This window comes from Elephas maximus, chromosome 13, assembly GCF_024166365.1.
Source record: "Elephas maximus indicus isolate mEleMax1 chromosome 13, mEleMax1 primary haplotype, whole genome shotgun sequence".
Classification (NCBI taxonomy): domain Eukaryota; kingdom Metazoa; phylum Chordata; class Mammalia; order Proboscidea; family Elephantidae; genus Elephas; species Elephas maximus.
The window spans coordinates 58,387,965-58,676,322 of NC_064831.1; the positions used below are offsets into that span (position 1 = coordinate 58,387,965).

At 47.5% G+C, this 288,358-nt stretch overlaps 1 protein-coding gene across 3 annotated transcripts; it reads right to left on the reverse strand.

The window, feature by feature from the left end:
* Positions 1–7,732: 7,732 nt before the first annotated feature.
* ITGA11 (integrin subunit alpha 11) lies at positions 7,733–167,941 on the reverse strand. Of its 3 annotated transcripts, XM_049905808.1 has the most exons (30): positions 167,767–167,941; positions 130,100–130,211; positions 92,450–92,550; positions 86,961–87,052; positions 83,349–83,463; positions 74,120–74,247; positions 72,320–72,468; positions 67,487–67,631; positions 66,608–66,773; positions 64,588–64,658; positions 50,575–50,719; positions 46,970–47,118; positions 42,428–42,568; positions 41,941–42,144; positions 40,681–40,811; positions 38,174–38,340; positions 36,531–36,673; positions 34,472–34,582; positions 29,884–29,969; positions 28,154–28,361; positions 23,983–24,081; positions 21,526–21,602; positions 19,320–19,409; positions 18,097–18,187; positions 16,688–16,801; positions 16,314–16,400; positions 14,148–14,258; positions 13,912–14,007; positions 9,728–9,841; positions 7,733–9,019 (listed from the first exon to the last, which is right to left on the reverse strand). In XM_049905808.1, exons 1-30 carry the CDS (start codon positions 167,816–167,818, stop codon positions 8,948–8,950), a joined length of 3,567 nt encoding a protein of 1,188 aa, XP_049761765.1. In that variant the 5' UTR covers positions 167,819–167,941; the 3' UTR covers positions 7,733–8,947. The 3 variants fall into 3 exon arrangements, with proteins under 3 accessions (XP_049761765.1, XP_049761764.1, XP_049761767.1); XM_049905807.1 differs by lacking the exon at positions 7,733–9,019 and having other exon boundaries at positions 9,365–9,841; XM_049905810.1 differs by lacking the exons at positions 7,733–9,019; positions 9,728–9,841; positions 13,912–14,007; ... (5 more) ...; positions 21,526–21,602; positions 23,983–24,081 and adding an exon at positions 24,089–24,888.
* Positions 167,942–288,358: the final 120,417 nt, after the last annotated feature.

Consider the following 288,358-nt stretch of genomic DNA (forward strand, 5'->3'; position numbering starts at 1 on the left):
AGAAAAAGAAGTTGCAAGCTTGCCAAGTGATGAAGTGAACAAAGTCTTGTATCTGTTTTTATCAGGTGTTGTAAAAATTGTGCATGGCTTTTTTTGTTTCTTAGAAAGTAACTGATAGAAGAGAAAAGATAGGGAGAAAAACCTCAGCTTTCTTAACCCATCTTTTCAGAGGTACATAGTTGGAGAGTAAAATCTGACTGGCCCGACCTGTCCTTTATAATAATCACCCCATCCTGCAATCCTCCTTGTAGAGGACTACATTGTTATTTTCTAGTAATTCACTGTGATTTATAACAAACCCGTGATGTCATTCTGTTGCGCACTTTTGTCAAACCATTTACGTACCTTTAATAAACATGGTAAACTTGCTGACTACACCTGAGGTCTATTAGTGATTTATATATTGCATGACATTTTCTATTTGAGTTTGACATGTAGAATTATTTTTAATTCCGTGGCAATTGATAGTACTGATAGCTCAGCTAACTTTAACAGTCTTGCTGTATAAAAGGAAAACATGGTGTTTGTGTTCAGTAAATGTTTGGAAAAAAAAAAACTGCCTTGAAGTTTGTGTCTTTATTGTTCAGTGTGCCCTTAGTCGAGATGATTTTTTTGTTGAGTTTATTAAAAAAAAAAAAAATTGTCAAAGTTATACATGTTCTTGGGGAAAAAAAATTCAGATAGTAAAGAAAAATTCAGATAGCAACAATGAAAATGTTTCCTTCTCGCCTTGTCCCACCTCCCATTTGGACCCAGCGGGCAGTCCTTATTAATAGTATTTTGAGTACTTTCCCAGAATATTTCTGTGTGTCGGTGTATTATTTCTCCTTTTCATTTTTTAGAATGCAAATGGACTTTACCTTTCCTACACTGTTCTCTATCATTTAATAGATCTTAGATAATTTTTCATTTCAGTATGTATGGATTAAAAAAAAAAAAAAAAACTTCATACCACTTAATTCTGTGAATGGACTTAAATTTATTTAACCAGACCTTATTGATGGACTTTGAGGTTTTCAGTGTTTTTATATTCCTAATTGCTGCAACAATGAGCTCAAGCATAACAACGATTGGAAGGATGGCTCAGGACTGGGCAGCGTTTTGTTCTGTTGTGCATAGGGTCGCTATGAGTTGGAACTGACTGGACAGCACCTAACAACAACAACGTATTCTTAGCCATGCCGCAGTGGACTGTATTCATATGTGCTAGGTCCACAGAATAAACTCTGTTCCTAGCCCTGAAACTTCTGGTTTAGTGACTGCCTTTAACATCTTGATAGAGATGATCAAATTCCATCACCCTATACCTTTATCGGCACCAGATATCACCAAATCATCTAGTTTTTTACAAAGTGATTAATAAAAATGGTATTTCATGGTTTTGACTTGCGTTCCTTCGTTACAAGTTAGGTTGAATGCTTTCATATATTGACTGGCCATTTGTTTTGCTTGGAGGTTGTGGTCTCTTTCTTACTGACTTGTCAGAAAGTCTTTGGAAGTTTTCTCTGTCATGTCATAATTTATAGGTTTTTTTTTTAATGGTAGTTTTTGTATCAGAAGTTTAAATTTTTATGTAGCTAAATTTATCCTTTTTTTTTTTTCTTTTTTCTGGCTTCTAATTTTTGTATCCTGCTTGTAAGGCCTTCTCCATTCCAAGATTATAAATTTTCTTTTTACCCACGTTTTCGTCCTCCCCCTCTTCTTTGGTTTAAATGTTTGGCCTACGTGGAACTTATTTTGATGTAAGGATTCAGCTAGCCAAGGGCCCCCTTAATTTTTTCTGCCGATTTTAATTATAAATTCCCATTCTGTAGTTGATTCTTCTCCTGGATTTCCTATTCTGTTGATCTGTCGATGTGGTGGCGCTCAGGGCAATATTGTTTAAATTCTGGCTCTACTACTTAGTAGCTCTGTGACCTTGGGCAAGTTGCTTTTCTACGGAAGCCTGTTTCTGTAAATTGGGATAATAATATTATCTAACTTGGATTGTGATGAGCATATAAGTAAAATTCCTAATAGCACCTGACATACAGTGATGTGCCTGGTAAATGCTAAATATTAATATCTAGTGGGGCTGATGTTTCTGAAAGTGGAGTGAATCATTTTTTCTGTTATGTTTATTTTTCCAGATGAACTTTGGTATCATTTGGTCATGTTAAAAGCTTCTTTTGTTCAGCATTGACTTACTAGATTAATTTAGGGGGACTTGACATCTGTACAATTTTGAGCCTTTTTATCCAAGAGAAAGAAATACCCATTTAGTCAAGTCTTCTATGCCTCTGCCCAGAGAGTTTTGAAGTTTTTTTTTTTTCTTTTTAAATGAAGGTTTTACAAAATAACTTCCTTTTATTATTACTAGGTTTTTTTTTTTTTTGCTTTATATTGTGGATAGAAACTTTCCTCCTATTATATGTACTTCTAAATGTTAATGTTTGCACATAAGGCCCTTTAACAGGTTTGCCTTCTTTCAGTTGCTTCTTTTGGATATTCTAAGTACACTAATCATCGTTTCCAAGTACTGATAACTTCGCCTTCTGTTCAGTAGCCATACCTCATATGTCTTTTCTCTAATTACATTGGTTAAGATGGCCAGAAGAATATTGAACAGTGGTATTGGAGCACGTCCTTGGGACACATTTGTTTTCAAATTTAGATTTAGAGTAGCCATTCCAGTGTCTAGCAATCTGAAAAAAATCAGTACAACCCTCTTTTTATAGGTGAGGATGTAGGCCCAGAAAGAAGTGACTTGGCCATCCAAGGTCACATGAGGACTGAGTGTCAGAGTTGGGAGTAGGATCTGGACTTTTTGACCCACTGAGCATGCCTCTCCACTGCCAGACTCATGCCGGTACTGGAGAAGCCCCTTTCAGGAGCTCACCCAGGCGCCTGCTTGGCTGCAACCCCAGCTGTCCTGCAGAGATCATCCCAGGGGGAAAAAAAAAAGTTGCCTTCAAGTCGATTCTGACACATAGCGACTCTATAGGACAGAGTACAACTGCCCCAAAGGGTTTCCAAGGAGAGGCTGGTGGATTTGAACTGCTGACCTTTTGGTTAGCAGCTATAACTTTTACCCTCTGTGCCACCAGGGCTCCCAGAGATCGTCCAGACAGATTTAAAAAAAGTTTTTTTCTTTGTTCGAAGTAATGTCTGCTATATTAAGAATAAGATGACCAGACTGAAGAAAATATTGGTGGTAATATTTTTCTTCAGATACTTGATGTAGAACATTCATATGTGAGATGCAGATTTCAAGTGGTTCACACAATCTTTGCTTGTTGGCAAACTTAGACAAAATTACATTTTTTAAGTTGCACAGGCCTCTTTAATTTGGTGTGTCCATTTGCAGAGCAGGACTGGGGTTTTGCTCTTACTTCAACCAGTGGGAACAAACGTTTGGAAATGAGCACTTACTGAGCACCCACTGTGTGTCAGGCACTGTACTAGAGATGTGCATACAAAATAAAGTGCACAGGTCCTTGTCCTTGACCAGCTCACGGTCCAGCTAGATACCCCTATTGGAAGTCTGATTTTTCTGTTTGTCCTCAGTAATTTTTAATTTCCCAAGTAAAAGTTTATGATGTTACTTTGTGACTCTGATTTGGGCCACCTGAAAACATTTCAGAAAGCATCATTTGAGTTTCTGCTCATTGTTCCTTTTATGCAACACCAGGGAGATAAGAACAAAGAACATGGAAGACTGATTAAAAAGGATGAGCCCATCAAGGAATGGCCTCCCCCACTTTTTTTTTTTTAAGAAAAAGAATTTTCTGCTCATACCCTCTTTTGATCAGATGAATTTGCTAGGTACAGTTTAGCCTATTTATATTGGAACGTTTCTGAGTTCAGGTGTGAGGCTTCTAACCCTCTCCACGCTAAACCAGCAAAGCTCCTCTGTCCCTGTTTGAGTTTCTGTTTTTAAACACGCTGCTCTACTTTGGTGCAATGTCAAAGCTAATGGAATAGTGACCCAGCAGCACTCTGCAGATTGTAATCTGCCCTATTAAGCTTGACTGTCCTTTGAGAAGAGCCTAATTGATGTTAATACAGGGATAATTTATGATTTTTTTTTCCCCATCATAGGAAGCAGAATAAAGGATTGGCACAGCATTAGCTGAAGGTAAAAGTAAAGGTGAGTGTGTTGTTGAGTGAAAATTGGGGACCAGTCACTACTAATGGCTGTGACTTTGCCACTTCCTTCTTAGTTTAGGGGTGAGGGTTGGTGGCAGGGAGTCATTATGCCAGGAGGGGGGTGTGATTAAGCCAGCTGTTTCTATTACAGGCTTTGACATCTAACCACTGTGCCACCAGGGCTCCTGAAGCCAGGGAGACTGACTCAAGTCTAGTGTCTTATTCTGGGAGAGTATTGACACTAAAAACGCTTGAATATTAATGGAGGTAGCAACTTGTCTTTTAAAGACCTCTAGGGACGGAGATATGAGTCAGAATTGACTTGACGTGGGTGGGTAGGGACAGGGAGGAGCGGTGGTGAAGAGCTTGCCTGCTAACCAAAACCTCTGCATTTTAAATCCACCAGCCATTCCTTGGAAACCCAATGGGGCAGTTCTACTCGACAGCAAGGGTTTTCTTTTTTTTAGGGAAGGAGAAGGAGCGCTGGTAGCGCAGTGGTTAAGCGCTCCGGTGCTAACCAAAAGGTCGGTGGTTTGAACCCACCAGCTGTTCTGTGGGAGAGACCTGGTGATCTGCTCCCATAGAGATTTCAGCCTAGGAAACCCCATGGGGCAGTTCTACTCTTGTCCTGTAGATTACTGAGTCAGAATCGACGGCAATGGGTTTTTTTTTTTTTTTTTTTGCAGGGAAGGAGAGTTCCTCACCTTCTCCCAGGAGCTCCTCCTTATTACCCTGTGCAGAATTTTTCCCTCCCTCTGTTGTGTTGAGTTAGCACTTTGCCACTTACACTTCGCATTGAAAATACTGGATACCTGTCTTCCTGTTAAGAAATACCACCTTCCTTAACAGAAGTAAAACCCAGAAACTCCACTGTTGGCACTGGAAAGACACCTCTTGGGATTCTTTGCTGATTACTGCTGCCAACAAGATAGGCCCAAGTGCAGCTGGCAGACAGCAGAGACAGGTTGGCTGTTCGAGAAACTAACATTGAAGATTAGGGAATAACTCAGGATATTACATGGCTCTGGCTTGGTAGATCTCCAAGTTTAATGTGTTTTTAAAATTACCTCATAGAATGTGTATCTGTGAGGTCTGGGCTGGGTGGAACTTAGGAGTCTGGTTTTGATGGGGTGGCTCTGAGACTCCGCCTTGAGCAGCTAGCTCTGGGTAGACGGCTTACTCTATGAGACACAACTTATCTGCTGAGCTTGCATGCCCACACCATGTAATGCCAGAAAGAAGCAACACTCGTGTTTGGACTCCTTCTTTCAGCTCGTGGAGGGAACTGAAGGATGCCAGAATTTGATGCTCACTTCCCCAGAGAACACTGCATAATAGCTCCAGGGCCTGAGGCCTTTTTGAATCTACCCTAGGTCTGTCCCTCAGCTTCTGTTTCTTCTCTGGGACCTTCCTACATCCTGTGGTGGGGTCTCCTAAGGCCAGGCTCCTCTACAAGCTGACTCGTTAGAGTCAACAGTCAAGCCACCCAAGACATCTTTCACAGCTCCCTTCACAGCTCCCTGTCTGAGGTCCATCTCCACTACTAGACAGACCTCAGACATTGTGACACCCATGGACCAAATTCTAAAGCCACCTTTTGTTGGTAACTTGGTTTATAAGGGTCAGACCTTGTGCCAGACACGTTTTCTCCTGTGCACTTAAGTTTGCTGCAGACTCGCCTAAGTATCTTGTGGCCACATGGAAATCAAGGCAGCAGCCAATAATGACTGGAAAAGTCCGAACCATTTTTAAGTTGGTTTAATTTCCATGTTAACACTCTGAGCTTAGCCTTTAGCTCCATCGTGAATAATTATTCTTAGTTACTAGATAGAACATTGTTAATAACATCCACTTATGAACCAAATATGCATTTAAATGTTGACTCGAGGTCGTGTTTTGGGCTGCTTGCCTCTAAATACTAAAGTTGTTTCAGAGACTGCTCCTCAACTCCCCTCCCAGACAGTGCCAACGTGCCCAGCTCCTCCAGGAGTCCCCTAACTTCTCATCTTGGAAAAGTGGGTCAAAGAGCAAATCCCAGCCTGGAAATTTGCTGTAACAAAAAGGTCTTCCAAGCACCAGGTTGGAGTGTGGTTAACTTGACAACACGCATGATGACAGTAATTCCCAGTATTCATCATAGAAGGTCACCCACGCATGTTAGCCCCGCTTCTTCATCTTCCAGTCTGTACGTTCACTTGTTGATCTCGGCTCTCAGGCATTAGAATCACCGGGGGAACGCAGATTTTAAAACAAAAATGATGCCCTGACCACACCTCAACCAATTAAATCCAAATCCCTGGGGCAGGGCCCTCAAATCGGTGTTTTTTTAAAGCTCCCAGGAGAGAAACGCTGCTCTAACATGAGGCTTTGCTCCATATTCAAGTCTTTCTTCACTCATCTCCCAGGCGCGCGTTAGGCCAATCTTGGACGTTTTTACCTCAGAGTAAATAAATTTGGAAAGGAAGAGTTGATAAGAAAAAGAGAAGGGAGAGACGGCAAGGACTGAAGGCCTTGAAGATATGAGTCAATTTCCCCACCTTTTGACCATTTAGTTGGTATAGGGTTAGGAGAGGGCCTGCCTGGGATAAAGGCTCCCTGTGACTGAGGGTCTAGAGGCGCTACTTGGTGGCCGCTGGGCTGCATCTGACCTGCAGGTACATTTTCTTTGGCTTGTCATATGGTTGCACATAGCAGTTGTAAAAAACGTGAATGCCAGCCTCTACAGATCAGGTTCCCATAAAAGCCTTCTCTCAAATCTGATGGTGTTTGCTGGAGGACTCGGCGCTAAATCAAACAGTGCGTTTTTGTATGTGGGTTCATTGATTCTCAGTTACCCAGGTTACCCCCTCATGAGGGTGGTAACTGAAGAAATATGATTTAACAGCTTTGCTTTCTGATTCTGCTATCAGAAGGAAAAATGGATTTTCAGATTCAGATTCCTGTTTCACCATTGAGAAAAAAAAAGACCTACAAAGTTACTTTATATCACTTCCTTCTGCAGAGTCCAGCTTGGGAGATAGCAGTCCAGGGTTTAGTCTTGATTTTACTTTGGAATTTAGGGCTATTTCTTAACTTCTGCGTATACTTATCTATGCGGGGATAAGACTAAGTCATTTCTAAGGGTCAGTTTCTGGCTTCTTGGACTCCCAGGAAGCCAGTGGCACAAGAATAGGAGACAGCTTGGGTTAAGAGCAGCCTGTGTATAAAGGTGATGGAGAAACTCCAAGTCCAGGTGTAAGACTGTCAGCGTGAAAACTCCAGCCAGAAGCCTGGGAGGCCAGACAGGAAAGAGCTGAACTTAGGGGCAGAAGCTACAGTGAAATATTTGGGTTCTAACCATCTGAGCTGGCCAAAGAGGGAACATGTGGTTTGGGAGGAAGGGCTCAGTCATGGGAGGTGTCCATCAGAGGCCAGGCAGCCACTTGGAGGGGATGTTTTAGGGAGCAAATGGCGGACAGGTCCCTTCCCAGCACTTAGAGATAACCGGAAGGTCACAGGGAGCTCCTTTTCCACCTCTTGTTCAAGGAAGGCGGCGTGGCTGTCTGGGACATGGTCTGCCCACAGAATGGGAAGTCAGCACCTTAGGTGTTTTCAAACACTGTATTTTAAAATTTTTATTTCTTAAAAATATTTACGACCGTAAAAGTACTATGCAACAGGGGACAGATGCCTTTGATGTGTCCCCCCCTTTCGTTTATCTCAAAACAAGGTCAAGGCATAAATTACTCCGCTGGGCACCAGGCATGCCCCTTGTCCTCGGGGCTCCATGGCTGGTGCTGCCGCTTGTTCCATCCACCGCGGGTATTTGCCCCCCCGAGGCTGCGCAGGCTCCGGGGTCCCTGCACGGGCTTTATTCAGTGCATTCCAGAGATGACCCCTCATCAGCGCTGGCCGAGCCCCTCCCACGTGCACCGGTAGGCGTATGGAAGGATGGGAGGCAGTGTGTGTGTGGCCGGGGTGCGGGAAGGGGTGCTCCCCACCCCACCCCTGTGGCCAGGGCAGCAGCCAGGCCAGCGTCAGGGCCGGCTGTGGGCAGACTTGGGAATGCGAGGCCTGGGGATGCGTCCCCCACGCGCTTCCCCGTGAGGTACCTAGGAACAAAGCGGCCGGGGGCGGCCGGGTGGCAGACGACAGGCGTTGGTGGTCAGGTCAGTGTGAATCTCGTGAGTGGAGAGCCCGCCTGTCCCCGATCTCGGGGCCTCACCTGCCCACCCATCACCGTCTGGGCACCCCAGGGTCTTTCTTTATCCCTGGCCATCAGCTGTCACCTGCAAGCCCTTGGGCTAGGGTTCATTCACGGGGAGCCCGGGGAGAGAGTGGAGGTGACTCAGGAGCCATGAGCAGCGTGTGGAGGGGGGGCCGGGGAGGACGACGCAGGTTCCAGATCTAGCACCTGCTGTCCCTTGGGGGGAAGGGGGGGGCGGGGAGGGGGAAGGGACGTGTATTTACAGTCTTCCTGGATTTCTTGTGAGGATGGGGATGATTACCAATTCCTAGCACCAGAGTGACTGGGGCAGCAGACGCTCCCCTAGAGCCTGGGGAGGCCCTACAGGGGTGTGGGGGGGGCCTCTTTAAGTCCCCAGGGGTCTGTGTTGGAGGTGTCTTGGTCTCCCAGTAGGCGGTCCCTCTTAAAACAGGCCTGAGTTCCATTCCAGAGGGGACAGACAGTTTCTCAGGAGAGGAGGTCAAGTGCAAGGTGAGCTGGCAGCTGGCAGCCATCCTCTCCACCCCAGCTCTGTGGGGCACAGGCCTCGGCCTGCTTGCATGCAGCCTTGGGCCCGTTCCTGGTCCCCATCAACTCGCAGCCTCCTCCGGAGCCTCACTCCAGCACTTTGGGGTTAGGGTCCAGGCTGTGTTCCCTCCTGCGCTTGGCATTTTTAAAGAAGCCGAGCTGTGGGGAGGCCAAGGAGGCACTCTCAGGGGTAAACAAGGCCTGTTTCCCCTCCCTGCTGCCCCTCCACTCACTGTCCTCAGGCTCCCTCCCTCTGAGGACTTCCCTGAATACCCCAGCTCACTCTGAGCACCCTCCACCCACCAGAAGTCCCTCAGGGTACTGAACAGTGGACCAGGTAATTGCTGAGTGGAGGCTGGAATGAGTGGATCCTGCTCTTGGCAGGAGGCAGGAAATCATGCTGGCTCCCACCATCTTGCTATGTGACCCTTTTCTGGTCAACATCCCTCTCTGGCCCACTCTCCCCTCATCTATAAAAGGAGGAGGTTGAGACTGGGGTCCTTAAACTGAGGTTCAGAGACAGAGAAGGCTCCGGAGGATTCATTAGCAGCCTGACACTGTGGGAGAAACTTGGTGCAGTTGTGTGTACTCGCTTTTTTCTGATCAGAGGAACCCTAGCTTTCATTGGTTCTCCAAGGGGCTTGCAACCCACAAATGGGTCAGAGCCATAGCCTGAGTGCCCCTGCTGGCCCTAGCCCATCTGCCACTGCGGTAAGGGGCTGGCAGGTTGGGGAGGAAGGCTGGTTGGTGGCCAGCTCCCAGGAAGAGGCCAATGTGCGGAGTGGCCACAGAGCCCTGAGGCTGGAGCTCCAGGCCCGGGCCAACCAGCCTGGGGGCTGCTCCCACCCCCACCTGCAGGGTCCTCACCTTCCACAGTGCCAAGACCAGTAGGGCCAGGAGCAGGAGGCCCCCCAGTGTGCTGCCCAGAATGATCCAGATGGGGATCTCCATGTCTTCTTGCTTTGAGATCTCAAACACGATCTGCAAGGGGAGGGGTGGAGCCAGGCCCACAGCATTACTGCCTGGGGCAGGTGGCAGCTGGGGCAGGTGGCAGCTGGGGCAGGTGGCAGCTGGGGCAGGTTGGCAGCTGGGACAGGTAGCAGCTGGGGCAGGTGGCAGTTGGGGAAGGTGGCAGCTGGGACAGGCAGCAGTTGGGGCAGGTTGGCAGCTGGGGCAGGTGGCCACTGGGGCAGGTAGCAGCTGGGGCAGGTTGGCAGCTGAGGCAGGTTGGCAGCTGGGGCAGGTGGTAGCTGGGGCAGGTGGCAGTTGGGGCAGGTTGGCAGCCTGGGGCAGGGTGTGAGGGAAGAGATAATTGGCGGGGAGTAGATGCTGGAGGAGTGGGTGCCACACCGTCAGCAGAGAGGCCTCTGAGCTGCCAGCCCTGCCCGTGGACACCTGAATACAGTGACCTAGCTGACCCTGCTTCTCCCTGAGATGCCTTCTGCCTTTGGCCTCCAGGCTGCCCCACTCTTCCTGGTTTCTTCTCCCACTTATTGGCTACTCTTTCTCTGCTTCCTCACCTTCTCCCAAACCTCTAAGTGTTGGCATGTCCTGAGGTCCCTTGGGCCTCTTCTTCACCTACAGTCTCTCCCTGGGTGAGCCTGAGGCCAACCTTGCCACAAGGCACAGCGGGCACAGTGCCAGGGCCCACAATACTTTTAGGGGCACATGAACATGTTTTCATTTCTTTTAAAATCAGAGGAGAAAAAAATGAATATAATTCAGCCTGGATTACATCTTTATACCAACGTGGTCATATAGTAGAATTTTAAAGATTTTTTCATGGAGAAAGGCATCCACGAAGGCAAAAGAGGTTAGGGTCAGCAAACTCATAATGCGCCCTGGGTAACCTCAGTCCCGTGGCTCTCCCTGTCTATATGCTGACCGCTTTCGCTTTTGTCTCCTCCACCTGGACTCTCCCCTGAATTCTAGATTGTATCCAACTGTCTCCTTGGCACGCCTGGCATCTTCAAACCAGTTGCCATTTAAGTCGATTCCAGCTCATGGCGACCCCATGTGTGTCACAGTAGAACTGTGCTCTGTAGGGTTTCCAATGGCTGGTTTTTCAGAAGTAGATCACCAGGCCTTTCTTCCACGGTGCCTCTGGGGGACTTGACCCTTCAACCTTTCAGTTAGTAGCTGAGTGTGTTAACATTTGCACCACCCACGGATGACTCTGGCATCTTTAATAGACCCCAAATCAAACTCCTGATCCCACCCCCCACTGCAAACCAGTTCTCGCCATGTCTTTCCCATTGAAGCAAATGGCAACATCATCCTTTCTTCCCGTTGCTCAGGTCCAAAACCTTACATTCATCCTTGGATCTTCCTTTCACACCCATGTGGAATCTACCAGCAAAGCCTGTCTGCTCCCTTTGCAACGCCCAGAACAGGGCCTCTCTTCCCGCCTCCGCGGCTCGCTCCTTGGTCTGAGCCCCTCATCTCTCACCTGGGGCCTGCAGTGGCTGCCTGACTACCTCCCTGCTTCCGCGTCGCCCCCTACAGTCCATCCTAAACACAGCAGCTAGAGGGATCCTTTTTAGCAGTAAGGTGGCCCTGTTCTCTGTTCTGGAGCCCCCGGGGGGTGTAAACAGTTAACACGCTTGGCTGCTAACTGAAGAGGTGGAGGCTTGAGTCCACCCAGAGGCAGCTCAGAAGAAAGGCCTGGTGATCTGCTTCGGAAAAATCCGTGAGAACCCTGTGGAGCACAGCTGTACTGTGACACACGTGGGATCGCCACAGACCAGCGCTGACTCGCCGTAACTGGTTTCATTCTCCGCTCTGCTCCAAGCCCTCCTGTTCCCCATCCCATTCACAGAAAAAACCAAGTCCTTACGGTGGCCTGTGGAGCCCTGGGGGTTCAGTGGTTAGGAGCTTGGCTGTTAACCAAAAATTCGGCAGTTCGAACCCACTAGCGCTCCTCGGACACCTTTTGGGGCGGTTCTACCCTGTCCCGTGCGGCCGCTGGATTCTCTGGCCGACCTGGCCTCCCGTTCTCCCCGGCTCTCCACCCCAGCCCCCCGGCGCCTTGGCCTCCCGCACGCCAAGCACGTGGCCACTCCGGGCCTTGTGTTTGCGGTCCCCTCTGCCTGCAAGGCTTCTCCGCAGACATTCTCGTGAGTCCCTCCTGCGTTCCCTGTGGTCTCTGGCTGATGGCACCTTATCGGAGAGGCTTTCTCCAACCTCGTATAAAATAGCACCCCCAACTCTCCACCCTTAGGTGCCCACATTTTTCTGGGTAGCCCTTATCACCACTTGACGTTGTATATATTTAAGTTTATTGTTTTTCTCCTTGTCTGGATTGTCAGCCCCAGGAGTGCAGGGGCTTTGTCTGTTTTGCTCAGTGCCTGGGACAGTGCCTGGAACGTAGTAGGAGCTCAGCAGATATGTGTTGAATGACTGAATGAATGAACTCTCTGCAACAGCATCCTAGAGTCCTGACCTGGCCACTGACTCACTATGCAACTGGAGGCAAGGTGCTACCCCGCTTCTGTCTTATCGCACCCAGCCTCAGTTTTCATATCTGAGAAATGGGGATGATGGAACTTGCTTCACAATGTTGTTGTGAAGAGGGAGCAAGGTAACGTGTGCAGTGTCTGGTGCAGTGCCTGGCACACAGTAAGGGCTCACCGAGCGGTAGGTCCCTTATACGTTCTTTCCCCATCCCTGAAGCTTGCCTCCCCACCCCCAGCATGATAAGGGCTTAATTTTGGGGTAGCTGGATTCCTAAAAGAGAAATGAAGCATCCAGAGAATATAAGTGGGATTTGGGGAAGGGGTGGGGTGGAAGGACATGGAGAATTCACCTAGAAGACATGTACTAGTGTGGGGAGAGGGGTCGTTTGTAGGGGTGCCTATAACACCTCCCTTCTGGTCATCTGGCAAGTTCCATCGTATCTTCCAAGGCTCAGTTCTAATGCACCGTCTCAGGAAAGCTTTCCCTGGACTTGGCCTCGCTCGGACCTCATGGTGCCTTTGCTCACCCCAGTTGTGTCCACACTTGGTTGTCATTGTCCCTTGTCTGCCTACGTCATCTCTGTGTCCCCTGTGGGGTAGGAGTCATGGGAGGGGCACCCCACAAATGCTAAATGAATGAATGAATGAATGAATGAGTGAGTAAAAAATGGTCATCGTTGGTTCCTCACTTGCTGCTTCGGGGCTTTTGCCCCTGCAGCTGCTCTGCCTGGGGTTTGTGATTGACGTTTGATTATTTTATTAGGGTCCGGCTCCCAGAAGGCATCTGTTTGCTCTCAGCGTCTCACGGGGCCGGGGCCGGGGCGGGGAGTGGGGGAGGTGACGAAGGGGGTGCTGACTCGGTATCTGTTACCCAAGAGTTTGCTGAGGCCGGCCTGCGGCATTTCTGGGACATGGCCAGTGGGGGGCAGCAGTGTCCCACACCAGGCGCCTGCTCTATTTTCAGAGGACTGGGTTTTCCTTTTAAGACCCAACGTCTTTTCTCAGGAGAGCACTCACAGAGCCTCACCGGCTCCTGGACCCTGACTCCAGCCAGTCTGATCTGCAGATCACAAAGCAGCCCACTACCGAGGCGTTTCACGCTCTGGTCTTCACAGGTTCAGTTCACACCAGATGTCTACAGCACTTGAATTTCATTAGATTTGAAGTGTGAAGGGCGGTGGAGGAGAATGCTGGGTACCCATTCTACAGCCACCAGTCTGCCCGAGGACACTGCCTCACCCACTCCAGCTTCCTGTGGGGTAGGCAGGCCTGGCATCTTCAATTTCCCAAAGCGTAAAATAAGGAAATACACAGGGCCCCTCTTCCCCCCACCCCTGTCTCACTCCCTCAGGGAGCACAGAGCCTGGTACCCCCCAGGCATGGGGGCAAATGCCTACTTCTGCCCCCCTCCTCAGTTTTGCCCTGAAGGCCGATTTGTCTTGCTTTTTCCCCTCTCCTCAGATGCCGCACCATTGCTGTCTGCCATCTCTCTCCCCGAAGCGAGGTGGGCAGAAGGTGTTGGAAAAGTCTAGGGGAGCGGGCAGCCCTTTCCCAGGCTGGTGGCTCAGGGGCTGAGACCGGGATCCCAGGGCTCACCTGGCGGCTGGGGTCCTCCTCACGGAAGATGAAGGGACTGTGGAACTGCCGCTGCAGGGCCGCGTGGACCGTTATTTTCATGGACTTGTACTTGAGCTGTGCAAGCACAGGCCCTGTCAGAAGCTGGCCCTGGAAGCCTCCCACCCCGCCTCTTCCCCAGGACCCCCAGGTGGGAGCTGTCCCAGCACCGCTCCTTCCTGTTCTTCCTTCCAGACAAGCCCTGGTGCCCCACTTACTGCTTTTAGGGACGTCAACCACAGGTTCCCCAGCAGGTGGAAATTGATTTCCTGGTTAGGGGCCAGCCTCACGTTGCAGTTGATGGAGACGACATCAGAGTTGCTGTGATTCTGAAAGAGGAGATGGGTCTGGGGGTGAGCAGCTGGGCCCTGGGGGAGCAGAGGGAGGCAACTGGTCCAGCGAGAACCTGAGAAGGTGAGCAGACACCTGGGCCACAGGAGAGACGGTTGTGTGGCACCGCTTAACCAACTGGGTGTTTGCTCCTGGGAGGGAGGGGAAAGGAGAGGACAGGGGGCCAGGGGTGGCCGGAGGCCAAGGTAAGGGTGGGTATGTCTGATCTTCCATTTGAACTCAAGCATAATGGCCAGGCTGGGTGTATTCCAGGAACAGAAGTCTGGTTCAACATTAGGAAGCCTATAAATGTCATCACCATACAAACAAATCAAAGGGAAAAAAATTATATGAGCATCGCAACAGATGCAGAAAGAGCATGTTAGGAACTCCAACTTCCATTCATGATAAGGACTCCCAGGTAAATTCTTGAATCTGATTACCAAAAAACAAACAAACCCAGTGCCGTCGAGTCGATTCTGACTCATAGCGACCCTATAGGACAGAGTAGAATTGCCCCATAGGGTTTCCAAGGAGCGCCTCGTGGATTCAAACTGCCGACCTTTTGGTTAACTCTTAACCACTGAGCCACGAGGGCTCCTGATACTTGTTTAATCTGATTAAAGGGTATTTATTAAATACTACAGCAAGTATCAGGAGCCCTCGTGGCTCCGTGGTCAAGAGTTTGGCCACTAACCAAAAAGTCGGCAGTTCAAATTCACCAGCCGCTCCTTGAAAACCCTACGAGGCAGTTCTACTCTGTCTTATAGGGTCACTATGAGTTGGAATCGACTTGACGGCAAAAAGTTTGGTTTTTGGTTATAGCAAGTATCATAGTTAATAATAAAAAAATTGGAAACAATTCCTTTAAAATCAGGATCAAGACAAAACTGCCACGACTTCTGTTTACCGTTGCCCTCGAGGTCCCAGCCAGAGCACTAAGACAGGAAAAAAGTCTGGTGAGAATTGAAGGGAAAAGCTAAAACAGCTTAATGGGAAACCCAAACAAATCTCCAGACAAGTAATTAGAGCGTATTAGGTTGAAGTTGTCCATACTGCTGCCTTGCTGCCCGCGCCAACCCCCACCCAAGCCCAAACCTTCAATAAAGTGCACTACACTTAAAAAAAAATGCTCTGTGTGATGTACTTGTTTGGGAAAAGAAAACTAAAACAGCTATGTTTTATGTCTGGATAAGGAATAGCGAAATCAAGCTCAGAAACTGGTATTTGGGGGCAGAGGAGACCGTGAAGACATAAACCTGGATGCTGGTAGATGCGTTGGGGAGGGCTTTGGACTCCACAGGACACCCCACCGGGTGCTGAAGCTGAGCTGGGCTCCATCTCCAGGGCAGAGGTCTTAGCTGACATGGTCGATTGTCTCCAACACAAGCCATGTATGTTCTGGCCTCCACAGTGTTGCTCCGTCTGCTTTCTTCGCTTCCCTCCGCTTATCCACATCCCACCAGCCTCGCAGGCCCAGGGTGAGCCCACGGCCCCGACTCCGCTACCCTCTGGGCTGTCTGCCTACTGCTGACCTCTTGTTGCCTGGCTTTGTAAGCTGCACTCCGCGTCTCTCTCCCCCACCCAGTCTGGGCAAGAGTGTCCGTTCCACATTGTGTTTCCTTTCCGTTTGAGGCTGGGCACATATTAGGTGCTTGATAAGCTCTTAAAAAATATATATTTTTTAATTAATTAAAAAAATTGTTGTGGTGAAAATATGCGTAATAAAACATACGCCATCTCAACAGTTCCTACATGTGCAATTCAGTAACTTCGATGACGTTCTTCAAGTCGTGCAACCATACTCCCTCTCCTTGACCAGATCATTCCCCACCACTAACATAAACTCAATGTCCCTTAAGCAAACCCCCACCCCCTGCCCCGCTTTCCTGGTAACCACTAATAATCTTTGGTTTCTATATTTTTGCTTATTTCAGATAAGTGAGTTGACGAGCTTTTACTGACAAGCTCTTGGAGGAGAGAAATCACCCCTGGAGATCAGGCAACCGTCTTCTTCCCCTCCCCCCATGGCTGTCTGTGAGGGGGACACTCACCAGCTGTGGGGCGTGACTCAAGTCCTCCTCTGCCGGGGTGCGCCGATACTCAGTGCTGTTCCCCCAGACATTGCAGGACACGTTTCCCTGCACAAAGGACACATACACACAACCTCACAACCAGCTCTTGCTGACTCAGCATCCCAGAAAAGACCTTTTTCTCTTCTTTCCAGAGAAGATGCAGCCCTGGTCCTAGGAGAAGGGAGCTGGGGTCTGGGGACTCAGGGATATACGTAGACGATGTGTCCTTCTCTTCCTGGTCCCCTCCCCTAAGCTGGCTCCTGGGGACACTGGTACCTGGTTGATGTACCTAAACGATACATCCTTCTCCTCCTGGTCCCCTCCCCTAAGCTGGCTTCCAGGGGCACTGGTACCTGGTCGGTGAGGACGTCCTTCAGCATCAGCAAGCGGCTGCCGCCCCTGGTGGCGATGGGAACGGTGATCTTCATCATCACCCCGTGGATGGGGAACAAGCCCAAGTTTTGGATCTGTGGCCAGAGATGGGGAGGTGTCAGTACACCTAGCGGCAGTTCGGGGCTGGCGGTGGGGAACGAGGTCCACAGAGGTCACCCAGGCCCTGGGCACAGTGATTCCCCTATCCCCCTCCCCAAGCCAGGCCTGTGCGCACTCCATCCAAGGCCCCTGGGGGCTGCATGGGGGAAAGTGTGAGAAAGTGCTGAGAGGGAGTGGGGTACTGGGGCCATGAAAGCCAGGGGTCCCTTCCATTTTCAGTCTTCTTGGCTGTGGGCCATTTTGTTGCCTGGTGCTGGTGGACACCTGGACAGAGGCCAGGAGCGGAGATGGTGACAGCCATTAATTTATTATAAGAGCTAACCATTAATCAATGAAGGACATAAACAGTGACTCTGTGGTAATATGCATTCTAGCCATGATGTATTCTGTGGCAAAGCAGTGGCAGTAGCTACAAGCAGAGCTTTGCAATCAGAAAGACCGAGAATATATCTCTGGGGCTGCCACCATGTATGAGTTCTGTGACCTTGAGCAGATTACTAAGCCTCTCTTGGACAAGTTGTCCAGGTCTCAGTGTGTCTGAGTTGCAATTTTCTGATGTCAGCCTGCTCCTAGCCCTCACGGCTGTGGAAGTTGATAAACTCACAGCAGTTCGGGAGTGGGGAAAATTCGGAGCCCACTGTCAGAGGCTGTGAGATTGCCCACTAATCCTTTTTCCCTCCTTCCTCAGTGACAGAACCAAGTAGAAAAGCCCCACTCCCCAGCCTCACTTTCAGCTAAATCTCAACATTCTGGTCAATGAGAGGCAACTAGATGTGTTGTGAAAAACTGCCAGGGAGGCTCCTTAATAGGGAGAGGGCATGCTTTTCTCCCTTTCTTTCTTCCTACTGCCTGGAATGGGGATGTGATGGCTGGAGCAGCAGCCATCCTGGTCTGTGAGGTGACCTTGAGGCTCAAAATTGCATGCTGAGGATGTGGATGAGAAAAAAGACAGGGGAGCCAGTCCTGGATGACTTTGTGAAGCTGCCAACTCTGACTTCCTTTATGGGAGAGAATAAACTCCTGGTGCCCTGGAACCTATGTGTAGCCAAACCTAATTCTCACTGTCACACTTACCCTGTCCGATCACCCTTTTCAGGTGAGAAATGAGAGGCCCAGAGAGGGAAAGTGGCTTGCCTGAAGTCACACAGCGAGTGGGTAGAAGGGTTGAGGCTGGACACAGTCACTACAGATGATTCCAGATTCCTCTCCCCGAATGGGGGGTCCTTAGCTCCTGTCCCGTACCCTCTGTCTGCCTCCCCACCAGCCTTACCTTGAAGGTGCTGTTGAAGGGAGGGCCCATGCCATCATATCTTTCAAGTGAGCTGTTGGACTTGACCTCGTAGTGGCTCAGACTGGTGCGCCTGCAGGGACAGAGGAAAGGGCTGCCGTGAGCTCAGTCAATGCTGTCTGGACGAGTAAATGAACAAGAGGGGGTGGGGGCATGCGCCAGCCTCCCCCGAGACCAGGAAAGATAGGCTTCATCTCGAGTCCTCTGGTTGGCTGCCTGGCGTGTTGGGAGGACTCTGAGGCCGGGTCTGGGTTCAGCAGGAATAAGTGCTGAGATCAATTAGCTGTGTCTACCCTGTGTGTGGAAACCCTAGTGACTCAGTGGTTAAGAGTTTGGCCACTAACCCAAAGGCTGGCAGTTCGAATCCACCAGCGCTCCTTGGAAAACCTATGGGGCAGTTCACTGTGTCCTATGGGGCCACTATGAATTGGAACTGACTTAATGACAACGGTGGGTTTTTTTGGCCCTGTGTGTGTGTGGCGGCGGGGGCGGGGGGGCCTGAGTGAGAAGAGGTGTTATTTGCATCCTTGTCTTAGCTCTGTGTCCAGGGGTCAGGCCTTATTTTGAGCATGAACTTGGCCGCTATGTGCTGTAGAAGGTTCCAGCCTCCAGGAGTAGTCGTGGCGGGGCCAAGCTTGCTTTCCAAGTCTTTGCCAAGTTCTCCCCTTACCCGGGAGCTCTCAGAAGGCAGGGGCTGTTTCCTCCACCCAACTGGGGGCCAGGGCATACTAAGGGATGGGGGAAGCCGGGAAAACAGTCTGCCCTGTGGGGAGGAGTATTTCACCACTGACATTGTCTAGCTTTGCAGGTGCAAGGTGATAATAAAAAGCAGACTGACTTTTAGTAGGTTTTATTACTGTTTTTAAATTCTCTACAGAAAATTCACCCATTTATTGCCTACACCTGGGGCAGATAATTCCCACCGACCCTCCCCCACACCCTTGCCACTCCTGGGAGCTCCCCAGGGGCCAGGCCTGGGGCTCCTCCTTCCTCCATTTTGACACCCCCTCCCCGCCTTGGAATGAGGGGGATGTGGTTCCCTGGCCCTCCAGGGACACACTTGGTTCCCATCTTCATGGTCCTCCAGTGCCTGGGCCAGGTCCCCTGAGACCTCTGACTCACTAAAGCCCCCCAGAGGGTGTCCCCATCTTAGGCTTTGCTCCTCACATGCCTTCCCTCCCTGGGGCTCCAAGAGCCAGGCCCACCTTGTGAAGAGGATGTCGGCCTCATATTTGAGGTGGAAACGCAGGAGGGCCGTGTTGTCTTCCTTGGTGCTCTCCTGCTCGTCACTGTCACTGTGAGGAGAGCCAGGCTGTGGGTGCCAGGAAAGGGCCACCCTCCCCTCTCCCTGCTCAGCAGCACATCCTGGCTGTCTTGGCACAGCAGGAGGGGTCTAAGTCAGACTAAAGGAAGAACATCCTGGCGTATAGAGCAGATAAGCACCAGAACAGGCGAGAGAGGGAACCCCAGGCGTCTCCTTAGGAGAGGACAGGCGTCCTGAGAGAGGCAGGGGATGGATGAGGTCAGCTGTTCCTGTCACTTTCTTAGGTGCAGCACCTCTGGGCTGTGTGGGGTCAGGGAAAGACTGGACTGAAGCTTGGACGACTCTGCGGGCTCAGCCCCAAGCGCCTTTGTTACCCCCTCTTGGCCTCATCATCTGTGCTGTGGGCTAGAGGGAGGTAATGCCTGCGGGGGAAGGTGGGAGAAGCAGCCTGCTCCTTCCACATGAGGGAAAGACAACTGGGAATTCCTGGCAGAGTTGCTTATTTATGCTTGCACAGCCGAAGGAAAGCTGCTCCTCACCCGGCTTGAGGGCAGCTCCTATGGGGTTGGCTGAGGTGGCTTTGCTGCTGTGGAAAGGTTGAGATTGAAATTCAGAGACACTGGTGTGTGTGTGGGGGGGGGGCGGTTGTTACACATGCTTCCCTTTCATCTGAGCACCATGAACTACCAGGTGAAATCATTTTAGACAGAAAAATATATGATTTCCGCTCAGCATATAAACTAAGTCCTCTGCCCCCAGGATAGGTGTCTAGTTAGAAAACAGGACACCCAACCCACACAGACACCCCTGCAACGCCCCCTCCAACACACCAGATTCACAAACACCCACAGCGCACACACTTGTACCAAAAACACGCCTATGCAAGCGCATTTGTGCCCTGTGAGAAATGGGACTGTTTTCTAAGTGCGCAAAGAGCAGGAGGGAGGCCGTGAAGTATCCCTGTGTCTGCCTGGCTCTGTCTCCCGTCCAGTAAGAATTCCAGCAAAAGGCACACTTCACTAAGTACAGCTGAGAAGTGAGCATGTGCTGGCGTGTGGACCCCCTGTGCTTCCAGACCTCTGACTGGGATGTGTGTGAGTGTGCATGTGTGTGAGAGTGTGAGTGTGTATGCGTGTGAGTATATGACTGTGTGTGAGTGTGAATGCGTGAGTGTGTGTTAGAAGGTTGGTGTTCAGTTTCCCTGAGTACTTATTTCTCAGCGTGGAGAAGTTCTCTGCAGGATTTGGCTGTTTATGAGCCTCCACAGTAGACAGAATTCCCCCCTCCCTGCCCACATCGAGGTAATTCTGTGAAAAAGGAAAGCGTGTTTACTACCGACGCAGGGTGATTCATGGTGTCAACCTATAGCAGGCTGCCTCAGGAAGGCCTGGGGGGGAGACACACATGTACCTTGTAAAGAAAGGTCCTTAAAAAGGAATAGCTTGCAAGGGGAGAGAGATGAACAGGAAAGGGCACTGGATAAGGAGTAGGGGAATTAATGTCAAGCTCCTAGTTCTACTATTTAGATGCTGTGTGTCATTGGGAAATCCACTCAACCTCTCTGAGCCTCAGTTCTCTTATCTGTAAATTGGTGGGGGTGGGAGATGACCTCTGCTTTGCCTAACTTAAAGGGCTGCTGTGAGAACTGACTGAGATATGTGTAGTATTTTATAGCTGTATAGGGTTTTTAAAAAATAACTGCTCTATAAAGGTAAGGAATCCCTGGGTTATGCAAAGAGTTAACGTGTCCAGCAGCTAAATGAAAGGCTGTAGGTTCGAGCCCACCCAGAGGCACCTTGGAAGAAAGGCCTGTCATCTACTGCTGACAAACCAGCCACTGAAAGCCCCGTGGACGCACGTGGGGTTGCCATGAGCTGGAGTTGACTCGGCAGCAACTGGATTACATAAAGGCAAGGGACTGTCACTGTTATTTATGGCCAAACTGCTAAAGAGTGAAGAACGGTGGCACATGGCAGGCAGCAGGTGGGTCCACACTCTGGGACTGACCCATGGGCCCTTCCAGAATGGAGCAGCGAGACACTGGGCACTGGATTCAGTGCAGGGAGGGGCAGTGAACAGTGGGAGGAGGGAGAGAGTGGGGGCCCAGAGCCCTGAGCTGGAGGGAGAAGGAGTGGGTGTGGCCTGACCTGCCCACAGCAAGCTGGATCTCCAGATGGTGCAGAAAGACAGATTTGCTGAACTCAAAATCTAGACGGAATGACACCTGCAAGGAAGAAGTCACCTGAGCAGGGCAGCTGGGAGCTGTACATCTGGGCATTGCCGGGATCAGGCCTTGGCAGACCACCCATGCCCTGCCTGGGTGTGCCCTGCTGGCTGGGAATAGGTGGGGGGGACAGGAGGACCAGGTGCTGGGGTAAAGTGAGCAGAGGCTTGGGGGGCTACTGAGGGGGATGCAGCCAAAGACAACAGCTTCTGCGATGGGGTTCCTTGGCTGAGGGTCCAGCCCCCTTCCCTCCTCCTCCTTCCCACACCCTACAGGCTCCTTCCCACACCCTACAGGCTCCTTCCCGCACCCTACAGGCTCCTTCCCACACCCTACAGGCTCCTTCCCGCACCCTACACGTTTTTAACTGAAGGCAGCTAGAAGGCAGCAGGTCCAGCTTTAGGCACTTTCTGCAGGAATTTTGGGGAAGGGGACAAGATGGCAGGAAGGGGAGATGGCCAGCGCCGTGTACCACAGGTTGCGGGGGCCAGAAGCCAGTGGAAATACCACCTCACCCACTGTTCCTCCTATGTGTGTGTGCAGGGGCGGGGTAGGGGGGTGCAGTGAGAGAAGGGTAAATGGTGCCCCAGGCACCCAGCAGATTAAAAAGGCCTCCTTCTCCAGCAGCGCTCCGGCCACACCGGTGAGCCAGGCCCTGATGCTTCCCTTGCCCTTTGCCCTTTGCCCAGGAGTGGGGCCCAGGTCCCCTGACCAAGGCCCTGCAGTGTCTGACCCCCCTTGCCTCCTCTCTGGCCCACCCCAGGGGCGTTACTGGGGCTTTGGGCAGATCTCATTTGCTCTCCCCAAGTCTGACCCTCAAGCCCAGTTTCCCAAGGAGATCTCAGGAAGTGGCTCGGTGGGGGCTCGGCAGCCTATGGTCTGTTCTACTTCTTCCCCTGGCCCCCTGCGTCTTCACTTCATAGCTGCTGAGCTTGTTGGTGTCTCACTCCATAAACTACAACCTTGATTTATGCACCACCGGAGGGGTTCTTTTACCAGGAGTCCCAATCTCCCCCCACCACCTCCTCTCCTCCCCAAGCCTTGCTGACCCTGCTCCCGGGACACGCTGTACCTCCTCTCCTCCCCAAGCCTTGCTGACCCTGCTCCCGGGACACGCTGCACCTCCTCTCCTCCCCAAGCCTTGCTGACCCTGCTCCCGGGACACGCTGCTCTCATCTAGCCTGGCTCCTGCCCCAGATCCTCCGAGTCCTACTTTACCAGCAGCTTAGCCTCAATCAGGGGCCCAGGTGGCGTAGTGGTTAACAGCTACAGCTGCTAACCAATAGGTCAGCAGTTCAAATCCACCAGGTGCTCCTTGGAAACTATGGGGCAGTTCTACCCTGTCCTGTAGGGTCATGATGAGTCGGAATTGACTTGACAGCAATGGGTTTGGGTTTTTAGTCTCAATCAGGCCTTCTCCTGCTCCAGAACCTTCAGTGGCTGCCTACTGCCCGCGGCTGATGGCCAAATACTCCCACACCATCTGGAGTTTACCTCCCTTTCCTGGCTAATTCACCCCCTCCTTCACACACCCTACACGCTCCTTCCCACACCCTACACACCCCCTTCCCACACCTTACAGGCTCCTTCCCACACCCTACATGCTCCTTCCCACACCCTACACGTTCCTTCCCATACCTTACACACTCCCTTCCCACACCTTACATGCTCCTTCCCACACCCTACATGCTTCTTCCCACACCCTACACGTTCCTTCCCATACCTTACACACTCCCTTCCCACACCCTGCATGCTCCTTCCCACACCCTGCATGCTCCTTTCCACACCCTACACGTTCCTTCCCATACCTTACACACTCCCTTCCCACACCCTGCATGCTCCTTCCCACACCCTGCATGCTCCTTCCCACAGCCTGCATGCTCCTTCCCACACCCTACACGTTCCTTCCCATACCTTACACACTCCCTTCTCACACCCTACATGCTCCTTCCCACACCTTACATGCCCCTTCCCACACCTTACATGCCCCTTCCCACACCCTACACGCTTTTGTGCACGTGTTAGGAGCTCAAGAAATGTTAGATTCCTCTCCCCATCCTTCACCATACACAGCACGATGACAAAGAGGCTGGAAATTGGAAAAACTTGGCTGAGAGGGGGTGGGAGAACGGCGGGGTGAGAGTGGTAGGGATTCCCCGGGACATAAAGGGGGCACGGATGCTCTCCGGGGGGGCTGGCTAATTAGATCATTCGAATGCACTTAATGGGACCAAAAACTATGACACCTAAAAGCTACCCCAGGCCTCTCCATCTTTCCCATGCCTGCTCTGTTCATTTCCATTTCTCTTGCCTCCCTGTACCTCCCAGTACCCACCCTAGTCCCTCCCCCACATTGCCCCCGTACTGCCCCAGCCTCAACCTTGGCCTTGGCCCGGAAGAAGGGGTAGCTGACATTGCAGACTTTCTTGTGGAATCTCCGTTCCTCGTTCACGCACTCGATGCTGCCATCAAAGTCGTCCTGGGGGTGGGTGGAAGGTCCCAGGCAGCAGTTAGATGGGGTCTGAGACCCTCACCCCAACCATCCTCCCTAGTCTCCTAGAGTCCACCCCACCGCCCCTGCTGAGGACTGTGGCATGGGCATCTTGGCCTCTGGGAGCATCAAGGGCCTAGGGGCTGGGCTGTGGCTTGTTCCAGGTGTGGAAATGATGGGTGCACACTCAGCACCGGCAGGCTGAGCCCACATATGCGTTTCACCGTTCCCTCTGTATATCAGCCTGACCATCTGTTTACAGGTAGGGACACTGAGACCCAGAGACAGGGAGTCACTGTCTAAGCGCAGGCTGCTAGGAGCTGGGGTTGGGGGGCAGATGCTAAAGCCTGTGTTTTTCTGCCTGAAGGCAAAGGAGGAGGCAACTCTCCAGCCTTTGGCTCTTCGCTGCCCTCCGGCTTTTGGACCCCTGCTTGACCACACATCTTTCCATCAGAAGGATTAGAAAGGATCTCTGTGGGCCATGGAATGAGATTTTTGGGGTCTCGCATGACTTTGTAATCCAGAAAAACAGTGAGCAGGGTGTGGGCTGACCTCCTGGTGGGGGCATGCTGGAGAAATTTTTCTGAGGACTCCTCCCTGCCCCCACCCCATGGCAGTGTTCAACTCTTGCTGCCCAAGAGCAGAGAATGATGTCCTTTCTCTCGGACCTTGGTCCAAGGTCCCTCTGGCTTCAGGATGCCATCGTCCCTGTTGACTGCACGGGCAAGGGGTGACCCAGGTGGCTCTACTCCGCTCCCCCACAGTTGCAGGCCAACCGGTTCCCCAGATGTCAGCCTATTCGGGAAGGAAGGCATGTGAGGACGTCTCAGTTTGGGTGGAGGTCGGGGATGGAGGGGCAGCTGGACTGTGGGCCATGCAACCCCCAGCCCATGGTTGGAGCTCCCAGCTCAGCTCACTCGTTGGCCGCGGCCCCGTGTTACAGCTGGGGCCTGGAGCTTTTACTGAGCAGGTCAGCACTGAGGAGGGCTGCTTTGTCCTCTGGACCACACCTGCCAGTGGCTCAGGGGCTCTCAGGCGTGTCCTGCTTTTCCTGTCTGATGGGCCACTGCTTGCCTTTCCTCTCCAGCCTCCCATCTCCAGGGCAGGGTCCCCAGAGCTCTGTTGCTGCCATCAGGCTGGCAGGCAGGGGGAGGTGGGCAGTAAGCTTCTTTCTCTTTTTCTTAGTGGCTCCACTGCCTCCAAGCCCTCCCCACCCCTGAATAGCAAGTCACTTAAAGGGTGGCTGAGTCTAAGGGGGGAAACACCACCAGGCTGCTTGGCCTTTCTGAGCTGGGCCCCACTGGGCTAGCACGGATGCCCCTTAGCACAAACCAGAAAGGAGGGACTCTCACGCGCTCCTCTAGCTTTGTGCTGCTGGTTGGCCACATACTCATTTACTCAGGTCTCAGTTTCCCCATCTGTTAAATGGGGATAATACTTAAGTACCTCATTTAATTGTTGTGAGGATTAAATGACATACTGCCTGTAAATGCAACGTCTATTTTTATGCACCCCCCCAAAAAACTCGTTGCCGTTGAGTCGATTCCAACTCATAATGACCCTAGAGGACAGAGTAGAACTGCCCCACAGGGTTTCCAAGGGGTGGCTGGTGGATTTGAACTACCAACCTTTTGGTTAGCAGCCGAGCTCTTAGCCACCACGCCACCAGGGCTCCGGTTCCCCAGAAGATTGTAATCCCTCAAAATATGGCAGCTATTATCATGATTACTGTCTGGACCTGCTGTGGTCCCTGACTGCTGGGCTCTGCCTTGACACAGGCACGCGCCGCCCTTTGGCGATGTGCACGTGTGGATGTAAGCGCCTGCCTATGTAGACTCTGGGAGGTGGGTCTGCATGTAGGTGCATGTATACAGAGTACTTGTGCGTCCTCCTGTGGGTGTGTAGGTTTGTGTGTTTTTGCATGTGTGTGAGAAAAGTGCGTGTGAGCACACTAACAAAGTTGCATTTGGCCGAGAGGCTTCTCCAGAAAGTTCCTCTTGGCCAGCTGGCGGTGGGGAAGGGGATGGAAGATGTGCCTGGCCAGCCTGGGCTGGGGATGAGGAGAGGCACTCTCTGGAGGAGTCAGACCACAAGCAGCGCTCCCACCACTTGCCATGTGTGTGGACACAACGGTTCATAGAAGATGTTTCTGGCTTCTCTTTGCCTCTCCTCGGTTCTAAAAGCCCTTCTGTACGGCAGGAAGAAAACTCCATGGTTCCCTCCCTGGGGCTGTGAACAGGCATAGGACTGGCCTTGTAAAATCTGGGCCAGGCAAACAGGCTATGTAGGCCCGAGGCACGAGCCCCCCCTAAATACCCAAACCTGACAGACACAAAATCCCTGAGCAGAAGAGGACTTGGCAAGACCATGGGGTGGGCTCCCCGTCTTCACTCTGGCAGCAGAGGGGAGCGGTATCATGGCCCAAAGAAAGCCCCCACTCAGGGGCTCCTGAAGGTCTTCTGAAGATGCCAGGAGCCCACTGAGCAGGGAGGGAGGACACGGCAGGCAACCCCTCGCCTTCCTGGGGCAGCCTTGTCCCTGTCCCCTCAGCCTCCGGTCCCCGCTGCAGGAATGCTTCTCTCTTTCTCTCTCTGTGCGTGTGTGTGGCCAGGGAGGGGCAGGCCCTGAGGGGTATGCTGGGTAGTCAGTTCTGAGGTAGAGGTGAGGACAGCTGGGTCTGATGTTGGTCCCATCCGTACCCTGGACTCTGAGGAACGTGAAGACAGGGACCATGTCTGAGAGGACTTTGGATCCCCAGCACCCACACATGACAACTGTTTCTTGGAGGGCCTTCTATGTGCCCAGCCCTGGCCCAGCCCCAGGGACAGACCCAGCTAAGATAGACCACTTGCTCTCTCTGGAAGGTCAGGTTTCGAAGGTGTGGCCCTCAGACACTGGAGATTTCCTCAGAACCTGCACAGGGCTGTACCGGAGGGCTCGGCTGGCTGGAGGGCCCTGCGTGGCCTTTGGGGACATTGAGGAAGAGACCCCAGAAAGCGTGACATGAGGGCATGCCCTGTAGTGAATTGCAGGCTCAGTGGCTGGCTGCAGTGCAGGAATTCCACTCCTCCACTTGCTAGCTGCGTGGTCCTGGGCAGGCTACTTAGTCCCTCTCTGTGCCTCAGTTTTCTCCTCTGTAAGATGGGCTACAACCACTGCTACTCATGAGGTGGTTGTGACGGTTAAATGCATGCCAAGTGCTTAGCACAGTGCCTGGCCCCTTGGGAGCACATGATACGTGGTGGTTACCGAGGAAGAGCAGGAGGGAGTCCCAGGCAGGGGGTCACGTGGGCAGGCCCTGGTACAAAAGAGCGGTGCCAGTGGCCTAGAGGGAGACATGTGTGGGGTGAAGGGAGAGGTGGCAAGGGTGGGTGGAGAAGCAGAGAAGTGTCTTGAATGCCCTGATAAGGACTTTGGAATTTGTTGTGAAAGCAATGAGAAATCTTTGGGAGTTTTAAGGCAGGAGTGACTGGTTCTGGGAGCTCTGGTGGCACAGTGGTTAAGAACTCAACTGCTAACCAAAAGGTCAGCAGTTCAAATCCACCAACCGCTCCTTGGAAACACTATGGGGCACTTCTGTTCTGTTCTATAGGGAATCAACTCGACGGCAACGGGTTTGGTTTTCTGGTTTAACTGGTTCGGATTCTTGCCAGAAGGATCCTTCTGAGAAAGCCTGGAGGGTAAACGTACAGAGAATACGTGTACACACGGTGTGTGTGTGTGCTTGTGTGTGTATGTGCGTGCATGCGTGCCCCTGACTAGGGCTGAGGAGACTGGCTGAACGATAGTCCTCCTCACTTTCCAGAAGGACTCAGCCTCCCCCTGTACCGATGCTCCTCAGCACTGGCTGCACCCTGAAACTGCCTGGGGACCTTCAAAACACACCGCTGCCAGGCCCCACCCCAGCCCAAGTCAGCTAGAATCTCTGGGGGTGAAGTCTGGACCCAGGTGTTGTTAACCTCCCGAGGTGACTGCTTCCCCAGGTGATTGCCTCCCCAGGTGACTGCCCTGGCCCTTGTCCTTCCCCTCAGGCAGCCCGGGCAGGCTGCTGAGGTCTCACCTTCTGGATCAAGCTGGCGAACTGCAGGTTTGCTGACTGTGAAATGTTCAGGGCTGTGCTGTAGGCGTTCTCGCCCCTGTTCTCCAGCATGGCCTCCACTGCCACCCGGCGGCGCGTGCTCTCGATGATGAAGACCGTGGTGTCAAAGGACAGCGTGTAGGCCGAGCAGTCCTGCACAGGCTTCCGCAGCACCCTCTGGCAGTACTCCCTGAGGGAAAGAGACCACCAGGGGTCAGGCATGACGGGGGTGCAGGGACGGAGAGATGAGTCTGGGGGCACCTGGCTGGCCCTTGCCCATGGGAATAGCCATGGGAGAGGAGAGGGAAGTGGATGAGTGGGCTGGGAAGAGCTCACCCTTCACGACAACTTCCTGCCCCAAAGGCCTCTGGCCTTCCCGCTAATAACCTGTTGCCACTGAGTCAACTCTGATTCATGGTGACCCCATATGTGTCAGAGTAGAGCTGTGTTTCAAAGAGTTTTCAATGGCTGATTTTTTGGAAGTAGACTGCCAGGTCTTTCTTCTGAGGTGCCTCTGGGTAGACTCAAACCTTCAAACATTTGGTTAGCAGCTGAGCCCATTAATTCTTTGTGCCACCTAGGGACACCCCGCTAGAGAGACTGTAGCCTCCTCCCAGCCCAGAGCTCTCTACTTAGCTATCACCTGTCCACTCAGCATGTTTCACAAGATAAATGTAAAGACAATTCTGGCTAATAGCCTAAACCTGTTGTCATCGAGTTGATTCCGACTCATAGTGACCTTATAGGACAGAGTAGAGCTGCCCCATAGGGTTTCCAGTGAGCGTCTGGTGGATTCAAACTGCCAACCTTTTGGTTAGCAGCCATAGCTCTTAACCACTACACCACCAGGGTTTCTGATTATTAACCAAAAAAAAAAAAAAAAAAAAAAACCCAAACCAATTGCCATCGAGTCGATTCTGACTCATAGTGACCCTATAAGACAGAGTAGAACTGCACCACAGAGTTTCCAAGGAGCGCCTGGTGGATTCGAACTGCTGACCTTTTGGTTAGCAGCTGTAGCCCTTAACAACTATGCCAGCACAGTTTCCATTATTAGCCTAGATGGTTGCAATATTTGCTGCTTCATCATTCTGCACAGTTCGGGTATGTTATTTCTATTTATTGTATATATGAGGGTATGTATGCCTTCTATCATAAATCATCTCAAAGTTGGGTAAAACTTGAGCATAAATTATTTGCAAATGCATTGCATAAATTTAAGCTACGATATTGTTCATTGTCTTGCCTTGGATGCTAGTTTGCTTCTACCAGGGGAGTGGGGGCAGCCTGCTTGTCCTCTGCTAGCCTCCTTAGCACGAAGTCCAGGTGTTCAGCCAATGGACTTTGAGGTCGCCTGGTCTGGGGGTTTGGAAGATGACCACGCAGCACTTCAAATCCCCCACTTCTACCTTTCATCTGTTTTGTAGGGTGGGCTCCAAAGAAAGGATTCCTTTTCTAAACAAACTTGGAGGAGATCAGATTAGACTAATGATTTTTCATTTTACCGAGGAGGTAACTGAAGCTCAGAGAGGGGAAGGGATTTGCCTAAAGTCACACAGGAGCTAGAGGCTAAGTCTGGGAGAGAACCCAGGCTCGAGTTCAGTGCTTGGTCCCAGCTGCCTCTAAGAAGCAGTCCGGGGCCCAGGAGCCCAAAGACTCCGGTCAGTTGGGAAGGGAAGGAGCCAGGGGAGGGCACAGAGGAGCTGACTCACATGGCTGTGGGCAGGTCGCTCCGAGCATCCAACACGAGATCGGGGACACAGTGCTCATCCTCATTGCAGCCATTCCAGAAGGGCACCTGGGAAGGGAGACCCCACAGCTTCCAGCCACCATCTTTGCCCTGGGCCATCCCCTTATTCCCCCAGCGCACCAGCTCCTCTCTGCACCTCACTGCACATGGACTCTGTCTTTTGTGTCCTTTCGCCAGACACCACACTGCATTTTCTAATGTTTTTGGGTAGATACTTCCTCTTCAAAACATGGCCCAAAACTCAGCTGAAGGAGGCCCCTTCGGTTCTTAACTGAGCCAGTAGAACAGAACGCTCGGTGAACTCAGCAGAGCCATTCCAGTCAACATTTACTGATCATTGTCGGTGTTGGGGCAAGGTCTCTGGTAAAGGGGATATAGGACACAGAAGACACGGCTTCTGCCCTCAGCTATAACGTGACGTGTGTAACAAGCAGGAATACGTATGAGGGACAGAAGAGGCTCAGGGGAGGAAACAGTTGTTTTGGCCTGCAAGCGGTCAGAGGAAGTGTTGTAGATTCAATTACGTCTCCCCAAAATATGTGTTGGAATCCTAACCCCTATGCCTTTGAATGGAATCCCATCTGGGATTAGGGTTTTCTCTGTTACGTTAGTGAGGCCATCCCATTGTAGGGTGTGCTTTTAACCTAAACACTTTTGAGATATAAAAAGGGCAGATTAGGCATAGGGATAAACTAGCACAAAAGGAGGAAAGATAGATACCTCAGGAAGATAGCTAAGGAACTGAGGAACACCAGGGCTGGAGAAGCTGGGAAAGGATTTTCCCTCAGAGCCAACAGAGAGAGAGAGAGAGTCTTCCCCAGAGCCTGTGCCCTATATTCAGACCTCTAGCCTCCTAAACTCTGAGAGAATAAACCTCTGTTAGTTAGAGGCACTCACTTGTGGTATTTCTGTTACAGTGGCACTAGCTAAGAGAAATGACAGTAGGTCAGAGTTCTGAAGCTGACCGAGTAGATGGATGGAGGAAAGAGCCTGTGCAAAGGTCCTGTGGCATGAAGTGACATGATGAGTTTGGGAAACTACGGGTAGTTTGGTGTTGTAGGAAGGAGGAGATGGAGCCACGGCAGGGGCCAGTTCCTACAGGGCATTGGGGTCATGCCTCAACACTGATAGGAGCCACCAAGAACTTTAGGCAGAGGAGTGTCCCCCCAGAGCCCACACACTGAAGGTTCCCTCTGGCTGCTGTGGGAAATGGACTTGAAGGGGCAAGGCTAGAGGCAGGGAGACCACTGAGGAAGCTGCTGCCATTCAGGTGAGAGATGACAGTGGTGTCGTGTGGTAGAGGGTGTGGAGAGGAGAAAACAGGGCAGGGACCTCAGAGGTGGGATCAACAGGGCCCGAGGCTGACTGGTCATCAGGGTGAAGGGATACTGGCAGAGTTTCCTTTAGGTGTCAGGAAGGATGTATGCACAGCTCATTTATAAGGGGGGGTGGTTACCTTGAGGAGTCAAGTTTTGGGGCACGTGGCATTTGACAAATTGGTTTAATTCTCCCGGAATCCAGATTTCTGGGTTCATGAAGTTGGGGTGATCCACTCGGACCATCTGCCACTAGGTGTGCTTTTGAACCTTGAGCCTTTAAAGAGCTGATTTCTGAACTCACCTTCACGTCAAACAAAGGCCTAGTAAGCAGGTTAGCAGAGGTGGAGATGGTTTTGCCTTAGGCATCGGGCTCTTTTGGAGAATCATCTACGTGCAGCCAGTGTCCAGAGGCAGGAACACCAGGGTCTGACTGGACAATGTATACCATGTCCTTAGTGACTGTTTCTACAGCCCACTGACTCTGGAACCCAGCACGTGTTCTGATGCTATCTCCTGAGAAATTAACATGACAATGATCTATGTAACCCATTCTTACTATCCCGTCTTCTGAGAATCTGTATACTTTCTGAGTTGACACTGCTTGATTTGAATCTTATCTACTCACAATAAATGTATTCTGAGGCACTAATTTTTGGTGTTTCTTTGTGCAGTCAGGTGTCTGACACATTAGAGGTGCCTGTGGCTCATACAAGACCAGATGCTCAGAAGGCAGCTGGATATCCAAGCCTGGAGCTGAGAGGCAGCAACTGTCACTACCTAGAGCACAGCCAAAACCCAGGGAAGGGGACAGAGGAGTCACAAAGTCCACTCATTTCTTAAACTCATGAACTTTTCACAGAGGAGAGCATTCTCGCACCAAGGTCCACGTGCTCTTAGCTTAGACACATTTCTCAGGCTTCCCCATCACATGGTGGGTTTGTAGTTAGAAGCAAGCACACTGCAAGAGCAGCCAGGACACCGGACAGCAAAGCAGACAGCAAAGCCATGTGAAGTAGGGGAAGTGGGGCCAATTAGTGAAGGACATCCTTCTAGATGCTTCTGTAGTCCTTGAGTGTGTCATTGAATTCCAGCACTGATGTTCATCCTGGTAACCTCGAGCCTTCAATAAAACACCATCCCCCCTCCCAGCATACTAAGTCTGAGAATTATATAAAAGCCTTCAGAAAAATGATTATAAGTAATAATTTAACGTAATAAGCAACTATTACACTCAACTGTATGGAATTGAGTTCATTCCCTCAAAAGGCCAGATATTATGGTATTAGAACCAAAAAGAACCTGTAGAATGAGCAATGGGAAGAATGTTTCTAATTTGCTGGGGGCGGAAATCCAGATGAACAAGGTTTTATACATTTAGCTGCTCTTCAACCCTTGATAATATGCCTGCAGACCGTCTTTTTCAGCTGTCTCAACTTTTCTTTCATGAAACATCCACTGCTTTTTCCCACTTCCATGCCTTGCTGACACTGTCATCTCTCCTGGAATAAAAATTCATCATCCCCATCTCTGCATGTTTGAATCTTGTCTATTCCCAAGGTCCGACCAAAAGCCACCTCCTCCAGGAAGCCCTCCCTGCCCTCCCATCTGATTGCTCGATTACACTTCCTCTGAGCTCATGGTGCCCATTCTCTGACCTCTCCTGTGACTCTTATCACCACCTTGCATCGATATCACCAATGTCAGAGCTCCCCTCTGCTGTGAGTTCCTGGACAGCAGGGATCACCCTTCACACTATCTGTATCATGGGCTTTCAAGTGTGTATAGAATGAGTGACACGTACTCATTCACTGGCTGCAGTGCCTTTGTAATTATTGTGGTGGGACAAAAAGTATTCATGACTTAGTGCACCCAGCTTTCCCCTCTCCTAGCCCACTTGAGGGGACTCCAGCTTTGTCAGCCCAGCTTCTCCCTTCTCTTGAGCTACACTTTTTAAGAATTTATTTATTGTGCTTTAAGTGAAAGTTTACAAATCAAGTCAGTCTCTCATGTAAAACATACACATGCCTTGCTATGAACTCCTAGCTGCTCTCCCCCTAACAAGACAGCACACTCCTCCTCTCCACCCTGTGCTCCCCGTGTCCATTCAGCCAGCTCCTGTCCCCCTCTGGCTTCTCATCTCTATCTGCCCACACAGTCTCATGTGTCTACTTGAGCCGAGAAGCTCACTCCTCACCAGTATCATTTTCTGTCTTATAGTCTAATCCCTGTCAGAAGAGCTGGCTTCAGGAATGGTTCCAGTCTTGGGCTAACAGAGGGTCCGGGGACCATGACCTCTGGGGTCCATCCTTGAGCTGCATTTTAAGACAGCCTCTCTTGGGCTTTTGTGATGCAGCACCAGGAACAAAGGGCCGAGGTATGGAGGACAGTGTTGGGCAGGAGGAGGAGCTGGATAGTTGGGGGAGGGGATTCGGGAGGAGCTGTGGGGGGCGATGGATGCGAATGAGAGAAGAGAGATGATTTTAAGAAGCATCGCCGTGGACTGTACAGACCCTTCATGGTTTTCGAGAAATGCAAGTAAAGAACTTGAGCAGTTCTGAAATTCTGGTTTGCGGCTGGACTGAATACAGCTCCCAAAGACTGGACCTCACGGGTCCTAGGGTTAAGAGCGTAGTGGTATGATGTGAAGTCATCTCGCATTAGGATAACTCATTTTACAAATTTTGCCTGTTCTCCCAGCACAGCTTGGACAGAATGGATTTTCTTGAATGGGATTTCTATGGGGCTGCTGATGCCGGGAACGTCTTCCAGAAGATGCTGGTGCCCCTAGAGCCAGGGATTAGAAAATGTGGCTGAGGGCTGGGTCTATAGCCACTTAGGAGTAGGCTTGGGGGTGGACAGGTTGTCTGTTCATCAGTTAGTCATTCAACAAGCAGAAGACCAGGCTCCAGGCCTGGCTCGGACTCTGAGTGGCTGCAGCTCCCTCTCTGGCCTCGGTGCCCTCATCTGTGAGCGAGGGAGGTGGGTGGTTGAGATCTAAGGTCCCTTCCAGCTCTGTGACTCTCTGTCTTCCTCCAGCACCCACTCAGTGCTCACCCTCTGCTGGGGAAACTTGGACAGGGGCAAGTTCTGCAAATACCCAGCACGGGTCCCAGGGGAGGAGATATGCTGTGGGCTTGGCAGGGCAGCTGTGGGGGAAAGTGTGGAGGAGAAAGCTAGCTTCTCTGCACTCGTGGGGGTGCCCGTTCTCGTGCCTGGCATGCCAGCACGTACCGAGACTCTGAGGGTAGTGGGCCAGCCGTCGTCCAGCATGGGGCCGTGGTCGGCGGCCTCCAGGGCATACTCTACTGAGAAGGTTACTGGTTTCACGTAGTCAGCAGTATCCTGTGGGGATGAGGGAGGGAGAGAGGGAATATCAGTTTCTGAGCCAGGCCCCCTAACGCTGAGCTAGAACTTCCACCTCCCTAAGCTGGTGGGGGACAGAGGAGATGCTGTCAGTGGGTGGATGGAGGTTCCCAGCAGGGTCCATAGAGGGAAAGAGTGTGCTGCATGGGCAGGAGTCTGTGGCTCAGCTATGCCAACCCAACTCCTGCTCATCCTTCAAGGCCTGGCTTCCATAGCCCCAAGACCTCAGCCTCCATAAAGACAGGCAGCACTGACCACCGGCTCCTCTGGACAGCCCCACGCTCTGTTCAGACCGGTTAATGCCACTTCTCACATGGCATTTCAACGGTCTGATTGTGCCAGTCTTCCTCCTCAGCAAGGAATGAGCTCAATAAACATATTGAATTAATTTAAATGAACAAATAAGTGAACAAGATGGGGTGATTCAGGCTGGTCCCATGTATAGATGGTAAATGAAGGGGGTGCTTAGCGCTACCTAATAAACTTTCCCCGTAGAAGCTGCAATTCCTGATCGAGTGACTTCTTTGTATTAAGGCCTATACCTGTTGCCGTCAAGTCGATTCCGACTCATAGCAACCTTATAGGTCAGAGTAGAACTGCCCCATAGGGTTTCCAAGGAGCGGCTGGGGGATGTGAACTGCTGACCTTTTGGTCATAGCTCTTAACCACTATACCACCAGGGTTCCCTTGTGTTAAGGCAGTGGTTCTTGATTTAGGGAGCATCAGAACCCCCTGAAACCAAACCAAACCCACTGCCATCGAGTCGATTCCGACTCATAGCAACCCTATAGGACAGAGTAGAGCTGCCCCATAGAGATTCCAAGGAGCGCCTGGCGGATTTGAACTGCCGACCTCTTGGTTAGCAGCTGTAGCACTTAACCACTATGCCACCAGGGTTTCCAGAAGCCCCTGGGGAGCCTATTAAAACACTGATTACTGGGTCTCACCTCAGAGTTTCAGATTCCAGAGGTCTGGGGTACAGACCGAGAATCTGTATTTCTAACACATTCCCTGATGCTGCTGCTGCTGGTTTAGGCGCCACGAGAAGGGATGGCAGGGATGGCAAGTGCCCCAGGTGACGCTTGCGGGGGGGGGGGGGGGCGCCAGCGGGCAGTTCCTATTGGCCGGCTCAGTTTCTGTCACCAGCTGTGAGCGATTATTCAGCAATTTAAGACTACTGCCATAGACACTATTTTCTGTAGATATGCTGCTGACCCACTTTGAGAACCAATGCACAAACATATCAGAGGGGGTGACATCAACAGACATCAGGACTTCTCATGCCTGTTCACTTTTCTGACCCTTTGGCCACTGCACAACTGGACTAGGTGAGCTGAGTGCCTCCTGCTTGCATCTCAGAGATGCCGGCTGTGGCCTGGGTATTTGGTGCTTCCAGATGGAGGCAAATTTATCATCCTCTTCCTTCTCTGTAAAATGGGGCATCAGGCCACCATCCTGCCAGTGATGTCACTAGCTTCCCTTCTCTGCCAGACTGGCCTCTCTCTGTTCCACCTCACAGCTCGTCCATGCCACTGGCCCAACTTACCTGGCCTTCAGCCCATGCCTGCTGTCTCTTCATTTCCAGACCCCCACCGGCTGACCCTAGTTTTCCCAGCTAGATCTCATGAGCTCATGTCTCTCCTTGGATGGGAGCTAAGGAAACCACGGACATCTGAGAGCTGGGGAAGAAGGGATTCTGGAGGTACACCGTGAGGTGGTAAGCGTGTCCCACGGCCCTTTCTCTGAGCCATAAGGTGGGGAATGGAGTGGCCAAAGTTCAGAACGCTGCCCCCTGGGCTGGTCTCCTGTGGTCTGCTGGGGCTCGGCATTGCCTGGCATCCCCTGGGGTCCCTGCCTTTCCCATGGCAGGTGCCCATCCCCATAGCCTGGACTCTGCTGGATGGGGCTGCTGAGTTGTGGGGCTCACCAGGACGTGGAAGCTGATCCGCTCACAGTGCTCTTGGCCAGAGGAGAGCAGGACAGACCTGTGGGTATATCGGTCCCCGCCCTCGTCCAGGTGGGCCCGTGGTGTGTACCGTCTCTCGTCCATGGTGGCGTTGTACCTGAGGCCTGGAGGAGAGGAGAGGAAGATCACGAAGGTGGAGCCACATGCTACCCAAGACTATTTGCCTTACTTTTAAGGGCCAGAGTCTTCCATGCAGAGAGCAAGCTGTGCAGTGAAAAAAGGGGGAAGGAGGGAACTGAAGAGCAGAAGGAGGCAGAGGAGGAGAAATAGAGATGAATCAAGAGAGGAGGAAAGAGGGGGAGAAATGGAGGGGAAATCGAACATGGAAGAACAGGAGAGGAGACAGGATGCAGGCCAGGGTGATGACCTAGTGTGAGCCCCCTTGAAGTCAGTACATTCCTCCATCTCTCCCTTCACCTTCCCTGGTGTTCCCCTAGGATTCCCCTTCAGAGCCTCTTCAGAAGTAGTCCCTGCCCACTCCAAGGAGGGGCTGCCCAGGCCCAGCCCACCGGCTTTTCACACCTAAGACTCTGTTCTGGAGGTTAAGACTTGAAGCCGTTCAACTAGGATGACCTTTTGCTAATTCTGGGAAAGGTTCAGTCCCTTCTCCTGAATCCCAGCCAGTCCTCTGAGTGCTCCAGGTTCTTGTATTTTTCTTCTTTCATAGATGGAAGTCAAAAAAGAAGGACACAACCACCCAGCCTGCCTTTGCTCTCCTCTTACCCCTAGGACTTGTGCCTCTCCTTCATCTGGCTGGTCCTCCTCCTGGACCTGGAAGCTGCTCTGCAGTCCCTGAACCCAGCACCGGCCCAGCCAGGTTCCAGAGCCTGCAGCTGTCACTTCCTAGGTCTGCCTGTGCCCAGGGCTGTCCTGTGCATCCCTCACTGGAAGTGTTGGACCCTCAGAAGGTAATGTCCTGCTTCAGACTCACACCTTCTTCTGAGTGGTGACTACCACTGCTGGGGTCTTCATCTGCTCGACCCCCTGGTTTCCAACTCCTGTTTTGCTAGCTCCTGAGTCGAAATATTTTCTGGATTCAGGCTGACTTCTTGGCTTCCACATGCCAGTTTGCTTCGCTGCTTTTGGTCGCTTGTTCTGATTCAGTCTGCACCCAGACTCCTTCTTCCCCTGGCCTTTCCTTCTTTGGTCACCCCTGCTCATTGCCATCCTCACCCTGGCATGATATTCCCTCTTCGTACATGCGGTGTGACCTACAAAGAGAGAGGGACCACGGTGCCTTTGCTTAGAGCATTGAATGGGCATCTAAACTCCTTGCCATCGAGCTGATTCCAACTCATGGTGACCCCATGTGTTACAGAGCGGGGTTTTCTTGGCTGTAATCTTTATAGAAGCAGATCTTCAGGTTTTTCTTCGGCATCACTGCTGGGTGGGTTTGAACTACTAACCTTTAAGTTAGTAGTCAAGCACAAACTCTTTGTACCACCCAGGGACATTGAATGGGCATCTATCTAGCAGTCATCAAAGCAGGCTCTAGCACCCATAACCCATTTCAAAGAAAGCCCAGGCTTTGAAGCAGAGCAACCACAAAGTCCATGGGAGAGACAGGGGGTGGGGGAGAGGGAGGGAGGCAGGGCCTGGTTTACCAACAGTTTCCATTTGGAAATAGGGTGCCAGGAAGACAGGCGTGAAGCAGAGGAAGGCAACCAGGCAGGTGGCGTCCCTGCCACTGCGTTTACAGTCCCTGTGGAAGATGTTGATCTTGGGTGGCTCAAAGTGGAGGCTGGCATTGATCTGCAGCACAGGGCGGGACCTGCAGGAGAAAGGCAGTGAGCTGAGGAGGGGCAGGGCTGGGCTGCTCTGCTTTGACTACCAGGGAGCTAGAGCCAGCACTGAGGGGTGAGGCAGGGTGAGGAAAAGAGAGGGTAGCATTTCCAGCTGCCAGAGAATTGGGCAAAAAAGCACACAGGTGGACAAGGGGCTTGCACCTCACAGCCCCTCGAGGCAGCCCTTCATCATTTCCCTAAGGCTGTACTTGCCACAGACTAGATTGACTTCCTTTGCCTCCTTGCCACTTTTACAGCGGTGGTTCCCAGCCCTGGCAGTACATAGAAAAACCTGGAGAGCTTTGAAAAATCCTGATGAACAAACTGCACTGTGGGACAATTAAATCAGAGTCTTTGGGGTTGGGGTGAGACTCAGGCATTAACATTTCTTAAAGTTCACAAATTTTCATATGCTTGCAAATCCCCTGGGGATCTTTAAAAATGCAGATTCTGATTCAATAGGTTAGCAGAGAGTCTGCATTTCTGATGAGCTCTGGGGCTTTAAAAGCTCCACAGGTCATTCCAATTGGCAGATGTGGTTGCGAACCATGGAGTTTGACCATAAAGTCTTCCCAGAGGGCTTGGCCCAAAGTTTCATTACTATTTAAGCAACACTTAAGGTCTCGACCTCAAAAGATAGCGCTCAATCAAACTCTTTCTGTTAGACTGATTCTCTTGTTTTGTGTGTGTGTGTGTGTGTGTGTGAACACACACACGTGTATCTTGTTTCCTATAAGGGACTCAGTTTTTGTATCACCCTAAAAACCTGCTAGGCCATGTCTACCCTCTACCCTGGGCCTTGGTTGCCTGTATTGCTTCCTGACATAGCCAATAACTTTACCATGGCTTTAAAGGAACCATCTAAGGCCTAAGAGCTCCTACATGTGGCATGACCTTCAGACAGTCATGGTGCCTACACACTGGGCTGTGCTAGACCTGCAGTGACTCTGGCTCCCTCAGTGCTGCCTAGAGGGCCTAGGGAACACTACCTAGAAGTAAAGGGGCAGCTGATGCTTTGACCATGGAAAAATGGGGTATGAATGAGGCAGGAGATAAAGCGCTCCCCTTTCCTCCCCTACAATGGACTATTGCCAGAGGTGGAGGTTCTATACCACCTTTCTAGAGACATCCTGAAGTACTGAGCACTTAGCTGCGTGTATTATGAAGCTGTGGTTAGCTCAGTAATGCATCTCCTCTGATCTACTCTCCTTTTCTCCTTCAATTTTCCCTTTTCCTTCACTTCTGGTTCTGGGATTGAACATTAAGAAGCATTAGCATATAAGCTTTAGTCTTAGGAACCCAGGGTGAGCTATTTCCCCAACTGAACTCTAATATCCTTGAGTACCAGGACCACATTCTCTCCTTTATTCCACCTTGGAAGTCATATTATATCTTTGTTTAATGCCTTTTAAAAATTATATGAAAAATGTGATTGCATTCATATGAAGTTGTATGTAGGAGACAAAAGATTGGAAGGGCATTCACCATAATGCTAATAGTTGAAATATTAAGGAGATGGGACTCTGAGTGATTTTTTCTTTATTTTACAGATTTTCTTTAAGTTATTATATTTATGATAAAAAATCTCATCATATATAAAAAAAGCTCAAGTTATGATAATTTTCTGGGGGCTCAAACAGTCACAGAACATTTTGTGTGTGAATTGTTGAATGGGAATCTAATTTGCTGTGTAAACTTTTACCTAAAACACAATAAAATATATTTTTTTAAAAAGTAGCTAACATGACAAAACATATAGGCTCTCCTAGAAAGCAGTTTGTATCAAAGGTAGGTTCTTTTTTTTTTTTTTTTTTTTAAAGAGACAGTCCATTGCTAAGAGGAGACCCTGGATGCTGATGTGAGGTGTTGCAGCAATGAGGCCCCCAAAAAGGAAACAAATCGTCAGAGTGGTTTGAGTGGAAGGACATCTCTGTATTACATAAACATTCTTTCACTCGAGGTGAGAAGAGAAGATCCTCCCAGCTTGTAGAATATGCTCAGCCTGTCCCTTTAATTAGCTTGAAAAGCTGAAGTGGAAGAAATGCCTGAGTAGCCAGAACATTTAGTATAAGTTCTAACAGGGTCTTTTAGACGCAAGGTTGGTATAAAGCTCTAGAACTCTATAGAGGAAAGAGACTTGCACTCCCAGATAACTCATGGTGATTCCATTAAAAAAAAAAAATTATAATCATGATGGAATAAGAACAGGGTGTTTGGCTGATAGTGGCTAAAGACAAGGGATGGAGATCCTGAAAGCCTCTTTTAAAACCTGCACCCTTTGTGGCCCTCAGGAGAGCCCAAGAGTCAAGTACAGTGGGGGAACCAACCACAAGATCACGGCGTTGCCAAGGGCACCCACTGCCAGGTCCACAAGCCCATCCTCATTGAGGTCCAGTTGCCCGTGGATGCTGCAGCCAAAATACTGGAGGCCTGGAGCTAGCTCGGAGGCCGAGATTCTCTGCAGGGGGCAGAAGGAGAAAGCTGAGCGTACGCACTGTTGGACAAGACAGGGCAGGGTAATCCTAAGGGGTAGCTACAATTAGTCATGGAGAGAGCCTATTTGACACCATCGAGAAGTTCCCTAGTCCATAGCTATTCCCCCTCGCCTGTCATGGCCCCTGAAAATCCTACTGCAAAGTCATTCTTTTGGATTAAAATATCACGTCTCAAGAGTTTCCCATTCAACGTAAATACACGTTACCTGACAGGGTTATATATCGAACCCTTCCTCATCTCTAACCTCGATATATTTATGCAACTGTCTTACTAACTAGGAGCCCTGGTGGCACAATGGTTAAGTGCTTAGCTGCTAACCGGGAGGTAGTTGGTTTGAATCCACCAGCTGCTCTGGGAGGAGAAAGATGTGGCAGTCTGCTTCTGTAAAGATTGCAGCCTTGGAAAACCTAGGGGGCAGTTCTACTCTGTCTTATAGGGTCGCTATGACTCAGAATCGACTTGATGGCAACAGGTTTTTATCTTACTAATTAAATCTGTAGGCAAAAATGATGACCTGAGAAGATAGGACTGGGGATGGGTCAGTTTGAGGTGAGCAAGCTCGAAGGGAGGAGCTCTTTATTTGTAGTCAGTTGTGTAAGTGTGTGCGGAGGGGGAGTGAAGTTCAGGTTGTTCTCTGGGATTTTTTTTTTTGAGGGGAAGATAAAGGTAAGCAGGGAGCGGTGCCAAAAGAGGTGATGGGACAAAATGCACCCAATTCAAAATTTTGACTTGAGGCAAGTATAGCTAGGGCAGATTGGAGTTCCTCACTGTCTGAGAAAACAGAAGAAATTCCTAAGCCATATGACCAAACGGGAGATTCTGGAACTTCTCAGCAGGTGCCATAGATTTGATTCCAACTCATGGTGACCCCATGTATGTCAGAGTAGAATTGTGCTCCATAGAGTTTGCAAAGGCTGATTTTTCAGGAGTAGACTGTGAGGCCATTCTTCCAAGGCACCTCTTGGTGGACTCCAAAAGCCAACCTTTTGGCTAGCAGCCAAGCACATTATCTGGACCACCTAAGGAGCCCTCTGGGGCTCCTGGTCCCATGATGTTTATCATGTTCCCTGGTTTCCTACGGGGAGCATTACCTGCTTAGGCTTCTTTAGGAGGCTGCCTTGGAAGCCATGGAAGATGTAGATGACTCCTCCATGGTTGTCCTCCAAAGGGGCTCCCACCACCACGTCGTTGTAGGAATCCTGATTCAGGTCTCGAACCGAGGCAATGGAAGCCCCGAATCGGGCATTCTGGTAACTGTGGGAATCCTTCAGTGTTCCATTATAGACAAACTGACTCTGCAAAGCCAGGGGAAGGAAAGGCTCAGGGGGTAAAGTAAAGTAAAGACCCTTGGGATCATGATTCCCTCTGGCCTGCAGCATCTTCTCTCCGCCCCACTTTTTCCAGAGTTCCCTCTCTTGCTACGTGAGCCCAGGGATAGCACAGCTTCCTATTCTCCTCTGGCCTGGCTCCAACAGATGGGCACTGATCTTTCCTGTAACCCAATTTCCCTCATGGCTACCCAGGTCAAAGCAGGGGTTAGCTGTCCCTGAAAAGCTTCCTGCCCCCGCCCAGCCATACCTGTCTCAGGTTGTAGATGTACACCTTGCCCCGCTCCCGGCCCTCGCTGAAGTACATGGGTGCGCCCACCAGCAGGATGTCGGTCACACCATCGCCGTCAATGTCCACTGAGGTGATCTCACTCCCATAGTAAGAGCCTATCTGCGGCACAGGGATGGGGACAGGGAAGAGGGGCCGGGCCTGCCCCTCACACCACAGAGAGCCCTCACCTCCCAGACACCAGTGAAGGAAACTTACAGAGGGAAACCACATCCTTTGACTGGGAATTGTTGGTGAACCAGTGGGTCCTCCCCTTCCCTCCCCTTCCCCCCGCCTCCCTTTCCTGCCTTTCCCCTGGAGTTGACTTCCTGTTTTCCTTTCTCCTTCTGCCTTTCCTTCTTTTTTCCTTCAGTTATTCCTCCTCTCCCCCACTCTCCTTTCTTTCCTTTAGTTATTTTTATTGAGGGCCATTTATTCTGATTATAAAAGTAATATATTAAATGAGAAAAATATAAAAAAATTATAAAACGGCAAATAAAAAATAGACTCAACAGATCTGCGGTTTTTCATTTTTTTGTTTTTTTTTTTGTTTGTTTTACGGTCCCAACAAGGAGCCCTGGTGACACAATGGTTAAGTGCTTGGCTGCTAACCGACTGGTCCATGGTTTGAACCGACAAGCAGCTCTGCAAGAGACAAGGCCTGGTGATCTGCTCCCATCAGCCTAGGAAACCCTACGGGGCAGTTTTACTCAGTCATATAGGGTTGCTATGAGTTGGAATTGACTCAGTGGCACATAAAAACAACAACAGAGTCCCAACATCTGAAGATAACTACCATCAACATTTTGGTGTATTTCTTCTAGGCTCTTTTATTGCTTGTTTATATATGTGGGTATATTTTTAATAAAAAAACGATATCATACATATATACAGTTTGTACACTCCTCTTTTTTAAGTCACTCTAAATGTTTTTATTTGGCTTTAACTTAGAATAGTGGCTAAATTATTCAGCAAGGGAGGAGGAGGGAGGGGTAGAAAGGAGCCACAGGGCCCGAATCAACCTTAAGGAGTCAAGGGTGGGGAGAGTGGTGGCATCTGTCTGGGGGTGGCGGCTGGTGGCCGAGGGCTGACTGGATTCCTTCTGAATTTGTGTATACTCATTTTTGAATGAACCAATGTATCATGAACATTTTCTCTATGACATATTTTTTTCTTTAACATGATCATTGATGAACCATAATATTTCAAATTATACATGTACTGCAGTTCTCTTCGTGGCACAAATGCCTTGTGCTTGACCACTCACCTAAAGGTGAGAGGCTTGAACCCACCCAATGGTAAAGGGGCCACAGAAAAAAGGCTTGGCAGTCTGCTTCCCTAAAGATTACAGCTAAGAAAACCCTGTGGAGCAGTTTCACGCTAACACATGGGGAGGCCATGGAATTGATGACATGGGACGAACTGTAGTGACTGTATAATTTGCTGATGAATTCATGACATTTTTCCTGCCTGGTTCTGCCTTCAACATCTGAATGAGAAACCGCAGAGCTGAAGGCAGCTAAATTAAGTGTTATGATGTATTTACTCAATCCTCTGTTGGTGGGCATTTAACTTGTTTATTTGTTAATGTCATAAATAACTGAGATTCACATCTTTGGTCAGGTACGATGGTGATTTCTTTTCAGTATCGGGGCGCTTGCTGTGTCCCTCTGCCTTGGCTGCTGTGCTCCCTCTTCAGCCAAGGCGCCATCGGCCCCATCAGTCAAAACCTGAGGGTCCTCCCCGGCTCCACCCCTCCACCGCTCCCCCTGCAATCTACCAACGAGTCCTGCCTGGTGTGTCCCAAATATGTCTCCAATCTATATGCCTCCCTCTTCCTCTACTTCTTCCCTTGGAGAGCCTTCTCTCACCTTCCAAAGCCTTCCTGCCTCCAGTCTGGCCCCTAACCCACCCTCAAGGGCAGCCTCTAACAGCTGACCACGCTGCTCCCTTGATTTTGGGATTCATCCAAACTCTTCATCACATTCCTGCAGGAATGGCCTCCCTCCCTCCCCAGCCTCTGTCTCCCCAGCCTCTGCTCCCATGCTTGCTCCAACCATACACAGTTATTTCTCCTCTTCAGAGGCCCCAGCTCTGGTTGAGTTCCCGGCCTCCCCCTGCACATGCTTTCCTCCTGCCTCGGAACCCTCTTCCTTCATCCCTCTCCCCGTTAATGTCTTTTCATCCCTCAGGTCTCTGCTGAAACGTCACTTCCTGTCAGAAGCTGGCAGTGACCTGCTCACTCCACTCCAAGCCTGCAGCGGGTGGAGTGTCCCTCCTCAGTGCTCCCCTGGCCCCATATTCCTCCCACCCAGCACCTGCTTCTCCATGGGAGCCTCATGTGGCCAAGGACTATTGTATTCACCTCGAAGCCTGGATATAGTGCTGGAGACATTAGTAACTAGTTGCCATCATGTCGATTCTGATCCATGGTACCCCATGCTTGTCAGAGTAGAACTGTGCTCCATAGGGTTTTCAATGGCTGATTTTTTGGAAGCAGATCACCATGCCTTTCTTCTGAGGCATCTCTGGGTGGACTCGAACCTCCAACCTTTGGTTAGCAGGCAAGAACTTAGCTGGAATACCCAGGAACTTTGTCTGGTATACAGGAGGTACTTAATAAGTGCTTATAGAACCAATGGGTTGTTTAAGAAAGGGGAAGGAGCCCTTCCCAAGGACAGGCAGCGTATCAGATACTTTGCAGCCTCGGGTAGCTCCTCTGAGCCTCAGCTACCTCAGCAGAGAGAGATCACCTTGCTCATCTCATAGGGGAGGAAAGGCAGTGCAGAGAATTCAAATCACTTGCCCTAGGTCAGGCAGTTCTCAGGGCCGAGCTGGGCTGGAACCTGTGTCTGTCTGACCCCAGAACTCATAACTGTCCCTCCCCCGGCCAGCTCCTGGCTTTGGGGGCTTTTAGATGAAATCTAGTCTCAAGCGTTAAAAGAGTTTAACAGAGAAGAAAGGTTAAAATGCAGAAGAGAGAAAAGGAAAGAATAAACACGGGAGAAGGGGCGATGTGCCTGTATAAAGTAATTAAGAGGCAGACACAGAGAACAGAGAAGGGGGAGGGAGACATGTCTAAATATGTAGCCTCAGCTATGTGGGTCACTGTAATTTGGAATGCGCTTAATATAGCTGCCTTCAGCACTGTGGTTTCTCATTCGGATGTTGGAGGCGAAACTGGGCAGGAAAAATGTCATAAATTCATCAGCAAATTCCCTCCAACTCTCAAGGTCTAGCCTTAAATTCCCGAAAGAGCTGATCCTGGGCAGGGTGTGGGCAGGCGGGCAGGAGCAGGCTGGAAGAGGGAGCCCTGCCAAGGTCTGCAGGAAGAGGAATGGTGGAATGCTGGCTCCCTGCAGCTAGAGGGATTTAAGTTAGACTCAGGAAGGAGCTTGTCCTCATGGTGACAAGGCAAGGGCAGTAGAAGATGCAGGAGACAGGGCTGTTCCCAGGCTCAGGAGAAAAGAGGGAGAACTGGGATCAACAGGTAAGGACCTGATCAGGACCCAGCTCAGGCCCAGGGTGCCATGGATGCTGCGAGTCAGAAGGCACCCAGGCCTGGTTTGGGGGCTGTAGGGATCAGGAAGTGGCATGATCAAAGAGAACTCACCTGGGTTGTAAACTTGACCCAGCCCATAGCGACCCTATAGGATATAGTAGAGCTGCCCCACAGGGTTTCTAAGGCTATACATCTTTACAGAAGCAGACTGCCACATCTTTCTCTACGGAGAGGCTGGTGGGTTCAAACTGTTGACCTTTTGGTTAGCAGCTGAGTGCTTTAACTGCTGCACCACCAGGAATCCTTTGCAGCTTCTCAGGGCCTCAGTTTTCCTCAGCCTTTGATCTCTTTACCACTAGTGACTCCTATCACAGCTTTCCAATCTGCATTCAGGATTGTCTAACATGAGACTCCTAGGAACACAGTCTGGTCGCCAACCACATCCTAGGTAGGGCACAACGTTACCACTCTGCTTTGCTTTCGTTCAAGGAAAAAGGAAGAAGTGGTGTCTTGGTGAGCCACGGGGCTTTGCTGTGAGCAGAAGCACATGAAGGTGGCTTGAGGAGCACCACTTCAGGATGCCCAGGGCCCAGCAGCCCAGCCTGGGGAGCCATAGTCTAGATGGTCCTTCTAACTCTGGCCTCTAGGCCATGAATTCTGGGACAGTGCAGAGGTCTGCACCTGCGGAGTGGCAGAGAAGAGCGAATGCACCAGAAACACGAGGTTCTTGAAACAGGCAAGGAATTCTCCTAGGCTCCCCCAGCTGCAGCAGGACCGGGGCCTGGCTTTCTGCGGAGAGGAGGCCCTAGGTGGCATGACTCTTTCAGGGCAGTAAGTGGCCACATTGGCCTTCAGTCTTGGTGTGAATGAGGTCTATGTCCCCAACCAGAAAAGATTTTTGTGGGCCTAGGGACAGTCCTATTGAGAGATGAAATTTCAAGTCCGCTCCACCTGGCCTCTGCCTTTTCTGTTTGTTTGACCTCGTCTTCTGTGCCCTCCACCCCTCCAGCTTCCTCCCTTACCTGCTCGCCCCGCAGAGCCTGGTGGATGGTGAGGGTCTGGTTGTTGTGCATGGTGAACAGGATGACTTTGCCCGTGTGGTTGAACCGGGGCGCTCCGGCCACGTATACCCGCCCCTGCCTGGAGGACACGACCGATGTGACTGTGTACCCTGCCACAGGAGGAAACAGGCTGGTCTCTGGTGCAGGTCCCCAGCAGACCCCGCAGGGCCAGTGTTTGGCTCAGCTGTGCCAGAGGATGGCTGTGGATCACGTAGGGAAGGCCAAGCAGATGCGCTCACGAGGGGCAGCACTTCCCAGGGACAGCAAGCGAAGCCTGGAAGAGGCAGGGCTCAGGAGAGGGGCCTCCAGTCCACCCCTACTGGAGGAAATAGAGGAAGCCAGGGGAGGTCATGAAAGTCCAGTGTGGCAGGCCTGGAATGCACACCTCCACTCCGTCACCATCCTCACAAGCACTGTCACGCACAGGGGGAAGGAGATGGGCCAGCTCCAGCCACACTTCGTTTTATATGGGGCAGACTTCGCTTTTGACCTCCTCCAGTCTCCATGAACCCCTGCGAAGTGGGTCACTGGTAACTGCAGTGCGGGCTGGAAAGGTGTAAGGAATTGCTCCCATCTGGGTATTTACACAGGGGTTAGGAGATTCTTGCGGCCCCAAAGCTTTGCAGACTCAAAGGACGGAGCTATCCAAAGTGCAGTCTGACACACAGACACCAAGCAGAGAGGAAAGAAATGGAAGCCCAGTGGGTCTGTGGGAAAGCTACAGATCCCTGTCCCTAGAATTGCTCCGCCAGGTCACTCTGAAACTCGCTCCTGCCCAGGACCAGGAGGAGAATGTGGCATTTTCAGGCAACTCTCTGAAAAGGGGTGGCCCCAGCAGGTGTGCAAACCCAACGGCACCTGAGAATCTCACTTTCTGCCAGATGACAACCAGACCTTGGATGCTAGATCCCAGGTTTTAGGTGGGCGTTGGGCTTTGTTGGCAGTCATGGGCTGTTTCTGGGGAGTGGATGTCTCCTTCTGCTGTGTGTGTGTGTGTGCACGCATAGTCTGTATGTGTGCACGGCGTGTATGTGCACATGGTGTGTATGTGTGCAGTGTGCATGGGTGTGTGTGCATAGTGTGTATGTGTGCACAGCATGTATGTGAACATGGTGTGTATGTGTGCATCTGTGCAGTGTATGCATGCATGGTGTGTGTGTGGGTGTGTGTGGTGTGTATATGTGTGCTGTGGAGTGTGTGTGTGTGTGTGTGTGTGTGTGTGCGTATGCTGTGTGTGATGGTAACACTGTCTTTCAGCTTCCACAGTTACTGCTGGAGTGACATCAGGATGTACAGACGAGTGAGTTCAGAGCCTGGGAGCTGGGAGTGGAGCAGGGTGGGCTACTCTGGCCCCAGATGTGTTTTAAGCTCTTGGAGTGGCATCTGGGCAATCTGGCCTGATGGCTTGGTAAGACCCAGAGATCTCATGGAGGGTAGCTGACAAGGCCATATCTATCCGGGAGTCAGGTGGTGGCGGGGTTAGCCTTGTGGGGTGGAGCAAAGATTTCCTCTGACTGAGCCCTCAGTGGCACTCCAGAAAAGGGTTCTCAATTGTCCTTCGGCTTTTGGGCTTCCTCAGAAGGAGGGACGGTGGTGGTGGAACAGGGCTTGGGGGCCGAGTGTCCAGGGGCAGGCAGTGCCTCCACAATGAGCCTCCAGGCGTGCCAGCCCCTTGAGCCACAGCCACCCACGTGCTTTCCTCCACTCACTTGAAATTTACCCTGTGGGGCCCTGGCATGTTGCTGATGTTATTTATCTGCCTTGTTACTTAATGCTTCATATCATGTGTTCCTTACACCTCTTACTTGGCTCCTCCACTTTTGGTAGAGTCCTGAGCACATGGGAGGAGACAGTGAAACGCAAATGAATCTAGTTAAAGTGCTAGCCTTCATTTAGGAGCCTTGGTGGCATGATGGCTAAGCACTTGGCTGCTAACCAAAAGGCCAATGGTTCGAACCCACCAGCTGCTTCTCAGGAGAAAGATGTGGCAGTCTGCTTCTGTTAAGATTATAGGCTTGGAAACCCTGTGGGGCAGTTCTACTCTGTCCTATAGAGTCACTATGAGTTGGAACCGACTTGACAGCAATGGATTTTATCCTTTGTTTGTAGTCCCGGGGTAGTGTAAACTCTTAGTGTGCTTGGCTGCTAACTGAAAGGTTGGCAGTTTGAGTCCACCCAGAGGTGTCTTGGAAGAAAGGCCTGGTGATCTACTTCTGAAAAATCAGCCGTTGAAAACCCTATGGAGCACAGAGTCGCCACGAGTCAGAATTGGCTCAATGGCAACTGTCTTTTTTTTTTTTTTTTAAATCCTTGGTTCTTCTGACATCTTTTCTAGTGTGAGAGCAGTTATCAAGGTAAGGAACCCAATCCCTCTCTTCTTTATTTGTGCTTTTATGTGCACTCTTACCTTACTTGTTATAGTTATCTGTGCACAGTCCCCGCTCCCCGCTGGGAAGCAGGCTGAGGGCAGGGGCTGTGTCTTCTTTACCACTGCCCATGGCACTCTGATCTCATGGGCCACAGATGCTATTTACACAGTCCAGGTTTAAGGCATGCCGAACTCAACTGCACCCAGAGCCTAGGGCCATGGCACTGTTGGGAAACTTCTAGGGATCTGCACCTTTGGATTTTCCAGGACAGTTCTGATTCCAGTATTTTGCCCTGTTGTCAGCTGAGGGTGCCAAGTTGGGGACAGAAGACAGGGTAGCCACAGTGTGGGCAGGGTCACAGGCAGGGTGTGTGGCTGAAGAGCTGAGGGACCAAGGCAGGGATGGGATGGAGCATTAGAGAGGATGGACAAGTGGAAAGACCCGCTGGCAACTGTGGATGGCCAAGGTCATGGAGGAGGTATTAATGATGAGGAACTTCACGGACGGCAGACTTAGTTCAGAAACTCAGAAAGACCCAGAGACAAGGGGATCCCTGGGCATTCACCCCTGGTTGCTATCCTGCTAGCTCAGCCCTTTAAGAAGGAAAAATTCATGGCCGATGGGACTTGGCTATGGATGTGGACCGCCGGGGGACTGCTCCCGAGGTGACTGGGTCCCAGTGAGTTAAGGTCTCACAGCTGGGACCTACCCCCATCAGGCCAATGAATTGTGATGCTCTTTATGGGTCCACTTCCAAAATGTCTAATGAGAAGCAACTTCTGCTTCGATTGTGAGAATGACCTTCTACTGACTTGCATTTTGCCCCAGGAAGGCAGAGTATTTCGTATGCTAAAACCCTAGTCAGGACAGAAAGCTTTAAAGATATACCGACAACTGACCTAGAGTCTAGATGTGTCAACGGAAACACATTTAAGGTATGGGTGAATTGCTGGTCATTTTTTCTGCCTCCTCATGTGGAGCCTATTATGTGTTGGGTGTGCAGGACACGCTCCAGAGGAGGAAAAGGCCCTGGCCCCAAGCACCCAGGGCCTGGAATTGCTCTTCAGGGTTGGGTACTTGAATCAGCACAGAATAGGCACAAAGATGCCCCTCACCTGGAGTGTGGGCCAGGGCTTCTGGGTCCTTTGGGCCCCCCTCCTCCCTGCCAGACAGGCACGCCCCAGTGCTGGCTCTTACCCAGGTAGGCACCGTGGTTCTTGAGCTCCTCAGGGAACTCCTTCAGGTAGGACTCACGGTGAGGAATGACCTTCCCGCCACTGGTCTCCTTTAGCACGGCTCCGTTCCAGTCATAGGCGCCCACAGCTCCCAGCAGAATCCCGTCCTGGCAATGGGGAGGGGACACGCATCAGCTGAGGTCCCCCAGGTACTCCTCGCTGGGGGCCCATCAGGCTCTGGGGCCAGTGAAGCATCTGCCAGCCACATCAGGCTCCTTCTCCAGGGTTTGTTACTTAGTGGTCTACCCTTCCAGGTGGTTTCTTGGCTTTGAATGAGCTGAGAAGACCTTCTTATGCTATCATATTGTGAGCACAAAATGGGTCAAGCTGATCCCAAAGATGGGATCTTAGGACAGAAGGAATGTTCGAGAAACAAACTTTAAATCTAGGATCAAATCTCCATTCATCCTTGGGTTTCAAAGCCCCCAAAAGGGAATCTCTTATCACTTTCTCTTCCTTCTGACACCTCTTTGAGCTGTGCCCCTCCGTACCCGGCCTCCTCCAATATTTCTTCGTGTGTCTGAGTTGCTTCCCTGTGTTTAAATCCTGTGCCCTCTTCCTGTCTTCAGTAAAAATTCCCTACTTCATGCCACGCACTTGCTTGGTATTGGGGATCCTGTCTCTGCCCTCCCAGAGCTCAAAGATACTGAACAAATATGCAAATAAACACATTGTTGTAAACGGTGACAAGTGGGATGAGGGACAACCACAATGAGATCTAACTGAGATTGAGATGGGGGTGAGGGAAAGCCTTTTTGAAGAAATGATGTATACTCAGTCCCTAGAAGATGGATGGGTCAGATAGCAGAAGAGCTGGAGGAGGAGACAGCTTGTGCAAAGGCCCTGAGGCTGGAGAGAATTCAGAGATTTTGCTTTCAAAGAACTGAAAGTTGTTTGGGGGGCTGGAGCTCTGAGTGGGGGAGGGGCAGAGTGGCTTGAGATGAGGCTGGGCAGTCAGCTGGGGCCACATCTGTAACGGCCAGCACACCGAGAACAGGAGCCTGCCTTTCAGTGCTTAGAGGGTTTGCTCCACCTGCCATTTGCAGGACAAGTGGATGCTGAAGTGCTTGGGCAGGAAGGTGGGAAGCTTCCATGTAACTGACACCAAGGTCATTTCCTAGGACTGAGGCCACTTACTCTCTGGGTCACCGCTGCACACCCCACCACTCCCGACTTAATCCACTTAACTAGTGGGTACAGAAGACAAACAGCAAGTGCCTAGAAGAGGAAGAAAAGATACCCTAGGATAGTGAGGGGCCCAAGGAGGGGGGTGAAAGTAGGGAGGGGTCAACCCCAGGGTTACCTTTGTGACTAGGGGCTGGGGGCAGATTGTATCCCAGTCTTGGCTTTTTTTAAGCACAAGCCAGTCAACTCAACTCTCTCCCACTGAGCCCGGGTGGCTGGCTGGACTTGACTTTCCTCCACCACTTGGGGCCCAAGGCACTCAACCTCCCCCTGACCCCCAAAGCAATTATACCAATGGAAGAATATGCTTCTGGCCTGGGTACAAGCAGAGCGGTAACCAAACGCAGAGGGAGGGTCACCAAGCGCTAGTTTTGTTGATGGTGGAGGAGGGGGCAAGATTGTAATCCTTGTCTCAGTTCCAAGGTGCCACTTTAAAGAGTTAAACTGAACACAGGCTTAAGACATCCTAACACTCTTGCGGTAGAACTCACTGTTCAAAGTACTTTCATGACTATATCCAGCTGGTCTTGGATGTCTGAAGTGCTTGGTTATGTTCAACAACCCACTTTCTAATTAGCCTTCTTCCTCCTTCCCTGTGCTTGTCCCTCAGCCTGGGCAGCTCTGACAGTTGGCCGGGGCTAGAATTGACTCCAGCGCCTCAAATACTCTCTGTCGCTGAAGTCACTGCCAACATCCCTTGTGTGGATGGGGCGTGCTCCATTCTTTGCAGAGTACTTTCTCACACAGTAACCCACGTGGCTCACAAAGGCCCCGTGAGACTACAGGACAGATGTTTATAATCTGCACTTGACAAATGAAGCACCTGAGATTCAGAGAGGGGAGGTGACTTGCCTGAGGTCACACAGCAAGTCAGAGGCAGGCTGGGACTAGGATCAGGTACTTGGGCTGGGCAGAGAAGAAAACACCCATCTGCTTTCCAAAGCCCGGTGTGAATCCTGCTTCTGAAGTTTCTACCTGAATTCCCTGCTGGGAGGAGCTCGCTGTTTGGGCCTCGTCTCTCCCTTTCCTCCCACTCTGCCTGCTGGGTCTGAGTTTGCAACTGCAGGCCAGTCTGCTTCATTTCACAGAGGCCTTTGAAGACCTGGGCCCTTTGAAGATGTATTTTTGGCTTTTCAGATGGCAGGGACCTTGGTGATGTGCCGAGATGGGCTGGCTCAACCTAGGTGCCTGGGTATCAGCTGGGGGAGACACCAGATGCTGACTCAACCTATGTGATGGGGGTTTGGGAATTCCACCAGGACATCCGCATTTGGCAGCCCTGGGCTGGGTGATTGCTCTGGAATTTCACCTCATTTTAACCGTTGGAGGCGGCTGCAGTCTTGTACCGCCATTGGGGATGAGTTTTGGGGGGCCCTTCCTGAAAGTGGGTTTGGTGGGGGAGGTAGGGACTGTTGCTGAGTACATGGTACTGTGAGGAGTGGGCCAGGGCTTGGAAGGCAAGCAAAGGCCACCAAAGCAAACCTCAGCATGTCATAATCTTTTTCCAGCTGGAGGACCCCAGACATTTTGCATTTGGGAAAAATCTGGAAGGGTGGGGCCAGCCTTGCTGCAGAGAGCCAAAGTCTTGACAGGGCACCAGGGATACAGGCCAGCTGGAAAACGAACAGCGGGGTGCTCCAGGGAAGAGTAGTACCCTGCTCCGAGGGCCTGGTGCTGGCTCCCTGATTTATGGCCTCTTCTCCTACGGGGCCACCTGCTCCCACCAGTTACTACCAGTGTGTGCCTGGATGGCCTTGTGCAGATGGACCCTGCACGCATGCTGACTCTCCTGTGTAGAGATGAGGAAGCAGGCTTGGCGGTCAGAAAGTCCAAGGCTCACTTTGTGCCCTCCCTGACAAGCCAAACCTGCACCCACTGTCAGATCCTGCCAGCTCAGCTCTTAGCTGCCCTCTGCCCTGGCCTCTGTAGCAGTCTGCCTTCCCAGCCACACTGAATGTGCCCTGGGTGTATGACCCTATCCCCTAAAACTCTGTGTTCCAGCTGGCCCATGTCCCAAGCCAGGGTTGGCCACAGCCCTGGCCCTGGAGGCAGCACGGTCGAAAGCAGTGGTTGTCAACTGGGGGCAATTTTGCCGCCACCCCCTCCCCCCAGAGGACGTTTGTCAATGCCTGGAAACACTTTTGATTGTCACAACTGGGGGTGGCATTAGTGGTGCTACTGGCATCTAGTGGGTAGAGGCCAAGGATGCTGCTAAACATCCTACAGTTCACAGGATAGGCCCCCACAATGAAGAATTATCCAGCTCCAAATGTCAACAGTGCCGAGAGGCTGAGGATCCCTGGCTTGGTGGGCAGAGCACGGGCTCTGGAGTCAGACGTTCCTGGCTTCCACTGCCAGCTCTAGAGCACCTAGCTGTGACCTTGGGCAAATCAATCTCGTTCTCTCTCTGAGCCTGGTTCTTCAGAAACTCTTGAGAATTTGTAGTTTTAATGCTTAGCATGGTGCTTGGCAGTCAATCAGTACTTGATACATGGTCACTCTTTTCATTCATTAATTCACCTGAAAGCATCTTCTGAGAAAGCCAGAATCAAAGAAAAACCAGACCCCACAATCAAGTTGTTGCAACAGATGAGTAATTGCAGTAGAGCATGAGAAGTGCTCTGATGGAGGTAATTACAGCAGAGCATGAGAAGTGCTCTGATGGAGGTAAGGAGAGCCTTTTTGGGGTCTAGAGGAAGGAGGGAGCCCTAGTGGCAAAGTGGTTAAGAGCTCGGCTGCTAACCAAAATGTCGGCAGTTCAAATCCACCAGCTGTAACTTGGAAACCCAATGAGGCAGTTCTACTCTGTCCTATAGGATTGCTATGAGTTGGAATTGACTTGGGGGCAATGGGTATTGGTAATGGGTAGAGGAAAGAGGGAGGGAGAGGTGGCATAGTGGGGTTAGGAAAGGATTTTAAGAAAATGTTACTTGATTTGTTGCTGCTGTTGGTGTTACATGCTGTTGAGTCGATTCTGACTCACAACAACCCGATAGGACAGAGTAGAACTGCCCCATATGGTTTCCTAGGCTGTAAATCTTTATGGGAGCAGATCACCAGATCTTTTCCCCTGAGTTAGTGGACTCTCATAAAATGGAGGCACTTGAGTCAGGCCTGAGACAATGGAACAGTGCATTCCATCTTGTGTTAAGCAGAAGCAAGGGGGAAGGGGCTCATGGAAATGAATATTGAAAGATAAGCAAGAGAACCACTTTTAGATGTTTGCAAAAAATTACTTGCTTCACTGCTTTCTCTTATGCAAACTGTTCTAATGACTAATGTTGAAACAAGACAGTTAAAATGTTTATCAAGAACGTGTGGGCAGCTTATTCCAGGAAGAATATATACTTAAAGTAGGATTACTGATGTTGAGAAAGACCACGATCATCCACTCACCTTTGGCTTGAGTCATGTACCCTCTCCCCATTTTACCATATAAAAGACCCACCCCTTTTCCACTAAGTTGGAATTCTTTGTAATCCTGCACTGCACTGTGTTCCCCAGCCTGGCTGTTGCTATTCCCTGAATGAATCTCTTTTCTTTCATTTTTGACAACATGTGAGTTTTGTTTAACATTATGACATTTCTGGTGTCAGAAGTGGGATCCAAAGGTACATTGCCAGCATCTACCCCCAAGGTGTCAAGGACCTGAGCTCAGGTACCAGCAAGGGTCATTTGGGCTCATCGTCTCCAGCAACTCCTGCCTTCTTGCACTGATGATCACTGAGGTTTTATTTAGGGACCTGGCATCTAGATGTTTGTCCCTTTTTGTTCAATGTAAAGTTGGATACTCTGGCAGAGATGTTGGTTCAGGTTTGTGACTTGACTGCTACTTAGGAATTTCAGAATCTATAAGTTACAAAAATGTGAGCACATGTTCAAGCAAATAAAAGCCCTTATGGTAGTTGATCACTAACTGAAAGTTTCCCGTGACAGGATAAACTGGTTGAGGGGAAGGGCCAAAAGCACTAGGCTGCCCTCCGATCTCAAGACAATTCACCTGTAACAAGGCATATATTAACGAAAGCAAAACACTGTCCAAACCCTGTCACAATCCCTTCTAGGCATTTGTTTGACTCTGAGAAACCGAAAGTAATGATTGAGTTCGGATTTTTTTGTGGCATGTTTGTCCTGTCCATCAGAAAATAGTATGGTTATTACAACTGGGGATGATGTTAGACATTAAACTTAGAATGACCATGAACAGTGTGATTACTAGAGACAAAACAACAGTCATGGAAATGGGAGATAATATATTTAAAATACTTTTTTTAATGTATTGTCCCATTTTGTTATGCCAAAATATGAACATATTTTAAGCTGTCTTGTTGATACTTGCACTTTTTTAGAGAAACATGTTCATATATTGCAGACTCTAGGTGCAAAATTATTGTTAGCTGCCCCTTTTATGTAAATTTCTACACCTTGGCACCTTGGTCAGACAGCAGAAACAAACAAACAAAAATCTTTAAATGCCCCTGTGGCCAGAAGCAGATGACTTCTGAAGTAGATAGCTTGATCTCAAAACTGCGGATTAAGACTTCATGCACCCTGCTGAAACTTTTGGACTTTATAATTGTAGCTATTCTTATGTTATTAGCTTTGCTCCATTATTGTGGTCTCCTTCTTTAGTAATTATTAATAATGGAGGTCTATTTAGGTTTTATGATGTTTCTTTCTGTGATTACTCCTAATGCCTGGAGAGAAAATCAGTAACCAGTGCTGGAAATTTAACTGAATGTTGAATCCGTCATCCCTCCCCTCCCCACCCCCCCATAATCTGGGCATGAGAATTCAGATCCTTTAGCCTCTCCTGAACTGAATTATGGTCATGTACTCAGTGCTACTACTAACCCCAACATCTGCTCTAAATGGGCTATACATAGATTATGGCATCCCCCTGAATTATCAACTCAACCTCAAGTACGATGTTTTAACCTAATCCTAATCACAACCAAAAAATGCTCTGAGACTTCTTGGGACCCTTCTGATCCCAAGTGAAAAATGATTTTCTGGCCTCATACTCCAAACCTGCCTAGATTTTGGATTAAAACTCACATAGCCAATATAACAAATTGTAAGAGTAAATTTAGAAGAATCTCTTGTGCCATACTTTGGAGTCTGGATAAGTTAGCATTAGGACAAAAGCCCATTTGTGAAAATTTTTGTGATAATTCTTTGACAGAGGAATGGCTTGTGCAAAAGAATCAGATCGTTCCCTTGCCATACGGTGAAAATGGTGTAGTTTGTACCCTTGAGGGCATGTGTTTTTATATAGAGGATCAAAATACCCCTAGATAAAACCAGACACCAAAGATGAACTTTATGCTTGGGCATTACCTTGTCTGTATGGTTGGAACATGATGAGTCAAAGCACTTTAGAACATTTAGGAATTTCCTTGGAGATCCATTCCTATAATGGGAGTATGCACTAGACTAATGAATTGAGCATTCTTACTCATCACAGAGAAATGTAAATCCTTTGAAATGAGCAGATCAAATGAAATACCAAAACCTTATAGCTGAAAAATTCAGTCTGGGATGGGTATTTCTCTGAGCCTTTCTACCCTGGTATGGTGTCCCTCAACTTGAAAAGTCTATTTGCAATTTGTCTGCCACTATGGCTCAAATTGCTGATGATATTGCAGATGGGATAGTAGCTCAACAAAAAATCTTTAGACTCTCTCACTAGGTTGAGTTAGATAAAAGAATAGCTCTTGATTTCATTTTAGCTCAACAAAGGAGAGTTTGTACCATTGCTAATACCTCTTGCTGGGCCTGACTAAATACTTCAAGAGAAACAGAATAAGATATTAGAAAAATTCATTGAAGAACCACTTGATTACATTCAATACCCCCAAACCTGATTCCCTTTTTCTTAATATTTTTAGCTGGTTACCCAATGGCCTTGGTTCCTGGATTAGATCAATACTACTGACTATCCTGATGTTACTCATAACTGTTGTAATAACCATTGGGTTAATTAATTGCTGCATGGAATGTTTTTCTAAGGCTTTTGATCAGACTACTAGTTCTATGTCTATGAAAAGAATCATGTAATAGATGAAACTACTTTTTCAAGTGAGAATAATTTCACTCCTGATGCTGAATTCCTAATGTTCTGACTGCACTCTGTTACAGTTTCAATTATCTTGATTAATTCAATGTATTATGAAATGGTAGTCGAACGCCGATGACCAAACTACTAAATCCCTTGCTATGTAAAGAGTTATGTATATTGAAGAAAATGTGATAGATAGTCCCTAAGCCTCTTTCTGCCCTCCAAAGACAGAATGTTTAAGTTTTCATTGTCCTGGCTTAATTTAAGTTGTTCCTCACATGTGGCCTATGTCTGCTACTCTGCTACCTTTACCTGAATTAACCAGCTCACCCTGAAGATGAGGCCTATTAACATGGCACGGTGAAGGCACGTCTTTATAGAAAATCAGTAATAACATGCCCTAATAAGTAGATGGTGCCTGGCTACCCTTTTATTGAATAGTGCCTGGGGTCTTAAAGATTTGCAATGACAAACTGCCATCTACCTGTTACTCCTACAGGAAGAAAGCCCTTGCAGAAGAAGGATACTCTTTGGTTGGTGATTACAAGGGATCAGTGCCCCCTAGCAGAGGCTTCATCAAAAGGGGGGAATGAGTTATTGGACTCTCATAAAATGGAGGCACTTGAGTCAGACCTGAGACAATAAAACAGTGCATTACTTCTTGTGACAAGCAGAATCAAGGAAAAAGGGACCGAAGGAAATGAGTGTTGAAAACTAAGCAAGAGAGCCACTTTTAGGTGTTTGGAAAAAACTTCTTGCTTCACTGCTCTATCTCTTATGTAAAATGTTCTAATGATTAATGTGGATACAAGATAGTTAAAATATTTAACAAGAAGGCTTGTGCAGCTTATTCCAGGAAGAATGTCCATTTAAAATAAGATTGCTGATGCTGAGAAAGACTGTGATCATTTACCCACCTTGTGGCTTGAGTCATGTGTTCTTTCCCCGTTTTACCACATAAAAGACCTACCCCTTTTCCACTAAGTTGGAACACTTTGTAATCCTGCATTGCACTGTGTTCCCCAGCCTGGCTGTTTCTACTTCCCAAATAAATCTCTTTTCTTTCACTTTTGACAGAGTGTGAGTTTTGTTCAATGCTATAACACTCCCATAGAGTGGCTGGTGAGTTCAAACCACTGACCTTTTGGTTAGCAGCTGAGCACTTAACCATTGTGCCACTAGGGCTCCTATTTGATTTATTAGTAAGTCTCAAAATGAATGCTTTTAGTTCCAAGCCTTGAGATTCAATTCCACAAATATTTTTCAGACATTTACTCAAGACAGAAGTTCAGAGACATTAAGTGATTTATCTGAGGCCACACAGCCAGGAAGTGCCCTCCTGTTGCTTGGCAGCAATGGAATTAGAATACCAGATGCCAGCAAGCCTTCCTTCCAGCTCTTCTTGAATTTTGAGAGACAAGACTTGCAGAGAAGTGGGAGGTAACTGCTGGTCTGGTCTTGTGCGCTAGTGAGGTAGGAGGCCACCTAGAGGGTGTGGTTGTGGGGGAACATATTGGCTCCCATAATGCCCACCCAGTCCCCTTCAGAGTGACTGTATAGGGAGTGAGGCTCTGTTTCTAAGATAAACATATGAGTAAAAGGATAAATTATGTTTTAACTAAGGAGCCCTAGTGGTGCAGTTGTTAAGCACTCAGCTGGTAACGAAAAGGTTGGTGGTTCAAACCTACCCAGAGGCTCTGCAGGAGAAAGACCTGGTGACATGCTCAGATGATGATTACAGCCCAGAAATCCCTATAGAGCAGTTCTACTCTGTCACATTGGGTTGCTATGGGTTGAAATCAACTGGATGGCACCTACAAGAGTGATATGTTTTAACTAGTTGTTCAGATTCTGTTATTAGAAAACTTGTTTTCAACAAGCTTAAAGTGGAACCTGAGGAAGGGATGAATGGCCAGGAGGTTTAGATGGAGTTTGGGCAGAAAAGACCTAGAAATGGGCCCTCAACATTTCTGTGGAGAGGAGACCCTCATCAGATGGATGCCTGGGGGCCAGTGTTGGGAGAAGGCCATACGAGAGGGCAGGGGTACACTGCCTGGGTATGGGTACTTGACTGCTCATTCCAGATCAGATGGCTGAAAGTCTTCGGTCAGAAGTCCTGTGAACACAGGCTCGGTGCTGGGCACCGTGACACAGTCTGAGAACACAGGGCTGACTTTGTTATTGTTAGTTGCTACTGAGTCGGCTTGAATCATGGCGACCCCATGTACAACATAATGAAAAATGTTGCCTGGTCCTGTGCCATCTTCATGACTATTGGCATGTTTGAGTCCATTGTTGTGGTCATTGTGTAGTGCCTTCCAGGCTAGGGGGCTCATCTTCCAGCTCTATATTGAACAATATTCTGGGTCTGACTTAGGACCAAAATGAACCAGAAATGATTCACCAGGAGTCAACTTGCAAACAATCAGGAACAGCACGCTGGCAGACCTTGGTTACCATGTCCTGGCCTCATGGGGAGGGGACAGCTGTGCCTGGAAGCTGGCAGGTGGAGAAGTCCACCATTCGGGGCTGTGGAGTCAATTTCAGGAGACTCACGTGAGGTTTTCAGCTCTAGATATTGACCCTTTAGCTCACCATTATGGATAAATTTCTTTCATTTTTGTTGGAACCAGAAATATAAAATTAGTTCAAACACAAAACTTATAGGAAAAATCACACCTTAAGTCTTCAACAGCTAAGAGCCTCAGAGCCAATAACTTTAGCTATCCAGGCACAAGTTTAGGAGAGCCTTTGGGAAGAGCACAGGCTGAAGAGGCAGGAGGGTGGATGGGGCCGCTGATCTGGAAGGTGGGAGGCCTCTCAACCTTGGCTTGTTTTAAAACTTAGCTGAGAGCTGGTCCTGTTGGATCATCACAAGCCAGATAAAAGAGATCTCATCCTTAGGTTAGAGGAAAACTATCTCCTTCCCTCTCTGGTGAGTCACCAACATTTATGTGTGGACAGAATCCACCCCAATAAAACAACTTCCTTCAGTAAACTTTTGGTGTTAGAGGCAGATTTATGGACTCCAGTGTGGGAGGGTAAATATGAGCTTCCTTCTGCTGAGCCCTTGTGTAGGAGGAGTTCCTCAGCAGCTCCATCACCAACGGGCATCTCTTCTTTGTAGCCCTCTTCCTCCTCCACATTTTCCCCTCGTGGCCCATGGGGATTACAGACTCTGATTTTACTCCCCCCTTTGAGGTATCTCTTTTACAAGCTTTCTGGCAGATTTACGCAGCTTCTGCTTGATTACCCAGCTCGACTGGGAGTTCACCAGCTCAGGAGGCAGCCAGCTCTAATAGGAGGCTCTTAGCCACCTTCGCACTCATTTTCTAAGCTAATGGAACCATTGGCTTAAAAATTTATTCTAGATTTTGGCCAGGGGGTCATAGCTAGCCTTCCAAATGGTAATTTCTGGAATCTTCTCTTTTCTCTTTTGCAAATCAAGACTAGAGTTTTCTGGGATGGCTCCAGCTCCCCAGGCTCCCCCAGTAGTTCTGATCCTCTGTCACCAGCCTGGGATGCATTGCCTCTGGTCTAGGGGCCTTGGACTGTACGAGTGGGGAGATGATATCTTCTGCCCTGGGCTCTGGTCCCTCCTTGCTATGGTTGCTTTTATACTTGGTAATTTGATGGCTTGTTTTCTGGCTAGACGACAGCAAACTAGGCAAAGAGGAACTGGTCTTCCCTCTGCTGTCTGAGAATACTCTACTAGGGCCCCTTCCTAAAGTCCAGGGACCTTTCCTTCCAATGTAACTAAAAGGCCCAGGGAATCTGAAGGATCCTTCAACATGTTTTCAGGAAGTAGCTGTTTGAGACCACCTGTGGAACATTTCTGGAGGAGATGGGGTTGGTGGCTGGCTCAGGAGGGGAACCCACTCTGGCTCGGAACTGCTCTGGGCAAAGCGGAAAGGCTGGACCCACCTGCCTCTGGTCCCCAGAGAGGTCTGCCTGACCCTGAGAGCTGAGGAGCTGGTTCCCAGGACAGGATGGCTATGGCCAATTATGATGGTGGCAGCAGCCCAGGACTAAAAGGCCTCTGTGCTCTAAAATAGCCACTGAACATTGGTCACAGTGCCAGACAACCCACCATGATCACATTATTTCTTGGGATTTTGGAGGCCCCTCACCCTCGGATTAAAGAGTCTTAGATTCCAATATAATCATTACCTCTTAAAACAAGTTCTATCAGCTGGAAACTTCAAGATGATTGCTATTTGAAAACAAGACCAAACTAGTCAGGAGTAATAGAACTGGAGTCTGCATCTAGAGCATGGGGAGAGGCAACATGGACCACCCCCCTCTAACTGAGGAACAGGACTAGAGTTGGGTAAATGTGGAAGAAGCTGCCTAGGGCAGCCCATGACCTTTCCTTGACCCAAATAAAAGGCTAGGGCTTGGAGTTCCTGGTCTCCCACCCTGCAGCTTGTAACCCATCTGTCCTGCAGGGACCCATCTTTCTTAACATCCTGAGCTGTTTGGGCCATCTTCAGGGCTCAGCACAAGCTTCCCCAAATCTCCGAAGCCTGTCTTCATCTCCCCTTCTCTTTAGGCCCCCGCCGTTCCTGGACATACACAGATTCACAGTATTGGAAACAGGAGAGTGAACTTACTCATTTAAGAGTCTTTCTCCCCAGCTAGCCCGTGAAATGCCAATCTCTGTTCTATCACAGAGCCTGACGCACAGGAAGATGCGCAAAAATGTCTGTGGAGTGGTTGAAGAAGGAGACGTTGGGGCATCCATCCTCTCACTGTCCCTGACCTCAATGCTGGCCCTGGTCTGTGCCCAGGACTCCCTCCCCACCATCTGTGTACACAACTCCTTCTGCTCTATTGCATGGCTGCTGACATTCTTGTTCTTTAGGGGCCTGTCCTTCCCATATGCTTCACTGACCACCCTCTTCTCCCCTAGCCTAGGCCTTTCCTTCTGTAAGACCCTGACCACATGCTGCCTTGATTAGAAGTAGATGTGTACTTCTCTGGTCCCCCACTTGAGCAGAGATCTTCACAGTGCCTCCATGGATGGGCGACCCTCCTGAAGTTGTAAGCTTTTACCTAGGAGACATCTATAGTTTCTTTCATCCCACCCTCAAAGCTGAGAACTGCTGCTCTGGTTGTTCGCACGTTGATTTCTGGTGGCAGGAATCATTTCCGGGTCATTTTCGGCTCTTCCACAGAGCCATACACATACTAGCATTTGACAAATGCTGGTTGGATTGAATGAAATTGAATTTCCTTGTTGCATCTTCTCATCAGCACTGACCTCAGACCCGAGGGCTAGTCCTGCTGGAGCACAGGCCTTGCTGCCTGACCTAGGGCAAATACAAGCTCTCGCTCTCTGTGCCAGCTCTGTGAGGGCAGGCTCACTTTTGTATCTCTCCCGGCATCCAGCACAGAGCCCAGCACAGAGAAAGCCATGAAAAGATCTTCTGAGCTGACCACCTAAGATGGGCATAAATACTTCCACCTGCCTCCTTGCAGGGATGTTCTGAGCATGAAATGAGATACAGAAATTTCCTGGAAAAGTTGAAAGTGTTCTGCAAATGCAATTTATTATTATGATAGCTGCTTACAGCTGCGGCTTTTACATCTTGTTGCCTTCAAGACAGCGGCTGAGATTTTCCAGATGCGGCTCAGAAAATGTGAGTGTGAGTTGCACGTCCGTCCATCTGCCTGCTGCGTGTGGTACATGTGTCCCCACCCTGTCCAATTTGGGGTTTCTGACTCAGACCCCCAACAATGCCCACATAGATCCCAGACTCTCTCACGGAGCGGCTGCTTGATGTGGAGGGAAGAGTATGAGACCAATACTTCTTTTGCTAAAGTCACTTTAGCAGGTCACTGAAGCTTCCTGTGACTCAGTTTCTTTACCTGTAAACTGGGAACAAGGAGACCTGCCCTATCTACCTCACGGATGTTAGGAGAATTCAGTGGAATTATGAAAGTGATATATAAATAAGATGGGCTAATAGGCCTTTTCTAGTAATTAATTAGGAGGCAGGCAGAATAACTACCCCCCGCATGCCTGTCTGTGCACAGCATTCCCACGGGGGCACACGCTGATACCCACACAGGCAGGTGTTTCCCCCATGTTACTCCTGGGGAGGGGTTGACATTTTATAAAGCATTTCACAGGTGCTGACTCCTCTGTGAGGTCTCAGCCTCATCTTAGGAACCAGAATCAGGTGAAGCTCAGAGATCGTGAGTGACTTGCCAGAGACTCTGGCCTGGGACACAGGTCTGAGGCCCAGTCACAACATGCTGTGTGTGACACCATGTTCCCCCTCCATCTACGGGCCAGGCCCTCCTGGGACCTCTGCAATGGGATGCAGAGACCACACAGCGAGGGGGCCCAGTGGCCATCTGCAGGAGCACATTGGAAACATCTGGGTACACTCTCAACGTGGGCGCAGGGCGAGCCCCTCCATCACAGGCTGCCTTGGGCACTGTCAGAACACACACAATCGGTCAGCATGTCAACATGGTTGTTGCCCAAGGCTCCGTGGACTGAATGGGACCGTTAGTCCTTGGGGGACAAGTTAGTGTGGTGTGAACAAAGACCTTGATTCTCTGTATTCAGTCCACAGAACATGGGAGGCACAGACACCCCAAGACAGAGGGAAAGGCAGAAGAACAGACAGCCCATGAAAGGGGGATGGCGGTCCGAGAGAGCTGAGAGGGTAAGCGTAGGCACGTGAAAGATAGCGGGAGGTGGCCCTGAACCCGTACCTCCACCACGTGTGAGGAGAAGCCCGTCTGTGACATTTCTAGTCCAAAGGATGTTTCATTCTTGTTGGTGCCTAAAATCAAGGGACAGAAAGATGTTAGCTCCAGGCCTGAGGGCTCTACCTACACGCCCTGTTTCCCGGGGGACATCTCCAGGGAGCAGGGATCCTGTGGGTAGAAGCACCTTCCAGGTGGGCAGGTGGGGTTCTTACTTGTAGCCCACCCCATTCTGAAAAGGGCCTATAACAATTTATATTAAAGGCATGTCTACTATAAGGCTGTTAAAACAGAAAAAGAAACAAAGTGACCAGAAATAAATATTCTACATTTTTGGCAGGAAATGGACCTTCCCACTTTGTCCGTCCCTATTATTCACCAGTCTTGGCTCCAGATACCTTTGGATGGTTCCCAAACATCAGGTTTACCCTTGGAAGGAGGCTTGTCACCACTGTGGATTTGCAAAAGAAATCCCAAGTGTGCTGAAAGCACCTCCCCACAGAGAAGCCCCTCCAACACGTAATTGGAGTCAATGTTCTGTCTCATCACCAAAGGGGACCATTTTGGGGAGAAACACACTGGTTTGCATATTTAAGTTCTGGTGTGGGTGTCAAAACTCACATTCATACATTCTATTTATTTACACTCCTTATGAGGGCTGTTTCAGGTGGCGCAACCATTAAGTGCTCGGCTGCTAACCGAAACCAGAACCACCCAGCGGCTTTGAGGGAGAAAGACCTGGCAATCTGCTTCCATTAAGATTACAGCCAAGAAAATCTTGTGAGGCAGTTCTACTCTGTGACATGGGGTTGCCATGAATCGGAATAGATGGGATGGCACCCAACAAGATGTGGGCCGTTCATGGCTGCTTTCGTGTGTTTGTAGCTCATCATTTCCAATACGCTTCAGGCTTCCCATGGAAACCCTGGTGGCATAGTGGTTAAGTGCTATGGCTGCTAACCAAAGGGTTGGCAGTTTGAATCCACCAGGCGCTCCTTGGAAACTCTGTGGGGCAGTTCTCTTCTGTCCTATAGGGTCTCTATGAGTCGGAATCGACTCGACGGCACAGGGTTTGGTTTTTGGTTTTGGGGCAGGCTTCCCAGGCTTTGGAAGAATGGCTTTGATTTCTTTTTACAGTGTTCCCATATGCCCAAAGCCCCGTATTGGAAGGGCCCAGAATAGCAATATATGGTGTCAACGAGATGGGTGCAAATCAAAAACAGAGTTTAAATTACGAAAAGAGAGGTAACTTCAAAAATGCGAAAAATGCTTGTGGTGGAGTGGGAGGCAGTGAGCCGAGGGATTAAACATTCCAGGCTATGGAGGCAGGCCCACTAGGGTTGCCAGATAAAATAGAGGCTTCCTGGTTAAATCTGAATTTCAGATAAACACTAAATACTTTTTTAGTATAAATATGCCCCAAATATTATACTTTATATTGGCTAAATCTGGCTAATCTGTTAAATGTGGCAACCTTAGTTCAAATCCCAAGCCCTTCCCAAGCTGTATGAGCTGGGGTAAATCACCCAACTCTTTTGAGATCATTTTCCTTAGCAGTAAAATGAGGACATTATCAGCAAAACCACCTTTTGGGGTTGTCCATAAAGTGCAGAGCCCCATGTCCAGCACCCAGTAGTGCTCAATTGTTGGCATTTATTAAAAAGGAAGGACTCTTTCTAAGCCAGGGACAATGGTAGTTCAGTGGCAGAATTCTTGCCTTCCATGTGAGAGACCCAGGTTCGATTCCTGGCCAATGAGCCTCAGGTGCAGCTACCATCCACTTGTGTGTTGCTAGGAAGCTGAACAGGTTTCCCTGGAGCTTTCATACCAAGACAGACTAGGAAGAAAATCCTGGCGATCTGCTTCCAAAACTGAGCCAGGGAAAACCCTGTGGATCACAGAGATCCTGAGGCAGTTAATGACCACCTACTAAACCATTCCATTTTGTGGGACTTGGTTTTGCTCTGCGGGGTTTACCCGATGTGAGCCCAGGACGGTGAACCCCCTCTTGGCATGCCTTGCTTACCTTCCAGGCTGAAGATCCTGTCCCCCAGGGCATCGACAATGTCCTTCAGGGCCGCCTCATCGGTGACATTGAAGAAGTGCTTTTCATCAGGGTCGCTGGCGATGTATTTGATTTCATTTAGAAAAGTTTCTGGGTTGATGCCTCTGCGGTTGTAGTAGCCAAGGACCTGCCGGGGAACAGGGGCAGGGACGACAACCGAGGACATAGCACAGACTTCCCCACTCACCCATGGCCCCTGACTCCACGGGCCCCACTGTGGGCTGGAGCCATGACTGCTTCAGTAGCCACAAGCATTTCTTGAGGTCCCTTTTGCATTTTGGAACAAACTGCCTTATAGAGACAAGACAAGGCACCTACTCTAAGCTGGGATTATGTGGGGCGGCGGCTGTGGGGTGTTTTCTAGTTTTCCGTGGTTAAGAACTTTCCTAGCAAAGAAGAAGAAGGAAAAAAAAAAAAAAAAAAAAGCTTTCATGGGTAGCCCCGGATAGTGCAGAAAGAAAATTCTCAACTTGTCTTTAGAAGAGGATGAATAAGGAGAGGCTTGATTTGAGAATCTCTTAACCTGGAGAAGGACATCACACTTGGGAAAGTAGAAGATCAGTGAAAGAGAGGAAGACCCTCAGTGAGATGGATTGACACAGTGGCTGCAACAATGGGCTCAAGCATAACAACAATCACGAGGATGGTGCAGGACTGGGCAGGGTTTTGTTCTGTTGTACATAGGGTCACTGTGACTTGATTGTACCTCACAACAGCAACAACCTGGACAGCTTGTTACACTACCTGGAAACTGCCCCTTTGAAGTCCCCAAGGATAGATGGCCAAGCCTCTAAAAGGTAGCCAGCAGCTCTGGGGCAGGAGAGATGGGACAGGACTTACGGCCACAGCGTATCTGGTGACATTGTCTCTCTCGCTTTGCTGGATCACCTTCTTCAGGTCAGGGCTGTCGTGAGACTCCCCATCTGTGATGACAATCATCACCTTCTTGGCCCCTTTCCTTCCACCTTTCTGGAAAGCCTCTGAACTGGAACCAGGCACAGGGAGGGTCAGAAGAGGGAAGTAGAGATGGACTGAGTCCCCCTTGGGAAGCCCGACAAGTGCTGGGACCTCATACCAAAGAAGTGGCCAGATCAAGATGTCCAGGCTAGTCTTTGACCAGCTGCTCAGATGGGTCTTGTATCTGCTTGTCTTTAAAAAAACGCTTTAGAGCGCTGAACTTGCCGTTTGGGGCAGACAGAGGGGATGGCGTAAGACTGGGAGGGGAGCTCAGGGTCAGACGGAAGCCTTAAGAAGTGGTTCAAAAACCCAGCTGTATGTTAAATCACCCGGGAGTTTAAAAAAAATATTTATGCCCAGGCCCCACCAGACCCAGAAATCAGAATCTCTGGGGTGTGGCAGGGGCATTGATATTTTTGAAAAGTTCTAACCAATGTCCAGAGTGAAGAACTCCTTCCCTAAGTGCTGAAAAATTGACGTGCAAGGGTAATTCAGTACTCAAAATGAATCCATAAAACTCGTGTGATGAAGTCTGACAAGGTTCTGATCTCTCCCATGAGGACTATTTTGATTCTATTTTGGGAATATTAAATGTCAAATTCTATCAAAAATATTTCTCTTTCTCACTTTTGGTTTTGTTTTTAAAGCCCAAAGCGTGAGCTTGGCCTGCCAATAAGGCATCCAGGGGGCGATGGGGCACTGACCCTCAATGCAGCAGAGATGTTTTGCAGCTGGCAACTGTTCTATCAAGTGTGAAAAACTGGCTCCTGAACCATCGCTGGCTCTTGATGCCTCAGTGGCCAACCTTCCTTTACACCGTAAGGTTCTGAGAAGTACAGACTAGGGAATGCCCAAGAGTCTGGCCAAGCAGATGGAAGTTTCCAGTAAGGATGTAAAAATAAATGTTACTTTTGGACTGTGTACTGATTCCTCACAGCCCTGACACAGGGTAGGGCCGAATGCTCTACCGATTTAGGCTCTGTAACGCCCAGTTAAAGCCTGTCCTGGTGGACGGGTTACCAGAGGCAATTGTTACATGACAAGCTGTCACTCTGACATGCATGATTTAGATGTTGAGGAATTCACAAAACCTCCCAGTTAAGAGAAAAGGGTGGCCTGCCATTCTCTATGATATTCTGGATACATTGACTTAAAAAAACTGAACGTTAATATAAGCCGTGGACCAAAGGGCCACAGGGGTACGCTTAGCTAGAACAAATATGGGGCTTATGCATGATTCCAGGGAGGAAGAACTCTGCTATTCTCTCAAAGAAGATTCTAGAAGCTTCCATGATCTCACTGCCAGGCCCAAGAGCAAAACTCCGTGCAAGAAAGCACGGCAGGGGAAAAATAGGTTTCATTATACATGGTGCCAAGAAAAAGTTCACATTTCTATATAATGGGAGAGTGTGAATATCTGTATGAATCTGTAATAATGTGAATATCTGTGTGATTCATTAGGATTTAAATTGTGACTATTGTATTGTGTAAAGGAACTTGAGCTTGGTTCCTTTGTAAATTAGATCATAAGTTCCTGAGAACATCACAGTCACAACAGGTGCCATGAGCCTGGGAGCCAGAGTGATCCCGCTGAAATGTAGTTCAGATCATGTCTCTTTTCTGCTCAAAATCTCCACTGGCTCCTGTTTCTCTCAGGGGAATGCCCAGGTCCCTAAAATGGCCCACCAGACCCTACGTGACCTGGCCCCTGTTCTCTCTCCGAGCCCTTTTCCTGCTCACTCCACTCTGGCCACACTGGACTTTTTGCTGTTCCAAGCACATTCCCATCTTACAGCCTGTGGCTGAGCTGAACCCTCTTCTTGGAACAACCCCCCCAGATATTTTGCTTGGCCAGCTTGTCACCTCCTACAAGTCTGCACTCAAAGGTCATCCTCTCAGTGAACCCTTCCCTGACCACTTGTTAATGCTAATTACACGCCTGCCCTCTCAACCTGCTCAGCCCCTTCTACCTTGGTCTGCTATGTCCCATAGCTTTTGCCTCCTTCCAGTGCACTGCCTAACTTGTTTGTTGATTGTCTGCACTGCTTTTGTGTGTGTTTCTTCACTCATCTACACCCAGTGCATGAAATAAGTGTGAGGTTCAATAAATGTGCATTGAGCGAACAAAGGGCTCACACCACATTGTTCAGGGACTATTAGCCCATGTTGCGTCATACAACCCCGCTCCAAACCATACGTGGCTACGAGGTTCACCTTCTAAACGCCACATCTGATGATAACACTCTTGAGCTCAAGAACGTTCAGTGGCTACTCACTGCTCGTGTCAGCTAAAACATCATCTTCGCCCTCATGACCTGCTTCCAACTCATCTTTCTAGCTGCATGGCTCACTACCTCCAGCACGAACCCCACGTGGTAGTCGAAGGAGCGTGGCTCTGTATGCAAATGTTCCTCAGACTTTCCATCCCCCCTGCCTTTACCCAAGGAGCCCTGGTGGTGCAAATGGGTAAACTCTCAGCTGCTAAACGAAAGGTTGGCAGTTTGAGCCCATCCAGATGCTCTGTGGGAGAAAGACATGGTGATCTGTTCCCATAAAGATTACAGCCAAGAAAACACTATATGGCAGTTCTACTGTGTCGGATGGGATTGCTATGAGTTGGAATCCTCTCGACAGCATCCAACAATAACAAATGTCCTCATCCAGGTGGTTCTCTCTGTTGAGTGTCTTCTCTCCACCCCTCTGCTGGGCTCCCACGGGTCTTTCTAATGAGGTGCTGTCAAGTTGACTCTGACTTACGGTGATGTCGTGTATGTCAGAGTAGAACTGTTCTCCATCGGGTTTTCAGTGGCTGATATTTCACTAGGCCTTTCTTCTGAGAAGCCTCTGGGTAGACTTGAATGTCCAACCTTTTGGATAGCAGCTGAGCATGTTAACCATTTGCACCACCTAGGACAGGTCAAATTCTACCTTTTCTTGGCAATCCTTTAAGGCCCCGCCCCAAGGAGACCTCTCAGTCCTCATTGTGTTAGGGTGAGCTCCCCTGTTGGGCTGTTAGCCAAGGCTGGGGGCCACAGGTTATCATCTTTGTAGTCCCTCAAGTCCACGGCCTGAATCTTCGCACTTAATAGGTGCACCGACAAACATTGCATTATGAATAACTGGGTGAGGAGAGAAAACCTTTCACCTTAAAAGACACTGGCCATAATTTGGGACCCGCAGAGCGTGGCAGGCTGGGAAGCTTGGAATTTCAAACTTCACTTGAGATGAAGTTGCATAACTCTGTGATGCTCGTGAATCATTAATGATTCCGACTACCTGGTGACTCAAACACTTAAAATGGACCTGGGGCTGGTGGGCTGCAAAACCAGAGCAAAACAGTGGGTTTCATCCCCATAGGAGTCAATTAGCTTTGCACTGAGAAAGTGAGAGCTTGGTGGTCACAGGTGTGCTCCGTCATTCCACGAGTGCCTGCTGGGAGCCTCAGAGGCTCAGCTGGTGCACCCCCGGTGATGGAAAAGCAAAACATGGCCCGTCCTTCATGAAGATGGATAAGAGAACCACCTTCACACAGAAGAATGCTCCTTTAGGAAAAGCTTGAGCGGGTTTTCACGGCAAACAGAGCTGTGCTAGCTGAGCGGTGACTTCACCATAAGGAGTTGTGAGTTGGAAAGACATTAATATTTTGACCACACGAAGCACGATACAATTAAATAGCTCTTACACTGTGGAATTCTGTTAAGTGCTTCGACTATGTGAGGTGGGATTTTAAGGTAATGGGACTGTGAACTTACCTCTGTAGGTGTAAAATATACACATTTCAAATCTAAATGCCTTTGACATAGTCATCTCAGGAGTTTAGGCCTTGGTTCAAAAGATGTTGGCAGATTGCCTTTCAAAATGGCTAATTTCAATGGGGTAGGCATAATGTTTTGAGCAATGGAAGTGTTACTGGGGACAGCTCCTGTGGGGACAACTTCTAGAGATAACATTCATTCAGCTGAGTGAGTTCTGGTGTGTTCTGTAAAAACCAGCCTCATTACTCTCTAATCCCAGATATTAGATTTAACTGTGGTCTTCACAGCTCGGTGATGACAAGCACTTAGCTAGCCATTCTGCAGGAAGATTTTACGCCCCTAGAACTTACACACTGTTTATAGTCTGTCTGTGGCAGAACACATTTTCCAAAGTTGGCTGCAATGGTGTCTCTCATCCCAAATGCTCTTCTGCAATGTGACCTTGCCACTCCTCCACCAAGAGGCAGAATAAAATTCTCTTCCCCTTGAATTTCGGCTGGCCTTAGTGACTTCTTGACCAATGGAATGTGTCAGAAGTTATGTTCTGGGATTTCTGTGGTTAGGTCATAGGCAGACTTGCATGGAAACTTGCTGTGGGGACATTCCGTCTTAGAACCTAGCTGCCATGCAGTGAGAAGACCAACCCATATGGCCATGTGTGAGTACTCAGGTGACAGCCCCAGCCGAGCTCCCAGCCAACGGCCAGCATCAACTGCCAGGCACATGAGCGAACCCTCTTGGATGTCCAGCTCAGTCGAACCTTCAGGTGAAAACAACCTCAGTTGATACCAGATTGCAATCACATGAAAGAACTCAAGACAGAACCTCCCAGCTGAATCCCATCAACCCCCAGAACTTTGAGAGTTTAGTAAATTAATATTTCAAGGTACTAAATTTTGGGGTGGTTTGTTATGCCGCAGTAGATAATAACTAGAGCAGTATCTGAGGTTTTTCTTTTTACCGAGCAAATTCTATGCCAAGTGCTGTCCGAGTCTCTGTTCCTCCTCTCTGCTCAATGTGGCTGGCAGCTTCTACCACGTCCTTTACAGACCTATAGTCATTGAGGTGAAACTCATGCACCACGTCTTCTCCATACTGAACAACTCCAACCTGCAAGTTAGAGGAGAGGAGAACAGAACCTCATGGCCTCCTAAAACGTAGATCTTAGACCTCAGAATTCCCAGAGTCATTTCTTTGTCTATGATGGTTCAGGAGTTAGAAGGGCTGAAGACACTCCTAAGAGACAGTAACTATGTTGGAAAGGAAATTCCAGAAATGATCGATGGCTTGGTGGAACAAGTGGGAGGTGCATGTTGGGGGAGGAAAATATTTGTGGTTTAAAGAAAGGCCCAACAGATTAAGTTTTTTACTTAGAAGGACAAAAGTTGAGCCCAGACATGAATGAAGTCTAAACTCTTAGGAACAGTGTGGGTGGAGGACTATGGCATTGTTCATCAAACTCTGGAATTAAGGTCCCTTAACACTTGAAAGAGGATCTTTTATCCTCAGGGTTGATAAAATACCGGCAATACACCCACTCCTCATTTATCGACATGGTTAGGTTACAAAGAGATGGTCGTTATGCCAAAATGGAGGATGACCACATCAGGTCACAAAATGGAGGATGACTAGGTCATTACATAACTGCCAAATTAGGTCATTACATAACTGCCAAACCACTGAGAATCATGGCCTAGCCAAGTTGACACATAACCTTAACCATCACAGCCAGCGTTACTCTCCTCTCACACCTCGGCTTTCATTACTGCCAGATGTATGTTGTTAACGTGCAAAATAGTAGGATAGCAGATTTTTTACTATTGTTGTAAATGCAAAATGTCAGATAATGAGATAGTCAATAAGCGAGGAGTAGGTATATTAATAATTTCAAAACAAACAAAGCACCTTAAAGACCTATGCTAAGAATAGAATCATAAAATGTTATTGTTGGGTGGGCCCACAGTGTTTATTTGCTACACTGGCTTCCTAATTCTCGATGTCTCCCCCAAAATACCCTAAAAGTAGTTTTTCAGTAGTGGGTACACCCTTTTTAACAACTCTAATTGTTAAAATGGCTTGAATTCTGTCCCCTTGTAACTGCTCTTTATTGGTCCTCATTAGACCTGCCAAAACAGTATGGAATAAGTCTACCCCCTCTTTAGCAGGCAGCATTCAAATATGTGCTGGCAGCTATTACCTCTCCCACCAGTCTTCCGCTCTTAAGTTCAATACGCCCAATTCTCCTCTGTCTCACTCACCAGGGTTTGTGCCTGCTCAACCTCTCCTGCCTTCCTTCCCACGTTCTAGCAGGTCAAAGTCTTTCTTAGTAACCAGTTGCCACTGAGTCAGCTCTGATTCATGGTGACCCCACGGGTTCCAGAGCAGAACTGGGCACCATAGGGTTTTCATGGCTGTGACTTTTGGGAAGCAAATCACCAGGCCTTTTTTTGAGGCCCTTCTGGATGGCTTTGAACGCGAACTTTTTGGTTAGTATTCAAGCGCTTAACTGCACCACCCAGGGACTCCTTTTGCTTAATAGGTGGTAGTGTTTGACCTGCAAAGTAAGGCCTCCCCCAAACTGTCCCTTGATGTGACCACCAGAGATGGTGTCCTGGGCTGCAGGGCCCTGGTGCTGGCTGAGCCCACCGGTACTGATCTTTTCTCCTACACCTTAGTGCATGCATAGATGCTCCCACACATAAAGGCAGCATCTGTCACTGCGTCCCTGTTCAGAGGAGGAAAGAACCCCAGAGAAGCTCACCTGGATCTGCCCAGGCCCGATGTAGAATTTCTTCAGGATGTTGATGAGGAAGTGCTGAACCTCCACCCAGGGGTAGATGCTGTTAGAACCATCCAGGACAATGACGATGTCCATGTAGGTCTGGCACCCTGGGAAGCGGGGACAGGGTCATGGCTATCCAAGGAGCCAGTGTCTGCAAATCTCTGATATTCTGGATGGTTGTCCAAAAGATGACGGAAGAATAGCTCTGCCACATGTGTGTAATTCCCTGGGGTGGGAAGCCATCCTTGGGCAGGACATTTGTTTGGGCCACATGAATGACAAACCCAGGAATCCCTCGGTCCACTTCACTTTATGTGCTGGCTATCTGAACAAAGCTTAAGCAAGCCTGACTGCCTCTGCTCCTTATCCAAATTGATTGCCCTTGGATGGTCAATGTTTCTGAGGTGGCCAGCACTCCTCGAACCAGTATCTCATTCTCATTTGTTTTTCTCTAACAGCCAGGCTTGCATTTACCACTCTCAGCCCAAATGAATGGGTACCCCTTTTCAGGAGGGCAGTATGGTGTATGGTTAGGATGTGGACTCCAGCATTGGACTGTTGACTCCTAGATTTGCCGCTCACTAGCTCAGTGACCTCATGCAAGTTACTTAATCTCTCAGCATCTGTTTTCTCTTCTGTACAACACGCATAATGATAGTTGAGGGTTGCCATGAGGATTTAATAAAACGATGCTTCTAAAAACCTGAGCACAAAGCAAGTGCTCAAGTCTTAGCTGATCCTATTTTTGCTTATTTTTTAAACAAACCAACCAGTTGCCATCAAGCCAACCCCAACTAATGGAGACCCCTGTGTGTCAGAGTAGAACTGTGCTCCAAAGGGGTTTTAATGGCTGATTTTTTTGAAATAGATTGCCAGGCCTTTCTTCTGAGATGCCTCTGGGTTGACTCGAACCTCCAATCTTCCGGTTGGCAACCAAGGGTGTTAATTGGTTGCACCACCCAGGGACTCCATTTTTAAAACAAACCACTTAGTTAACGTGCTAATGACATCATCAGACCACACTCTAGTGCCTTTGTCTGCCTCTGCTATGTTAACAAAGATTACATCCTTATAGCATTAATACTGAGTTAAAGTGAACAGCAAAAATCATCAAAGAAAAAAAATGAAGCATTGTTGTTGCTGTTAGGTGCCATCGAGTCAGCTCTGACTCATAGTGACCCTATGTACAACAGAACAAAACACTGCCCAGTCCTGCACCAACCTCACAATCATTAATTAAGCCTGTTATTGCAGCCACTGTGTCTACCCATCTCATTGAGGGGCTTCCTCTTTTTCGATGATCCTCTACTTTACCAAGCATGTTTTCCTTCTCCAGGGACGGGTCCCTCCTGATAACATGTCCAAAGTATATGAGACAAACTCTTACCACCCTCGTTCTAAGGAGCATTCTGGTTGTACTTCTTCCAAGACAGATTTTGCTTGTTCCTTTGGCAGTTCATGGTATATTCAAGCTTCTCATTCAACACCATGATTCAAATGGGTCAATTCTTCTTTAGTCTTCCTTATTCACTGTCCAGCTTTCTCATGTATATGAGGTGATTGAAAATACCATGGCTTGGGTCAGGTGCATCTTAGTCCTCAAAGTGACATCTTTGCTTTTTAACACTTTAAAGAGGTCTTTTGCAGCAGACTTTTTCTGTTTATCGTGATATTGCTTATAGGTCCAGTTGTGAGGATTTTTTTTCTTTATGTTGAGGTGTAATCCATACCGAAGGCTGTGGTCTTTGATCTTCATCACTAAGTGTCTTCAAGTCCTCTTTGTTTTCAGCAATTAAGGTTGTGTCATCTGCACATTGCAGGTTTTTACTGAGCCTTCCTCAAATCCTGATGCTGTTTTCTTCTTCATATAAACAGCTTCTCAGATTATTTGTTTAGCATACAGATTGAGTAAGTATGGTGATAGGATACAACCCTGACACACACCTTTCCTGATTTTAAACCACCCAGTATCCCCTTGTTCCGTTCAAATGGCTGCCTCTTGGTCTGTGTACAGATTCCTCATGAGCACAATTAAGTGTTCTGGAATTCTCATTCTTCCCGATGTTATCCATAATTTGTTACGATCCACACAGTCGAATGTCTTATCATAGTCCATAAAACACAGGTAAACATCTTGTTAGTATCCTTTGCTTTCAGTCAAGATCTATCTGACATCAGTAGTGATAGCTCTTGTTTCATGTCCTCTTCTGAATCCAGCTTGAATTTCTGGCAGTTCCCTGTTGATGTACTGCTGCAACCGTTTTTGAGTTATCTTCAGCATAATTTTACTTTTATGTGATATTAATGATACTGTTCAGTAATTTCTGCATTCCGTTGAATTACTTTTCTTTGGAATGGGCAGGAATATGAATCTCTTCAAGTCGGTTGGCCAGGTAGCTGTCTTCCAAATTTCTTGGCATGGACGAGTAAGTGTTTCCAGCGTTGCATCTGTTTGTTGAAACGTTTCATTTGATATTTCATCATCTCCCAGAGCCTTGTTTTTTGACAATGTCCTCAGTGCAGCTTAGACTTCTTTCTTCAGTATCATTGGTTCTTGATCATGTATTACCTCCTGATATGACTGAACATCAATTGTTTTCGGTAGAGTGGCTCTGTATATTCTTTCCATCTTCTTTTGTTGCCTCCTGCGTCATTCAATTTTTGGCCTATAGAATCCTTCAATATTGCAATTCGAGGCTTGAATTTTTTCTTCAGTTTTATCAGCTTGAGAAATGCTGAGCATGTTCTTCCCTTTGGTTTTCTAACTCCAGGTCTTTGCACATTTCTTTATGTTACTTTGTCTTGTTGAGCTGCTCTTCAAAATCTTCTGGTCAGCTCTTTTACTTCATCATTTCTTCCGTTAACTTTAGGTGCTGTACATTCAAGAGTAAGTTTCAGAGTCTCTTCTGACATCCTTTTTGGTCTTTTCTTTCTTTTCTGTCTTTTAAATGTCCTTTTGGTTTCTTCATGTATGATGTCATCCAACAACTCTTCTGGTCTTCAGTCATTAGTGTTCAATGTGTCAAATCTATTCTTGAGATGGCCTCTAAATTCAGGTGGGATATACTCAGGGTCATACTTTGGCTCACATAGATTTGTTTTAGTTTTCTTCAGCTTCAACTTGAATTTGCATATGAGCAGTTGGTGGTCTATTCCTCAGTCAGCCTCTGGCCTTGTTCTGACTGATGATACTGAACTTATCCACAGTCTCGTTCCACAGATGTCATCAATTTGATTCTTGTGTATTCCATCCAGTGAGGTCCACATGTATAGTCACCATTATGTTGTTAAAAAAAAAGTATTTGCAATGAATAAGTCGTTGGTCTTGCAAAATTCTCTCATGCTATCTCTTGCGTTGTTTCTATCACCAAGGCCATATTTTCCAACTACTGATCCTTCTTTGTTTCCAACTTTCAAATTCCAATCAATGCATCTTGATTACATGTTTGATCAATTTCAGACTGCAGAATTTGGTCAAAATCTTCAATTTCTTCATCTTTGGCATTAGTGGTTGGTGGACAAATTTGAATAATAAGTTGTATCACTGGTCTTTCTTGTAGGTGTATGGATATTATCCTATCACTGACAGTGTTGTGCTTCAGGATGTATCTTGAAATGCTCATTTTGATGATGAATGAGACATCATTCCTCTTCAATTTGTCATTCCTGGCATCGCAGACCATATGGTTGTCTAATTCAAAATGGCCAATACCAGTCCAATGGAACATTGGTACCATAAAAATGAAACAAAACAAAACAAAACACCTGTTCCTGTTGAGTTGACTTTGACTCATAGTGACTGTAAGACAGAGTAGAACTGCCCCATGGGGTTTCCTAGGCTGTAATCTTTACAGGAGCAGATCACCAGGTCTTTTCTCCCAAGGAGTGGCTGGTTGGGTTTGAAAAGCCAACTTTTCAGTTAACAGCCAAGCATTTAACCACTGTACCACAGGGGTCCTTTTGGTTCTGTAACACATCTAAAAAAACCTCTTAAAATCTAAATAATTTATTCCTGCTGTAAAAGGTTGGGGGTACTTTGATATGTTGCTTACACTTTGTACCCGGCATCTGCTAATTTTTACCAGCAAATTTTCATGTTGTTATACAATTGACTTAATAACAACATTGGGAGTGTTTTTTTGTGTTAACTATTCCAGCCGTCTCTACTGCATAAAGGTGTAGTATATTGAAGTCATTGCTCACTAAAGAGGACTGTGCTGCAGCCTTGAGCATAGGGGCCAGTTGCAGGCTGTGCATTTCCTAGACCATTTTAGAAGCATTTGGATGACTCAGAGGGTCAAAGTCACTTCTGCTTTGGGAAACGTTGTAGACATTCTTGTTCCCCTGCATGCTATGCACAGGATCTGATGACCTGACGCTTCTGGACTGAAAGAGCCTGTGGGATTCGCCCTTTTCCAGTTTGGTTTAGCTCAACATATGTGGATGGAGCACCTGCTGTGTGCTAGAGTTCTATGTGATTCTGGCAGCCCTGGGGTGAACAAGATGGAAACACCGTGCTTTGGAGGCGTTTAGAATCTAGTGGTAGGAACTGGGCTGCTTTTATCTCTTAAGCCAGTTTAATTATTATAATGCACTTATTATTGCTGGTTTTCTTCACAGAATTTAAAATTTTTCTTGAGAAGAAACTTGCTTGAGGTCTGTGGTTCCTAAAGATGGTTGAACTCTAGACTCCTGTGGGGAGCTTAAAACACACACGCATGCGTACACTCTCGGGCTTATTCCAAACAAGTTGCTGTCAAGTTGATTCCGGCTCCTAGGGACCCATATGTGTCAAAATAGAACTGTGTTCCATACACGGTTTTCAATGGGTGCTGTTGAGTCGATTCCGACTCATAGTGACCCTATATGACAGAGTAGAACTGCTCCGCTGGGTTTCTTAGGCTGTAATCTTTATAGGAGCAGATTGCCAGGTCTTTTCTCCCTCAGAGCTGCTGAGTGGATTCAAATTGCTTAACCATTGCACCAGCAGGGCTCCTAAGAGGACTGTTTACCAGCCTGTGCTGGGCTGATGCTTCCTCGCTTTCGCTTCCTAGCATTATCTTTCCATCTCTGACTGGGCCCCGTTGTTTGGCGAGGCCAAGGTGCTAATCCCCTGACCCTCCATAAAATAGGCAGCAGCTGCTTGGGTGAAGATGTTTAACTGAGAGGGAACAGTGAGGCCTGGAGCCAAGCAGTCTGGGATGGTGGAAGGCAAGGTCTGAGCGTTATTTCCCCAGGTTTTCTTCCCCAGTTTCGTATCTATGCTTGGTGGGAGGGGAGTGAGCAGTTTTTTTCTCTTCTTCTAAATTTTATTCATTTTGTTGTTGTTAAGAATAAACATAGCAAAACATACACCAATTCTACATGTATAATTCAGCAACATTGATTACATTCTTCGAGTCGTACAACTGTTCTCACCCTCCTTTCTGAGTTGTTCCTCCCTTATTAATATAAACTCACTGCCCCCTAGGGTTCCTATCTACTCTTTCAAGTTATGTCAATTGTCAATTTGATCCCATATAAAACCAAACCAAACCCATTGCCACTGAGTAGATTCTGACTCATAGTGACCGTAAAGGACAGAGTATTACTGTCCCATAGGATTTCCAAGGAGCACCTGGTGGATTTGAACTGCTGACCTTTTGGTTAGTAGCTGTAGCTCTTAACCACTACACCACCAGGGTTTCCTTGATCCCATATAGATAGTGCTTAACACTCAAGGCAGACCTTTTTTTTTTACTAGGTAAGCTAAACTATTGTTTGGTTTGGAGAAAACTTCAGGGGATATTTTTGGTTTAAGGTTTAAAGATTATCTCAGGGTAATAATTTCAGGGGTTTGTCTACCCTACATGGCTCCAGAAAGTCTAGAGTCCGTGAGAATTTGAAATTCTGTTCTGCATTTTCCCCTCTAATCAGGATTCTTCCCTAAAGCCTCTGATCAAAATGATCAGTAATGGTAGCTGGGCACATCCAGTTCTTCTGGTCTCATTAGAAACGAGACAGTTGTTCATGAGGGTAATTAGCCACACATCCAATATCCTCCTCCTATTCCTAACTCTCCTTCCTCTGTTGCTCTGGGTAAATAGAGACCAGTTGTTGTGTTTTGGATGGCTGCTTGTAAGCTTTTAAGACCCTAGGCACTACGCAACGAACTAGGAGGTAGAACAGAAGCACTAAACACGTTATTAGGCCAATTAATTCTGACGTCCCATGAAACTACCACCCTACACTTCCAAATCAAGGAACCAAATCCCATGAGGTGTTTGGTTGCACATAAACAGCTTCAGCAGCTACTCTTTTTTGTCATAAATATATCTATTACACAACTTTTGCCAAGTCAACTTTTTATAAGTGTACAACTTATTGACAGCAATTATAATAATTGCTTGTGTAACCCTACCTTTAATCGATGTGATTTTTCCAACACTGTTAACCTTCCTTCTCCCCCTCCCTTCTGCCCCTGTTGTTGTTGGGTGCCATCGAGTCCATTCTGACTCATATGTACAACAGAATGAAGCACTCCCTGGTCTTGCGCCATGCCCACAATCGTTGTTATGCTTGAGCCCATTGTTGCAGCCACTGTGCCAATCCATCTCATTGAGGGTCTTCTTCTTTTTCGTTGACTCTGTATTTGACCAAGCATGATGTCCTTCTCCAGAGACTGATCTCTCCTAACAACACTTCCAAAGTATGTAAGACGTAGTCCTGCCATCCTTGCTTCTAAGGAGCATTCTGGTTGTACTTCTTCCAAGAAAGATTTGTTTGTTCTTTTGGCAGTCCGTGGTATATTCAATGTTCTTTGCCAACACCACAATTCCTGGTAACCACTAATAAACTTTGGTCTCTGTACATTTGCCTTTTCTTGTCTTTTTATATAAATGAGGTCATACAATATTTGTCTTTTTGTGACTGGCTTATTTTGTTCAGCATAATGTCTTCAAGTTCCATCCATACCGTAGCATGTATCAAGACTTCATTTCTCCTACTGGTTGAGTAGTATTTCATTGTACACATCTACCATGTTTTGTTTATCCATTCATCCGTTGGTGGGCATTTGGGTTGTTTCCACCTTTTGGCTATTGTGAATAGTGCTGGAATAAACATTATTGTACAAGTCTCTTTTTGAATCTCTGCTCTCAAGTCTTTTGAGTATATACCTAGAGGCGGAATTGCTGGGTCATATGGTAATTCCATTTTTAGGTTTTTGAGGAACCACCATACTGTTTTCCATAATAGCTGTACCATTTTGCATTCCCACTAGCAATGGATAAGGGTTCCAATTTCCCCACATCCTCACCAATTCTGAGCCATCCTAAACCAAACCAAAAACCAAACTGGTTGCCGTCGAGTTGATTCCGACTCATAGGACAGAGTAGAACTTCCCCATATGGTTTCCAGGGAGCACCTGGTAGATTCGAGCTGCCAACCTTTGGTTAGCAGCCATAGCTCTTAACCACTATGCCACCAGGGTTTCCTTAGCCATCCTAGTGCGAGTGAAATGGTATCTCATTGTGGTTTTGATTTTGATTTTTAATGGCTAATGATGCTGAGCACCTTTTCATGTGTTTGGTGGCCATTTGAATGTCTTCTTTGGTGAAATGTCTATTCAAGTCCTTTGCCCACTTTTTGATTGGGTTGTCTTTTTGTGGTTATCAAAGTTTTATATATATTTTGGTTATTAGATTCTTGTCATATATATGATTTCCAAAGATATTTTCTCAGTCAGCATTTTGTCTTTTCACTTTTTTGGTAAAGTCTTTTGATGAACAAAAGTTTTTAATTTTTATGGGGTCCCATTTATTTATTTTATCTTTTGCTGTTTGTTCTTTTGTAATTATATTAGGTAATCCATTGTTGAAAGCTAGGCCTGACAGTGTTGTCCCTGCTTGTTCTTCTAAGAACTTTATGGTTTTAGTTTGCACATTTAGGTCCTTAATCCATTTTTTTTTTTTAAAGATAATGTGAGGCATGGATCCTATTTTCTAATTTTCCCAGCACCATTTATTGAAGAAACTCTTCTTGCCCCAGCAAATGGACTTAGCACCCTTGTCAAAAATTAGTTGACCATAGATGTGTGGGTTTATTTCTGGACTCTCAATTCTATTCCATTGGTCTACAAGTGTATTGTTATACCAATACCAGGCTGTTTTGATTACAGTACTTGTGCGGTATGGTGTAAAATCGGGAAGTGTGAGTCCTTCTACTTTGTTTCTTCTCTTTCAACATTGTTTTAGCTATTTGGGGCCTCCTGCCACTCCGTATAAAGTTGAAGATTTGTTTTTCTATTTCTGTAAAGAAGGCTGTTGAAATTTTGGTTGAGATTGCACTGAATCTATAGATAGCTTTGGGTAGTAATGACATCTTAACAATATTAAATCTCCCAATTCATAAACATGGAACATCTTTCCATTTATTTAAGTCTTCTTTTTTAATCTCTTTCAGCAGTGTTTTATAGTTTTCATGTATAAGTCCTTCATGTCACTGGTTAGATTTATTCCTAGATATTTTATTGTTTTAGATGCTATTGTAAATGGAGTTGTTTTCCTAATTTCCCTTTCAGATTTCTCATTGCTGGTGTATAGAAACCCAACTAGTTTTTGTTTCTTGTACCCTGCAACTTTGCTCAATTCTTCTATTAGCTCTAGAAGTTTTCTTGTGGACTCTTTCGGAGCAGAAAGTTTTGTGTTGGGCAAGCAGGACAGAGCCTTCAGCTGCTCAGGAGCACTGATTGGAGATGACTGTTACTAGGGAGATTTCTATTCTCCTTGGCCCTCCACCTACAGGGCTACTGCGCTGCACAACATCAGTGGGTGTCATTCATACTGTAGTCTAAGTGAATGGTGCCTCCAGAATTTTGCAGTGCACAGCCTGCCAGTTGTACGTGGTGGCCTGACAATCTCTTCCATGCTTAGAGTGGACTTGCGGGGAGCCTCCCTTGCTACCAGGATAGTCTTCATAACCTTTTGCTCATTTGACCCTCACTATTTTTTTTATCACTCTGTAGGGGAGGGAGGGCCAGGATGATGACCCCATAAAAGCCTGGAGAAGTGAAGTGACTTGTCCCAGGTTACCCGGGCAGCTGGAAGGGGCATGGTTAGGGCCCAAGTGACCGAGCTGTCTTGTGGACCCAGGAGAGTGGTGATGAAACCCCCAAGCTTCCCCAACTATCAGTTGCTCAGCCCAAGTCTGCAGATTTGAAGCCACTTACTTTGGAGGGCTGGGGCCACGGTCTTGGAGAACCTGAAGTTAGAGTTGACCCGCGAACACATTCCCGTGGTATAGTAGGAGCTTCCACACTCGTGGGACCAGAGGGGACTGCAGGCCTGTGAAGCACAGCACAGGCCCCAGTCAGCAGGAGCCTCAGGAAGGCCTATGGCGCAAGACAGATGTCCGCTGTCTGAGTTTTGGCAGCCCCAGGGTTTAGAGGCTCTTCTTTGAGTCTAACTGAACTCTCCCCTGTTGGAATGTGCATCAGTTCCCTTTGAGGTGGAATGGAGAAAAAGTAATCTGGGAGTCCACCTTCTTTTTTTTCAAGGGCCTCATTCTCCACCACATCGTTTGGGGTTGTGACTCTTCTCCACCCTATCTGCTCCTTTCCTCCACCCCATCCACTACTCAGGATCTTGGGAAGCTTTTTCATCCATGGATTGGACCTTTCAAGATCACTAGAATAGTTCCTCTGTCTGAAGAGGCCACCTAAGATCCTTACTGGACAAACATCCAGGACTATGTCCCAACAATATGCCCATGGCTCTTGCCAGGGAAAGAAAATAGAATGTCACTGCTCTTTTTGTAAATTTGCTATCAAAAACATTGACCTCAATTCCTCACTTAACGATTGGGTGATACAGTCCTCTCAGAATCTAAAACAAATGCTCAGTTCCATGCTTCCATTTTTGTCCTGCCTGAAACCCAGGACTAAATTTTGTGTTGTAACTTCTTTTGGTTTGGGAAAAATTATTCCTCTCCCAAACCCCTTCTTTAGTTAGCTTTCTTCTTTTCACCCCGATCTTAATGACTTTGTTTTACCTGTATTCTTTGTTAAACCAAAAAAAAAAAAAAAGCAAAAAACAAATCCAGTGCCGTCGAGTTGATTCTGACTCATAGTGACCCTATAGGACAGAGTAGAACTGCCCCATAGAGTTTCCAAGGAGCGCCTGGCGGAGTCGAACTGTCGTCCCTTTGGTTAGCAGCTGTAGCACTTAACCACTATGCCACCAGTGTTTCCCTTCTTTCTTAAAGGTGCTGTAAATTATTTTTTGGAAGTAAAGGGAGAATAAAGAATGGGAGGATGGATGGATGGAAAGATGGATGAATGATTGACTGGGAGGTTGAGTGGCTGTATCAATTTACAGAGAGATGGGACGATATATGAAGGGTGGAAGGATGGGTAGAAAGATGGATGATTAGATGGGAGGATTAGTGGGTGGATCGATGTACAGAGAGATGGAAGAATACATGATGACTGGAAGGAAGGATAGAAAAATGGATGACTGGATGGGAGGATGAGTGAGTAGCTCAATGTATAGAGAGATAGTAGGATAGATGATGGATGGGTGGTTGAATGGAAGGATGAATGACTGGATGGGAGGATGAGTGAGTGGATCAATGCACAGAGAGATGGGAGGATACAAGATGGATGGAAGGATGGATAGAAGGATGGATGACTAGATGGGAGGATGAATGGGTAGATCAATGTACAGAGAGATGGGAGGATAAATGATGGACAGGTGGATGGATGGGTGGATGAATGACTGGTGGGGATTGAACAGATGAGAGAATGGATGAATGGGTGAATGAGTGAGTGAACAGAAGTTGTTGTTTATAAACCAGAGACTTAACCTACCCACAGAGACCCCAGAGGGCATATCGCATTACCCCTCTCAGCCCTTCATTTCACCTTGTGAAGGTGAAATCAGGTTAGTACGATGGTGACAACAAGCCTCAGAGGGAAAGGGAGACCCTGAAGGAAATGCATGTGGACAGGGCCAGGAATCCTTCTTTCTCTTGGTTGGGATAGCCAAGGGCTGTGGGCTGACTGTCATCGAGGCACCTCAGGACTTTCTGAGCCTCCTGGCAAGGCCACTATGTTCTCCTCAAGTCCCAGTGCACCCAGTCATCTCATTACCCTGGTGTCTGATGCTCCATGCCCCTGATGGCTCATGTCACCACAGTGAAAAAAATGGACCGATGGACAAGAACAAAGAGTGATGACACAAGCTCTCCCATCCTAAAATGGGAGTTCTGCTTTGTGCAGAGATTTCTGGGAGTGATTCTTCTGAAATCCCCTCTCTCAGCTGTTTCTAAGAACTTTTGGTCCCAGAAGGGTCCTGTTTTGAATCCCGACAATTGCTCACACTCATAGAAGTTCCCTCAGACTTGATAGAAGGAGCAGGCAGTGCCAACCAATCACGGCAGCCGCACTATCCTACTATGTGAAACACCCGGATATCCCCTCCTGGGCAGAGTACAAAGGCCTCCAATCCCCGCTGTCCCTTCTGTTCCCAACATCACATTATCATTTGCTTACTGTCTCTCCCCCAAACAGAAAATAAGCTCCAGGTGGGCAGGAGATAATCATCTCGGAGTCTCTGTTGCCTGGCATTGGGCTTAGTACCTAGCAAACCAAAAGCCAAACCCGTTGCAGTCGAGTTGATTCCAGCTCATAGCGACCCTATGGGACAGAGTAGAACTGTCCCATAGGGTTTCCAAGGCTGTGATCTTTACCAAAGCAGACTGCCACATCCTTCTCCCACAGAGCAGCTGGTAGTTTCTAAACAACAACCTTTCAATTAGCAGGTGAGCGTTTAACCACTGCATCACCAGGGATCATTAGTACATAGTAGGTGCTCAAAAAATTATTGGCTGAATGAATGAATGCCTCTATTATCCCAGCCCAAATACCCCTCTCTTTCCTCCTTGCTAAGACCTGTCTCTAAAAACAAAACAGAATGCTCCCCGGGTAACCCCAGTTCGACCTCTAGATGGGTCTAACCCTCTGCCAGTCTGCATCCCTTCCCTCCTGCAGCCACTCCTTTATGGCTTTCCTTCAAAGTCTCCCTCGGGAGTGTGCTGTGTTGTTTCTTTTATCAAACCTGGAGCAGAGACTCAGCCTCTGCCTCAGAAAATGAGCTCCCTAAGGGAAGAAAAGCTCCCCCATTGGACTGTTGTTGTTAGCTGCCCTCAGGTTGGCCCCTAACTCACGACGACCCCATGCACAATGGAACAGAATGCTGCCCCATCATGTAGCATCCCATGGTCGGTTTCGGATTTGACTTGTTGTGATCCATACCGTTTTCACTGGCTGATTTTCAGAAGTAGATCTCCAGGCCTTTCATCCTAGTCCGTCTTAGTCTGGAAGCCCTGCTGAAACCCGTTCAGCATCATAGTAACATCATAGCCTCCACTGACAGATGGGTGGTAGCTGTGCACGACGTGCATTACTGGGAATTGAACCTGGATCTCCCTTAGGTAAGGTGAGAATCTACCACTGACCCACCAATCAGGCTGTTGATATCTTTAACTACCCTTGTTACTTCTCAGGTCTGGCCCACCCCCACCCCGAGGATGTTCCCACAAAGGGGCTCAATCCTTGGTCCTGCCTGGACTGTCCCGCACAGAATGGCACAAGAGGAAGCTAGTGGAGAAGCTGCTTGCTGGAGGGGTGAGGACAGGCAGCCTTGGGGATCAAGTGTGTGAGAGTGGTGTGAGTATGGGGGGGAGATGCATGGGAGTGTGTGTAAAGAGAGCCCAGGCAGCGGGTCTGTGGGGACATGAAGGGCTGGGGATCAGAGAGAGAGGTGGGGCAGATGGTTCTTACCAGGAAGCTGTTGTCCTTGGGGTTGGTGGCGAGGCTCAGGCCGAGGCGCATGTTGTCCTTCCGCTCGGACACGTTGGACAGGGTGACCCTTCCTGGAGTGGGAGGAGAATCTCAGTCTGTACCCTTGCCTGTGTATCCTCCACGCAGAGCCTGCTGCTGCTACTTGCCCCCGGAGGTGCCCATGGCAGGATCGCTGCCAGGCAGAATCCTCCCTCCTTTACCTGCACACCTGTGAAGCCTTTCATAGTGTATTAAGGCTTTGCCCAGGCATGGCCTCACAGCTCCCTATGAGATGAGGAAACTGAGGCTCAGAGAGGACAAGCAACCTGCCCAAGGTCACATAGTAAGTGCTTGGCAGAACCTTCTATCTCCTGGTTTAGAGTCTTTTCCTTCTCTAGCCATCTGATTGACTCCCAACACCACCTTGTACCCCAACTCCAAATACACCAAGGCAACCCACTTAAACTGGCTTCCTCTGCACATTTTCTTCAAGCCAAGCTTCCATCAAAACTTACCAGTCCTGTGTCCTACCCTCTCAGGACCCAATTTTCTGCTCCTTTTTTTTTTTCTGATAAACGGACATATGATAATGAATTCTCTCTTGTAGGTAGTGAACAGCCAATTTAACAAGAGCCTTGCCCAAGAATGTCAAATTCTGTAGTTGGCTGCCAAGAGAGATATTTAGAGCAGGGTCACCAGCCAACTGGTTGTAGGGAGAGGGTTGGCCCTGTGACAGATTAGAAGTATAAAAAAAAATTACTTTGGTTAAGGTTTTACTGGGTCATTCTGCTAGGCCATTGAAGGGAAGGAAGTCCGTTGGTGTGTACGTATGTATGTGTACATGTGTTAGCGTGCTGTGTGTAAAGGTGTGCATGGGAGGAGGGAGGGGGAACACTGGGGAGAAGAGAGTTGGGCATTGCATTAAGCCTGTTGTTATTAGGAACCCTGAGGGCACAGTGGTTAAGTGCTTGGCTCCTAACTGAAAGGTTGACAGTTTGAACCCATCGGCTGCTCCACGCAAGAAAGATATTGCAGCCTTCTCCCTTAAAGACTTACAGCCTTAGAAGCTCTATGGGGCAGTTCTACTCTGTCGTGTAGGGTGGCTATGAGTCGGAATTGAATTGACAGCTATGGGTTTTTGTTGTTGTTAGGTGTCATCGGATCGATTCCAACTCATAGTGGCACCATATGACCGAGTAGAACTGCCCCATAAGGTTTCCTAGGCTGTAATCTTTATGGGAAGAGACTGTAAGGCCTTTTTCCCCTCGGAGCGGCTGGTGGGTTGGAACCACCAACCTTTTTGTTAGCTGCTGGGAGTTTAACTGTGGCATCAAAGCCTAGAATGTGTCATTCCCGCCCTGCTGTGAAAAGAGATCTTGTGTGAACCCTGCTTGGGAAATCAGGAAGGGCAGATGGTAATTTCTAAGGGGCTTAAGAGGCCTCAGCCAAAAACAGTTTGCAGTTGCCTTTTGTCTGTGATGAGAAGCAATGAAGAGTTGGCCTGGCTTCCAGGGGGCACAGGTCACCAGGGCCAGGCATTAGCCCTGGTTCAGGCTGAGGCCAGAATTTCAGACTTGTGACTGTTTTGTGGGGTGGCAGAAGCTGTATTTGTTATTTTTTTCCCCTTTAGTTTCTGTCAGTTTTTAGTAAAGCTCCTTTTGAAATCCAGCCCCTCTTGGCTGTGCTAAGGTCGACTGGGATTATTTTACTGTATTTTGTCTGTCCAAACATAAGCCAGAAAGAAAATATTAGTAACAGCCCTAGTGTTTCTGTGGTACTTTCTCATTACAAAGTCCTGTCCACATGTGGCCTCCCATACTCCCCTCCCCCGAATCTTGGGAGGCCTAGGTTACTATTTCCATTTTACAGATGAGAAGATCGAGGTGCAAAGAGGGTTGCAACTTCTATCAGGTCAATCGCTAGTAAATACCGGAGTGTGGGCTTGAACCCAGGCCACCTGACATAAAATCTTGAGATTTTCCCATCTGATAGCAGGGCTGTGGCCGCAGTGGATGGTAGTGAGAAGTTTGGCTTGGAGGATCTGCCCTCCATTTGTTCAAGGAGCACATCCTCATGCCACCCTGCCCTTGCTCCTTCCCCCCTCTCCTCAGGGACTGAAGTTCTTAGTGAAACTGCGCTGGCAAAGAGAGAGGGGTGAGGTGGAAAAGACCATGGGTTTGGAGAAGAAAGACTCAGGTTCAAGTTCTGCTTCCGTGACACACTGGCTTTGTGGATTTGGGGTAGTCACTAACTTCCCTCAGTTCAGTCTGCCCTCTGTGAACAGGAGAGACTAATGCCTTCCTCGGTGGATCTGTGTGAGGGCCCTGGGGTACAAGCCCCTAACACAGGGCCCGCCTTCCAGAATCACAACACCTCCTCTGAGCTCCTGCCCCTCATTAAAACCATGACTTCATCTAGGTGTTGGGAAGAAAACCGCCAGTGTGGACTCTTTCATACTGAGGTGTGAATGATGGACACTCACTTCAGTTTCCCCCGAGAGAACAGGGGAAAGAATGTTCCCGGTGTGGTGAGGCTCAGAGCCTGGAAAGGCTGTAGGAAAACCCAAGGCTCAGATTTCCCAGCCTGCCTTTTCCACCCTGGGGATAAACTGACAGATGGTCTCCAGCCGTCTGTCCTGGCTCACTTTGCCCTCCACTGCCTCCTGAGCACATACCCCAGCTCAGAAACGCTTTCCAGTGTCTTCCAGCTTCATGTCTCTAACCGACATCTGGGGCTCCTCCCTCTTCCAAGGGAAATGGCGTCACATTGGAAACCACAGCAGCAGTTGTTGTTGTGTGCTGTTGAGTCGATTTCCACTCTTAGTGACCCTATAGGAGAGAGTAGAACTGCCCCATAGGGTTTTCCAGGCTGTAATCTTTACGCAGGAGCCCTAGTGGCACAGTGGTTAAGAGCTCAGCTGGTAATTGAAAGGTTGGCAGTTGGATGCCACCAGCTGCTCTGAGGGAGAAAGATGTGGCAGTCTGCTCCGGGAAAGATTACAGCCTCGGAAACCCTATGGGGCAGTTCTGCTCTGTCCTAGAGGGTCACTATGAGTCAGAATTGACTCGACAGCAAAGGGTTTGGTTTTCGATTTTTTAATCTTTATGGGAGCAGATTGCCAGATCTTTTCTCCCACGAGTGGCTGGCGGGTTAGAATCGCCAACCTTTCTGTTAGTAGCTGAGAACTTAATCATTGTGCCACTGGGGCTCCTCCTCCCTTCTGAAAGAAATGAGGTTCACGTTGGAAGCCACAGCAATACAGAAAACTAAGTAATCGGTTGAGGTATCCATACCCCTGCCCGGACCAGGAGCTTCTCTCTGTGGCTGGGGAACTGAGCACAGTGCCTACCTCTCCAGCTGCTCCCTTTGCTCCAGCCGCAGTGCCCTTCTTTCTGTCCTCCAACAGAGCAAGCTCATTCCCACCTCAGGGCCTTTGTACTTGCTTCCCCTCTGCCTGAAATACTCCACTCCTACCTGATTCCTTTTCACCATCAGGCCTTTGCTCAAATGTGGTCTGCTCAGCACGGCCTTCGCTGACCACCTTGCTAAGGCAGACCCTCTCTCCACCTCCTCCACACTTGCTCTCTCTTGTCATGGTGCTCTGGTTTATTGCGCAGCATTGAGCCCTACCTGAAATCATCCTGCTTTCTAGTCTGCCTGCTCACTTATTGTTTCTTCCCAGCAGAATGCTCGGGTTCTTTTTCCCAGCTGTATCCCCAGCAACTAGCACTGTGCTTGGCACATGAACTGTTGTTAAATGCCATTGAGTTGGCCCCTGACTCATGGAGAGCCCGTGCACAATGAGATCAGACCTTTGTGATCCATTGGTATATAATAGCCCCAAACCTGTTGCTGTCGAGTTGATTCCGACTCATAGCGACCCTATAGGACAGAGCAGAAAGGCTCCATAGGGTTTCCAATGAGTGGCTGGTGGATTTGAATTGCCGACCTTTTGGTTAGCAGCCGTAGCTCTTAACCACTGTGCCACCAGAGCTCCTGGTACACGATAGGTGCTCATTAAAGGTTGGTGGACAGATTAGACCTGAAATGGATGCTAGGGGTCACTGAGTCCACCTTCTCACTTTATACACAAGCAGACCGAGGCTCAGAGAAAGGACATGAATTCCTTCCTCATGGATGTACAGCTGGAAAAAGAATGCAGAGTGGCCCTTTTGGAAGCCTGTTGTCACAGGGGTGATGACCGGGAACCATGAGCCACCGCTCCGGGCTCCCCGCCTCCCTTAGACTCTTTCCTCACTGAAGTTTGAGGCCTGCTGCGCTGGTTTGAACTTCCCAGCCATGGTGCTGATGCAGATGTGGACAGCGGGAGTGTCCAGCACCATGTGATGGTACAGCTGGCTGCCCTGGGGATCTGAGCTCTTCGGACTTTCTCTTTGATGCGGGCCTTTTCATCCATCTGCTTATCTCTTGAAGCTCTGCCATCTCCCCCCACGGAGTCCCTGCTGCCCCCGTCCCTCCCCGATCTCCCGAGGAAGCCCCGCCCGCCCAGCTGCACCAGGGTTGCACTTCCCTTTCTAAGATGAGGAGGCTGAGATCCTGGCCCTGGGAAAGACCAGTCCTCCAGGACAAGGCCAGGAGTCATAGCTTCTCAGTGCTGGTGGGACTTTTGCTCACTTCTGAGAGGAGAGGGTGGCCCAGCTACTGTCTGACCTTTATGACATAGTGGAAGTGGTTGAGTGGGCCATTGTGAATGCTTTAGGGGACACATGCACACACACACGCACACATACACACACAGGCACACGCACACAAGTTGATTTTACAGGGGCTTGGAAGGCCTTGAGGCTGCTCACAGCATCTCCCCTACTTCCTGTTCCAGAATATTCCTGAAAGCTCTCCAATGAGAAAAAAACCCTTTATTTCAGAAGGCAGTGTCGTGCAGTGGTTAACAGTGTGGACAGGCTGCCCGGACTGGAATCAGCCTGGCTTCTTATTAGCTGGCTGACCCTGAGCTGATCACCTCTCCCCATATACCTTCATTTCCTCATCTGTTAAGTGGTTAAATCTCATAGGGTTGTTGTGGGGAGTGTATGAGTCAAAATATCTAAAAGCGTGTAAAACAATGCTTGGCACACGGAGAACATTATGTAAGATATAAGAACGTTAGCTATTGTTGTTATTTTTTCAAAATCAGCAGAAGACGGGATGGTTTGCTCCTGCTGGGAGAGAAAGCCCTGAGTTGAAGGGCAGTGGATGAGCTAGGAACAGTGATGGCCTGGAGCTCTGGAGGCCCTGGGTTCAAATCCTGACCAGGCCCCTGACAAGCTATGACTGTGGGAAAGCTGCTTCCTCTCTCTGGCCCTGGCTTTCTCATCTGTAAAATGGGAGCAGCAATACCCTCTGGGTCATCTCAAGGGGCAGCTGTGAGGAGCAAACGTGACCATCGACATGGAGGTGTTTTAGAGCCTGCACTGCCCTAGACAAGGCTTGCCTAGTTGTGAAGGGGCCAGCAGCCCTGCCTGAGTTACCCAGGTTGAGCTTGGTGCAGTTCCCGTGGATCACCGGACACTTGTACACATCTCCTGTCTTCTGGTGGCCATTTGTTTCCAATGGGGCGCCCACAACCAGCCTGGGGAGAAAGAGAAGACAAGTGAAGATGCTAAGGGAGGTACTCCTCCCTATCAAAGGGTAAAACCTGACAGCAGTGTTGAGGGGAAGTTTGGGTGGGGAAGGCCGGAGGGAATCCTGGAAGGGTGGCCACACCTTTGGGCTTGGACCTTTGTCTCCCTGGGGAGGGATGCTGGGCTTTCAGGGTCACCTTTTCCAGGGTCTGGAGATATAGAGGTGAAGGCCACATGGGCCCCTCAACAAATGGGATGGCAGCAGTCCCTGGGAGACAAGAGGGAAGACCTCAATTTGGGATAGTCAAGGCAGTCAGCATGGAGGAGGTGATGCTTGAGCTGGGTCTTGATGGATGAGCATGAGTTTGTCAAAAGAATAAATGGTGGAGGGTGGTAATGGTGGTCATTCAGGCAGAGGAGGGATGGTTTTGGAGGTGTATAGTCTTGGCCATCTGTCACACCCAGCAGAGTCTCATACCTCATCTATTCCTCACCATACCTTGAGTTACATGACAGCCTCTCAGTTGGTGACCCTGTCCTTGCCATTCTCTAGGAGCAGAGCATACTCCTCAATGATCATGGCTGCCTCCTGAGCTACTAAGTCTTTGCTCACAGTGGGCAAGGCAGCCAGTGGGGTTTAAGAGTGTCCAGGGGCAGCCACCCAGCCAGGACATCTATATAGTACCCATGCCTTGTGTAATGGGTTGATTGGTGGACCCCCAAAACATATATCCACATGCTAATCCCTGCGACCTGTGAGAGTGACCTTTTTTGGAAAAAAAGTCTTTGCAGATATACTTAGTTACGAATCTTGAGATGAGGGAATCCTCCTGGCTTATGCAGGTGGGCCCTACATCCAATGACAAATGTCCTTATAAGAGGCACACAGAGAAGAGGAGACAGAGAGAAGAGGAGAAGGCCCTGTGAAGACAGAGGCAAAGGTTGGCAGTATGCAGCCATAAGCCAAGGAACCCCTGGAGTCACCTAAAGCTGGAGGAGGCAAGTGGATCTAAGAATCCTTCCCTAGTCTTCAGAAGGAATGTGGCCCTACTGACATCTTGATTTTGGACTTCAGAATCGTGAGAGAATAAATTTCTGTTGTTGTCAGCCATCCAGGCTGTGGTAGCTTGTCACGGAAGCCCTAGGAAACTAACACACCTTGCTTTGCGTGCACATGTGTTTTTAGGAAAAACTGAACAGCCATTATTTCCTGATCTGGCTAAGCCCCAGCAGTTCCCTGGATGAAAATTCCATGACCCTAGACACATTTTTTTTTTTTTTTTTAGACACATAGGTTGCAGACTCACCTCCTTCTGAAAGCGTGAAGAATCTCACCTGGGACTGGGAGCTCCCCCAATGCCGTACTCTATGCCTCATCTCCTGCCCATCCATAGGGCAGCATTAACAGGGTGGCCCAGAGTGAGCCTGAGGGGGCAAAGGAACCCCAGTGCTGACTTGAAGCTAATCTCTATCCCTTCAGTGTCCGCCTGCCCACTCGGTCAGTGCTTTGTGTCTCCAGCATGTCTAGAGCCTTCTAGGTTTTGAGTGCCTGTCCAGCTCTTAGCCAGCAACCACCTCCTCTATTCAGGCCTGAAAGCTAATAGTGACTCAAGGATAATAACCCTTCCTGGGACAGCTGCATTTACAACGGCTCTGAAAGTCTTCCAGATTCGGAGGGATAAAGAATAGATGTGGTGGAATTTGGGGCACAGGGACAGGGGAAACATTTGGGAGCCAGGAGACCTTCCTGGAGCCCTTTGAATCCTGATCTTCCAGCAGCTTCCAACTCCTTGGAAACATGGCAACCATTTATTTTCCGACTTAGGATGATTGAGAGGAGACAGCACTGGAGGTTCAGGCTACACAAGACTTAAGTGGCTTCTTGTGGTCAAATAATCCCCCTGCCCCTTCTCAGTGCTGTCAGAGAAGGGAAAGCTAGGTCTGAAGTGCTGGTGAATAGAGCTCTGTTTGAAATTAAGAGTCTATGAAATAAGAGCTGAGGTTTCTCCCCTGAGGAGCCAGATAATGATAGATTCTAAATATATCCCCTTATTAAGGGTACCTATTTTTGACTGACAGGAATTAATTGGACCCATAAAATCTGTTTGTCTAGACGACGGTGATTTTTGGCTACTTAGTTCTTCGAGTGATTGTGTGGCCACGGCCCCTCTGTTCTTTCCAGCTAAGAAGAAAAGAGAAGTCGATCAGCGAGGCCTGGGCTCCAAGCCTGCTCTCCTAGCTGCCTGGGCTTTCAAGGTCAGCCTGATATGTGACCAAGCCTCCCTGAAGGATGTGCCCTCCCCACTGCCGGGCGGTGGGTACTTTCTGGAAAGACTGCCTTCAAGGAACACCTCGAAGGCTGCCTCTGGGAGAATCACAATACATTCTAGATCAGAGCAATAGTGGCTGTTTTCTAGAAAAGCTGTCTCCGGGGGTCTTCTAGAAAACACCCCAGAAGCCTAGCAAGGTAGAAACCCCACAACTCTTCCCGTTTTACAGGGTGGAACTCTGAGAACCACATGGCTTGCTGTATGGCCTTAAGAAGTCATTTAATTTTCTGGGCCTTGGTTTTCTTGGCTATGAAATGGGTTAACAATTCTCACACTGCCTACCTCACAGGGTCATTGTGTGAAGTCACAGATGTTCAAAAGCTCTAAGAAATAAAAAGTGCTGTCTCTAGGGGAGCTGTGCACAAAGGCTGGTGGCTTCCTCGAAATTAGGTGTCCTGGCAGTGACCAAGATGGCAGACCCTGGCAGTAAACTCACCAAGTCACTGTGACCTCACATTCGCTACACAACAGGGTTTTGTTCTTTCAAAGAACAAAGGCCACTCCCTACATCCTATCTCTAGGACCTCATTTCTCTGGGGTTCTTGGTACATCGTGAGGCAGCAGTGCAGGGACGGCTGTGCCCATATTACAGATGCAGAAACCGAGGCCCCAAGAGGGGAGTCGACTCCAAATCCCACAGTTCTCCTTGGCTACTGTCTCCGTGTTGCCCTAAATATCCTTTTGCCTGAGGAGAGGGCCTGGGTCAGCCCTCCTCTCTATTCTTGAGTCTCGGGATTACGTGCTCCTGCCGGCCTTGAGGTTTTGAGGACATGATTCAACCTCACTGTGAAGGGATAAGTGCCGAAGCACAGGGAAAATGTTTGCGTCACCACAGAGATTAGCCAAATTGCTCCTGGGGTCTGGCAGCCCATCTCCCCCCAGTCCCCCATCCCATGGCCTGAGCCTTATATAGCCATCTGCAGCCTCAGGGCTGTTTTGTCTCCTGGGGGCTGGATACCCTATACCTTCTGGCGTGGGCACCAGACGGCGCAGCAAACCCCAAAGGTCGTGGCGAACATCAGGCCCTTTCCATGGGCTGGCTGCTGTGAGTCACCAGCTGTGGGCGCCCACATTCTTCCTGAGGAGGCTCATGGGCAGGTCTGCTGCTGAGGGGAGAATCCAAGGCAGGCCTTTCAGTCATAGCCCTGTGAGACCCCTTCCTGGTGGCCACCGTCTAGGAAGTCTCCACAAGGGAGGCTGCTCGCTGTGGAGACGGCCTCTCTGAGGAAGGTGAGACAAGGCTCCTCAGGTGCTGGGCTCCTTGGCTCCCAGAAGGACACCGGGAAGGGGCCCCTCCCACCTGACTCCCTACCTATAAACAAGACGCTGTGGGAACTCATCCTGACTTCTGCTTATTTCCAGATCCTTCCTTCAGGGCAGTTTTGGTCACCAAGCTTTTTAAATTACATACCTCTATACGAGTGAAGGAGTCCCTAGGTGGTACAAACAGAGAAGCACTCGACTACTAACTGAAAGACTGGGATTTTGAACCCACCCAGAGGTGCCTCAGAAGAAAGGCCTGGTGGTCTGCTTCTGAAAGGTCGTGGCCTTGAAGACGCCGTGAAGCACAATCCTGCCCTGCACACACGGGGTCGCCACGAGTAGGAATCAATGTTTGCTTTTTGAGGGAAACCCTCAAAGGGACAGACACAGTTGCTGCAATCACGAGCTCAGAGATACCAGTGATTACGAAGATGGTGAAGGACCTGGCAAAGTTTCGTTCTGGTAAAAATAAGGTGATGACTCGATAGCCACTGGCAATAACAACATTCAGAAAAAGAAGACGACACGGACCCCCAGGATATGTACATTTCTGTGTAAATCATAAAAAAACCAAACCAAACCCAGTGCCGTCGAGTCGATTCCGACTCATAGCGACCCTACAGGGCAGAGTAGAACTGCCCCACAGAGTTTCCAAGGAGTGTCTGGCAGATTCAAACTGTCGGCAGTTCGAATCCTCCAGGAGCTCCTTGGGAACTCTATGGGGCAGTTTACTCTGTCCTGTAGGGTCACTATGAGTTGGAATCGACTCAAATGTCAACCTTTTTTTTTTTGTTAGTAGCCCTAATTGTTTTTTCAAGCCTCGAGCTGCAATAGTGAAGGATTCCACAGGGGAAAATATTAAATGAGGCAGGAAGCATCAAAAGAAGATGGAAGGAATACACAGAGTCATTATACCAAAAAGAATTAGTCAATATTCAAACATTTCAGGAGGTGGCATATGATCAGGACCCGACGGTACTGAAGGAAGAAGTTCAAGCTGCTCTGAAGGCATTAGCGATAAACAAGGCTCCAGGAATTGATGGAATATCAATTGAGATGTTTCAACAAACAGACACAGCGCTGGAGGTGCTCACTCGTCTATGCCAAGAAATATGGAAGAGAGCTTCCTGGCCACCTGACTGGAAGAGATCCATATTTATGCCTATTCCCAAGAAAGGTGATCCAACCAAATGTGGAAATTATAGAACAATAGCATTGATATCACACACAAGCAAAATTTTGCTGAAGATCATTCAAAAGCGGCTGCAGCAGTATATCGACAGGGAACTGCCAGAAATTCAGGCCGATTTCAGAAGAGGACGTGGAACCAGGGATATCGTTGCAGATGTCAGATGGATCCTGGCTGAAAGCAGAGAATACCAGAAGGATGTTTACCTGTGTTTTATTGACTATCCAAAGGCACTCAACTGTGTGGATCATAACAAACTATGGACAACACTGCGAAGAATGGGAATTCCAGAATACTTAATTGTGCTCATGAGGAGCCTTTACGTGGATCAAGAGGCAGTTGTTCAGATGGAACAAGGGGATATTAATTGGTTTAAAGTCAGGAAAGGTGTGCGTGAGGGCTGTATTCTTTCACCATACCTATTTAATCTGTATGCTGAACAAACAATCTGAGAAGCTGGACTATACGAAGAACGGGGCATCAGGATTGGAGGAAGACTCATTAACTACCTGCGTTATGCAGATGACACAGCCTTGCTTGCTGAAAGTGAAGAGGACTTGAAGCACTTACTAATGAGGATCAAAGACCACAGCCCTCAGTATGGATTACGCCTCAACATAAAGAAAACAAAAATCCTCACAGGTGGACCAATGAGCAACGTCATTTTACTTGGATCCACAATCAACACCCATGGAAGCAGCAGTCAAGAAATCAAAAGACGCATTGCATTGGGCAAATCTGCTGCAAAGGACCTCTTCAAGGCGTTGAAGAGCAAAGATGTCACCCTGAAGACTAAGATGCGCCTGACCCAAGCCATGGTATTTTCAATCGCATCACATGCATGTGAAAGCTGGACAATGAATAAGAACAAAGAAGAGTTGACGCCTTTGAATTGTGGTGTTGGCGAAGAATATTGAATATACACCATGGACTGCCAAAAGAACGAACAAATCTGTCTTGGAAGAAGTGCAGCCAGAATGCTCCTTAGAGGCAAGGATGGCGAGACTGCGTCTTACATACTTTGGACATGCTGTCAGGAGGGATGAGTCCCTGGAGAAGGACATCATGCTTGGCAGAGCACAGAGTCAGCGGAAAAGAGGAAGACCCTCAACAAGGTGGATTGACACAGTGGCTGCAACAATGAGCTCAAGCATAACAACGATTGTAAGGATGGCGCAGGACCGGGCAGTGTTTCGTTCTGTTGTGCATAGGGTCGCTATGAGTTGGAACCGACTCAGGGGCACCTAACAACGACAATTTTTTTTTCAGATAAAATATACACCAATCTAGAATGTGAGTCACTGAGCCCCAGTATACTGCCGTGCATATCCTCCCTGGAGACTCACTTTAAGATCCAGCATAAATTCCACCTACTCCAGGAAGCCCTCCACGATTACTCCCAGCTTTCCCACATAAGCCAGCATTTGATCCATGCTGTTTGTTTGGTGTGGCCAACTTTTTAGTGTCATAAGCTCCTTGAGAGCTGAGATGTCCTTGTCTGCCTGCTGCCTCAGTGTAGGGAGGTCTTGAAGGCACAGAGTAAAGAGATATCCATTGACTGGTCTGCCTTCTGGCTGCCAGCCTGAGGCAGCAGCTGCCTGGGGAGCTTTTGGCTTTGCTTCAGGCCTAAGAGAAGCACTCAAATTCAGCACCTGAAAAAACGGTGGCTGAGAAATCCATGTTTTCCAGGCATGGAGGTTCAGTGGAGTGACCCAGCTTGTGTTCTAAGCTTCCCTGGTTTCCATTTCCACCTTTCCAACAGTCCCCAGTTCTGTTTGGGAACCCTGGGAATTGGGCTCCCTTCCAAGTTCCAGGGATGGAGTCCATACCTCAGGCGAGGTGAGCTTTACCCTCTAGCTGCAGTGATTGAGTCAGGGCGGGTAAATGACCTAAGCTGGTCCAAAGACTTAAGTCCAAACGGAGTGAACCTCAGGACTTCTGCTTGGGTGGGACGGACCAAGGTGGTCTCATTTTCTCTGGATGCCATAGTGCGTGGATACAAGGGTTCAACCACTGGTAGCCACCTTGTGACAATGAGGGGTATAAGCTGATGTGTGGAGATTGGGGGCGCTGAGAGAGAATCACCAAGAACTGGAGCTGAAGTCCTGATGATACGTGAATCTCTGGATCAAACTATACGTGAAGCCTGCCCTGTCTCTAAACTTTTCAGATATATAAGTGATAACTATCATTTACTATATAAGCCTGTTTGAGTTGGGTTTTCAGGTATTTATAACTGAAAACATCCTAACTTTTAGACTGTGAAAGGCAAAAAAAAGTACATACTTAAAATTACCCTACAAAACCCCATAAAGTAAACAAATACTTGTACACCCATGTTCATTGTAGCATTATCACAATAGCCCAAACCTGGAAATGACCCAAGTGTCCATCAACAGATGAGTGGATAAACAAAATGTGGTATACACGTACAAAGAAACAGTATTCAGCCATAGAAAGCAACGAAGCTCAAACGCATGCTATGACATGGATGAACCTTGAAAACATCATGTTAAATGAAAGAAGCCAGACACAAAAGGACAAATATCGTATGATCCCATTTACTCATACGAAATATCTAGAATAGGCAATATACGTAAAGGGACCAAAGTAGATTAGCGGTCATCAGGGGCTGGCAGAAGGGCGAATGGGGAGTTACTGCTGAAGGGGTACTGAGTTTCTATTTGGGCTGATGAAGAATTTTGGAAATAGAGGTGATGGTTGTACAACATGATGAATGTAATTACAGTAATGTCACTAAATTGAACATTTAAAATGGCAAATGATATGTTATCTATACTTTACCACACACACAAAAAATCCCATAAATTACCATGCTATGAGAGGTACATGGGAACCCAAGGCCAAGGGAAGAGCAGATTCTCTCCCCAACACTCCGTCTGGGGAGTCTACTCACTGAGCGGTGGGTGGAACCGCCTATGCCATGTACGTTATTTCTCTCTTGTTTAACTGAATGTATAAAACTGTCCCAGGCTCAGCCTTGTGGGAACAGAGAGCATTTGTTCTACGTACAACCCTCTTACAACAGCTGCTCAGAGGACCCCTGCCCTCCAGATGTTTCTGGTTACCTAGTGACTGGCCCCACAGACCCTCAGAGCTGGGTGGGAGCATGGACGATCCTCAGGCTAGGCTGTGACGTCATACCTAGGAGGCCCAGAGCAGGGAAGTGCTGTGTCCCAGAGCTCAGAGCGGGCAGTGCCAGGTGTGCTGGCTCCCAGGGCAGTGCTGCCCCCAAGTCCTCCCCCCAAGCCCTGGAGGCAGAAAGCCTGAGGCAGGTGGTGTGTCTGGTGAGGCAGGCGTGAGCAGCTTAGCTCCCCACCAGGATGGGGCGAGCCCTGAGGTTGTGGGCACAACTGGCATCCATGGGGAAGGAGGAAGATCACCTACAGGTGATGGGCCTGTCTACTGAGGATGCCCTGAGCCCACAGGCCCCCACAGCCTGACCTAGGAAGGGGACATGTGGGTCCAGGCCCTCCGGGCCAGCCTCATTGCCCCCCTATGCAAGGCCTGGAACGCCCATCCCAGCAAATCAATGATCACTGGTTATCCTTTTCATTAAAGGAGTCCTGATGGTACAATGGTTAAGCACTTGACTGCTAACCGAAAGGTTGGCGGTTTGAACCCACTCAGCTGCTCTGTGGGAGAAAGACCTCGCGATCTGCTTCTGTAAAGATTACAGCCAAGGAAATCCTACAGGGCAGTTCTACTCTGTCACACGGAGTCTCTTTGAGTCAAAAATGGACTAGATGGAACCTAGTAACAATCTTCTTTTCATTATAACGGGTCACCTTCACATCGTGATTGGATTTGATTTGGATCCCCAGGACGGCTCGGAGGCTGGGAGAGCTGTTTGTATCTTGGTTCCGCAGGGGAGGAAAGGGCATGGAAACAAGTCTGCAGGGAGATATGGACCAGTTTCAGGGCCAGGACTCCAAGTCTTTTCACCACTGTGAAGAACTGGGGGGCCCAGAGAGCCCAGCTCTGGGGCTGGACAGTGCCGTGTGGGGAGATCCTGCCTGCCCCAAAGCCAGCTGGCCTGTCCCACAGGAGCCTCTGCCCGTCTTCTCTCTCCTCCAGTCCCTTCCTCACCTGCTCCTCTCCCCAGTAGCCCCCACCTTGCTCCTCTCAAACCCACACAGGCCCTTTGTTCCATTTCTCTCTTGGCTTCCTTTTTTTCTGAAATCACATAGGGGACATCGGGGAGGGGGTTTCACTGGAGGAGCAGAGAACTCAGGGGAACAAAGGAGAGACTTTTCCTTTAGCGAGGCTTTCTCTCCCTCTCTCTCTCTGTGGAAAATGTAATCTCCTCCGGCCAGCAGTGAGGATGCCGGCTAATGTGTTCAAGATGGGGCTGGAAGTGCTGAGCAAGCAGGCTGGCGGGGGCGGAGGGGGGGTTGCATTGGCTGGGGGTGGTGGTGGAGGGGGGTCACTGCCCCAGAACCTGCTCAAGGCGAGACATGGGCACGTTCAGGCCTTCCTGGGCTTGTGAGGCTTGTGGCTCACCTGGGCCCAGACACCTGGCGAGACCTGGACTCCTGGAGGCCAAGAAAACGAGGACCCCCTCTATTTGCCAGCACATCCCTCCCACCACAAAACTTTCATCAGAGATAGGAATTCTCTGTGTGTGTGTATGTGTGTCTGAATTGCCTTTAAAAAATGAATTGTGGTGACATATAGATAAAACACTTGCCACTGAACTATCTTCACGTGCACAATTCAGTGACATTAATCATATTCACCATGTTGTGCAACCATCACCACTATTCATTTCTAAAATTGTTCATCACCCAAACAGAAGCTAAAAAAAGAAAAAAAGCCCCATTGCCACTGAGTCGATTCCAACTCACAGTGATGCTACAGGACAGAGTAGAACTGCCTCATAGGGTTTCCGAGGAGCTGCTGGTAGATTCGAACTGCCCACCTTTTGGTCAGCAGCCTGCGCTCTTAACCTCTATGCCACCAGGGCTCCAAACTCAGTACCCCTTAAATAATACCTCCCCATTTCCCTCTCCCTCCCACCTCTGGTAACCACTAATAAACTCTGGTCTCTATACACTTGCCTATTCTAGATATTTCACGTAAGTGGGGTCATACAGTAGTCGTCCTTCTGGGTCACTGATTTCACTCAGCACAATGCTTTCAAGGTTCATCCACGTTGTAGCACACATCAGGACTTCATTTCTTCTATGCCTGAGCAGTATTCCATTGTATGCATATCCCACATTTTGTTTATCCATCCATCTGTTGAGGGGCACTTGGTTGTTGCCACCTTTTGGCTCTTGTGTTGCAATGAACATTGGTGTCTTTGTGTGTGTTTTAAACTCACATTTATACATAATGCTTATTACGTTCTCAGCGATTGTGTGTATTAACTTATGTGACTTAGGTTCATGGCCTCATTCGTTCATTGATGAAAAAATATTCATTGAGTTCCTACTCTGAGCCAAGCACTGGGGGACAAGGGGGAACATGAAGCTTCCAGTCTAGTAGAGGAGACGGGCAGGTCAGAAGGTGATTACAATGGAGCAGTGGTTCTCAAAGCAAGTTCTAGAGCAGTTGGCATCAGCCTACCCTGAGAGCTTGTTAGAAATGCAACATCTTGGGCCCTCCCTGCCCCAGACCCAGAGATGCGCAGACAGGCCTGGGAGCCTTGTTTAAAGGATCTACTGAAGAAGCCCATAGATGAGACCCCTGGACAAGACAGAACCAGAAAGCAGACTTGCAGAGGTGAGGTCCGGCATCTGTGTTTTAACAAGCCTTCCAGGGGATGCGGATGCATGCTGAAGTTTGAGGATCTCAGTAAGACAGCGTGAGAAATGCTTATACGAGGGAAACAGAGGCATGGGTCCCCTCGCTGGGCTCAGGAAGCCGCACATCCATTGCAGTAAAATCCACGCTTTTCACCATGCCTTCTGAGACTGTGCTTTGCCTCACTGCTGCTCACCTGTCTGTCTCCTCTTCTACCTGGGCTGCACCTCACTGCTCACCTGTCTACTTCTACCTGGGCTGCACCTCACTGCTCACCTGTCTGTCTCCACTTCTACCTGGGCTGCTGTGTATCCTGTGCAAAGCCGGGCCTTTTTTGTTCATTTAGGGCTCAGCTCCAATGCCACGTCCTCAAAGAGGCCATCTCTGACCACTTTCGGTCCCTGTCTTACCACACTGCCCCATCTCCCTCAGTGCCTTCTGCAATATCAGAGGCTGGCTTGCTCATGTGCCTTTTCCTTGTCCATAGCTTCCAGCAGGATACGAGCTGCGAGGGAGCTAGGAAACTACTGTCCATCAGGTTTGTAGCTGTAGATATTCCAGCGCCCAGAACACTGCCTGGCAGAGGAGGTCCTAGAAATATAGCTCTGGAATGAATTAGCAAATTATCTGGCTTAGCGGGATGACTGCTGTACCCAACATACTGCAATTTGGGGCCACTGGCTGCAGGCCTTCTTTTGTCTTCCAATACCTGGTGGCCCAGCTGCCAGAATAGAAGAAACTCTAACAGAGGAACCAACAGACTCTACACAGTGGCCCGAGGCAAGTCTATTTAGTACCTGGGCCTTGGTGTTCTCGTCTACCAAATGTGACAGAAAATATTTGGGCCGCTTACCCCCTCTCCCCCCAGGGTTTTCAGGGGCAGTGGCCCCCAAATGTGGCTGGTCATCAGAATCACCTGGGGAGTTACAAATGCAGGTTCCTGGGCCCTACCTTCAGAATGCTCAGATTCAGCCAGTCTGGGATAGGGCCCAGGAATCTGTATTTTTAGGAGTTCCTAATATGCAGGTGAGTGGTACTGAAGAAACAGGTGTGAGGCCCCCTGTTGTTGTTAGGTGCCTTCGAGTCGGTTCTGACTCATAGCGACCCTATGCACAACAGGAGGAAATACTGCCCGGTGCGCCATTCTTACAATTGTTGTTATACTTGAGCTCATTGCTGCAGCCACTGTGTCAATCCACCTTGTTGAGGACCTTCCTCTTTTCCGCTGACCCTGTACTTTGCCAAGCATGAGGCCCCCTAGACAAGAGAAAATGTACTTCTGCCCGGAAACTCTCACTACATTGAGACCAGAGCAACCTCCTCAGCCTCCTGGGGACAGTCCTGGGTTGGGTATTTTTGTTTTTTGTCAGAATAAAACTTGTAAGAAATACCTACTTTAACTGGTTCTAAAATGCACTAACTTATTTGAAATGTGTTAGTAAAAAATTTTTTTTAATAAAGGTAATACCTATTTGTTGATTGGCACTGATACTGCCAAAAAAAAAAAAAACCCAAGCCCATTGCTGTCAAGTTGATTCCGACTCATAGCAACCCTACAGACAGGGAAGAACTGCTCCACAGGGTTTCCAAGGCTGTAATCTTTACGGAAGCAGACTGCCGCGTTTTTCTCCCAATTCATACTGCAGAACTGTGCAAAGTAAAAGGCAAAAGCCTTCTCCTTCCCCTTCCCAACCCAGCTCTCTGCGGGTAACTACCATTAGCCCCATGGGGTAAGATATTCATTAGGCATTTATATGAAGAATTAAAAAAAAATTATCCTACATATGAGGTTCTGCAATAACAAAACAGTTATTTTATACACGGACATCTTTCTGGGTCGGTATATGTTATTGTTGTGCTTGGTTGCTGTAGACTCAGTCCTGACTCATGACGACCCCATGTGTGCAGAGAAGGACTGCTCCATAGGATTTTCAAGGCGGTGACCTTTCGGAAGCAGATTGCCAGCCCTGTCTTCTGATGCACCTCTGGGTGGGTTTGAATGGCCAACCTTTTGCCTAATAGTCCAGTGCTTAACTACTTGTGCAAACCGGGGACTCCTGGAAGTATATATGGTGCGCCCTTAAACTCGGTGACTGGGGCCTCTGCCCTGGGCCTCACTCTGACCCTTCTTTGATTGTGCCCTTCTAGATGAGGTGAGGGATCCTAGAGGCCAAGGGGACAGGCCCACCTAGAGCCCATGTCCCCCTAGTCTGGAGACCCAGGACACTAGAATCCTCTGCCCCAACAACCAGAGCCTGCTTCCAGGGCCTGAGCTGTATCACATCACCAATGGTGCGCACACCGCTAGGCCCGAGGGGTACCCAAGTGGTGTGGACAGAGCTTGGATGTGCAGGCAGAAGTGTCCACACGTGCAAGGTCCCTCAGTTATTGAGTGGCAGCTGCCAATGGAAAGGAAAGATGGTGGGTGGTGGGCCAGAGACTCCATTTGCTTTCTTGCCCCAGGCCCCTCAGATGTTAGAGGTGCCCCTGGGATAGATAATATAGGTAGATAATGTAGAGGTAGGTGGTATAGCTCTACCTCACTCTTCCTGGCCAACGCATCTCATGCACAGCCATAACCCATCTATCAGTGAAGGCTTGAGTGCTGCTAGGAGGCTGTACAGGATTCAGTGGAATTTCCAGACTAAGACGGACTAGGAAGAAAGGCCTGGTGATTTACTTCTGAAAAAAAAAGCAGTCAGTAAAAATCTTGTGGATCACAACAGTCCCATCTGCAACCTGTCATGGGAATGGTGTAGGACCAGGAAGCATTTTGTCTCGATGTCCATGGGGCTGCCATGAGTTGTGGGTCAACCTGACGCAATTAACAACTTGTTTTTTTACAGTGGTTACACAGTGTCATGCTTTCCTTTTCCCCCACCTGGTGGATATTTCAATTATGTCAGCCATTTTCCTATTGATAGATGTTTAGGTCCTTTTCAAAATTTTTCCTATTACGCAAGCCTTTTTATCAATATTCATCAATTAAAGGAGCCCTGGTGGCACAGTGGTTAAGCATTTGGCTGCTACCAAAAGGCTGGCAGTTCAAATCCATCAGCCGCTCCTTGGAAACCCCTTGGGGCAGTTCTACTCTGTCCTATACGGTCACTAATCAATGAAAAGTCTTCCATGCACAAAGCCCACACATGTTACTCTGAAGGCTGGAAGGGGAGCCAGTCTTTCTTGTCTCAGGCCCACAGTCTGTTGACAAGCATCATTATAACTGTTGATTTCACAAGCTTGGCTTTCTGGTTTTTTCCTGGCAACTTTTGGTTCTACCTCAGGTTATATTCAAACCACGTTTTTCCTAAGTTCCAGAAGTACTTAGAACAGAAGAGGGAAGAATGAGGAAAGGTGACTGCAAAGGAAGTTCTTAACCCATTTGAAGGGAAAATGAGAGCCTGAACCACTGAAGAGAGGCTAACAGTGCCCAGGTTGGTGCCATTGAGTTAAAGGGTGTCAGTGTCTCAAAGCTCCTCCCCTTCTCATACCCCTGCATGCCAGTCACACCAGGTGCTTGCCCTGTTTTCAACATGCCTGGCACTATTTCCTCCCTGTCTCTGCTCATGCGTGCAATCCTCTCATCCCAAACTCGCTGACTGTCCCTATTCCATCTAAGCGCCTCTTCCTCCGGGAAGCTCTCTTTGATATCTCAGCTGGAACCTGTTGCCGTATAGTTGATCCTGATTCATAGTGACCCTAGAGGACAGAGTAGTTCTACTGCCCCACAGGATTTCCAAGGAGCAGCTGGTGGATTCAAACTGCCGACCTTTTGGTTAGCAGCCTGAGCTCTTACCAACTGTGTCACCAGGGCTTCTCTCAGCTGGAAGGCCTTTCCCAGTTCTCATGGTGCTTTGTTTGTTTTTCCCTTGCCTATGGCTATTCTCTCCTCCAGAATAAAGCAATATCATGATAAACAGAAAATATTGTAGATGTTGAGCGTTTCATTTTACTTGGATCCACGATCAATGCCCATGGAAGCAGCAGTCAAGATGTATTGGATTGGGTAAATCTGCTGCAAAAGACCTCTTAAAAGCATTAAAAACCAAAGGTGTCGCACTGAGGACTAAGGTGCGCCTAACCCAAAAAAAAAAAGCCATGGTATTTTCCATTGCCTCATATGCGTGTGAAAGCTGGACAATGAATAAGGAAGACTGAAGAAGAACTGATACATTACGGTGTTGGTGAAGAGTACTGAATACACCATGGACGGCCAGAAGAATGAACACATCTGTCTCGGAAGAAGTACAGCCAGAATGCTCCTTAGAAGCAAGATGGCGAGACTTGGTCTCACGTACTTCGAACATGTTATCAGGAGGGACCACACCCTGGAGAAGGACATCAAGCTTGGGAAAGTAGAGGGTCAGTGAAAAGAGGAAGACCCTTAAAGAGATGGGTTGACACAGTGGCGGCCACAATGGCCTCAAACAAGGAATGACTGTGAGGGTGGCGCAGGATGGGGCAACGTTTCTATTTGTTATACATAAGGTTGCTTATGAGTTGTAGCCAACTGGATGACACCTAACAACAACAACAGATAACAGAGAGACACTGACTCATCTTTAAATCTCCCCCTCAGTGACTTGAACCCATTCGAGGCTCAATAATTGATTGTTGAGTGAATAAATGAATGGAAAAATGGGGGAGGCCACTCATTTTGCAAAGACAAGCTGAGTCATCACTCTGTTTCTTGGGGTGTAACTGGGACCAGAGCAGGGCTGAGCTCTTTTGGGCCCCATTTGCAGATGGACCACCAACCTTGGGGTGCCCTTGGCCCAGCTCTCCCCAGCAAGGTGGCAGGAGTCTGTTCTCCCTCAAGAGAAGCCAAGCAGACAGTAAAAATTGTCCTTCTCTTTTCAAAATGCCTGAACTCCTTTGCTTATTTTTCAAGTCATGCTCAGCATTTTTTCCCAGTTTTATAACGACTCTCTTCTCTGAAAATGAAACATAAACACAGCTGTAGTTTGGGCAGATGTTTCTCTGTGGAATGTATAGCTTTAATTTTTTGGTGTGTGTGCGTCTGACAGCTCCTTAGCCATGGCTTGGGAGTAAGGAAAGCGGCTCAGGAACTCCCTGCTCTTCCTCCTGGGTGGTGTGTTTCCTTTGGTTCATAAGGAGCCCTGGTGTCACAACGATTAAGCACTCGACTGCTAACTGAAAGGTTGGCGATTCGGACCCACCCGGTGGCTCCACGGGAGAAAGGCCTAGTGATCTGCTCCCGTCAAGATTTCAGCCTAGAAAACCCTGTGGGGCAAAGGTACTCTGTCACTGTGAGTTGAAAATAGACTCGACAGCACCCAACAACAGCACAACAATACCATTCGGATGGTAATATGTCTTTATATGTCTTCAGCATACAAACCCAACAGCTCATTTCACTGTACTCACAACCAGGGGAGTCACCGGGCAAGCAATACGACTCCTGTTTGACTGGGGAAGAAACCAAGGCCCAGAGAATGTTAAGACTGGCCCCAAATCACACAGCTGGGGATAGGCTGAGGCCGCACAGAAATGCCAGTGCCCTTTCCACGAGCCACACGGCTTTGCGTAATGTAGGAAAAAAGGAGAAGGCTTGGAGACTAGAACACAGACACCCCTCCTCAGTCACAGCCTTGTTGACATGTTTATGGTCAGATTTAATCCACCCTCAGGTGGGCTAAGTGACCTGGCTTCTCTGGGCCTCAGTTTCCTCATCTGTAAAATAATGGGCTTGGGCAAGTTCAGTTAAAAAAAATAGCTACTTAGCACTCATCGTGGGCTGGTGCTGTGGACTGAAAGACGAATGAAGCCCACCCCTCATCTGGTGGTGGCAGAGAGACCTATACCCAATGATTTCAGTGTGGAGAACCATGCTATCAGAGAGGGGTGCCAGGTGTGGTGGGGCCCAGAGGAAGGTCACTGTTCATCCATCTGGAAAGCCTTCCTGGAGAAGGTGACTCCTGGAGAAGGCCTTGAAAGATGAATAGGTGTCACCCAGGTGAAGAAGGGCTGGGGGCCGTAGGAGGTAACAACAGCTCTCTGAGTCCCGCATGGTGCCAGCGCTCATGTGTGTTATTTCTGATGTGACTTTCAAGGTGGTAGGTGGCCTGGGGATGGACCCAGAGGTGACAGACAAATCCATGCCTTCAGGAGCTTGTGGCTGAGTCATCCTGATCCTGGGCTCCACACATCTCTGTTCTTCCTCCGCATTGTGCCTCCCTGACATCCCCAAAGCCCCTTCCTTCTCCCCCCAGTTGTCTGGAGAACACTATTGAAAGTGGCCCTAAGTATAGACAGATGGTTGGTTGCCTACATGGGTTGACAAGCATCATGTTGTCCCCTTGATTGGGGTACTCCCACCTGCTTTCTGGGGTCCCTAAATTCCTACCTTTGGTCACCCCTTCAGGTTCAGGCATTGAGGGTTACTCTCAAAGTAAGGCTAGGAAGGAGTTCACCTATGAATCCACGGGAGTCCCTGAGTGGTGCAAGTGGTTAACACACTCAGCTGCTAACCAAGAGGTTGGAGGTTCGAGCCCACCCAGACATGCCTTGGAAGAAAGGCCTGGTAATCTAAAAAAAAAAAAATTTTTTTTTTTTTTTTTGGTAATCTACTTCTGAAAAATCAACACTAAAAACTCTATGGAGCACAGTTCCACTCTGACACTCATGGGGTTGCCATGAGTCATAATTGACTTGACAGCAACTGGTTTACGGGGAGAGATCCATGAGGATCCTAGACCTCTTAAAAAGGAGTAAGTCAGTGGCTCCAGAGCCTTCCTGGGTGTATATTAAAATATAAATTCCCAGGTCCCACCTCGAGGGAATCTGACTTTGTATATTTTTGAGTTTCACAAGCGGTTCTGTTTTGCAGCCAGCTGAGGAGCCCCTGGATTACGTCACCAGGTGATCAGCAGGCTCTGAAATAATGCAACACAGAGGACTGGGCCAAGATGCACAATCAAGGCGCAGTGAAGAAACTTTCTGTCACGCCCTCGTCTACTTTGGAAGCATTCAATATGAACAAGCAAATAAGCCAGTGCATGAGAGGATGTCCCAGGGATTGTGCTAGCCGCTTTCTCTGATACTAGCTTATTTCATCCTCCCAACAACAGTATCCCCATGTTGGAGCTAAGGAAGCAGCAATACAGAGAAGCTAGGTGACTCACCCAAGGCCACCTGGCTGGTCAAGCGGCAGCTCTTTGCTGGCCCCCTCCCCATCTCTGGGAGGTAGGTGAGGTGTGACCTTAATGCCTGAATCTGAACGAGTGGTCAGTGGTAGAATTTAAGGACCCCAGAAAGCACAGGACCCAGAAGCCTGCTCCATCAGGGAATTCCCCTGATGCATCAGGGAATCGTTTGTTAGGTGGAATCCTTGGAAGCACTTTCCATCTGGTTCAAACCTCAGACTGATGTCCCTCCTCTCCCTCTGGATTGTGACGAATGGCTAGTCTTACAGGAGCGTTATTTTGAGAAGCCATAAGGCTGTGGACTAACTTGCACCATTGAAGGGTGAAGTCTGTCATTACATTTTTGGAAAAGACCTCCTCCTTAAAGTCCTCTTCCTTGGGCTACAAAAGCATTGACTCAGCGGTTGGAAAGAGGCAGAGGAGAGAGGGCAGAGCGAACAGCCCGGGGAGTGGGGCCAGGCCACCGTCTACCGCCCACCTGCCCTCCTGCCCGCCTGCAATTCAGCTGAGCCTTCCAATCATTTCAGGGGAAGGAGAAGAACAGGAAGTCTCAACCTCCCCCATATAAACCTATAAAAAACCTATTTCCATTGAGTTGATTCCAACTCATAGCGACCCTACAGGATAGAGTAGAACTGCCCCATAGAGTTTCCAAGGAACACCTGGTGGATTTGAACTGCCAACCTTTTGGTTAACAGCCGATCTCTTAACCACTGTGCCACCAGGGCTCCAGGGGCCATCATTCCCAAACCCTTTATAACAAGAACATCCAGCTTTGAGCTTCCCTAAGATTTTGCTCGGGTCACACCCAGACTTCTAAACCTCTCTCTCTGTCTCTCTCCTCTCTTCCTTCCGTCAGCCTGTGTCAAGTGCTGAAGATACAAAGATGAATAAAGGCCATTGCTACTACCTTCGGGGCTCATAGTCCCCCTCCTTTCCTCTTTACTCTCTCTTAGAAAGAAGAAAAACAAAAAAAAACAAAACTGTTGCCATCCTGTAGGCTCCTACTCCTGGTGACTCCATGTGTGTCAGGGTAGAACTGTTCTCTATAGGATTTTCGATGGCTGATTTTTTGGAAGTAGATTGCCAGGTCTTTCTTCTGACGTGCCTCTGGATGAACTCGAACCTCCAACCTTTTGGTTAGCAGCTGAGCGTGTCAACCATTTGCATATCCTGGGGCTCCTACTCTCTCAGCTGTCTTTAATCTTCGCCTCATTTTCTCCTTTCTTCCCTTTCCCACAGCTTTCTCTCCCCCTTTCTCTGAGGTGACTCATCACATCTAAACCAGGAAGAAATGATTCAAGAGGGAAAGTGAGGGGAAAATTTAGGAATTTTAACAGAAAACGACAAACACCCATCAAGATAATCTCCAAGGTCAGCAACAAGCATTTTGTCATCATCTGTGTCTGAGGGAAACCTCGGTGTGTAGTGGCTAAGAGCTACGGCTGCTAACCAAAAGGTCAGCAGTTTGAATCTAACAGGTGCTCCTTGGAAACCCAAGGGGGCAGTTCTACTCTGTCCTATAGGCTTGCCATGAGTCGGAATTGACTAGACGGCAATGGGTTTGGTTTGTTTTATTTGGTTTGTCTGAGTGTTACAGCTGTGTGGAACAGAAGTTGCCGAAAAAGAGGAAAAGCCACTTGAGAGATTTTAAATCCCAAGAAGCCCTTGATCCTTCAGGAAGGAGTCAGGGAAAGCGAGAAGGAAGTATTATACCCAAGCCTGGGGGAAAAAGGATTAGGTTAAGTAGTGATTGATCACAGTTAAGATTAGTGAGAAAAGGCATCTATAACATGCTGGTTTTTCTAACTGCATGTAACATTTTTGTAACCTTAAAACACGTATAGGACACTTTGTGGTTTTTTTTAATAAGGAGTTCTGTTTGTACATTTTATAGCCCAGCTGAAGAGAGGCACGAGTTGCCCTGGTGGCATAGTGGTTGAAGCTCTTGGCTGCTAACTGAAAGGTCAGCAGTTCCAACCCACCAGCCTCTCCAAGGGAGAAAGGTGTGACAGCCTGCTCCGGTAAAGATTTACAGCCCTGGAAGCCCTATGGAACTGGTCTACTCTGTCTTATAGGACCCCTAAACATTGGAGCCACTCAACTACTTAGATACTTGAATAGAGGAGCCACTACTGGGCAGCACTGCTCCCCCTAGGGTTAGCCCTGATAGTTGCAGATAAAGTGCCAAGGAACAATTAAAAACTAGGTACCAGTCTTGACTCATAGTGACCCTATGTGTTGTTGTTGGTAAGGTGCAGTCCAGGCAGTTCCAACTCATAGTGACCCCATGCACAACAGAACGAAACACTGCCCAGTCCTGTGCCATCCTCACAATTGTTGCTACGCTTGAGCCCATTGTTGCAGCCACTGTGTCAATCCATCTCCTTGAGGGTCTTCCTCTTTTTTGAACATAATCCTTCTACAGGGACTCATCCCTCCTTACAACATGTCCAAAGTATATGAGACACAGTCTCACCATCCTTGTTTCCAAGGAGCATTCTGGTTGTACTTCTTCCAAAACAGATTTGTTTGTGCTTTTGGCAGTCCATAGCGTATTCAATAGTCTTCACCAATACCACCATGCAAAGGCGTCAATTCCTCTTCGGTCTTCCTTAGTCATCGTTCAGCGAAAGCATGCATAGGAGGTGATTGAAAATACCACGGCTTAAGACAGGTGCACTTGATGTCCTCTAGGTGACATCTTTGCTTTTTTTTTTTTTTTTTAACACTTCGAAGAGATCTGTTATAGCCGATTTGCCCAATGCAATGCATCTTTTGGTTTCTTGACTGCTGCTTCCATGGGTGTTGATTGTGGTTCCAAGTAAAATGAAATCCTTGACAACTTCAATCTTTTCTCTGTTTATCATGATGTTGCTTATTGGTCCCAGTGTGAGGACTTCTGTTTTCTTTATGCTGAGGTGTAATCCATACTTTGATCTTCATCAGTAAGTGCTTCAAGTCCTCTTCACTTTCAGCAAGAAAGGTTGTGTCATCTGCATAATGCAGGTTGTTAATGAGTCTTCCTCCAATCCTGATGCCTTGTTCTTCTTCATATAGTCCAGTTTCAGACAGTCCAGTTACAGAGTAGAATTGCTCTATACGGTTTCCTTGTCTGTAATCTTAACAGAAGCAGATCACCAGGCCTTTTCTTCCACGGTACTGCTGGGTGGGTTTGAACTACTGATGTTTAGGTTAGCAGTAGAGTGCAAACCATTTGTGCCACCCAGGGACATGGGGTCACCGTGAGTCAGAATCTACTCCATAACAACTAACGACAACAACCAGTCTTGAAAATCCAAACCTATGAAATTACAGAAAGCCACTCTCAAGATGGAGCAAAATTCAGCTTTAGTTTATTTTCTACCTCCTTAAGGAGTTCCCGTTTCCCTTTTTCCCCTGTGCTGGGCTTAGGAAGGACACTTGGGTCACAGAATGAAAGAGTGTTGGCTTTAGAGATGGGAGGCAGGTGGAAGATACCACCGGCTGCTGGGAGGTGGGGGTGGGAGGCAGTGGTGGAGAAAGAAGTTGCTGATTTGGCAAATCCCTCTTGCTTCCCTGAACTGCCCAAATTTATTTTCTTTCTTGGAGGTTAGTAACCAGGAGACTTTCCTTTCAGTGTTTCCACTAGCAGGGTTGTGCATCTTACCCCCAAAGGATGTGATGGTTGGCTCCCTTTTCCTTGAAGCTCAGCACTGAAGACATTCCATGCCCTGAGCACTGGTCTCAGCTCCATCTCTGTCCATGGGTTTGTGTGCATGTCAGGGGTGACCTAAACCCCCATTGATATATTCAAGTCCTGGGATTTTCCTTTGTTCATTTGGGTGAGACAGAGACAGAGAGAGAGAGAGAAGGAAAAGATAGAAGAGAAAAAATAGTCTGGGAACTATCAAGAGCCTTGGGAGCCTTTCGCAGGCTGCATCTTAAATGCACGCACAACTCCAGCATTCTTGCTGGGTTCTGAACTGGCACTCAGGCTCTTTTTGGCTCCTCTCAGTGCTGTTTTGTGCTTTTGAGGGCCTGTAGGTGCCCTCAGCTCCTGCCAGTGAGGACAACTGTCTTGATTTCCACTCTTAAAGCTGGTTCTCTGTGGCGCACTTTTCTTGTCCATGAGCTCCCTGCCAGGGTCTGCTGGGTGGCTTGGCCTGATGCCCTGGGCCAACATTTCCCCACGAGTACAGTTTTGTTTTTTTCTCCCTTTCTCTCTCTCAAGCACTGGGTGGTTTTATCCTATCCTGGGCTTAGCTTCTGTAGTGATTTATTCTTTAACCAGAATGAGTCATGGTGCCTGAATGTATTTGTTCCAAGAGAAAATAGTAGAGGGCGTTTATGTGCTGTGGTGTTGAGAGCTTGCTCCTGTGGGCTCGAGCCAGAAAAAGAGCTTAGGGTTCTCCTCAGTGAGATTTCCACAGCAACAAAGGCACTGGCTGGGGCCTGCTTGTCACTGCAGAGGAGGGACAGACTCGGATAAGAGCTGTCACTCTGCCTTGTCCAGACAACTGGCCCCAGAGGTCCTACTCCTTGAAGCCTCTCCCTGGATACCATCGCCTTTCTCTGGAGCCAGGCCAGGGTAAGGCATTAGCTCATCCGGCTTTTGCCTCATTGTAGACACTTTACATAACATCTCCTACGTATTCCTCATAAGAATCTTAAGGGGTTGGCATCACCATGCCCATTTCACAGACCAAGAAATTGGGGTCTGGAAGGTGGATGTGATGTGCTCGAGTTTCCCTGGCTTGGAAAGTGGCAGAGCTGGGAAGGGAATGTAGGTTTGTGTGACTCTGAAGCCTGGATGTTCCCTGTAGGAAAGAGCCACTCAGATATGCCTTCATTTTATCTGCTGAGGCTGAAGGCCTGCACCCACCATGAGACACGGCTGTAACCCTGCAGAAAACAGCCATATTTGAGAGGGCATCACCACTGAGCCAGGCTCAGCAGCCGAAGTTTGTGATTTCATTCCTCCTGGATTACTTACAGTCAACCTGCAATTCCACCTTTGGTGTCCTCTGGATTTAGACATGGAAAATCCTACTGAAAATGCGAGCTTGTTATCTGGAAAGGTCAGTACATAAAGCCATTGTAAACGACTGAGTGCCATACTCATGTTGGAATTTAGTCTAGGTACTGGGGAGATGAAACCTAGAGTGGCGGGGGGAACAAATCTTTTGGCAGGTTTCACCTAAGCCCTTGATAAGCCAGATGGAAATACCACAGAGAGTGGAAACAAAGCTGGACTGGGAGTTTGAGGACCTGGGTTTTGGTCCTGGCTCTCTCTCTGATTTGTTTTGTGACCTTGGTCTAGTCCCTTTCTATTCGTAGGTCTCAGTTTCCTCAGCTGTAAAATAAGTGGGTTAGGGTAAATAATTTCCAAGACTCTTCCCAACCTAATGCCATTGAGTCAATTCAGACTTATAGCGACCCTACAGGACAGAGTAGAACTGCCCCATAGGGTTTCCAAGGAGCAGCTGATGGATTTGAACTGTAGATCTTTTGATTGGCAGCTGAACGCTTAACCACCAGGGCTCCAAGGCTCTTCCCAGACAGGAGAGAAATGCTGCAAGGAGTGGCAAAGCCCTGAAGGCCAACTCCACACAGCTGACCCTCTTGGGCCTGCTCCCGGCCTGCCCTGTGCCTCCCCAACCCATGTCTGCCTCTGAGAATCAGGGTCTGCTGAAGAACATGGAAGCCCTGTCTTCAGGCCAAGAAGATATCGCCTGTGTCTGGGGTCTCCACCAGAAGACACAGCCTCTGCAGAGAGGTCTCTGGAGAGAAACAAGGTATTGACAGTGTCAAGTAGGTCCAGTTCAATCCTTGTCCATCTCGGTGGCTGACCCATGCCCATCCACCGCTGATGTCAAGCCTTTGTGTGTGGGGGGGATGGGGGGTGGAGGGGGTAGGGGGAAGAGTGTGACAGGGTCTGCACTTAGCCATGGATGGCCTCTGGGGTCTCCATCTCCACAACTCAAGTCCATACTAGGGACGCCCAAACACACAGCCTTTTCAGCATCTGACCACACAAGCCCGGAGTTAAGCTGTTGCAAAAATAATCCAAAAGAAATATTCAAAGAGATGGGAAGGCTGTCTAGGACTCCATGTGACTTTGGATGAGCCAAGCCACCAACTATGTCCTTTCATTGCTGAGGGTGATGAGGGATATGTCTAAGTTGCTCTGTTTTCCTTGCTTCCCATCAGGACATCCTAGAGACAGAGACGGAGGGTTGGGGTGAGGAATGACAGCAAGTCTCCTAACTACCTTCTCTGCCCCTACTCAGCCAGGTTCCAATGCTGGTTTTCTCACAGCCTTCCAGAACCCTCCTTCTCACAACCTCATCCAGGTCTGACCTAACTCGTTCCTTCCCTCCCTGCACATGTGCCCCTCCCCCACTGGCTGTGGGAACCTCCTGGCTAGGACCACTGCAACCAGGTAGGCAGGGGCTGGGCAGGGGGCCGGCGCCAGGAAGCCTGGGCTTGGCTCCTTCTCCTACTCCCCTCAAAGGTACAAGCCGGCTGATGAGACTAATAAGCTGGCGGCTTCACACTCGGGGGGAGGGGGGCTGGGGTGGGTGCAGGGCAGCCTCACTTGGCTTTGACCACTCCAACACCCCTACCCCCCATCTCCATCGGAAGCTTTTGGTGGAGGGGGCAAAGAGGGGAGTGGAAGATGTCGGGAGGGGAGGGAGGGGGCGGAAGAGGGGGAGGGGACTGAAGGAAAGGTAAGAAAGTAAGGACCAGGATGAAAGACTCTGAAATCAGGAAGAGGAAATGGGCAAAAAGAAGAAAACAGGAAAAAGAAAAGTAGGAGAAGACAAAGGAAGGAATAAAAGGAATGTGAGGAAGCTTTGGCGGGTTACAATAATGAGACGTGAGCAGATCTTCTAAAAAATAACCCCCTCTCTCTTTGTCCAATGAGGAAGACTCATTAATAGCCTGTGTTATCCAGATGACACAAGCTCGCTTCCTGAAAGTGAAGAGGACTTGAAGCATTTACTGATGAAGATCAAAGACCACAGCCTTCGGTATCGACTACGCCTCAACATAAAGAAAACAAAAATCTTCACGTTGGGACCAATAAGCAACATCATGATAAACAGAGAAAAGATTGAAATTGTCAAGGATTTCATTTTACTCGGATCCACAATCAACACCCATGGAAGCAGCAGTCAAGAAATCAAAAGACGCATTGCATTGGGCAAATCTGCTGCAAAGGACCTCTTCAAAGTGTTGAAAAGGAAAGATGTCACCTTGAAGACTAAGGTGTGCCTGACCCAAGTCATGGTGTTTTCAGTCACCTCCTATGTATGTGAAAGCTGGACAATGAATAAGAAAGACTGAAAAAGAATTGATGCCTTTGAATTGTGGTGTTGGCGAAGAATATTGAATATACCATGGACTGCCAGAAGAATGAACAAATCTATCCTGGAAGAAGTACAACCAGAATGCTCCTTTGAAGCAAAGGTGGCGAGACTCCGTCTCACATACTTTGGACATGTTATCAGGAGGGATCAGTTCCTAGAGAAAGACATCATGCTTGGTAAAGTAGAGGGTCAGTGAAAAAGATGAAGACCCTCAAAGAGATGGATTGATACAGTGGCTGCAACAATGGGCTCAAGCATAACAAGGATTGTGAGGATGGCATAGGACCGGGCAGTGCTTCGTTCTGTTGTACATAGGGTCTCTCTGAGTTGGAACTAACTTGATGGCACCTAGCAACTCTTTGCCCAACCCCACCTCCAGCCCCATTCTCCACTGCCTCTGGGTTCCCAATGCCACCATTTCCCTACACATGGGGCACCTATACAGTTCAGGTGATTTCTTTCTGCCTAGTTATCATCCAGTTAAGATCCTGGGAACTGAAACCTCTAGCCTGTGGTTCTTAGAGTGTGGTCACCAGACCTGCAGCGCCAGTATCACCTTGTCGGAAATGCACATCTCCAGGCCCTTTTCAGGGTCTACTGATTTAGAATCTCTGGAGGAGGTGCCCAGCAACCTGATTTAACAGGCTTTCCATTTTTGAGGATCATTGCACTACAGTAGTAATTCCAGATGGTTTACACAGGTTACAAAGATCCCTTGCAAGAACTCTGGAGTTATTCAGTGTGTATTAACGTACATGCATGAAGATTGCCTTACATGTCAAGGGGTCTGGTCAGTTAGAGGCTTGCCTAGCACTGCCACCACCCCAGCAGACCCCTGCACGCTTCTTCTGGGAGAGGCACCCTCCACGATAATTCCTCTCTATGAGCTGACGCACTCCCATAGCACCATATCCCTTCCCTCTGGTCTCTGAACAGGCAGCTCCTCCCCACTTTCTCACAATTCTCTCCTCCTCCGCTGTCTTAGACACAGCACCCTCTTCTATTCCTACCTCTGCCTGTTCTCCATCTCCCCACTCACACCTGCAGACAACCTGGGGTTCTTTCCCCAGTGCCTTTTCCTCCTCTGGACCGCTCCTCTACGGAGTGCAGCTCTCCCTGTGCACATCTGGGTCTCTGCCCTGGTCTCCCTGTTAAACTTAAGGCCCCTGTCCCCAGCTGTGAGATGGTCATTTGCGCCTGGGTGATCTCGGACACTTCAAACCAATGGGTCTAAAGCTTAACTCACCTGCTTCCCCAAAGCCCATTCCCTGTTGCTGGACTTTGATTTTCGGTTAAGGACATCACTATCTTCCCAGTTAGCACAATACCTCCCCAGTCATCCTTTATTCTGTCGCGTCTCCGATCTTGCCTTCTTCTACTCTTGCCCTCACTCAATCCACTCCAGTCACACTTGTTTCTTGAACATTCCGAACATGCTCCCACCTTAGGGTCTTTGCTCTTGCCATTTCCTCTGCAAGTGCCTGGAACACTCCTTTCTCAGGTGTCCATGTAGCTAGGTTTTCCCTTTCCTTCAGATCTCTGTATCACTGAGGCCTTCCTGGACAGCCTGTGTAAAGCAGCAGGCCTCACCCTCACCCACTGCTCCCAAGCCCCCGTACCATGCTTAATGTTTCTCCATGGCACATGTCATCATCTGACGGACGATGGACAAATCAGTATGTCCCGCCCACTAGAAGAAAGGCTCCATCAGGGTAGGGACTTTGCAATTTTGTTCACCACTGAATTCCAAGACCTACCACAGGTATTCAAGAAATATTAATTCAATAAATGAATGAACAACTGATACTCATAGGCAGGCTCCTCCCTCAAATTTTCAGCCCTTAGCTCGAGCATCCCCTCCAATCACCTAGACTTCTACAGCCTTCTTGCCAGGCTCCTCACCTTCAGACAGTCTCCTCCCTCAATTCCATCCTCCACATGGTAGCCAAATTGATCATCCTAAATTACAACTGTAGGGAACAAGTCTTATGCTCTATAACCTTCAATGTCTCCTCATTGCCTCCCAGTTATAGTCCCTGTCTTAGTTCTCCAATGCTGCTATAACAGAAATACTACAAGTGGATGGCTTTACCAAAGACAAATTTATTCTCTCACAGTCTAGGAGGCTAGAAGTTTGGATTCGGGGTGTCAGCTCCGAAAGGCATTTAGCCTTTCTCTGTCAGCTCTGTAGGGAGGCTTTTGTCATCGATCTTCCCTGGTCAAGGAGCTTCTCAGCACAGGGATCTCCGGTCCAAAGGACGTGCTATTCTCCTAGCTCTTGTTTCTTGGTAGTATGAGGTCCCCCATGTCTCTCTGCTTGTTTCTCTCTTTTATATCTCAAAGGAGATTAGCTTAAAACACAATCTAATCTTGCAGATCGAATCCTGCCTCATTAACATAACCACCACTAAGCCCTCTCTTTAACATCATACAGATAAGATTTATAACACTTAAGAAAATCACATCAGATGAAAAAATGGCGGACAATCACACAATACTGGGAATCATGGCCCAGCCATGCTGAAACACATATTTTAGGGGGACACAATTCAATCAATGACAGTTCCCTTGCTCTGATATTCAAGAGCCTCTGTGGTACCATCCTCACCCATCTCACCCTTTGTCTTATGGCTGTATTTTCTGCACCTTCTCCTCCAGCCACACGGGACTGTGTCCTTTCTCTAAATACAGCCCCTTCTTTTCCACCTCTGTACTCTTACCCATGCTGTTCCCTCCCTCTGTTACACCCTTCTCACCCATGTCCACTCTGCACATCTGAAATCCTGCCCATCTGGAAGCCACCTCTTCTGTAGCACCTTTCTGATTCTCTCTGCTGCCCAGTCCTGCCAAGTTGGAAATGAACTCTCCCTCACATAAACTCCCCCAGTCCTTTCACTTATCATCTGGACTGGGGCTCTGTGAAAATACACCTTCTCTTCCCTGCTGGGCTCAGCACTCCTTCTTCCCAAAGGTGTTTATGTGAATCTGCTAAGTGAGGAGCCCTGCGATACGGTGGTGAACTAGACACCACAGCCTTGGCTCTCATGGGCCCACAGTCTAGCTGGGGAGGTGCGTGGTGCAACCAGGGTGGTGAGGGGCTCAATAGCGGAAGACAGTAGGTTCCTGGCCTGCCTCGGGATGGGGCTCCTTCTGTACCCTGAGATTCCTGGCCAGCTCAGGGATGGGGCTGCCTCTGTACCCTGAGGTTCCTGGCCAGCCTTGGGGACGGGGCTGCTTCTGTACCCTGAGGTTCCTAGCCAGCTCGGAGATGGGACTGCTTCTGTACCCTGAGGCAGGGGGAGTGGACAGATCTGGGCTCCAGGAGTGGCTCTGACATTTCCTAATTCTGTCATCTCTCTGAGTCTCAGTTGCCTCTCCTGTAAAATGGGGACAATCATGCTTCCCTTACAGGTTGCTCATGCCCCTGGACCTGAACCTCAGGGAGTCCACCATGGCCTCTTGTTCTCAAAGCTCATTGAGTTCCAAAGCGGTCCCTCTCTTGGCACTCACTGGGGGCTGTCAGACTCCTGCCCACAACACCTATGAGGGAACTTGAGGGAAGATGTTCTCAAAAATAGCCCCCTCTCTCTTTGCCCAACCCCACCTCCAGCCCAGCCCCCAGTGTCTTGGGGTCCCAATGTCCCCAGCTCCCCACACACACGGCACTTGGACAGGCAAAATGCTCAGCCTTGCTGAGAGCTGAGGCTTCTTCTCCCTGCAGGGGCTAGAGCTTCAGAGACAAACTGGAAGCTTGTGGGGCCCAGCTCTGTTTTTTCTCAGCACCAGGAGGCTTCCCACTGCAGGGGGCCAAAGGCTGTGAGAGGCCCACCGCAGGCCCCGCACTGGAGCTTCAGGAGCATCAAATGGCCTTAGAAGACTAACTGACTTAATGATTTTAATGTAAATACATTCGAGTCATATGGATTAAATTTCTCTGAAAATACACAAGGGCTGAAAAAGCAGGGGCAGAGAACACTCAGCCCAAGAGGAATTTGTTTTCTCTTTTCCTTTTTGTGTGTCTGTGAGTGTTGTTATTGTTGCTCAAACCGAGGCATGTGGAAAACTGTTCAAGATGTCTGACCAGTCGGCATCCAGTCAGCTTTGCCCAGTTGGAGTTCTGAGATGGGAGCGCAGTGGACAGAAGGTGAAGGGTTAAGAAAATAAAGTGGCAGTTCCCCCACACCTGTTTGTCTATCCTGCCCTGTCCTTCAAGGAAGTTAAAAAACAAAAAACCAAACCCATTGCCGTCAAGTGGATTCCGACTCATAGCAACCCTATAGGACAGGGTAGAACTGCTCCATAGAGTTTCCAAAGAGTGCCTGGTGGATTTGAACTGCTGACCTTTTGGTTAGCAGCTGAACTCTTAACCACTACGCCTCCGGGGTTTCCAAGAAGGTTACGATCTGGTAAACAGGGGTCTATCTCATGGGTGCCTGTATTGGGAGACAGCTGGTGGGTCCTTCTCTGGGGCAATGGGACCTGGATTGGGGGCAGGGTGGGATTGAAGGTGATGCTTTTCCCACTGGCATCCCCCTACCTTCTGTCATTAGAGGATGAGGATCCTCAGGAGGCCCCAGTCTCCATGCTGGGTTCCCTGGTCCCATCATGGACCCAGAAGATGCAGAGCAAGATGTGAGAGCTCTGCCTTCAGGGCTGGAAGCCAGGTACACACAGGAGATGGAAGAGCCTGGGTCAGAGGGAGCCTCTCCACCATGTCTCCTGATACCTGATCTCAGACTTGGCTGCCTGATGGCTGCAAGCAACTCAGGCTTCCACTTCCTACTTCTGATTACAGAACATGCCCACATTTTGGGCATTCTTTGTTCCTGCATAGCACTCTGAAGTGGGTAAGTTCATCTTCATTCTACACGTGAGTAGAGGTTGAGGGTGGTTTAGAGATCTTCTCTCAAAGTCTCCTACAAGTGGCAATCCTGGACTTCAAACCCTTGCTTGTGTCTCACTGAGGAGGTGCATCCTGGATGGAGGTGAATGAGCATGCACCACTAGGGTTGCACATAATAGTCAGCCAGGGGGGCCCAAATGACATTGGCATCAACCTCTCTTTTCCTACGATCAATACCCACAGGGCCTATGTCTGAATAAGACTCTTGGAATGCTGCCTGCAGGTCAGGGAAAATGGAGGCTGGGGCAAGGGGCAGGAAGAGGAAGCAATCAAGTAGGATATGCTGTGGGGTCCACGTAAGTGGGGAAGGGATTCCTGAAAGGCCTGGTGTGCTCCTGTCCATCCTGCACGTGCTCCCTGTCTTCCTGGAGCTCCAGGGCCTCTTTTTCTGTTTGTTTCTCTCAGCCCAGTTGTGGCAGTAAACACACTCAGGTCAAGAGGCCACAATAGGTACGATCCTGTCCCCTTCAATGCCCTCTCCCACAGTGCTCCTGGCTGCATTCAGGTCAATGAAAGCAATCTGGAGTTGGTTCTATCATACCTTATACCTTTCTGCTTACCTAAGTCCAAACTTCAAGACTCCGTTCAAATGTCCCTCTTCTATGAAACCCTCCCAGAGACTCCAGGCATGGGGATTTCTCCTTTCCAAACCCTAGCTGAGCTTCTCTGTGAGCAAGATAGTGTGTGGGCTGCTCTCAGGCTGCTGGGAGATGGTTGTCAATAGGGGAGGTGTCTCATGGGCCTAAGTGACTCCAACCCAAGGTAGGAAGTGATATGTGCCATAGGAGGGAGGGCTCAGGAAGGGTAATTAGACTAGGAGAAGGATCCAGAAAGGCTTCATGGAGCAAGGCCTTACAAAGATGAACATAATTAACACTAGGCCATACTTTGTTTTGTACAGCTTTTTAATTATTTCAGGGATATTAGTGTTGCCTCCCCAACTGGTCTATGAACTAACTGAGAGTGAGACCATGTCTTACTCATACCAATATTTTGCAGAGTCTAGTGAAATTTATTAACACAGATGCCTAATAAACAAATATTGGTCAAAATAAATTATATCTGGGAAAAATCAGTTCAACTCAATTTTAATCATTCATACCATGTGAAGAATGTGGATGTTGTATGTATTATGTCTGGGTTGGGTAAGAGAGGTTCCAAATATCCATTCAGTATTTTAAAGTATATTCTTTTGAACACTTACTAAATGTCACAGATTACAACCCTGATTTCAGGAAGAAAGATAATGAAACAAGCAATTATGATCCAATTTCATAAATGGTATAAAAATAGAAATACAAAATTCTATAGGGACAGCTAATCTAGTGACGAGAAGGATGGTCAGAGAAGGTCTCTCAGAGCAAGTGATATCTAAATTGATAAAAGAATATTAAAGAGGACTTTCAATTCCAGCTACCAACAACAATAAAAGCCAGACAAAATATAGAAAACAACGGTTTTCAAGCACTGGGCAGCAACCAATCCAGAGCTAGTCTCTAACAGAAGGGATGCATCACCATGTTCACCCCAGGTTTCTCTCTGAGGACATCGTTCTCCTTGCAGCACAAGGAAGTAAAGTCCAAGCAGGGAGCAGCAGTTTTGCTGGGTGGAGGAAACAGTGGTTGGAGCTGGAGCTGTAAAATTGGCTAGGATCTGGGGATGGGGGAGGCAGGGTACCAGAAAACAGACAGCTTCGGAGGAAGATCCCCTCAAATCTGCTAAAAGTCCCCTTGGGTCTTCGATTGACTCCTGAGCTGTGCATGCAGATTATGAGACTCTAGAAGGTCCTTCAGAGAATAGCCATTGGGATCAGAGATTTTAGAGGTGGCCCAGTGGTGGGGAGATGTTGAGGTTCACGCCTAGCAGAATGGAGAGACCTCAGTGAATACACTGGGCTTTTAGTTGAGACCCAAGAAAATCTATGCCCTGTGAATAAGGACCACACCCTAGGAGTAAGTGCAAAATGAGATTAGCTCTGCCATAACCAAGGCCAAAACCAACCACTATTAAAATTTAAGTGATGTCATCAGTAACTTAAATGCATATAAGGACAAAATTTAACATTCGTTAAAGGAAGGTTACATGACCTAGATCCTATAAAATGTATCATCGACCATGTTCAGCATAGAATAAAAAAAATTACTTGTCAAAATCAGGAAGAAGTGACTGATAACCATGAGATAAAATAGTCAATAGAAGCTGACTCAGAGATGATCCAGATATTGGGGTTAGCCAACGAGGACTTCAAAGTAAGTATGATTAATATATTAAATAAAATAGAGAAAAAGATGGAGAAATCGATCTGTTATTTTAACAGAGAAATAGAATCTATATTAAAAAAAAAAAAGGATAGAATTCAGTCAGTAACTACAAAACAAAAAAAAAAACTAGCTGTCTGTAATTAGAATATATTGCATGGGTTTAACTGCACATTGAATACAGCAGAAGACAGGATTAATGAACTGAAGACAGATCACTAGAAAATGTCTAAATTGAAACAGAGAGAAGAGAAAAAAATTAAATAAGAAACAGAACAGAGATATGAGAAACACGGTGAAAAAACCTAACATATAAAACATATACTCAGTTGGAATCTAAGAAGTAACGGAGAGAAAAAATGAGACAGAAGTCAAATTAAAAAAAAATAAAGGTAGAGAATTTACAAATCTGATGAAAGACAGCAACCCAGATATTCAAGAAGTTTAGGAAACCCTAAGAAGAAAACTGCATTCAAGTACATAATAGCCAAACTGAAGTTGAAGACAAACAAAAAAGCAACCAAGGGAAAATGACAAATTCAAAGAAATAGCAATAAAGCTTAAGGCAGACATCTCAACAGAACCCATAAAGCCAGAAGACTTTATGACATTATGACAATGTCATAGAATGACAATCTAGAGAGATAAAAGAAAAAACTGCCAACTTAGTATTCTGTACCTTGTGAAAATATCCTCCAAAAATTAAGGTGAGATAAAGATATTTTCAGACAAACAAACACAAACAAACAAAAACTCAACCTCCAAAGCCAACAGAACCATTGTTAACAGGCCTGTACAACAGGAAAGACTAAATAGAGTTCTCTGGCTAAATGAAAATTATCTCAGATGAAAGTACAAAAATGTCTGAAAAAGTGAAGACCACCAGAAAGAGCAACTAAGTGAGTAAATAGAAATTTCATCAATGGTTTAAAACAACAAAAATAATAATTTCTTGTAGAATTTATAACACGTGTAAAGGTAAAATTTATGGTAAAATAACACAACGAATGGAATTGAAATTAAAGTGGAACAGGAACTGGAATTAAACTGTTGTAAAGCTCTTGTACTGTTTAGGAGGTGGTAAAAGTACTAATTTAAAGTAGATTGTACTAGATCATGAATGCATATTGTAATTTCTACCATAAACACTAAAATATTAATAAAAAGAGGTATAACTAAAAACTAATAACAGAGAAAAAAGGGAATAATACAAAATACTTGAATAATCCGAAAGAAAGGAGAAATAAAGGGCACAATAAATAAATAAATAAATAAGAAAGATGGGACATATAGAACACATAGAGCAAGATGGTAGATTTTGACTTAACTGTATCAGTTACTACACTAACTGTAATTATCCAGTTACAAGTCAAGGATTTTCAGGCTGTATTAAAAAACAAAACAATAATATGCTGTTTAAAAGAGGGACACTTTAAATATAAGGTCACAGAAAGGTTGAAAGCAAAAGGATGAAAAAAGATACAGCACACAAAAATGAATCAAAAGACAGCTGGTACATCTATGTTGATATCAGACAAAGTAGACTTTAAGGTAAGAAATACTATGCAATATAAAGAGGAACATCTTATAATGATAAAGGGATCGATTCAACAGTAACACACATATTTGTATGCGCCTACTTAACACAGTTTCAAAATATATAAAGCAAAATTTGACTGAGCTAAAAGGAAAGATAGGCAAATTCCCAATGATAGTTGGAGATTTTAATACATCTCTCTCAGAAATTGCTAGAATAAGCAGACAAAAAAATCAGTAAGAATGTAGAAGATTTGAACAACCAAATTAAGTAAATTAACCAAACTGACCTAATTAATATACATATATATGTATATATAAATATACAAATACTACAGAATAAACTGTAGAAATACCATAGAATGGACATTCTTTTCAAGTGCACTGATAATTTACTAAAATAGGCTATATTCTGAATCATAAAGTCTTAAAAAATATCAAAGGATTTAAATTATACGGTGTATCTTCTCTGACTACTGTGAAGTTAAATTAGAACACATTAACAGAATGATAACTCAAAAAATCTCCAAATGTTTGGAAATTAAGCAACACACTTCTAAACAGCAGCCATTAAAAAAAAGATGGAAAAATTGGACTTCATTAAAGCCAAGAACTTCTGTTCATCAAAAGACACTATAAAGAGAATGAAGAGGCAAGCCACAGATTAGGCGAAGATATTTGTAACACATCTATCTGACAAAAGATTAGTATACAGAATATATTTTGTTTTTTAAATTCTAGAAATCCAAAAGAAAAAGACAATTAAAAAATGAGCAAAATATTTGAGCAGACACTTCACAAAAGACAATATCCAAATGGCTAATAAGCTCACAGAAAGTTGCCCAGCACCATTAGCCATCAGAAAAATACAAATTAAACTCACAATGAGATACCACCTCGCCCCTGCCTGAATGGCTAAAATTAAAAAAGACAATATCAAGTGTTAGTGAAGATGTGGAGCAACTGGAACTCTCTTACATTGACAAAAACACCTTGGAAAAATTCTTCACCGTTATGACTGAAGCTAAACATACACCTGCCCTTTAACACAGCAATTCTACCTGTTGTGGATTGAACTGTGTCCCCCCCACCCAAAAAAAGAAAAGAAAGGGTATGTTGAAGTACTAACTCCTGGACCTGTGAATGTGACCTTGTTTGGGGAAATAGGATCTTTCCTTAAAGGTATTATCAATGAAGCCATACTAGAGTAGGGTGGGTCCTAGTCTTTATCCTCTCTGAGCAGTGTCTTGTACAAGGAGAGAACAGACGCAGAGAGAGGGTCATTTACAGGGGAAGACAGACACCTTGTGATAATGGAGGCAGATGCATCTGTAAGCAGCAAAGGAATGACAAGGATTGCCGGCGGCCACCAGAAACTAGGAGGGTGGCATGGAACAGTTTCTCTCTCAAAGCCCTCAGAAGGAATTGACACAGCTGATAGCCTGATTTGGACTTCTTGCCTCCAGAACTGTGAAAAACTGATTTCCTTCTCTTTAAATTCACCCACTTTGTGGTTTTTCGTTATGACGGCCCAAGGAGACTAAGACAATACCCAATGAAAACGAGTGCGTGTGTTCACCAAAGCCCATGCTCAAAGACATTAATAGCCGCTCTATTCAAAATTGCCCCAAACTGGAAACAATCCAAAGATCCATCAATAGTTCCCTAGCTGCCCATCGAGTCTGTCCCAACTCATGGTGACCCTATGTCTGTCAGAGCAGAACTGTGCTCCATAGGCTTTTCAGTGGCTGATTTGGGGGAGTTGATTGCTAGGCCTTTCTTCAAAGCCACCCCTGGGTGGACTCAAACTTTTAACCTTTTGGTTAGCAGTGGAGCGTTGTAACTGTTTGCACCACCCAGGGACTCCATGAGTAGGAATCAATTTGATGGCAACTGGTACGATACAATCAACAATAGAAAGAATAAGTAAGTTGCAGTATATTGATACTGTAGAATAAAATCCACTGCCCTCGAGTTGATTCCGACTCATAGTGACCCTGTAGGACTGAGCAGAACTGCCCCACAGGGTTTCCAAGGCTGTAAATCTTTATGGAGGCAGACTACCACATCTTTCTCCTGAGGAATGGGTGGTAGATTCAAACTGCTGACCTTTTGGTTAGCAGCCAAGTGCTTTAACCACTGCACCACTAGGGCTCCCAAAATAAAAGAATACTATTGAGCAATTAAGAAGCATGCAGTATTATACATTCCACAACATGGTTGAACCCACAGACATAATGTTGAGTAAAAGAGGTCAGACACAAGTGAGCACCTACTGTATGATGTTCAAAAATAGGCACAATTAATCGATGGTGATAGGAGTGGTTGCCTTTGGAAGGAGCACTGACTGAGCAGTGTGGGGGCATTTAAGGAGCTGAAAATGTTCCATCCCTTGTTCTGGGTAATGATTACATGGGTATAACCTGTACACTTAGGATGTCTACACTTTACTGTGTGAAAGTTATACCTCAGGAGAAAGATAATAAATAAGGCACGCCTAAAAAAAAATTTTTTTTTTTTTTTTTTTTTTTTACAGAGGGAGAAAACAAAAAGAATACAGAGAATTAGCCAGATCTGGGTGGTGGGGCGAGACGAGTGGGGAAGGCGAAGAAGGCAAAGGAGAGTCCTCCCAGGAGGAGGGAACAGCATGTGCAAAGAAATCCTGGAAAATGGAAATAATTTGGCTGGAGTGTGGAGTGTGGAGCACAAGAAAGGGATCCTGGCAATGGAAGGAGAACAGGCTGACCAGGGCAGGCAAGGTCCAGATCAGGGAGGGGACATTTATCAACAGTGTCCACAGGGTTCCTTGGCTTCGTGAGGGCTTCTAAAAGAACCAAGCAGAGGCCTATTCCGTCCATCCCAGGAAGGGAGGCAGGCCATTCCTCGTGCCAAAAACCAGTCAGAGCCAGGGGAATGGGGATCAACAGTAAATATGCGTGAGAGGTCTTACTAAAGGATTCCGACTCAGAGCAACCTTACAGGACAGAGTAGAGCGGCCCCATAGGGTTTCCAAGTAGCAGCTGGTGGATTTGAACTGCTGACCTTTTGGTTAGCAGTTGGAGCTCCTAACCACTGCACTACCAGGGCTCCAGGTTGCTTACTGGAGTGATGAAAATGTTCTAAAACTGATTTGTGGTGAAGGTCACAAAACTTGGTAAATTTACTAAGAAAATCATTAAATTGGACACTTGAAAGGGGTAAGTTACATGATATGTAAAATATACCTCAATAAAGTTATTTTAAAAAGAATCAAAGGCAAGCCCTCCCCTCTTCTTGACTATCCCTGGCCTGGGAGTGGTCCTCTGGGTCTTTCTGGCCTTCTCCTCCATTCAGTCTTGCTCTCCCTTTCCTTCGCTCACCAGTTGCCTGTGTTTTAATTATGAGCACACTCACGCCCATCCCTTCAGACACCTCCTGACAGCTCTCTAAGTGGACTGGCAGTGATGTCCCCATTGATGAGACAAGGACACTGAGGCCCTGAGAGGGGAAGAAGGGATAACTATCATGCCTAGGTGACTGCTACCTGTGCTCTCAAAGGACCAGAGAATGCAGGGTGATTCATTCCCATTTCACAGAGGAGAAGGTTGAGGGCCTGAGAGAGTGAATGCTCAAGGCTTCATAGTCAGGGGCAGATCCTATGCAGCCTTGACCTGCCAGGACCAACAGTCAAGTCACTGGAAATGGGAGGGGCTGCATGTGAGGGCTGTCTGGGCAGCAGCTGGGCTGAGGGGTGGGCGGTGGGGCCGAGAGTGGGACAATTCAGGGCTGGGGCGGCAGCTGTCACTTACCACTTCTTGCCACTGATCTCATGCTGCTGCACCGTGTAGCCAAAGAAGGCGGTACTGGGGCCGGAGATGACCCGGGGCCTCCTGGTGTCCATGTTGAAGGTGTCTGTGAACCCTGGGGTGGGGAGAAGAGATGGGAGAGTCAGATGGGTGGAGGTATGGATCCCAAGGGCATGACTGGCCCCACCTGCAGGTTGCCTACCTCAGAGGGTCTTGGTTGTGGGGGTGTTCTTTTCTCTCTTTGGGGGGAGCCCTCAAATGAGGTGGTTGACATAGTCCCTGCCTTGGGGAGCACACAGTCTGATAAAAACCAAACCCCTGCCATTGAGTCAATTCTGATTCACAGAGACACCATAGGGTTTGCCAAGGCTGTACATATCTACGTGGTTTTGAGCCACCAACCTTTCCTTTAGCAGATGATCCCTTTAGCCACCATGCCACTAGGGCAATCTGATACCAAAAACCAAAACCAAATCCAGTGCCGTCGAGTTGATTCCGACTCATAGCGACCCTATAGGACAGAGTAGAACTGCCCCATAGAATTTCCAAGGAGTGCCTGGTGGATTCAAACTGCTGACCCTTCGGTTAGCAGCCGTAGCACCTAACCAGTAAGCCACCACGGTTTCCTGGGCAATCTGATAGGGGAGGCATATATGGGAGACTCAGTCCCTCCTTCAGAGAGTTCCTGGTCTCAGAGGGAGAGACAGCCTGTGTGTCTCAAAGGAGCCACAGCCTCTGACCTGGAAGAACCCATGGTCTGATGGGGGAAACAACCTGACCCGGAAGAACTCTTGGTCTGATGGAGGAGACACAGCACCCACTCTTAGGGAGACACTAGTCTGAGAGGCGAGACACTGCCCCTGTCCTGGGGAAGCCCACAGTCTGCTGGACAGTCAGGCACAGACACGTGATTCAGACAGAAGTGACCTGCCCCAGAGCAGGGGCTACTGCTCCCAGCCACAAAGGGGCCAGTCTGAGCCCTCTGTGACCCCTTGAGGAGCCATGCCCCCTGAGGCCTGGTCCTTCTTGATACCTAGGGATCCCTGAGCCCCTTCTCTGTGGCCCCCTTCCTCCTCCATCTTGCTTTCCTCCGGCTCTGACCTCCCAGCTTCTGTTTGTCTCTTCTTCCTTTTTTCCCTCTTTCTTCTTCTCTCTCCTCCTCTTCCCTCTCCTTCCTCTCTCCCCGCAACCCCCATCTTTGCCTGCTAAGGGCTCAGGGAACTGGATTCCCACCTCTGGGGCTGCTGGAAACGGCCTCCTTGGGCACCAGTTTGCAAAGCTCTGTCTGGCTTTAGCAGGGGCTGCTGCTTGGCGAGGTCCAAATCTGTCCCAGAAACACATTTGCATGTACACACACGCACACACATGCGTGCACGCACATGCACACACCTACCCTGATGGAGGCAACGCTTTACCTGCCTACCTGGCACCCCCTGGAGCCGAAGTCCTCCGCTTCTTGCATCTGACCCCAGCAGGGGGAGGTGGTGCTGAAGGAGAGGAAGGCGTGTTCTGGCTGTTGGGGAAATTCAGACCCAGCACGGCTCCCAGGCCGGCAGGAGGGTGAAGATGAAACCATAAATCATGTCTCCGGGGCCTTCTCTACCCTTGTGTCCTCTACCAGAGGTTCCTGAGCATCCACAGCCCTTTCAAAACCTGTCAGATCAGATCACACCTCAGCTTGATACCCTCCAGCAATTTCCCGCTCCACTCAGAGTCAAAGCTGAACTTTTTACTTGGGCCTACAAGGGCCTGGAGCCCTGGTGGCACAGTGGTTAAGAGCTATGGCTGCTAACCAAAAGGTGAGCAGTTCAAATACACCAGCCGCTCCTTGGAAACCCTATGGGGCAGTTCTACTCTGTCCTATAGGGCCACTATGAGTTGAAATCAACTGGACAGCAATGGGTTGGATACAAGGCCCTATGCGATTTGACCCTGTTACCTCTCACTTCTTGTTGCCTGCCCTCTCCCCTCAGCCTTCTGCTTGGCCACACTGCCCTCCTTGCTGTTTCTGGTACCTGTCACATGTGTTCTCTCCTCTGGGACTTGGCCCTGGCTGTTCTCTCTGCCTGGGATGCTCCCCCCTTTCTCACCCAGCCAACTCCCTCATGCCATTCAGGTCTCTGTTTCAATGCCGCCTTATCACCGTTACTGCCACCCTCTAACCCCACTGCCCTCCTTAATAATTTTTCCACACAGCATTTACAGCAGATTAATTACGTATTTATTTTATTGTCATGCAGCTGATACTTTATAATAGTCTTATATCCTCTAAGCTTCAGAAAATTCCGTTATAGCCTCACCACTGTATTCCCAGTGCCCCGAATAAACATCCAGCTCATAGCTCTTGGTCAATAGATGTTGGTTGATTAGATGATTAGAGAGCAGGCTGTCACTGGGCTGGGCCTCCTTCTCCCCTCAGTGAGGAAAAGCGGTAAGAGAATTTCCTGAGCATTTATATGTTCCTATCTAGGGACCCCCTTGGCTGCTAACTGAAAGGTTGGAGGTTCAAGTCCACCCAGGGGCACCTTGGAAGAAAGGTCTGGTGACCTACTTCTGAAAAGTTGGCCATTGAAAACCCTGTGGTGCACGGTTCTGCCTTGACACACATGGGGCTGCCATGAGTTCGGGCCTCCTTGAGTTGGAGTTGATGTTACAGCACCTGTTTTTTTTTTTTTTTTTTTTAATTCTACCTGTATAACCATTAATCTTACAGTAATTAGTTAAATCTCACACCAATATTATCATGCCTTAAATAACTTGCTCAAAATCACTCAGCTAGAAACAGATTAGAGCAAGGCCATGTTCAAATAGCTTGAGGTGCTGGAGGATGTGTTACCCCTCCCTGGGAGGTCAGCTTTCATAAGAAGGACCCCCGGGGGAGAAGCGAGGATTCTTTTCAGGAAAGGAAAGGGCAGATAAGAGATAAGTACCTGCCCTCAGGTACTGCCTCCTCCGTCTCTGGGTTCCAGTTGGGGTGAACACATGGGAGAGAACGTAGGCTGCACTCCTTCCTGTAGCCAGAGGGAGGCGCCCTCATTTGGGGCTCTGTCTAGGGCTAGTCCTGCGTCCTCTCCCTATTCCCCCACCCCCACCAAGCTCACTCAGGACTGGGTTAGCGCCATCTGGCCACAAGGAGGAGGAAAGAACGCCAGGGCGTTAAGTTACAAAGTGCTGGTTTCTTGCCCTGAGTCTGCATTTGCTTTGACCAAACCGAAACAACCGAGAATGGATTTCCTAAAAATGAAGTGAAGCCTCTCACTCTGACCCCAGCTCCCAACAAGATCTCTGGCCGTCCCTCTGGTGGGAGATGATTTTCATGCTCAGAGAATGTACTCTGCTCAAAGATTTATAGCCCCCAAGACCAAAAAAAAACAAAACAAAGTTGTTTTTGAGGGGAATCAACAGGCCGGTTTCGGAGGCGCTGCGAGCCTGGCTGGGCAGCTTGCCACATTTCTGCTCTTGTTACTGATGACAGAGGAAAAAAAGCCCTAATTCCCGGCCTGCTCTTGTGGACTGTGGCCAAAGTTACATTAGCTCCTGCTTCTTTCTCAGAATCTCTTATCTGCCCTTTCTAAAAGGCGTGGGTCAGGCACCAAAACCATGGCAACGTGCTTGAGTATCACTGGGGGGCTCCTGAGTTCTCGAACCCGACTCTCTGGAGCTGGACCACCGGGCTGGGCAGTCACAGTGTGGCTGCTGAGGAATGCTGGCCACGCACGTCCACACCTGCAGTTAACTCCACGGTGTCACGGGATTGTCTGCTGAGCGTCCATGCTGTGTGACCCATTCTCAGTGTGGCCAGGAAGGCCTTGTGGGAAAAATCTGACCAGTTGCTCCCTTACTTACCCCTCTCCTCTCCCAATCGCTTCCAGGGCTCTTAGGAGAAAGCCTAAGATCCTCTCCACAGCCCCAAGGCTCTTGGAGCTCCCCCAGTTCACCTCTGGCACCCTGTGACCCAGGCACCAGGGCCTCTTCTGCGCCCCCGCCTCACACACATCTTGCTTGTACCACCTTGGGGCCTTGCGCAGCCATTTCCTCTGCCTGGGCCTCTTTGATAAACTTTCCATTGTCGTTCAAAACATCACATCACTACCACCCCCCATCCCTATACTGAGATCACGTCAGATCTTGCTTAATGATCTGGTCATTGCCTGTACTTCACTTACTGGTGACGCTGGGCTCGTTACTTCTCCCTTTCAGGTCACAGTTAGGAATGATATATTGAAGGGTGTGATTATTTGATGACGACTTTCCCCATCAGGACCATGGCTCCATGAGGGCAGGATCTGTTTGCTCAGATTTTGGGTGCTATTTGTTACACAGCATTATTAGAGCAATAGATAACTGATACAGCCTGGCTTTTAAATGATGGACAATCAAGGAGGAGAAGGAAGAATTTCACAGGGGGATTGGGCAAAGACCTCAGAAGGGAGGCTGGGGACCTGTGGGGACTCATGGTCTTTGGGGTAGTAATCCAATTGTTCTCTTCTCAAGGCCTCATGGGGAAAGCTGGAAGTATATACCCAAGAAAACTGAAAACATATGTCCACATATATGCCATCCAGGGAATGACAAACACTGACAGACAGACAGGCACCCACCCAGCATGAATTCCAGGCTCCTGAGAAGGTGCTGTGCAGCAACAGAGCCTACATAGAAGGAGGGTTCTCCTTCACCTACTATTCTTCCCTTGTGCATGGGGTCGCCATGAGTCAGGGGTCGACTCAACAGCAGCTAACAACAGCAGCAGCAACAACAACAATTGCCATGGCACTTGAACTTCACACCAGACAAGTTACCACTGGGTCAAAAGTGGTATGTAGCAAATACGTTATCAGGGAGTGGTAGGTTATTAGGATTTTGATTTTAAGGGTAAGCAGAGATCTTAAAGATCAAATAGTCTAGTGGTTTACAAACTTCATTTTTCTGCAGTGAATCCTACCTTTTTGAACATAATCTATACATGAAAAGCAGACACAAGAGATTGATGTTGGGGCCAGAGGTAGAGGTTAGCTCCTTATCCCCGGTGGCAACCCTGAGACACCTTCTTGGAATCTTAGGGTTTCCTGGAACACACTCGGAAAACTACTGGATCTGTTTTAAGATCCTTGTTCTTGTAAGTGTGAAAACTAAGGCCTAGAAGGCACTGAAGGTTTGTTCGAGGTCACCAGTATTTCTTCATGTTCATCTTTATTCTTCACTACCCCTTCTGTAGAACCCTCCTCTTCAGTCCTTAAGGGTCCTTGGGTGGTGCAAATGGTTAAGTGCTCAGCTACTAGCCAAAAGGTTGGCAGTTCGAACCTACCAAGAGATGCCTCAGTGGACAGGCCTGGAGATCTGTTTCTGAAAGGTCACAGCCTTAACAACCCATGGAGCAGTTCTACTCTACACACATGGGGTCACCATGAGTTAGGGTCCATTCAAAGGCAACTAACAATAACAACAATGGAGTCCTTAAACCAATAAACTTCTGTTTGGGGTCTCTGATGCTCCAGGCTCCAGGTCCTGCAGATAAGGACACCAAGGCGGTAAGACATGACCCGAGGCATTCGAGAGGGTCTTAGTTTCCTAGAGCTGCTGTAACAAAATCCTACAAAGTGGAGATCGTATAAGAATAGACATTTGGTGTCTCACAGTTTTGGAGGCCAGAAGTCCAAATTCAGGGTGTCTACAGGGCCATGCTCTCTCCGAAGGCTCTAGGGGAAGATCCTTTCTTGTCTCTTCAAATTTCTAAAACCCACAGAATTTCTTGGCTTGTAGCTACAGCCTAAATCCATCTTCTCATGGCCATCTTCCCTGTGACTCTGTGTCTCTTTTCGTCTTTTATAAGGACATCACTCAGGTTGGATTAGTACTCACCCTATTCCAGTAGGACCTCATGCTAACTGGTAGCATCTTCAAAGACCCAATTTTAAACAAGGGATTAGGGCTTCAACAAGGAACCCAATTCAATTCATAACAAAGAATCTACAGGTGGCCAGTTGGGCCAACAGACATATCTGTAAGTTAGAAAAGCCAGAAGTCAAGTCAAAAGAACTTGGGTTCAGGATTGGGCGATCTGGGTTCTGGTCTCAGCTTTGTCACTAACTTGGCTGTGTGTCCATGCAGAGTCACCACGACTCTCTGGGCCTCAGTTTCCCCATGTGTAAAATGAGAATGCTCAGCTCTCTGACATGTATGAGCCACACGAGGCACACATCGATAGTCTCTTGGGCAGACTCGCAGCCAGCTCCCAGTTGTAGGCACACCAGCATCTGTCTTGAGTCTCCGCAAACAATTTAGAATTCGAGGCCAACCAGTGTGGAGGAATGCAAACTCATCTTAATGTTGGTCTGAGCCAAACACATTTACTAAGGGAAATCTCTAGGCAAAAATGATAATATTATGCATTCCCAAGCCAAAGGAAAGGATTAAAAGAAAATTGTCATCGAATGTTCTATATTACCCAGGCCCCAGCTCCCTCTCCCCTTGCTGGAATCATGGTGACTTGGCCTCTTCCTTCCCTGGCTGGGGCTTCAGGGCACACCCAGATGTCAGTGAGATGGAGGCTGTGGTGGGGGCCCAGGAATATGGTCACCTTTCCACGGAAAGCCCAGCCCAGGAGCTTGACCTCAGCGAGGAGTGGTCAGGCCGGCAGGGGCTCCATGGTTCTCTGCAGACCCCTCTCATTTAAAAATGGTGGCTGCCAGGATGTGTACACTGACTTCTTGAGTACACAACTAAGTGTCTTGGAATAACTGAGGTTTCTCTCTCCCTGGCGTCTTCTGAGAATAGGAGCCATGGTCATCTTGGTGGGGAGAGATGGCTGGAGGGCAGAGAGCCAAGGTCAGAGGCCAGAAGATGGACTACTGACTCTAGGAACCTGTGTGTGGCTGGGACAGCTGGCTCTAGAGCTTAGAAAATGGAATGTTGAGGTGTAACACCCACCTCCTGCCAGCTAGGACCTCCGTGACAAACAAAACTAGGCTGGGTATTGGGAGACCTGATTTCGCTTCTAGGTTCTGCTACCAACTGGCTGTGTGACCTTGAACAAGACACTCTCCCTCTCTGAGCCTCAGTTTGCCCTTATATAAAGTAAGGAAGTTGAACCAGGTGGTCTGAAAACCTTTACAGTCCCAGTGAAAGTGCCTCTCTTCCTCCTGGTTCATTTCCAACCCATCTCCCTTTAGAGGGGGAGAGGCAGATCAGTGCTGGCGGAGCACCTGAGGGTGCAGGTAGATGACCACCCCACCTGCAAGTCTCTGTCAGATTGGCTTTCTGGACTGAGGCCACTCCTTCCCTTACCTCCAGCACTTGAAACAACACAAGTGTCCCTCAAACCCACTCCCAAGAGCTCAGCACACAGGGGGGCCTGCCCTGCTGCTAGAACTGGGAGCAGAGGGCTGCTGCTGCCAGGCCAGTTCTTACCACCAGGCCCTGATGCCCTCCTGGGGCTTTAGAGCAAATCTGCCCAAACTGGGGTATCTCCAGGAGAGGGACCAGCCTCTCATCTATACTCTTGCAAAGACCTCCTGTTTTCTAGCTTCTCTATAGAGCATTCTGCTTCCTTACAAAATGAGTGCCCTTCTGGAGGCAGCTTCTTGCCTGCCTGATAAGTGGCCATTATCCCATTGCCTTCTTCTCTGATGGCAACGCTATGGAGTCCGTCTTCCTTCTTTATGTCCCTCCAACCACTAATATCACCTGCCACCATCTTCCTTCCTTTTCCTTCACTCTGCTGAAGAAGCATGTGATCCCTGGGTGGGACAAACGATTAAGCACTTGACTATTAGCTAAAAGCTTGGCAGTTTGAACTCAGCCAGAGGGGCCTTGGAAGACGGGCCTGGCAATCTGCTTCTGAAAGGTCACAGCCTGGAAAGCCCTATGGGGCAGTTCTACTCTGCACACATGGGGTCACCATGAGTCAGAACTAACTCCACGGCAACCGATTTGGTTTTGGTTTTTGTTGAAGAAGCAGGAGAGAACTTTGTCTCCGGGTGGAGTCTCTTGTCCTCGGCTTCTCCAGCCTCCAGGCAGGTCAGGACACCTCTCTGGGGGAACCTGGTGTGTGCGTGCGTGCGTGTGTGCGTGTGTGTGTGAGTGAGTGTGCATGTGTGAGAGTGTGTGTGTGTGCACATGTGTGACAGTGTGTATAATGTAAAGGGATAATCAGAAAGGAAAAGATGGGGAAGGGTAAAGGGAGGAAGGAATTCTTTTTCCCAGTGGAGTCCAGAGAAAGGAGGGGGCTTAAGAAGTGGGTGGTACCTTGCATTTGAAGGGCCATCTATCCCCAGGGTGGACCAAGAAGGGACTGGAGAGGGAATAAAGCCTGAAGGCTTCCATGGAAAGACGTCCATCATTCTTCCCTATGGTGTGAGCATACCACCCGTATCCAAGTGAAATCTCCCAGGGACATTATCTCATTTGGGAACCAGCACGTCCCTGTCCACACCCACTGCTGACTCTGGCAGCGGGCTGCTCCGACAGCTCCAGCCAGTTTCAGGGAGGCTGGGGCCAGAATGTTCACCCTACCCAGGAGGTGAAGCCTGGTCAGTGTATGCTTCTACGTCCTCTCGAATTTTTAATGTGTAAAAATAGTACCCACCAGGAACAGGAAGCCTCTTCATAGGAACCACGAGGGGCTGCGCCTCATCCTGTGATTTCTAATTCCCACTTTAGCACTGAGAGCCGGGAAGATGCCCTTGCATATGTGCAGAGGTGTTAACTGGGAAAGAGCCTTGCATTACGGTCTTATTTGGTCTTTCCTAGTGGCTTCTATTTGTGGTCAACTACGAACCTAAAGGTTAGCAGTTTGAACTCAACCCGGGGCCCTGCGCAAGACAGACTTGGCAATCTGCTTCTGTAAAGACTAGAGCCAAGACCCTATGGCTGTCAAGTAGAACCCTATGGAGCAGTTCTACTTTGTAACACATGGGGTTACCATGAGCCGGAATTGACTCAATGGCAAGGGGTTTGGTTTTTCTTTTTAGTGGCTTCTAACATACGGTCTACACATAAGGAACACCATCAGTCTCACCTCTGAGCCTTTGCTCTCAGTTTCCCCCACCTATAAGCCTTCTCCTACTTCCTGGCCCCTCTTCTGCAGCCACTCATACAGTGGGGCCCTGTGCATGTCCCACTTGCCCTGTGAATTCTTCCCCTGCCCCCAACCCTAAGTCTCTTCCCAACTGTCCTGAAATCGACCTGACCCTCCCCAGCTGTGTGCAGAGTCCAGGGCACAAGGACAGTGGTGTGTACTGCGCCTCATCCCCTTGGTTCGTAGACCAGCATTACAAACAGTAGGCACTCATCAAATACTAAAGAGATGTGTGAGCATGTGGTTTCTTGCGAGTGGTGAGTCTCAATGTCGGAAGTTTTATCCCTGCTGACAAGGTAAGGAATTGGAGACTCCAAGACGGACTTGCCTGTGGCCCAGAAGTGTCTGGTGCTACGGTCTCACCCAGCACCACCCCCCCCCACACTGCTTCCCCAGGCAGGACACCCTTCACCCCTTTTGAGTGTCCCTGTTAAGGCCAGCTGGTTCTGTGAGAGGGTTGGCAGGGCAGGAGAACTCTCATTGGCGGGATCGGATGAGACACTCTGCTCACACCCAAGATGACTTTCCACCAGCTGGACTCCGAATGGTTCTGTTTTCAAAACTTTTATTTGGGTGGAAACACCCGTCTGTCAGTTTGCCATATTGTGGTGGCTTGCACGTTGCTATGGTGCTGAAAGCTATGCCATCGGTATTTCAGATACCAGCAGGGTCAACCATGCAGGTCCCCCATGGAGGACTAGGAAGAAAGTCCTGGCAATCTACTGATGAAGGCTCTATGGATCACAACAGAATATTGTCCTATATAATGCTGGAAGATGAGCCCCCTAGGTTAAAGGCATGACACAAAAGCTGCAACAATGGACTCAACCATACCAATGATCAGGAAGATGACGCAAGACTGGGCAACGTTTTGGTCTATTATACACAAAGTTGCCATGAGTTGGAGTTGACTCGATACCAACTAACAACCACGTTGGAAACGCTATGCTAACCTCACCTTTGGTGCCCAAACTGAGACTCTATTAACCAAGTCAAGGGGTTCTGCACCCCTCAACTCTCTGCCCTGCACAGTGTCTGGCACACAGCAGGCTCCCAATAAAGTTGAGAAACAAACACATAAATGAACAAAGGAATGAATGGATGAGCGTAATGAGTTTATCAGAACCCAGTGTTCCTCCAAGAAGGACAGTAGGTGAGACACAGGACAGCCCTCCCTTTCCCTATTGCCCTCCATCAGTTCAGCCTCCTTGCTCCCCAGCCAGGCCCTGGTGTGTCTTCATGATCCACGCTGGGTACCTGGGACCTTGGAGCCCCTCCCTGGCCTGCCAACCTGCTCCCCAACTTTAGTCTCACCCTCTCATCAAGAAATTTACTTGTTTTCTGTCCCATTCCCTCAGTGACCCATCTGTGCTGAGGTGCTCATGACTTATCGCAAACTTCTCATGACTCTTAAGGCCTTTGCAGCTCTAGAGAAGGGAGAATTCTCTAGACCAGAAACAACCAAGCATGGGATGAGCAGCCTTACATGGTAGCGAGGGCCACATCGCCCGGGGGTTTCTGGCAGAGACTAGAATGCTGTGTGCTGGGTGGGTGGGAGAGGGCAGAAACAGAGACACTTACATAAGCACTCAGAGGGGGGCAGACTGAGAGAAGGAGCAAGTGCCAGTAAGAGCAAAGGCCATTTTTTTTGTTTGTTTGTTTAGAAATCAGAAGTTGCCAATGCGCTGGTTAAGCAGATGTCAAGCTTATGGAAAACAGGCCTAAAAATTGAAAACAGCAAACACCAAGTGAAAGGTGCTGCCATTAGCATTGTTTTTCCTCCTAGCCCTAGAGCGTCATCTCGTGCCTTCAGAGAACACACGGGTCACACTTCCTTCAAGAATGAAACTCATTGGTTCAGGAAAGCCAGCACATTTGTCTGTCTTCTATCATTTATCCTTTTTCCTAGGCAGGAAAACTGATCAAAGCAGACCTCCTTCCTCAGGCTTCCAAGAGCTGCTACGAAGGATGTGAAAACACACCACGCTGGGTGGAAAACTGGAGCCAGGAGCCGTGACCAGACATACACATACCTGCAGGGTCTCGCCAAGACCATGATCTGCTGAGTGGACTGGGCCTGACTGCTGCCTTCCTCCACTCCCCTCTTGATGGCCCAGGCCCCTGAGAACCCCCAGATCACATCCCCGTCCAGCCCAGCCCTGCCCTCTGCACCCTCCATCAATCATTCAGCTGCCTATAGGCCATGTTCACTTGGATGTCCCGTAACATCTCACACTTCACACAACCAAAAAGGAACCCTAGACTTTCCCTACCAGACTTCCTTTTCTCCAAGCCTCCTCATCTCAGGAAATAGCATCACTACCCACCGGCAGGAGAAAGATGTGGCAGTCTGCTTCGGTAAGGTTTATAGCCTTGGAAACCCTATGGAGCAGTTCTACTCTGTCATACAGGTTGGAGCCCTGGTGGCGCGGTGGTTAAGAGCTTGGCTGCTAACCAAAGGGTTGGCAGTTCAAATCCATCAGCTGCTCCTTAGAAACCCTATGGGGCAGTTCTACTCTGTCCTATAGCGTCACTATGAGTCGGAATCGACTTGACAGCAATAGGCTTTTACGAACTCGACGGCAAGGGATTTGATTTTGATATCTACCCGATTGCTCAAGTCAGAAGCCCAGACGTCGTTACTCACAATTTTCCTTCACTTCCCATCAGCAAGTCCTGCAGATTCTATCCCCCGACTTCCTCTCAAATATATCCACTCTTCTCTATCTCCTGGGCCGCCACCCAGACCAAGTCATCCTCATCATTTTGTGCCTGGGTTTTTGCCAGAATCTTCTAGCTGACCCCTCAGTCCCGCTCTTGTTTAGCTTCAGGCTGTGCCCTTCGCAGCGCCCAGAACGATCCTTTACGTGCCAAGTAAATCCTGATGCTTTTCAGCCTAAAAGTCTCAGGGGCCTTTCCATACCATTTAGAATATTCCAGACCTTTCTCCAAGGCCGAGTAGGCCCTGTAGAATCTGCCTTCTCCCGTGCGACCATCTTCATCACTGCCTTCCTCTCTGTTCCTCAAACAGAACAAACTCTTTCCCACCTTGGAAGCCTTTGCACTCACTGTCCCCTTTGTCTGGAGCAAACACTCTTACCCAAGATCTTTGCTTGCCTGGCTCCGCCTCATTCTCCAGTTTTATTAATGTCACAGCCTCTGAGAGGTCTTCTCTGACCATGCTGTGATGAACCCATTATTCTCCTTCATAGAATCTGCTTAATTTATTTTACAATTAAAATCAATACAGAGTTATTGGCTTTCTTGGGCACTGTCCCCCTCACACAGGACTTTAAGTTCCACAAAGGAAGGGACCAGTGGTGTGCTGGAGTCTGCTCAAGGGAGCCAATTGTATGCAACCTTTCTCATTCACTGATGTCAGATGGGTAGCTTGAAATTCACCATAGAGTATCTACACCATGATGCCTGGGAAATCCGCCACCTCTCTACCAGTTTGCCTGTCTGTCAGTTTGTCATACTGCGATGCCTTGCATGTTGCAATGATGCTGGAAGCTATGCCGCTGGTACGGTGGACAAGTTTCAATGGAGCTTCCAGATTAAGACAAACTAGGAAGAAAGACCTGGAGATCTACTTAAAAAAAGCAACCCATGAAAACCCTACGGTTCACAACAGAATATTCTTCAGTATAGTGCTGGAAGATGAGCCCCCTAGGTTGGGAGGCACCCAAAATACACAGTGGCTACAACAATGGACTCAAATATACCAACAATCATGAAGATGGTGCAGGATCAGGCAATGTTTCATTCTGTTATACGAAAGGTCGCCGTGAGCTGGAGCCGATTTGGCTGCAAGTAACAACAATTGGCAAATGCTACAAATCAGGACCCATACCCCTCTCCACCAAGAGCCAGAGCTGGCTCCATGGGAAGAGACTGGATCTGTCTTCTCGCTTTGTCCTAAGCATCTAGAACAGTGCCTGGCACACAACAAGTGCTCAACACAGAAGGCATTGAAGAAATGGAAAAAAAAAAAAAAAAAGAATGGAAAGCTTCAGGCCTCCAAGAACCTCATGTGATAACCCCGCAGCGAGGGGCTAGTATGTGGGATACTCAGAGTCCAAGGGAGGGAGGGCAGGTAAAGTATGGAATTTGGCTTCAGAGGCCCTGGTTTCTTATCCCTGCATGGTTTCTAACTTGCTTTGCAACCTTGGACCAGTTTCTTTCTCTTTCTGGGCCTCAGTTTCCTCATGTGTAAAAGGCACACACTGGACTAAATTTCTATGTCCCCATGTTGGGTTTAAAGAAGCCCATTTATGTTGTCGCTTTCTACAGCCCCACTCCCAGGGTCCCTGCACTACACAGCTGCAGGGGGCACTGTTCCCACTGTAGCTGACATGAGTTATGCAGTGCACAGCCTGCATAGCTGTACGTGGCAGCCCTGCCCACTCTGACCCTGGCCACTGACCATTTCAAAGGGAGCCCAACTGGGCAGTGAGTCCCTCCCTTTCCTGACATACCACCCAGCTCAAAGTGCTCAGACAGCTTGTTTTTGGTTTTCCATCTCCTAAGCTTGTCTCCTCCTTGTCACGGATGGTAGATCAACAGCCCTGTGCATCGGGGGTTCACCCCAGCCCAGGGAGTGTTTGGGCAACAGCAGAGCAAGACAAGGTGCAGGACATGCAATTTGTGGCAGGGTTTTCCCTGGGGGGTGAGGAAGTAGGCAGTGAGGAATCAGAGAACTGCTGGGCCTGTCTGCCCCGGCTCTTTGAATGCCAACTAAAAAAGTAATTGCGGGGGCCCTTCCCTTCTAAGCCCACAGGATCCACCCTACAATGGATGCACCCACGCCCATGTAAAGGTTCTCCAGCTGCCAGGAACTCATCGAAGATCCAGCAGAACCCAAGTTAGCTGGATGCCGTTGGCTAGGCTTGGTGAGGATGGGGGGACACTGGAGAGAGGAAGGGTTCTGTTCCCCGAGGTTATGCAGAAGTCCTTTTGGCTTTCAGTGTGTGTCAGGTCGTTATGGTTGCAAAACTACCTCAAATGTCTACCACCACTTTTAGGGCCTTAGAGGAGCCAAGGGCCCATGATTCCATCTGCCTCTGCTAGAAAACAAAGGCTTGCCTTGTGAGGTGGTGAGCTCCCTGTCACTGGAGGTATGCACACCAAGGGTGGCCACTTGTCTGGGATGTTTAGGCTCTGTTAAGGGTCCGCCCAGGTAGACACTTAGTGCTGAGCCTCTCTGGGGGCCCATGGGATGTGGGGGCGCTGACGATGCAGACTCCTCCCATGTCCCCGAGTCCCTGTTTTCAGCTTCTTTCCCATATCATATGTGATTTTATAATCAAAGTTAAGGTTCTAGCTCAGGAAATATTCACAGAAGCATAGCAACATAGCTGCCAAAGGGCTTTAGGAAACATGAAGGCCAAAAATTTATTTTAGAAGTGACTGAATGAGAGTCTTAAGAGGATACCTAGTTCACTCGAATTTAGTAGCTGAACATTAGCCAGTCGAAAGCCCTATGTGCAGGCCTTTTTCATGACCTCATGCTTAGTGAGACCATTTAGTAAGTGAGGTGTGTGGTCTGCACCGCAGGCTTTCATTTCCACATTTGTAACATTGGGGGTTGGCCCCCTTGGTCCAGCTGGGCTAAGATGTAGCTGGCTTCATGTAGCCTCTCCCAAGAAATCAGTATGGGGTGGGGTAGGTAGCAAGTCTGACATTCTATCAGTCAGGAACTCCTCTGTGTGAATTAGTTCATCAGCTGTCCTGCCCAGCAGGTCGAGCAGAGCCAGGGTCTGGAGAAGAGGGGGTGTGGCTGGAGTGAACAGTCTGAGGCAGTGTCAAGACCCGAGGTAGGGGGTGTGCTGGAAGTGGGGTAGGATGGCCTGATGCTACGCAGAGGAGGCGGGACTAAGAAGAAAGGAAGCAAATGGTGCTCACTGCCCAAGGGGTCCGGGCAGCCTTGTGGAGCATGAGGGCTGCTGATAACACGGATGGAGAAGCCCAGAGGAATATGACTGTGGCTTTTTGGTAGTGGTCCAGGGGGGCTTCCTGGAAGAAGGGACATTTTTGGAGCTGCAAGGGCCTGGAGAAAACAGGAGGCTCCTCCCCACTTTAACCTACATCCAGTGAAGACGTGGATGAGGTAGAGGATTGGGGTTTCCTCTGTTTTTCATGGAGGCTGTAGAGTTATTTGGGCTTCCTTCCCAGCAGTTCTCTGTTCTCTCACCATAACTCTCCACAGTCCCCACTCCAGGTCGCCCCATGTTCAACAAAGCTTTCATCTGGAGCTTTCTACATAAAAACTTTCTCCACCCTCATGAGTCGGGTACCTGGGCAGCCCCCTCCCCCCTGCCCCACCCCCATTAGTGATGGGGGCAAGTCCAGAGGGGCTGCTCCCAACACAAAAAGCACTCCAGACACAGCAAAAGACCCTGTTACCAGGTGGAGGAAAAATGCTCTCCTCGTCCTTACCCTGAGGTGGGCTGAGCAGGAGAGAAAGTAGCCTGGACACCTGCCTGCTCTCCAGATATGCCCAATGCGAGCTAAGGGAGTCGCTGGCCCTTAGGGGACATTAACCAAGCCTCCAAGGAGAGAGAACCCAGTGCAGCTGAGATGTCATGCTGCCGATGAATAGAATCTAGGTCTGTCTTACTAAAAATCCCCCAACCAAACCCCACCCTCCCACTCTGAGGGGAGTGGGCGTCTGATCTCCCTGGGGGCAGCGAGGTGTGACCCAGCGCTCCCCGCGGCGTGGCGGGCGAGCGAGGTGTGACCCGGGGCTCCCCGCGGCGTGACGGGCGAGCGAGGTGTGACCCAGCGCTCCCCGCGGCGTGGCGGGCGAGCGAGGTGTGACCCGGGGCTCCCCGCGGCGTGACGGGCGAGCGAGGTGTGACCCGGGGCTCCCCGCGGCGTGGCGGGCGGGCGGGCGAGGTGTGACCCGGGGCTCCCCGCGGCGTGACGGGCGAGCGAGGTGTGACCCAGCGCTCCCCGCGGCGTGGCGGGCGGGCGAGGTGTGACCCGGGGCTCCCCGCGGCGTGGCGGGCGAGCGAGGTGTGACCCGGGGCTCCCCGCGGCGTGGCGGGCGGGCGAGGTGTGACCCGGGGCTCCCCGCGGCGTGGCGGGCGGGCGAGGTGTGACCCGGGGCTCCCCGCGGCGTGGCGGGCGGGCGAGGTGTGACCCGGGGCTCCCCGCGGCGTGGCGGGCGGGCGAGGTGTGACCCGGGGCTCCCCGCGGCGTGGCGGGCGGGCGAGGTGTGACCCGGGGCTCCCCGCGGCGTGGCGGGCGGGAAGTGTTCAGAGGGTAGGAGAGTTAATGCCGAAACCTAACCAACCAGTTGCTGCCGAGTTGACTCTAATTCGTGGCGACCCATGCATGTGAGAAGTAGATTACCAGGCCTTTCTTCTGAGGAGCCTTGGGTGGCCTCTAGCCACCAAGTTTTCATTTAACAGCTGAGCATGTCAATCATTTGTGCTGTGCCATCCAGGGACTCCAGAACTTTATTTAATGGGTATTTAAAAATTACAAGCAAATCAGAACTTAGACTTTCAAGCATTGCTTAAAAAAAACAAGAAACCAAGCCCGTAGTCATTGAGTCCGACTCACAGTGACCCTGTAGGACAGAGTAGAATTGCCCCCCAGGGTTTCCAAGGCTATAAATCTCTACGGAAACAGATTGCCACATCTTTTCCCCTCAGTGCGGCTGGTGGGTTCAAACCACCAGCCTTCTGGTTAGCAGGTGAGTGCTTGACCACTGTGCCACTAGGGCTCCTTCTAAGTATTGCTTAGGATGAAATTAAGTAGAAAGGCTGAGTTGATTTAAAATCAATTTAAAGCAAATTAGGAGTTCCCAGGTGGTGCGAATGGTGAAGTACTCAGCTGCTAACTGACAGGGTGGAAGTTGGAGTCACCCAGGGGTGCCTTGGAAGAAAGGCCCGGCTATCTGTGTCCAAAAACTCAGCCATTGAAAACCCTATGGAGCACAGTCCTACTCTGACACATGGGGTCGCCATGAGTCGGAGTTGACTTGATGGCAAGTGGTGACTGGTTAAAGGAAATTATTAAGTGAACATAGTCAAGGTGTTACACAGATACAACCACAGGCAGGTGGGCGGTGCTTGGAAAGCAGGGGAGAAGGCAGGCTTTGGAGCCTGACAAGCCTGCACTTGGATTCTGGCTGTCTTATGCTGTGTGGCCTTGGGCAAGTCACTTAACTCTCAGAATTGTAGTCTCTGGAGTCAGACTGACTGGACTGTGGCTTTACCACTTGGGTGATCTTGGTAAGTGATTTAATCTCTATGCCTTAGTTTCCTCATCTCTAAAGTGAAGGAAATAACAGCACCTCTTCCCCAGGATTACTGAAAGGCTAAAACGAGTGCTCAGAACAAAGCCTGATTCACGGAAGCCCCCAGTGAATGCTAGCTAGGTTTACTACTGCTATTAGTGTTTCCCAAGCACCTCCTCCCTGCCGGATGTTTCGTTTGGTATTGGGTATTATTTCCAATTCTTCATACTAACCCTACAAGGTATTATAATTTCCATGATACATTCCAAAGGGAGGGAGTGATTTGCCCAAGGTCACACACTTAGTAAGTATCAGGGCCATTATTCAAACCTCATGTCAGTGGAGCATGCCCCTAATATGGACCCAGGGGAGCTCAGACTCAGTCTCTCCATCTGTACAATGGGTCTCTTGTCATCTCCAAGCTACCAGGACAAATTCTGATGCTTCCCAGGGATTAAACTATAAGCTGGGATATATTGTTCAGCCTTCACCGCCTTGTCAGGGCACTTCTTGGGTACTAAATGACATGGCCAGGTTCTGCAGATTATGTCTGAATCACTACCCTGTTGTAGGGAATGAGGCATTTTAAACTTTTGCTCTACCCTCTTGATTGCTGGGAAGTCTCACTGTAAACCTAGGTCTTCAGTGTATAAAACAAGTCCTTCCCATGTCTCCTGGAGTCCTCTCTGAGTCACAGTAAACAATGCTGAGCAGCATGGGGCCAGCTGGGCTGGCCTGGACTGCCTGCTGAGACCAGAACTGTCCCTTTTTAAAGCCTTCCTCCCTTCGAAATATCCTCCTCCCTCTCAGCAACCCTCCTGCCCTGCTCACATGCAATTGGCCTTCCACAGCCTCTGGCCTCTTCCTGTCTAGAAAGAAAGCCTTTAAAATGACCACAGAAGTGTCAGGTCAGAGAGAGGGCAATGCTTAACTCAAAGGTGTGCTTGATTGGCTAATGGGAGGGAATTCAGGCTTCTGTTGCAAAATGGGGAAACCCTGGTGGCATAGTGGTTAAGTGCTATGGCTGCTAACCAAGAGGTCGGCAGTTCGAATCCACCAGGCGCTCCTTGGAAGCTGTATCGGGCAGTTCTTCCCTGTCCTATAGGGTTGCTATGAGTCGGAGTAGACGGCAGTGGGTTTGGATTTGGTTTTTGGTTGCAAAATGGTGGGGAGATATTCACTGATTAATTCATTCATTCTGTAAATATTTATTACATGCCTACTCTAGCCAGGCATTCTTCTGGCCACTGATACATTAGTTAAGACAGTAGACAAAAATGCTTGCTCTCATGAAGATTACATTCTGTTGGGAGAGTCAGACAATACACAGGTGAATAAATAAGTAATACTGTTGTTGCTAGTTGCCAGTTACCATGAGTTGGCTCTAATTTAGGGCAACTATAACAGGATGAAACATTGCCTGGTTCTCTACTACAATGTTGGAAACCCTGGTGGTGTAATGGTTAAGAGCTACGGCTTCTAACCAAGAGATAGGCAGTTCAGATCTACCAGGTGCTCCTTGGAAACTCTATGGGGTAGTTCTACTCTGTCCTATAGGGTCCTTATGAGCCAGAATCAACTCTATGGCAATGGGGTTTTTTAGGGGGAGGGTTGGTACTATAATGTTAAAAAACCAGGTGCTGTTGAGTTGGCTTTGACTCACGGTGACCCTACGTGTGTCAGAGTAGGACTGTGCTCCGAAGGTTTTCCAGGGGCTGATTTTTTGGAAGTAGATTGCCAGGTCTTTCTTCTGAGCTACCTCTGGGTGGATTTAAACTTCCAACCTTTCAGCTAGCAGCCAAAGTGCATTAACCGTTTACACTACCCATAATGCTAACCCATTGCCATCAAGTTGAATCGCCCCATAGAGTTTCCAAGGCTGTAATCTTTACGGAAGCAGGCTGCCACATCTTTCTCCTGCAAAGTGGCTGGTGGGTTTGAACCACTAACCTTTCGGTTAGTAGCTGAGCACTTAACCACTGTACCACCAGGCCTCCTTGTCCTAGTGCTAAAAAAAAAAAAAAATTTAGTGCTAGATAACATTAAATGCTTGGTAGAGACTAAAGCAGGGAAGGGTCACGGTGAGAGTGTTTACGTGTGGGTGCATGCAGGTGGAGGCTTCAAGTTCAGTTAGCAGTGCCAGGGAGGCCTCATGAGAGTGTGATGTTGGAGTAAAAACCAGGAGGAAGTGAGGGAGGTTTTCTGGGGAAGAGCATAAAGGCAGAGGGAACAGCAAGTGCAAAGTCCCGAGCTGCCTGGTGTTCTGACCCAGTGGTGTCACTAGGGGAGTTGCTGGGGGCACAGACCACACTGGGTGACACTGTCAGAGGAGGTAACACCAAAATGACAGTCTATAAAATGTGCAGTAAATTTCAGCAGAAATTTATTATTTTTTATAAAAATATCCCTGTAGTTAGTTATAACTAACAAAAATCTTTTTGTAAGCCCAGGTGACATGCATCAATATACCTACAAGGTGAAAACTTTATGCTAATTTACTTTTTGAACATTGTAATGCGCTGTGGTCAGAGCTGTCCTCATCCAACGGCAGTGGCGCTTTGAATCACGTGATTCTGTTGCATAAGCTAAAAGCACATTTTGTTTCCATTGCTGTCGGTGTTTTTATAGTGGCTGATTTTGCCAAATTTTCTGGTGTTTTAGCTAAAATATTGTGCTAATTAGCATGAGGGGGGTGATGCCATAACTTACTGCATTGGGTGGCACCAGCCTTAGTGATGCCACTGAGAGCACCCCAAGGCCATGTGAGTGGAGCGAAGAGAGCCCGGGGAGAGGAGATGAGGCGGTCAGAGAGGCAGTGGGAGCCAGATCTCTCAGGGCCTCTGACTCAGAGTAAGAAGGGGAGCCTTCAAGGGTTTGGAGCAGAGGAGATAAGACTTGATCTGACCTACATTTTCACAGGATCCCTCTGTGGCTGGGTGGAAGGGACCGAGGGGCAAGGGCAGGAGCAGGAAGACCACTTAGCCAGCTGTTGCACAAACCATGGGAGTCTTTCTGGAGCCCCTTGCTGAAGGTCGCTGCCCCCTGCCTGACTCCTGGTCTTCATTCTCCCGCTGGGCAGAGATGGGAAGACTGAGGGAGACCAGAGCTTTCACTGGAAGGATGACAGGGGACGGGTGGAACTTAGAGGCTAAGGGGAGAGGGAGGAAGGCGCCTGGGTTTAAGGTGTACTAGAACGCAGGCAGACCCACACTGAGAAGCAGGGACCATCTTGTTGACAATTTCGACAAGTTGAGGACACTCGCAGGGCCTCTAAAGGGCCTGCCAGCGTCTCTGCTCCTGGCTGCCCTTACCACCAACAGCAAGCACATTCCACAGCTGATGTTTGGCTTGTGGTCTGGCCTGGCCTGGGCCTCTCCTGGGCTTCTTCTTCTCTGAAAGGCTTTTAAACTTGGAATCTGGGTTCTCTTTAAATCAGGGGCATGAATCACTGCTTGTGGGCCTGGAAAGAGGAGGAGGACTGGAGGCCCCATCCTGTGGGCACTCCCTCTCATATCCGCCACTGAGGCATGGTTATGTGACAGGCCCCCAGTCAAAAACACTCCAGGGCAGACTCACTCCCAAGCTCCCAGCCAACGTTCCAACTGCCTGAGGGACACCTTCACCTGCCTCACCAGCACCACGAAGTCAACAGGTCCAGAACCGACTCAACTTCCCCCTGCTCAAGCTTCGTCCCCACACACTGTCCTCAGGCTGGTGGCACTGCCTGTTGCGGATTGAATCGTGTCCCCCGAAACATGTGTTGAAATCCTAACTCCTGTACCCATAAAGGAGCCCTGGTGGCACAGTAGTTTAGAGCTCAGCTGCTAACCAAAAGGTTGGCAGTTCAATCTACCAAGAGCTCCTTGGAAACCCTATGGAGCAGTTCTACTCTATCCTATAGGGTCACTATGTGTGGGAATTGACTCAACAGCGACGGATTTGATTTTGGTATTGACTAGAAGCTGAACTAGCCAAGGAAGGGCCTCCCCCTAGAAATATACCTTGAATTTGATCTTCTATTCGCCGGAACTGTGAGAAAACACGTTTCTGTCCTCTAAAGCCACCCACTTGTGGTATCTTTTTTTACAGCAGCCCTAGGGAACTAAGACACTGCCTTTTGCTGTCTCCTTCCCCTCTCTGGTGATGGGCCTATGGGATGCTGTCCCTCAGAGGGTCGCTCCTCCTCTGCTACCTCCCTGCCTCCACTCCAGGCTCTAGCACACGCTTGCCTCCATCACTGCAGGAGCCGTCTTAGTGTCCTACCTGCTCCCTGTCATTGTCTTGCTGCATCCAATCCCACTCCTGTCTTCCTTCACCAGGGACCTTCTCAAAACACAGATTAGAACATGCCACTAAAAACAAAAACAAAAAACAAAACTCACTGGTGTCAGGTCGATTCCGACTCACAGTGACCCTATAGGCTGTGACCCTCCCTCAAAAACCTTCAGTGGTACCCATCTGCCAAATCCACACGCCTTAGTTGGTGTTCCGGTCCTCCCTCATCGGCCTCAGCTCGCCATAGGACATACTCCAGCACCCTGAAGGCCAAGCGACAGGCAGTTTGCCCAGATATACCCTCTACCCACTCCCCCTTGCTGCCAGACCTGATCTTTCTTGTATTTACAGATGATCTCTCCCCCGTCTTGCAAATCCCAAGTCCTTTATCTGTCATTCTTATTGCCCTTGCTACTTCCTCCCTTGTATTGTGGTCATTTTTTCGGAAGATCTTCCCTGACCTATTAAACCACAAGTTCCTCTTTTTTAAATTCTATTTTCTTTGTCGTTGAAAATATACGCAGCTAAACACACACCAGAAACCCTGGTGGCGTAGTGGTTAAGTGCTATGGCTGCTAACCAAGAGGCCAGCAGTTCAAATCCGCCAAGTGCTCCTTGGAAACTCTATGGGGCAGTTCTACTCTGTCCTACAGGGTCGCTATGAGTCAGAATCGGCTCGACGGCACTGGGTTTGGTTTTTTTTGGAAACATACACCAATTCAACAATTTTTACATGTACAATTCAGTGGCACTGATTACATTCTTCCAGTTGTGCAACCATGCTCACCCTCCTTTTCCGATTTGTTCCTCCCCAATTAACATAAACTCACTGCCCCCTAAGCTTCCTAGTTAAGCTTTAGAATTGCAGTTGTCAGTCTGATCCCATACAGATAGTTCTTTAAATGATGCTCAAGGCAGACGTTCTTCACTAATTAAGCTAACCTATTGTTTGAAACCAAAAGTTCCTTGGCAGACAGGACTTTTCTCATCTTTTACTCCTCAGAGCACCTAGCACAGGGCCTGGCTCATATAGTCCAAATACGTTAGGACCTCCTGGAGTCCGTGTGCAAGGAAACTGAAGACATCTATCTTGCCCTTGGAAGAAAGGCCTGGAGATTTACTTCTAGAAATTCAGCCATTGAAAACATTATGGAGCACAGACCTATTCTGACACACATGGGGTCGCCGTGAGTCAGAACTGGCTCGATGGCAACGGGTTTGGTTTTTTAAAAAAAAAATTCTGCCCTTGGAGTCTCTGGGTGGTGCAAACATTTAATATGCTTGGCTGCTAACTGAAGAGTTGGAGGTTCAAGTCCATCCAGAGATACCTCGAAAGAAAGGCCTGGTGATCTACTTTTGAAAAATTAGCCATTAAAAACCCTACGGAGCACAGTTCTGCTCTGACACACATGGGGTTGCCATGAGTTGGAATCCACTTGAGTGTAACTGGTTAAAATTCTGACCTTCAGTATCTTTCCATTTACTTCGTCTGACAGCTCTTTCATTTATCCAACACTTCTAAATTGAGTACCCACTCTGGTCCTGTGTGAGGGCTAGAGATACAGTGGTTGACAAGACATGGGGTCCCTAGTCTCAGGGAGCTCCCCGTCCAGGCGGGAAGGCGCTCAGCAGTGCAGTCCTCCGCGGTGGGGAAGTACAGGTATCTTGAGATCACACAGGTGGGCCCCAAGCTCCAATGGAGGGCGTCAGGTGAGGTCTCCTGGTTATCCAGTGCTGCTATATACAATGGAAATACCACAAGTGGATGACTTTAACAATGAGAAGTTTATTCTCTCACAGTCCAGTAGGCCAGAAGTCCGAACTCAGGGCTCTGGCTCCAGGGGAAGGCTGTCTCTCTCTGTCAGCTCTGGAGGAAAGTCCTCGTGATGCATCAGCCTTCCCTTGTGTGAGCATCTCAGCACAGGAACCTCAGGTCCAAAGGACACTCTCTGTGCCCGGCACTGCTTTCTTGGTGGTATGAGGTCGCCATGTCTCTCTGCTCGCTTCTCTCTTTTATACCTCAAAAGAGATTGGCTTAAGACACTATCTAATCTTGTAGATCTCATCAGTATAACTGCCACTAATCCATCCCATTACATCATAGTGACAGGATTTACAACATACAGGAAAATCACATCAAATAACAAAATGGTAGACAATCATACAATACTGGGAATCATGACCTAGCCAAGTTGACAGATATTTCTTGGGACTCAACTCAATCCATGACATAAGGTTTTCAGAAGGAAGTGGTGCCCAAGTGGAGACCTGAAGGCTAAGGGAGGAGGAAAGGGGGAGAGTGCAGTAGGGGGTAAAGGGACAGGATGAGTGAAGGCCACGGACAGTGGGGTGCAGTGGAGAAGTTAAGAGTGCTCAGCCTGGTGGGGTGCTGCAGGGGTGTGCAGTGCCAAAGCCACTGTGCTGCTGGGAGCGAGTCCTGATCCTCAGCCAGGGTCTGCTCATTCTGTTAAGGAGTCTGGAGTCACCCTGATAGCAGTGGGGAGCCACTGAGGCTTTTAAGGAGGAGCGTGACTACACAGCTTTATTTGTGTTTTAGCCTTACTCTAGCTACTACAGAGAAAGGTCTGGATGGATGAGGGCAGGAGGTATTGGCAGGAGTCCAGGAGCAGGCTTTGTGGTTCTTTGGGGAGGACTGAATTTCGGGCAGGAGCCCTCCTGCTGTGCCCTGATCCTGGCTCCCCTCCACCTCTGTGGAGGGCCCCTTTCCCACCCAGTCTGGGCTTTGTTTACCCAGAGTCCCATCCCCAGTTAGCTGCCTCCTTCTTCTGAACACACACAACAGCTTCAGGGGGTCCAGAACCCTTGTGGACTTTGTTCAACCCCTGCTGGACAGACACCTCCAGCATCCCAGTCCCCCACGCCAGCCCGTCTGTTGTCTGTCTACAGGCAGCTCTGACAGGGACCCTCGGCCACATCAATCCCCTTGTAGCTTATCTCTGGCTTTCCTGGCTCTCCTGCTTGGGGCCACACAGTAATCAAGTAGCTTATGGCCTTGTGGGGGACACAGAAAAAGTTACCAGTGAATAATCTACGAGGTCCCCACTCATTTCCCAGCTCAGCCTCTCAGAATCCAGGTTATGGCTCCAGCCCCACCTGGCTATGGAGCCTGTGGGATTCAGGCTGGGAGGTAAACTGGGAGGCACTGAGAGTCAGGGAAACCAGTTAAACCTTGGCTTTATCACTGATTTGTTGAATGACCTCTGAGCAAGTCCCTTCCCCTCCTCTGGGTGGTGTTTTCTCTTCTGCTTGGTTGGGACTGAGTTTAGACTACACTGGTCCCTGGGTGGTACAAATGGCTAAGTGCTCAGCTGCTAAGGGTTAGGCAGTTCTAATCCACTCAGAGGTGCCTTGAAAGCAAGGCCTGGTGATCTGCTTCTAAAAGGTCACAGCCACGAAAACCCTATGGAGCAGTTCTACTCTGCACACGTGGGGTTACCATAAGTTGGAACTGACTTGATGGCAACTTAAAAAATTTTTTTTGGTGATCCTCAAATGTGGGTGCCCATTAGAATTATTAAGGAGCTTTAAAAAATACCATTCTGGGCCCCATCATGAGGACTGATGTGTTCTGCAGTGAGGCCCGAGCAAAGATTTTGTTTTAAACCGTTATTTTCATGCTCAGCAGGATTGGGACCCACTAGCCTCACTGATCACTTCAATCTCTCCCGGTATCGACTATCGACGATTCCATGCCAGACCTAGAGGGAAGGCTGCTAAGGGCAGGTAAACTCCCCTCCCTGAGGAGTCGTCCTAATTCGAAGTGTTAGTCCAGCAGGACCACCGCAAGTATCTGAGACTGCAGACAGGCCAGCAACTGCAAGTCCTGGCTTCTCAAATGTGCCTGGTGGCCACTCCAGAGCCCAGGGTCAAATGCTCAGAGGTCTCCCAAATGGCTCTCAAAGCAGCCTTGGGGCTGTAACTGGGGACAAAGGATCTTATGAAATCTGCAGTTTAAAAACCTCCCCACAGACCCGGCCATGTGCCTTACAACTGCTCTGTGGCCACCACCTCCTCCAGCATTTTGCATGAGCCCTGCGATCCCCAAGTTCCTTGAGGGAAGAGATTGTGCCTTACTTAATTTGGATTTCGCAGTACCTGGTGGTGCCTGGGCTTAGTGGGTGCTCAACCCATGCGGGCCAGATGGACAAGCCACTCAGTTTCTTCATCCGTAAAGTGGGATCACAGTGACTTCCTGGCCCAGTGATGAGCCGGCTTCACAGGTGTGCGTCCTGTGCAGCCGCTCAGGGCCCCACGCGCAGACGGGTCTCACGCTTTCATTAATGCTCCACTGTTACCGTGATGAAATCCCTAGCAACTTTTGAACAAGGTGCCCACGCTCTCATTTTCCACTGGGCCCTGGACATTGCATAGCCAGTCCCACAGGTGAGGTGAGTCATCTGAATAAACTGAGAAAAGTTGTGTCTAAAACCAATTCGTAGGACTTTATGACCACCACCAACCACTGAATATGAGGGGCTCCCTTGCCTTGTGCTCAGGGGGCGTGGCTGATTTTTGGGAAGTAGATCACCAGGCCTTTCTTCTGAGGCACCTCTGGGGTGAACTCAAACTGCCAGCCTTTTGGGTAGCAGTGGAGCACACTTACTGTCTGCACCACCCAGAGATCCACTTATGCCGTAAGTTTCCCTAACAGGTGTAACCAGTTAGGCTCCAAACCTCACCCTTGTCCAGAAGACCTTGGCCCTGCATCGTCACGTGATCTTGGGCAAATCATTCGACCTTTAGGAACCTCAGTTTCCCCATCCCTTTAATGGACACACTAGCCTTGTGAGGGCCTCTGGCCTCACCTGGCCTGTCCTGACTGATGGAATGAACATGTGGGAGAGCTCCCCACAGACTGCCAGGAGCTGCACCACTCGCCCATTTCACGATTTTTCCTAGTCCGTGGCCTTCCCAAGGCCCAGTATTCCTGATCGGCAGGAAAGCAACGCGCCCTGGAAATCTGCAGGGTCAGCTGGGTGATGTGCTAGGGGGAAGAAAGCCGTCAGCGCCAGCTGCAGAGGCAGGAACCCCTTCTCTGTGTCATCTTGTTTGGAATGCTGGTGTGCGTTGCTATAGCAACTTGTCTAACTCACCCCATATGCCACGTGGAAAAACCTCTGCCTCCTTTTTTTTCTTCTTCTAAATTTCTTTTTTAAATATTTTATTGTGATTTTTGAGAAAATATATGTTAAGGATTGCATTGCATCCCCCAAAATATGTGTTGTAAACCCTAACCTTTATGCCTGTGCTTATAATCCCATTGGTGAATGAGTTGTCTTTGTTGTGTTAATGAGACAGGATTAGTGTAGGGTGTGTCTTGAGTCAATCTCTTTTGAAATATAAAAGACATTAAACAAGCAAGTGAAAGAAGCACGAGATGGAGTAGAATAGATGCTAAGACACTTGGAGATCTCCAAGGAAGCAGAAAGCAGGAGCTGAAGAGACAAGGACATTCCTCCAGAGCTGGCAGAGAGAGAAAGCCCTCCCCTAGAGCCAGGGCTCTGAATTCGGACTTCTAGCCTCCTAAACTGTGAGAAAATCAGTTTCCGTTTGTTAAAGCCATCCACTTGTGGTATTTCTGTTATAGCAGCACTGGATAACAAAGACAGAATTTGGTACCAGAATAGTGGGATGCTGCTCTAACAGATACCTAAAATGTGGAGGTGGTCTGGAATTGAGTAATGGGTAGAGGCTGGAAGAGTTTTAAGATGCCTAATAGTAAAGGGGGAGCCCTGGTGGCTCAGTGATTAAGAGCTCAACTGCTAACCAAGAGGTCGGCAGTTTGAATCCACCAGCCACTCCTTGGAAGCCCTATAGGGCACTTCTCTGTCCTACCGGGTCGCTATGAGTCGAAATCGACTTGACAGCAACGGATTAGATTTTTGGAATAGTAAAAGGGTGTAGCCCTGGTGGTGAAGTGGTTAAGAACGCAGCTGCTAACCAAAAGGTCCGCAGTTCGAATCCACCAGCCACTCCTTGGAGACCCTATGGGGCAGTTCTACTCTGTCCTATAGGGTTGCTATGAATTCGAATTGACTCAACGGCAAAGACTTTAATAATAAAAGCCTAGAGTGCCTCGGAGAGCCTATTGTTAGAATTATGAATGTCAAAGGCAGTTCTGGTAAGGGCTCAGAAGGAAGTGAGGATAGCCTTAGAGAAAGCCTCTGTCATCTTAGAGAATACATATGGTGCCAGCTAGAAATGTGGAAGTTAAATGTGCTTCTGGTGAGGCTTTAAAAGAAAATGATGAACGTGTGATAGGGCAATGGAAGAAGGGGGATGCTTTTTATGCAGTAGCAAAGAACTTGTCTGAATTATGTTCAAATGTTTGGTGGAACATAAAGGTAGAACTTGTAAGTGATGAATTTGGATATCTGGCTGAGGAGATTTCTAAGCAAGATCTGAAAGAGGCCACGAGGTTTCTCCTTGCTAAAATGCTTACAGTAAAATGCAAGAGGAAAGAGATGGACTTAAAAATGAACTTTACAAAATGAAAATAAAATTTGGAAAATTCTGTTGTACAAACTAAGGATGCGTGTCCTACCAAGGATGTGGCTGCACAACCTTTTGGTAAAGAAATTAAGCCCGTGACTGGTGGATCTAACCAACCATCACAGCAGAAAACCCATCAGCTTAGACTGAAAGGGACAGAGAAAGAGCAAAAGGAAAGAACACTGTCTGCCTCTTAGAATTCTACAGGCAGGAAACAGGCCAAAGGAGCTACTTCTGTTGTCCTCCAAGAAAAGAAGAGGACCATCCCTGTAGTAGCTTGGAGATCAGCAGAACAGTTGGAAGGAGCACAGGAAGCAGGGCTGCCTCGATTTCAAAGGGTGGAACCATGGCCTGCTGGGTTTCAAAGGGTGGGGTCACAGCCTCCTAGGTTTCAAAGAATTGGATCTTCGCCAACTTGGTTCTGGAGTGTGGGGCTCCTGTTCACAAGTGTCAGGTGGATGGGGCCATTGCCCAAAGCAAAGAGGGCAGGGCTGCCATGCCCAATGGGCAGAAGAATGGGGCCTGCCAGGGCCAAGGGTGCAGGATCGCCACTCAGATGGAGTAGGAGAATGCCCTAAAGGCCTAAAGCTGAGGGAGTAGAGTTGCCTTTGCAGTGGGCCTTGAAGGTGGAGCTGAAATCCAGGGCTGAGGGGCCTCTACCCAGAATCCAGAGGGCATTTTCAACACCCAGTCTAGAAGGCAGGGCCATTGCCCAGATGGACTCAGAGAACAGAGGATTATTTTCAAGCCTTGAGAGCGAATGTAAATTGTTCTGCTGGGTTTAAGATTTGCTTGATACGGTTATCCCTTCTTTCCCTCCAATTTCTCCCATTTGTAATGGAATTGTCTACCTTGTCCCTGCTCTACATTACACATTGGAAACAGATAACCCGTAGTCCAAATTTCACAGGTTCACAAAAGAAGAGGAGTTTTGCCCCAGGATGGAATATGCCTAAAGTCTCATCTATTTTTGATTTAAATGATTCAGAAGATGAGATTTTGGACTTGGAGTTGATTTAAGACTTTTGGGATGATGTGATGAGTGAATGTGTTTTGCATATGGAAGAACATGAATTTTGAGGGGCAAAAGGGTAGAACGTTATGGATTGAATCATGTCCCCCCAAAATACCTGTTGTAAAGCCTAACCTCTATGCTTGTGGTTACAATCACATTTGTGAATGGGTTATCTTTGTTATGTTAATGAGACAGGATTAGTGTAGGGTGTATCTTGAGTCAATCTCTTTTGAGATGTAAAAGAGGTTAAACAAGCAAGAACAGGAGCATGAGATGGGGTAAGGTAGATACTAAGACACATTGAGATCTCTAAGGAGCCAGGAATCAGGAGCTGAAGGGACAAGGACCCTCCTCCAGAGCTGACAGAGAGAGAAAGCCTTTCCCTAGAGCTGGGGCTCTGAATTTGGATTTCTAGCCTCCTAAACTGTGAGGAAATAAATATCTGTTTGTTAAAGCAGTCTGTAGTATTTCTGTTATAGCAGCACTAGATAACTGAGACAATTTACACAGCAAATTACATTCTCAGTGGTTAAGAGTTCAGCTGCTAACCAAAAGGTTGGAAGTTTGAATCCACCAGCCACTCCTTGGAAACCCTGTGGGGACAGTTCTACTCTGTCCTACAGAGTCGTTATGAGTCGGAATTAACTTGATGGCAATTTTTTTTTTTTTTTTATGCATGCTATTCAGTGGCATTGGTTACACTTTTCACAATGTGCCAGCATTCTCATTATTTCCACTCTGGTTGCTCTATTTCCATTAATCTAGCTTCTTTCCACCTCCCCCCTCCCCACCTTCTCATCTTTGCTCCAGGGTAACTGTTGACTGTTAGGTCTCGTTTAGATGATTGTTTAGAGAATCACAGTATTCATGGGTGATAATATTATTTTTTTCTATGAGCCTCTGTCTTTTGGCTGATATGTAATCTCCAGGAGTCGTTTGAGTTCCGAGTTTACAGGGTATCCCAGGGCAATAATCTTGGGGGTTCCTGTAGTCTTTACTGGCCCAGTAAGTCTGGCATTTTTTAGGAATTTGAGTTTCGTTCTACACTTTTTTCCCATTTTATCGGGGACCATCTATCGTGTCCCTGGTCTGAAAGGTCAGTAGTGGTAGCCAGGCACCATCTAGTTCTTCTGGTCTCAAGGTACGTGAGGCAGTGGTTCATGCAGACTATTAGTGCTGTAGACTAGTTCCTTTTTTGAGTCATTGGTTTCGTTCTTTCTCTTTTGCTCCACATGTGTAGAGAACAATAGCTGTATCTCAGATGGCCACTTGCAAGCTTTTAAGACCCCAGACATTACTCACCAAACTAGGATGTAGAACATCACCTTTATGAGCTATGTTGTGCCAGTTGACAAGTTGCCCCCTTAGACTATGGTCCTAAGCCCTCAAGCCCAGTAACCCAATCCCATGAAGTGTTCCTCTGCCTACTTTTGCGTGGCTTCAACCAAGCCACAGACTCACTTCTTCCGCATTACAGGATGAGGCTGCCCACCCTCAACAAGGACTGGGCTAGGGTACATCTCACCAGGGATGGCTCAGTGGTTGGACCAGGCCGGGGAGGCCCCCCTTTCTCAACTATTCCTCTGATGGCTGGTCATTGTGCAGAAGCTCCACCGTTAGCCCTTCATGTCTTTGACTTGTTAAGATGCGAATCTCTCTGGGTAGGTCACATCAAGCTATCATTACTCCTTAGCACTGCTCAGCATGAATTAATTCATTAAGGCTGAAGCTCAGAGCAAGTCTTGATTAGGGAGATGGGAGCAGAAGGCGGGTGAAGGGCAGTGCCCGGTCTGGACCCAAGGACAGGCTGGAGAGGGACGCCCTGGGAAGTCAGAGTGACCCAGAGTACTGGGCACCTGGGAGTGAATGGTGGAGCTCCTACTGGCCCTGAGCTGGGGGGAAGTGAGGAAGGGAAGCTCCCACACAATGAGGCGCAAAGTGAGGACCCTTTCTCACTAAGCCAGTGTCAGAGAAGATACACTGTCCAGCTCTGAACTGGCCAGCCTTGGTGAGGAGGCGGCCCTGTCCCTGGGCATCCCCTGTGGGGATGGCTATTTTCAGTACAGGTTTCAGTTTCCCTGAAGACCAGCTCTTTAACGAGGGGATCTTGTTTACTTTTCTATGCCTTCAAGGCCATTTCCCAAAAAGAGTATGGTGCATGGATTAAGAGCACTGTCTTTCGAGTCAGACTATTCCGGACACCCCCTCTTACTCTATTAGCATGACTTTGAACAGACCATTTAACCTTCTCCTGAGCCTCCAGTTCCTCATCTGTAACCTGGTGATTGCAGCAGTGACTTCATGTGGCTGTTAAAAAAACCCAGTTGCCGTAGGGTCAATTCCAACTTATGGTGACCCCACGTGTGTCAGAGTAAACTGTCCTCCATAGGGTTTTCAGTGGCTGATTTTTTGGAAGTAGATCACCAGGCCTTTTTTCCAAGGTGCGTCTGGGTGGACTCCAACCTCTGACTTTTCAGTTGGCAGCTAAGTGTGTTACCTTTTTGCACCACCGAGGTACTCCCATGTGGCTGTGGTGAGGCCTAAATGAGATGAGAGAAAGTGCCTGGCACAGTGCCTGGCATCAATCAAAAAAAAAAAAAGTGCTGGGGAGGATAATAACTGCTACCATTCATTGAGAGCTTACCGTGTGCCAGGCACTGTTCTAAACACGTTAAGCAAATGAATCACGTACGAATCACTTAACCCACACACCAGGCATAAAGTCATTATTCTTCCCATTTTACAGCTGAGGAAATGAGGCTCAGAGGGTCACTCAGCTAGAAAAGATCTGAATCCAGGTAGTCTGGTTCCCGCGCCCAGGAGCTGATTATTACTGTGGCTCAGTAAGCCTTTGGTGGCAAAGTAAATGACAGATGGAGGCAGGGAGGAGAGAGGGTGTCTTCTGGGGGGTTGACTATACTGGCTTTTTCCTCCAGGTAGGAAGGCACACATCTTATGATACAGGTCATAAGTTGTTGCTGTTGTTGTGTGCTGTGGAGTCAATTCCTACTCGTAGCGACCCTATAGGACAGAGTAGAACTGCCCTATAGGGTTTCCTAGGCTGTAATCTTTATAGGAGCAGATCGCCAGGTCTTTCTCCTGTGGAATGGCTGGTAGACTTGAGCACCAAACTTTCAGTTAGCAGGTGAGTGCTTAGCCACTGCACATCAGAGCTCCTAGGTCAAAAATATACAGTATGAAAACCCTTCATGGAATTATGCACAGCCCATTTGATTTTGGTTTACGAGATGACCAACTCTAGTCACTTTCCTCCCCTTCTCCTTGCAAATGGCAACAAACCCCTGGGCCAGGTCAGCTGAACTAAGAATTTGCACAATTTGGATTTACACGATGGGGGTGGGAGCAGTACCTTCCTGGACCACAGCCTCCTTATAGCAAGCACCCCATACTGAGGGCAGGGCTGGTGTGGCCATGAACTGGTTGTGGGGAGGGGTGGAGGGTTGGCCCTGGGACCGAAGGCTTTACAATTGTGTGGTGTGTGTGTGTGTGTGTGGTGGGGGTGTCCTTGGAGCCCACAACTGCTTTGGGGAAAAGTTTCAATGGCTCCAAAGCCTTGGTGATGGCCCGAATTGCAGTGGTTTGGTGGTGATGGGGTGGGGGGCATCAAAGTAATGAGGTTGTTGTTGTTGTTGTTAGGTGCCATCGAGTCAGCTCTGGCTCATAGTGTGCCTGTGTACAACAGAACGAAACACTGCCCCATCCTGCACTGTCCTCACAATAGGTGCTATGTTTGAGCCCATTGTTGCAGCCACTGTGCCTAGCTTGTCAAAGGTCTTCCTCTTTTTCGATAACCCTCTACCTTACCGGGCATGATGTCCTTCTCAGGGACTGGTCCCTCCTAATAACACTTCCAAAGTACTTGAGATGAAGTCTTTCCATCCTCGTTTCCAAGGAGCATTCTGGCTGTACTTCTTCCAAAACAGATTTGTTTGTTATTTTGGCAGTCCACAGTATACTCAATATTCTTTGCCAACACCATAACTCAAAAGTGTCAATTCTTCTTTGGTCTTCCTTATTCATTGTCCAGCTCTCACATGCATATGAGGCGATTGAAAATATGCCTTGGGTCAGGTGCACCTTAGTCCTCAAAGTGACATCTTTGCTTTCCAACACTTTAAAGAGGTCTTTTGCAGCCGATTTGCCCAATGCAATACATCATTTGATTTCTTGACTGCTGCTTTCGTGGGTGTTGATTACAGATCCAAGTATAATGAAATCCTTGACAACTTCAATATTTTCTCCATTTATCATGATTACTATAAGTAATGAGGAGCAGCAGAGATACCATTTTTGAAACGTATTAGTGCATTCTTTGAGTCTGTTTTGTAGTTGACTCTCCCTGAGTCAGCCAGAAGCCATCACTGCCAGGGGAGGATTATGGTGGCTCTTTCTCTTTACAATGGCGCTAGAACAACGCTCAACTTTGACATCCCCAAATAAGCTCTTGAAGCCTATGATGAGACAATAACCTCCAAAGTCAGGCATTAGGCAGAGGTAAAAGGGCTTTTTAAATTCTCCAGACTCCCTTCTACATAGCAAGAGCCAAGGCTGCTCAAAACATGGTTTTATCATAAGCCGCAGGAGGAGAGGATGGAAGGGAAGCTCCCTGCAGCTGGGAGAGGAAGGAAGAAGGTTCCACCACAGGAGGGAAAGGACGAGGTGCAGCGAGGCCAAGACTAAGGTGAGATGCCCTCCAAGTTCCCAAAGGGCTCGAAGTCCCATGTGGGTGGGCTGGGGAAAGATGGGAACAGCAAGTAGGTAGGCATCCCATCTCTCGGGGTCCATCGTGTGGTAGAGATGGGGGTATGGTGAGGAAGTAGAAGGAGAGCTAACCTCCATCGCATTTCCTTACATCCCTGAGGACCTGCAAGTGTTGTGGAGCCAGATGATGGTAGCTGAGGGGCTGGGCTGGCAAGTTCCCAGCAGGGTGGACATCAGGGGAAGCAAAGCGACAAACACCCTCTCCTTCACTGCACCCCCACATAACTGGACAGCAGGGCTTGGGCCTTATTAGTCTGCACATCCATGGTGCCTAGCACGGTGCTTTGTCTATACGAGGTTTTCCCGTTGAGTAGGACCCCAGCTGGTCTGGTTATGGCCCCTCTCCTCTCCAATACCACAAAACATCCACACCGAGATTGTGGTAACATCAAGATAGTCTCTGGCGAACAATCCCTGTGTTCCCACTATGATCAAGATCTTGGGCCAGGTCTTTGGGGGAGGGACTAGGAAAGCCTAGGTTTATTTAGGACCCAGGCGTGTCCGTCTCCCCTGAGCCTTAGCACTTCTAGGCTTCTCTTATGGACGGGAATTTTAAAATTATATCTCTATGCCTCTTCAGATCCCTTACTGAGTGGCCAGCATCTGGAACAACGAAGAGGATGATGATGGAGAAGAAAAATAACCGTGCTGAGTGCTTAATATGTGCCAGGCACTTTTCAAGTACTTTATCGTCATTTGCTCATCTAATCCTTGTGACAACTCTCTAAGTGCTATTATTATCCCCATTTTGCGGGTGAGGACACTGAGGCACTGAGCCCTTCAGTAACTTGCCCAAGAGCACAGAGCCCTAACTGGTAGAGCCCAGACCCATCGGAGGCAGTGTGACTCCAGGGCCTACACCCTTCTCCCCTGCGCTGTGTCTGATCCCACTTTGTGTCCTCATGGGTCCTGACCGACAACAGGTCCTCAATAAAGACTGATTTTTTAAAGAGAATTATCACCCTTACTACATATATGTTATGATAATAAATTCTGATCAGTGAATCTGCACTCTTGGAAAGTCAGCTATAAAAGTCTTTGGACTTGTTTACTTCTTTCCTCCCAGCTTTCTTGGTAGTTTTGCCCACCCACCCCCTGTGGCTGGAGCTCTGGAAGGGTAGAGGTCTCAGCAAGGACTCCCTCCCAGGTCAGCCTGTGACAGGCATGGGTCTGGACCCTCTGCCCAGCCAAAGTGTGCCGCCACCAGCAGGCAAGCTGCCCCGTAATCCTCACATTGAATCTTTGTGATGCATGAATGAGAGGTCAACATCAATCCCACCCTGGGCCCAGGGGAATGGGCACAAGGACCGCTGAGGCCTTTCCAATCTTCAGAGTCCAGCCTGACCACAGTCAGCTTTGTGATTTAAAAATATTCACCTTTTTGTTCTAAAGTACAGGCAGTCTCACTTTAAAGCCCATCCGCACTCTACGTATCCTTCAAGGCCCAGTTCAAATTATACCTCCTCCTCCAGGAAGCCTCCCTTGCTTATGCACCTGGAACTGAACCTCTCCTGTTTGAGCCCCCAGCCTTCTGACTTCTCTGCATATTCCTTGTTGTTGTTGTGCGCCTTTGAGTCAATTCCCACTCATAGTGATCTTGTAGGTTTTCCTAGGCTATAATTTTTATAGGAGCAGATCGCCAGGTCTTTTCTCCTGAGGAGCTGCTGATGGGGTCAAACCGATGACGTTTTGGTTAGCAGCTGAGTGCTTAGCCATTGTGCCACCAGGGCTCCTTAATCAGACCTTGTTCTCAGCTACAGGCAGGGCCGAGGATGCACACATGCTTGGCCCCTGCCCCCAGCTCCTTGGCAAGCTGATGCGGTTCCAACGTTGATTGATACCGTTTAACGAATCCCACATTCTATGAAGTGAAACTGAACAGACATAACTCGGGAGTGGTTTTCTGCGTTTAAAGCGAGCTCTGAGTCATAAATCCTGACTTCCGAGGTCCTTTACCGTCCCCTCTCCCTGCACACAGCCCCGGCTTGAATAACAACATCAGCAACCACTGATTAAACCCGACCGTGCGCCCAGCCCTGTGTTAAGAGCGCTTCGTGCAGAGCCTCAACTTGAGGAACTCAGAACTTCTATCTCCGTTCCACAGATGAGGAAACCTGCTGGAAAGCTGCATAATCTACCCAAGCTTGCACAGCAACTGGGCAGCGCCCCCAGAATTGGAACCCAGACCCGGTTCCAAAGGCTTTGCTCTTACTTTCTGAGGTCGGGACTGTCCCTAGCCCCTGAGGCAGCCGCTCTCCCTCGGGCTCTGGTGGGACCCCTTTCAGGCCCAGTAGGATCTCTGTGGTCACACAGGAGTGTATCCCATTTAGCTGTGGCTGTATCTCCTAGAGATGTGAAGACAGCTCCTGGAGTTGTCTCTCTTCCTGTCTAAATGCACCCTGAGCGGGCTCGCACGCCCTGCAGCTGGTTTCTAGATGTATCCTGGCCCGGTCGCTGCTCCTCCCCCATAAACAAACTCCCTACCCCAACTTAATGCTTCAGCACACAACTTAAACTCTGGCTCTAGGATCTAAACTGAACCCCACTAGCCAGAGGCCTTTTCAACTGCAAGGCGTCCCAGAAGCTCTGAGACGACCAGAGAGCCCACTTGTTGCCCATGGTATTCGGATCTGAATGCGGAGTGGGGGGGTCCCACCTGTGGCTCCCTGCGGGGGCTTCTGCGGGGAAGCCCCCGCAACCTCATCTGATCCCTACTACCGGCCTTTGTCCCCGCCTGAGGCTGCTACAGAAGGGGCGGCGAGGCTGGGCGCCCCCCCCCCACCCCCATGTCCTCCGGCCAGTCCCCAAGCGGGAGCTGCTTCCCTCCGGAGCCCGCCGGCCGCGCCAAATAAGAGCCAGGAAAGCTTTCGCTGTCTGCAGAGCAGCGCCGCTGGCAGCAGCCGCCAAGTGGCGACTGCGGCCCGGGCGCCCAGTGCAGGGAGCTGGACTCACGCTCCCGGCCGCGCGCCCGCCAGCTCGAGGTCCCCGCCGTGCCCGGACACCTGGAGTACATTAGGCGGCGGCGCGCGCCTAGGCGACGGCGACGGCGACGGCGGCGGCTTCCCTCCCAGAACTCTTTCCCTCGGATTATTGAATAACCGCATAATTCCGAGCGCGGATTGGGGCGGGGGCGATGCCCGTCCTCATCCCGGGTGTCAGGTAACGCCGCCCGGGGCCCTGGACTACTGGGTTGCGCTCCACCGCCTTCAGCCGGGCTGGCGAAAAGTCGCCACAGCCGACGGTCTGACTGCCCGGGGCTGAGCCCCGTCCCCGGCCCGAGGGACTCTGGGCAGCCTCCGGCTCCCGGGGCCGCCGCTCTCGGCCCCCAGACTGGGGGGCAGCCGAGGCGGCGCTCTCTCAGTGCGTCCAGTCCCTTTCCTCAGCCTGGGCCGCGCGCCCTCCGCGCTCTGGGGACGCCCGAGTGCCCCCAGCCGCGCGCGGGGAAGGCCGGCGTGCCCTGGGAGGTCCGCAGGGCTCCCAGTTAGACCACCAGCCCTCAGCGCTTTTCAGCTCGAGCCTTCTCAGCTCCCGAAACACACCAAACTCCGGGCTCCAAGTCGCCCCGCGCCCTTCCCTCTTTTGCGGAACTCGGCAGAGCCGCTAGACGCAGGCGGCTCTCGGGGGACCCACGTCCCCAAGGGCATCGGAGGTCCGACCCAGGGAGGTGCACCGCATCCTGCTCCTGGCAGCTGGATCTGAGCACCCGGCGGGCCAGGAAGGGACCCCAAGAGGCAAAGGGAGGTTGGGGGGGGGGCGCGTACCTGGCCACAGGCTGAGCGCCCAGGCCACCACAAGGCCCCTGGGCAGGTCCATGGTCCGCGGCGCGGCGGCGGGTGCCGGGTGCGGAGCGGCAGCGGGGGGCCCCGAGCCAGAGCGGCAGCCTAGTCGGCGCGGCGCCTGGAGCCTGCACTGTGCGCGGTGCGCCGGGCTCCCTGACAGCCGCGTCTCATTCAGAGGAAGTGGGAGGGCTCGAGCGGCAGGGAGGGGCGCCTGGACATCACTACGGCTCCGGCTGCAGACTCGGCCCCTCTGCCACCTGGGCAGGCAGCGTGGTGCGACTCCTCGGTGCCATCTCCAGACCTACCTTCTCCGCCACCACACCTCTTCCTTCGGAGAAAACTCCTAGGAGCCACCTCACCCATGTAGCACCTCTCTCCCCTCTGCCACCACCCAGTTCAGAGCCTGTCCAGGAAAAGTGATTTTTAGTCCCATTTTTCAGGGAAAAGTTTCGCACAGCTGGCAGCGGTTTTGAAGGTGACCCAGGCTTCCCTTGGCCAAGGGGAGTGGAAGTCCCTTAAAAGCCCATTTTGAGACATCCCCTACTTCCCTGCACCCTGGGGTTTGGAATGTAAAGCCCTCAGTGCTTCTTCAGACACTGGAATAAATGCAGCCTCATCCCCCCACCGTCCCCCCCCCATGCCACAGAAGTATCCAGGAGGACCGGGAGGACGTGTGCCCACTTTTACCATGAAAGCGAAGCTCCTCTTTGGAGCCCAGCTGCCTTCCTTCCCAGCCCTTCCAACCACTGCAATTAAGTTCAATGCACATTAATTGTGCAAGTTCTAAATCAGGCGTGGACCACAACCCTTGGGTGTGGAGGCTGGCCTCCTGCAGGGGAGACAGCCAGGCAGAGGGTAGATGACGCGTGTGTGGTGACAGCTGGAGTCCAGGCCTCTCCTCTCTTCCTCAGGAAGCCTTCCCTGACCCCCTCTCTCTGCCTCCACCAGGTCAGCCCCCCACAGACATGTTAGTGTTCTATCTTTAGTAACTCTTCTTCATTGCACTTGGTAGAGAAACTGGACAACAACTGGTGTGATTAATTTTTCTCTCCCTGTCTAGGATGAAAGCATCATTAGTGTAGAAGTGTCTGGTTTATCACTGAGTACTTAACCCCCAGCATCCAGGAACACAGTAGGTGAGTGGATGGATGGATGGATGGATGGATGGATGGATGGATGGATGGATGGATGGATGGATGGATGGATGGATGGATGGATGGATGGATGGATGGATGGATGGATGGATGGATGGATGGATGGATGGATGGATGGATGGATGGATGGATGGATAAGAAGAGGTGGTGTGTGGGTGCACGGGGGAGGAGAGTTCTGCCTGGGAGGAATTGGAAGGGATTCTAAGAGGAGGTGACATTTGGGCTGGGTACTAGAGGATGAGTTGGATTTTGAGAAGGTCCAGGTAGAGTAGTTGGCATTGTTTCTGCCTCCCCAGGAGGCATTCCTCTGTCTTGGAAGCTACCCTGGTTTTTACTTGGGTATTATCACCTCGCCATCAGCCCACAGACCTTGGAGGAAGCTGATTCCATCCCTGGGATGTATGTGTGTGTGGGGGGGGAGACGTGTGGCTCAGGCTGAACATACCAATGTATTACTATGCCCTGGCCATAGTTTAAGGAACCCTGGTGGCACACCGGTTAAAGCACTCTGCTGGCAACTGAAAGCTCAGCAGTTCAAATCCACCAAACACTCCACAGGAGAAAGATGTGGCAGTCGGCTTCTGTAAAGATTTACAGCCTTGAAACCCCTATGGGGCAGTTCTACTCTGTCCTATAGGGTTGCTATGAGTTGGAATCAACTTGACCGCAGTGGGTTGGGGGGCCACAGTTTAAGGAAGGGCGATTTTCAGAGGGATCCTTGCTGAAAGCAGAGAATAAATACCAGAAAGATATTTACCTGTGCTTTACTGATTATGCAAAGGCATCGACTGTGTGAATCATAACAAATTATGGATAACATTAGGAAGAATGGGAATTCCAGAACACTTAAATGTGCTCATGAAGAACCTGTACATAGATCAAGAGGCAGTAGTTTGAACAGAACAAGTGGATACTGTGTAGTTTAAAGTCAGGGAAGCTGTGCATCAGTGTTGTATTCTTTCACCATACCTATTCAATCTGAATGCTGAGCAAATAATCCGAGAAGCTGGACTATATGAAGAAGAACGGGGCATCAGGATTGGAGGAAGACTCTTTAACAATCTGTGTTATGCAGATGACACAACCTTGCTTGCTGAAAGTGAAGAGGACTTGAAGCACTTACTAATGAAGATCAAAGACCACAGCCTTCAGTATGGATTGCACCTCAACATAAAGAAAACAAAAATCCTCACAACTGGACCAATAAGCAACATTATGATAAATGGAGAAAAGATTGAGGAGTCAAGGATTTCATTTTACTTGGATCCACAATCAACGCCCATGGAAGCAGCAGTCAGGAAATCAAAAGACGAGTTGCATTGGGCAAATCTGCTTCAAAGACTTCTTTAAAATGTTGAAAAGCAAAGATGTCACCTTGAAGACTAAGGTGTGCCTGACCCAAGCCATCGATCACCTCCTATGCATGTGAAAGCTGGATGATGAATGAGGAAGACTGAAGAAGAATTGATAACTTTAAATCATGGTGTTGGAGAGGAATATTGAATATACCATGGACTGCCAAAAGGAAGAACAGATTTATCTCGGAAGAAGTACAACCAGAATGCTCCTTAGAAGCAAGGATGGTGAGACTCCGTTTCACATACTTTGGACATGTTGTCAGGAGGGATCAGTCCCTGGAGAAGGACATCATGCTTGGTAAAGCAGAGGGTTATTAAAAAGAGGAAGACCCTTTATGAGATGGATTGACACAGCGGGCTTAAGTGTAACGAAGATTGTAAGGATGGTACAGGACTGAGCAGTGTTTTGTTCTGTTGTACATAAGGTCGCTACGAGTCCAAACAGACTTGATGGCACCTAAGAACAACAACAACTGTGCCCCCATGTTCTTCCAAATATAGGAGGAGAAGCCTGCACTCCAGGAGCTAGTGATGGGGTTGAGAAGGCAAGACATAACCTCAACAACGTGTGAACCATCACACAGGGCAGCAGCGTGTGGGTGACAAATGTGTGCTCTGTGTTCTCAGGCTGGAGAAGCTCAGAAAACTGGGGGAAGGGCTTTATGGCAGCTGGGATTTGAGCTGAGTAATAATAATCAGAATCCTTTACATCTACGTAGTGTTCAATTTATTTGTGTTTAATTTTAACTGAGACATAATTCACCTACTATAAAATTCACCCTTTAAAAGTACAATGAAAAATGAATTTCTAAAATAAAAAATTAACTTCTTAAAAATTTTCTAAATTCAATTTAAAAAAGTTTATTTGTATAGATAAAAGTACAATTCAATAGTTTTTAGTATATTCCCAAGGTTGTGCAACCACTAACGTTTTCATCACTTCATCATTCCAAAAAGAAATCCTGGGTCCATCAGCAGACACTTTCTGTTCTCTCCCTCCCCGTGACCCCAGGCAATCACCAGTCTACTTTCTGTCTCTATGGCTTTGGCTGTTCTGGACATTTCATGTAAAATGGAATCATTCACTATGTGGCCTTTTGTGACTGGTTTCTTTCCCTTAATGTAATGTTTCCAAGGTTCATCCGTGTTGTAGCCTGTGTCTGTACCTCATTCCTTGTTATTGGTGAATCATATGGTATTATATGGATATACCGTGTTTTGTTTACCCACTCATCAGTGTGTTGTTCCCACTACGGGAGCTATTATGAATAATGCTGCTGTGGACATTGGTGTACAAACTTCTGTGCGAACATATGTTTTCATTTCTCTTGTCTATATACCTAGAAGTGGAATGGCTGGGTCATATGATAACTCTGTGTCTAACTTTTAGAGGAACCGCCAGGGTGCTTTCCAAAGCAGCTGCACAATTTTACAAGCCCACCAGCCATGTATGGGGCTGCAAGTAGTGTTTCATGATTTCAGAAATCTCTTTCACAGCCATAATTTCAGCTAATCCTCACAATAGCCCTGCGAGGAATTAGATTCATTTTTTTTAGGTAAAGAGATTGTATTGGTGGGAATTCTTTCAGTTGCAAGTGACAGAAATGCAACACAAGCTAGCTTAAGCAGAAAAAGGACTGTACAAACTCATGTAACTAGGACACACAAGTTACATGAATGATTGGCTGCAGGTATGGCTGGATCAAGAGCCTCAAATGAATGATGTTACCTTTTTCTCTTAGCTTTGCTTTACTCTGCTTTCTTTCCTGCAGCAGAGAGGGTATCTCTGCCTAGCTGGAAAGATAGTGGCCAGCAGTCTCAAGCTTATACTTTACAGACTCTAAAAGGAGACCGAGCCTTCTGTCCCAGCTCCAGCAGGAAAGTCCAGGGCTTTGCTTCATACCCACTCCTGAACCAATCACGGTGTTTGAAGGATCTGCTACTATGTTTGGCCCAATCTGGGACACGTGCCATCCTCCCCCAGGTTGGGAAGAGAAGGGTACCATGACTGACAGCCTCGCCAAAGCCACATATTATAGGAGAGAAGCTCTCTAAAGGAACCAGAAAAGGGGAGGATGGTAAAATATACTGGAGAGTCAAAATCCATCATTGCTAAGTCCACCTGAAAACTCTACATTCAAAGCAGCAAGGGATGTCCCCAAGATCCCACAGCATCTACATAGCTGAACTGGGACTGGACGCAGGTCTCTGACAGCTGACTCAGAACTCATCACCATGTCACAGCTGGACTTGGGAAAGCAGATAGTACTGGCCAGGATTGCATGAGCACTGTTAGCCCAGATAGGACACTGGGGGCAGGTCCTCTGGTGGCCATTTTCAGTGCGAGACTCTCTGCTTTGTGGTCTGGCTGCCCTGGACCCCTCTGATGGGGCCCTGGCCTCTCTAGGAAGGAGATGTGGGGGAGAGGCTATCCCCTCCAAAAGTTGGGGGCACTGATGGCCAAGGCCTCGGCTCAACCAGGAATAGTGCACTCTTCTTCCAGGAAAGTGCTTGGGGCAGCCCGACGTCCTTTCATTTTGGAGGAGCACCCTCTTCCTACATTTTCTCTGCATTTTTTTAAACGTCTGAGACCTAGGATGAACAATCATCTTGGCTTGCCTGGAATGGAAGGGTTTCCTGGGTTGCTGGACCTTCAGTGTCAAAACTGGGATAATCCCTGGCAAACTGGGGCAAATTGGTCCCTCAAATTGGCCTTGACAGCAGCACACTCTCCACCATCAGCTGGTGGGTGTCTACCTGGGGATACATCCCACCTTCTGACTCTGTCCCCTCCAGACCACACTCACGGACCTGGCCTCCTCCCTGCAACCCTATCTGTTGGTTTGTGCTAAGGAAATGAAAACTCTCGCTCGTTTTTTTGGTGAGATAAACTTAAGTAATCTCACAGTTACTGAGAAGGCACATCTGCCAAAAAATGATATAATCAATTCCAAAGGGGGAAAAAAAAGCTGGAAAGGAAAGCCACCAGATTGCTTTCGTTATCTGCTGTTTGAATGACGTGTGCCACTGTACTGGGCCAGTAATGTGGGTGGTGGAAAGGTGGCCATGTGTGTCGCACACAAATGCGCTTGGAGGGCTTCCCTTGGTTTCTGTTGTTATCAAGCCAGGTTTCAGTTCTGCTAGCAAAGTAAGGAATGTTAACTTTGAATAAATGTGTTTATACCAGTAGCTTATGTTTGTCCCGGCCACTTTTTACCTCAAAGTCCAATCCAAAATGTTGGAGTAGGGTAGAGGACGCCGTTCTCCCGAATCCTGTGTCTGAGCCCCAATCTCATTACCCCTACTGAGGGTCAATGACCAGTATTTCTACCAGGATCAGGCTCTGTACACAGCCTATACGGAATCCAGAAAGTTGTTTTGTGATCTTCATTGCTCAAGCCACAAGTATGTACAGCATTCACTGTAAAGATATCAAAGGGAAGGACTAGGGCCACGACACAAACAGACACGCAGAATGGATAAAGAAATATCCCTTTGAAGAAAAATTACTTCAAAGCGTAGGGAGAATAAAAATTGCCTTAAAAGTCTAGAGCTGTCAGCCAACATCCTAGTTGAGGGGCCATTTGTGATGGAGCTTAGGTGAGCTAAACCTCTGCCATTAGATACGACTGGAAGAACCACATCACAAGCAACAATCGCAACAACAATATACTGTGAAGAATAAACAAAAGACCAGTTGACATTGAGTTGAGTTTGATTCATGGCAACCCCACCCGTATCATAGTAGAACTGTGCTCCATTGAGTTTTCAGTGGCTGAGTTTTTCAGAAGTAAATCATCAGGCCTTTATTCCAAGGCTGCCTCTGAGTGGACTCAAACTGCCAACCTTTGGGTTAGCAGCTGAGCACATTAACTGTTTGCGCCACCCAGGAACATCTGTATGAAGAAAAGCTGCCTTCAAAGGAGCACTCAGTAAGGGCTAAATGCAACTCCTGCATCTTCTTCTTAAGCCCTCAGCACAGCCTGGCTGGGAGTTAGGAGAGGCCATGGGAGTTAGGAGTCTGGGTGAAGTGCACCAGCGTGAAGATGAACTTATGGAGAACTCTCAGGAAGCAGAGCTATGTCGTTAAATGGAGACGTGGGCACAGTGAGGAATTCCCACAGTGCATAGCGCTCAGGCAAGGGAACAGGGAGCTGAGCCATTCAATAAGTGGCCTTAGTGAGCACCAAGCTGGGGATGCGGGGCCAAACGAGGTGTGGTCTTGCCTCCCCACAAAGCTAATCTAGGAGGGGAGGCAAACATGTACCATAATAACCAACAACAGCTTCTATTTATTGACCACTTGTTAGCGTGGATGCTCTACTTACAGCACTTCTTTTAATCCTCGTGACAATCCTATGAGGTAGTATAATTACTATCTGCCTTTTACAGATGAAGAAATTGAGATTCAGAGAAGTAAGGTTCTAGAACTAATAAAAGACAGACCTAGGATTTGAACCTGGTCTTTCCAGATTCCAGATTCTGAGCTCCAAACCCCTTTCCTTCATTGCTTTCCAAGGCTGGGTTGTAAATTGGACTGCGATAAGGGCTATAATCGAAGTTTGAACAAGATGTCAGGAAAGGATAGAGGAGCGTCAGAGAAGGAGTTGACAACTAAGCCGGCCTTGAAAGTCAGAGTTTCTCAGAGGGGAAGTGGAGGAGGACATTCTAACTAGAGGAAACTGTAAACCTCCAAGAATCTAGGCAAAAGGACAAAAGTGCTCAGGGAATGGTGAACAGCTGAGGGTGGCAGAAGTGTAAGAACAGAGTGTCTTAGCTCCCTAGTGCTGCTGTAACAGAAATACCACAAGTGGACGGCTTGAACAAACAGAAGTTTATTTTCTCACAGTCTGGGAGGCTAGAAGTCTGAATTCAGGGAGCCAGCTCCAGGGGAAGGCTTCCTCTCTCTGTTGGTTCTGGGAGAAGGTCCTTGTCATCATCTTCCCCTGAACTAGGAGTTTCTCAGCGCACGGACCATGGGTCCAAAGGATGTGCTCTGCTCCCAGCTCTTCTTTCTTTCTTTTTTTTAAATTGTATTTTAGATGAAGGTTTACAGAGCAAACTAGTTTCTCATCAAACAGTTAGTACACACATTGTTCTATGACATTGGTTAACAACCCCATGACATGGCAACACTCTCCCTTCTCAACCCTGGGTTCCCTATTATCAGCTTTCCTGTCTGCCCTTGCCTTCCAGTTCCTGCCCCAGGGCTGGTGCCCCCCTTTAGTCTTGTTTTGTTCAATGGGCCTGTTCAATCTTTGGCTAAAGGATAAACCTCAGGAGTGACCACATTACTGAGCTGAAAGGGTGTCCAGGGGCCATAATCTCAGGGTTTCTCCAGTCTCTATCAGGTCAGCAAGTCTGGTCTTTCTTTTTAGTTAGAATTTTTTCCACATTTTTCCTCCAGCTCTGTTCCGGACCCTCTATTGTGATCCCTGTCAGAGCCGTCAGTGGTGGTAGCCGGGCACTATCTCATTGTACTAGACGCAGTCTGCTGGAGGCCATGGTAGATGTGGTCCATTAGTCCTTTAGACTAATCTTTCCCTTGTATTTTCAGCTATCTTTGTCCTCCGTTGCTCCTGAAGGGGTGAGACCAGTGGAGTGTCCTAGATGGCCACTCACAGCCAGCTCTTCTTTCTTGCTGGAAGGAGATCCATCTCCTCACTGCTTGCTTCTCTCTTTTTATTTTTTATCTCAGAAGAGATTAACTCAAGATGCAACCTAATCTTGTAGATCGGTCCTGCCTCGTTAGCATAATTCCTCTAATCATGCCTCATTAACATCATAGAGTTTAGGATTTACAACACTTAGGATAATTACATCAGATCACAAAATGGAGCACAACCACACAATTCTGGGGATCATGGCCTAGCCAAGTTGACACACATTTTGGCGGTGGGCGCGGGGGGGGGGGGGGTGGAGGGACACAATTCAATCCATGACAGTTAACTTTCAGATTTATGTCCCTTCAAGGGTCGGCTCCCTCTGGTGTTTTGGGGGAGAGGGAGTTTTCCTCAAGTCTGCTACTGAGTTAGCCACTTGGGGGCCACTTCTTTGGTCCTCTGAGTTTGATCGGTTTTAAGTCTCTCCATTGGCAGGACGAGGCGATGCACAGACATGGCCCCCTCCCTGCAGGCTTTCAGTGTGGCAGGATTGGGGCACACACACACCCCCCTCAACAATAAATCATGCCCTTCAGATACAGTACAGTCCAAACGCATATTACGGAAGGAACCATTTCCTTCAGCGAGCATCACATGTATGGATTTTCCTGTGCATTCTGGTGATATAATTTTCTATTATTTCTCAGAGCACTGCTGGTTCCTCAGGGTTCTTTCTCCCACTTTCAGGTGATGCCTAAGACCATGAGTCATGGGGCTATGTCTCAATGCCAGGGACAGAGCCCTTGAAGGACACTCTTTGGCTACAAAAAGGCCCAGGTGAAATTTTCACAATTTCAGCTTTTTCTTTACTTTGTTGTTGTTGTTGCTGTGTGCTGTCAAGTCAATTCCGACTCATAGTGACCCTATATGACAGAGTAGAACTGCCCCAGAGGGTTTCCTAGCCTGCAATCTTTATGGGAGCAGATCACCAGGTCTTTTCTCCTGAGGACTTTCTGGTCAGCAGCCGAGCTCTTAACCATTGCTTTGGGGCAGATCAAATTCTAATGAAGTAAAGTAATTTATTATTATCCCTGACCGTTAAATTCTAGGTGCTTTTAAAGTAATTTATTATTATCCCTGACCGTTAAATTCTAGGTGCTTTTTTTCTTTTTTTCAAGAGATAAGTATGGAAAAATAATTTTAGGTCACACTGTGAGGGATTTTTAATTCCATAGTAAAGAGGATAGTCTTCATTTGACAGGTAATGAGAAGGCTTTGGAGATTTTTGATAAGATTAGGGAAGGGAAGGGGAGGGGAGTGGAGAGGAAGGGAGGAGAGATCCTTGTCTATACTAATCAGGAGGGTGTAAGCCCTGTCACCTTCGGACCAGTTCAAGAAAGCTCCGTGGGGCTCGCTCCGTGGTGTTGCTGCCTCAGGGATCCTCTTTAGTCCCCTGGCATTCCCCCAAGACATCGTGAACTTTTGTGTCCGTTACATGAGGTTGCATAAAGGTGCTGTATTTTTCCCACCTCTGCACCTCTGTGGGTGCTCTTCCCTCTGCTCACCGTGTGCCCTCATTCCCCAGCCCTTCTGCCCTCTGGGTCAAATCTCTGCCCTGCCTGACCTTCAAGGACCCATATAACCAAGCTGGATCCTGCCTTCCTTATTTTGTTTCCTGCTTCTCTCAAAAAAAAGAAATCACGTACTCTGATCTAGCTAGTACTTCAGCATCCCCAGAGTGTGAGTAACAGGACCAAGAGTCAGTACTGATTAAGCACTCACCATGGACTAGGTGCTGTACTGGGTGCTCTTCCGGATCGCATCCAGTCTCTCAGCATGCAGCGGGGCTTTCAGTTCCCAACAAATGGATGGTGTCGCACAGGCTGTTGGTACTCTACTCACCAATCCTATGAAAGCCAGATCCTACGGCTTCCAGCTTCAAGCCTGAAGGTTGTTCTCTGGCTTCTGGAGCTCTCTCAGCAGGCTAAGTGTGGTGGGGAATTAAGGAGAGCAGTCAGGTCAAACAACGTCTGGTGGAAGTTGGTGGATAAATACCACAGCTCCCATACCCCTCCTGAGGGCAAGTCTAAGGCACGTTCTGTACATCCTCCCAGAGATGCCCAGTGGTATTGTGCCCCAGTTGCCCACAGTGGTGGCCTGCTCACTAGTGCACCTGTATCAGCTCCTTCCCTTCCCTGTCTCACTTCCCTGTTCCCTGGCCAGTGTTTCCTGGGATCATAACCAAAAAAATCTCCTAACGCTTAAATTTTTATATTGGGGTCTACTTCCAAGGGAACCCAACCTGAAGGAGACGGTTCGGAGAGGTGAAGTAACTTGCCCAAGTTTCATAGCTAGAAAGTGATAGAGTCAGGATTTGAATTCAAGGGATGTGGGTGCGACACTGAGGGTGCCTCAAACCACTCTAATTATACTACCTCCAGACTTTCTCACATCTGTTCAAACATCTGGAATGTCTGGGAATGCCAGAAATTCCACTGTTTCAGTTTTCTGGCTCCAGGCATACTCTTTGAAAAAGAAAATTCCCCTTGCGAAGCAGAGTAACCTGTAAAGCTCATATCAGTCATTCATGCATCTTGTGAACTTCTTTATCACATTGTTTTCTTCCCCAAGGACCCTGGACAGAGAAGGGGCTTTAACAGGGAAGAGAAAGGGGAGAGGCTCTGGCATGGAATAGGGGTCAGGAGCACCAGCCCTTGTGCAGCTGGAGGGCCTCAGAGGAGGAAGCAGGTCCTCAGAAAGGCAAGTGCAATGAGCATGACTGAGTCCTGTTTCCCCATTCAGCCGAGAGCCAGTCCTAACACTCTGGGCTGATGCACTCAGGGCTTTCTGAACATCACAAATTGCCCAACTGATCTTGGAAGTCAAAGAGCAGAAGGCAGAGGAGCACGCCTCAAAGCAAACCATAAAAACATCACTTACAGTGCGTCCAGTGACATAACCCACCACCTCACCTCCGCCTCCAGCCAGCCTTGCTAATCCAGCAGCTGGAATTTAACAAGGATGCTCCCTCCCTCTTCCTCCCCTCCTGCCCAGGCACTGAGAGGCTGGCCTCACCCCTGTGATGACCAAATGCACATCAGGCTGGGCAGCTGCCCCTGGGTGCCTGCTTAGAGCCTCTGCTGGTCTACACATATTTCTGCAGGGGTGAGTGACCTGCTTGCCAAAGGAGCTCGTCCCCAGACTGTGCCAGCTGCTGCTGCTCATCCTGAAGCATGAGCCAAATAAACATCTCCCAAGCCATTTGCAGCTGGGGCAGAGGCCACACTGCAGTGGGGCTGGGGGAAGAGCTATGGTGAGTGTGAGTGTTTTAGTTGATGTTAAAGTAACAAATGCTTCTGTGTGTATTTTTCCCTCTGCTGAGCATTCATGAGAAAAATGTGGGTTCAAGTGTTGGGCTTAAAGCCTCTTGAGAACTTCCTCCTCGGTGAAGGCCAAAAAGCAAGCATCATCTGGAGGATTCTTGCAGGGAAAATGGAGACAGCAGCTTCCTTGTTCTTTGCTGAATCTCCAAACAGGCTCTGCAAATGGCTGGCAGCCCCTGAAGCTGTAGTGGTTAAATGTGTAGACTCTGGGGTCAGAGACACCTGGGTTAGAATCCCAGCCCAGCTCCTCAGCAGTTGGGTGACTTGCCATTTAAAACCATTTCACTTCCTAGAAAATGAAAATATGTTGCAGTTAGTTACTATTGTTGACTTGATTCTGACTCATGGCGACCCCATGTGTGTTAGAGTAGAACTGTGCTCTGTAGGGTTTTCAATGGCTAATTTTTTGGAAATAGACCATGAGGCCTTTCTTCCAAAGCATTTCTAGGTGGACTTGAACCTCCAACCTTTCCTTAGCAGCCAAGCACATTAAACATGTGCACTGCTTAACACACGTTAACTCGCTGAATTATCACAACAGTTCTATGAAGTTGGTGCTATTATTATTCCCATTTTACAGAGGCGGAAACTGAGGAAACAAAGAGGGCCGTGAGTTGTTCAAGGATACTCACCTGGTAAGTGGAGGAGCCCGGATCTGGCCTTGGGCCATTTGGCTCTAGGGTTAGCCCCTTGACCCCTCTGTTGCGTGGCTTCTTGGGTTGCTGTGAGGAATAGATGAGCTGCAGCCTATAAAGGGCTTGGCGCAGTGCCTGGCACATGCCGGCCCTCAATAAATGTTAGCTTTTATTATTAACAACATATGTGACTGCGTAAGACAGACTAGCCAAGCTATCTGCACCGTTTGAAATTCTTAGCCATGCCTAACATTTGTGTGTAGTTCAAAGGGCTTTCCCAGCCATGTCTCTCGTAACCCTCCCTAAAGTCCTATGAAGACAGTGAGGCAGTTTAGAGAGGCCCAAAAAAAGGACAGTGACTTGCATAAGGTCCCACACTAGGTCTCATTCCATCCTTCAGCAAGCCTATATTGATATCACAGAACCTGAGTTATACACCCCGTGGGCTGAAAAAAATTCCAAAGGACCATCAGTACGTGACTCTTTGTTGTTATCTGCCATCAAGTTAACTGACTCAGGGAGACTCCATGTACAATAAATAAGAAGAAATATTGCCTGGCTCTGCACCATCTTCGTGATCGTTGGTATGATCCAGTCCTCTGTTGTGGCCACTGTGTATTTTGAATGTCTTCCAATCTAGAGGGCTCATCTTCCAGCACTATCTTAGACAATATTCTGTTGTGATCCACAGTTTTTGCTGGCTAATTTTCGGAAGTAGATCACCAGGCTATTCTTCCTAGTCTTTCTTAGTCTGATCTTTTAATATGTTTTAAATCAGATTTTATTTACATAAATATTTTTTATACCCAACTGTATAAACAGTGATGCAACAATAATAATTTGTTAATTGTTTATACTCTACCTTTTTAAAATATCAATATGAACAGATTACATTACAAAGCAGATACCACAAACCCATAAAATCAGTGCCTGTGGCAGAGGAAATAAGACAGGAGTATCACACAGCCCAGAGTCATTTCCTCAAGATGGTTTTAATGATATTTCATAAAACTCGGCAACAATTTTCTGATGAATCTTCTAGGATTTCCTATTCAAAAGCAGGGACCCCTGGGATGGTGATTGCATCCACTCTTATCTAGTAAAACCTTGAGGACTAGGAGATTGGTTCATTTATTCAACACATACATATTCAGTGTTTGCTCTATGAGCCTGGGTAGCACAAGCCATTTGCAATCAGCTGCTAACCCAAAGTTGATGGTTCGAACCCACCCTGGTGGGTGGGTGGGTCCTGGTGAACTGCTTCCATAAAGATTACTCTGGGGAGCAGTTCTAGTCTGTAACACACGGGTCACCATGAGTGGGGGGCAGACTTGATGGCAGCTAACAACAACAACAATGATGTCCCAGGCACTGACCTGGGCCCTAGAGAAATAATGGCAGCACAGCAGACACACTTCCTCTTCTGCCATAAAGTTTAAAGTGTAGATAGACAAGGACACATTAAAAAAAAAAAATGCTACACTCAACTGTGATGAGAAATTGAGAGGAAAAATTGAGAACAATCGATTGCAATAGGAATAAGATGAAGATGCCAAGTACAAGAAGGATTACATCAATTGTAATGCTTTGTCTGCAAGTACCGGAAGACCAGACTCAAATGGGCTTACATAATGGGGGAATGTACTACCCCTCCCAAAATAAGAAGTCCAGAGGTGGAGGAAATCCAGACAGAGGTCATTAGACTATAGCTCTTCTTCTGCCACTGCCGTCTCATTGTCCTTGGGCAGGAAGCAAGGTGGCAGCAGAAGTTCCATTTGTCTCATTCATATGTGGCAACATCCAAAGGAAGAAAAGGAAAACTTCCCAGAAGCCCCCTGGCAGACCTCTCCTCATTTTTCATTGGCTCACATGCCCACTTCACTGGCAAAGAGAATGACATTATCATGATGGGCTTAGACAGGTCACCATCTTCCCTGGGTCTGGGGATGGGGCCAGCCTCCTTTGAGTCATGTGAGACAGAAGCTCATTCCTGAACAAAACTAGGATTCTGTTACGAAGGAAGAGGAAGGGGCAGAATGGTTGTCGGGCAGGCAGCTAGAAGTAACCACCACAGGGGGTTGATGGTAGAGGTGGGAAGTCATAGGAGACAAACCATTCATTCCACAATTCCCTTGATATCTTTTACATATGCATTCTAACATGTTCTTCACGATAACCCTGTAAAATAATAGTAATAACTACCATTATTGAATGTCCACATATGTTAACTCATTTAGGCTTTGGGACAGTCCAATGAGGTAGGTCCTACTAATATTTTCATTTTATGAATGGCAAACCTGGGATGTAGAGTTAAGGAGTTTGTCCAAGGTTGTATAGTTGGAGGAGCCTGGATTTAAATCCAGGTCCCTAGGTGGCACAAACAGTTTGTGCTTGCCTATTAACCTCAAGGCTGGCGGTTCAAACCCACTCAGTGGCACTGTGGAAGAAAGGTCTAGTGATTTGTTTCCATAAAGATTCTTGTTGCTAGAAAAATTAGGTCAGAGGACTAACGGACCACAACTACCACAGCCTCCACCAGACTGGGTCCAGAACAGCTAGATGGTGCCCGGCTACCATCACTGGCTGCTCTGACAGAGATCACAGTCCAACCAAAAACCAAACCCGTTGCCGTTCAGTTGATTCAGACTCACAGTGACCCTATAGGACAGAGTAGAACTGTCCCATAGGGTTTCCAAGGAGCAGCTGGTGGGGTCTAACTGCTGATCTTTCGGTCAGCAGTCAAACTCTTAACCTCTGCACCACCAGGATCACAGTAGAGGGTAGAAAAATAGAGTGGGAGAAAAACATATAACAAAATTCAAACTTACAAAAAAAGACCAGGCTTACTGGTCTGACAGAGACTGGAGGAACCTCAAGAGCATGGCCCCCGGACACCCTTTTCCTTGCTACTGAAGTCACTCCTGAAGTTCACCCTTCAGCCAAAGATTAGACAGGCCTATAAAACAAACAATAACACACGTAGTTCAACTGTGCATAAGAGACTAAATGGGCACACCAGCCCCAAAGCAAAGATGAGAAGGCAGGAAGGGACAGGAAAACTGTACAAATGGAAACGGGGAACCCAAGGTCAAGAAGGGGAGAGTGCTGACACATTGCGGGGATGGCAACCAATGTCACAAAACAATTTGTGTATTAATTGTTTAATGAGAAACTAATTTGTTCTGTAAACTTTCACCTAAAGCACACACATAAAAAAATAAAAGATTGTTGCTGCTCTTAGTTGCCATTGAGTTGATTCTGACTCACGGCAACCCCAGCCGACCTCACAGCCAAGAAAATCCTATGGAGCAGTTCTACTCTGTAACACATGGGGTCACCACTAGTCGGAATCGACTGGATGACAATGGTATTTTTTTAGAGACTCGTTCCAAAGCTAATGATTTAAACCTTTTGGATAAACTGTCTCTAGCAAGGTAAATGGGGATTATTGGTCTGATTTTTCAGAAGAGGAAACTGGGGCTCAGAAATGTTAAGTCAATTCATTCATTTATTCACTCAGTAAACCTTTATCAAGTCCCTTAAATATTCCAGGTGCTGTGCTAGACTCTAAGGTTACACTTATGAACAAGACCCTGCCTTTGCCCATAGGATGCTTAGAGGCTAGTGACTTAGTAATTAGCACAAAAGTAAAGACTGCAGGCTCTGGGATCAGATGCTTGGGTTTAAGTTCCAGCTTCACGGCTCATTAGCTCTGTGACTTTAGGCAAGTTTCTTAACCTTGTTGCACCTTTGTTTCTTCATCCATAAAGTGGGAACAATAGTGCCTAACACACTGGTTATTTGTGAGTTTTGAATGAGATAATGTGGGTTAAACACATAATACAGGGCCTAGCACATGCTGAGGGTAGTTATTACCAAGTGCCAGGCACGGCCTAAGTGACTTGCTTAAGGTCGTATGGCTGGTAAGCTGTATGCTCAGATTTAAGCATCCATCTCTTGTTTCCAGATGGTGGAATCTTTCTACAACACTGTGACAGAACTGAGATCTTGTTCATTGGAAAAGTACAGGTTTGTTTGTCCACCTATCCGTCTAATCCTGCATCCATCCATCAACTTATTTGTTCATTCATTTGGCAAACATATACTGAGAGCCTACTATGTGCAGGGTGCTGGCAATGAAGACGGCCTTCTAGAAGCTCACAGTCCGATGAAGAAGACAGACACACTACAAGTGTAGAATGATGTGATAGGCATTATATCATGAGAGGTCAGTACCAAGGACGAACCCAGGGAAGGACCTTCAAGGCTGAGTGTGGGTTGAAAAGACCCTGAAAAAATGCCTGAAAGCAATGCATTGAAATATTTCTGGTTCCCTCCTCATAACATGGGGCTCATGATCTTACTATTGCACACTGGAGTGGAATTTCCCATCAGGATTCCTGGCCAAAAATTGACAGATTTTCCCTGCACACGAGGAAATTTTTTCTGGCTTGTCAACTGTAGCTGCTGCTCACTGGTGGTATCATCTCAGGCCCCTTCTTCTCACTGGGTCTCAGTTTCTTCAGTTGAAGAATGAGGGCACCAGGCTAGGTGGTCTAGGAGGTTCCCTTCAGCCCTATCTGGGGATAAGTGTCTAAACACTGTGTCTCATGAGACTCTTACTTCGTGGAGCCACAGCTATTCCCTGAACTGGCCCCCACTTGCCCTCACCCCCAAATCCCATGCATGACCAGTATACACATCCTTCCAGTCTACAGAACACCCTCATGTGGGCAGGAACCAGCTTCTTCAGAGAATTGTTTCCAGGAAGAAAGCAAATGAAGCAACAGCAACAAAACCAACAAAATCCAATAGAAAGAAAATTTCGTTGCGTGCCTCTGTCTTTGGAGGTTGGCACATTTTGTTCACTTGGGCAGCTTGACATCTCCCCAGCTAGGACCCTCATCTTTAAGTTAGACTGTACCATAGCCTGGCAGCTCTATTTTTCATTCCAGGCTTGGAGCTCCACAGGCTTTCAAAAAGGAGAGCCAGTTTTGCAGTTTTCTCCAAATTCGCTTGTTACCCAAATATCTGGGAGGGTGGCTGCCGAGGCTGGAAAGGAAGATGGAAATCCAGCAGCATCTGTTACTTCCCATGTTGGCCTGACTGCAGCCCTGTGGGTAGGCAAGCAGGCAGGCAGCTGGGCTGGCAGCCAGGGGAGGACCCAGAGAAGGAGGCTTCCTCCTCCAACTGGGTGCACAGGATATGGGAAGGAGCACTTCTGGCCCTGGGCTCTCTTGATCTTGTGTGGGGGTCTGCTGGGGTCAGAGATTCACGTGATCAGTGTTGGAACTTGCCTCTTGCCTGTGTTCTCTCTTCTCATGGCACAAAACAGGTTCTTTTAATCAATGAAAGCACCAGAGTTCCTAGAGGGAAGATGACTGGAATAGACTTATGAACTGTCCAGACCAAAGAGTGTCGTGGGTCAAGGTCTCAGCCTTGTGCAAGGTACGGAGGGGGGCTTCCACAGTTGCCCACTTTCACTGTCCTGGGGCATCAAGGGAAAAGTCGTGCAAAGCCTATAACTGCCACTGACAAGCTGTGTCAACTTTGTCCAATTGTTTTACTTCTCTGAGTCTCGAGTTTTCTCATTTGCAAAACAAAGGGATTGCACTAGATTAGCCATAAGGTTGCTTCAGGCGTGGTCTTTGGAATCAGACAGACGGAGTTTGAATCCCACCTCCACTACTTACGAGTGCTGCAGCCTTGGGTAAATGAATTTAACTATTTTAACTTCAGGGTTAAAATCTGCCAGGCGCTCCTTGGAAGCTCTACAGGGCAGTTCTACTCTGTCCTGTAGGGTCGCTAAGAGCCGGAATCGACTCTACAGCAGTGGTGGGTTTTTAACTTCAGGGTAGGCCTGAGAATTAGATAAGCAACTGCATGTTAAGGGTGCGGCACAGGGCATAATGCAAAGTAAGCATTTCGTAAACAATGAGCTCTTGAGATGATGAAGGCGATGAGCTTGAGTGCTCAGCTGTGTTCAGCTTTCTCCTTCTGACTCTTCCTAGGGCAGACATTGGAAAGCAAATGCTGTGAAGTGCCCATGACCCAAAGGTGGCTCTTCACTCTTCACGGCTGGCATTTCCTTTCCAGGCCCGGTGGGCCAATATCTGGCTGGCCACCAGAGGGCGGGAGACTAGATATTAGTCGACTGTGCTGCTGAGTGTTAGGCAGGGAGCCAAGAAAGAAGCCAGCTGAAACCCAACAATTGCCCATGGATGCCCAGGGAAGGGGCAAAGAGCATTTTCTGGAGTGGACTATAATTGGGAAGAATCTAATAATTTTACCTCTAACTGGACTTGGCTACTCAGGCCTAGGACCTCCCTGTGGATTTGAATGAAGGTGGTGCCATGTGATAGGGAAGGAGGAGGCATACAAAGACGGCAGGTGCTACGGGTAGCTGGACTCTCCATGGCCATAAATTAGAGATGTCTCCTGGCTACACTGCCCACAACGACCATGGTGGATAACCTGCCAGGTCAGCCCTGGTCCCAGGAGACCTTCTATGAAAATCACTCTCAGTGGACCCGCCTAACTTCTGTGGCAGGTCAGCATTGGTGTGGCTGTGAGCTGGCTGCTTCTCTCTGTGTCTTAGTCTCCCCTTTTGCAAGGTGACACAGACTTATTTTTTTATGCATAATGGAGACTAGATATCACAAATGATGCTATCAAATGAAACAACTTATAATGGTGTATAAAGAAGACAAAATATTTTTAAGTGTACCACTGAGTTGGCATAAAATTAAAGAATCACAAAAAAGGTGAAGCCAGGGATTCTTGGATGTAAGTTGGTGCCAAACTCTTTTGAATGGTGGGATTCTGTCAAAATTGGGAGATCTTGAGCTTATAGAAGCATGGAACAGGAGAAAAAGCTTAGGGGCTATTCAAGGTAGAAAATCTTATAGGAGATCTATGCATAAGGCAGACCCAAAAGGTGTTCTCTTCAGTGTAAGGGTGAATAAGAAATACATTCTGCAAAGAAGGGTGAAGCATGGAAACTAGCCTTTTTTGATCTTCACTGTGGATGGAGAGAGAAAAAAAATCTGAAAATTAAAAACTATATGCTTCTTTTAATGTTGGCTTGCAGTCTAAATTCATACTGTTGTTGTGGTGCAAAAACCTGAAATGGAGAATATAATTTTTTTGGAGAATATAATTTTAAGTGGTCCTAGGTTGGAAGAAGCAAATGTAAGTCATCTCTGGAGGAACTAAACTTCAAACCAGCCCTCAAAGCATCCCCACAAATATATTTCCAAGGAAAATGGGCAACTCCCAGTAAAAACAAAATGAAACAAAACACACAATATAGTCAGCAGAAGTCGGGCACCAGAAGACAGAGTTAGCAGAAATAGGCCCACGAAGATGTCCTATGACGGAATTGCCAGACAGAATAATCATGTTTAAAGAAAATTTGAAAAGCAGCTTAGAAATAGTAAGGAACAAGTAGGTTTGAAACAGAATCAAATAGATCCAGAAATGGAAAAGGTAATTACTGAAATTAAAAACCCAAATTAATTAGTTAATGAGCAGATTTGGTACAGCTAAAGAGAGAACTTACAAATTGGAAAATATTTTCAAAGAACTAGCCAGAATGCAGTCTAGAGAAACAAAAAGCTAGAAAATATGAAAGGGAGAAGTATATTAAGAGACATGAAAGATAGGATAAGAAATTTTAATTGATTTTAAATTGATGTGTTTTGAATTGATTTACAGAAAGAGGAAATAGAGAAATGGTGAAGAGATAAGTACCAATAATTTCCCAGGGTTGTTGAAAGCTTTGAGTCTTTATACCCAAAAGCCTAATGAATTCCAGTAAACACAACATGCACACACACACACACACAAATGAGGGTGGTTTTGAGAATGTTGTTAAAGTTCTATTTCTTGATTTGGGTGGTGTTTAAGTGGGCGTGTTCAGTTTGTGACAATTCAGTGAACTATTCATTTACGTTATATGTACTTTTCTAATGTATGTTATGCATCAATAATTTTTTTTAAATACCAAATTAAAAAAAAGAATCTAAAAGAATCGAGGAATAAATCTAACAAAGATGGGCTAGCTCTTCATGAATAAACCTATAAAATTTTATTGAGAGACGTTGAAGAAGATCTAAATAAATGGAGAGTGAGACCATGTTCTTAGATTAAAAGAAAAAAAAACAAACCTCGTTGCCTACTAGTCAATCCCTACTCATGTATTACAGAGTAGAACTGCTCCATAGGTTTTTCTTGCCTCTAATCTTTGCAGAAGCAGATCACCAGGCCTTTCTTCTGTGACACCACTGGGTGGGTTCAAATCACCAACCTTTAGGTTAGTAGTCAAGTGCAAACCGTTTGCACCACAGTGACTTTATGTTCTAGGATAGTAAGATTGAATATCATCATGGTATCAGTTCGCCCTAAATTGGTATGTAAACTCAATTAAATTCCAACAGAATTTTTTTTTTTTTCTGAAACTTAACAAGCTGATTCCAAAATTTATATGGAAGAGTAAAAAGCCAAGAATAGCCAAGACACTCTGATTTAAAAAAAAAACCCACAGCCTCCACCTGACTAAGTACAGCACAACTAGGTGGTGCCCGGCTACCACCACCAACTGCTCTGACAGGAAACACAATAGAGGGTCCTGGACAGAGCTGGATTAAAATGTAGAACAACATTCTAACTCACAAAAAAAGATCAGACTTACTGGTCTGACAGAGACTGGAGAAACCTGGAGAATATGGCCCCTTTATACCCTTTTAAATCAGTACTGGAGTCACTCCTGTGGTCCACCTTTCAGCCAGATTAGACATGCCCATAAAAAAAATAAAACAAAAACAAAATGAGACTAAATGGGCACACCAGCCCAAGGGCAAGGACAAGAAAGCAGGAGGGGACAGGAAATCTGGTACTGGGAAACCCAAGGTTGAGAAGGGGAGAGTGTTGATGTGTCATGGGGTTGGCAACCAGTGTCACAAAACAATATGTGTATTAATTGTTTAACGAGAAACTAATTTGCTCTATAAACCTTCATCTACAGCACAAATAAATATGTATATATAAATAAAGAAATAAATATTTAAAACTTAAAAAAAGAAGGAAATGATACATTGCCTTGTGCAAATCTGCTGCAAAAGACCTCTTTAAAATTTTAAAAAGAAAAGATGTCACTTTGAGGACTAAGGTGGGCCTGACCCGAGCATGATATTTTCAATTGCCTCATATGCATGCAATAAGGAAGACTGAAGAAGAATCGATTCCTTTGAATTATGATGTATGGCAAAGAATATTGACTGTACCATGGGCTGCCAGAAGAACGAACAAATCTGTCTTGGAGGAAGTACAGCCAGAATGCTCCTTAGAAGTGAGGATGGTGAGACTTAGTCTCAAGTACTTAGGACTTGTTATTAAAATGGAAAAGTCTGTGGAGAAGTTCGTGCTTGGTAAGTTAGAGGGACAGGCAAAAAGGGGGAGATCCAAACGGATTGACACAGTGCCTTCAACAATGGGCTCAAATACAGCAAAAATTGTTAGGATGGTGCAGGACTAGGCAGTGTGTCGTTCTGTTGTACATAGGTAGATATGAGTTGGAACCAACTGGATGACACCTAACAACCACCACAACAAATGCTCTCACGTTTTAGATAAACATTTAAATAAAAATTTTTTAATATTAAAAAAAAACAACAAACCAGGTAGTGAACTTAACATACCAAATATCAGAATTTTTCATAATGACATGATAATTAAGACAATGTGGTATTACCATAGGGATGAAACAGAAGAAAAGCCCAGAAGGAGACCCTCACATATGGAAAAATGTGATTCAGGACAGAGCAGACATTGCGGATCTGGACTACTGGAACAGCCAGTTATCCATATGGGGGGAAAAATGAAATTAAATCCCTACCTTACATGATACACAAAAATCAATTCCAGATGGAATGAAGGCTAAAATATAAAAGGAAAAGCTATCAAACTATTGGATGACAATATGGAAGAATACCTTTATGGCCTCAGGATAGGGCAAAATTTCTTAAATAAGAAACAATAAGTATAAAGCATAAAGAGGGATATATTTAACTACATTAATATTTGGAAATTTTGCTCATCAAATGACACCATAAAGAGAGACAAGCCACAAACTGGGAAAAGATAATTGCAACACATAAAACTAAGAGAGAATTGAGTAACATCTAGAATACATAAATATTTTCTATGAATCAATTACAATGGCTGACAAATAGACAAAAGATGTAAACAAGAATTTCATAGAAGAGGAAACGTAACTGGCTTGTGAATGTATGAGAAAAGGCTCAACTTCATTAGTAATCAGGGATATTGAAATTAAACCCACAATAAAATTACACACTCAAGAGATAGGCAAAAATTAAAAAGTCTGACAACAGCAAGTATTGGTGAGGGTATGGAGCCACGGAACACTCTTCAACTGCTGTTGGGAGTATAAATTGAGGAAGGCGTTTGGGAAATAGTCTGGCATCACCTAATGTAGTTGGAGCCCTGGTGGCATAGTGGTTAAGAGCTATGGCTGCTAACCAAAAGGTTAGCAGTTCAAATCTACCAGCTGCTCCTTAGATACCCTATGGGGTAGTTCTGCGCTGCCTGATGGGGTTTTTATGAGTCAGAATCAACTCAACAGCAACGAGTTTGGGTTTTTTTGGTTTAGTGTAGCTGAAGATGCACAAGCTCTATGAATCTGAAGATTTTTCTCCTAGATAAAGGCATTTTTGCACACATGCAGCAGGGAACACTTCAAAAAATGCTCATAGCAGAACTGTTTGTAATAGCTCCAAACTGGAAACAACTCAAGTGTCCATCAGAAGTAAAAGGGATAACATTTATAACATTCAAACAATAGGCTTACACTGAGATGGAATGAGTGAACTACAGCTGCACGAAAACGTGCATGAATGTCAAAACAATGTCGAGCGAAAGAACAAGCCATGGAATAATTCAGGCAGCATGATTCCAGTTCTATCATGTTTAGAAACAGGCAAACTAGACAATACATTGCTTCTTTCTTTTTTTTCCTTAACAATTTCATTGAGATATAATTCACATATCATAGAATTCACCCATTTAAAGAGTACAATTCAATGGCTTTTAGTATATTTACAGAATTTTGCATCTATCATCACAATCAATTTCTGACCATTTTCATTAACCCCAAAAGAAATACGCACACCTTAGCTGTCACCTCCCAACTCCTCTATCTCCCTCAGCCTTAAAACCAAAAAACCAAACCCATTGCCGTTGTGTCAGTTCCAACTCATAGCGACCCTGTAGGGCAGGGTAGATCTGCCCCATAGGGTTTCCAAGGCTGTAATCTTTATGGAAGCAGACTGCCACAGCTTTTTCCCAAAGAGCTGTTGGTGAGTTCTAACCACTAACATTTCTGTTAGCAGCCCAATACTTAACCACTGCACCACTGGGGCTCCTTTCTCTTAGTTCTAGGCAACCACTAATTGCCTATTTTTTACATTTCAGGTAGACCGACTCATAAAACGTAAGCTTTACCACTGACTTCTTTCCCTAAGAAAGAATGTTTCCAAGGTTCATCCACATTGTAGCATGTATCAGCGTTTCATTTCTCTTTATTGCCAAATAATATTTCATTGTTTGGATACACCACATTGTATGTAGCCATTGCTGGTGGTGCTACAAAATGGTTCACAACTCTGGAAAGCAATTTGGCAGTTCCTCAAAAGTTGAAATAGAGTTACCATATGACCCAGCAATTCCACTCCTAAGTACATAGTCAAGAGAAATGAAAACATATGCTCACAAAAAACATGTATAGGAATGTTCGTAGCAACATTATTCATAATAGCTGAAAAGTAGAGACAACACAAATGTCTACCATTGGATGCAAGCATAAATAAAACATGGTATATCCATGCAATGGGATATTATTGGGTCATAAAAAGGAATGACATGCTAATAGATGTTATCACTTGAATGAACTTTGAAAACATTGAGCTGAGTGAAAGAAGCCAGACACGAAAAGCCACAAAATGATTCTGTTTACATGAAATGTCCAGGACAGGCAAATCCATAGAGACAGAAAGTAGATTAGTGGTTGCCAGAGGCTTTGGAGATGGGGGAATGGGGCGTGACTGCTAATAGATACAAGGTTTCATCTGGGGAAGATAAGAATATTCTGAAGTTAGTGGTAATGGTTGCACAACTGTGTGAATATACTAAAAGCCACTGACTAGTACACTTTAAAAGGTTGAATGTTATGGTATGTGAATTATATCCCAATAACAATAACACGTATTAGATCCTAAAACCATTTTAAAAAGTAAAGAATGGTCAACCCAAAATCAAGAGAGTGGTTATATCTGGGGGTTAGGGGGAAGGAAGCCTCTTGTGACAGGGAATAGGTCTGGGCAGTTCAAATGGGCTGGTCTGTTTCAATTCTTAGCCTGCGTCGTATGTACATGGTGTTCTTTTCTATGATTATACGAACTATGCACACATCTCATGTGCACTCCTGAATGTATGACATAAAACCAAACCCAGTGCTGTCGAGTCGATTCTGACTCACAGCAACCCTACAGGGCAGAGTAGAGCTGCCCCATAGAGTTTTCAAGGAGCGCCTGGAGGATTCAAACTGCCCACCCTTTGGTTAGCAGCTGTAGCACTTAACAACTATGCCACCACGGTTTTGTCATGACAAAAAATCGTAACATGGGGCAGGTGGATTAGATGATCTTCGAAAGTCCTTCTGCCCAGAGTGTCTCCCGCTCTGTGGAAATGACAGAGGAGTAGAGGCAATTCCAAGCAGAGACGCTATGGTACTCCAGAACTGGGAGTGTTAATGCACCTGACCGTGGTGAGGCCATTCCAATGGAAAGGGGCATTCCCAGGCTGACCATGAGGCGGGGCTCTGGGGATCGCTGCAAGCCACCTCTCGGAAGACCTCAAGGGGTGCTCGTCACCTTGATGCTCAGCCAAGCACACTCAGACCCTGGCTGTCAGCCCCACCCAGACACCCCACCTTGGGGTGTGAGGAGAGCAGCCTTTCATGAATAAAGCACATGAATCTGAGGGGTAAATATAAATTATCAATCTGCATTAAGAACTCAGTACTCACGTACCTGTGACCACCATGTTCTCTTTCTGAAGGGGGAATGAGCAGAGCCTTAACCACCAGCAGGAAGCAGCCTGGTGGGCTTACAGTGAGGACAGGGGGAGCTTCCGGAACAGCATGGATCTTTAATTTCTCAGCTCGTCTCACACGAGAATGGCCTTGCCAGCCAGACTTGAATCCTCTGGGTCTATTGATACAGTTTCCTGCATATCTTGCATCAACAGGGATGATGAGTCTTTTGAAAGGTCAGTGATTCGAATCCGCCAGCAGCTCCACGGGAGAAAGATGTGGTAATCTGCTTCCACAGAGATTTACAGCCTTGGAAACCCTGTGGGCTGGCTGTGAGCCGGAACTGACTGGATGGCAGTAGAGTTTTTTGTTTTTTTTTTTAAACTATCATTCGTTGCACGGGGCTCTGGGGATACAGAAGTGGCCAGAGCAGAGTTTACAGTCTAATGGCGGAGGCAGATCATACCAATACCATCCACTGAAAATAAAGTTACAAAGTGCAATTAATGCAATGGAAAGCCCTCTGTTCTGTTCACCAGCAATCCTACAACATTGCCTGGTGCAGGTATGTCTGCTGAGTAAATGAATGGCTAGAGATCGAAAGAAATGCATTTGTTAAGTGAATGAAAATACTCCAAGTCCATACCCAAGCACTGCCTCTCCCCTACACTCTTGGGTTGGGCTGGGAACACCTTCTTTCTCCACTGGTCTGTGATTGGCCAGTCCTTCCCCAACCGACCTACACATTACTTCTTTACACCTTTCCATCACAAGTCCTGAGCGCCGATCTGTCTCTTAAAGTAACTTTGCTTATTTCCGCCCTGATGTAAGTTCATGGAGAGCTCCGCCAACGTAGCCAGCACTGACAACCACCTATGTGGTGATCACGGTGCAGCCCAGGTGGGGTCTCACCTTACAGTGAGATGGTGCTAATACCCCATCTGGGGGAACTATTCCAGCCCAGAGATGAACATGCTTAGATAGCCAGGAGATGCCACCTTCTCTGTATAGCTGGCCAGAAGAACTTGTACAGCACCAGGTAGAAGGGGCCCACTCACTCTACTACCCCACAAAGACACCCTGTCTTCCGAGAACGAGGGCAGCCACTGTATGGAAGGGCTGGGCTGAAGGCCCGTGCTGCCTGGGTACAGGCACTAGGTCTGCCCGTGTCTCCTAGCAGCAGAGTCCCCACTCTGTAACGTGAGGCAGGATGGTCTTTACTGAGAGCTGACTCTGCCCGAGTATCCAGGAACCAGGGAGAGTGGAATAATGGAGCAGATACGTTATGGATTGAATTGTGCCCCTCAAAAATGTGTGTCAACTTGGCAAGGTCATGATTCCCAGTGTTGTGTGGTTGTGAACCATTTTGTAATCGATGTGATTATCTTATGTGTTGTAAATACTAACCTCTATGATTCGACTGCAATGGGTTTTTTTTCTTTTCTTTTAGTGATGTTAATGGGAAACCGTGCTGGCGTAGTGGTTAAGTTCTATGGCTGCTAACCAAAAGGTTGGCAGTTCAAATCCATCAGACGCTCCTTGGAAATTCTATGGGGCAGCTCTACTCTGTCCTATAGGGTCACTATGAGTTAGAATCCACTAGACGAAATGGGTTTGGTTTTTTTGGTTTTATGATGTTAATGAGGCAGAATTAGAGGCAGTTCTGTTAATGAGGCAGGGCTCAAACTACAGGATTAGCTTGTATCTTTGGTCAGTCTCTTTTGAAATATAAAAGAGAGAATTGAGTAGTGAGGAGAGGGACATCATACCACTAAGAAAGTAAGAGCCAGGAGAGGAGCATAACCTTTGGACCCACGGTGCCTGTGCTGAGAAGCTCCTAGACTAGGGGAAGATTAATGACAAGGACCTTCCTCCAGAACAGACACAGACAGAAAGCATTCCCCAGGAGCTAGGGCCCTGAATTTGGACTTCTAGCCTCCTGAACTGTGAGAGAATAAATTTCTGCTTGTTAAAGCCATCCATTTGTGGTATTTCTGTTTTGGCAGCACTAGATAACTAAAATAAGATACTTTCCTGGTCTTGCCTGGAATGGTAACAGTCTAGCTATTTAGACAGGACTGTGGCACTAGTTTTTTTTTAACCCATGAGAAGGGATTCCTGGTTGCACAATCATTAAGCTGCTAACTGCGAGGTGGTTGGTTCAAACCTATCATTGGCTCCACAGTAGAAAAGACTGGCAATCTGCTCCTGGAAAGATTACAGCCTAGGAAACCCGATGGGGTGCAGTTCTACTCTGTCACAGAGGGTCACTATAAGTCGGAATCAACTCGGTGGCACACAACAACAACCCACAGGAAACTGGCACCAATGAGACAGAGTGTAAGAAGCTGCCAGGACAGGTGGTAGAGACTGAATGAGTTGAGGACCCCAGAAGCAGTGCTTTCCAGTGGTGAGAACAAAGCTTCTGGCATTCCCTAGCTGGCCTGGGCTTGAGTCCAAGCTCTGCCATGTGACCTTGGGCAAGTTACTTAATCTTTCTGGACCCCTGCCTTCTCACCAGCAAAATGGGGATAAAAATACTACCCATCCACTAGGGTTTACATGAGATGGTCTGTGGCAAGCTGTTAGCATTGTACTTTGGTATATACTGTTGTTGTTAGTTGGTGTCCAGTCAGCTCCCGACTCATGGCAGCCTCATATGTTAGAGTAGAACTGCTCCATAGGGTTTTCTTGGCTGTACTCTTTACGGAAGCAGATTGTCAGGTCTTTCTTCCGTGGGGTCACTGTTAGTTGCTGTAATAATAATTATTATCCTGGTCCAGAGACTATGGGCTGCAGAGTCTGGGATAAGCTTCATGGAGCAGACAGAAATGATTCCTTTAAAAGAAGAGCAAAAACTGGATATGTGGAAAGGATGGTGTTGAGGTGGGTGGAACCGAGGCAAGGGGTGGGGGGGCGGTGGGGGAGAGTGGTAGCTGGTTGGTGAAGAGCCCTCCGGGCTAGAGCACAAAATTGGAGCAGGGGATTCTTGATTGTTGATGGAACCTGATGAGGGTGAGGGTGGACTCTGAACCACAGTCTAAAGAGTGCTTTTCATCTTGGAGGCAAAGGCTCCCTACCAAGGGCTTCTTGAAAGTACCACCTCCGCCCACTTCCTGAGTCATTCAGTCACAAGCGGAGAATTTGTGAGGCAGCTGCCATTTTGGAAAGAGCATTACAGGAGAATAGGAAGACTCAAGGTCTCATCCTGGCTCTGGCTCTAACCTGCCAAGTGACACTGTGCTGGACCCTCCTTTCTTGGGGCCTCAGTTTCCTCAGATGGGGGGTGGAGGTAACTACTTGATCTCTAAAGTTTCTGCTGCTTTGTGATCTCTGTAAAGAAAATGCCCAGCCCTAACCTGGCTACTCCTGTTTCAAAGAGTTCTGGGGGCAAATCTCCAGATCTTGGGTTTGCTTGGAGTTGATGGAGAGGTTGCTATGAGCTGACCCTCACAGTCTCATTTATTTTAGGTCTGAAAATTAGCAAGGCAACTGTTGTCTCTGGTTCTGAGTTTCAGGACTAATATTTGCTTAAAGGCTCTTTAAATGCAAATTGGCTCCAGACTAACCCACAGGCAGCTGTGGGCAGTGGAGGGAGCATTGGTCTTGGGGTTGGTGGACGGAGCAGGATGCTAGCTCAGCCACTCGCCATCTCCTTGATCTTAACCAAGGTAATTAATCTCTCTGAGCCTCAACTTTCTTGTCTCCAAAGTAGGGTTAACAGTCCCAGGAGGTGGAGATGGATTGTGATAACTGCCTGTGCCTGTGGGAGTTAGCGGTGACATTCTACCTTGTTTCAGAGTGTTAAACCTTGGTCATTACAATAGTCTTGTGAGCCAGAGCAGTTATTTTCTCTATTTCCAGGTTGGGAAACTGAGGTTCTGAAGCCAAACCAAACCAAACCCGTTGCTGTAGAGTTGATTTTGACTCATGGCAACCTCACAAGTTGCAGAGTAAACTGTGCTGCACCGGGTTTTCAAGGCTGTGATCTTTCAGAAGCAGATGGCCAGGCCTTTCTTCCCTGGGCCAGTTCAAACAGCCAGCCTTTTGGATAGTAGTAAAGCATTCGCCCCACCCAGGGACCCCTGAGCCTCTGAAAGGGGAAGTGAATTTTCTAAAGTCACGAAACCATGGCAGAGCTAGGATTAGAAAGCCACTTCCGGTCTCCTTGTTACCACGATAACACTCATGGAAACCTGTATTTTCATAACCATGGTGAATGGAGACTTTGAATCCATCATTCTCGTCTTACGGATAGACCCCAAGCAAGGGGAGCAGATGGCGTGGTCTCTGACGTCTGCGCCGCTGGCACAACCCTAGTGGATCTTTATGAGAGTGCTCTCCAGCCTGGGTTGTGGGCAAGAGCCTTCCCCCAGTCAAAGATGACCATGGCCCAGGAAGGCGAAGCAGGGCCGTGTGGATGTTGACCACAATTGCCAGCAGGCCCCTGATTCCAGTAGCTGTCCCGGAAGCTGCAAGCCAGGCCTGTAATTTCCAGGCTGGGCCTGAACCAAGAGCAACCCCACTGCTGAATTAGTCACTCAATCAGTCCTATCTTATTATTTCTTGGCTCCTGCGCTGAGTGGCTTTGCTTCCTGAAAGTGGCGCTCAGGAGCCTGCCTCCTGCCTGGCATGCCCGAGGCATTGGATTGTGCTCACTGGCCCCCTGGCAGCCTGTGCCCTGGTCCGTGGAGCTGTCTGCCTGGAGGAATCCATGCCCTCCCTCCTCAGCCCTCGCCCCCCCACTTCCCTCACACCTTCCTGGCTCCACCCCACCCACTGAATCATGCATTTCTTCTCCCCAAAGGGCCCAGGCTGGGGTTTCTGCCAATCTGACAATCTGTGCAGATAACTGCAGGGCACTTTCCCACAAAAAATGGGCTAGGGGCCCAGAAATAAGAGAACTTGTCTCCTTTCTTCACTTCTTCCCCCCAACTCCCACCATTTTGCAAAATGCCTGAGCTAAGTCAGAGAGGAGGTGGTTCTTGGGAGGGGAAAGCAGGGCCTCCTTTCTACCTCCGGGTGTCTGTTTTGTTCCTAGGTGCCAACAAGCTAAGCATCCCTGCCTAGACCCCAATGCCTTGCAAAAGGGGTTAAGGACTCTGGGGGCTGGTGAGGGCAGGTCTGCGTTCCCCCCCTAAAAGACCTTGGTACCTGCCACCATCGTCTCTACTCTGGACCATGCAACCACCTCCCCGTAGGGCTCGCTGCTTCCCCACAGGGCTTGCTTCATCTCTTTCCCACTTGGAAGCCAGAGGTCTCTTTCTGAAATGTAAATCTGGTATGACTCTCTGCGCCCCTGTTTGAAACCCATCAACAGCTCCCTGCTGCTTTTGAGCAATGGTCACTACCACACCTTGGAGGCCCTGCCTGGTCTGCCCACTAACCGTCCAGCTTCTCTCAGGCCTCGTACCCCTCCATCTCTGCTCAGGTGGCACCACCTTCCTTCAGCTCCCCAAGGCCATGCTTACTCCTACCACAGGACCTTTGTACATGCTGCTCCTTCTGCCTGGGGTGCTCTTCCTGCCTGTTACCTGACCAACACCTGCTTATTTTCAGACCCCAGCCTATGTGTCCCCAAGCCTGTCCACACCCAGCTCAGTCCCAGTCCCTCAGGGCCCCTCTCATATAGCACCATGGACCTCCCCCCATGGCAGTAGAGTCATGGGGCAATTGTATGTTTGTGTGATTGTTTGGTGACTGTCTGCTTCTTCCACTAGACAGTCAACTCCATGTGGGCGAGGACCTTGTCTGCTTTTGGTCATGACTATATCCCCAGCACTTGACACCCTGCTTGGCCCAGGGCAAATACCACCCCCTCCCCCAAACCATACCCGTTGCTGTCAAGTCAATTCTGAGTCCTAGAGATTCTATAGGCCAGAGTAGAACTGCCGCATAGGGTTTCTAAGACTGTAATCTTTATGGAAACAGACTGCCACATCTTTCTCTCAAGGAGCGGCTGGTGGATTTGAACCACCAACCTATCAGTTAGCATCCAAGCACTTAACCACCGGGTGTCCTTATAATTTCTACCTTATAGGATTATAATGAAAATTAAATGTAATAATGTATTTAATGTACTTAGCACAATGCTTGGCACAAAATAGGAGCTCCACCACTGAGAGTTATTAGCATCGCTGAAACCTACATTTGCTCTTTTGTGAACAGTCTTTGGTTTTGTCCCAGGCCAGTCTTGATCAGGAGTCAAGACTTTTATGTGCCTCAAAAGTAAAGTCACCCCCTGTCTTATTTACCTAGTGCTGCTATAACGGAAATACCACAAGTGGATAGCTTTAACAGAAATTTATTCTCTCACAGTCTAGGAGGCTAGAAGTCCAAATTTAGGGTGCTAACTGCAGGGGAAGGCTTTCTCTCTGTCGGTTCTGGGGGAAGGTCCTCGTCATCAATCTTCCCCTGGTCTAGGAACTTCTCAGAGCAGGGACCTCGGGTCCAAATGATGTGATCCCTTCCTGGTTCCTCATTCTTGGCGGCATGAAGTCCCCCTGTCTCTCTGCTCACTTCTCTCTTTTATATCTCAAAAAAGACTGACTCAAGATACAGCCTAATCCTGTAGATTGAGTCCTGCCTCATTCACACAACTGCCTCTAATCCTGCCTCATTAACATCATACAGGTGGAATTTATGACGCAGAGGATAATCACATCAGATGACAAAATGGTGGAGAATCCCACGATACTGGGAATCATGGCCTAGCCGAGTTGACACACATTTTGGGGGGACACAATTCAATCCATAACACCCCCCAAAACATTAGCGATGACTTTCAAGCTTAATGAAGATTTTGAAGTGGGATGAAGATGAGGTTTCCTACGACACCACACAAGCTACCAATGCCATCTGTGTAATCAATAAAAGCCCCAAACACCCTGCTCGTCATGATTTCTCTCCCCAAGGCTCTCCCTCACCCCATGCCTCAGTGCCACTCTTCCCCCACCCTTCCCCATATGGCTTTTAGCTACTTCTGTCTCCAGCAGTTCAGCTTCACCCCAAACTTGCATGCACCTCTGAGGAGAATAAAAGCTCACAGGTCTCCAGACTTGCCTTTACCGGGCGTGCAACCTGACAGCAGTGATCACTCACTGTTACTGAAGTTTGCCTCTTGGGGCTTTATTCCACCCTCAAGCCTAGCTGTTGGTCATCATTCCTCTTTCCAGCCCTATGGAATGCTCTTCCTAAGAGAAATTTTGGTCAATACAGTTTTCTCCAATTCTTAAGCAAATCATGAAGCAGCCCAGTTCACTGCAGGGCAAATCTGTGATAAAACTCTTTCTTATGCTGAGCTGAAATCTGTCTCCCTGCAACTTACCCTTGGCGGGCCCTAACTGCCCCCTGGAGAAACACCCCTGAAGCTCTCTCTCTCCTTCATAGGACATGTCCCCAAATGCTCAAAGATGACCACCACATGCCCCAAAGTCTCCCATTTTCCAGCTTAAATATAAATATCTTCAGCTCCTCAGTATATGATGGTGCTCCCACAACCACCTCCCAGCCCTCTGCCAGCATCATACCAGCCAGGCCAAGATAGGGTGCTGCTCTTGTTTCTCATCAATTTCTTTAAAAAATTATTCCTCAGATCATTCTGGGCTTCAGGCTTCTCAGGAATTCCACATCACGCTCTTGCATTTGTTCTTGGCTACGAGTCTGTCCTTTTAGCTTTCATATATGGCCTTTTCCACCTGTGGCTCATGAGAGTGCCTGATGCCACCATGTTGGGTTTATCATCTGTCATGGATTGAATTATGTCCACCAAAAATGTGTGTATCAATTTGGCTGGGCCTTGACTCCCAGTATTGTGGGGCTGTCCTCCATTTTGTGATTATAATTTTATGTTAAAGAGGATTAGGGTGGGATTGTAACACCCTTACTAAGGACCCTTCCCTGATCCAATGTAAAAGGAGTTTCCCTGAGGTGTGACCTGCACCACCTTTTATCTTACAGGAGATAAAAGGAAAGGGAAGCAAGCAGAGAGTTGGGGACCTCATACCACCAGGAAAGCAGTGCCAGGAGCAAAGCGTGTCCCTTTGAACCTGGGGTCCCTGCGCGGAGAAGCTCCTAGTCTGGGGGAAGGTTGATGAGAAGGCCAACAGAGAGAAAGCCTTCCCCTGGAGCTGATGCCCTGAATTTGGACTTTTAGCCTACTTTACTTTAAGATACAGTCTCTCAAAATAAGATGGGAGAACTACTTGCTTCTAAGTTGTCTAGGGAGATTATTAAAAATGCAGATTCTTGGCTTCATGAACTGAAACCAAGCCTGTGGGGATGGGACCTAGGAATAGCGTTTAGAGCTCTAAGGAAACCAGTGATAAACCTAGTAGAGTTGGGACTCCTTGCATGCTATTGCCCTTGCCGCCAAGTGGATTCGGCCAAAGGAGGATAAAATTCTTGTGAGGCTGGTGAAGGGGAGAGAACAGAGGTGTTAGTTTTGTTTTGTTCTTCAAAGAGCCAAGCCAAACCTGTTGCCGTGAAGTCGATTCCTGCCCTTAGTGACCCTGAAGAGAGGAGGCTGTTCACCTATGATTGGAAGGTACCATGCCTGGGGCTTTTCGTAACATCATTTCTGGAGCTTTAGGGACTTCCAAAAACAGTCCAAAAGCTGAGGAATTGAATCAGTTCCAAACCCACTGGCCAGTTGCTCAACCACACCATGCATTTATTTGTGTTCAATAGTAATTACTGAGTGCCTATTTTGGGCCAGGCACTGGGGTACTTTAGTGAACAACATAGACAAAAATCCTGCTCTTGTGTAACTCACTTTCTAGTGGAAAAAGAATAAGCCCGCAAGGACAAAGAGCAAGAAAGGAGACAACAGCCGATAGAGATGTCTATTCTCCTTTTGGAGGATAAAATGCAGATGAGAAAGGGCCTGTATCGACATTCCCTGTTTGTCAGAGACTGTTCTGAGAGCGTTCCACGTTAACTCATTTCATCTCATTACATTTCTGTGACTTAGGTTGTTGTTACCTGCTGGTGAGTCATCCCTGACTCATGGCGACCCCATTCACAACGGGATTGGACCATTGGGATCCATAGGGTGTTCACTGGCTGATTTTTGGAAGTAGATTGCCAGGCCTTTCTTCCTAGTCTATCTTAGTCTGGAAGCTCCACAGAAACCTGTTCGGCAACATAGCAACACGCAGACATCCACTGACAGACAGGTGGTAGCTGTGCATGATGTACCTTGCCTGGGAATTGAACCCTGATCTCCCATGTGAAAGGGGAGAATTTGTCACTGAATCAACACTGCCTCCATTCTATGGCATAAGGACTATTAACACCCACATTTCATAGTGAAGAAACTAAGATACAGAGAAGTCAAGCAAATTGCCTAAGGTCACGCAGCTAGTAAGCAATGAAACTAGGATTTAAGCCCAGGCAGCTTAGAACCTCTATGGGGCAGTTCTACTCTGTCCTATAAGGTTGCTATGAATTGGAATCAACTCGACAGCACTGGGTTTGGTTTTGGTTTTGGTTTAGTTTGGCTCCAGAGCCTGGATTCCTAATCATCCCATCATATGACCTCCAACCCAAAAAACCCAGTGCCGTCGAGTCGATTCCGACTCATAGCGACCCTGTAGAACAGAGTAGAACTGCCCTGTAGAGTTTCCAAGGAGTGCCTGGCAAATTCAAACTGCCAAGCTTTTGGTTAGCAGCTGTAGCACTTAACCTCTACGCCACCAGGGTTTGCATATGACCTCCAGCCAGGGTAATAAGGGTGAGGCCTTACTGCCACTGAACAACCAGAGAGAAAAGGCTGAGGTCTCTCTGCACCTCGTCTCCATCTGCATGCCTTCAAGGCCCCCTCCCCACTTCACTGGGGGAAGGACTGGTGGATGGGCCCTCCACAGCTCACTCTACCTCTAGTGAGGAACATAGAAGCTTGTCAGCTGCCTACCTCATTCCATAGGCCCTAATGTACACATCGGTCACCATGGCTGGTTATGACTTAGCAAAGGACCTCCATTTCTCCCCTGCCCAATGAGGCAGTTGAACAGGGTCCCAAATTCAAGTGCCTGCAGGGGCCGGAAAGATAATTTAAATAAATGAAGGGGCGGGGGGGGGGCATGGTATAGTAGAGAGTGTCTACTCCAAGGGACAATGGTGGTGGTCTCTCTGCTCCAGCTGAGGGAGGGTGAGCCCACTGTGGTGAGGGCTTCCAATGTGTAAAGGGAAGCTAAAATTTCAACTTTTATAGAAAATTGACCAATTTTTTTTTTCAATGCTGGCAACTAATTCACCATTTTTTAAAACTCACTGTGGGTGACATAAGACATTGCAGTGGTGGCCTGTGATGACCACTAGGCTCTCTTCCTGCAGAGACATTAGAATCCTGTGAACAGCCCACACCCCTGAAGTGAGCAAGATTTTCCACATTCAGCCTCATCAGGGAGATGGATTCGTTCTTTTCAGTAAGTAGAATGAACCCAACTTCCCTGGGCTGTTCTCGTCAACAGCCAGGGCCGGGAGGTTGAGGCAAAGAAGATGGTTTCCAGGGCGCTTGACCATCTCTGCTGGGGCTCTGCTCTTGAGGTTGAGACATAGATAAAGGTGCCCCATGAGGAAGTTATGAAGGGGAGTCCAAGGGCTGAGGTTTTGGCGGTGTCTTGGTTTCCTAGGGGTGCATAACAGATACCCCAACTGGGTGGCTTAAAAGGACAGACATTTATTGTCTCACAGTTCTGGAGGTTAAGAGTCCGAATCCAGAGTGCTGGCAGGGCCATGCTTTCTCTGAAGGCTCGAGGGGAAGATCCCTTCTTGTCTCTCAGTTTCTGGTCGCCCCAGCTGTTCCCTGGCTTGCAGCTGCAGTATTACCCCATCATCACATGGCTGTCTTCCCTCTGTCTGCGTCTTTTCTTTTTTCATAAGGACACAACTCGGACTGGATTAGGACCCCTGGTGGCACAGTGGTTAAGTGCTTGGCTGCTAACCAAAAGATCACTGGTTCAAAACCACCAGCTGCTCCGTGGGAGAAGATGTGGCAGTCTGCTTCCGTCAGGATTACAGCCTTGGAAACCCTATGGGGCAGTTGTACTCTGTCCTGTAGGGTCGCTATGAGTCAGAGCTGGCTTAACGGCAATGGGTTTGGGTTTTTTGGTTACTTTAGTGTAACCTCCTGTTAACTTCACTGAGAATGTCTTCAAAGACCTTATTTCCAAACAAGGTCACGTTCACAGGTATCGGTGGGTTAGGACTTCATTAATTTTGGGGGGCACACCATTTAATCCATAATAGATGGTGATTAGGGACTGTGTTGAGGAGGGGCTGGATCTTATGGCAGACTAGAGGGGCAAGAACCTAAGCAGTAGAGGGGCAGCGAGAGGCTGGTTAGTAGCAGGGTGGAGGGGTGTGCCTGTGGAGAGAATGAGGTATGAAATGAGTGTCAGAGCGATGGGGGTGAGCCTCTGGCTGAGGGACGTGAGCTGTGAAGTTGGGCATACAGGGAGACCGGGCTTCAACGTGGGTCCAGGCCATTTGGACAGGACTGGGGAGTCAGGGCTGGGTGATTCCCAGCTTCAGCTCATCCTTACTGGGTTCATGCCTGCTGAGAATGGCCACTGGCCCCTCTCCAGACAAAAGGGGTGTGACAGAGTGGAGGGCCCATCCCCAGGCCTCACTAGAGGCACACATGAAAGATGGGTTCTGAAAGGGCATATACACACACACTGACACACTCACACATGTACACACTTACATGTTTATACATATTCACACTTACTGACACACACATTCACCCATTTTCACACACACATATACTGACACACATGCTCACACACTTGGACATGGGCTCACACATGTTCACCAAATACTCACACTCATGCACACACGGTCACCCTCCTTCCTTTGCTACGCGGAGCTACAAAGGAAGAGCTACAAAGGCTGCTAGTGAAATTGGTTGGGACATTTGAAGACTAGAGGCAAGACAGACTGCTGTTTCTTGACATCTAAGTGAAAGATCTATGACAATGTCATTACAGTGCAGCTCTGCTCTTCTCCTGCCTGCAACTGAACGTTCCCCAGTGAATTAGGAATGACCGTGTCAACAAAGGAGAGTGCACTTCAAATAGCACCAAATTGGTGCTTGTCCTTCTGCAGGGTGGAAAACACATTTTTGAGGCCAGATTGTTTTATTGTAGGGAAGTTGTTTTCACCAATGCAGCTAGGCTAGTGGTGTGGTGTCATTTGTGACAATACAATTTTATGTTCATTATATTCCTGCGTGGTTAACTTTCATTTTACCCTTTGATACATACCCATTTATTTTGCACCAGCTGTGTACCAGGAAGGAGCCCCTGGATAACACAAATGGTTAAGTGCTCCACTACTAACTGAAAGGCCGGCGGTTCAAACCCACCTGGAGGCACCTTGGAAGAAAGGCCTGGTGATCTACTTCTGAAAAGTCACAGCCAGTGGAAACCCTAAGGAGCACAGCTCTGCTCTGACACACATGGGGTCGTCGTGAGCTGGGACTGACTGAGTGGCAAATGGTTTTGTTTGTTTTATGTACCAGGAATTGCTCTGGATGCTAAGGATACAGTGGTGATTGAATAAGCCTCAGCCTTTGTGGAGCTTATGCCCTCGTGTAAGATCAGGCCCAGGGGAGCAGAGAGGGCTGGGACCCTGAACTGAGGACCATTGTGAACTGAAGATGTGCAGCCTTCTTCCACCTTCCCAGACGATGCTGCTAGAGAGGCTGCTGGGCCCGGCTTCCACCACGGCTTGCAGAGAAGGAGATCACAACTGAGCAGGGTCAGGAAGACCCCAGGGCTGGTGAGTGGGTAGCAGAGGTGTGAACCTAGCTCCATCTGCTCCCTGAGGCCAGGCTCTTTCCTTCAACTACCCCCTTCTCCCCAGAAAAGAGCCAGCAGGTCAAGTTCTCCCTGCTCCCTGCTACTTGGGATTCCCAGCCATACTCCACATTGTCCTGGGGGTGGGGGAGACAGAGGCCCACCTTGGGTATCGCCAGCTTCCTGTGAGGCCCCAGAAACCAAAGTACGACATTGATCTGGGTACGTTTTTCAGGCCAGGGCTTGAGCATTCCGGCTTCCCTTCTGCACCTTTTCCAAGGATGCAGCGTTCACCGGGCTCCTTCCGAATGTGGCCTCCCAGTCTCCCTGCCTGCCTTTGATTCTTCTTGTGGTCCAGCTCCACTCAGTAAATATGCGGGCTCCAGCTCTGTGCCGAGCCATGTACTGGGTGCTGGGGCCACAGAAATAAAGGAACAGACATGTTCAGTACGTGTGGAACACAGGTATAGAGCTTGATAAAGTAAGAGCAGACTCCTGAGTAGGTTTAGGATAGGGGACACTTAGCTCTGAGAGGGAAATGTGCCCAAATGTACATGGAAGCTGTCTTCGCTGTAAGGAAGCTCCTTGGGGTGGGACTAACTCCATTATGTCCATTGTGACATCCCAGTGCCTAGCACAGCACCTGGCACACAGTAGATGCACACTAAATACTCGTTGAGTAAATGACTAAATAAAAAGCCAGGCAGTAAATGTGAGTGAGGTCATCTATTTTGCCCTTCTCTTGTGCCCTGGGTTATGACGTTATCAAACTGTAGATCCCCTGAAGAGGTTGTTCAGAGACACAAGCACCGCCACTGATCAATCCTTAAAAACTAGTTGTGGTTGAGTTGACTCTGACTCATGGTGACGCTGTGTGTGTCAGAGTAGAAGTGTGTTCCACAGAGTTTTCAATGGCTGATTTTTCAGAAGTAGATCACCAAGCCTTCCTTCCAAGGTGCCTCTGGGTGGACTTGAACCTCCAACATTTCAGTTAGCAGGTGAGTGGACACTGTGGAGGAAGAGCCAGGTGTGGCCTTACCAGTAACTAGCCATGAAGTCAACTTTTCTAAACCATCGACAACACAAAACACATTTTGCTAACCCACGCCAGAGGTAAGACTGAATTACCTTTCCTCTCTGTAGAAAATATTGCAAAATCATTGTTATGTAAAGAGGTAATCAAAAACTATGCAGCCGGAAATTTTTTTAAAATACAAAAAGTATTATTGCAGTGTCTTAGTTGTTTATTACTCTTAATAATGGAAATACTGTGCTGTTCTTCTGGATTTTGTGATATCTGTGCTATTTGTAAGGTTTTTGAATTTTAAAATTTGTGATCTCTCATTCTAAATGTTCACTTTTATATCTGGTTTTGTATTTGTAACTTTGTGTGTTTTTTTTTTTTTTCTTGAAGGACCCTCTCCCCCAAGTTGTATAAGTTTCAGGATGCACACAACTTGGATATGTCTGCCTGGTTCATGACATATGTTGAGGATTGCTGTATCCATGGCCTATCTTTTTATTTATGTGTTTAATAAACAATCTTGGACCCATCATCCAACACCCAGAACTGGAATGCTGGTAACTGACACTCCACCCTGTCTTTCTACCTTCCCTCCTGTCTCCCTGCCTTCCCTCCTTTCCTTGCTGAGATAGCCACTGTCCTGAATATTGTACTCATCATTCTCTTACTTTAAAAATAAGGTTGTTTTATACACACACACACACACACATACATGTATATGTATACGGGTGTATATATATACATACATATGTACACACACACACACTAAACAAGTATATATTCATACACATTCCTAAAGAGTAAATTGTTTAGTCTTCTTTTATTTTTATCTTTATACAAGTGGTATTGTGCAGTTTGCAACCTTCTGGACTTATGGTTTTTATTCAATATTTTATTGCTAACATTTATATTGAATAAAGAAGATAGAAGAAGAATTGATGCACTTGAACTGTGGTGTTGGTGAAGAATATTGAATATACATGGACTACCTGAAGAAAGAACAAATCTGTCTTGGAAGAAGTATAGCCAGAATGCTCCTTAGATGCGAGGATGGCAAAACTTCATCTCCATGTACTTTGGACATTGCCTTAGTTATCTAGTGGATGGCTCTAAGAAACGGAAATTTATTCTCTCACAGTCTAGGAGGCTAAAAGTCTGAATTCAGGGTGCCAGCTCCAGGGCAAGGCTTTCTCTTCCTGTTTGCTCTGGGGGAAGGTCCTTGTCATCAATCTTCCCCTTGTCTAGGAGTTTCTCAGAACAGGGACGCCAGGTCTAAACAATGCACTTCCTTCCTGGTTCTTCATTCTTGGTGGTATGAGGCCCCCATCTCTCTTCTGGCTTCTCTCTCTTTTTATCTCTCATAAGGTAAAAGGTGATGCAGGCCACTCCCCAGGGAAACTCCCCTTACATTGGTTTAGGGGTATGACCAGAATAAGGATGTTGCATCCCACCCTAGTCCTCTTTGACATAACCTAACCTTGCCTCATTAACCACAGGCAGAGATTAGGAATTACAACACATAGGACAATTAAATCTATCACAAAATGGAGGACAATCTCACAATACTGAGAATCATGGCCTAGCCAAGTTGACATATATTTTTTGGAGGACACAATTCAATCCATGACAGACATATTATCAGGAGGGACCAGTCCCTGGAGAAGGACTTCGTGCTTGGTAAAATAGTTGTTGTTGCTAGGTGCTGTTGAGTCATTTCCTACTCATAGGGACCCCATGTACAACAGAAAGAAACACTGCCCGGTCCTGCGCCATCCTCACAATCCTTGTTAGGCTTAAGCCCATTGTTGTAGCCACTGTGTCAGTCCATCTCGTTGAGAGCCCTCCTCTTTTTCGCTGACCCTCTACTTTACCAAGCATGATGTCCTTCTCCAGGAATTGATCCCTCCTGATAATGTGTCCAAAGTAAGCAAGACGAAGTCTTACCATCCTCACTTCTAAGGAGCATTCTGGCTGTACTTCTTCCAAGACAGATTTGTTTGTTCTTTTGGCAGTCCATGATATATTCGATATTCTTTACCAACACCAGGGTTCCAATTATATATAAAGTCTCTCCATTTAGGAGTGTATTTTTTTCTGAAGATTTTTTCCCTTTTATATTTTGCTCTGTAAATATCCTATTCAGAAGATGAAAAACAAGTTACAGTCAGTGAGAAAATATGTGTAAATCACATATCTGACAAAGGACTAGAACCTAGAATATTTAAACAACTCTCAAAGCTCGACAGTAAAAAAAACAATCCAATTAGAAAATGGGAATGAAACATGCACAGATATTTCATCAAAGACGATATACAGATGACAAATAAGCACAAGATGTCCAACATTCTTGCCATTGGGGAAATACAAGTTAAAACCATGAGATATCACCACATATCTACTAGAATGGATACAAAAAACAAAACAAAACAAAACAACACAACCCAACCAACACCAAATGCTGGCAAGGATATGGAGAAATTGGATCATTCACACATTAAAAAAAAAACCCACATAGATGGTGGAAATGTGAATGTAAAATGCTACAGCCTCTTTAGAAATCAGTTTAGCAGTTTCTTTAAAAAAATAAATAAATAAACAAACTAAGGAAGCAACTACCATATGGCTAGCAGTTGCATTCCTGGGCATTTGTCCTGGAGAAACAAAAACTTGTGGTCACACAAAAACCTGTAAATGAATGTTTATAGGAACGAACTAAAAACTGAAGATGTCCTTCAGCAGATGAATGGTTAAACAAACTGTGGTACATCCATACCAGGCAATATTACTCAGCAATGAAGAGGGACTATTGATACACGCAGCAACCTGGATGAATCTCCAGAGAATTATTCTGAGTGAAAAAAAGCCAATCCCAAAATGTTGCTTACTGTCTGATTACATTTACATAACATTATTTAGATGACAAAGTTATAGAAATGGAGGACAAGTGGTTCTCCAGTGGTTGCCAGGGGCAGGGATGGGAGGGAAGAGGGTGTGGCTATAAAAGGGAGCATGAGGAATCATTATGGTGATGGAAATGTTGTGCCTTCACTGTCTCAATGGCAACATTGTAAAAATGGCGTAGCAGGGGCATCGGACCTTCTCGTCTGACTTCACAAGGGGGAAGGAGAATCAAGACCAACAGCCCAAGGCTGACTCCCATGAGGTAGAGGTCAGACATACCTCCTCTCTCTAACCTTGTTGCCAATTCTGACAGCAACTGTTCCTCCCACGGCACTCTCTACTTCTCTGCTGGGTTTCAAAATTCATTGCAATGGCCACAGAGAACTCACAGACCATACTCACCGTTACGGGACATCTGCTCCACCCATAAGCCTCCTCCTGAAGGCGCTCAGCTTTCTCACTCAGTGGGCTCCCAGCCTACTGTGCTGTCTCTTGCTGGTCTCCTGCCTCTGCTGCCACTGTTTCTCTGCCACCACTTCTCACCTTCTGCAGTGTTACAGCTCTCTCTCTTGGTCTCCTGGTTCTGGGAGCTTTTCAGCCCAGGGATTCTGGGTCCAAAGGATGCGCTCCACTCCAGGCTCTTCTTTCTTGGTGGTGGTGAGATCCTCCCTTCCCACCTCTGGGATGGCTCGTTTTAAACCTAGCAAGATGGCAAAACAGACCAATCTCATTGTTAGGGTTCCATACGCCTTATTTGCATGGTGCCACGCCCTTCATTTACATTATTAGCAAGCTATCCAATCCTCTTGGTGGGCACCTCATTTGCATAGTCCCACCCAGTCAATTGGTGGGATGTACAAAGATTATGGCTAGAAGGGCCATATTAAGTAATTCACTTCTCTGCAAGTATCTTGTCTGTGATGCTATACTATAGTTTTGAAGATGCTACCATTGGGGAAGCTGGGTAAAGGGCATATAGGATTCTTGTTGCTGTTAGCTGAAGTCAAGTTGATCCCTGACTCAAGGAGACCCTATGCACAATGGGATAAGAGTGTTGTACCTCTGTATTATTTCTTACAATTGCATATACATCTACAATTATCACAAAATAGTTTAATAGAAAAAATTGTAAAATGCAGCAGACATGGTATTTTGAGAGAAGTTTAGCCTTAAATACCCTTTTAGAAAAGATGAATCATTAAATATTTGTTGAGAGCACCTTTAGCTTTCACTCTGTCACTCTTGTCATGTGGGTGAGTTCTTTGGTTCCCCTAGGCCTCCTTTTTTCAATTGTACATCTCTTATAGTTTTCTGGGGATGGGGAAAAAGGGAGTGTTAGCTAAAATTATCTGAAAATTAAAGATGCCCTTGGCGGTTTGAACCAATCAGCTGCTACACAGGAGAAAATACCTGGTGATCTGCTCCTGTAAAGGTTACAGCCTAGGAAACATTATGGGGCAGTTCTACTCTGTCACATTGGGTCATTGAGTTGGAATCGACTGGACAGCACACAACAATAGATTTGATGGCTGCCTGCTGTAGCTGCGTATGTCGACTTTGATGGCGCCTCTGGAACTGGCTAGTGCTGTGGATCACAGCTAGGATATAGGAGCCAACCCTTGTGTGAAGACAGAAAGCTTGGGTTCAAGCCTCAACGTCACCTTTCACCAAGCACCTGATATTTGGCAAGTGTCTTGTGGCCCATCCCATTTGTCCTGATCCTCTCTTCTACTCTGTGTGCTTCAGATGGGGCTGACCCAACCTTGCTGACTAGGTGTGGCTCAGAACCCAGATCTGACCATTCAGGAACTTACCAATTCAGCCAGAACTATTGGTTGTTATTGGGCTCTGACCAAGGCAAGATCAATGATAGTCCTTCAACTGTGTTCTTCTTCTCCTCCTCTTCCTCTTTCTCAAGCTATTAGAAAGGGTCTCTCCTTTCCTCCAGGATCACAGACTCTAAGAATGATGTATTTTGGAATTGCATGTCATCTTCTTCCCCAGCCACATAGAGGGAGCTGTAAGTTGAAGACATTGTTACAGTTCCTAGGCTCAACCAGTTCTGAAGCCAGCCTCTGCAATAAATACCCTTTTTTGTTTGTGCCAATTTGAGTGAGTTTTCTGTCACTGGAACCTGAAAAAGTCATGACCACTATTTCCCTTAACTTTTATGAGTCTATTTTATTATCTCTAAAGTTTTGCTGTTGATGTTGGGTGCTTTCAAGTTGGCTCTGACTCACAGTGACCTCATGTATAGAGAACGTAACACTGCCCGGTCTTGCGCCATCCTCACAACAGTAGCTATGTTTGAGCCCATTGTTGCAGCCACAGTGTCAATCCATCTTGTCAAGGGTCTTCCCCTTTTTTGCTGACCCCCTACTTTACAAAGTATGATGTCCTTCTCCAGGGTTTGATCCCTCCTGATAACATGTCCGAAGTAAGTAAGATGAAGTCTTACCATCCTCGCTTCCAAGGAGCATTCTGGCTGTATTTCTTCCAAGACAGACTTTTTTGTACTTCTGGCAGCCCATGACATATTCAACACTCTTCACCAACACCATAATTCAAATGGTCAATTCTTCGGTCTTCCTTATTTGTTGTCCAGCTTTCACATGCTTATGAGGTGATTGAAAAGACCACGGTTTGGGTCAGACACACCTTAGTCATCAAAGTGACATGTTTGCTTTTCAACACTTTAAAGAGGTCTTTAGGAGCAGATTTCCCAATGCAATAAGCTATTTCAATTTCTTGACTGCTACTTTCATGAGTGTTAATTGTGGATCCAAATAAAATGAAATCCTTGACAACTTCAATGTTTTCTCTGTTTATCATGATGTTGCTTATTGGTCCAGTTGTGAGGATTTTTGTTTTCTTTATGTTGAGGTGTAATCCATAGTGAAGTCTGTGGTCTTTGATTTTCATCAATTAAGTACTTCAAGTCCTCCTCACTTTTGGTAAGCAAGGTTGTGTGCATATCTCAGGTTGTTAATGAGTCTTCCTTCAATCCAGTATTTTTATATCTATAAACAGGTATAACAACAATAATAATATCATTGGATTGTTATAGGAATTAAATAGATCATGCACGTAAATTGTTGTTCCTTTCCCCACTCCTAACAGTTGAGTAACTTGGAGTATCACCGAGGAGATTAGAAAGCATAGACTGAATGGTCACCAGTGGAGGAGCTCTTAACGGTCATCTAGTCCACCCCTCCCATACTTGAATCTTCTCTACCCTCTCACTTAACTTTCCTGAGTCTTGTTTTCACAGTGGAGATTACAACCACTTTTCTCAACACATGGTGTGTTTGGGAAGATCAAATGGCTCGATGCATATCAAAGCCTTTTGCACAAAATATAAGAAAATCGTTATTATGTTGCAAGGATCTTGTGGTCTGGCAATAGAGATAGGAAATATTCCAAGAATCCTCCAGGCTGAGGTTCTTAAAATATAGCGTGCATAAGAACAACGCCTCGAGTAGAGCAGGCTGATCAAAACGCGACTTCCTCCTATTTACAAACAGTCTGGTGCAACACTTGGAGAATCTAGTGACTGGAGGAAAGGACAAGAACATGCGGAAAGGGGGCCCTTCAATGCTTGCTGCTGCAAATCAGAGAAGGGGCCAGGCCAGTGGCCTGCTCATCAGGAAAGCGCAGAGCATGCGTCTTGGTCTGGAGCCAGTGTGGGCTCCTGGAGAAAGGGCTTCATAGTTAGGGCCCTGCCAGAAGCTGACCCGGAGCCAAGCATTCAGGTGCAATGGGCTTATTAAGGATGTGCTCCGTGGAAAACTGGTAAGGGAGTAGGCAGAGTAGACTAGGCAAAGGGAAGAAGCCAAGGAAAGGCGCAATCGCAGCTGAAGTTTCACATTTAGCCCATTCCAGGGGGAGCTCTGAAGCGCAATGGTGGGTCAGTGGTAGAATTCTCGTCTTTCCTATGGGAGACCGGGGTTCCATTCCCACCCAATGCACCTCGAGCACAGCCACCACTTGTCTGTCAGTGGAGGCTTGTGTGTTGCTGTTGATGCTGACCAGGTTTCAGTGGAGCTTCCAGACTAAGGTAGACTAGAAAGAAAAGGCCTGGCGATCCACTTCCAAAAATCGGCCAATGAAGACCCTATGGATTGGAATGATTTGATTCACGCAGCTTTTCATTCTGTCATGCATGGGGTCACTATGAGTCCAGGGGCTGACTCCACAAGAGCTAAAAACAGCTCCCACTCCAGTCAGTCATCGGCTGTCACGGTGGGGGTGGGTGGGGATTAACTCCCACCACGACCAGCTCTCCCTGTGGTGAGGCTGTTTCAGTGTCCAAGAGCAACCTTCTGAAGGTCATGGGTGCTAGCTGTTAGCAGGAAAGCTCCAAGAAGCTGGAGGATGGAATCTGGGCGGGGAGCCAGTGATGTCCACTACGGAGGGCTTGGATTGTACCTAGAGGCTGGAAGGAGGAGAAGGAAGAGGACATCTCAGAATTCGGGGCTGAAAGGATGGTGGGATGGATTCAGCGCAGCCAGAACTGCCACTCTCGGGTTCTGTATTCCCAGGAAAGAGCAGATAGAAATCCAGAGCACTTTGGAATGTCACCCACCTTCCCACAAACCCTCCGCCTGGGCCCCCCACCACACACACCCGAAAATGAAATATTTTTAGCTGTGCTCATTTGCTGTCTGTCTCTCCAGACACGGTTGCATAAGAAGGGGCTGTTTCCCTCCCCGCGGGATTGCAGCGGGGTGGTTAAGCGGCACACACGGATGGTAAAGCCATTTACACGTGGGGAAGCAGCCAGTCTGGCTTAGGGGGGTTGGCAGGTCCCAAGCCTCTCGGCACATAAAGGGAAAACCTGATGAACGCCAGGGAGGCGAGGTGACTTCAGACGGGGCTGATTTACTGTGAGGAATAACATACAAGCCCTCCTACTGCCCCTGCCTCTTGGGAATTTTGAAATCACAAAATGTCACAGTTGTGGGAAGGATTTTTGAGAGCGGATAGTCTGGCCTGACTGGATATTACGAAGACAGGGAAACCGAGGCTTCAAAGCGAGGAAGGGGAGATGACTAACATGTGTGAAGTGAAGCCACCACTAGGGCCACGCACTGTGCTGGACACTTATTCTAGATTGTTCCATTTTAGCTCCTCAATAGCACTGTGGGGTAGAATGAACACTATTTTCAAAAATGGAGATACAGGCCCAGAGAGATAAAACAGCTTTCCCAAAGTCCCACAGCCAAGGAGGGAGCTGAGATGAGAGCCCAGGAGCACCTGGTTCCCAGCCAGAACATTTGTTTGTTGTTCTCAGTCTTCAGGGTAAGTGGAGGACAACTTTCCAAGAGCCATGAAAGAACCTGTGCCTGCAGCTTTTCCTTGAAGTGTTGGCTCCCCAAGGGTGGGGCTGTTTTGTTCACTGCTGTGTCTTTGTGTCCCCATGGACTGGCACATAGTAGGTGCTCAATAAACTTCTATTGACTAAGCGAGTGAGGCAAGCAAGCATTTATTAAGCATCCCTCTTCATGCAGTTGGAAACTCTGGTGGCTTAGTGGTTAAGAGTTCGGCTGCTAATCAAAAGGTCGGCAGTTCAAATCCACCAGCCTCTTCTTGGTAACCTTATGGGGCAGTTCTACTCTGTCCTATAGGGTCGCTAGGAGTCAAATCGGCTCAGCAGCAACAGGTTCATGCAGTTGGGGTTTCTGGGTGGTACAAAAAGTTAATGCTCTCAGCTGCTAACTGAAAGGTTGGTGGTTTGAGTCCACCCAGAGGCACCTTAGATGAAAAGCTTGGCAATCTACTGAAAAAATCAGCCATTGAAAACCCTATGAAGCACGGTTCTACTCTGACGCACATGGGATCACCATGAGTTGGAGCCAAGTCTATGGCAACTGTCTTGGTGTTTGGTTTTATGCAGCTACCTGTTCCACTGAAGAAAAAAGAAATAGTCCCTGCTCTTGAGGTGCTCGCACTCCAGTTGATGAACAAGATATACACGTAGGAACACTAGAAAATGGACCCAGCCAGTCAGATGCACACATGAGCAGAGTTGTCCAGATGGGTCTGGGTTCAGGGCTGCTTTGGGGTGAGGGGTTGCGTATTTTACTCCTGCCCCACCCACCTTCACCCACATATGCTCCAGCCAAGATGAGTTATTCCTCACCTTTCTTAACCTGGGCCTTGGCCCTTGGCCAGAAATGTTCTTCCCTAACTCCCCATGTCCAGAGCCCACCAGCTTTCAAGGCCTAGCCTAAATGTCACCTCCTACAAGGAGCCTTCCCTGATTCCTTCAGCTGCAGGGGATTGCTCCCACCACACTTGAGCCCCATCACACTTGACCATGCTTCTCTTGTGGCACATCCCTCATCACCTTTGCTGGTCTACAGTACAGGTGTCAGGTTTACCACGGTAGTCCCAAGCACCTAACAAAGAACCTCTCACACACTGGGTGCTCCCCACATGTATAATGAGTGAGTGAATGGGAAAATGGACAGAGAGATGAATACTAGACTGGCAGGGCGTCTCATGCTTTTTGGAGCGGGTGGTTGTCTCCATGGTATGATTCAGGAGCCCAGGAATAGGTCTCTTGTTCACATATTCTCTAGCAAGTTGCTAATTCTCACATCTACTGTTAGCCATATACTGCTTTGAGTTAAGGTAGAGGTGGGAAACTTCTGTCCCACTGGCTAAATGAAGCCCTTAGCTTAATTTCAACTCATGCATGGAGCAAGTAGCAATACGTGAAGTCTTTATTTGGTGCTTACAGCTGCAAAAAAGGCAACATAAGCTGTAAACACCATTAGTATAAAATCCTGGAGGAGTGGGTTTGAAACTGTGCTCGGAGCCATAATTGGGGTTCCATGAACAGCTTGCTTCTATCTTATTTTATGTTTTTCTCATTTGATTTGTTAGAACAAATTCCACATTAAGAAGTTTATGCATCCAAGGTGGAGACATCACGCCTATATCTCCATTTGCCTGCCTTTCTCAGTGTATCTGGGTGACCTGGCCACCAGGGTGCCAACCTGTGTAGCATTTAGAAAGCTGCCTCAAAGCCCACGTTTCCTTCTCACCAGATTGCAGGCTTCTGGAGGACAGGCACTCTGCCTTGCTCATGGTTGGTGCCTCCAGCACCTCGCACAGTGCCTGGCACACAGTCGGTATTGAGAGTTTCTTCTTACGTTTCTTCACAAGGAGGAAAGGGGGATAGAATGGCTAGATTAGGTGATTTGAGGTGTTTGAGCATTTGTTAAACTTATTCATAAACATTTGACAGACACTTTAGAACACTGGGGAGAAATGGGCTCTGGGGATGAAGCAGGTGCATGGAGGTGGGTGGGGACATGGGAAAGCAATGATTAAGTCTCTAGAAGCCTTGGTGGTGCAATGGCTAAGCACTAACTGGAAGGTGGGTGGTTCGAACCCACCCAGTGGCTTCGTGGGAGAAAGACCTGGTGATCTGCTTTCATAAAGATTACAGTCTAGGAAACCCTATGGGGCAGTCCTACTCTGTCATATGGGGTTATGAGTTGGCATTGACTATGAGTCAGAATTGACTCCACAGCATGCAAGTACAAACACAGGTCTGGCTGGGAGTAGAGTGCAGGCTCCTGGCTGAGGCTTGTCCTCATGTCCTCATATGCATGTGAATGCCTGGCCTTTGGGTCCCAGCTCCATTTGCAAACCTCCAGAAAGCACCCTTGTCTGGGCCACCTGTAGAGCCTAGGGGGTGCACCTAGCAGTGTGAACCATCCTTAGGAGGTGGTTCTGGGGAAGAGCCCTGGAGGTGGGCTGTAGCCATTTGGGTTGGGATTTCTGGGGCACCAGGTACCCAAAGTGTGGTCTAGAGGGGAGGTGTGTGTGGGCCCAGGTGTGCACATCCTTTTGGCCCTAAAAATGTCTCCATCTCTTGAAAGAGGGCAGTCAGAAAGTGGCCAGTGGGGGGCCCAGGGTAGAGACCCTAGAGGCCAGGTCTGACTAAGAAGTTAACTCCGAGAAAAAGAAGTTACATGCAAATGGAAATAAATACAGTCACTACTTAACCCGCCAGGAGCAATTTCCACATAGGTGCAATATAACCACCACTTACCGATTTAGCAAAAAATTGTGATTTTGCAAATATGGGAGTCAGGGAAGTGGGAGAGTCCATAGCAGGAAGCTGAGAGAGTCTGTCTCCTCCAGACACCCCCACCCAAATGTTTTTCCCTCAAAAAATAGCCAAAAGGAGACTAGAGGCACAAAATGTTTGTGATCGATCCATCAGTTGGCTGCTAACCTAAAGGTTGGAGGTTCCAACACACCCTGCATCTCCGCAGAAGAAAGACCTGGGGAAGTGCTTCCATAAAGATTGCTGTTAGGTGCCATTGAGCTGATTTCAACTTGAGCGACCCTGCGTGACAGAGTGGAACTGCCCGGTTAGGATTTTCTAGGCTGTAAACTTTATTACAACTATGAAAACCCTGCAGAGCCATGCTACTCTGTAGCACATGGGTTTGCCATGAGTCCTGGGCCAACTTCACGGCAGCTAACAACAACGAGCTGTATAAACATGTATATTTCCTTGTAAAAATACGGAAATCAAAACCAGAAGAAAAAACTAGAAGAGCTGGAAGTTGGTGCCACAGAGGGAGAGAAAGGGGTGGGGGTGGGGGCGGAGGTGGTTAGGGACTATAGTTTTCGTTGTCTTTTAGCAATTTTTTTTTAAATGAAGAATGTGTTCTCATTATACTTCAATTAACATAAAAATTAAAAAATAAAAGATGACTTTGGTGGTTGTGTCGACTATGATACCAGGGGCAGCGAGGTCAGCTGGAAGCCGTTGGGAGGGTACCCTGGGAGGGCGGCAGGACAGGGCCTGGGGATAAAAGCTTTTGTGGGGAGTGGGGATGTCAAGGTGGGACTGAGTGAGGAGCTGCAGGTTCTGGGACCCCAGAAGGCTCAAGTGTTAAGGGCCCGAGGGGTCAGGTCAGCTGAGGACAGGAACAGCACTGGGCAGGCAAGGCAGGCCCTGGGTGGCTGGCCGAGTGCGGTGTGGAAGCCGAGTCCTGCCTGGCTGTGGCTGCTGTGGTGAGGTGGCCGGGTGAGCGCCTCTGCCATTTTTCCGACCCTCACTCAGGACCTTCCTGACGGCGTGGGAGGGGTCGGGGTTCCCATGGCAACTGGGCAAAGAATCCCAGGAAAGAAGAAAACCATGAAGTCAAACCTGGCCCTAAAATAAAAATAGCCAGTAGTTGAGATTTTTAAGAATGAGGAAAAACAAAAACAGCATTTGGTACATGAGTCACACCGACATCTCCCAATCACCAGGATTTAGGCTCCAAATAAAGCGTCCGACTGAGGAGCCCTGGAATGGCGCCGGTGGTCAGGACGCTGAGCTCAGACCTCTCCTGCCAACCTCAAGTTTGGCTCTTCCCTATGGAAATATTTACCCTCCCAGCCCAGAGACAAACACCAGAGAAAGATCACTGGACTGGGGGCCAGGAGAACCCCGCAAGTTACAGCCCTCTTGGGTCCTCAGTTTCCCTGTCTGCAGGATGATGAAGAGGCGGTATTGAGTGGTCTCAAAGTCCCTTCCACCACCTACATGGTTCCTTGTGCTTCGGTGCGGAGAGGGCAGCAGAGGTCACTATGGGCATGCCCCCAGCACTTGGCCCATTTTCTTATGGCTTAGGGGTGTATTCTTTTGTCAACAAAGATCCCTGGGTGTGCAAACAGTTAACACACTCAGCTCCTGATGGAAAGATTGGAGGTTTGAGTCCACCAAGAGGCCCTTCAGAAGAAAGGCCTGGCAATCTACTTCTGAAAAATCAGCCACTGAAAACCCTGTGGAGCACGATTCTACTCTGCCACCCATGGGGTGGCCATGAGTTGAGGTCTACTCGACAGGAACTGGCTTGGGTTGGTTTCCTTTGTCAACAGATAACAGGGAGACACTGAACCCTGGGAGTGGTTCCTATGCAGAAGACAGAGTGTGTAAATTTGGGGGGGGGTGGGAATCCACCTAGCCTAGTAATTTGCAGAGGGCAAGAACTCTATCTATGGGCTGGGCTGGTCAGGGAGGCTTCTTGGGAAGGTGGGTTTCATGACTGGAGAATAGGATCAATGACCACCTGATGGGGCTGGTTCAGCAGAGGGTGCCCGGATGCAGGAGGACAGACCAGATGACCTCTTCAGAACTCCCTGCCCCACTCACACCTTCAGGACCAGCTTGGCAGTGACTTTCTCCACCGCTGGGCCTGACCACTCTGCTGCTTCTGCATATGCCCTTTCCCTACAACACCTGCACTTCATAACTTCCAGCATTTAAGGCAGGCATGCTTGGATGATGGGGGTGGGAAAGAACTGTAGTGCTGCAGGAGATGGTGGCCACCTTCTCACCCAACACAAGGGGCTGGAATCTCCTGGGCCCTAGGTCAGTCTCATGTCTGTGAACCTCACCTGGTGAGGGCATCTGGCCAAGCTGAGCACACCCTTGTTGTAAAGTTGCAGGTGCCACATTCACCTTGGACACTGACGTCAGGGCCTAGCCATGCTCAGAGACCCTGGTTTGAAGCAGGTACAAGAGTCCCTGGTCTGTATTGACAAGAGGCATGTAGCACAGTGAGTGAGAGGCTCTGGGTGGTCTGGAGCCAGACTGCCAGGGCTTGAATCCTGGTCCTGCCCCCTACAAGCTGAGTGACCTTTTTTAAAAAAATTTTTATTGTGCTTTAGGTGGAAGTGTACAGTGCAAATTAGTTTCTCATTCAAAAATTTATACACAGATTGTTTTGTGACATTGATAGCAATCCCGGCAATGTGTCAGTACTGTCTGCTTTTCCACCTCGGGTTTCCCATGTCCGTTCTTCCAGTTTTCCTGTCCCTTCCTGCCTTCTCATCTTTGCTTTTGGGCAGGTGTGATCCCTGTCAGAATGGTCAGTGCTGGTGCCAGGCGCCATGTAGTTCTGGGCTCAGGCTGGTGGAGGCTGTGGTCCTTGTGGTCCATTAGGCCTCTGGACTAATATTTCCATTGTGTCTTTGGTTTTCTTTATTCTCCTTTGCTCTGGATGGGATGGGACTAATAGATGTATCTTAGATGGCCGCTTGCAAGCTTTTCAGATCCCTGACTCTACTCACCAAAGTAGGATGCAGAACATTTTCTTTATGAACTATGTTATGTCAGTTGACCTAGATGTTCCCTGAGACAATGGTCCTTGGCCCTTGGAGCTGAGTAATCTTAAGCAGGTCCCTCGTGGAGCGTTGAACTGAGCAGTTTACTGCAGGGGCTGTTGACAGGAGTATGCAGAGGTTTGAGGGAACAACCCAGGATGGAGCAGTACCCCAGGACCCAGACAGTGGAGGTTGTTCCTCCTCTGGGCCTGAAGGGGCAAAGGGCGGGAGTGTGTGACAGGAACTGGTGACAGCAGTATCCTGTACCCCTGAGTTAAGGGCTGAGGATGGAGCTGTGGTCACAGGTGGAGGAAAGCAGCTCTGCTGAACCATGGCCAGCAGAGAGGGAGCCAGGCAGACACTCTGACTTCCCTGTCCTCCTGCCAGCCAGAGGACAAGACCAAGGTGGGGGGAGGAGGGGAGCTGATGACTTCCCCGTCCTCCTGCCAGCCAGAGAACAAGAGCAAGGTGGGGGGAGGAGGGGAGCTGACTGTAGAGTCAGCCCTCAGGAGACAGGGCAGGGTGGAGAAGGGCGCAGTGCAGAACTGAGGGCAATGACCAGCACACACAGCCTTTCTATGCCTCGGTTCCCTAACTTGTAGTTAAATAAATATGTGTATGTGTGTGTATGTGTGTATACAAGGAACCGTGGTGGTGTAACGGTTAAGCTCTTGGCTGCTAACCAAAAGGTTGACAGAACCCACCCAGCGGCTCTGTGGGAGAAAGACCTGATGAACTTCTCCTGTAAAGATTACAGCCTAGAAAACCCTATGGGGCAGTTCTACTCTGTCACATGGGGTCACAATGAGTTGGAATCAACTTGATGGCACCTAACAATAACAACAACAAACATATGTAGGGCAACCCCGGTGGCGTAGTGGTTAAGAGCTATGGCCGCTAACCAAAAGGTTGGCAGTTTGAATCCACCAGGCACTCCTTGGAAACTCTATGGGGTGGCTCTACTCTGTCCTGTAGGGTCGCTATGAGTTGGAATCGATTATCTGCAGTAGTTATAAAGTTGTCCTAAGCCCTGAATCAGCAAATGCTGAACCGTTGCTCCTAGGAGAAATAGAGGGTTAGGTTTCTGCAAGCCTCTGGTCACAACATTTTCGTCAAATGATCAATATATAATCTAATGTTTTATGTGTGTTTCTGTTTAAAGAAACCTTATCTAACATATATTGTTGATTCATTAACATTGAACTCACAGCCAACAGAGCTACAACTCGTGCCTGGACGCAGCTTAGCTAACATGTATTTTGCTCATACAGCACACCATAGCCTTCTCGTGCTTGGGAACACTAGACAGCATGTCAGCACTACGCTCAGGGGCCATTTTAACCAGCAAAATCACCAACAAAAGCACAAAAATATGGCACCGAATAGGCTGTGAGAAGGGTGCTTGTTTACAGCATGAGAGCTGAAACAGGAAGGCAGAGTATCAGCCTTATCTACCTCAGCCGGGAACGTGGACATCAGGACAAATGGTTCACAGCTCTGCTTGTGTCCAAGAATGACTACAAAATGCCACGAGTATTGATTTTGGAGTTACAGGTAAATTTTAGCAAGTAGGCAGATTTGCAAATATGGAATCTGTGAATAAGAGGGATTGACTATATATATAAAACATATATATGCATATATACTTACACACATGTATACATATACACACACACATACATATATATACACATATACGTACATATTTAAAAAGAAAAAACATTGTCATCGGGTTGATTCCAACTCATAGTGACCCGAAAGGACAGAGTAGAACTGCCCCATAGAGTTTCCAAGGCTGTGAGTCTTTACGGATGCAAACCGCCACATCTTTCTCCCGCAGCTGAGCACTTAACCACTGTGCCGCCAGGGATCCTACATATTCATATATGTAAACATATACAGTTGTCCCTCGGCATCTGCGGGGGATTGGTTCTAGGACCAAAGGTTGGTGGCTCAAACCCACCCAGGACCTCTGCAGGAGAAAGACCTGGCGATCTGCTCCCGTAAAGATTGTAGCCAAGCAAACCCTACGGGGCGGTTCTATTCTGTCACGTGGGTCCTGGGGTCCTATAAACTGAGAATCGACTGGATGGCATCTAACAAGAACAATAACTACATATATGTATTTAAAATATATATATTTTTAAATATAAATATACACACACAGATACATACACAGTAAAACCTGTGATAGCTAGAACCTGTGTAAGGCAGAAGCCTGTCAGACAGAGAAGGGAAACTCAAATATTTTCCACCAAAAGGAGTGATAGAAAAGTACTAAGACTGTACCCTGTTAAAGGTGGAAAACTTGTGTGACCCAGAAAAGCAAGGCAGTCCCACAGAGTTCCGGCTCTCACAGGTTTCACTGTATACATATGTATATAAAACAGTGCCTGGAGCATAATGTGTGATTTGTAAATGTTTGCTTTTACCCATATTGTCACCATGCTCCTATGCTTACTTGTCCCCTCCACCTAGGCCCTCAAGTTTCCTTCCTCCCTTTTAACCAAATGTATTCCCATCCATTTGGCGTTTTGGATTGGCCCTACTAATCAGTTCACACTAAGGGATACATAACTGATAAGGGCTTCAGGAGTTAGCTCTGCCTGGGGACACTTATGTTTTGACAGAAAACACAGCACCCACCTTTGTTGGCGCTGAAATTGCAGGTAAGAGGCTGGCACATGGTTGTAAGGTGGCTGTCCCTGCACTGAATAATAACAACCAGCAGGGAGCTATTTAGGAGCAGGGAGGCTTCCTGTGGTCTGCAATGTAGACAATGTTCCTGCCCAGGGACTGGGGCTGTGAGCATCTGCCTGTAGGGGGTGACAGAGCTAGACCCTTAAAGCTGGGCAAAGTGCTCCCAGTGCTCAGACAACGAGGGGCTCAAAGAGGGGTCACCTAGCCCCAGGTTACCCAGAAGGCTGGTGGTAAGGCCAGGATTTGAACCTGGAGTCCTGACCCCCTGCTAGGTCCTTCCTTTGCACCTCCCTCCACCGTCCATTCTAAGTGCACACCATTGAGTGGCCAGAGACATCCAGTGGGCGGCAGCCTGACCTCACCAGCTGGCCCTGGAGCAGCTCGACCTTTCAGCCAGAGGGGAATGTGTGACCCAGGAGAGGCTCCAAGCGTGACTCAGGCTGAGTGTGGGCTCTGTGGGGTGCGGAGGTCCTGTGCCCTGCTCCATCCGGTGGTCCTGAACCTCTCTCTGCGGCCACTGGACCCTAGCAATTACTCTCCCTGTTCCCGCCTATGGAGATGTCTCCCACGTGAGGCTCCAGGTGACCTCCAGATGCCTCTCCCCCGCCCCATAGCTGAGCCCCTCCAGGCCACTGGTCACGTGCTCTGGGACACGCGTGTGAGCTGACTGTTTATACAGTGTTTGCTCTTATTAGCAACAAGCCCCCCTCCCTTCCGCTGCCCTTTCACAGCAGAAGGGCGTCACACTAGGAGGGACTACAAAGAAGCTGTCGGCAGAAAACATCTAAAAAAAAGCTGGGGCTCAAGAAAGTATTTGGAAAACAAGCCCAGACTCAAGAAAGCGTCTGAAAAATACGCTTGGGCTCCTGAAAACATCCAAAACCCAAGCTGCGGCTCGAGGTCCCTCCCCAGCTCCTGGCTCAGCTGCACCACCCTACTCTTTGCTCCATGTGACAGGGTCAGTCCCCCTCTGCCACACCTCAGCCTTGGGAGCCTCCACAACCCCTGACACAGCCCCGCTCCAAACCAGCCCAGGTGCCGCAGACCCCAAGGCTGAGAGGAGGAGACGAGGGAGCACCAGGGATATTAGAAAACGCAGATGAAATCTTACAGCAGTACAGCTAAAAAAAGAGGGTCTTAATTTCGTGTGAGCGCATAGTTTTCTCGCCGTCCGAGCTTTCATTAGATTCCCCGAAGGGCCCGGTATTGGTCCGGAGAGACTAGATACTGCCATGGGAACCATCCCAAATTCTCAGAGGCTGACAACACAGTGAATTTTCAGAGATCCCACTGGTGGGAGACGATTTCCTGTCCCTATTGTCCTTCCCTAATACCCAGCTGCCCATCTACCTAAAAACAAACTAAACGACAAAACACGAGCACAACCAAGTTGTTTCACTGGTTTAGCCTTATGCGTGGCAGGACAGAGAATACTGGGTGTTTTACTAAGTGCCATCTCACTGAATCTTGTGCGGAAGAGGAAAGTGAGGCTCACACAGAGGAAGGGACTTAGGCTAAGTCACCCAGCGAGTTGTCTAGCTGAAAGCCAGGCTGAGATCTGAACCCAAGCCCAGCCCAGTACTGAGCTACTGAATCCAGCCATATGCAGGCTTCCCGACGGCTTCAGTTTTTAGCCCAAATATCTGTTTTGTGTTTTCGAGTTTTCATAGCATTTTCATTTATTTATTTGGCAAATACATACTGCGCACCTCCTATGTGCTGGGCATTGTTGTAGATGCTGAAGTTCTAAAAAAGAACCCGCTGCTGCCCAGTCGATTCTGACTCACAGCGGCCCCAAGTGGTACAGAGCAGAACTGCTCCGTGAGTTTTCTTGGTTGTAATCTTAACGGGAACAGATCGCCAGGACTTTCTTCCACGGTACTGCTGGGTGTGTTTGAACCATGAACATTTAAGTCAACTGTTTACAACACCCCGGAGCCTAGCTGGAGTTCTGGTGGTGACTAATACTGACATGTTGCTTGTCCTCACAGAGCTTATGCTTCTAATGTGGTAGATAGAAACTAAACCTGTAAGCAACAGACATTCAGGTATGAATTGTGATATAAACTATGAAGGAAGGGAATAGGGAGGATGGAGAAAAAAGGAGGGGATGGAGGAGGGCCAGGGCCTGGACTGTGTTGGGGCAAGTCAGGTGGCCAGGTGGCAAAATTTAAGGAGGCCTCACTCTCAGGGTCCTGCAACTGCTGGTCACTGACTCACGCAAGTCCTGGCCACACCCTCCTCTCCCTGGTCCCAGCCCCTGGTGGGGTGGGGTGGATGCATCCCTGAGAAGGTGATATTTGAAGGATGATAAAATGTCACCTGTAGGATGTGTGTTAGTGTCCTGTGGTTGCCATTAAAAATGACCACAAACCTGGTGGCATAAAACATCAGAAATGTATTCTGTGAAAGTTGTGGAGGCCAGGAGTCAGAAACCAAGGTATTAACAGGGTTGTGCTCCTTCCAAAGGCTCTAGGGGAGAATCCTTCCCAGCCTCTCCCAGCTCCAGGCATTCCTTGGCTTTTGGTGGCATACTCCAGTCTAAGTGTCATGGATTGAATTGTGTCCTCCAAAAATATGTGTTGTAAATCCTAACCCTTATACATATGGTTATAATTCCATTTGGGAATGAGTTTTCTTTGTTAAGAGGCCGTGACAGTGTAGGGTGTGTTTTAAGCTAGTCACATTTGAGATATAAAAAGAGCAGATTAGGACAGAGAAGTAAGCAAAGATGGGGGAAGATAGATGCCAAGCCACATGAAAATCATCAAGGAACCGAGGAACAAGGACCTTCCGCAAGAACCAACAGAGAGAGAGCCTTCCCCTAGAGCTGACATCCTGAATTCGGTCTTCTAGCCTCCTAAACTGTGAGGAAATAAATTACTGTTTGTTAAAGCTACCCCCTTGTGGTATTTCTGTTATAGCAGCAGTAAGTAACTAAGTCATCAGGCCTTCACCTTCACATGACCTTCCATTTTTCTCTGTCTTCTCCTCTTCTTATAAGGACACTTATCAATGGGTTCAGGGCCCACATGCATAATCCAGGATGATCTCAAGAGCCTTCACTTGACAAAGTCTGCAAAGACCCTTTTTCCAAATAAGTTCGCATTCACAGTCCTAGGGGTCAGAACGTGCGCATATCTTTTGGGAGCCGCCATTCAACCCACCATAGGAAGAGAGGGGAAGGTGTTTCTGACACAGGAGACAGCCTGAGGTAGGGAAGAGCTGGACCCTATAATTTCATTGGATCATACATGCTTAACAGAGGCCCTCAGGCAACAGACCTACTGAGTCCAATTTAGAATGAAACCCACAGTCATGGAATCTACCGGAGTGTACAAGCCCCACACATGTGGGCCTTGAGTCCCTCCCACTTCCCCTCCTCACTCTGTCTTAGGTGCTTGCATCCAGCTATACTGATCTTGCCGTTTCTCTTTCCCCATCTCAGGACTTTTGCACTTGCTGCAGCTGCTGCCTAAGGCTCTGCTTCTAGGCTCCTCATGGTTCTTTCCTCACTCCAGTTTAGGATCTGCCCAAATGCCATCACCTCAGACAGGACCCATGCAAATTAATATCTCCCACTGTTCTCTAGTCGAAGACTGCCATTTTGCCTGCAATGGGCTGTGGCTGATTGATGATCTAATAGGAGATGGTCCTGGACCCCCTGTAAGAAGGTACAAAGATTGCAGTGAGAACAGACATTTGATCCTGGGGATTTGTGGGGACACTATGGCCCTGTGTCTATGTCAGTCAGGATCCTGGTAGAAAGCAAAATTCATGCCTTGCTGGTTCCACTGCAGAGACTTCAATGAAGGATTCCATATTGAGTTGTGGATGAGGTTGTGATGGTTAAGATTGTATGTCAGCTTGGCTGGGCCATGATTCTCAGTGTTTATACATGATCACCCCCATGATGGGATCTGCTGTGAGTAGCCAATCAGTTGAAAGGGATTTTTCTTGGGTGTGTGGCCTGCATCCAAATATAAAAGAACGTTCTGGCTTTCGTTTGCTCTGAATCCTGCAACTGGCCCCTGACCTTGGGTTCTTGGGACTTGAGCTAGCAGCTTACCTGCCAAACTTGGGATTCATCAATCTTCACAGCCTGTGAGCAAGAGCCCTGCTCACCAACCTGCCAGTCTTGGGTTCGCCAAACCCTGTGGCTATGTGAATCAGGAGAAGCCTCTATCCTGATTCACGGACTTGGGACGTTCCAGTCTCTACAACCTTGTGAACTGTTTCCTTGATATAAATCTCTCTCTATATATATTTATATGCTTTACTGGTTTTGCTTCTCTAGAGAACCCAGACTAAGACATGGGTTAAGAGAAAAAACTAGGGATAGTGAGGTACCAGAGACCAGCAATGGTGGGAAGGTGTTACCATCCTTAGGGCTGAAGGGACCAGGGAGGAAAGATGTTTATGGAGCCTATAGGAGCTGGAGAAGTGGAGAGGATCGCCCAGCAGGAGCTGTGTAGGGAGCGACTACTGCCAAGATGGGGCATTGAGGCAGGGGGAGAAAGGGAGAAATAACCTGAACTCTTTCTCCTCCCACCTTCCAATTGTCTACCAGGGATTTCCATTGGTCTACCCAACTGGAAGCTAGCCAGCAAAGGCACTTGGGAGACACTGTCCTCAAGGTTAGCCTTCCAGGCCCAGGGAATGGTGGAGAATGAATTAAGGGATGCAAAGGGAGAAAAATCCAAGCAGGGACTGATGATGAGACAAAGCTTTACCTGAAAGAAAAGGTTCCTGATGGGGGATTCAGGGTCCATACCGGACTGGCAAGAGATATTCATGAAGCTTCTACAGACAATCAGGTCACCCTGCACCCCTGGTGGAAGATGCAGCTGCCTAGAAGGAGTTCTGGGGATGTCCCCACCACTGAGCCTGACTACAATTTTTTAGCATTTAAAAAAAAAATTGAGGTATAGTTCACATATGATAAAATTCACCATTTTAAACTGCACACATCAGTGGGTTTTAGTATATCCAGTATGCTGTGCATTGTGATCCATCACACGACCCAATTCCATAATATTTCCATCAACCCCAGAAGAAACCCTGAGCCTGTTAGCAGTTAAGGGCTGCAATATCTTTGCAATGGAATCACATTCAGCTTTGTGTCTTCAACAGGATGGGATCTGGTCCAGAGAAGATGTTCCCCAATTGTTTATTCAATGAACGAATGGATCTGTGGATGTGTGGATGAATGGACGGATGAATGATGACTGACTCGAACAAGCTCCTTTCACTCACTGGGCCTCGGTTTTCCCATCTGTTCACCAAGATGATGTCTAAGGGCCCCTTTTCTGCCGACATCTGGTAACTAACGTGACAGCAGCATCCCAGTATGGTTTGAAGACCTGCTTTCTCCGTCTGCCCAAATGAGACCATGTGTCAGTCATTGAAGCTGACTTCTGGGTTATCTAGGTGATTTCACCCTAGAGAGAATTGCTCACACTGTTAGTGGGGAAATCAGCTTCCACCACCTTGTCTGGAGTTGGTGCAGATTCCCCAGGGCCAGGCTAGCTGCACTCAAGGACTCTTGTGGCCAAGGTTCATAGTCAGACACAGACGGGTGTGACTCCAGAAGCAGAGACAGGAAATGACTTTTCCCAATACCTCTTCCACTGGAGCCTAAAATTCCATCATTTGAGATTTATTCCATTAGGTTCAGCATTGCCTTTGTGTGTGTGTGCGTGGGTCCTCTTTTTAAATGCCAAAAACCTTGGCAGAGTGATGGTGCTTGAAATAAAATTACTTTTGCTTTTTTGTAAGCCAGCCTCTGCATGGGGCTGGGGTGGTAATAGTGACATCAGCACAGCTACTGTTTATTGAGCATTTACTATGTGACACAAGGAGCCCTGGCGGTGCAGTGGTTAAGTGCTCAGCTACTAACCGAAAGATCAGCAGTTTGAATCCACCAGCCACCGCACGGGAGGGAGAAAGATGTGGCAGTCTGCTTCCATGAAGATTACAGCCTCGGAAACCCTATGGGGCAGTTCTACTCTGTCCCATAGGGTCAGTATGAGTTGGAATCGACTCAGGGACAACAGGTTACTACGCGACACACTCTGCATACATTGCTTACTTTAGCCCTATCCACAGTGCCTGTGAGATACTCATTTTGGCTTCATTTTATACATGAGGAGACTGAGCGGGCATTAGTGGTTCAACAGTAGAATTCCTGCCTTCCATGCAGGAGACATGGCGGCTGCAACAATGGGCTTAGGCATGATAACAATTGTGAGGATGGCGCAGGACAGGGCACTGTTTGTTCTGTTGTACCTAGGGTTGCTATGAGTTGGAACCGACTTGATGGCATCTAACAACAACAACAACATGCAAGAGACCCAGGTTTTTACTTCGCAGCCAATGTAAGGCCACTACCAGTCTGTCGGTAGAGGCTTGCGTGTTGCTCTGGTGCAGCATAGGTTTCCATAGAGCTTCCAGACTAACATGGACTAGGAAGAAAAGGCTGGTGGTCTACTTCTGAAAATCAGCCCAAATCTGTCTGATCCACACTCTGTCAAGGGTATGATGCAGGGTGAGGCAGCTTCTCTGTCATGCATGCGGTTGGCATGAGCCAGGGACTGACTTGACGGCAGCTAACAACAACTTGTGTCAAAAACAAAAGTACTTTTTTTTTAATAAATGAGGAAATTGAGTCACAGCGAGGCTAAGACACTTTCCCAATGTAACATAACTGAGCCTTTCCTGCCCACTTAACTGCTGTCCTACAAACCCCTTGGCTTGTGGGGTTTATATCTATTGGGTGAAAGAGATGGACGCTGAACGGACTCAGTGTTAAGCAGAGGCATAAACACCGTTCCAAGCGGGGAGGCGTGCTTGGGTGATCAGGAAAGCTGAGGAGGTTTATTCTAGCTGATCCTCAAAGGATAAGAAGGATTTTCACACAGTGAGAAGGAAAAAAGGCAATAAACACTGGGAAGGTTGCAGGAACCAAGACAAATCCAGAGCTTTCTCTTCGTTGGCATTGAGTTGGTTGGAGAATATAGTGGATGGAAGAAGAGGCGGTGAGCAGAGTGGACCAGATCATGGAAGGCCACAGTGTATGGTAATGAGGAGCCATTGAAGGTTTTTGCAAAGGGAGATTCTACGAGGTCTGTTTTACATTACTCCCTCTGCTGAGAAACTGTCACCGACCAGAGGGGGATAAGGAGACATGATGACTAAACACAATGTGTCGTCCTGATGGGATCCTGGACGTTACGGGGGAAAGGAATGGTATCTGAAGAAGTATGGAGTTTAGTTAATAGTAATGTACCAATCCTGGTCCATTAGCTGTGACAAATGTACCACAGGATGTTAGCAAGAGGGGAAACTGGATATGGGGTATGTGGGAACTCTCTGTACTGTCTTTGCAACTTTTCTGCAAATCTAAAACTACTGTCAAGTAAAAAGTTTATTTAAATTACATATATATATATATATATACATTCCCTCTGCAGGCAGCATGGAGGGTGGAGTGGAGTAGGGAGGGTCTGGGTGCAGGGAATGTGTCCACCCCCATATTAGCAGTGGGAGGACCCGTACTGGGTGGATGGCAGCAGGGCCAGAGGGAAGGGGGTAGAAGCGAGGAACACACAGACAGTAGATGAGACAGAACAGGACAACTGGTTGGAAGGGTGGGCTGAGCTGGAGGTACAGCTCAAAGGTGACGATCTAGTCCCGAGCACAGTGCCAGGCACAGAGGAGGCCTGCAAGAAGAGAAGGATGACCAACCTGGGGCAGCTTGGGGGAGAGGGGAAAATCCTACCCCAATACCACCTGAGCCTTCCCAGATTCTGATCCTAACAGCGGCTGCTCATCATGTGGCTAGATGCTTTATCATGATGCAGTCCAAACTATGGCGGTGAAGGGCCAGGTTTTGTTTTGTGTTTTTCTAATGTCTTTCCAGTCCAACATGGCTTGGCATTTTGGTCTATAACCTACTCAGCAACATGAGTGCACTGATCAGGTGCTTGGATGTGCAGCAATGTCAAATGCTTTAAAAGTTTCTGAACACTTGCCCTCCATTTCTATTTTTAGCTCCCTGCAGGCCAGTAAAAATACAGGTTGTGGACCAGAGCCAGGCTGCTTTGCAGTCCATTAGCCCCTTTAAGCCTCCCAACTACCCAAGCTTTAGGGGCTATGAGTCTCAATTTACAGACGAGAAAAGGAAGACTCAAAGAGGTTTACAACCTGCCCGAGGTCACATGCAGCTAGAGGATTGCAGAGACCGGGGATTGAACCTGTAGTCAGTCTGGCTCTAAAAGCAATGTTCCCACTTACTTCACATGACTCCACCATTTACTCAGACAGCCCTGACCTCTCTTCCTCCTGTCCTTCAGGTTGTTTTCAGTACTTCTTTACTCTTCTTCCTGGAAGGCCAAATCACGGGTTGCTGTGACTCAAGTAGAGGACAATGTGAAGAGGAGGGCCTGGAAGAGCTTTTGCCAGAGGTGACCTCACAGCGTCTCCCAGGGCCTGGGGCCAGAGGATGCAGGGAGTTCAAGGCCAGCAGAGACCTTGCCAACAGAGCCGGGGCACCCATCCTGACCGCAGGCAGATGGAGAAGGGAAGAGGTCACCTGGGGTCCCGCCTAAGGTCAGTCCCCTTAGTGGACCCAGGCAGCACTTAACATCAGCTACTCACAACAGAGAAATGTTGGAGCACCCACCACATGGACACGTGTGGAGGCTATGTGCGGAGATACTAATTTGTGTTGATTTTTGGCTGCTATGGAACAGTCAGGAGAATGAGAACTCCTTGGGTTTTCATTTTTCCCAGAGTTCCCTTCTATTCCGAGGCTAAAGCTGGGCTTTTGGGATCCCCCTCCTCAGGGATGTTTGCTGGGGTGAAAGAGAAGCAGACTGGAAACAACCTCCCTCCCAGGCCCCTAAGAAAGCTGAAGCTTACAGAGCAGATGAGCCAGGGAAGGAAGAGACGGTGCCTCTGGGGCAGGTGAGGCAGCAGTGGACTGGGGGAGAGTCCCTAGCTCTGGAAGAAGGGCTAGAGTCTGCAGGTGTAAGTAGTGTGTCTACTCCCTGGGGCAATGGCTTTACTCTGTGCCTTGGGAAGCTCCCAGGTTCTTCAAAGATTCATCCTTTCATTCACCAGTCACCATATACCTACTACGTGCTTGTACCCTGTTATGGATTGAATTGCAACCCTTGAAAATAGGTATTGAAGTCCTGGCCATCTGCACCTATGAATATTATCCTGTTTGAGAATAAGGATTTCTTTTATGTTAATGAGGTCATACCAGAATAAGGCAAGTTCTAAACCTCATTACTTCTGAGTTATAAAAAGTAGAATAGACATAGAGACACACTCAGGGGGAAGATAGATGTCAAGACACCTCAAGGAACCTCGAGGATTGACGAGAGTCACCAGAAGCTAGAAGACAGACTCATAGAGGGAACTGGCATGGCTGCGACCCTGATTTGGACTTTTAGCCTTGCAGTGCAAAGGGTTTCTCTTTATATATGACTTTACTGGCCCTGGGTTTATAGTTCTGCCAAGATGATTTGCTGGGCCACAATCTTGCAAATGGATTGGGCAGTTTACTATATAAATAAGGTGTGTAAAACCCCTGCAAAGATTCGTCAATTACTATGCAAATTAGGTGACTTTGGCTTACCAAGGGAATTAGTCAGTTTGTGGTCTTGGTGGGAGGAGCAGGCATATAAGAGAACAAGTTCCACAAAGTTTAAGGCATACTTCACTACCATCAAGAAGAAACACCTGGAGTAGAGCGTATCCTTTGGATTCAAGGTCTCTGTGCTGAGAACCTCCCAAACTCAGGAGACAGGGAGAGCTGTAACATTGAAGATGGCCTGAGACAGTGCAAGGTGCAGTGGGCTTGCCACTCATGGAGAGAAAGGACTGAGTGCCTTTGAGCAGGAGGCTTGCTGGCAGAGTGGTGTACCTCTAAGCACTTGTTGTCAGAGCTCAAGAGCTTTAACACTTGCCCGAGCAGGGCAAAGGCTAACATGGTCAGCAACGGGCTGAGAGCTGTCTTGGTCGGAAGCTAAGAGGAGGCCAGCATGGCGGACAAGGAGCTGAGAGCTGTCTTGGCTGGAAGCTGTCCTGATTGAAGAACTGTATCCTGTCTACTGACTTCTTGTTACTTCCAAGTTGATTCTGATCCTGAATTGTAGCCTGTTACCTCCCTAAGAGGCCACATAATTGTGAATATGGTTTGTGAGTTCTGTGCGTTCATTGCAACAAAATATCGAATCCGACAGAGAAGCAGAGATCGCCACAGGGAGGACGGCTGGTGTCAGAATCCATTAAAAGTTGGAGAGTGGAGGTATGTCTGACGTCTACCTCAGTGGAATCAGCTTTGGGCTGATGGTGATTCTCATTATCCCCCTGAAGTTAGAAGAGGCCTGGCGCTACTACCTTAGAAGCCTCCAGAACTGTGAGAAGATCAACTTCTGTTGTTAAAAACCACCCAGTTGTGGTATTTCTGTTACAGCAGCACTTGGTAACCAAGGCACACCCATTTAGGTTCTGGGGTTACAGCGGTAGGTAAGACAGACTTAACAGAAAATAAGACCGCAGTTCTTGCCCACTCCATTTCACAGAGTAAGATTCTATCCTTCAGCTCCTGGCAGGGACTGTCTGCCTTCCCTGAACCTTCCCCTCTGGCCCCTGCTTGCCTCGCCTATTCCACAGGCGAAAGACATCCCCTTGCTCAAAACCTCTCAGTGGCTCTGTTCTAGCAAAGGTTAAAGTTTCTACTCCACGTCAGAGCATGAGAGGCCACTCAAATGGAATAAATTAAATCTATGGGTGTACTTTTCCTTTGGTTCTCTATAGCTGGTCCTAGCTCCTACCCTTCCAGCACGTCCTTCCCGCAGGAGTCAGGCTCTGGAAACACATAACCACTCCTTACTATCCACTTTCAGGTCTCCATGCCCTTTGTGATACTGCTTGCTCTGCCCTGAATGATTTTTGGATTTTCTGTTTCTCTGTGTAGTGACGTCTTATTAATGTCCCAAGGCCCAGTTGACATGCCACCTCCACTGTGGAGCCTTCTCTGAATTCCATGGTCAGGATGAATGCTTTCCTACCCTCGGTTCCCAGGAGACTTGACTTACACGGACTCACTATAACCTCCTCACTTTCCCACATCACCTTCCATTTCTTCTGCAAAGCACGCTGCTGGTAGGCTACTCTCTAGCTGGCTCTCACACTTCTCCCACCAGTTTACAGTCTGCTCACCAAGGCAGTGGTTCTCCAACCTGTTTATGCCAGTCGTTATTGACATTGCCCAGGATAACAGATTTGCAACAGGCTTAAAGAATAACCAGTTCAGACTGGAGCAGGAGAACAAAGGGTCCAGAAGAATGGCTCCAGGAAAGAGGGACCTAAGGTTACCTGATGTAGTTAATTTGGTGGAAATATGTGTACAGTTATGACAGAAAGGTGGGGGCTGAATTAATTATAGGCTCAAAGAAAATAAACAAATGGGAGGGGAAAAGCAATTACTCACTCCTAAAAACAAAAAAAGTTGTTCAAACAAAGGAAAATGTAAACATAGCATGCTATTGGCTCAGCTGGGAACAATATTTATATAATTGTAATCATGTCAATACTGAAGACAGATTTCACTAAGAATTGTGACGCAACTATATTGAAAGGATGGGCATTAGGGAAGTGTGGGGGGGGTGAGGAAGACGTATGAGAGCTAAATTGTCATCTTTGATAGTAAATGGTTAATGTCTGTTGTGCCTTGAATTGTTTACCCCCCAAAATATGTATTTTCATCCTGGCCCCTACACCTGGAGCCCTGGTGGCACAGCGATTAAGTGTTCGGTTGCTGATCAAAAGGTTGGCAGTTTGAATCCATCAGCACTCCTTGGAAACCATATGGAGCAGTTCTACTCTGTCCAATAGGGTGGCTATGAGTCAGAATCGACTCGAAGTCCACGGGGTTTTTTAATGAGTTTTTATACCTATGGCTATGATCCTGTTTGGAAATAGAGTTTTCTTTGTTATGTCAGTTAGGTCATATCTAGAAGGATGGGCCCTAAACCTAATCACTTCTGACTTATAAAAAGAACAGAATAGACAGAGAGACATCCAGAGGGGGAAGACAGACACCAAGGAAAGCCAAGGAACTGCTGAGACTACTGACAAGGAAGGACCTGCCTCTAAAGTCTCCTTCTGAATTTGGACTTCTAGCCTCCTATAATGTGAGAAAATAAATTTCTGTTCTTTGAAGCCACCCACTTGTGGTATGCTATGTTAGGCAGCACCAGGTAACTAAGACGACGTCTAAAATTGGAAAATCAGTAATTTGAATCATAAGCTTGTCCTACAGAAACATGCAGGTAAGTGCACTCCAACAAGTGTTGAATATGCTCGCCTTTGGGGGATGGCGAGGGACTGTTTTTGTTATAAATTTTATGGTACTATTTTCTTTTTTCAAACTAAGCACATACGCTGCTTTGATTAAAATTAAACTTAAAATTAAAAAATTTTAACAGTAGATAAAAAAGAAGTTGACTGCTGTTGCTCCCAAATAGCAGATGCTGACATTCACGGCCCCCTCCTACTGGGGAAACGGTAGTAGAGCCAGGCTGAGGGAAGCAAGCCTCAGCTCTCTTGGGCCGTCCATTCCCCAGGGAAGGGTATCTGCAGAATCTGCTCAGGCAGAGCTGCTGTGTCTGGGCATGTGTCATTGTCATGCCTTTATATTCCAGTTCGCAGACTGGGAAGCATTATAAACTAGCACCTGAAGAAGCGACCCACCTTATGGCAGGTGGTGACAGGAAGCTTGGGATGCACTTGTGAGCCAGGGTTAGGGCTTATTCCTCTGAGACTCAGACACTTCCAGTAACCATCGTTCCCAAGTGTGGTTTTTTGAAGACTATTCTTTTCAAATTCCATGGGCAGCCCAGACTGATTCGTCCGTCTAGGAATTTGAGGGGCCAAAAGCAGAAATAACATTTTAGAGGAAAAGGAGGATCAAAGCCAACAGGCTTTTTACAGAGCCGATCCAGGTCTTGCACTTTGAGAATCACACCTCATTAACGGAGGCCCAAACCTCACCAGGTTAGTTTTTAACAAGCTGCCCTTTGGCATGCTCTGGACTTCTGGCAACTTTTTCCAGGCAAGCTGCTGTTTCTCCTGGGGCTGGGAAAAACCCCAGTGACTCCAAAGCAGGACCCAGGCTCCATCAGACAAGTGCTCTTGTGGTTTGTCTGCCTTCTCTCTCAATGCCCTTTTCCCTTTAAAACAACTGTTTAGATTTCTCTAATGCATTATAGTTCATAAACCACCCCATTTGACCTATGCAACATCAACATGGAATGGACAAGGATTATTGTTTCCATTTTACAGGTGGGTAAAACTGAGGCCCAGAGAGGTTAAGGGACTTAGCTTAGGTCACGAGTAGAAAAGGTAGATCTGTGAATTGAACCCAGGTCTCCTGAGTTCTTGACCAGGACTCTTTTCCTAACACCAGGCATCTCTGAAGGTGCCAACCCCAGGTATAGTGGATATGTTCCTGTAACACGGCATAGCACCTAGGCTAGCTCACCTGCCTGCCTTCCTCAGGTAAAGCCAGGTCTTCACGTTCCCAGGCCTCTCAAGCTCCTGCTTTCTTCCCAACGTTGGCCTCTTTCCTAGAGCCTGGGTTTCAGCTATAACCATCAACTGGACAGAACCTGAAGTTAACTCACCTAAAGGTAAGTGAATGCCTCTCAGTCCCTCACAAGTCAGAGTAGAGAGAGCTCTGATTTGATGTGAGGTACAAATCCTGGTCGGCTACTGTCCAGCTGTGGCCTTGGAAAAATCATTAAGCCACTCTGGGCCTCAACATCCTTTTCTCTGAAATAGGCACAGTAATTCCTATCTTAATAGGTTTTTATAGACCAGATAACCGAAATGATTTATCAGCCATACAAATAAGAAGGATTATCAATAACACCAGCAATAGTAATAACTGCCTTGGACCCCCAATTTTTCTCTGGAGAATGCATTATTTTGCATTTCTTGCCCCATTTCACAGGTGGGAATACTAACACTCAGAGACAGTATTTGACTTACCCAAGGTCACACAGTGAGTTGGTGAAAGGTTCTGATCTAGAGCTTAGCTTTGTTCATGTCCAAGGTCAATGTTCTTCCACTGACCAGAAGTCAAAATATTTGTGTCCTCATGTAAATGCCTGTCTTGTGCCTGGGTGAGTCCACATCTCTCAGACTTCAGAGAGTAGCTAATAAACTCTTTCATAAAAACAAAGTTATATTTCTGAGGATGCTTTTGGTTGCAAGTAACAGAAGTCATCACTAAAACAAGAGGAAAACATATATCCCGTAACAAGCAGTCCGGTGGCTCCAGGGTGGGTGAGTTCAAGGCTCAATGCCACCATTAGTGAGCGGCAGGGCGAACATGGCCGGTCCAGGTGATTCACAGGTAGGGCCAAGCTCAGTGAAGCAGAGGTGTGTTTTCTGCCATGTGTCTCTTCATATTAGTGAGGAAGCTTTTCCAGAAGCTACCCACCCACTAGTTGACTTCCCCTTACATCTCATTGTCAGCAGCTGCAGCACACGCCCAGACCATACTCATCACTGGCAAGGGGCAGGCAACTACCAAGTTTGGCTTAGGCTTAAGCAGTCAATATCTGCCCCTGGGGTGGGCGTGGAGCTGGACTCCCCTTCCAGAACTCAGGAGAAGGTGAACATCTGAACAAAATCAGGGCTCTGGCAATAATCCAGAGTATCTGTCTCCAGTAGAACTTTTTGCAATGATGAAATGCTCTGGATCTGTGCTCTACAATAGTTACCGCACTGGACATGGCAGGTCTAGAAGGTGTATGTGAGTGTACCTGTGTGTGTGCATTTGTGCATGCTCATGCATGTTTGTGGCTATTGGATAGGCAGCTGGGTGTCCACCACAGAGTTAATGGCATCTAAAAAAAATACCTATACTTTGAATAAGAAATAATATCTTAAAAGACAGAAGATCTAATGGTGAAATTCCTGACACTGAGATGGGCCATGGGGGAGAGTTGCAGGGAGGACCATAGACCACCAATTATCACAACTCCGTGGAAGAACAGACAACCCCATCATCCTCCTCTCCACCCCCAAAATGCAAAGAAAGACTAGTTGCAGGTTAAATGCTAGAGAGTAGAGGAGGGAGAGGAAAAACTCCCAGCAGGCCCAGGTCAAAAAAAAAAAAAAAAAGCAGTGGAGAATTGAATCTGGCCCAGGACCTCAGAGGCGAAGCCACCACTAAGGGGGAAATGGCTGCACCCCTAGGGCTACCACAGCAGAACCCCAGGACAGAGGGACTGAGGTCCTGAAGACCTGCCTTCCCGTGGGCTTCCTGTCTTCCCCTTTCCCTCCCCCAGGAATCCTCCATTCTCCTTTCTATCCTTTCCACCCTCCTTTTCCTCTCCTTCTTACCTTTCACCCTTTCCAGCCCCTGCCTTCTCGCCCTCGTCCCTCTGCCTTTCCTTACCTCTTTCTCCCTCACTTCTCCATCCCTCCCTTCTGGCTCCCTTTTTCACTCCCCACTCTTTTCTTCTTTACTTTTCCTCATTCTGCCAGATTTTAAACCCTGGTCAAAAAGCTTTTCCAAAACCTTTCTCTTTCCCTAGTTTGCCAAATCTTCCAGGCCCTGCTCCTTTGCCCAGCTCCTGCCTCTAGCTCAGCCCTGGCAGGGGATCCTCTCGTGGAAGAGGAGCCTTTCAGAGACACGATCAATCCTCAAACCCCAAGTTAGGAATCTGAGCAAGGGAACCCCGGCCCCCAGGCAGGCCTTGGCAGGGTTGGAGGAATGATTTGGGAGAGGAAGGGGACTTTCTGTTATCGGGGCTGTCGAGTTGACTCCAACTCATCATGACCCCATGTGACAGAGTATTACTGCCCCGGAAGGTGTTCTTGGCTGTAATCTTTACATAAGCGGATCACCAGGTCTTTCTCACATGGAACCAATGGGTGGGTCCCAACTGTCAACATTTCAGTTAGCAGCTGAGAGCTTAACCAGCTTCCTGGAGCTCCTCAAATCACTCTGTGCAGCAGGAGCGGTGGACAGCTGGGGCATCCCATGGAGAAGATGGACCAGGAATGCCAGAGGTCACCCATTTCTGCGTGGCCTGGGGTTCTCAGGTAGCCCACAGCGACATGAGATAGATTAAGGCCTTAAGTCTGGATCTTTGAACCAAAGGAAGAGCCATGGGTTCTCAGTAAGGAGGGTGGAAGCAGCTGAGATGCTACCCCATGCACTCTCCTTGTTGGCCTGAAGGTTTTCAGAAGAGGATAGCATTTGCAGGGTCACCTGCCTCGTTCTACATATGGAACTCCTGGGCCAGGTCATACTGTGAGCGAAGCCCTGGGGGTCTTTTCCTTGCTTCTCGAAGGCTGGCTAGACGTGGGGAACCATAGGTCCCCCATGTTCTGGAAGGCAGGTTTTCCTGACCTGAAATGGCTGCTATCTGAGGGCTTCCCATAATTTCTGAAACCTGGGGATCCCAGGACTGAGGGCCTCAGCAGCTCTTGGGAAGGAGGAATGACTTCATCAGAATTCTTTCCAGGTTCTTGTCTTGGTCGTATTTGTAAGGGCAAAATGCCATCGCCCAGACCTTATCCAAAAGCCCAAGTGGCTTTCATCTGGGACAGAAAGGGGCTTCTACTCTCCAGGAAAATCGTCTATCCCAAGTCATAAACGGCCTGGGTAATCCTACCTCAGCGTACCCGAGCTATAAATGCTGGCTTTGTTCAGGGAAGGGGCCTGGTAGAGGTATCAAGTCTGAGTGAAGTGATTGCTTTCCCTCCTGGGGTCTGCGTGGGCGGGGGACACCAGTGTTACCATGTCAAGCAATGCAGCCCACCCAGGTGGCAGTGTACGGGGCTATGACCCCCATGGGTCCTGAACACACATAGATAGGGTTGGGGAGCACGGCCCAGGCTGTAGGGTTTCATCGTAAACACCCCTGTGCGCCTGCCAGAAGACCACCTCACAGAGCAAGCACTCCCTAGCTCCTGTGGGCCCTTTGCAGGCCCTCCAGGTTTTCCCCAACTCCTTCTTCCCCTCCCTGCCCTCAGCCCCAATACTGATCCTCCAACCCTTCGGTCACAAGGCAGGACCCCATACCCCTCTAGCTCCTTGATTCTGCTTTAACCGTCTCCTTCTCATCTGCCTCCATGGTCCTCAGAGTCTAGCAAGGCCCATGTCAATAGCTGCCTCTTCTGTGAAGCCCTTCCAGATTTTCACCCAGAATTGAGCAATTTCCCCTCCCTCTCAGACAACCCATTTGTAAGAAAGAACAAATCAGAGTCCGCCTTGCTTTAGAGTTCACTGTACATGTCTATTGTCTCACCAGCATATCTCTGGAATCCGCTCTCCCAGCACCCCCAACCCAGGACCAAGCACAGTGACCTGTCTGAACTGGGTGCTCAGTCTCCTGGGTGAAGACTCTCTCCCTTTCAAGATTTTGGATCACTGTAGTAACGATCCTAGTTGCTGTCCAGTCACCTCCGACCCATGATGACCCCATGTGTGTCAGAGCAGAACTGTGCTCCATAGGGTTTTCAATGGCTAATTTTTGGGAAATAGATTGCCAGGCCTTTCTTCTGAGGTGCCTCTGGGTGGTCTCAAACCTCCAACCTTTTGATCAGTCACTAAGCACATTAACAATTTGCACCACTGTTCCACTCCTATAACTTCCTATATGCCTGGATAGAGGCTAAGTATCTTTCCAATAACCCTATGAAGTAGGTACCAAAATCACCCCATTTTACAGGTAAAGCAACTAAGGCACAGAGATGTTAAGTAACCTGCTCAGAGCCGCACAGTCAGTAAGTGGCAAAGCCAGGATTTAATTCTGGCCAGCCTGAGTCCAGAGTCCACGCCCTTTAATCTCCCCGCTCTCCCCGGTCAAAACGGTTATGAACATGGGGTCTGACTGCTGAGGTTTGAGTCAGGGCTCCATCTTCCATAACTGAGTGACCTTGATGAGGTTATTTAACTCTCTGCACCCCAGTTTCATCGTGTGTTATAGGGGTTACAATAGTACCTTCATCACAGGGTTATTATGAAAATTTGGGGCAAGGGCGGTGTGAACGGCTTTGCACAGCGCTTGGCATGTGGTGAGTGTGCTCAGAACAGGGCGTGGTGCTTCCTACTCCTACCAGAATCACATAGCATCAGAATGATCTCTGCCATCAGCATGCAGGCCCCAGGCATTGAGATGCAATCGCAGAAGGTGCCTGGTGTACTCACATAGAGCAAGCCCAAGTATAAGGGTCATCCCTCCTGGCACCCTGGCAAGACCTGCCCAAGTAACAGGCAGGGGGCAGGGGGCAGGGGGCAGGGGAAGACCAGGGCCAGCCTGCCACCTGGCACCTTCCAGTCTCATATATCCCCAAACCAAAAAATCAAACTCATTGTCATTGAGTCTATTCCAAATCATGTTGATGCCACGTGTTACAGAGTGGAGCTGCTCCGTTGGATTTGCTTGGCTGTAATTTTTATGGAAGCAGGTCACCAGATCTTTCTTTTGCATCACTGCTGAATGGGTTCAAGCACCAACATTTAGGTTAGTACATACCCATTGTCATTGAGTCAATTCTGACACACATAGTCATCCTACAGGACAGAGTAGAACTGCCCGCATAGGGTTTCCAAGGAGCAGCTGGTGGATTTGAACTGCTGATCTTTTGGTTAGCAGCTGAGCTTTTAACCACTGTGCCACCAGGACTTCTTTAGGTGAATAGTCAAGAGCAAACAATTTGTGCCACCCAGGGGCTTTCACACCTCCCAGCACCCCAGAAATAACCCACCTTCACTCTCACAGAGCCACAAGGGCAAGATTCCAACTTCAGGGAAAAAATAACAGAAAGCAATGGACCAAAACAACACCCTGGAGACAATAGGATTGCCGTCAGAGGCCCTGAGTGGCAAGGTTCCTTGATACCTTTTATGAAAGGAATCAGCCACTGCAACCCCAGGCTAACTCTTGTCTCTCAAGTCTGCCCTGCAGCAGGGGAGCTGTAAGCTTTATAGCTGTTATACCTGCTGCTTTGTAACTGGCACTGTGTAAACAGGATGCATGTGTGAAAACAAGGCCTGGAGATCATGAGAAAACATGAAAAGAGCTGTTGTGTTAGGCTGGTGGCATAGTGTGTATGTGTGTGTGTTTCCAGAAAACTCTTTAATGGTGTTGTTATACCATCATGCCCCCCATAAAAAACAAAACACTGGAGTTAAATAATGTTGGTTCAGACACATTTGCTGTTTGCCAGTGCACCACTGTTATTCCGTCTTCTGGGCAAATAATACCTCCCCCTCAACCCCTCATTCAGCCCATGGGGCTCTGGAGTTCTGGGATGGGCCCTGGCCCTTACAGCATCAGATCCCCGGGGCCACAGAGGGTGGCTCGGAGGAGCATATAACCCCAGGTAGCCCAGTGAGACTCCCTTCTGGACTTGTGTTTGAACAGCTGGGGATGGCGTGAGCCTTGAGTTGCCAATGGCCATCACCTGGAGAAGCCTGCCTGAGACCGAAGTCAACACCAAGAGCTGGGTCAAAGACAGCGAAGGGAGTGGGGTACTGGGAATATTATCTGAGCCTGTGAATGCAGGCACGCCTGAAGTGAGGTCTCTTCCTGGGTTTTCATTCCCGTTGGGGATTAAGAACACAGGCCAGTCAGTTTAGGCCAAATCTTGGCTCTACCATTTGCCAGCAGTGGGACTTTGGGTGAGTCCTCTCTCTGCCTCGTATTCCTCATTCGTAAAATGGGGATAAGAATGTACCTACCTTTAGATTGTTGTGAGGTTTAAGTGAGTTAATATGGTAAAGCAAATACAAGCACTAAATAAGTGTTGGTTATTTTCAATACCGATGATTAACTTCAAGCTGGGTTTCTGCCTCTCACAAGTGAAAGAGCCCTCACTGACACAGGGTGCTGTGGTTGGGAGCATTTTCTAGGCTAGCATGGAGGAAAGTTTCCTGGGTGGCACAAATTGTTTGCCCTTGACTACGATCTAAAGAAGGAGCCCTGGTGCGCAACAGTTAAGCACCTCAAACCTACGCAGCCACTCGGTGGGAGAAAGACCTGACAACCTGCTCCTGCAAAGATTACAGCCCAGAAAACCCTATAGGGCAGTTCTACTCTGTCACATGAGGTCACTGTAAGCCAAGAACACCCTATTGCACAGCTCTACTCTGTAACACATGGGGTGGCCATGATTCGGAATCGACTCAGTGGCAACGGGTTAGCATGGAGGAAGGCTGAACAATTGCCCCCACCAGGAAGAAGTATCCATGGGGCCAGATATTGTGGCTGTCAATCCCATCACTGCTTGGCCACAGTCCCCCAGAGCCCTTCATAATGTGAGCCATTTCCAACTTGGGCAGTATGTCCTATAGGATCCTTATCCCCACCAAGCAAGGTTTGGAGTTAACTGTCCTGCTATGTCCTGGGTCTGGGAGAACCTGGCTACGTGTATGCCCACTGACCGGACCTGTCTTCTTTGTCCCCTGACCCGCCGGCCTCACTTGGAGGATGGCTACTGACTCACTGTCCTGACTTGCCCTGCAGCACCCTGTGCTAGTAACACCCACCCGGCTCAGTTTGCACCAGCCTCGCCCCAGCCATGGACTCTGTCCATGTATGCTCAGCTTGCTCCAAACAGCTGGACATCCTGGAAGCTACAAAAATTTGACAACTTCCTACCAAAGGACATCCTCAGCGGGCCCCAAACCAAAAGCATGGCCTGGTCAGTTATAGAAACAGCTACTATTTATTGAGCAGGGATAGGGGTTCCTTGACCACAGAGGGGTAACAAAAGGCAGGGCCCTGGCCAGGCAAATGTCCCACCTACTCAGCTGGGACCTCCATCTGCAGAGGCTGCTGCTATTAGAAATCTGGGGCTCTTTCCTCCCTGTGATCTTTAACGTTGTGTGTCAACTTGGCTAGGCCATGATTCTCAGTGGTTTGTAGTTTTGATGTAATTTGGCAGTCATATGATGATGTGATCACCTTCATGGTGGAATCTGCTGTGCATATATGATCAATTGAAAGGGAGTTTCCTTGGGCATGTGGTCTGCATGGAGTATAAATGGATATTCTGGCTTGCTCTGGATCCTGCAGCTGGCTCCTGTTCGTCTCACCTTTGGTTCTTGGGAAGTGAGCTAGCAGCTTACCTGTTGTCTTGCCTGCTGATCTTGGGATTCATTGATCTTAGCAGCCTGTGAGCCAGAGCCCTACTGTCTGACTTGGCCATCTTGGGTTCACCAGCCCCTGTGGCTACATGAATCAGCAGCCTCCAGCCTGACCCACGGACTCTGGATGTTCCAGCCTCTATAATCATGTGAGCCATTTCCTTGATATAAATCTCTCTCTATATATATTTATATGCTTTATGGTGTTGCTTCTCTAGAGAATCCAGACTATGACATTCCCAATCATGCCACCAGTCCTATAAGGAAAATCTCCCCTCCCTCCCTGCTCACTGGCTTCTGGCAGTGAATCAGCGTGAGCTCCCATGCCCACTCCAAAACCCCAGGATTAACTATTCATTGATGGCATAGCAAATTACCCCAAAACTTAGCTGCTTGAAACAACAAATGTTTATTGTCTCACACAGTTTCAGGAATCTGGTTGTGGCTTGGGTGGGTGGTTCTGGCTCAGGATCTCTCATGAGGTTTTAGTCAAACTGTTAACTGGGGCTGCAGGCTCATCTGAGGGCTTGTCTAGGGCTGGAGGATCTACTTCCAAGATGGCTCACTCACATTGTAAGGGGGAGGGGAAGAGCTTGCACTCGGGAGGAGGAAGAGACAGGGGATGGTGACATTCCTCAATAAAATAGTCTCTACAGGGGTCCCTGACTTAGTAGTTAAACATTAAGCCAAGGAAATGGTTCCTACAGGGGTCCCTAACTTAGTAATTAAATGATAAGCCAAGGAAATAGTCTGTACAGGGGTCCCTGACTTGGCAGTTAAATGTTAAGCCAAGGAAGTGTTCTCTACAGGGGTCCTTGACTTGGCAATTAAACATTAACAGGCAGAGGTAGGAGAAAAGTGGTATAAAACCCCAAGAAAACGACTGCATCGGGGCACTCAGGCTCTTTCTCTGAGTAGCCCACTTGATACTCCCTAGTCAAGTGTACTTTCGCTACTAACCCTCTGCTAACTAATAAATCTTTGCTTGCCTAGCACTATTTGTCTCAGTGTTTGAATTCTTTCCTACACCGAAGATAAGAACTGAGGCTATTCTCCGGTAACAACATGGCTGTTGGCTGGAGGCTTCGGTTCCTTCAGGCCCATGTGGATCTCTCCCTGGGGCTGCTCAGGTCATGGTAGTTGGCATCCCCAGAGTGGGCAAGAAGAGAGAGAGGCCACAAAGATGGAAGCTTCAGTATCTATATAACCAAATCGTGGAAGTCACACACCATCACTTGCACCATATTCTGCTGCTCATACACGCCAATCCTGGAACCAAGTGTGAGGAGACAAGTGTGAATACCAGTAGTCAGGTTACTGGTGGCCATCTTGGAGGATGGCTACCACAATACCCCAGGAGGGCTTGGAATCAGAAAATGGAGACAGGGAAAGAGTGCAAGTCAGGGTCCAAGAGCTCTTAGAAGTGTGAACGGTGAGGGTAACACTTCACTGACTGGATACTCACCCAAGAGTCTTAGATTTCAGTAACTGACTGGATCACAGAGACTGTTGAGCTGGACTAAGGTTTTGACAGGAGCAGGATGAAGAGTGAGATTCTGCTCTGAGTAGATTGGATGGCGGAGGGGGCAGGGGAGTGTTTGGGGATTTGAACAAACAGAATCTATAGATTTGAGAATAAAGTGGGTTTGTACTTGAGTCTCCTCAGTTGGGCTGGTCACATGCTTATGGGCTGTGTATTAAGCCCTGTGAGAGGAGCCGTGAGTAAACCATTGTGTTCACTCGCCAGGAGACGACACCAAGAGCTCTGTGGGAGGCCTGAGAAGACAGACTTCACATGGAGAGGGAGCTGTCGAGAGCCTTGAAAGAAGGGAAGGATTTTGACAGGCACAGGCAGCGAGGACATGGGGAGTATGAAGAAAGGAAGCACAGAAGCAAGGGCGTGGAGAAAGGAAAAGTGCAGGACAACTTTTAGGAAAACTTTCATGTCCCTTACTGCCCCGATTCTCATCCCAACGTCTTCAGGCTCCTTATCTCCTCGTTTGGACCCATCAAAACATAGGGTTCTGAAAGTTGCCCACAGGGAGTTTTATTTATCTCTTTTCAAATAGATGTAAATGTCTACTCTGACCCCTTCCTTCCTGATCACACAGGTTTTGCCCCACCCCCACTAGCTCACTCTTCCTCTCGCCGTTGCTTGTCTTCAGCTGCTCCACCTCTGACCCCGCTGTGGTGGAAATTCCATCCCCAGGGAAGCAGAGGGTGTGGGCTGCTCCAGAGCCAGACAGCAAATTCTCGAAGCTTTAACAGGTTGGTGTTCATCAAAATACTTAAAAGCTTTGGATGGCCAGGCCGTCTCTTCAGGGTAATGATATTTGCAGGCCCCAAGGCCTGTCTTCCAAAGCTCCTGTGCATGGCAGCTCTCTGTCTCCCAACACTCATCACTCTGTGGGTGCCAGGCTCCCTGAGGCCTTCTCCACACACACACATACACACTCTCACATCCAGAGACCTCCAGGGCCTGGGGTCTCACTGAATGGGACAGAAACCAATTCCCATTAGCTAGGCATGCTGCTAGGAGGGACTAGGGGGCTGCAGTCCTCAGATGCAAGCAAATGCAGTCCAGCCTCAGGCCTGGCTCTTCAGTCATGACCAGTGTCGCCTTCCCCTCTGACCCCTGACAGTTCACTCACTGCCTTCCCACCTGCCGAGCTTGTCAGCAGGGTCTGCCCCTTGGGCCCCCCTTAGAAAGGCAGTGAAACACTGGTTGGGAGTAAGAGAAGAGGAGCTGGGAAAGCAGAGTCCAGCTCTGCTTTGACTTCTGAGAAGATTTCTAGCAAATTAGCTCAGCTGTCTTCCTTCAGGGCTCCCTGGCGACAATTTCTGCCTCCTGCCTCTCAGGAAGGCTGAGAAAATTAATCAATGACATTATGTAACCGTACATGTTGGCTGTTGCTGCATCAGTTATTTGTAGGAGTTTGGCTTCTTTGGGTGGAGGACCCCGCTATTTTCTTTTTGCCAAATTCAGTTCAGGCCACCTCCTCAGAACCTCCACTCAAGTAATTTGAGGGACGTGATGCTTCTAATCAAGATACCCAGGAACCAGCTGCCGTCAAGTGGATCCCAACTCATGAAAGAGGGATAATCAGTTCCTACCTATGGTTGTGTGCCTTGATATTTGCAGTGTTGAGAAAGCATTCCAAACGCCCTCACACAAACCCACTTAGAAAGTTATTGTGATGCCAGGCTGCCTTCTCTCTTGTTCTAAACATCCCTTCCACCCCCTACAGGTGACATCCACGAGCGTAATTCATGATTTCTAGATTAGAACCAGGTACAGAGGATTTGTCTTCCCCACCTTTCTTTCACACCTCTGCCTGCCCACAGCCTCCCCTTGCTGCAGGTCTCCTCTGAGGCCGGGTGAGGAATCTCTGGGTTAACTATTGCAGGGTGTCGGGTGTGGCATTTTCCTTCCCTCTGAGCAGTGAGCTTGTGCAGCTGGGATAACTGAAGCCACACAGGGCTCCCTGTGCGCAGCTGTCTAGCCTCCAGGCAGGGCCTGCAGTGCTGGCTGCAGCCTCCACGTGAATGTGCAGGTGTCCTGGGCAGTGAACTCATGTCCTCTGCCCCTGCGTTGCCTATGGGGCAGGACTGGTTTGAAATCACAGGAGTTGTGTTCTGTGAGCACTGTTGTCTACCCCTTGCAAACTAAGAATCTGTGACTTCCAGGGAGTGTCACCTGGCACATGCACCAGCTCTGGGCAATCAGACCCAGGTCACCTAGGAAGGAGCGAGCAGAGACAGAGGGCGCAGAGATCCATTTACTCATTAAGTTGATGTTCATCAATTCAAGAAATATTTTCTGTCTTCTGCACCAGGCCCTGGGGATGTGACGGTGAGCATGTATGATCTTTCTCTCATGGAGCTTACATTCTAGCAAGTGAGGCAGACTGTTGGACCAGGAATTGCAATGCAGTGTGACAAATGCTGTCTGTGCCATTGGAGACCATGAATAGGGGCACCTGATCCAGTCTGGGGGCGTTAAGGAAGATTTCTTGGAAGAAGTGACATTTCAGCTGAGATCTAAAGAATATTGTTCTAATTAGTGCCATGTTGTCTGTAGGAGCAGAATTCCTTAGACTAACTCAAATAAAAGGATTGGTGATGGCACTGGGGTATTAAAAGGAATGGGCGTACCTCATAGAGCCCAAATGTGGAAAGAGTGGTTGGACCTCTCGCATCTGAAGCCTGGAACTAGGAATTCTGAACCATGCTGTGGTTTTCGTTGGCCGGGGACTAAATTACCTCCTCCTACGCCGCTTCTCTTTCTTTCTACCTCTTGTTTCTCTCTTTAATTGGCTCCATTTCTTCTCACTCTCACCCATGGAAGCAGCAGTCAAGAAATCAAAAGCAGCATTGCACTGGGCAAATCTGCTGCAAAAGGCCTCTTTAAAGTGTTAAAAAGGAAAAATGTCACCTTGAAGACTAAGGTGTGCCAGCCCCAAACCATGGTGTTTTCAATCGCCTCATATGCACGTGAAAGCTGGACAATGAATAAGGAAGACTGAAGAAGAATTGACACCTTCGAGTTGTGGTGTTGGCAAAGAACATTGAATACACCATGAACTGCCAAGAGAACGAGCGAATCTATCTTGGAGTACAGCCAGAATGCTCCTTCGAAGCGAGGATGGCGAGACATTGTCTCACATACCTTGGATGTATTATCAGGAGGGATCAGTCCCTGGAGAAGGACATCACACTTGGTAAAGTAGAGGGTCAAGTAGAGGAAGACCCTTAATGAGGTGGGTTGACACAGTGGCTGCAGCAATGGGCTCAAGCATAACAACGATTGTGGGCATGGTGCAAGACCAGTCAGTGTTTCTTTCTGTTGTACATAAGGTTGCCTTAAGTCTGAACTGATTCAATGGCACCTAACAACAGTGTACATGTTACCTCCTCAGGAGGCCTGAGTAGATGCGGGAAAGAGGGAGAAAAGATAAAGCAGGAAGGACCCCTCGGGATTTGGGATATGGCGATTGATGGAGGAGATGATGACGGTTTTCCTGGATGTGGTGAATTACAGATGCCTATGGAGATGTTTTTTTTTTTTTTTTTTATGGAGATGTTGGTGAACAACTGTAACATCTGTGTCTATGGTCTGGAGTTCTAAAGAGAGGGCTTGTCTGGAGATATAGCTTTGGAAGTCTTTGCGTATGAGTATTGGAACCCATGGATGACTTCCAGGAGAATGGACTCAGAGTCAGGCTTCTAGTTCAGATTCTACCACTCGCCAGCTGTGTGACCTTGGCCAAGGCATTTGCCCTTTCTGGGCTTTTGTCTCTAAAATTTATCAAATGATTTAGAGATAATTTGAGGCCCCTTCCAGGTATGTTTGTCACTATTTAGGGGACTTGTCACATGGGAAAAGACATCAAAAAGAGCTTAAAGATTCAAAAGAAAGGTTTAAAAAATAAAACTGATAAAATTCAGCATTTCCTGGATCTAGTTGGTAGCTAATATGATTAATAATACTAATAATAGCATGTTTTATTGCAAGCCAACAGTTATCCTTAAGGGCCTATGTACCCGTAAGGGCAGGCACGGTGCCCAAACGATAACCTTCAACACACAAGTATTAGCCTCACCACTTTCAACTATTCTGGGGAATGTGGCAATTTCTCCTGCCTCAGTGACATCACCTGGTGTGAGGTAGGCAATGTTTCAGCACTTAGCTCAGCAACAAAACACAAAGCAGCTTCATCTACATGTGGGTGTCTTCCTTTCTTTGGTCTGATAAAGCATTTTGGCTGTTACTGTGAAAGAAAAAGGAGCCCTGGTAGCGCAGTGATTAAAGTGATCCACTGCTAACCGAAAGGTCGGCAGTTTGAAACTACCAGTGACTCCACGGAAGAAGGATGTGGCAGTCTGCTTCCGTGGAGATTTACAGCCTTAGAAACCCTAAGGGGTCACTACGAGTCGGAATCGACTCAACAGCGGTGGAGTGAGTGGGATACCAGAAAATACGAAAGTTACGCTCATTCTTCCAACTTCTGGTACTGATACCAAACTGATATCTGCTGTCCTCTGCAATGCCTTTCTCTGTGCACAGTGCCATTTGGTTTTAATGCTAAGTCATAGTTGTTGTTTAAAGAGACTTTAAATAGTAATTAAACTGAACACATGTGGTACCAGGAATGTAAAACAGCACACAGAGGAAGTGACAATAACACAAACAGCCATGAGCAGGTTCAGGCACAAAACAACTGCCTTGTAACAGCCACATCTGGCCAGTGACAACTCTTGAGGCCCCACTGGCTAGAAGTGCATCCTGATCTCAGATGTTAAAACATGGGGAAAGTGTGCTTCTTAGAACTGATGAAATATGGTAATATAAGGAAGGCGCCAATGACTATAAAACAGAAATGAAGCACTGAATTGTGGAATACAGGTTATTTATGTAAGGAGCTCTGGTAGCCCAGCAGGTACATGCATAGCTGCTAACTGAAAGGTTGGTAGTTCAAACCTACCAGCTGCTCTGCAGAAGAAAGATGTGGCAGCTTGCTTCTGTAAGGATGAAAAACAAAAAACAAACCCATTGTCATCAAGTCAATTCTGACTCATAGCGACCCTGTAGGACAGAGTAAAATTGCCCTATAGGATTTCCAAGGCTGTAAATCTTTACAGAAACAGACTGTCACATGTTTCTTCTGTGAAGTGGCTTTGAACAGCTGATCTTTTAGTTAGCAGCCAAGCTGTTAACCACTGCGTCACTAGAGCTCCTCTTTGTAAAGATCACAGTCTTAGAAAGCTTTTGGGGGCAGTTCTGCTTTGCCCTATAGGGTCGCTTTGAGTCAGAATCAACTTGACAGCAAGGGGTTTAGGGTTCGGTTACATGTGTTTACAGAGGTGACCCTGGGCCCCCTGCCCAACCTTATAGGGGGTCTCAGTGTCCTACAGTGAAGATGCTTGGAGTAACCTGCCTTCACCTTTTTACTTGTAGGGCCAATGCCATCTGCTCGAGATCTGGCCATTCTAGCATCAAATCAGCCAGTTTGGAATCAGTCTGGGGCTGGGGTTAGAGGTCAGTCTGTGATCAGTGAGTGGTTAGTTCATAGGAGTGAGGGGCAGTGTTTGAGGGTTGAGTCAGTCTTCGCATATGGTTCATGTTTGGAGTTAGTCTCCATGTAGGATAAGCCAGTGTCTGGTTCATGGTCAGCCTGTGACTGGGGTCTGGAGTCAGTTTGTGCCTGATTTTAAGGGTCTATGTGTGGCCAAGGCTGAGCCAGTCCACGGCCAGGGTTAGGAGTCAGGGTGTGGCTGGAGCCACAGACCAGAAAGCAGCCCATGTCGGGCCTGAGGCTGGCTTTGCTCTCATGAGCTCCTCTTACTACCCACACACCGCACAGTCCCCTGCCTGAGCCCCTTGGCCAAAGAACCCCTGCTCCGGGTGTCTGTACAGCATGTGCTCTGGCCAGATCCTTCGTAGTAGACTGGGCCACGGCAAACCTTGGCACTATCCCCCTCATTGGGGGGCACTCAGAGGTCCAGGGATGGCCTGTCACTCTGCTTCCCGACACAGTGAGGTAGCACTGCTGTGAGTCAGCACTGCCCAGGCTCACCTAGAGCTGGCACCCTAGCCACCTGCCTCAGAGAACTTGGAGGCAGACCTGGAAGGAGAGGAGTGAGCCATGGAGGAGAACATGGCTGCTAAAGGGTTGGTCTGAAGGTGCCCAAACATCTACCTAGTGGCACTGCTGCATGGAGGAGAGGGTCCTGGGTTCAAGTCCTACCTCTCTCACCATGGACTGAGCAATCTTGGGCAAGTCAGTTGCCCTTGCTGAACTGCAGTTTTCTTGTTCGTAAAACAAGAATTAGCATTTCTGCGAGAATGAAATGAAATAAAACACTGGAAATTACTGTGAAAACTGTAAGTGCTGTTACAGAGTAGGGGATGTGATGATGACAGAGACGGAGCCTCACAGTGGGGCCCAGGGCATTTGCTATGTCAGATATAGAAGGACTTTGGAATCACATACTCTGCTGTTCCTGGCTCACGCTCTTAGTAGATGTGAGTCCGTGGACAAGTCATGCACCTCTCTGAGCCTCATCAACTGTGGAAGGAAACACAGATAACAGCCACCAGTTTTGGGGTATTTACTACGTGCTAAGTGCTTTTTTTTTTCTTTAAGTGCTTTACAAGGCCTGGTGGTGCAGTGGTTAAATGCTTGGCTGCTAACTGAGAGGTCAGTGATTTGAACCCACTAGCCACTCCATAGGAGAAAGATGTGGGAACCTGCTTCCAAAAAGGTTAAAAAAAAAAACAAAAACCTATTGCCATCGAGTCAATTCCGACTCACAGCGACCCTATAGGACAGAGTAGAACTACCTGATAGAGTTTCCAGGGAGTGCCTGGTGGACTGGAACTGCTGACCCTCTGGTTAGCAGCTGTAGCACTTAACCACTGGGCTTTCTTCTGTAAAGATTACAGCTTTGGAAACCCTGTGGAGCAGTTCTACTCTGTCCCATAGGGTCGCTATGAGTTAGAATCGACTCATTGCAATGGGTTTGGTTTTTGTTTTTTTGGTTAAGTGCTTTCCATGTAATAACTCATTTATATCCTCACAACATCGTGCAGATGAGGACATAGAGGCACAAAAAGGTTAAGGAAAGTGGTCAAGTCACACAGGAAGGAAGTGCAGAGTCAAGGGTCACACTCTGGCCACATGGTTCCAGAGTCCTCACTCATAACGTCCAAGCTCTGCTCCCCCTCTTGGGCTCCCCCTTCCCCTCCCTACTGAGCTGTCATGGGAATGAAGCTATACTACGTGGCACATAGTATATGATCACTAAATGGCAGCTTTCTTCTCTGTTAGTGTCAAAGCCTGAATATCCCAGGAGAAAATGTCTGTGAGCCCCAGGTGTTTCTGGTGCTGAATCCATGCCCAGCCCTCTATCCTTCAGCTGGAAGAGCTGTCACTCACATTTTACAAAGCCCTTCCAGACAAGATTTCATTTGCGCCTCATCACCTCAATGAAATAAATACCAAAACCAAACCAAACCCGCTGCTCACGAGTCGGTTCTGACTCATAGGCATCCTATAGGACAGAGTAGAACTGCCCCCTAGGGTTTCTAAGGAGTGGCTGGTGGATTTGAGCTGCTGACCTTTTGGTTAGCAGCTGAGCTTTTAACTACTGTGCCACCTGGGCTCCATGAAATAAATAGGAGTGGTATATTAGTCAGGATAAGATAGGCTACACTGAGACAACAAATAAAACCCCTAATCTTAGTGACTTTCCACAGCAAAGGCTTTCTACTGCCTCACGTTACAGTTCAGTGCAGGTTGGGTGGCTTTGTTCCATACAGTGATGCAGGGACTCAGTTTGCCTCCATCTCGTAGTTATGCCATCTCCTTCCCCACAGGAGAACATAGGGCTGCAGAAACATGTGGGATGTTTTTAAGGACCAGGTCTGGAATAGCCTACATCACTTCTGTGTGTATTCCATTGGAAAGAACTCAGTTACAGGGTCCTCGATCAAACTGTACATGTACTGTGAACCCAGGAAGAAGAAATGAACACATAGCATTGTCCTAGCCACAGAAGGTATTATTAATCCCATTTATAAAGAAAAAAAAATTTTTTTTTTATAGATGAGGATACTGAGACTTGAAGATTATCTGACCTCCCCCAGGCCACGAGACTCAGAGGTTTTCTGACTCCTATTTTGGGACTGGTGCCATGACACTGGCTGTCTCAGAGTGGAATGTTGCTGATAGCTGGTTCATCCTTCTCTTCTCTAGAAGAGAAGTTGTTGGCGTCACAGCATAATAATGAAGATGGTAACAGCAATTTACGGAGTGCTTGCTATCTGCCAGCCACTGAGCTAGGTTCTTTAGACACATCATTTCATTTTATCCTCACGGCAGCCTTAAAAGTGGGGTCTATTACAGATGAGGAAATGGAGGCTCAGAGAGTGGGAGTGGCTTGCCAGTAAGTGGCTGATCCAAGGCTTAATCCCAGACCCCTCTGGCTCCAAAGCCCACACTCATAACCACTATGTTACATTGCAAAGTTGCCAGGTTACCTGGCTTCTAGACCTAAAGTGGCCTGCCAATGACACTTTTGTGTAACTTTGGACTTATCTAGACTTGCATTTGTAGAAAATGAATACCCCTACCAGGCCTACTTCCCAGAGGTAATTGAGGATCAAATGAGTTAAGAAGGATACATTCAAAAGGTCAAGTTGCTACATAAGTGGAATGAGTTTTTAATATCCTCAAAACCTCTTTGTTTTTCTTCACTTCTCCTTCTAGGTTTCCTCACGCCCCCTCAATAACAGACAATAGTGATGATTATTCTGAGAGGAACAACCAGGGTCTGTCCCTTGGAAAGGCCTCTCCTCCCAGCCCCCTGGGGGGTTTCCCAGTTTCCAGGCTGTTCCCTGCGACCCTGAGGATGCTGCCACCGCTACCCTCCACAGCCACGGAAATAATTAGCTCCCCTCTTCCTGTTTGGAGAGTCATGCCTAGTTGGGCTCTTAAATATGATCTTTGTTTGCAGGGCATTTTCAAGCCCTTGCAGGTTCTATTTTTACTTCTTTAGTTGGAGGAACTCTGTGGAAGGCGATGGCAGCACAAAGGGCCCTAATTAATCTCCACTGCCTTTAAATATTTTCTCAGAGTATGTGTTTGAAAAGGACATTAAAAAAAATTCCATGACTCTGGAGGCGGATTCCAGCATATTTCTCACTGTTTTCCACTTGGAGAGCAACCTTCCCCTTGCCGCGGTGGCCTGGCTAGACGTTGTGTTTTGCAGCTGGTAGCTCTGTTCCTTCTCCCTGACAAGGTGTACGGCCCACTCCATCCATCTCTCAGACAGCTGAGGGCTGGTGCAGGGTGTGATGGTCTTATTACTCAGACCACAAACTGGCTTAAGTTCCAGAGTTCGAGGACCCAGAGAGGAGAAGATAGTCCTGGCTAAAGGTCAGGTGAAAGTGATGGGGGCAAAGGGGTCTGTGAGGGCCAGAACACCAAAGCACAGGACTGAGGCCTTTGGAAAAAACCCCAGGACAGATTCCTTTGCCCTGCATCCCCATTCCCAGAACGGCTGCCAAGCCAAACCATACACGTTGGATTTATTATCGATGTGGCTGCCCTGACTTTTAAATGATATTCCATAAATGGCATGTGCCCATACCAGGCCATGGGGAAGAGGGAGGGTCTGAATACGTGACCCCAGGGTGAGTGATGCGGTTGTGATCAGAACACAGAGTTGGGGGGTGGGAGACGGTTTTATTCTTTGGGAGCGCTTCCAGTTTTCGAGTTCCTCATTGAAAAGTTATTTTGAAAGAGCAGCTGACTTTTGAAAATACACGGGAAAAATTCTTCCATTTCCAGTGTTCAGCTGCCAGGGTTTAGGCTCCAGCTTCCTGGAATAGATGGGAATCCTAGGCAGGGAGGCTAGAAGGCTACAAGATGTGACTTGAGGGGTGTCTCCTGCATTGGAGAGCTCCTGGGCTTGTAACCCCACCATTAGCTCTTCATGCTTTAGGGTTTCAGGCCCTATCCCTGGCAAAATGAAAATCTTTTTCAGCCAGCCCATGAAAGGTGTGGGTGGCAGTGGACTAGAGACAAGCTCCTCTCTCCCCTTTTCCTCTCCTCTCTGGCCTCTCCTACTTCCCAGATCCTTTCTTCTCCCCACTTCTCATTCCCTCCCCTGTCACGCCCTCTCTGTCCCCACTCTCCCCTCCTTCCCCATCTCTCCTCAGTCTTTCTCTCTCCTCTCCTCCTCTCTTCGGGCTCCCTTCTCCCTTGCTTCCAGGAGCCAGCTATCCAGTCTCTTTCTTCCCCATTTAGTGCCATGGGCTGGGGACAGGGCTTTGAACAGGTCCATTCTGGTTCGAACCCTTGCTGAGAATTTGGCCTTCTAACAAGTTCCCTGCTGAGAGTTTGCCTTTCTGCCCCCTAGATATACAGAATCAGAATCTTCATTTCAAGCAGATCCCCCAGATGATACTTATATATAACTTCCTGGGAACTTGTTATAAATGTAAGCTCTCAGCGGGGGGTTCAAACCGGAACAAACCTGTTTGAAGTCCTGGGTGGGGGGAAGCTGACTGCAAGCACTGCAGACTTGCTGCTAGATTTGGGGCTGTTCTAGGCATATGCTGCAGCTGTGGTTGGAGAAACATATTCTGGCCCATCTCCAACCCTGCGGCTTCCCGGGGCTTCCTGGTAACCCTGTGATGAATTTCCTGCTTCTTCCTCCTGGGGTGATATGGAGGACAGCTGAAGGAAAGACAGGTCTTCTCTTTGTGGTTGTGAAAGTCCAGGGGTCGAGGAGCCTTTTAGACACAGCGCCAGCCAGAGGTGTTCTATCAGTCTTAGACCCTAGGCCTCCAGTCCTGCCTGGAATGACCTCCAGCCTAGGAGGAGACTTGGAGTATATTAAGTGCTTTAAGTAACAGCTCTCTGTTCACGGAATTGACAACAACTATCCAGCTCCAGACCCACATCCACATCATCTACGCAGGAGCAAAGGCAGAGCACACTTGGGAGTCCCTGACCCAGCTTGCACCCATGCATGTGTGTCCGGGGGACTTTGCTGCACAAACTACTGCTGTTGTGGTCACTTGAGGCTAAAGGTGGTCTGTAAAAATATCCCTGCGTAGGGCACTCTAGAAAAACCCAATCCCAATAGCCTGCAGAGAAAACAGCCAGGATCGACAAAGGCCAGAGAGAGCTGACTTAGAAAGTGTACAAATGCACACCATGAATGTGTGTGATTGGAGCTCCAAAAGAGAAGAAAGGATATGGGCAAAAGCCGTATTTGAAAAGACAATGGCCAAGAATCTTCCAAAACTGTCATGTAGGTGAATTCTACCTCATTAATTCTATTTTAAACCCCAAAGACCTAGGCAGTCTGGTTTTAGGCTGTCTTAACCACTCTGCTATATGGCCTGTATAAGTTTGTTACAAATATTCATCTTTTCATTCCAATATTGGCAATTTGTGCTTTCTTTGGTTCTAGATTAGTCTTTCTAGAGATTTATCAATTTTATTAGTCTTTCAAAGAGCCAACTTCTGACTGCTGATTTTTCTTTATTGTATTTCACTCATCAGTATTGTATTTCATCATTAGTATTTCAGTCATCTATCATGTAGTTCATTGACACCTGCTCTTATATCTGTTACTTCCTTTGTTCTATTTCTTCAGGTATATTTTGCTTTTTTTTTCTAATTGTTTGAGATGGATACTTAAAGAACTGATTTTCAATCTTTCTTCTTACCTGACACATGAATTTAAGGCTATATGTATCTCTTTAAACATAGCTTAGCTGCTTCTTGAGATAAATACTTAGAAAAATTGGTTTTCAGCCTTTCTTCTTTTTTAATTTATGCATGTAAGGTTATAAATTTTCCTCTAAGCACAGCTTTAGCTACATAAGTGTTATGCCGTATTTATCACATCATTCAATTCAAACTATTTTCTAATTTTTATTGTGATTTTCAATACATGTATTATTTGAAGTGTACTGTATTTTTACACAAATAATGCGTACCTTTTACGTTTGTTTGCTAACTACATCCCCCCCCCAAGGTATTTTCTTTCTTTTTTCTTTTTATTGTATTTTAGATGAAGTTTTATAGGGCAAATTAGTGTCTCATTAAACAGTTAATACACATATCGTCTTGTGACATTGGTTGCCAACCCCATGACATGTCAACACTCTCCCCTTCTCAAACTTGGGTACCCCGTTACCAACTTTCCTGTCCCCTCCTGCCTTTGTGTCCTTGCCCCTGAGCCGGTGTGCCCATTTAGTCTCGTTTTTTTTATGGGCCTGTCTAATCTTTTGCTGAAGGGTAAACCTCAGGAATGACTTCAATTCTGAGTTAAAAAGTTGTCTGGAGCCCATACCTTTGGGGCTTCTCCAGTCTCTATCAGAGCAGTAAGCCTGGTCTTTTTTTGTGTGAATTAAAATTTTGGTCTACACTTTTCTCCCGCTCTGTCTGGGACCCTCTATTGTCATCCCTGTCAGAGCAGTTGGTAGTGGTAGCCAGGTACCATCTAGTTGTTTGTGCTGGACTCAGTCTGGTGGAGGCTGTGATACATATATATATATATATATATATATATATATATACTCTGATAGTTGTGGTCATTTAGTCCTTTGGACAAATCTTTCCCTTGTGTCTTTGTTTTTCTTCACTCTCTCTTGCTCCAGAAGGGGTGAGACCAGTGGAGTAACTTAGATGGCCACTCACAGGCTTTTAAGACCCCAGAGGCTACTCACCAAAGTAGGATGTAGAACATTTTCTTTATAAAATACGTTATGCAATTGAGCTAGATGTTCCCCAGTACCATGGTCCCCAGCCATCACCCTAGTAATTCAGTCTCTCAGGGAGTTTGGATGTATCTGTGAAGCTTCCATGACCTTGCCTTAGACAAGTTGTGTTGGCTTCCCCAGCATACTGTACTATCTTGCCCTTCACCAAAGTTACCACTTACCTCTTTCCTATTTAGTGTTTGTCCCTCCGCATACCTCCTCTTCCTTGTAACCATCAAAGATTGTTTTTTTTTGTGTACAAACCTTTTCATGAGTTTCATAATAGTGGTCTCATACAATATGTCTTTTTGTGACTGACTTATTTCACTCGGCATAATGCCATCCAGATTCATCCATGTTATGAGATGTTTCACAGATTCATTGTTGTTCTTTATTGTTGCATAGTATTCCATTGTGTGTAAGCACCATAGTTTACCCATTCATCTGTTAATGGGCACCTAGGTTGTTTCCATCTTTTTGCTGTTGTGAATAAGGCTGCAATGAACATGGGTGCGCATATGTCTATTCCTGTGACGGCTCTTATTTCTCTAGAATATATTCCTATTTTTTTTTTATATTCCTAGGAGTGGGATTGCTGAATCTTGTAGTATATCTATTTCTAGCTTTTTAAGGAAGTGACCTATCGTTTTCCAAAATGGTCGTACTATTTTCCATTCCTACCAGCAGTGCATAAGAGTTCCACTCTCCAAGCAGCTTCTCCAACATTTGTTATTTTCTGTTTTTTTTATTTGTTGCAGTAATGTTGGGGTGAGATGGCATCTCATTGTGGTTCTGATTTGCATTTCTCTAATGGCTAGTGATCCCATGAGGTATTTTCATAAGCATGCTATGCTAATTTTTTCACAGCAACATGTAGAAAAAAATTGGCGTAGTGGCTCTTACAAAAATAGCTGGGGACAGGGCACAGTTGGCAAACAAACATAGAAGGTGCACATTATTTGCATAAAAATACGGTAATGCTTTATTTCCAGACATTTAGGAATTTTCTAGTTATCTTTTCATTATCAATGTCTAGATTTAGTCCACCGTGGTGAAAGAATATCCTTTGGATCATTTATATGTGAAACTTTTGAAATGTGATGAGATTTGCTTTATGGACTAGCATGTGATCAAAGTTGATAAATATTTTGTGTGCACGTAAAATGAATGTTTTCTACTGATGTTAGGTGTAGGTTCCATGTATGCCAACTAGGTGAATTTTTTTTAGATTTATATCCTTATAGATTTGTTGTTGTTGTTGTTCCTCGTTCCATCAGTTACTGAAAGAGGTGGATTAGAGCATGTCCTTATAGTTATGAATTTATCTATCTCTCGTTTTCACTCTGTCCATTTTTGCTGTATGTATTTTAAAGCTATGTTATTAGGTGAATAAATCTTCCTGATGGAATGGCATTTTTATCATTACGAAATGTCTCCCTTTGACTCCAGAAATGTTTCTTGCCTTGAAGTATAGCAATATCAGTTTTCTTTTGGTTACAATTTGCACAGTATATATTTTTTCCCATCCTTTTGCTTTCAGCTTCACCACATCCTCAGTTTAGGTTGATGGCAGCCAACAACAACAACAAATATGAAACTGCTATTTTTGCAAGTAAAAAATGGTCAAATACTGACACTTCCATATGGCTCAACTTGATATTTAGGGTAAGTCTCTTGTAAGCAGTGTGATTTTAAAAATCTAATCTGACAAAATCTGTGTTTTAATGGAGTATTTGGCCCATTTACATTTAATTGGAGTATTTAGGTTTTTTGCTAATATATTTGAGTTCATATCTGCCAACTTTACTATTTGTTTTTCTACCTGTTTTACATTCTTTTTTTTTTTCTTTTTCTTGCCCTCTTTTGGATTAATCAAATATTTTTATTATTACATCTACCCACAGTAGCTTGTTACTTTTACATTATTTTGGAGGCTGTCCTAGACTACTTGATTTATTAGTCTAATATAAAGTAGGGAGCCAAGGTGGCACAATGGTTAAGAACTGGATTGCTAACCAAAAGTTTGGCAGTCAACCACCAGCCGCTCCTTGGAAACTCTATGGAGGCAGTTCTACTCTGCCTTATAGGGTCACTATTAGTCAGAACTGACTCAGCAACAACAACAGCAATATAAAGCAGTACTGTTTTAAGTTATTAGACAGTGATAGAAACTTGGAATACTTTAATTCCATATACTCCATGCATTTAATCTGACTTATAGTGACCTTGTAGGACTGAGTAGAGCTGCCCCATAGGGTTTCTAAGACTATAAATCTTTACAGAAGCAGACTGCCACAACTTTCTCCTGCAGAGCAGCTGGTGGGTTTGAACTGTTGACCTTTCAGTTAGCACCAAGTGCTTTAACCAGTATGCACCAGGGCTCCTATCTATCCATCTATCTATCTACCTATCTGTCTGTCTGTCTAGCTATGTAGCTATCATCTATCTCTATCTGTAAAACTAAATTTATAAACTTAACATGACATGTTCATATAGACTTAACATGACATTATTATCTCATGAAGCCAATATTCACTTGGACTTACCCACATAGTTACCCTTTCTATTGCTCTTTATTTCTCCTTACAAGCCCCCTTTTCCACCTGGGATGATTTTGTTTCTGCCTAACAAACTACATTTTGTATTTATTGTAGTATAAGCCTACTGATGCTGAGTTTTCTCAGTTCCTGTTTATCTGGAAATAACTTTATTTTGACTTCATTTTTGAAAGATATTTTCACTGGGTATACAATTATAGATCGCCATTTATTTATTTACTTTAGTAATTTGAAGATATCATTCCGTTGTCTTCTGGCTTTCACCTTTTCATTGTTGTTTTGAAGGTGAGCAATTTTTCATCCTGGAAGCTTTTAAGAATAGTCTCTTTACCTTTGGTTTCAAAGACTCACATAGTTCTTAGATGGTGTCACGGATTGAATTGTTTCCCCCCGAAATATCTGACAACTTAGCTGGGCCATGAGTCTCAGTATTGTGTGATCGTCCACCATTTTATGTGATTGTCCACTGTTTTACGTGATTTTCCTCTATGCTGGAAATCCCATCATTATGATGTAATAAGATGGATTGGCGGCAGTTACACTGAGGAGGTCTACAAGATCAGGTAGTGTCTTAAGCCAATCTCTTTTGAGATATAAAAGAGAGAAGTGAGCAGAGAGACAAGGGGACCTCATACCAGCAAGAAAGCAGCTTTGGAAGCAGAGCACGTCCTCTGGACCTCAAGTGCCTGCACTCAGATGTTCCCAGACCAAGGGAGGACTGATGCATCACAAGGACCTTGCTCCAGAGCTGACAGAGAAAGAATGCCTCCTCTAGATCCAGCGCCCTGAATTCATACTTCTCGCCTACCGGACTGTGAGAGAATAAACTTTGTTGAAGCCATCCACTTATGGTGTTTCTATTACAGCAGCACTAGATGACTAAGACAGACGGGATTTTCCTTATATTTACCCTGCTTGGACTTTGTAGCACTTCTTGGACCTCTACCCTGATTTTTTGGGTCAGTTTTAGAAAATTCTGGCCATTATTTCTTTAAACACTACTTCTTCCTCACTCTTCTCCCGTCCCCTTTAGGGACTCCAATTATATGTATATTTGAACTTTCTACCATGTCCCATACATTCTTTTCAGTATTTCCCATATGTTTTATATTTGAAATTCAGACTAGATATTTTCTAATGACTTAATTATGAGTGCACTAATCCCCTTCAGCTGCCCTTATCTGCTGTTGAACCACTTATTAGAGTCTTAATTTCATGAATTACTTTCTTTTTCAGTTTAAGAATTTGTGTGCTTTTTTTTTTATAGATTTAAGTTATCTGATAAAATTTTCTATCTTACCATGTCTTTTTATGAACATATTAATCACAGTTATTTTAAAGTTGCTACCTGATTACCGTAATATCTAAAGCATCTGTAGGTTTGTTTTTTTTGTCTGTTTTTTTTTTTTTCTTTCTTTCTTGGTCCTGTAACATGGTATGCCCAGTGTATTTGATTAAATGTTGGAAATTTTATATTAAAACTTTTGGAGGCTTTGGGCAATATGATCTTCCTCTGTAGAGGATTCATCTTATTCTCTGGCAAGCACGTAGAGTCGGGCCAGTCCACCTCAATCCAATCAAAGGTTGAACTAGTTTGAGGCTCATTTACAGTCTTTCTAAGATTTGATCTTCCTGTGGAAATAATAACTCATACAGTGTAGCCTTTCAGTGGTCCCAGCTGGGAAACTTGGGATGTTTCTTGGGTTCCTCATCCTTGGCAGATTCTAAACTCAATTTTTTTGTTTGCTAGGGACCATAGAGGTCCCTGGGTGGCACAAAAGGTTTGTGCCCAACTACTAGCTGAAATGTTGGTAGTTCAAACCTACCTAAAAGTGCCTCGGAAGACAGACAAGGCAATCTGCTTCCAACAAGTCACAGCCTTGAAAACCCTATGGAGCATTTCTCTGCACAGATGGGGTCACCTTGACATGGGGTTGGAATTGACTTGATGGCAACTAACAACAACAAGGGACCATAGAACAGCCCAAACTGCACTCTGTTTCCCATCCACCATGTTCTTGGCTTCTTAAGCTCTCGCCCTGCACAGCTAAGAATCGACAAATACTTCAGATACCTCTCGAGTATAAGAAAAGTGTCAACTCTCAGGTTTACTTCTCTGGGTCTTCTTTGTCCCTTGGATCTTGGTCCCTTAAGTTCTGGCTGCCTTGGCAGCCTGGAACTGTAATTTTTATTTCCCCTCTCTGTAAGATGACCTAAAGCTCTGCCGGCTTCTCTGCCTCTTTGAGGGTAACCTCTGCAGGCTTCTCAGCCTCTCACCAAGAATCATCAAATGTCCCAAGGGGAAAAGTGACAACTAAATGATTGAGATCTTTCAAAGAGCTTCATTTTCCCCCAGAATCTTTGCCTTTTCAATACTGGCTACCCCAACAGTTTTACAATCTCTACAAAGAGATTAAAAAAAATATTTTATTCAGCTTTTCTGGTTGATCTCAATGAGAGAGTTGATCTCATATAAGCTGCCCCATCATAACTAGAAGTGGAAGTCTAACTCTTTGTCTTTAAAATATCTTGCTTTAATGATTTTCAGGTTAATTGAATCTATCGTTTTCCCTAATCCCTTTTTGGTGTTCTTTAATGGCATACACAGATAAACAAAAAAATTTCCATGCACTGTTTGCTAATGTGTCTTAGGCTTTTCTTCCCAGTCATATTCTAATGAACTTTATAATTTTACTGCATTTTTATTTTATAAATTATTATAAGCATTACCTTCTTTGGAACTAACCCCAATTCTTTGAAGTAAATAGGAATATTTTTTTCCTATTTTACAAATGAAGACACTGAAGCTCATTAAAATACATTTTAAAAGAAAAAGTTAAATGAATTCTTCATGTTGCTTATTGAGCAGAAGAATCCTAACTAAAATTTCATTCTTCTGGCCCAAAGCCATTCATGCTTCCTTTTCAGTGTAGGCTTGTTGAGGCCAGGCTCTCCTTCTGAGTCTTCCACAGGGCTCCTCAAAGGTCTAAGGACATGGTAGATATCCTAGGAATACTTGCTGAATTGATTTCTATGTTGCATCAGCTGACCAGAGGAAGAGGCTCCCCACTTAACTGGCCCTTAGCTGTTGCATCAGACCTTACATAAAAAGGAACTGAGACCAATAAATTAAATGCTAGTGCCAAAAGGAACCCACAGGAATTTATGAGAAATACAACCTAAATTCACTGAAACTCCTACTTGGTATTTATTCTCTTCTGACTTATATTTAGGCACATCTGGGCATGACTAAGTCAGACAAATCTGTGCCTATCAGGCAGACACCTTAACCAGAGAAAAAATAAAAAAATAAATAAATAAAGCAAACTGACATCACGTAACAGTTAATGGGACCGATTATGGTCTCAAATGACAGGCATGTAAATTGAAGCCATTTCTAAAATAAGTTACTCAGAATTCCAGGGGTTGGGGCGGGGCTGGGGGGGCAGCAGAATACAACCTTTATTTTCAAATTACATTTTGAAAAGCAAGGAAGAGCCGTCTGTGAACCAATGTTGAAAAAGCCAGTAATGACTACAGATGTTTTGAAGCAAATTACTGATGAGCTTGTCGAAATTTGGAGAAGCATAGTTTCCCCTCATTCAGGGTTATGGAAGGACTCCACCAGTCTTTCTAAGTTACTGAGCTGAGACTAATCTTTCTGGGCAGAGCCTTTTGCAGGGTTATGAGGAAATATTTTTCATTTGTTCAAAAGTAGAAATGCAATTTCTGTTAATTTGATCACTCAATGAAAACCTCCAAACTCCTGTCTCAAATTCAGTATAATTTGTATATATCCGTGCCCAGAACAGAAATCGCAACCTGTGAAGAGGGTCAAAGTTATCGACATTGTTTACAGAATGGGCTGCTGGGGAGAGTCAAACTTGGCTTCCTGGATTTTTTAAAAATTGCTTGAATCAATTTTATTAAGGTATTACATTTACATGTTCGAGTTGATGGCAGTGGGTTTTTTTTTTTTTTTGGTACATGTATGTGTGTGTGTGTGTGTGTATACACACACAGTAAAATGCATCCATTTTAAGTATGCAGTTTGCTTTCAACAAATTTGTAACAAATGTTGTTGTTGTATGCCATAGAGCCAGTTCCGACTCATAGCAACCCCATAGGGCAGAGTAGAGCCGCCCCATAGGCTTTCCAAGGAGTGGCTGGTAAATTCAAACAGCTGACCTTTTGGTTAGCAGCCTGAGGTCTTAACCACTATGCCACCAGGGCTCCAACACATGACTCATAGCGACCCTATAGGACAGGCTAGAACTGCCCCATAGAGTTTCCAAGGAGTGCCTGGTGGATTCGAACTGCCAACCTTTTGGTTGGCAGCAGTAGCACTTAACCACTACGCCACCAGGATTTCCCAACAGGTTTATAAACACCTATGTAAATAATATCAAAATCAAGGTATAGAATACTTCCTTCACCCAAAAGTTTGCTTGTCCCCTGTTTCACTCATTGTCCTTACACCCAGCCCTAGGAAACCACCGATGGGCTTTTGTCGCCATAGCATAGATTTGTTGCATTGAGTTCCTAGAGTTTCAAATAAATGGAAACCCTGGTGGCGTAGTGGTTAAGTGCTACTGCTGCTAACCAAAGGGTCGGCAGTTCGAATCCGCCAGGCGCTCCTTGGAAACTCTGTGGGGCAGTTCTACTCTGTCCTATAGGGTCGCTATGAGTCGGAATCGACTCGATGGCACTGGGTTTGGTGGGGTTTTTTTTGGTTTAAATATGTGCTCTTTTGTACCCGGCTGCTTTCACACAGAGTAATGATTCTGAGAGTTATCCATGTGGTTGCATGTATCAATAGCATAGTGAGATACGACAGAGATTTTTGAATTATCAGGCTGGGAATTTAAAATAACTATGATTAGTGTGTTAAGGATTCTAACAGGAAAAGTGGACAAAAATATTTAAAGAAATATTGAGCAAAACCTTTCCAATGTAATGTAAGCCCACAAATTCAAGAACCTCAGTGAATCCCAAGCAGAATATAAACAAAGGAATGAAAAAAGAAAAGCAGACAAAGGCACATCATAATCAAATGGCTGAAAAATCAGTGATAAAGAGAAACTATTAAAAGCAGCTAGGGAGAACTCCTGAAACTATTGCCCTGAGATAATCTTTAAACCTTAAACGAAAAGTATACCCTGAAGTCATCTTAAAACCAAACAATAGTTCAGCTTACTAGTAAAAAAAAAAAAAAAAAGGTCTGCCTTGAGTATTATGCTCTTTTAAAAATTATCTACCTGAGATTACACTGACAACAGCAATTAAAAGATTAGATAGGAACCTTGGGGGGCAGCGAGTTTATGTTAACAAGGGAGGAACAACTCAGAAAAGGAGGGGAGAATGGTTGCACACCTTGAAGAATGTACTCAATGTCACTAAATGTTAAACGTAGAAACTTGAGCTGGTGTATGTTTTGCTGTGTTTATTCTCAACGACAACAACAAAACAAATAAAATTTAGAAGGAAAAATAAAATAAAAGCAGCTACAGAAAAAAGACACTTTATATCACAAACTTCTTGTCACAAGCTACAAGCCAGACAACACAAAAGCCTGAACAAATGGATGAGCCTGGACAAGTAGGATCTGGGTAAACTCACCAGCCCAGTACAGACTACAGAGCAAGGTCCAGTGGAGCTGGGTCATTGGACGCCTTAGTTTAGTTTGGGTTCTCTAGAGGAGCAAAACCAGTAACCAAAAACCAAACCCACTGCCATCGAGTTGATTCCAATTCACAGTGACCCTATAGGACAGAGTAGAACTGCCCCATAGAGTTTCCAAAGAGCACCTGGCGGATTTGAACTGCCGACCCCTGGGTTAGAAGCCGTAGCACTTAACCGCTATGGCACCAGAGTTTCCAAAACCGGTACAGCATCTATAAATGTATATATAGAGAGAGAAATTTACTTCAAGGAAATGGCTTATGAAATTGTGAGGAAATGGCTTACTCAGTTGTGGGGGCTGGCAAGTCCCAAATCTGTGGGTAAGGTGATAGGCTGAAGACCTCTGCTGGCTCACATAGTTGCAGGGTCTGCTGAATCCAAAATTTGCAGGTCAGGGAGCAGGCTGGAGGCTTCTGCTGGCTCAAGGGGTTTTCCAGGGTTGGGGAATCCAAAATGTGCAGGTCAGGTGACAGGCCAGAGACATCTGCAGTCTGAGGTCCCAAGAACTGGAGGTCAGGTGACGAGTGTGGGGTCCAGAGAGAAAGACTGAGCTTTGCCAGAATATCCATTTACATACTGGCGGCAGGCCCCACCACCAAGAAACTCCCCTTCAACTGATTGGCTGCTCACATCAGATCGCAACATGGAAAGTGATTACATAGTGTCTGCCAAACCACTAAGAATCATAGCCTAGCCAAGGTGACACATAACATTGACCTTCACATTGTTGGTATTAGGTATGAGCTTATTAGTGATAGCTGTCATTCCCTTGTGGTAAGAAGAGTGAAGTCATACTGGACTGGGCCTCTCCTGGGCAGGGGCCATGAGAGCATGAGGTCAAGGAGATGAGTAGCTATGGCTCCCCCAAGCATTGTCTCATAAAACAGTGCCTTGTCAACATTTTCAAAGGTTATATTTAACATGACAGTAAGAAATATTCATTGAAATATCTATGACCAAATTATGAGAGCCTAGAGAAGGCAATCAAGGGGTGATCTTTTTGTGATTGTTTTCCCACCCCCATTCCACCCATGCTGTGCACACCCCCATGTTAGATCCTCACGCTTAATGGCTTCCTATAGCCTACAGAATTGATCCAAACAAGGCCCTTAACAGTTGGGCTTTCCTCTTGCCCAACCCTCATCTCCCTAACGTGAACTCTACGTCCAAGGCACGCTGAGTTCCTCATGGATCTCCACGCTCACTGGGGCCCTTTCTACCCTGTGGAACTTGTGTACCTGGTGGGTCCTCTGTTTGGGAAGATCTCCCACTACCTCTGCCAACCCCACCCCAGCTGGCAGACTTCTTCCTTCTTGTCTTTCCAGATTCAGCCCACCATCTCCATCTCTGTGAAGCCTTGTTCTCCCCTAACCTCTCTTTGTGCACGTGCGCATATGAACACACACCCCCCCCATAACTGTACATATGTTGTGATCTTTTTCACCTTTTTCTCTAATTGAAGTGGAACTCCTAAAAAACAAAGAGTTTGATTTAAACATTTTTATAGTATTCTATCTCCAGACCCAGGAACATAGTAGAAGCTCAAATGAAGGCTGTACTCATCTGTCCGTTAGGAATTCATCTGACAAATGGGCCAGTCCAGGCATTCCCTTTTCCCTGCTCGCTGCTTATTAAGCGCTGATAAATTACCCTTTGTAAATTCACTGTAGGTTACAGCCCCTTCACCATTATACCTGTTTTTTTCTACATGGTCCAGCACAATGAGTCATGTTATGTGTTTCTTAGTTACTTGGGAATGCACTCAAGGCTTTGCCCTGGTCATCTTATTTAGATTTCTGCTTTCCCCAAGTCCCCTTGGCTCTCACCTTCTATCCATGCCTCAGAAGGATCATTTTTACATATGGCTCCTTTTATAATACTCCTGTTGAAATTTAGTAGTTTTGATCTCCAAGGGTGGGGTGGCCTTTTTCTACACTCTGCTCTAATTCTGGAGGCATCTCCCTGTAGCCCTGGAATCAACGACCAGGACTATAACTTTGAATCTGCTATTTCATTGTTGTATAACCTTAGACAAGTTATTTGGCCTTTCTGAGACCAAGTTTTACCATCTATAAAATGAGGATATTAATGAAAATTATTAGTAATATTAATTATAATGATAATTCAATTACTGGGTTGCTTAGATGATTAAACGAGATTATGTATGTCAAGAATTTAGGATGCTGTCTAACACATAGAATCCTGGTGGCACAGTGGTTAAGAGCTTGACTGCTAACCAAAAGGTCAGCAGTTTGAGTCCACCAGTTTCTCCTTGGAAGCCCTATGGGGCAGTTCCACTTTGTCCTATAGGGTCGCTATGAGTCAGAATTGACTTGACACAAATGTGTTTGGTTTTGGTTTGTCTGGCCCACAGTAGAGAGTCAGCAAATGTTTTTCTAATTATTATTAGCCCAACCATACACTGATGATATTACCTCTCACTCTGGTCCCGCCTCTCAAAAATATGTAAACAGTTCTAGAATCTGTTACGGTTTATACAACAGTTGGAGGTGCCTGGAGCAATAAGTACTTGCTGTTGGTATGGGCGGGAACAATGTTTTGTGAGTCCTAATTTGAGAGCAGACAGTCAGTTTCCATTTCCAGCTCAGTGGGAGACTTAGGAACTAGAACCAGGGATATCGTCTACAACAATGATGTGGGATTCCACAACCCAGGTCATTTAAGAACGTTATATGATTCTGGAAACTTGGTATGTGAGAATTGTATGGGTTTAGGGTGTGTGATTCTGAATACAATGGCTTGAAAGAACTTTGGGTGACTCTGGAATATTGGCCTGTAAGAATATTATGTGATCTGCAATTATTGTAATAATGTCATGCTGTGTCATAACTTTGTATGTTTCTGGAAACTAGACCTCTGATAAATGTATGTGATTCTAGAAACTTGGTTTTCTAGAATCAAGTGATTCTGGAAAGCTGCTCTGTAAAAATATGTGATTCTGGAAACTTGGCCTGTAAGAACATTACTGTAATAACACTTTGATTTCTGAAACCTGCTCTACAAGAATATTGTGTGATTCTGGAAACTTAGTCTATAATAAATTTAGTGTAATTCTAGAATCTTGGTTTACATGGACTTTGACATCTAGGCACCTTGCATGAGTCTAGAAGATTGTTCTGTAAGAGATTCAAAGGAGCTTCTATATAATTTTCATGAGTATCACTCTAGTTAATTCATTGACTCTCATCTCCAAATCTGTCCTTCATTGCCTGTTCTGCAAAAATTGAGTTGGGCCCTTTAAATATTTTTACTTGGCCAGCTGTCACAATGTTAAGCTTTGTCAGAAAAGGGTGCTAGAGAGACACTGCAAGAAGAAGAGTTTTCCCTCCTGGTTTCTCTGAGCTCTCCATAGGCTTCTGCAGGGTAGGGTCCTCAGTGTCCAGCTGTTATATGGTGACTAGACATTCTCTTCAGTCACAGTACTATTCCTGGTGTCACAGCAGTTAAAGTGCTCAGCTACTAACCAAAAGGTCAGCGGTTCAAACCCACCAGGCACTCCACAGGAGATAGATGTGGCAGTCTGCTTCCATAAAGACTACAGCCTTAGAAACCCTATAGGGCAGTTCTCCTCTGTCCTGTAGGGTCACTATGACTTGAAATCAACTCAACTGTCTTAGTTATCTAGTGCTGCTATAATAGAAATACCACAAGTGGATGACTTTAACAAGGAGAAATTTATTTTCTCACAGTCTAGAAGGCTATAGGTCCAAATTCAGAACATCAACTCTAGGGAAAGGCTTTCTCTCTTGGGGGCAGGAGGGGTGCAAGGGGAGAGTCCTTGTTGTCAATCTTTGGCTGGTTGAGGAGCTTCTCTGGGCAGGAACCTTGGGTCCAAAGGACATGCTCTGCTCCCAGTGCTTCTTTCTTGGTGGTATGAGATTCTCCTGTCTCTCTGCTCACTTCTTTATATCTCAAAATGGATTGTCGTCATAAAACACAATCTAATCTTCTAGATTAACATAACTGCCACTAATCCCATCTCATTAACATCATAAAGATAGGATTTATAATGCATAGGAAAACCACATCAGATGACAAAACGGTGGACAATCACTCAAATACTGGGAAGCATGGCCTAGCCAAATTGATACACAGTTGATAACAACAGCAATGGGTTCGGTTTGGGGTCTTTTAAAAATCTGTCTTAAACAGCTTAATACAATTCAATTGTAATGCAAAAATTTGCATTTAGGTACAGAAACTGAAACATAAGAGTGTGCTTTGCCATTCCATGAAATACTAATTTAAAAGGATTTGTGGTTTTCTAAACCATCAATGCCTCAGGATATTAGCCAGCTCCCTTCATGGAAATGAAGATTCCATAGCCATCTCCCCTTCCCTGACTGGTCAAATCTAGGCCCAGCTCCTTGAGAACCTGCAGGCTGCTGGAATGACAGCTAGGCCCTTCCTTAGCCATGGTATACTCAGTACACTGCCTACCATGGAAGAAGTCCTAGCGGGTTCAGGGATCCTCCTTTTCTCTCCCACTGGGTCTAGGGAGGTTGGGAGATAACAGTAAAACTGACTTTTTTTGTGTTATATTAATATTTCATGAGTTTCCTTTCTCTAGGTAAAGACCTATTCATTTAGAGCAAACTAGGTTTTAATCAAAATAACACCAAAAACAAGAATCAAAGTGGGGCCAAATCACCTGGCGTCATGTGGGCTCTGACCATGGTTAGGCTCATTTCATTCACTTTAAACATAATGCTAAAAAAAAAAAAAAAAGGTACTGCTGCCAAATACCCAGGTTTGACTAATTCTACTTTATCTGGCTTTCAAGCAAAAAGAGTGTTCCATGAAAAAGATGGCTAGTTTAGCTAACAACTCAAACAAACACACAAATGTTTTTTCTCTAGAGAACCTGCATACTTTGGTAGGCAGAAGAAGTGCTTTTATGTATTCTTCTGGTTTTGTCAAACAGAATCAGAATATCAAAAAGGCATGTACATCCAAACTCCCTGAGGGCCCAAATTACTGGACTGAGGGCTGGAGACCATGGTCTCAGGGAACATCTAGCTCAATTGGCATAACATGTCTTATAAAGAAAATATTCTATATCCTACTTTGGTGAGTAGCATCTGGGGTCTTAAAAGCTTGTGAGTGGCCATCTAAGATACTCCACTGGTCCCACCTCATCTGGAGCAAGGGAGAATGAAGAAAACAAAAGGTACAAGGGGAAGATTAGTCCACAGGACTAATGGACCACAGCTACCACAGCCTCCACTAGACACAGTCCAGCACAATTAGGTAGTGCCTGGCTATCACCACTGACTGCTCTGACAGGAATCACAATAGAGGGTTGTGGACAGAGCTGGAGAAAAATGTAGAACAAAATCCTATCTCACAAAAAAAGACCAGACTTACAGGACTGACAGAGACTGAAGAAACCCTAAGAGTATGGTCCCTGGACACACTTTTAACTCAGTACTGAAGCCACTCTTGAGGTTCATTCTTCAGCCAAAGATTAGACAGGCCCATAAAACAAAACAAGACTAAACGGACCCTTCAGCCCAGGGTCAAGGATGAGAAAGCAGAAGAGGACAGGAAAGCTGGTAACTGGGAACCCAAGGTCTAGAAGGGAAGAGTGTTGACATGTTGTGGAGTTGGTAACCGTTGTTGCAAAACTATATGTGTATTACCTGTTTAAAAAGAAAGTAATTTTCTCTGTAAACCTTCATCTAAAGTATAATAAAAAAAAAGAAATACGCACACCTATACAAATAAATAAATAAAAAGGCATGTACACAAGTTCAACAATGAACAGTTTTCACTGTTTCATCAAGGACATTCTTAGATAAAACTGGCATTTTTTTTAACCACAGGTATGTGGTTGCAAAATCAATACCTACAAATAAAGCTTGGTGCCTGTGCCCTGATTCATGCTAAAGTACCAGCAGTTTTACCCACCTTTGCTTTTGCATCATCAGTGCAAATTTCAACACAGTAAAAAGGGAAAGTCACGTCTTAGTATTATTGTGAGAATAGTTTTGACCTTGAGGACCCCTGAGAGGGTCTCAGAAACCTCCAGGGATCCATGCAAACCAGGGGTCCTTTGGAAATCATCGATCCTGTTGAAGTAGTTTATGATTAAGTGTCATCATGTGATTTCAGGGCCTTCATTTTCACTTGGATTAAAAGTCATGTTGGCACCAAGCAGTACTATTTTACTTTAAGGGCTAGTAAGACCCTGTCCTATAAGGTCGCTATGAGTCAGAATCGACTCGATGGCACTGGGTAAGACAAGAGCAAAGGGGACATAATACATAAATGTGAGCTCATACCAAGTGAAAGCCAAGTAATGTTAAAACCTGCTATATGAACAGAGGTCTTACAGTAGTTTGGATAGAGGAAAAAGTGGTAGGAGTTGGATCATCGCACAACACAGGCCAATAATATGATGACCCCAAAGGAATATACACCATTCCCGTCCATACCATCATCATAGTGCCAGTAGTGATCTATTTTCAGTAAAATAACATCATCTAGAGCTAATTATTCTCCACTACTGAGGCAAGACCTTTCTGCCTACTCCAATGACTTGTAGAATTACGGTTTTTCAGTCTGGCTGGAAAGGAGCGCTATTCCTGGCAAGATCTTTCTGCCTACTCCAATGACTTGTAGAATTACGGTTTTTCAGTCTGGCTGGAAAGGAGCGCTATTCCTGGATGTCCAAGTTGATTTTCAACTCATAATGACCCTGTACAATGGAGTAGAACTGCCCCATAGGGTTTTCTAGCCTGTAATCCTTACAGAAGCAGGTCACTAGGTGTTTCTCCTGTGGAGCCACTGGGTGGGTTTGAACTGTCAACCTTTCGGTTAGCAGCCAAACATTTAACCGTTGAGCCACCAGAGCTCCTTCTTCTTTCCCTAGAGTACATTTAATTAGAGCCATGATCTGCCTTCCAAATAACCAAGGGCAACAGTTTTACCAAATGCTTCCCATCTGCATGGAACACCATCTTTCCAGTCTCCAGCAGCTTCCTTACCACCTGTCGCTGATCCTCTAAGAGAAAGCTACATCTTCTAGTCTGTCTTTTCAATAGCACCTCACTTACAGGTACAAATTTCTGTGTCGGTCAGGATGGGCTAGGCTGGGCTGTGCTAACAAGCAACAATCCCCAAATCAACAAGGGTTTATTTCTGGATCGTACTCCAACTCTTATGGGACCAGTTAGTTGTGAGGGGCTCACTCATGCAGTTGCTCATTGATCAGGCCATCTGCATCTCCATCTCAATACTTGCCTTCACAGTCACTGAGCAGGAAGAAGGCATGGTCAGTTGTGCACTCGTTCTTAAAGCTTCTGCCCAAAAGGGGCATGACTCACTTCTGTTCATATTTCATTGGTCAGGCCAAGTCATATGACTTTACTTAACTTCTAAGAGAGCAGAGATGTGCTATCCCTACCATGTGTTGAGATGGAGGGAAATGGGAATATTTTTGACCAACCCTTCATTAGGTTTGAAACCACTAGCAGCTCTGTGGGACAAAAATGTGACAGTTTGCTTTCATAGAGACTTACAGCCTTGGAAATGCTATGGGATCGCTGTGAGTCAGCATTGACTCTATGGCAGTGGGTTTTTTGTTTGTTTTAATGACTACTGGAAGCTATGCCACTGGTATTTCAAATATCAGCATGGTCACCCAATGGTAGACAAGTTTCCGTGGTGCTTCCAAACTAAAGATGGACTAGGAAGAATGCCCTGGTGACCTACTTCTGAAAATTAGCCAGTGGAATCCTTATAGATCACAACAGAACAGTGTCTGGTTCATTTGATTTGGATACGTCATCATTGCTGGGGGAGGATGTCATGTTTGGTGAAGTAGAGGATCAACGAAGGTGAGGGAGACCTTTGGTGAGATGGATTAGAGCAACAACTGCAGTGATGGACTTGACCATGTTGGTGATTGTGAGAATGACTCAGGACCAGGTAGAGTTTCTTTCTATTGTACATAAGGTCTCCACGAGTTGGAGTTGACTCCATGGCAGCTATCTATCTCTCCAATGACTACCTATATGCTCTGTAGCCTCTTTGTTACCTCTGCTCCCTCTTTGGCATCAATGATCAATACATGACTTGTTGAGCAACGCTGAACTAACCAGTATATTTAATAAGAAATGCCTTGTTCCAGACTTCCACTGGGCTGTCAGAGTTTATTGTAAAACAAAAGAAACTCTTAACTGCCAAGGCAATGCAAATCCAGAAGAATCAGGTTGGATTGATGGAAGACATCCTGTAAGGGAGAAGGCGACATCGTGTGACCAGAAATAGCCACAAATCTTAGTGGCTTGAGCATAGAGGGATGTGCTGTGCTGCTTACTGGCTATGTGACCTTGAATGAGTCATGTCCCCTCTGTAAAACCAAAAAAAAAAAAAAAACAACCGCCTTGCCCCCCAGTCAATTTCAACTCACAGTGACCCTATAGCACAGAGTAGAACTGCCCCACAGGATTTCCAAAGAGCGTGTGATGGTTAACATTGTGTGTCAATTTGGCTGGGCCATGATTCTCAGTGTTTTCACAGTTGCATAATGTTGTGATCACTTCCATGTTGAGATTCGATATGTGATTAGCCCCATGATGGGATCTGCTGTGAGAAGTCGATCACTTGAAAGTGAGTTTCCTTCGGGGTGTGGCCTGTATCGAATATAACTGGACATTTCGGCAAGGCTTGGGGGCTTTTTTGCTCTTACTGGATCCTGCAGCTGGCTGCTGTTTGTCTGACCTCTTGTTCTTGGGACTTGAGCTAGCAGCTTACCTGTGGTCTTGCCTTCTAATTTGGGGATTCATTAATCTTTGCAGCCTGTGAGCAAAAGCCCTGGTCTCTGACCTGCCAGTGTTGGGTTCGCCAGCCCCTGTGGCTATGTGAATCAGGAGAAGCCTCTATCCTGACCCACGGATTTGGGACGTTACAGCCTCCATAACTGCGTGAGGCATTTCCTTAATATAAATCTCTCTATATACTTATATCTATATTTACACACCATCTATATTTACATGCTTTACTGGTTTTTCTTCTCTAGAGAACCTAGCCTAACACAGTGGATTCGAACTGCGACCTTTTGGTTAGCAGCCAAGGTTTTGCGCCACTGTGCTACCAGAGCTCCAACCCCTCTGTAGTCCTAAGTTTTCTCCCCTGTAAAACAGGGTTAATATGAGTGGAAATTTCTAGAACAGTGGCTGGCTAGTTCCCTTCCCCTTGGCTGGGAAACATCTCTCTCTTTTGGACCGCTGCCTGGGGCTGATTCACAGTCACTATCAGTATCATTCTTAGGGCTGGGCCAGGTCAACACTTTGTTTATCTTGGTGTCTGAGCCCATTCCTGACATTGCAGAGACACACAGAGTGTCTGAGGAGGTAGTGGATCTCCAGCCCCTGTTTTTCTACCCTTTCCCCTTCTTCTTCTTGTCGCCCCAGGGGCTTGTGGGAATCACTAAAAAAATGTGACCCTAAGGACAGCAATGCCAATTTCCCAGCAGCAGAAGCCATGGTTCCCGTATAGACCCTCCTGTCTTCTTCCAAGGAGCCTTCCCCTGTAATGACTTGAATGTATTGCCCAGTTCCCATCCCCTGTGCCTGCCTTTAAGCTTAGAGCCTTCATTCCTCCCACCGAGACCACTGTAGAAACCTTCCATCTGTCATCCCTGCTCTAGTCTTTCCATCCCTTCTTCATCCATCCTGCTTGTGACTGTCAAACACAGCTGCTCAGCTAGGCCTTTGCTCATTCCAGTCTCCTGCCCAGTAGCCTTTAACAGCTGCCCAGGTGACAAGAAGAAGTCTCACCCTAACTCTGGATCCTTGTCCCTTACTCCTCCCTATCCCAAATTCTCTATTTAGACCCAACTGTCTGCTGAACAAGTCATGTGTTTCCTGCCTGGAATATCCATCCTGCCCCAGGACTTTCTGATTGTCAAAGGGGCATCACAGATGCCACCTTGGTGACCACACCAGCCCAAATCAAGGCTCCCTTCCTTAAGCACTTATGGCCCCACTGTAGATCACCAAATGCAGAGTAACGGATAAGAGCAGAGGCTATGGCATCCAACTGCGTGATCCACACTCTGTTTCTGCCTCTCCTCAGCAAGTGGCTACATCTCTCTGTGGCTCAGTTTCCCCATCTGTAAGAGGGAGATAATTATGGTACCTTCCTCATAGGATTGTTGAGAGGAGTGATTGAGAGACAACGTTTAAAGCACCTAAACCAAACCAAACAACGTGTTGCCGTCGAGTCGATTCTGACTCATAGCGACCCTACAGGATAGAGTAGAACTGCCCCATAGGGTTTCCAAGCAGAGGCTGGTGGATTCAAACTGCCAACCTTTTGATTAGGAGCCGAGCTTTTAACCACTGCACCACCAGGGCTCTTAAAGCACCTGGAGCATTGTAAACGCTCACTACACCTTGGCTAGTGTTAATATGCAGCACCTGTGGCACGAGTCATCCTATAATCCATCCGCTGACCCATCCATCCAACATGCCTGCTGAGCTCTCTTTTTTGTCATGCTCTGAGCTAGAAGCTGGGGACCCAGAGATGCCCAGGACTCAGTCTTTGCCCTCCAGGATCCCTCCTTCAACTGAGAGACAGATAAACAAACAGTTGAACACTGTGTCCCATGAGTGTACAGAACCATGGCCGGATGCAGTGAGCGCAGACAACAAGGAGTGGGCCTTCTGCCTGAGGGAGAACACCTGCGCTGGTTCACCTGGGTTAGCTGCCAAAGCGGACAAGGGGCAAGGGCACCACACCCCAACTTGATCCTAAACTCTTAGAGGATGGGGACAAGAGCCTAGATGTCTTTATACTCCCTCCAGTGCCTGATACAGAGCCCCGCATAGTGCAAGAGTTCAGTAATATTTGTTGAAATTAATGAAGCACAGAGCAGTTAAGGAAACTACTGGTTTTGTAACCTTTCCACACTGCGTTTTCTGCATCTACAAAATGGTGGAAATAACAGTTCCTTCTTCACAGGGTTGTGAGGAGATAATGTACCTGGCATATATTGAGTGCTCAATGTGTTGTTGCTGTTAGTTGCCGTCCAGTTGAACCCCGACTCATGGCAGCCCCATGTACAATGGGAGGAAATGCTGCCTGGTCCTGTGTCATCCCCTTGGTTGGTTGTAGACAGGACTGTTGTGATCCGTAACGTCTTCACTGGCTGATTTTCAGAAGTAGATCACCAGGCCGTTCTTTCTAGCATGGCTTCAAACCAGCTCATTCCAGTTTGACTCCCTGCTGAGAATTTGCCCTTCCAACCCAGATATACTGAACCAGAACGTATGTTTTAACAAGATCATACATTTTACATAAGAATTACCTGCAGATCTTATTTAAATTCTTATGTATACGTGTCTTAGTTATCTAGTGCCGCTGTAACAGAAGTATCACAAGTGGATGACTTCAACAAACAGAAATTCATTCTCATAGTTTAGGAGGCTAGAAGTCCAAATTCAGGGTGCCAGCTCCAGGGGAAGCCTTTCTTTGCCAGTAGGCTCTGGAACAAGGTCCTTTCATCAGTCTTCCCCTGGTCTAGGAGATTCTCAGCGCAGGGACCCCAGGTCTAAAGGATACTCTCTGCTCCTGGTTCTTCTTGTTTGGTGGTAATGAGGTCCCTATCTCTCTGCTTGCTTCTCTCTCCTTTTATCTCTTGTAAGATAAAAGGTGATCCAGGCCACACCCCAGGGAAACTCCCTTTACACAGGATCAGGTCTGTGACCTGAATAAGGGGGTTGCATCGCACCTAATCCTCGTTAACATAACCTAATCTTTTTTTTTTTTTTTTTAATCTTGCCTCATTAATCATAGGCAGAGATTAGGGTTTACAACAGATAGAAGAATTACATCAGATCACAAAATGGAGGGAATTGTGACCTAGTCAAGATGACACATATTTTGGGGGGACGCTATTCAATCTATGACAGTGCATAAGAATCACCTGGGGATCTTGTTAAAATATGGATTCAGTGTATCGGGTGGGAATGCAAATTCTCAGCAGGAGGTCAGACCGGAATGAACTGGCTCAAAGCCTTGTTTTCCAGTTCGTCTTAGTCTAGAAGCTCTACTAAAACCTGTTCAGCATCAGAGCGACATGCAAGCCTCCACTGACAGACAGGTGGTGGCTGCATATGAGGCGTATTGGCCAGGAATCAAACCCAGGACTCCCACATGGAGGGCGAGGCTTCCACCACTTAGCCTCCACTGACCCCATGCTGGATATATGTATGAATGAGTGAATCCTCCCTTTATGCCCACTCATGTGCTACTACTCCAGACCTCCTTGTCTTTGATCTTCCAGGCCTTTCCCTTCCAGGCTCCTGACCAGATGGCCTGACCATTGGCCACTGCCCCGGAATCTATACATATGCTCACTTTGAACTACTTCTGCTCCGCAAAGTGGATGGCCAGGCCCACGGATCACAACCCCATCCACAGGGAAGGTATTCCCTTTCCAGTGGTTTTCAGGGCTGAATGTTACCGTAAGGCAGCCATTATGCATTTTCTCTGCCGTCCGCATATTGAGCTGACCTATCCTTAACCAAGCTCAGCCTTTTTCCTTCTTTTTCAGCTGGTCGTTGGTAATACAGGTCCCTTCCCCGCCCTCTGCACCCTTCCCCGCCAACACACACACACATATGGCCATAGATGGAAGTTGGATGGGCACTGGTACGGGTGGTAGGTGACATGTGCCTATGTGCTGCCATTCTCTCTGGCAGGCCCAGGTGCACAGACTTTAGCCATGTAGGGCACCGAGTATATGAAGACTTTGATTCCCATCTACAGCAGCCATGAGAATGTGCCTTGCTGACTTTCGACTACAGAGAGCATAATCACCCAATTTTTACAGCCACTGCATCCAATGTGAGGAGCCCCGGTGGTGCAGTGGCTAAGCGCCTGGCTGCTAACTGAAAGGTCGGTGGTTCAAACCCAGCCACTCCACAGAAGAAATGTGTGGCAGTATGCTTCCGTAAAGATCACAGCTTTGCAAACCCTATGGGGCAATTCTACTCTGTCTTATATAGGGTCATTATGAGTCGGAATTCACTCGATGGTAGTGTTCGGTTTTTTTTTTCATTTCCGAAGAGGCCCTTAAGGAGGGGTTTTGTGTGGTCTCAGGTTGAAGGTGGGGACTTGGGAAGAGGGAAGCTTCACCAAAGTTTGGTTAACAAGCATTTTGTTTCTGATTGATTAGGGAAGATTAGCAGTTCAGTTAATCACTTATGAGGTAAAGAAGGAGAATTTGGAGGGTCTGTGTGTGTCATAGCAAACGGGGTGTGGGGGGGAGCCTGTGAGTCTTCCCTAAGTTACATGGAGAAGGGGGGCTATCTGCAGTAAGCAATAACACAAAGGATGGGAGATTTCTTCAACCATTGCTGTTTTCCAGGATCACACGGTTGAGGTAAAATTCAACCTTGCCAGGTGTTTAATTCATCTATTCTCACTTTTTCATTTTTATTGACATGGAAAGGTGTCTGATGCTATAAACGGTAGGCCTCAGGTTTATGTGGTTGCCAGGTTTCTGGCCTTCCTGCTCTACCCCTCAGTCCCCGGCCCATGTTAGGTGCTGAGTTCAATCCTGTGAGATGCTTCACATCTCCTGTGTGAGTGGGGCTGGTCTCTACATTTTAAAGATCTTGAGATACAGAATGAGGTTTCTCTGTGGACTTTACCACCATCCCAGAAACTCGCTGAGTATAAGGCCCAGTGGGCCCCCACCTGACTGGGTCCCTCCTCACCCTGGACCCCTACCTAGAACACAGCAGAAGGGGTGGTAACGCTAGGGGGCAGGGGAACAGGGCAGCAGCCAGGGTGGCGTTCGGAGGAGCCAAAGAGGCCTCCCCTTTCTTGGGTCCCCAGTAGAAATGTTTCTTTCTCAAGAGAATCATCTAATCAGTGGGGTAAAAAGCCAGGGAAATGAGCCCTGCCTGGGGGCTGTGGGTACTCCTGCGGGGGTGGCAGGAGCTGAGGTCTGCCTCCTGGGCTCAGGCCCAGGTGTCCCCAGCCCTCAGCCCACAGTCGTGGTTGTAGGAAAGTGGCAAACAGCTGCACCTGGGCCCAGGGATGCTGTCAGGACTAATGGCCACCCAGATACTGAGCATTTCCTCCAAAAGGGCCTCTGTAACAGCCTTCTGCTTCCCCACCCCCTCCCCGCTTGGCTCTCCCTCTCCTGCCAACTTCTTTCACTCATTTTCCAGAGCCAAATGCCAGTGGTGTGTTGTGTGGGCCACCCTTGAGTCTTTGGGTCGAAAATGGACTTGAGTCTCTTTTCTGAATATAACTCACTCTTTTGTTGATTGTCCACTACCATCCAGGCTTCTCCCCTTAGGCAAACCCCAGATTTGCAGAGGGTGGCCCCTTCCTGGACCCCCTTCATGTTTACCACCGGGAGGTTGGCCAGACAAGGAGTGATTATGCCCACTTTGAAAATAAAGATGCCAAGCTTAGGGATGGTGGATAATTTGCCCCCAGACTTCCCAGGAGAGGGTCTCTCTTGTCTTCCCAGGAGTTGGTTTTCTTGTCTTTCCAATATCACGCATTGATTTGGGTTTGTGTGGAATGAGTTTCTATAAATTGAGTCCTGGCTCAGATGCCCAAGAGCTCCCAAGACTTCCAGGGACCTGGGCAAGTCCTGTCAAAGTGAGAATAAACAGCAACCCCCAGCCCAGATCCTCTGACTCTGCTGCGTTGGTTTTCCCAAGCAGGTTTCGGTAATTCTGGAGCCTAGAGTGTCTAGATGGGCCACCAGGAGCTGCTGCTGGCTCCCTACCTGGCCTACCTTCACTGCAGTGTAGTGCATTTTCTTCCTTTCCTGAGTCTATCTGGCTTCTGACTCAGTGCCTGGTGGTCAACAGTTATGATGCCTTGTTATGCTCCTGGCCCTGTCTTCCTTGTGCCTGCCTCTCTCTGGTCTTACACTGACCTTTTCCTCCATTGACTTTGGTCTTGACCTTGGCTAGAGTTTGCAACCCTCTGTCTACTCCATCTCCAGCCCTTTAAACCAGGTTCCAAAAAAAAAGCTGCAAATACTAATATTTTAGGCAAGTACTCAGGATACTTTCTCCCTCATTCCCTTTCAGCTACCTGATGGATTTGAAAATTAAATTAATTGATAGCCAGTCTCATTCCAGAAGACTCAAAGTATTTTATAATTTTAAATATAATACAAAATGAAGTAAATATGAAGTAAATAGTAAAACAAATAAATGAGGGAAACACAGCGAAGGGGAAATGAGGGTAGAAAAGAGAAAGTAAAACAATGACTGAGATAAATGCAAACTGGGAGGTCCAGTAAAATTGCTAGAGATAGGCCAAATATCTGTCTCTGAGCTTCCTAGCAGCCAATGTAAAGCGGGCAACCTGATTAGTTATATGATGCCTTAGTGTCCATAAGATAAAAACAAATCAGGTAGTTGGAGAAGCCCAACTACTCCTGGAATCATTATACATCCTCATAAAGGAGATTTTTGTGTGATGCAGTTGCATCTGCGATTACAGCCTTGGTAACATAAATAGACAAGAAAGTTCCCAGCACTGCTTCCTTTATTATAAAACACAATAAATGCAGAGACCATCAGAAGCATCTACTGCCTCACCACCTGCAACGACAGGTTTAACATTTTGTTAGGATTGCTTTAATAAATAAAATGGGAATAGCTTCATGTCAGATGAAGTCCCCCACTCTCATTCCTCTCACTTTTCTCTCCCTAAAAGCACCTACCGTGATGAATTTGGTGTTAATCCTTCCGGTCAATTTTTAAAGATTATTTTATATAAGACTTATGATCCATAAAATGTTAAATATTGTTTTCAATCTACATAAACCGTGTTCTACTGAACATTTCATTCCATCATTGCTTTTTTAGCTTAGCAGCATGTTTTTTAGATCAGTCCGTGTTAATATATAAATCTAGTTCTTTTCTTTAAACTTCTGTACACTATTTCATAGACTTTACTCATTCATTCCCTTATTGGTGGGCATTTAGGCTAGCCGAAGATTTTCTATTAACATCAAAGCTGTGAAGTATGCTGGTAAATGTTTAACTACCAGCTGTCTGAAAAAAAAAAAAAAAAAGAGCCAGGGTTTGTACTGTTTGCCAACTTCCCTGGTGTAAATATTCTTACCATGGTCGTTTACACTCAAAGGTCACATCTGAAAGCCATGTGAAATTGTCCACTACAGATTAGTAAGTAAGCAAAAGTAAGCCCTTGCTTACCTTGCTTACTGGGTCACCTGTCCCTGTCAGGGACTGTAAATTTGAAAAGAGGCTTTGATTCCGTAGGAAGGTGGTATGGGGTTGGGAGAGAGACAGACGCCAGCCTAGAAGTAGAATCTTTGGTGTGGTGAAAAAATGTAGAAGTGTCCACTGCAGATGATCTGGTAAGCAAGGTAAGCACTGTGCTTACCTTACCTATTGGCTAATCTGCCCAATTGGGCCAGCAACATCACACCACTAGAGGGTATATTGTTGTGATTTAGCATGTTTTACTATTTCAATCTCCTTTCCTGACATACTAGATCTAGGCCATCCATGCTTGTTTTTTTGTTTGTTTGTTTTTCTGTTTATTGGTTGGGTGGTTAGTTGTTTTAATTTGTCTGCTCTTGTGGGACCAAAATCTCCTGCTGTCTTGAGCAAGGACTTCCAGCTCCTTCCTTTCTCACTTCCGTGCTCGGCTAGCCTTTGGCTGAACCAGCTTGGGCCTTCTGTGGGGTAGGTGAAGGGACCAGCAGGGAACATGGGATGGGGAAAGCCCTGAGTTAGTCACTTCATTCTAGTCGTGGCTTCTCCACGAAATTGCTGATGACCCTGGGCAAGTCACTGAGCTTCTCTGGACCTTGGCAAGCTCCTTGATTTCTGCTGTTGGAGGGCGCAAACTACACTTGGTGGGTCTTCCAGGCCTGGGAGACTCTGCCAAGAAATATATGGGAGAATGGTCTCAGGGAACATCTAGCTCAATTGGCATAACAAAATTTATAAAGAAAATGTTCTACAATCTATCTTGGTGAGTAACATCTGGGGTCTTAAAAGCCTGAGAACAGCCATCTAAGATACTCCACTGGTCTCACCCCTTTCAGAGCAAGGGTGAATGAAGAAAACTAAACACACAAGGGGAATATTAGTCCAAAGGACTAATGGACAACAACTACCATGGCCTCCACCAGACTGAGGCCAGTACAACTAGATGGTGCTCAACTACCACCACTGACTCAATAGAGGGTCCCGGACAGAGCTCGGGAAAAATGTAAACAGAATTCTAACCCCCCAAAAACATAAATAAGACCAAACTTGCTGGCCTGACAGAGACTGGAGAAACCAAGAGTATGGTCCCTGGACACACTTTTAGCTCAGTAATGAAGTCACTCCTGAGTTTTACTATTCAGCCAAAGATTAGACAGGCCCATAAAGGGGCACACCAGCCCAGGGGCAAGGACTAGAAGGCAGGAGGGGGACAGGAAAGCTGGTAATGGGGAACCCAAGGTCGAGAAGGGAGAGTGTTGACATGTTGTGGGGTTGTTTACCAATGTCATCAAACAATATGTGGACTAACTGCTTAATGAGAAGCTAGTTTGTTCTGTAAGCCTTCCTCTAAAGCACAATAAAATAAAATAAAATAAAATAAAATAAAAAAGAGATAGATGGGAGAGATGCCCGGCCTGAGACGTGCTTGAAGCTGGGGTTCTCCATGGAGAAACCTGCTTGCCTAAGGAGGATTTGAAGCTGCTTCTTTCTTCTCAGCGTGAAAATGCAGACTGGCTCAGACAAGCCCTCAAAAGCAAGCTTGGCGGAAACCCCTGGGGTTCAATGCCCTGTTTCCTAGTTGATTTGTCCCTTTCCCAACTCTATCATTGACTTAGCATGTGGCCTTGGCAATTCGCTTACCCTGGGCCTCAGGTAACCCTTACAGAAACCAGGGGGTAGGGAGGCTGGTTAGTGATGTCAGAGGCTGTGGAGTTAAAATGGCAGGATTAGGTTTCAGCCCCACCACTGACCAATTTTTTGTTGTTTTTGTTAGAGTTACGGCTGCTAACCAAAAGGTTGGCAGCTAGACTCCACCAGCCACTCCTTGGAAACCCTATGGGGCAGTTCTACTCTGTCCTATAGGGTCACTATGAGTTGGAATAGACTTGACAGCAACGGGTTTGGTTTTTGGTTACTGATCAATTTAAGGTCATTTGCATTTGACTACTAAACCTAAAGGTTGGCAGTTCAGACTCACCCAGCAGCACCGTGGAAGAAAAACCTGATGATCTGTTTTCATAAAGATCACAGTGGAGAAAACCCTATGCAGCAGTTCTGCTCTGTAACATGTGGGGTTGCTATGGATCAGAATGAACTCAACAGCAACGGGTTTGGTTTGGTTTTAACTGACCAATTCAGGCAACTTATTTAACTTCTCTGAAGCTCAGTTTCATAATCTATAAAATTGGAACACGAATAGCACCTACCTCCTATGGTTATTCTGCAGATTTAATGAAATGACCCAGATGTGAAGCAAGGTTCAACAAGTATATTTTAGCAACCACTGTTACTGTTAGGGCTGAGTTCTGAGATGCTGGGGTCCTCTGTAAAAGCGTGTGCGTCCTAACAAGGATGGCCAGCAGGTGGTGCTGTCTCAGAAGAAATCTCCCCCTGGCTCTGTGGGGAAGGCTTTCTCCAGAAGGCAAGGAAGGCCGTTTTGAAGCTAAAGCCCAGCTGAGGATGCAAGGGGCTTTGGAGAGCCCAACCCTTCTTTTTCTAGAAGGGGACCCTGAGACCAAAGATGGCATACTGCTGTGGCCATGACAGAGCCAGGGCTTGAACCCAGGCCACCTGCCTCCCAGGCGGGATACCTTACTCTCCCCACCCCACCTATCTCCCTCCCACCTGTGGAATAGCCCTCTCCAAGGATGTGTGGGCTGTTTGGTGGGCTTAAAGATGTTAGGATAACAGGCCTCCAGCAACCACACTGGGTGTGTGTCTGGGTGGAGAGGCAGTGCCTGACCCTGTACAGTAAGTGGAGCCCAGGAGGGGTCACCTGGCGGAGATCATCCCTCAGCATTTCCCAGCAGTCACTGGCTAAAGCTGGTTCAGAGAAAGTGCAGCTGGGAGAACCTAATACATAACCCTAAAGAGGCAGCTCATCAGGCGCAGAGCCAGGCTCTAATGGGTGAGCTTCCGACCCCCAGCCCAGTTCCCTAGGTAGCTAACTCTTAGTGGCCAGGAACTAAGAGACCCAGCGGACGGCCTCCAAGTTTCTCCCTGCAGGCTGGAGGCCTTGGGTTCGGTGATGTTGTTTTAGATACAACACTGAAAGCATGATACCTAAAAGAAAAAATCTGTAACTTGGGCTTTGTGAAAATTAAAAACTTCTGCTCTACGAAAGACACAAAAGAATAAAAAGACAACCTACAGACTGGGAGAAAATACTTGTGAAAAATATGTCTGATAAAAGGGCTTGTATCCAAGATGTACAAAGAACTCTTAAAACTCAACAATAAGAAAACAACCCAATGACAAAATGAACAAAAGATCTGAATAGACATCTCACCAAAGAAGACACACAGATGACATGTAAGTATATGACAGGGTGTTCAACATCATACGTCACTGGGGAATTACAGACTAAAACAACAATCAGATACCACTACACACTATTATTGTTGATGTTACGTGCTGTCAAGTCAGTTTCAACTCATAGCGACCCTGTATAAAAAGAATGAAACACCACCCAGTGCTGTGCCATCCTCACAATCGTTGCTGTTTGAACCCATTGTTGCAGCCACTGTGTCAGTCCCTCTTGTCAGGGGTTTTCCTCTTTTTTGCTGACCCTCTACTTTACAAAGCATGATGTCCTTCTCCAGGGACTGATCCCTCATGATAACGTGTCCAGAGTCCATGAGACGAAGTCTTGCCATCCTCACTTCCGAGAAAGCACTCTGTCTGTACTTCTTCCAAGACAGATTTGTTCATTCTTCTGGCAGCCCATGGCATATTCAATATTTTTCAACAATACCATAATTCAAGGACATCAATTTTTCTTTGGTCTTCCTTATTCATTGTCCAGCTTTCGCATGCATATGAGGTGATTGAAAAGACCATGGCCTGGGTCACACATACCTTATGCCTCAAAGCAACGTCTTTGCTATTTAACACTTTAAGGAGGTCTTTTGCAGCAGATTTGCCTGATGCAGTATGTCGTTTGATTTCTCAACTGCTGCTTCCATGGGCGTTGGTTGTGTAAAATGAAACCCTTGACAGCTTCAATATTTTCTCCGTTTATTGTGATGTTGTTTATTGGTCCAGTTGTGAGGATTTTGTTTCCTTTATGTTGAGGTGTAATCCATACTTTGGTCTTCATCAGTAAGTGCTTCAAGTCCTCTTCACTTTCAGCAAGCAAGGTTGTGTCATCTACATATTGCAGGTTGTTAATAAGTCTTCCTCCCATTCTGATGCCTCGCTCTTATATAGTCCATTTTCTAGGATTATTTGTTCAGCATACTGATTGAATAAGTGTGGTGAAAGGATACAACTTTGATGCACACCTTTCCTGGTATTAAACCACGTAGTATCCCCTTGTTCTCTCATGCACTTGCTCTGATTTTCTTCAGTTTCAGCTTGAACTTGCATATGAGCAATTGATGGTCTGTTCCACAGTCGGTCCCTGACCTTGTTCAGACTGATGATATTGAGCTTTTCCATCATCTCTTTCCACAGATGTAGTCAATTTGATTTCTGTGTGTTCCATCTGGCGAGGTCCATGTGTACAGTCGCCGTTTATGTTGGTAAAAGAAGGTATTTGCAATGAAGAAGTTGTTGGTCTTGCAAAAGTCTATCATTCAATCTCTGGCATTGTTTCCATCACCAAGGCCATGTTTTCCAACTACTGATCCTTCTTCTTTGTTTCCAACTTTTGCATTCCAATCACCAGTAATTATCAATGCATCTTGATTGCATGTTCGATCAATTTCAGACTGCAGCAGCTGATAAAAATCTTCTATTTCTTCATCTTTGGCCCTAGTGGTTGGTGCATAAATTTGAATAATAGTCATATTAACTGGTCTCCCTTG

Coding starts and splice junctions, on each gene's coding strand:
- ITGA11 (XM_049905807.1), bottom strand. CDS start 167,818: ATGGACCTGCCCAGGGGCCTTGTGGTGGCCTGGGCGCTCAGCCTGTGG. Junction 83,464..86,960: donor CCAAGGACAACAGCTTCCTG/GTAAGAACCATC, acceptor TGTGCTTCACAG/GCCTGCAGTCCCCTCTGGTC. Junction 74,248..83,348: donor CGTGGCCCCAGCCCTCCAAA/GTAAGTGGCTTC, acceptor CCCGCTTCCCAG/GGTGCCAGACCTACATGGAC.